This window comes from Giraffa tippelskirchi, chromosome 12 (genome assembly GCF_054371585.1).
Source record: "Giraffa tippelskirchi isolate mGirTip1 chromosome 12, T2T-mGirTip1v1.2.pri, whole genome shotgun sequence".
In the NCBI taxonomy this organism is placed as follows: Eukaryota; Metazoa; Chordata; class Mammalia; order Artiodactyla; family Giraffidae; genus Giraffa; species Giraffa tippelskirchi.
The window spans coordinates 15,929,156-16,138,183 of NC_137286.1; the positions used below are offsets into that span (position 1 = coordinate 15,929,156).

Sequence of the window (209,028 nt, forward strand, 5' to 3'; positions counted from 1 at the left end):
GCAACTTGAAGTGTGTACCCTTATCTCCCTTTTCTATTTCTCTCATTATTTTTAATTTAGTCATCCAACTGAAACAAAAGTTTACTGAATAATCTAGGGATATGGTACAGAATAAATGCATAAAGCACACTAAAACACCAAGATATATCAAGTAAGTTATGATTATGACAGCATTTTGTTTTCTGTTTTGTTCTTGTCATACATAAAGAATGCTATAAATATTGTTTTTGGAAGAAATAATTTCTTCCTTCACTAAAGTTCAAAAGTGTTTATCTCTTCCTCCTATATGGCTCTTTCTCTTATGTATTGTTGTAACTCATGTTGTGTTATTATCTCCTTCAAAATAAAAGCAAATTTCTTGATACCAGGCATGTTCCTTGTCTTATTCACTACATGCATATGTTAGAGACATTCTAAGGTACTACCAGACCACCACAATAAAGTCTATATTGCAATAAAGCAAGTTACACGGATTTTTTGATTTACCAGTTGCATATAAAAGTTACGTTTATACTTTGGTGTAGTCTGTTAAGTATGCAACAGCATCATGCCTAAAAAAAACAGTGTGTGTGCCTTAATTAAAAATGCTTTATTGCTAAAATATGCTAAATATCATCTGAGTCTTCAGTGGGCCCTAGTAGTAAATAACATCAAACATCACTCCCTAATCACAAATCACAATAAATAATACTGAAACAGTTTGAAATATCACAAGAATTACCAAAATGTGACACAAAGACATGAAGTAACCAAATGTTGTTGGAAACACTGTGTTAAAAAGACTTGCTTGATACAAGGTTGCCACAAGTATTCAATTTGTAAAATGTAAGTGCAATAAAGTAAAGCACAATAAAATGAGGCATACTCCTCTTTCCTTCTCTCAGTGTCTTTCAAAGGATGGGTATTGATAAAATAAAAATTATTAAAAGATGAGACTATAAAATAAAGTGCCAACCAACAAAGTATTAACCACTTATTTTAAGTAATACCATTCAAGAAGCACATGAGGGATATCTAAACAAATAGATTCTGAAACAGTAACCAGCAATTTTAGGAAAGTAGCCATAATATCACTGAAAATTGATTTATAAAATTGCCCAACTGAATTAATTAAATCAATTAATTTAAATTGTTACTTGGTTTCTTTTTTCCTTCAATATATCTTTCGTGGTGTCTTTTTTGGGGGCATTATATCTTTACTATTTACTTTGTTAGATCTGATAGGCAAAATTGTTTCATATTTACATGTTATCTCTGAATTTTATTACATAAAATAAATACTTTGAAGAAGATTCTATATGTCATTTAACTCATAAACGGTCTTATGCGTCTCTGTTTACCTTTTCATGTATGGTTTTTACTATTACAATTTTCATGGTTTACCTTATATAATAGGACACAATGTTGTTGTTTAGTCATTAAGCCATGGCTGACTTTTGTGACCCCATGAAATGTAGTCCACCACACTTCACAGCCCATGGGATTTCCCAGGAAAGAATACTGGAATGGGTTGCCATTTCCTTCTTCAAGGGATCTTCCCAACCCAGGAATCAAACCCCTATCTCCTGCATTGGGTTGATGATTCTTTACCACTAGGCCATCAGGGAAGTAATAGTTGAGTTTAAGTAGGCCAAGCTTATAAAAAAACTGAATGAAAATAAAATTATCCAGACATTACATAATATTCAACTCTTCCTTTGACTTTGTTTGTGGAAATTCAGACTTGGTTGTTGTTGGCCATATTTTTCCATCTTAATATTCCAAAGAGATTTTAGAGTGATTTACTTTATGAAATGAGAAGAAATTGGATTTTAGACCTTTATGTTGACCCACTCTTCAACTATTAATGAAATCATTTTCCTTCCTATTTGGATTCCCTTGTAATCTTATCACATGAAGGTGAGATTACTCAGTCACGTTCTTCATGACTTCCTGCAGGTTTCTAAAGGTATCACCTTGAGATCCTCATCTTGTTAATGGAAATTATATGAGATCACAGGCTCCCACAGTGTTGTGAAAGTTAATGAGGATGAGGATGTCTTTAATTCAAACTCCTTTTGGAAAGAATTTCTCTGTCTTTCCTTTTAAAATAGTACTTCTTTTATAGAGACACATAGCTTTTTGTCATTCCCACTGGAAGAAAATTGTCTTCAAGGTATTGTTGTATAATGGTGAAATAATTATCAGTAGTAGTTAAACCGTAAAAACAAAAGCACGTCAACAAAAACAAACACATCAGAAGTATAAAAAATGACAAGAGAGAATATGTGAAATTGAGTCAGTGATAATACAGCATATGATACTTAAACATATATGAGAAGGAGAAAGAAAGTGAAAATGAAGTTGCTCAGTCATGTCTGACTCTTTGCAACCCCATGGACAGTAGCCCACCAGGCTCTTCTGTCCATGGGATTTTCCAGGCAAGAGTACGAGAGTGGGATGCCATTTCCTTCGCCAGGGCATCTTCCCAACCCAAGGATCGAACCCGGGTCTCCTGCATTGCAGATAGACGCTTTACCATCTGAGCTACCACAGAAGAAGATAATCAGATAAAAATAAGTGACACTATCAGAGGGCAAAAGGACATGTTCATGCAGAAATGCTTGATATTACCAAGGGTCTGAACAATGCTTTAACCTCAGTATTCACTGGAGAAACTAAAAGGTAATGTCATACTTGCAGATCATATATCTCTCTGAAGAGAGGGATATAAAACAATGAAATGTATTTTAGTAAAAATAGATTAAGAATTCTTTTAAAAACACATTTGGATTTAATGCATCTTTGCATATTTCAAAGTCAATTCTTTGAATTTGCTTTTGCAGTATCTTTATTGTGTTTCTAATTTTGGCCTCTATTACATTTTCTCACCATGTTTGAGATAAAAATTGAGAGGACATTTTCACTGTGATGCTAGAAAATGAAAGTGGTCTCTGACCTGATGTGCCTGTAGAGAAATTCAGTATTTCGCATAAAACTGTCCTCAGTGTATCAAATATAAAAGCTATGTGACATACTTGAGAAAGTAGGAAAGCCAAGACTGTAACTGCTTCTGGTAAGGTGCAAAAATCTGACACATATTCAAATTATCTGCAACATTTTACTCTAACTGGTGTGCATTGCTAAATAAAGTAATTTACACTTAAAGCCAATATGTAGCATGATCTTTCAAATTTATTTTCAGGTGAAATATGTGAAGAAACAACTAACATCATATTTTATAATATATATACTTGTTTAATATAAAGTACAAATCTCTGAAGACAAATTATAAAATATCATAAGTTATCTATCATTATTTTTAACATTTATTATGCCTTCCATTGGCTCAGCCATTAAAGAATCCACCTGCAATGCAGGAGACCCAGGTTCGATCCCTAGGTCAGGAAGATCCCCTGGAGAAGGGAATGGCTAACCATTCCAGGATTCTTGCCTGGTGAATTTCATGGACAGAGGAGCCTGGTGGGCTATAGACCATGTGATCATAGAGAATTGGACATGACTGAGTGACTAACATTTTCACTTTCTTATGCATAATTGAGAAACTTTTCCTTCCTCCCTCTCTTCCTCTTTACTTTCCATCTCTCTCTCCAAATGCATATGTAAATATAAAGAAAGAGAAATACACGTATGTGTACATGTATGTTCATGTTTATGATGAAGTATAATTACGCTGTTAACATATTCATAAATAGAATTGAAAAATTTTCTAATATTCTCCTGCTATTTATAAATATAGCATGATGTTATTAGCCTTATTGTACTTCACTACAAATAGGAACAATCATTTAACTACTTAAAACCTATTTTAAATTTGTTTTAAATGTTTAAATATTATGAAAGATGTCCTGATGAATATACTGTGAAAACAACTTTTGAGTTGTTTTGAGCATCTCTTTAATTATGGATGCATTTGGCATTATACAATGTTCTTATTCACCACATTATAACTAATGCACTATGACAAGTAATTTTATTCATTTATGAAATGTTAATAGATGCATAAAAATATTCTATTTATTGTTATAGAAGCCAAGATATAGCAATACCCAAAGAAAAAAATAATGCTCCCTTGACTCATGGATTTTATAATGCAGAGAGGGAGACAGACAAAAAAAGATAAGTATGGATATATATAGTATATTAGATGTTCAGTCTTCTATAAAGGAAAATAAAGTAGAAAAGAGTAGGTAGTGACAGGAGGGCAATTTACTAGTGAGAAGTTAATACTTGAATAAAGACATAAGGAATACTAAACAATGGGCCACACAGTTATATGGAAAAGGGAATTTCAGCAACAGGGAACAACAAATGCAAAGGCTTTGAACCAGCAATGAAATACTGCAAGGAATCCACTGTGATGGGAATAGAAAGTGATGGCAAAGTGTCAGGAGATAACCTTGAAGAGGTAGCTGGGATTGCAGATCATATAGGGTTTTGTAGGCTTTCCTGAGTTTGTATTTTGTTCTGAGTGATACTGGAAACCTCAGAAGCTTTTGAACAAATAGTGAAATCTCCAACTTGCTTTTTAACAAGCAGTTAAGATGAAAATCAACAGAAGAGGACCAAGAGTTACATCAGATTTTAAAAGGTACTTGCAATTTCCCAGGTGAGAAATGTCTGTGATATGACATGGTGGTAGTAGAGGTATTAAGAAGAAGTAAAAAGTCTAGTTCTATTTTAAAAGTTGAGCCAAGAAAATATTGTTGAAAGATTGGAAATCATAAAGAAGAGAAGGAAAGTGTTCTAGGTGACTCCAAAATTCAATCTGAGCTATTAGAAAGATGGAACAATCATGAGTTAATATGAGATTTTGGAACTTGCAGTCATGGGGCCAAGATTAGAATTCACTTTTGAAAATGGTGAATTTGAGATGCAATTGATATTTGGATTGAGGTGGAATTTGAGATAAAAATGGTGAAGAGATACTGAGTGTTTGCTTAAATGTGAGTCTAATGTTCATGGGCAAGGCCCAGGAAAGAGATGTGATTTGGGGATTCAACAGAGGGTGGCTCAGCGGTGAGAGAATCCACCTGCAATGCAAGAGACCCAGATTCGATCCCTGAGTCAGGAAGATCCCCTGGAGGAGGACATGGCAACCCGCTTCAGTATTCTTGCCTGGAGAATCCCATGAACACAGGAGCCTAGTGGTCTATAGTCCATAAGGTCACAAAGAGTCAGACACAACTGAAGCGACTTAGCATGCAAACACAGCGGGGGGATGGTTTTTAATGCCATAGACTGGCTGAGATCATCAAGAGATTAAGTGACATAAAAGTGAAGAGACTCAAGATTTGAAACCTGGAGGCACCAGCAATAAAAGTTTACAGAGATAAGTAGGAATAAGCAAAGGTCATTAAATAAAAGATCAGTGAATGCAAAAGGAAATGAGGAAATCATACTATTCCTAAAAGCCTCATGGATGTTTTGGGAGGTGAGAGTGATCAGAGTCTTCAAATTCTACCTCTAGGATCAGGATGAGATGTGAAATAAAGTTGGATGCAAGTGATTCAACAATCATTTGACTAAGTTTTTCATCAAATACTCACTGAGGTTATTTCTAAAGGAAGAATACATTTGCCAGTGTTTATTTTACTTTAAATAAAACCTTAAAACTTATAAATAACATTTTAATATTTAAAAAAAGAAAATGTAAGTTATTTTTAAAATGACAGGTAAAAATATCAGCATATTGTCACTTTGACATAAAAATGTAAAAATAGATTTCATCTTGACTCCTAGCAATAATGTCCAATAAAAAAATCTTATCTTTAAATAATAAATGTTAAAACAATATTTTAAAAACATTATATGAGCATGATTGAGCTATGTGGATGTAAAAATTATCTGCTAGGATGCATTATACAAACCATGGAATTTGAATTAGCCCAATATATTAACATATAAATGAAATTCCCCACCCAGTTAAACAAAACCTATACTACAGACATCACCGTATTTTAATCAATGGAAGTTTCCAATTTGAAAAGCATTTTTGATTGTTCTGATTATGAGAGACTATAGCTATTTTATAGTGAGTTCATAATCTGATTCTAACCCACGAGTCCAATTTCATCTTCCTGCATCTGTCTAGTCCATCTACATTTTACCATTTTACATGAAACTTATTGTCTTCTGAGCATAAATCCTAAATCCATTTAAAACTATCTGCTTTTATAACATGATCCCAGCTAACTTTAAAAAACAAGTAACCTATTCATCATGTTCTCTCATTTCCTCAGTAATTTCTTGATCACACTTCTCTAACTCAGGCTTCTGTTCCTGTGTTAAGTATTCATTGTCAGCATTGCAAATGCTCTTCCTGGCTTACACAGCCCAAATCTGTTTCCTTTGTCCTCAATGGTCTTAGCTTTCATTGCATCTTGTTGACTGAAAACCTGTCCCCTGCCCTGTGCTGTGCAGAACCACAATTCTCTAGAGGGCACACAGGGATTGGATGCTAAGTTCAAGTTCTTGTTCTTTGTAGGCTATGTGTGAGATATAGTGATTATATGAGATGTGGTGTATTATCTCAGTTTTGTTGAAGGCAGGCCTTATTCAAAATCTTCTTGTAGTCTCTTCCTGGATTCATGCCTATTTTATGGATTTCCTTCAACTTCATATAATTTTGTATTGCCCCTTAATGACTTACAAAAGCAAGCAATGAGCAAAACTATCAAATATTAAAGTGAAATTAGTAATGAAATGCTCCCCTCGTCTCAGTTAGTGGGTCAGTGCACCCATTTTCCAGTTGCTATGAATGAGGGTGTTCATAGCTAGTGACCGCCCTTCTTTTACAATGGATTGCTCATTGGACTTGCCTAACTGCAGTTGCTTCCTCAGGGAAATCACTTCCTCTCTCCCTCTAAGACTGACTGGTACTGAGGTACAAAGATCCAGCTCCTTTTTTCTGTTGTTTTATTTTCTCTTTTTGCTTCATTGAAAGACAACTTGACCGGCTGGGTCATAGCCCAGAGCACTCTCCCTCTACTCCTCAATTTCCAAACTCAACAACATGTATATATACAGAACAGTAATACATAATAGTGGGGGGAAAAAAAGATCCAGAATAATGTGTGTGTTATGGGACCAATTTTGTAAAAGACAGAATATAAACATCGCTGTTGTTTGATCACTCAGTCGTGTCCAACTTTTCTGCGACCCCTTGGATTGCAGACTGCTAGGCTTCTCTGTTCATGTGATTTTCTAGGCAAGAATACTGGAGTGGGTTGCCATTTCCTTCTCCAGGTGATCTTTCTGAGCCAGGGATCGAACCTGTGTCTCCTGCACTGGCAGGCACATTCTTTACCACTGAGCCACCAGGGAAGCCCCAGTATAAACATGTTTCTGTAAACATAGAATATCTCTAGACATATACACAGGAAGAAAATAAAACATACCTCTATTTGAGTATTTGAGCTATTAAGAGAAAAATAAAGAAGAAAATGTATTCCTTTTTTTTAAATTTTAAACTTTTTTATTTTGTATTGGAGTATAATCAATTACCAGTGTTGTGGTAGTCTCAGGTGAACAGCAGCGGGACTCAGGCATACATATACATGTATCCATTCTCCCACAACCCCCCTCCCATCCAGGCTGACACATAACACTGAGCAGAGTTCCCTGCGCTACACAGTAGGTCTCCGTTAGTAAAATGCTGTACTATGTGCATGTATTACTTATTCAAATGTATTGTTTTCATTTTCAAAGGTGACTGATTTTATCAGCAGCTGTTTTCAGTTTGTGTGGAAGGCTAGCCACTGTTAGGAATCAGAGACAATGTCACAAAAAATCAAATTGTGACTCCTTTGTTTGAGATAGTTTTGGCTATAATTCAGACTCCTGATGGGTTGGAAAGCATCGCAAGTTCAGATCAGCATTGCGGGCAGCTGGGGTATGAGTCTGGCAGTGATTTTTATGAATCTGGGACATTGGAACCTATCTGCTCCATGGAACAAGCTTCAGTCTTCAGGCAGGTAATCAGGGAAGAGCTGTTAGTTTGGCAAATGGCTAACTGATGAATTATATACATTTACGAATGATATTTTTACAGTTCATACTTATGCTTGTATAATGTGAAAAATAACTTGCATCTAAAGGAATTGAATAGGACAGTATCTATGGGGAGGAGAGATACACTAGAGAAAGAGGAACACATTAAAAATTTTAAATCACATGCAAAATATAAGCAAAATTTGATTTAACCAAAATAGATTGAAAATAAGGATTGTGGAAGTGGTTCAATAGGGATCTATTAAGATTTCCAAGATATTTACTGAAACCCAGATTTAGCTATCTTGGAAATCCAATGACGTTTAATCAATATATGCATATTCATTTTGCTTTGTTTTATTTTTAGTTTTATAAGTACTGTCCAAGCCTTGATGTCAACTGTGCCATTAAACAGGGCTGAAATTAGTAGGTATGAAAAATGTCACCTGGATAGGGATTTGGAAAATAATTGTTAGCTATATGAGTTTAGATTAAATGCTATAAAAATATAGTGCTGTAACCTTAAACATGCTGAGGATAATGATTGTTTAGACAGTTTCTGAGACAAATATCATATACTATGTTATCTATTCCTATTAGAAACACAGAATAGTGGCTCTGAATATATAAATGTCTTTTATCTCAAATATTTTGTTACAAAGCTTTTAATTTTTTAACATGGATTTATAGGGCTTTAATTTACAAGGACATTTTACATGCCAAATTTTACATGCCTGGCTCTCTGCTTCATGATCTAGAGGAGAATAAGACATACTAATATGAAAGAGCATTATGAAATCATTACCCATGTAAAGAATATAAAAATTTTGCATTATTACTTAGAGATTGTAAAAGACATAATAGGGAGCCCAGGGTACTGAAATATTTATATATTCCATAACATCTTACAGGAAACCCAAACAAACTTTTTGGCCAACCTTTTAGAATATTCTCAATAGTATACTTCAAGGGACAAAATTTTAAGAAATTCTTTTTTCTTTTTTTATTCTTGGTTAGCTAAAAAGCTCACACAGTGTAAAACATAAATCTGTTTTGAAACCCTTGGGTTTGTTTCATGATTTGATAGCACTTTTTATTACATGTTCCATCCTATTTCAACAAGTGGTACTTGGAAAACCGGTCTGCTGCTGCTGCTGCTAAGTCGTGTCAGTCGTGTCCGACTCTGTGCGACCCCATAGACGGCAGCCCACCAGGCTCCCCCGTCCCTGGGATTCTCCAGGCAAGAGTACTGGAGTGGGTTGCCATTTCCTTCTCCAGGGCATGAAAGTGAAAAGTGAAAGTGGAGTCGCTCAGTCGTGTCCGACTCAGTGACCCCATGGACTGCAGCCTGCCAGGCTCCTCCGTCCATGGGATTTTCCAGGCAAGCGTACTGGCGTGGGGTGCCATTGCCTTCTCCGGAAAACTGGTCAACTACATGCAAAAGAATGAAACTAGAACACTTTCTAACACTATACACAAAAATAAATTCAAAATGGATTAAAGACCTAAATGTAAGACCAGAAACTATAAAACTCATAGAGGAAAACATAGGTAGAATACTCTTTGACATAATTGCAGCAAGATCCTCTATGATCCAGCTCCCAGAGTAATGGAAATAAAAACAAAAATAAACAAATGGGATCTAATTAACATTAAAAGCTTTTGTACAATGAAGGAAAGGTAAAAGGACACCCCTCAGAATGGGAGAAAATAATAGCAAACAAAATAACTGACAAATAATTAATCTCCAAATATACAAGCAGCTCATGCAGTTCAATATCAGAAAAATGAGCAACCCAATCAAAAAATGGGCAGAAGACCTAAACAGACATTTCTCCAAAGACGATATACAGATGGCTAATAACACATGAAAAAATGCTCAATATCACTCATTATTAGAGAAATGTAAATCAAAACCACAATGAGGTTATCATCTCACACTGGTCAGAATGTCCATCATCAAAAAGTCTACAAACAATAAATGTTAGAGAGGGTGTGGAGAAAAGAGAACCCTCTTACACTGTTGGTGGGAATGAAAACTGTACAGCTACTATGGAGAAGAGTGTGGAGACTCCTTAAAAAACTGGGAATAGAACTGCCATTCAACTCAGCCTACAAAGGTCTGTATAGTCAAAGTTATGGTTTTACTAGTAGTTATATATGGATGTGAGAGCTGGACAATAAAAAAGGCTGAGAGCTGAAGAATTGATGCTTTTGAACTGTGGTGTTGGAAAGGACTCTTGAGAGTCCCTTGGAGTGCAAGGATATCCAACCAGTCAATCCTAAAGGAAATCAGTCCTGAATATTCATTGGAAGGACTGATGCTGAAACTGAAGCTTTGATACTTTGGTTACCTGATGTGAAGAGCCGACTCACTGGAAAAGAATTTGATGCCACAAAAGATTGAAGGCAGGAGGAGAAGGGGACAACAGAAGATGAGATTGTTGGATGGCATCACCGACTCAATTGACATGAGTTTGAGCAAACTCTGGGAAATGGTGAAGGGCAGGGAAGCCCAGCATTCTGCAGTCCATGGAGTTGCAAAGAGTTGGACACAACTGAGTGACTGAACAACAACAACAACCCAGCAATCCCACTGCTGGGTATATACCCCGAAGAATCCATGTTATTTTAAATAGAGGGAGATATTATTTTATACAGCAGAATTAAAACCATATGTACAATCTTCAATGAAAATGAAGAGAGCTAAAAAACACAAAACACAAATTAGATGGAGGAGCTGCCAGAACAGAGGAGATAAAACCAGACAAATGGATGTGGAAGCAGAGAGAGAATCTCTGGACTAGTATCTCAGAAAAGAGCTGGAATAGTACCATTCTCAAAAGTGAGGCAAAGTCTATGTTTACAACAGCTGTGGGTATTGTCTCCAGATTTTCTGAATGCTATTTTGGCCTAAGATGCAGCAGAAATGGATCTAAATGGGAAATACCATAGGCAGGCCATATTTGGTTCACAGGAATTTTTTTCCTGCAGTTGTGAGAAATAAAGACTGAATTTTGAATCGCCCCACAGCTACATAACTTAGGTAACTAACTGGGTCAGGGTTGGGGGGAGTGAGAGCTAAATGCACTCAATAGGCTTACACAACATAACTCCATGACCCAAGAACAATGCTCTGTTATCTAACTTGAAAAACAATCCCCCTCCTGTTCCTACCTCTTTCTCTCTCTCTCCCTCTCTCACACACACACTCATCCCCTAAGCACACACCCCCCACCCCACACACACATGTTAAACACACCTATACACTTGTCTCTTACAAATAGCCAGTCCTGGAAGAGTACTCAACTATTTCAAAGAATAATATAATCTAAGAAGCAGCCAGGATAAGATCTATACTAATGTACTGGAAAGAGAGAGGGAAAGGAGGGAAGGAGGAAAAACAGAACTGGAGGCAGAGAAGAAAAGATGGGTCGGTGGGTAGGAGGGAACAGGAAAAACCCTCTCCAGAAGACGATACTTAGTAGAAAATATTGCCCAGACAAGAAACCTGAAAAAGGCAGTAAAACCTTAAAGAGCACTAACATATTGACCTGTATGGGGCTAGAGTACAAATCAGAAATACCTGACAGGAAGAAATACTGAGGTGACAGAAAGAAGTATAAAAAGTGAGACGTCAAAGCAGTGGAGGAAAAAAATGATCATTAAAAAATAGAAGAGTTTAGGGACTTCCCTGGTGGCCCAGGGGTTAGGAAGCCACCTGCCAGCACAGGGGACATGGGTTCAATCCTTGGCCTGAGAACTACCATCCCACATACCACAGGGCGATGAAGCCCACGCGCCCACCACAACTGCTGAAGCTTTGTGCCCTGGAGCCTGCCTGCCCCTGTAGGAGAAGCCACTGCAACAGGAAGCCTGAGCACCCCAATTACAGAGTAGCCCCTGCTTCACCACAACTGGATAAAGCCTGTGTACAGCAACAAAGAACCAGCACAGCCAAAATTAAATTAAAAAAAATAAAAATAAATAGAAAAAATTGGAAATGCATGAAAAAACGGACATGTGTCTATAATCACTGGAAATGAAGTCTAGAGAGGACAAAATTTTTTTTTAAAAAACTACAATGATATGAGACAAAGCAAAGACTAAAGTGATAAACAGGATAATTATAGAGATGAGGAAATAAGATCTAGCATACACATAACTGACCTCTCCAAAAAAGCAATTTAGTAAAATTTTCCAGATATAAGACAACATATCTTCAAATGGAAAAGATACAGCATATCTCCCCCCAAAAAACTAGTAAAGTACATTTAAAAAAATACCTATGTTAATAAATTACTAGACATCAAAGATTTTTAAACATCAATTAAAATTTTAGCTATATTTTATGATCAGGACTTAGAGGCTTCAAAAACCCAGAGACACATTTAAGGGTAAGTTTGGAACTTTTTCCTTTGGCACAATTAGAGCCTACACCCACACTGATTTGGGAAAATCATATTAAGAAATGAACGTGAAAATTTCTTGCTTACCATTTCACCATGACACATGGTTTCTGATTAGGCATTTGCTAAACATTTGCAGAAGTAACACATCAATCAATAAATGGTTTGGAAAAATAATTTACTCTAAAATGAATTGGATTATTTTAGTATTACTCTTGTCTGGTAATTGTCAAAGTATAAGCACCTGCTTTTAACCTATAACAGAGTTTCTACAATTCAATGAATTATTGGATAAAACTACCAGGAACTCTAGCACCCTTCGAATCAAAACACCAATTTAAATAAGTAGTGTAGTAGTTTTTGCCATACATTGACATGAATCAGCCATGGGTCTACATGTGTTCCCCCTTCCTGGACCCCCATCCCATCCCTCTGGGTCATCCCATTGCCCCAGCCCTGAGCATTTGTCTCATGCATTGAACATGGAATGGTGTTCTGTTTCACATATGATAATATACATGTTTCAATGCTATTCTCCCAGAACGTCCCACCCTCACCTTCTCCCTCAGAGTCCATAAGACTGTTCTATGCATCTGTGTCTCTTATTCTGCAAAAACTACTACAATATTGTAAAGTAATTAGCCCCCAACTAAAATAAATAAATTTATTTAAAAAAATAAAAATAAAAAAAAGTTTGCTTCAAATATTAAAAAAAAAAAAAAGTAGTGTAGAGAATTTACATAAAGGATATGCATTTACTACTTTTTAACTTATTTTCTTACATTTGCTTTTTAATCATGGAAAATAATGTGATTGTCTTATACATGTACTGAGTTTGGGCCCTTGTAGTGCTTATAGAAATCTATGCTGATATTGATACCATAAGTCTTTAATTAAGTTGTTATAAGAAAGGGTCCTTTGACATTAAAATTACAGTGTCTATTGCTTAAAGAGCAAGGGAAAATTTCTTAGGTCTTATATTAAGAAATGATGTATACAGCTAATTGCAAAATAAATTGAATAGAGACAGTTGGATACTGACAGATCTCCAAGAGCAGATAGTTTTGAACTAAGACTTGAGGAAGGAATGCATACCAACCAATACAATTCATAAAAAGCACAAAGGCATTTTATGCACAACAACCTATAATGAGGAATATTTCCATTTACAGTGGGTCATTTGTCTAATTTTAAGCAGCAAGTGATGGGATGTCTGGACATTAATATCTGTGATCTTGAGATCCTGCTGGGATACCTAATCTAAGGTCCCTCATGACAATATCCAAAAAAACAAATCTCTGCTTCCTTTGTTGATGCTGTTTGTTGAAATGCAACTTTTCCCACAGTCTTTACATTTTTGTCAATATGGACTAAAGACACCTTCACATCATCTGTAGTTAACATCCATGGAATCTTGTTATGCCAGGCATAGGTCATAAACTTAACATTTTAAAGTGTTTTCTACTTTTTCTGTGTCTCAAATCACTTGTCTCTATCGCTGTGTCTCAAACTAAGGTTAATATAATACCATCACCAACACTGTATAATGTAATATATACCAATTTTCTTTTTAAATTTATATTGATTTGAGAACTAACCAACTTTTTACAGTAAATGTCAGTAACAATAGCTTAACCTTTAAGGGATTTTGCAGGATGTTAAGACTTCTGCTGAGTAGATCAACTTTCTACCAGGCAAGCACTACAGGGTAATAGGGCTTGCAAGTCTTAGAAAATAATGGGGGTTGATAAAGACTAGTGCTCTAAGGGCTGACAGGTGAGGACATCAGCTGACAGAGAAGGTAATGATTTATGGGCATTTGTTACGACAATGTTGCTTGGGCCTTTATAGGCTTCTTTAACTATACAGTGCACTGTATTAACTCAACTATTTCCAAATGCTTGACTATATGATTACCCAATAGCCATTTGGACCTCATGGGAGAAATGATATATATGTATTAATCTTCTTTGTATTTCTTTTTAATTAAAAAACAAATCCGAGGAGAGCAGAAGATGGCGGAGGAATAGGACGGGGAGACCACTCTCTCCTCCACAAATTTATCGAAAGAACATCTGAACGCTGACCAAACTTCACAAAACTACTTCTGAAGGCTGGCTGAGGACGTCAGGCTTTCACAAAAACTGCGCATTATCTTCAAAAGAGGTAGGAGAAATTATAAAAGATAAAAAGAGAGACAAAAGAGTTAGGGACGGAGACCCGTCCCGGGGAGGGAGTCGTAAAAGAGGAGGAATTTCCAAGCACCAGGAAACCCTCTCACCGGCGGGTGTGGGGGAGGATTTTTTATCTCGGAGGGCAACGTAACTGGGAGGAAAAATAAATAAAATCGACAGATTACGTGCCTAAAGCAACTCCCAGCAAAGAACCCCAGACGCTCGCATCATCCGCCACCAGCAAGTGGGGGCTGAACGGAGAGGAGCGGGCGGCATTGCCTAGGGTAAAGACCGGGCCCGAGTGCCCCGAGGGCAATCTGAGGGAGCTAACGTGAGATAGTAACCTAAACTGTGGGACAGCGAGAGAGAGAACTATCCCGCGAAAAGCCCAACTCTAAGGCACTGCCGGCCCGCTCACAGAACAAAGGACTGAGCGATACCAGAGGAGAGCTAGCCGGCTGCGGACTGCGCCATCCCCCGCCGGACACAGCGGGCAGGCGGGGCCCGCCAGAGCCGGAAAGGGGCAAACTCGGCTCCAGAGAGGGCACCCCCTACCAAACTGCAAACAGGCTCCCAGTTTTTTAAGCAAAGACTGCCTGAGATCCCGGAGGGTCGACAGCAGCCGGGAGGGTCGCAGCCAGAGACCAGCTCCCCAGAACCGACACAAAGCACACCGGAGCCGGGCGCGCCCGTAAACCGAGGCGGGGACCAGGGAGGTGATAAGCCGCACCGCCCCAACAGGGGACAGCGCCCTCGCCAAACTCCTGGCCGCCTGGGCAGCTCCGACCGGGAACGGCACAAGCCGCGGGCAAAATCGAGTCTGCGCCTTTGTGGAGTAACCGGGAGCCTGAACCTGAGCGGCTTAGTCCTGGGAAGTGCACGCAGCTCAGGGCCCGCTCCCCGGCCGAGTAACCTGAAGCCTGAGCAGGGTAGACGGGGAAAGCACACACGCCGTGAGCGGGGGCGAACCCAGTGCGGCCGAGACACTGCGAGCTTACCACACACACGCCAGAATTGCAGTGTTCCTTCCTCCCCACAGCACGATTGAACAAGCGAACCTAAAGAGATCACCTCCACCGCTTTGTTGCAGGGCGGAAATTAGATACTGAAGAGATCTCCAAACAGAAGCCAAATAAACAGAGGGAAGTGCTTTGGAAGGGACAGGCCAACAGATTAAGATCCCTGTAGCTAATACCGACTGCATTAAAAAGGACCTACAGATCTTGAAAAGTATAAGCAGGAATAAGGATCTATCTAAAACTGAGCAGATCCCACACTGCTCACAACAGCTCCAGAGAAAGTCCGGGATATATATATTTTTTACTATTATTATTTTTTTTAATTTTTTTTTAATTTTTTTTTTTAATTAAAAAAATTTTTTTTTCTCTTCTTTCCTTTTTCTTCAAGTCCTCTATTACACCTTTAAATTTCATTTTCATAACCCACTATTAACTTGCAAAAAAAAAAAAAAAACCCTATTTTTGAAGCAAACTACATACATATATCTTATACCTTTTGTGTTTTTTTTTTTTTAATGTTTTTTTCCTGTTCTACATTTTTTTACTGTTTCTTTTTTTACTGTTTTACTGTTTTTTTTTCTTTTTACACTGTTCCCTTTTTTCTTTTTTTTTTTTTTTTTTTTAGATTGTAAGTTTTATAAGAGTCTAACCTCTACTCTAGATTTTTAATCTGTGTTTTACATATTTGATATCAACTTTGTACATTTAAGAACCCAATCTTTAGGACCCATTTTTACTCAGGAGTGTGATCACTGGCCTGATCACTCTGTCCCCCTATTGATGCTCTTTCTTCTCCCCCAGGGAACCTCTATCTCCCACCCTCCTCCTTCTCTTCTCAACCCAATTCTGTGAATCTCTGAGGGTGTTCTGGGTACCGGAGAACACTTCAGGAACAGGATACTGCCCAGATCTCTCTCTCCCCTCTTAATTCCTCCCTTTCTACTCATGCTCACCTCTGTTACCTTCCTCCCCCCTCTCTATGTATCTCTGTGAATCACTCTGAGGGTTCCAAACTGTGGAAAGCACAGAGGGAAGTGCTTACTGGCTAGATTGCTCTCTCCACATTTGAATTCCCCTCTTCCCCTCCTGGTCACTACAACCCACCCCCCCCACCTCATCTCTCCATGTAACTCAGTGAACCTTTCTGGGTATCCCTCACTGTGGAGAATGTTTTCACCATTAACCTAAAAGTTTTATTATTGAGGCTGTATGGAAGGAGAAGTCTTGAGGCTACTGCAAGAATAAGACTGAAAGCCAGGGGAAACATTAATTAATAAGAGACCATCCAATAGCCTCCATAAATTCACTGAAACCAAGCTCCACCCAAGAGATAATAAGTTCCAGAGCAAGACATACCACGCAAATTCTCCAGCAACGCAGGAACATAGACCTGAGCATCAATATACAGGCTGCCCAGAGGCACACCAAATCCATAGACATCTCAAAAATTAATACTGGTCACTCCATTACACTCAAGAGAGCAGAAATCCAGCTCCACCCACCAGAACACCGACACAAGCTCCCCCAACCAGGAAACCTTGACAAGCCACCTGTCCAACCCCAACCGCAGTGAGGAACCTCCACAACAAAGAGGAACTTCATACTACCAGAATACAGAAGGGCCACGCCTAACACAGCAATCTAAACAAGATGAAAAGGCAGAGAAATACTCAGCAAGTAAAGGAAAATGAGAAATGCCCACAAAGCCAAACAAAAGAGGAGGAGATAGGGAATCTATCCGAAAAAGAATTTAGAATAAGGATAATAAAAATGATCCAAAATCTTGAAAGCAAAATGGAGTTACAGATAAATAGCCTGGAGACAAAGATTGAGAAGATGCAAGAAATGTTTATCAAGGACTTAGAAGAAATAAAAAGGAATCAATATAGAATGAATAATGAAATAAAGGAGATAAAAGACACTCTGGAGGGAACCAACAGTAGAATAACGGAGGCAGAAGATAGGATAAGTGAGGTAGAAGATAGAATGATGGAAATAAACGAAGCAGAGAGGAAAAAAGAAAAAAGAATCAAAAGAAATGAGGAAAACCTCCGGGACCTCTGGGACAATATGAAACGCCCCAACATTCGAATCATAGGAGTCCCAGAAGAAGAAGATAAAAGGAAAGGCCATGAAAAAATACTCGAGGAGATAATAGTTGAGAATTTCCCTAAATTGAGGAAAGAAATAGTCACAGAAGTCCAAGAAACCCAGAGAGTTCCAAACAGGATAAACCCAAGGCGAAACACCCCAAGACACATATTAATCAAATTAACAAAGATCAAACACAAAGAACAAATATTAAAAGCAGCAAGGGAAAAACAACAAATAACACACAAGGGGATCCCCATAAGGATAACAGCTGATCTTTCAATAGAAACCCTTCAGGCTAGAAGGGAATGGCAGGACATACTTAAAGTAATGAAAGAGAATAATCTACAACCCAGATTACTGTACCCAGCAAGGATCTCATTCAGATATGAAGGTGAATTCAAAAGCTTTACAGACAAGCAAGAGCTGAGGGAATTCAGCACCACCAAACCAGCTCTCCAGCAAATGCTAAAGGATCTTCTCTAAACAGGAAACACAGAAAGGATGTTTCAACACGAACTCAAAACAACAAAGTAAATGGCAACGGGATCATACTTATCAATAATTACCTTAAATGTAAATGGGTTGAATGCCCCAACCAAAAGGCAAAGGGTTGCTGAATGGATACAAAAACAAGACCCCTATATATGCTGTCTACAAGAGACCCACCTCAAAACTAGGGACACACACAGGCTGAAAGTGAAAGGGTGGAAAAACATATTCCATGCAAACGGAGACCAAAAGAAAGCAGGAGTCGCAATACTCATTTCAGATAAAATAGACTTTAAAATAAAGGATGTGAAAAGGGACAAAGAAGGACACTACATAAAGATCAAAGGATCAATTCAAGAAGAAGACGTAACAATCATAAATATATATGCACCCAACATAGGAGCACCACAATATATAAGGCAAATACTAACAAGTATGAAAGGGGAAATTAACAATAACACAATAATAGTGGGAGACTTTAATACTCCACTCACGCATATGGATAGATCAACTAAACAGAAAATTAACAAGGAAACACAAACTTTAAATGATACAATAGACAAATTAGATTTAATTGATATTTACAGGAGTTTCCACCCCAAAACAATCAATTTTACCTTTTTCTCAAGTGCACATGGAACTTTCTCCAGGATAGATCACATCCTGGGCCATAAATCTAGCCTTGGTAAATTCAAAAAAATTGAAATCATCCCAGCCATCTTCTCTGACCACAATGCAGTAAGATTAGACCTCAATTACAGGAAAAAAACTATTAAAAGTTCCAACATATGGAGGCTAAACAACACGCTTCTGAATAACCAACAAATCACAGAAGAAATCAAAAAAGAAATAAAATTATGCATAGAAACGAATGAAAATGAAAACACAACAACCCAAAACCTATGGGACACTGTAAAAGCAATACTAAGGGGAAGGTTCATAGCAATACAGGCGTACCTCAAGAAACAAGAAAAAAATCAAATAAATCAACTAACTCTACACCTAAAGCAACTAGAGAAGGAAGAAATGAAAAACCCCAGGGTCAGTAGAAGGAAAGAAATCTTAAAAATTAGGGCAGAAATAAATGCAAAAGAAACAAAAGAGACCATAGCAAAAATCAACAAAACTAAAAGCTGGTTTTTCGAGAAGATAAACAAAATTGATAAGCCATTAGCCAGACTCATCAAGAAACAAAGGGAGAAGAATCAGATCAACAAAATTAGAAATGAAAATGGAGAGATCACAACAGATTCCACAGAAATACAAAGGATCATAAGAGACTACTACCAACAGCTATATGCCAATAAAATGGACAACTTGGAAGAAATGGACAAATTCTTAGAAAAGTATAACTTTCCAAAACTGAACCAGGAAGAAATAGAAGATCTTAACAGACCCATCACAAGCACGGAAATCGAAAGTGTAATCAGAAATCTTCCAGCAAACAAAAGCCCAGGACCAGACGGCTTCACAGCGGAATTCTACCAAAAATTTAGAGAAGAGCTAACACCTATCCTGCTCAAACTCTTCCAGAAAATTGCAGAAGATGGTAAACTTCCAAACTCATTCTATGAGGCCACCATCACCCTAATTCCAAAACCAGACAAAGATGTCACAAAAAAGGAAAACTACAGGCCAATATCACTGATGAACATAGATGCAAAAATCCTTAATAAAATTCTAGCAAACAGAATCCAACATCATATTAAAAAGATCATACATCATGACCAAGTGGGCTTTATCCCAGGAATGCAAGGTTTTTTTAACATCCGCAAATCAATCAATGTAATACACCACATTAACAAATTGAAAGAAAAAAACCATATGGTTATCTCAATAGATGCAGAAAAAGCCTTTGACAAAATTCAGCATCCATTTATGATTAAAACCCTCCAGAAAGCGGGAATAGAAGGAACATATCTCAACATAATAAAAGCTATATATGACAAACCCACAGCAAACATTATCCTCAATGGTGAAAAATTGAAAGCATTTCCCCTAAAGTCAGGAACAAGGCAAGGATGCCCACTTTCACCACTACTATTCAACATAGTTTTGGAAGTTTTGGCCACAGCAATCAGAGCTGAAAAAGAAATAAAAGGAATACAGATAGGAAAAGAAGAAGTAAAACTCTCACTGTTTGCAGATGACATGATCCTCTACATAGAAAACCCTAAAGACTCTACTAGAAAATTACTAGAGTTGATCAATGAATATAGTAAAGTTGCAGGATATAAAATTAACACACAGAAATCCCTTGCATTCCTATACTCCAATAATGAGAAAACAGAAAGAGAAATTAAGGAAACAATACCATTCACCATTGCATCAAAAAGAATAAAATACTTAGGAATATATCTACCTAAAGAAACAAAAGACTTATATATAGAAAACTATAAAACACTGATGAAAGAAATCAAAGAGGACACAAACAGATGGAGAAATATACCGTGTTCATGGATTGGAAGAATTAATATAGTGAAAATGAGTATTCTACCCAAAGCAATCTACAGATTCAATGCAATCCCTATCAAGCTACCAATGGTATTTTTCACAGAACTAGAACAAATCATCTCACAATTTGTATGGAAATATAAGAAACCTCGAATAGCCAAAGCAATCTTGAGGAAGAAGAATGGAACTGGAGGAATCAACCTGCCTGACTTCAGACTCTACTACAAAGCCACAGTCATCAAGACAGTATGGTACTGGCACAAAGATAGAAATATAGATCAATGGAACAAAATAGAAAGCCCAGAGATAAACCCACGCACATATGGACACCTTATCTTCGACAAAGGAGGCCAGAATATACAATGGAGAAAAGACAATCTCTTTAACAAGTGGTGCTGGGAAAACTGGTCAACCACTTGTAAAAGAATGAAACTAGAACACTTCCTAACACCGTACACAAAAATAAACTCAAAATGGATTAAAGATCTAAACGTAAGACCAGAAACAATAAAACTCCTAGAGGAAAACATAGGCAAAACACTCTCCGACATAAATCACAGCAGGATCCTCCATGACCCACCTCCCAGAATATTGGAAATAAAAGCAAAAATAAACAAATGGGACCTAATTAAAATTAAAAGCTTTTGCACAACAAAGGAAACTATAAACAAGGTGAAAAGACAGCCCTCAGAATGGGAGAAAATAATAGCAAATGAAGCAACAGACAAACAATTAATCTCAAAAATATACAAGCAACTTCTGCAGCTGAATTCCCGAAAAATAAATGACCCAATCAAAAAATGGGCCAAAGAACTAAACAGACATTTCTCCAAAGAAGACATACAGATGGCTAACAAACACATGAAAAGATGCTCAACATCACTCATTATTAGAGAAATGCAAATCAAAACCACAATGAGGTATCATTTCACACCAGTCAGAATGGCTGCTATCCAAAAGTCTACAAGCAATAAATGCTGGAGAGGGTGTGGAGAAAAGGGAACCCTCTTACACTGTTGGTGGGAATGCAAACTAGTACAGCCACTATGGAGAACAGTGTGGAGATTCCTTAAAAAACTGGGAATAGAACTGCCATATGACCCAGCAATCCCACTGCTGGGCATATACACCGAGGAAACCAGAATTGAAAGAGACGTGTGTACCCCAATGTTCATCGCAGCACTGTTTACAATAGCCAGGACATGGAAGCAACCTAGATGTCCATCAGCAGATGAATGGATAAGGAAGCTGTGGTACATATACACAATGGAATATTACTCAGCCATTAAAAAAAATACATTTGAACCGGTTCTACTGAGATGGATGAAACTGGAGCCCATTATACAGAGTGAAGTAAGCCAGAAAGAAAAACAACAATACAGTATACTAATGCATATATATGGAATCTGAAAGATGGTAACGATAACCCTATATGCGGGACAGAATGAGAGACACAGATGCATGGAACAATTTTATGGACTCTGAGGGAGAAGGTGAGGGTGGGCTGTTCTGGGAGAATGGCATTGAGACATGTGTATTGTCATATGTGAAACAGAGCACCATTCCATGTTCGATGCATGTGACAAGGGCTCGGGGCCGGGGCAGTGGGATGATCCAGAGGGATGGGAGGGGGAGGGAGGTGGGTGGGGGTTTCGGGAAGGGGAACACATGTAAACCCATGGCTGATTCTTGTCAATGTATGGCAAAAACTATTACAATATTGTAAAGTAATTAGCCCCCAAGTAAAATAAATAAATTTATAAAAAAAAAAATAAAATAAAATAAATTAATAAATCTTTAAAGAAAAATTCAAAAAAAAAAAAATAAAATAAAAAAAATAAAAAAAAAAAAATAAAAAACAAATCCCAGGGAGATAAATAACAAGGCCACATAAATGTAGAAATGGAAACTGAGTCAGTGCTGACACTGCCTGTGTTTTAAACTTCCAAAAACAGAGAAATAACAAGGTCAAATAAGTAAGCTACTTTAATAATCCTTTGAATTATAGACTTATGAAATCTTAAAGCCCTAAAAGGGAGACTCTTCTAATACATACACAAAAGTGACAAATGATTGCACGTCACCTGTGTTAGGTGTTATATGAAGGGAAGTGATTGTTAAATTGGGGAGAGGGGTGGTAAGTATGAAAAAAAATCAATGCAAAAATAAACAAATTTTAAAAAGAAAGGAGAAATGGGAGAGAGGAATGGATGGAGGAAGCACAGAAGGAAAGCCAGGACACTTAAGTTGGAATTTATAGACTAAAAATGAAAAGGAAGACGAGATTAACTTTAGGCTCCTGATAACAAAAGCAATGGAGGAATGAAAATTTATGGTCATTTAAGGACTGTAAGTAGAACAAGGTTGTTAAATATAAAGGCTGCAGAAAGAAAACTATAGTTAAATACAAAAAGCTAAATTGGAGCCAACTGTGAAAGGCTGTACTGGCTATGTAGAAGTGCTTTGTTGTACTTACTGCAGCAAATGAAGCAACATAAAATGGCTTTAAATTGAGAGGAAATACCTTATTTACCACTTATTTTTATGAATATCAATATTGTGCTATTTACTTAATTTAACATAGTGTTAATGAAACACTATATAAAATAAAATGCATTCCATGTTGATTTTAAATCAAATACCTCCTGTCTCCTTTTCCTTATACACCCATCAGCATCTCAAGCCTCTCAACTGGTTTTCCTGCCTCCATTTTTGACCTTTTCAAATTCATCCTGGAGAATTCAGTTACAAAATTCTTTCTAATCTGAAATATTCCATCTTATCTTTAAAAAAACTTCAGTGGCCTTTCTTTGTGCCCATAAAGAAGAACAAACTACTTTTAAAATGTAGATTATAAGGTTCATTCTAATCTCAAACGTTGGCACTATCTGCTACTTCATTCCACACCGCTACCCTCTGGGTCTAACCTCTAACTGTACTTATTTCTCAGTATTTTTAACCACAAGGTCTTCATTTTCCTGGTCTTTGCCTGAAATATATCACACACTCTTTGCCACATTCAATCATCAAACAATTTTGACACCTAAACTCCACTATACAGATGAGGAAACTTAAAAACACATAATTTGGCAACTTACCAAATTCACAAAATGAAGTGAAGATCAGGATCTGAGCTTCAGGAATTCAACTTCAGAGTCCATCCTGGAACTGTGAAAGGATTTTTCCAGGGAATTTTCTGAAGTGGCGTCCCAGCTAGGTTAAGTGCAATAGCAAAGTATTTCCCCTGTAGTGGGAAAATAGTAATACACACTTACTAGAGTTTAATTCTACCCAATGCATCATTTGTTTATATTTGTCACTTACAAATACAAGTATGAGTATGTGAAACTGATCTCAATGCTCTCCTATACTAGACTGATTTCAATGTGTTCTAAAAACTGAGTTCTTTACACTACCATGCATCATTCTTTCCATAAATTGTGTCTTCAGACCAATAGCTTTGACCCATAGTAACTGATAGAAGACTTGAAAGTGATAATGCTGGACTTTTTGTGAAAAAATAAAGAGTATCATATTAGATATTAAAGTGCAAGGTTTACAAAGGTTTGGGGACATTTTCAAGGAAACACACAAGGTAACACAGAATAATTATCAGTGGGTGTGCTTTGCTATTGTGGAGGGATTAGAAGTAGTCACTGGAGTCAGGAGGTTGATCAAAAATTATGAGACTTCCCTGGTGGTCCAGTGGCTAAGACTCCACACTCCCAGTGCAGGGGGCCTGGGTTGCATCCCTGGTCAGGGAATTAGATCCCACATGCTGCAACTAAAAAATATCTCGCATGCCGCAACTAAAGAGCCTTTGTGCTGCTACTAAGACCCGCGCATATTTAAATAAAAATATTTATAAAATTTGCATGAAGATTAGCATGGTAGGCACTGCCGTAATTTCAGGGGCTGTGGAGAAAAGTGAAAAGAGTTTTTACATAAAATGTGATCTCTTCAAAATTAAGAGAAAAAAACTGTTTAAAAAGACAGCCTTTTGATTTTGTTTGGTTTTTCAGTGATAACCCATTACTTTAACTTATTTATAACTATAAAACAACAACAATGAAGTAACAGACCATAAGTGAAAGTGAAGTCGCTCAGTCGTGTCCGACTCTTTGCAACCCCATGGACTGTAGTCTACCAGGTTCCTCCGTCCATGGGATTTTCCAGGCAAGAATACTGGAGTGGGTTGCCATTTCCTTCTCCAGGAGATCTTCCCGACCCAGGGATTGAACTCAGGTCTCCCGCATTGTGGGCAGACGCTTTACTGTCTGAACAGATCATAGGAGCACCTCAAAAGCTAAAACCTGGGACTAACGGTTTCCAATAAGCCATTTAAAAAGCTTGGAAATTGTCACTCTGTCCTAACAGCAGGTAAAAAGCTAACCTGAAAAATCAACAACACTTAGGTCCATAAGAAAAGTAAGCGAAAATGTCCCCCCATGAATTGGCGAGACAGATGGGTGAATACAGAGAATCATAACTTACCTGAGCAGAAATCCACAAGCTGAAACGTTAATGGAAGCTAGCGTTGGCATACAGCTCCCTGAACTGCCATTGATGAATTTCTGGAGGCTCAATGTGGACAACTCTGAGAATTAAAAACTCCAGAGGGTCCAAATCATAGTTGGAGTTTGACCTCTTGCAGTTTTATCAAGTTCTCACAACGAATAATGAGAGAACTTCCCTCACGCTTTCAGCTTCTGCTGGAAAAAGGAACCATTTTGAAGTTTTCCAGAATGTGCTGTTCTTAATAAGATGCGCCCCCAGGAGAAAGTATTTAAGGAGAGCCTAGCCCAGTTGGGATTTATCAGAGCCTGATTGACCTGAGAAACTAGAAATAGCCAATTGTAGGTATCCTAGCCTTCTACCTAGAGGAAGAGACATACCCAAATCCAGCCCACTCTGGTCATCCTGTCCTACCTAAAGAGTGCTGAAAAACACTTGTAAGTTCTCAGTCCAGGGACACAGGTGGCACTAGAAGACTGAGAACTAATAAAACAACTATAGCCCACTTCCCCTCCCCCAACACTTTATCACCTCATTACCGAAGGCTTATTTACAGCAGTTCATTTTACCTAGTATGTCAGGTTCAGCTCTCAAGGAAATCATTAAAAGACAGTTTAAAGGCAAAAATACTGTTGGAAGAGACATAGCAAAACTGTGTGTGTGTGTGTGATAAGAATGTTTAAGACCCACTCTCAGCAAATTTCAAGTACACAATACTGTATTATTAACTATGATACTGAAAGCTCAGCCTCTACACCTGTGCCAAATTAAATCTTGGAGGCAGAGTTCTGAGTGCAGTAGAAAAGGATAGCTTTATTGCTTTGCAAAGGGAGACATTCTGCCTCAAAAAACCACGTGTCTCAACCCAGGAGGATCTGATGAAGAGTATTAAAACAATGATTCAAAGGTAGGGGTCTCTGACAAGATTGGAATAAACACTGAAATAGGACTTTTCCTGTCCTGTGGCCACTGCTAACTTTTCCAAATTCGCTGGCATGTTGAGTGCAGCGATTTCACAGCATCATCTTTTAGGATTTGAAATAGCTCTACCGGAATTCCATCACCTCTACTAGCTTTGTTCATAGTGATCCTTCCTAAGGCCCACTTGACTTTGCACTCCAGGATGTCCAGCTCTAGGTGAGTGATCACACCATTGTGGTTATCTGGGTCATGAAGATCTTTTTTATATAGTTCTGTGTATTCTTGCCACCTCTTCTTCAGTTTTCATTCCAATCCCAAAGAAAGGCAATGCCAAAGAATGTTCAAACCATCACACATCTCACATGCTAGCAAAGTAATGCTCAAAATTCTCCAAGTCAGGCTTCAAGAGTATGTGAAACGTGAACTTCCAGATATTCAAACTGGATTTAGAAAAAGCTGAAGAACCAAAGATCAAATTGCCAGCATCCGCTGGATAATCAAAAAAGCAAGAGTTTCAGAAAAAACGTCTACTTCTGTTTTATTGACTACGCCCAATGCTTTGTGTGGGTCACAACAAACTGTGGAAAATTCTTCAAGAGATGGGAATACCAGACCACCTGTCCTGCCTCCTGAGAAACCTGTATGCAGGTCAGGAAGCAGCAGTTAGAACTGGACATGTAGCAACAGACTGGTTCCAAATTGGGAAAGGAGTACATCAAGGCTGTATATTGTCACCCTGCTTATTTAACTTATATGCAGAGTACATCTTGTGAAATGCTAGACTGGATGAAGCACAAGCTGGAATCAAGATTGCCAGGAGAAATATCAATAACCTCAGATATGCAGATGACACCACTCTTATGGCAGAAAGTGAAGAGGAACTAAAAAGCCTCTTGATGAAAATGAAGATGAGAGTGAAAAAGGTGGCTTAAAGATCAACATTCAGAAAACTAAGATCATGGCATCTGGTCCCATCACTTCATGGGAAATAGATGGGGAAACAGTGGAAACAGTGTCAGACTTTATTTTCTTGGGCTCCAAAATCACTGCAGATGGTGACTGCAGCCATGAAATTAAAAGACTTTTGCTTCTTGGAAGAAAAGCTATGACCAACCTAGACAACATATTAAAAAGCAGAGACATTACTTTGCCAACAAAGGTCCCTCTAGTCAAAGCTATGGCTTTTCCAGCAGTCTTGTATGGATGTTCCTACTGAGTGACTGAACTTAACTGACAAGACAAGGGTGTTAGCAGGCTTTGTTTTTGTTTTCCAGTCACTAAATTGTGTCCAACTCTCTGCAACCCCATGGACAGCAGCACACCAGTGTCCCTGTCCCGGTCCTTCACTATCTCTCAGAGTTTGCTCAGATTCACATCCATTGAGTTGGTAGTGCTATCTAACCATCTCATCCTATGTTGCCCCCTTCTCCTCCTTAGCAGTCTTGTACTCCCTTAATCTTGTCTCAAGTGGTCAGGTATCTTGAATCCTAAATCCTGGCTCTTAATTCTTGCCTCAGGTGCTTTCTTGGCTGCTCCTGTTTTGATTAGCAACTGTTCCAATCTGACCCTTGGAACTCAGGAAAGGTCAAGAAGGCTGGAATATTGCCTACAAGCAATAGGGGACAGAAAGGTCTCTATGCCTGAGAGCCCCACAGAGTCCTACTCAGTTTCAACCATAGTCATGATGTCATTCATTAAATCCTCAGAACTTCTTTATTTTATAACTGAAAAATTGTACCCTTTGATCATCTCCCATTCCCCCACTCCTCAGCCCTGGAAACCACCACTCTCTGCTTTTGTGAGTTTGGTTTTTATTTTTTAGATTGCACATATAAGTGATACCACATGGCATTTACCTTTCTCTTTCTGTCTTATTTCACTTAGCATAATTCCAGGTTCATCCATGTTGCAACAAATGGCAGAAGTTACTACATTTTTTAAGGCTGGATAATGTCTCACTAATATATACCTCATTTTCTTTTATCCATCCATTGTGCATTCTACTAACAGTATACAGGGGCATCCCAGGTGACACCATTGTAAAGAACCCACCTCCCAATGCAGGAGACTTGGATTCGATCCCTGGGTGGGGAAGATCTCCTGGTGTAGGAAATGGCAACCCACTCCAGTATTCTTGCCTGGAGAATTCCATGGACACAGGAGGCTGAAGAGTTATAGTCCATGGGGTCCCAGAGAGTCGGACACAACTGAAATGACACAGCACACACACAACAGTGTACAGGGGCTTCCCTGGTGGCTCAGTGGTAACGAATCGGCCTGCTAATGCAGGAGACACAGAAGGCCAGAGTTTGACCCCCGGGTCAGGAAGATCCCCTAGAGAAGGAACATGCAACCCACTCCAGTACTCTTGCTTGGAAAATTTCATGGATGGAGGAGCCTGGAGGGCTATATTTCATGGGGTCGCAAAGAGTCATATCCACAAATGAGTTTGTTATCCACGGAGCATGCACACATAACCATGTACAAGGGTTCCTTTCTCTCAACACCCTTGCTAACACTTGTTATTTCTTGTCTTTTTTACAACCACCATGCTAACAGGTGTGAGATGATATATCACTGTGGCTTTGATTTACATTTCTCTGATAACTAACGATATTGAACATCTTTTTTTATGTACCTGCCAGCCATTTGTATGTCTTTTTTGTAAAAATGTCTATTCAGGTCCTTTTCCAATGTTTTAATTGGATTATATGGCTTTTTATTTTTGTTTTTATTTTGTGCCATTGAGCTGTTCTAGTTCCTTATACTATTTAGGTATTGACCTTTTATCAGATATACGGTTTACAAATATTGCCTCCTTTTCCATAGACTGCCTTTTCATTTTGTTGATTGTTTCCTCTGTGTGCATAAACATTTTTAGCTTAATGTATTGAATAGTTTTACTTATTTTTGAATTTTTCAGTTTTACTCCTATTATTGATTTCTAGTTTCATACCATTGCGGTAAGAAAAGATATTTGATACGTTTACAGCCTACTTAAATTTGTTAAAACTTGTTTTGTGACCTTATATATGATTTACTCTGGAGAATGTTCCATGTGCACTTAGAAGTATATATGGTGCTATTTAATGGAATGTTGTTTATATGTCTATTAGGATATTTGATTTAGAGTATTATTTACATCCACTCTTTCCTTATTAAATCTGTCCAGATGAGCTGTCTAGTCTGAAAGTAGGATAATTAAATCCCCTACTATCATTGTATTGTTGTCAGTTTCTCCCATCAAGTCTATTAATACGTGCTTTAAATATTTAGATGCTTCAATGGTAGGTATGTATATATTTACAATCATTACAACCTCCTGATAAACTGACCCCCTCTAAATGTCTTTTGGATTGAGTTTTAGAAGATGAAGTGTAAAAGTGGAGATATTTCTTGGCTTGAGTCACTTGCCAGTAGAGATGTAGAGGCAGGAAAGTAGCTAGCAAGAGAAAGAAAAGACTAACTGTGTACTTTGTGGCATTGCCATCCCTCTAGGTAGTCTGTGGCTTTGAGATTGTTGTGATAGCTGCTGTTGGAGCTAAGGTGCAGATTACTGGATTCTGTGACCCTGTGGGTAGACATGGTGCTAGAAGGAGCAGCCTCTAGCTGAAAGCCTTCGCAATAGCAAGAGTAGCTCTTTTCTCTGCCCTTCCCTGTCCCTCCTCGACCTCTATCCCTACTGTAGAGTCCTCCCAGGATGCTGAGGCTGCCACAGCTGACAGAAGACCTCCTCCCACCTAAAGACCTTAGGCAACCAGGTCCTGGGTACTTGTCAGGGGCAAAACATTAAATTTTAAGCATAAAGAAAAAATCCACTGAGGTTTCAGGAAGAAAAACATGTAAGGCAAGTAATGAGGAAAAAACTCAAGTTTAGCGCAAATGGCATCTCAATTCTTGTCTCAATCGCAGAGCTCAGTTAAGTATTTCCCCTTGACCTGGCATGAAATGAGTGCTAGTGTCAATGTCTAAGTTGTTCATATCTCTCCAGAACCTTTTACAAAACTCTGGTCTTGAGTTTACTGAGTGGTACAACCACTCTCTGATCTGTCATACTGGTTTGCTAGTCTCTGTCTTATTCCCTCCCTCTGCATGATTTTCCTTGGCTAAATAAAACTGCATTTCTTGGTGCTTGGAGGTGCAGCTTCCTCTCTGTGCATCCTCCTGTTAGTTTTAGATCTATCACTCTGTAAAAGACTTCCCCGATGGCTGGTGGGATCCTGTGGCTACTGGGTTTGGGGACCCTAGAAAGAATTTTGTTGTTGTTGTGCCACGCAGCATGTGGAGCTTAGTTTTTTGATCAAGGATTGAACCCATGTCCCCTGAATTGGAAGCTCAGAGTCTTATCTGCTGGATCACCAGGTTAAGTCGCTAGAAGTGGTCTTGAAGGTGAGTGTACACTCCAGGAAGGTTCTTTGCAGTTAAAAAACAGGAATTCCTTGGTGGTCTAGTGGTTAGGGGACCCGTGCTTCCACTGCAGAGGGCCTGGGTTCCATCCCTGATCAGGGAACTAAGATCCCACAAGCTGCGTGGCACAACCAAATACAAAAAAAACCAATAGTATATAAATTCTGCTGAAGGTACATGAAGATCGTGGGTTTAGTTATTTTTAACTGTTGTTGATCAAGGCATGTGGCTGATTGACAATTATCTGGATATTTTTCATTTCTAAGTTGATTTGGAAACTGTCATCATAATTGATAGTAAAATGGACTATTCAAGAAATTTTTAAAAACCCTGAATATACCTAATAATCAGCTAATATTTCTAGTACTTTCTGCAAATCATTGTATTACTTACCATATGTACCGAATGAAGGAGAAGGTAATGGCACCCCACTCCAGTAAGAGTCAGACACGACTGAGTGACTTCACTTTCAATTTTCCCTTTCATGCATTGGAGAAGGAAATGGCAACCCACTCCAGTGTTCTTGCCTGGAGAATCCCAGGGACGGCGGAGCCTGGTGGGCTGCCGTCTTTGGGGTCGCACAGAGTCGGACATGACTGAAGCGACTTAGCAGCAGCAGTAGCAGCAGCAGCAGTCTCAATAGCCGCAGTCAATCCAAACTTACAATAATGTGTTGGCAGCTGATTTCTAAGTGATGCAAAAGGTGCCTCAAATGTTAAACACAAGCAAGCTGTCATTCATGCCTAGATACAGAAGAAAGACCTTTAGAAACAGTACAAGGGCTCAGAGCATGTAGCACTCAGAGACTATCCAGAAAGGTATGCTGAAACACTGTAGATTCAGTGAAATAAAAAATTCAGGAACACAGAAACAATGTCATGGTATTCCATTTCATTGCTGCTGTTGAGCAATGAATCCATTTAAATGAGGAAAACTACTACATTTGCAAGAATTATCGTACACAAGGGAAAAATTATAAACAATGACAATGTGAAATAATGTTATGTTATATAATAGCAAAAACATTGAGATAAAGTGAGAGAGGAAAGGTGGGTGGAAGTAGTGTGCAAAGTAATTAAATTATATGATTTATGTTATGAAAATAACTTTAAAAAGAACTAAGAGACATCTGTATTCTTAACAGATGGCAAAAAAAAAAAAAAAAATCCACATATGATCCCCAAACAACACACAGATTATGTAGCCAAAGAAACAAAGGAAATATCAGAAAGCGTTGATACTGGCGTTTCCTCTACAATACAGTTGGAAAACATACCAGCCCTTCACCTTCCCTCAATTATTTTGTTGGATTTCTTTCTGCCAACATTAATAACTCCCTGTTACCCACATTTTGGCAAGATTCTAAAGCTTTACAGCCACTTTTAGGCATTAAAATATTTCACATACTCTAAATCAGCCTTTGATAGCATATCCAATTTAGTTTCTCTACCTTCCCCAGGCAGGGCATAGAAGACCAGGAAGAAGTGTGCAGCTGATTATTTTCAGTCTTTCTCTACCTCCTTCTTCCCTTGTTTCTGCAACTCAGTTCCAAGAATAAAAATGACCCGTCTAAAACTTCCTCACAGAAAGGCTGTTTTAGTGAATCTGTGTTAGTAATTTTGTCTCATGTTTGGTTCCTTCTTTTTGTATTGTTGTTTGTTTAGTCACTAACATGGGGGTGTTCCCATGTAGTGCTAGTGGTCAGGAACCTGCCTGCCAATGCAGGAGACGTAAGAGACGTGGGTTTGATCCCTGGTTTGGGAAGATCCCCTGGAGGAGGGCATGCAACCCACTCTAGTAGTCTTGCCTGGTGAATCCCATGGACAGAGGAGCTTGGCAGGCTATAGTCCATTGGGTCGCAAAGAGTCAGACACGACTGAAGCGACGTAGCACTCATGCTAAGTTGTCTGACAGTCTGCGACCCAATGGACTGCTGCATTCCAGGCTTCCTTGTCCATCACTGTCTCCTGGAGTTTGGTCAAACTCACGTCCACTGAGTTGGTGATACTACCCAACCATCTCCAAATGCAAACTTTTCGATGAGGGTCCATGAATGAGTTCTTTAGAGGACTCCCTCAACCATAGCCTCGAAACTGCACTATTCCCTGAGTGATGCCTCCTCTCTTTTCACTTCTCAGAGTTCCCTTTGCATACTTCCTTGGTTTGTTACCTGCCTGACATCTACTTTTCCTAGCATTTAGCCTATCAAGATGGCATCCACATGAAAATTTGCTTTTATACCATTAAGTGAAGTGAAGTCATTCAGTCATGTCTGACTCTTTGCAACCTCATGGACTGTATCCTACCAGGCTTCTCCATCCACAGGATTTTCCAGGGAAGAGTACCAGAGCGTGATGCCATTTCCTTCTCCAAGGGATCTTCCCGATCCAGCGATTGAAACTGGGTCTCCTGCCAGGCAGATGCTTTACCCTCTGAGCCATGTTGCATAGAGGTGAACTTTATACCACTATTGCCCTCTATTTTTTTTTTTTTTTTGTAATGTTATTGAAGATTGCTGTTTCTACCCTCCTGCCTTCAGATTTTTCCAGGTGAGAGTCTGACTTCTTACTTCTCAATATCCTAAAGTCAAGAATCCTCTAGAACTCTTTTCTCATAGCAGTGGGCTTGCCAAATTTTTGAGATATAGGAAGAATTCAACCTGGCATTCTAATGCCTATTGTACGGGCAAATACAAATTAAAAATAAGAAGTCTTTCAACCTGTTGAAAAATAAGTAAAAGAAAAGGACAAGAGTCCCCTCCCCTTCTTCTTCTTCTTTTTTTTTTTTTTGAGTATTTACTTTAGAAGAAATGTAATTATAAAGTTCTTTATATGTATTTTTGAAATGTATGTAAAAATGTATGAAAATATGAATAAGGCTTTTGCCAACTTTACGACCCTGATATGTATTTCTATAGGACCTGATAGCCATCCATTTGAAGTGTATACACCAAGGAAGATAGTACCCTAGATTCCAGTTTCTGTGGGAAGGCAGAAGCCTGACTTTCTCAGGGTCTTCTTGTGACACCACCCAGTCGTGTCCAACTCTTTGAGACCCCATGGATTGTAGCCTGCCAGGCACCTCTGTCCATAAACTTCTCCAGGCAAGAATACTGGAATAGGTTGCTATTTCCTTTTCCAGGGGATCTTCCTCAGGGTGCCTAGTTCCAAATTGCAAAACTCCCTCCTATTATAAAAGATCGTCTTTGCAATCTCTTAGCAGATTGCCTGTGATGACTGTCACATTCTGGTTTGATATTTATTTAATATGGAATTGTTTTCTTTCTCTTCTATCACTCTGGAGAGATTTGCTGGATTTGGAGGAAATTTTGTTTTTTATATCATCTTCCCAACATTGTCCTGCAAGCAGCCATTCTTTTACAGCCCAATTACATGCCCTGGGATATGAAAGCATCCTCCATTTCTACACAAGAGAAATAAGACATCACAATACTTTTTAGGAGGATATTACATGGCTCAGTGGGTAAAGAATCAGCCTGCAATGCAAGAGACTAAGGAGACACACATTTGATCTCTGTGTCATAAGATCCCCTGGAGGAGGAAATGGAACTCCAGTATTCTTGCCTGGAAAATTCCATGGACAGAGAAGCCTGGTGGGCTACAGTCCATGGGGTGCAAAGAGTCAGACACAACTGAGCACATGGCATATTACATTTATGTACTTTTCAGGAGCATGAGGTTTTCCTCAATGAATTTCCTGTATGGACTGAACTTAGTCCTCAGAATGGATATTTGATGGATTGATTATAATGCTCATGGGGCGAGTTAGTACTCTTTGCAATCTGACAATATTTGACACTCACTGTCCCTCAAATTCACACAGATATACGCACACATAATTGTATTTTCAGAAACCTTCTCTGGAAAATCATGCAAGAACATGTTGTCAGTGGTTACCTCAGAGCTGTGAAGCTGGATTGGGTATTAGGAACAGTATTTGGAAGGTTATATAGATTCTTTTTCCCTTTCTGAAATGTAAATTTGATTTCTTATTTATTTTGTGGTAAAATATATATAACATAAATTTAGCATTTTCATCATGTTTAAGTGTACAACTCAGTGATATTAAGCACATTAACATTGTTGGGCAACTGTCCTCACTGTCCATCTGCAGAACCCTTTATCATCCTAAAGGGGAACTCTAAACCCATTAAGGAGCAACTACCCATTCTCCTCTCCATAAATCCCCTGGTAACCAGGATTCTACTCTCTATAAATTTGACTCTTCTAAATCCCTTTATAAGTAAAATCTTACAAAAATTATCCTTGTGATTGTGTTATTTCATCTAACATACTGTTTTAACATTCACCTATGTTGTAAAATGTTAAAATGTTTTTTCACTTTTAAGGCTGAAGAATATTTTATTGTGTGTGTACTGCATTTTGTTTATCCATTCATCCATCAACGGACAGCTGGATTGTTTCTATCTTTTGACTATCGTGAATAATGCTGCTATAAACATAGATGGGCAAATATCTGTTTGAGTTTCTGCTTACAATTGTTTGTGTATATGCCCAGAACAGAATTACGGGATCATATAGTAATTCCATGTTTAAGTTTTTGAGAAATCACGGTACTGTTTTCTATAGAAACAATACCATTTTACAATCCTACCAGCAATACACAAGGACTCATTTTTCTCCACATATATGCTGACTCTTGATATTTCCATTTTTTTGATAATAGCCATCTTAATGGGTGTGAAGTAGCATTTTATTGCAGTTTTTACTTGTATTTCACTAAATATTAGTGATGTTGAGTTTCTTCTCATGTATTTATTAGCCATCTTATTTGAACAATAATCTATGCAAGTCCTTTGCCAATTTACTAATGGATTTGTTTGTATTTCTATTGAGATTTAGGTCTTTATATATTCTGAATAATAGTTCCTTTTTGGATTTGTGATTTGCAAATATTTTCTCTCATTCTATACTTCAGTTCAGTTCAGTCACTCAGTCGTGTCCAACTCTTTGAGACCCTATGAACCGCAGCACGCCAGGCCTCCCTGTCCATCACCAACTCCTGGAGTCTACCCAAACACATGTCCATCAAGTCAGTGATGCCATCCAACCATCTCATCCTCTGTCGTCCCCTTCTCCTCCTGCCCCCAATCCTTCCCAGCATTAGGGTCTTTTCCAATGAGTCAACTCTTTGCATGAGGTGGCCAGAGTATTGGAGTTTCAGCTTCAATATCAGTCCTTCCAATGAATACCCAGGACTGATCTCCTTTAGGATGGACTTGTTGGATCTTCTTGCAGTCCAAGGGACTCTCAAGAGTCCTCTCCAACACCACAGTTCAAAAGCATCAATTCTTTGGCGCTCAGCTTTCTTCACCGTCCAACTCTCACATCCATACATGATCAGTGGAAAAACCATAGCCTTAACTAGACGGACCTTTGTTGGCAAAGTAATGTCTCTGCTTTTTAATATGCTATCTAGGTTGGCCATAACCTTCCTTCCAAGGAGTAAGCATCTTTTAATTTCATGGCTGCAATCACCATCTGCAGTGATTTTGGAGCCCAAGAAAATAAAGTCTGACACTGTTTCCACTGTTTCCCCATCTATTTCCCATGAAGTGATGGGACCAAATGCCATGATCTTAGTTTTCTGAACGTTGAGCTTTAAGCCAACTTTTTCACTCTTCTCTTTCACGTTCATCAAGAGGCTTTTTAGTTCTTCTTAGCTTTCTGCCATAAGAGTGGTGTCATCTGCTGTAGAAACTAATCATATTTTTTTCTTGATATTTGTATGATAAAATAAATTCACCTTACACATATATACACTATAACTTTCTAATAGGCTATATGAAGTCCTCTGTAAATTATTTCAATGACTCGGTTTTTGGGGGTTTTTTTGTATTTTGAAAATAAAGCTAATTTTTCTGACAAAAATCATATAGTAATGAGTCCAACTAACTTTATTTTCTGAAATGTGGAAAGCTGTAGTTGGGAAGGCATTACTGTGTTTTTGTTTAATCTGTTTTTCATATACTCATTGTCAAAACATTTGCCTTCCTCTCAATTTTGCTGTGAATGTAATCCTGCTCTAAAAGTCTTTGAAAAATATATATTTTTTAGGTCTTTTCCCCTTTTTATTTCATGCAGTGTTTCTCTGGACAAAAGAAAAAAAATAATTCCACTGTGTCATTTTCCTTAGCAATCTACATGTATGTTTTCATTGGTTGTTAAATGTATCATTTTAATTATAAATGATTAGATTTCATTTATTCTTGTTCAAAATGTAGCTAAACCTTACTTGTGTAGATTTTTTAAACGATTTATTTATTTACTTATTTATTTTGGGTTGCACTGGTTCTTCATTGTTGTGTGTGGGCTTTCTCTAATTGTAGTAAGCAGGCGCTACTCTTCCTTGTGGTACAGTTTCTCATTGCAGTAGATCCTCTTGTTGTAGAGCACAGGCTCTAGGGTGCATGGGCTTTAGTAGTTGCGGCACAGGGGTTCACTAGTTGTGGCTTTCGGGCTCTAGAAATCTGGCTCACAAGTTGTGCAGCCAGGGCTTTAACTGCTCTGCAGCATGTGGAATTTTCCCAGACCAGGGAGCCAACCCATGTCCCTTGACCTGACTGGCAAATTCTATCCATTCTACCACTAGGGAAGTCCTTATTTGAATAGATTAAAAAAAAAAAATGAAATGCAGTAATTTCTTCTCTTAACATTGAATATACATACATACATACATACATATATATATATATATATATATATACATACTGAAAACAATCATGACTTTTACATGTGCATAAAAAGATACTCTAGCCTTTGACTGTGTCAGTTAAATAGCAGTTTCCAATGATATGATATATTTTCTTTTATGTTGTGAATTACTTTCTGCAATAATTCACTAGTGTTGGGATTTATGGTATAACTGGTTATATATCACATTTTTAGAGATTTGTAGATTTCATGTTACCTAATTGCATTACTGAAAATGATAACTAATAGATATTTAATTCCACTGTAACTTGAAACTAGCTCTTCCTCCCTAAATAACATATCTCCAAATTGCAATCACACGCCAAGCACTTTCTACTATAGATGTTCCTTGTGAATGTGTCAACAAAGTTTTCATTCCCTAGTCATCTAAAAGAAAATTTCACATAAGAAGAAATTGCCCCCATTGGTCCAGAGTAATAACTGTTATGTTGATGCAAGCTTTGATATGAAGGGTGCAAAGATTGGGAACCCTTGCGGCCCTTTAGGAAAGCTGCTGAGTTAACAGAGTCTGCAAGGTTTGACCTTCCTTGCATGTAATTGGAATTGGCCTTCAAGGCCCATTTATGTGGACTCATAAAGATACAGAATGAATACCTAAACTTAAGCCATTCTCTAGTATTCTCTTCAAAGAATAAAGAATTTGTGTTCTTATGTGAGGAGGATTAACAATATTAGTTTTTCTCAGGAGAGGAAAACTTCTATTTCCTCCCTGCAAAGAAAGACATTTCTCTGGGCTCTCTTTCTCTATTTTTGACAAAATAGTTCAACATTCTCTTGCTGGAGAGGATCAGTGGAGTGAGACCTCTTGACATCAAGTGGCCCTTCACAGCTCTTCAGGACCAGGCTCTGTCAGACACCAACTTTGATTAAAATGAAACATAGAGTTGGTTTTGGTGAGGTAGATTATACTTTTTTTCAATAAAATTGAAATAAGAGGGGAAAGTGGAACGTGCATTATAAATATCCCATCATATGTATGATAGAATTATATTGCAGTCCTTTTTTTCCTCTTCTCACAGAGGCTTTTTTCCTTCTTAAGCAGCAGTTTATGGGTGAATGCACTCAGATCTAAGCAAATATTTCTCAAATTTCTGGCTTTACCTATGGGACGTATTATGTTGTCTATGAAAGATCGTGTGCCAGGATCTGTGTGGAATCAGTCTCCATCTGATAAAGGTAGAACTTGATTACCTTTAGCCCTCTGCCAGTGTTAGCACCTGGATGGAGTTTAACCTCAGTCACTAGGCTGTATTTTAGGCAAAAAGCTGACAGGAAGGAAAACATATTGTGGGGAAGTGCACAGTATTTCACTTTTCTTTTTGCTCAGTACAGTGGTAACACAAAGTTTACTTGCTGCGAATTTGACCTCCAATCTAAACAGAGGATTTCTGTAGTTCTTGTCCATGTAATAGCTACCCTCTGGAACAAAATCTCCTCATTATATGGCATTTACAGGATATTGCTCAGCTCTCTGAAGTTGACAGTTGAGCGATAAAAGGATTCCCCAGGGTTGCTTGCCGACTTGACCAGGGTCAGTCATGACACTGACCTGGCAAGCGGAGTCAGGCTGAGCATTCTCCCAGGCTCCACTATAAACAGCCTCAGCTTTGGGGGTTTAACCTTCCAGTGCAACCCCTTTCCGGATACATATACAAAAAGCCTCTTATTTGCTAGAGACAGCTTTTCTCTGTTAGATAGATTTAATCTAAATATTTGAGTTGAGGATTCTAAGGAGGTATACTTGTGTACTTCAACATTAAGTGAGACTTTTACATACGGGTGACTATTTTTGGCCAGAATTTGTGAAGCAAGTGTGAGTTTGCTGCATAACACACACATGTGTAACATTGGTTTTCTTACTTTTATAAATCAAGTTAAATTTGATGGTGAAGGCTAACAGTAAATTTTCAATATTCTCTCTCTCTTTTTTTCTTTTTGAGGTATTAGTTTTATATTTCTGCTATAACAACTTAAGACAAACTTGGTGATTTAAAACAACAATGAAATTGTTCCTTACAGTTTTGTAGGTCAGATGCCCAACACAGGTTTCATGGGTCTAAAATTAAAGTATTGATAAGGCTGCATTTCTTTCAGGAGGGAAATGTTGCAGGGGAGAATTTGTTTTCTTGCTTTTTCCAGCTTTTGGAGACCACTGCTATTTTTTGGCTTAAAGACCTTCTCCTTCATTTTCATAAACAAGAGCAGATTGAGTTCTTTCCACATCCCATCACCCTGACCTCTCTGCCTCCATCTTCTTCAATACTTTTAAGAAGTCTGTGAGTACATCGGACCTATCTAGATAACCCTGGATAATCTTATTTTGAAAACAACAGATTAACAACCTTTAGTTCTATTTGCAACCTAATGCTCCTACCCCATGTAAAGTGACATATTCGTAGTTACCAGGAAACTGGATGTGGGCATTTTTGGAAAGAGGGCATTTTTCTGCCTACAACCAAATGTATGGAACCTCATGATCTTACTCAGGCTAGATGGACATAGTATTTAGGCTTAAGTGGCTGCTGTAATCATCAGTAATGCTGCTGCCTTTTAAGCATGTGTTTCAACTGTTGGTCATTGCGCTCTCCACTTGTTCCTTCACAAATGTACCCACATGCACTGGACTTCAGGACCTGCCTCCTCCTACATGCACACACCCTCTCCTCACCTTTGAGGCACTTTGTGGGAGTGTCTGCTCCTGCCAGTGGCAGAATCACGGGATATGTGTCCTGGACTTGGAACTGTCCGCTTCTCTAGTGTCCAGCCTAAGGAATCTTCCCCTAGGGGCTGACCACTCCTCCTCCTTTCCCACTCAAGTCATCAGCCTCTCTTCTCCTTACCAGCATCCAGCTGCATGAGTGTGATTCTAAAGAGTTAATCCTCAAACTTGAAGGCAAAAGGTGGTACTTGGGAATGTCCTCCATGGTCCACTGACCCAGGGTGGTTAGAAGAGCTTGTCTTTAGAACACTAAGGCTTAGTTATTGTTCTAGGAAGAAAAATGTGTGAAAGGTAAATTTTCAACATTTCTTTCCTTTTCTTACTCTCCTTCCCCCTCCCACTTCTGGTTCCTTTTAGCATTTATTGTCCTTGACTGTCTTCTGCTATATAAAGGAGAGAGGGAAAATATCCCAGAATAGATGATTTGTTCCTATTACATTTACTCTTCTATCATGTTAATGACATGCGTGCTTCTGAAATTGTCTCCAGCTGCACATGCTAGCTCTTTCCTCTGGGAAAATAGAACATATTTTATGTATTCCAGAGAACTGTGGGAACATAAAGATGCTTTGTTTCCTGTAGAAAACAGATTAAAATAATTAAAGTGAAAAATTGTTAGGTGTATACACAGAAAATGTGTATAATCATACAAAGGGCAAAAAATCATTTGAAGCCTTTTATGATAAGCCTAAACTATAAGTGCAGAGATAAAGTCAATATAGAGTGATAGTAATCGATGCATATGATACTAAGAATACTGATAAAAATTTTAAAAGAGAGAAGAAATCAAGAGGAAAAGAAAGAGAAGAAAGGGAGACAGAAATAAAAGAAAAAAAAAGAAAGAAAAAAGGGTGAAAGGTAAAGAGGAAGTTCTAAAGTCAAATGATATTTCCACAAGAATATTCTTGTCTTTAAATGGGGCACGTTTTCTTTGAATAATGAAATAAACTCCCTGTGCCATCTTACCGATATGACCACATTTCAGAATAAGCTTAGAGAGGTAATACCAAGCAGGAAGCTGACAAAATGAAGAGAAGTAGCGGCATCCATAGGAAAATGATTAGTGCATTATTTAAGGCATAGCCCAGGCAATCACTATACCACACAGCATAAGGAAATCCATTGTGCACTACATATAAATTTAAAATTGAGCCAAGATTCGATTTTCAGATACAAAAGATGCTTTCAATAGTGATTTGCTTTTGTAGTTTTGCCTTAGGATATGGTATTAAAATATGAGGATTAGTCCATAAAATTTATAGCTATGACCAAATTATTTTTCTTGCCTTTTCTCTTTTTTGTGTTTTCACTCAGTCGTGTCCAACTCTTTGCTACCTCATGGTCTGTCCATGGAATTCTCTAGGCAAGAATACTGGAGTGGGTTGCCATTCCTTTCTCCAAGGGATCTTCCAGACCCAGGGGTCAAACCAAGGTCTCCTGCACTCTAGGCAGATTCTTTATTATCTGGGCTACCAGGGAAGCCCCTTGTGATTATGATCTTAATCTGCAGTGATTCAACCTGAGAGATTAAACTATATAATGAAAAACTTATTAATATATTCATTCATTTCCTGGTAGCAAAGAAATGTGACATAGCTTCTTATCTTTTGGATACCTCCAAACCTCTTGAGGGGGAGGAGAATGGGGTGATAGAGGATGAGATGATTGGATGGCATCATTGACTCAATGGAAGTAAGTTTGAGCAAATTCTGGGAGATAATGAAGGACAGGGAAGCCTGGCATGGTGCGGTTCATGGGGTCACAAAGAGTTGGACATGATTTAGTGACTGAAAAACAACAATAAAACCTCTTGAATTACACCTTTTTACAACAGTATTTAAAAACCATTAATTTATTCTCTGAAAACTCTGTTAAAGCATTATGCTACTTGCAAAAAGTAAAGTTGTTGAAAACATATTTTCTTTTACTGTATATGTATTGGAAATAAGTTTTATAGTCTGCAATCATAGGACATGACAAAGTATCTTAATTTAGACAAAAAATAGAATAGTCTGCTAAATGTCTATTACTTTGGTTTCTCTAGAGAGGGCTTCCCTGGTGGCTCAGATGGTAAAGAATCTGCCTGCAATGCAGGAGCCCCGGGTTTGATCCCTGGGTTAGGAAGATCCCTTGGAGAAGGGAATGACAACCCACTCCAGTATTCTTACCTAGAAAATCCTATGGACAGAGCAGCCTGGCAGGCTACAGTCTATGGGGTTCCAGAGTTGGACACAACTGTGCAACTAACACTCAGAGAGAGGAGCAACTTATCCTTTTCATTGCTGTATATCCAAACCTCTTAGAAGACAATCTAGCACATACTATACTGTTAAAAATAATCTGTTGAAAGTAATCTTGAGAAATAAAATTGGGGCTGGAGGAATCAACCTTCCTGACTTCAATAATTCTACAAAGCTACAGTCATTAAGGCAGTATAGCACTGGCACAACAACAGACATGTAGACCAATGGAACAAGACAGAGAGCCTGGAGATAAAATCCACACACCTATGGGCACCTTATATCTGACAAAGGAGGCAAAAATATACAATAGAGGAAAGACAGTCTCTTTAATAAGTGATTCTGGGAAAACTGGGCAGATATGTGTAAGATAATGAAATTAGAACACTTCCTAACATCATACACAAAAGTAAACTCAAAATGGATTAAATACCTAAATGTAAGACCAGAAACTATAAAACTCTTAAAGAAAAACAAAGGCCAAACCGTTTTTGACATAAATCACAGTACGATCGTCTATGACCCACATCTTAGTGTAATGGAAATGAAAACAAAAATTAACAAATGGGACTTAAAAACTTTTACACAATGAAGGAAACTATAACCAAGGTAAAAAGACAACACTCATAATGGGAGAAAGTAATAAGAAATTAAACAACTGACAAAGGATTAATCTCCAAATTATACAAGCAGCTCAATACCAGAAAAACAAACAATTCAATCAACAAGTGAGCAGAAGACCTAAACAGACATTTATCCAAAGAAGACATACAGATGGCTAATAAACACATGAAAAGATGCTCATCATCACTCATTATTGGAGAAATGCAAATAAAAACTACATTGAGGTACCATTTCACACCACGCAGAATGGCCATCATTGAAAAGTATACAAACAATAAATGCTGCAGAGAGCATGCAGAAATGCGAGCCCTCTTGCTGGTGGGAATGCAAACTGATACAGCAACTACGGTAGTTCAGATGGTAAAGCATCTGCTTGCAATGCAGAAGACCTGGGTTCAATCCTTCCTGGATCAGGAAGATCCCTTGGAAAAGTAAATGGCAACCCACTCCAGTATTCCTACTTGGAGAATCCCATGGACAGAGAAGCCTGGCGGGCTATAGTCCATAGGGTTGCAAACAGTTGGACATGACTGAAGCAACTCAGCACTATGGAGAGCAGAATGGAGATTCCTTAAAAACCTTGGAATAAAATTACCATATGATCCAGTAGTCCCACTACTGGGCATATGCTCTTAAGAAACCATAATTGAAAAAGACACATGTACCCCAATGTTCACTGCAGCACTATTTACAATCGCAAGGACGTGGAAGCAACCTAGATGTCCATCAACAGATGAATGGATAAAGAAGTTGTGGTACATACATACAATGGAATGTTACTCAGTTATAAAAAGGAACACATTTCTGTCAGTTATTATGAGGTGGATGAACCTAGAGGCTATTATACAGAGTGAAGTAAGTCAGAAAGATAAAAACAAATATCATATATTAACACATATACATGGAATCTAGAAAGATAGTACTGATGGTGCTATTTGCAGGGCAGCAAAGGAGATACACACATAAAGAACAGATTTTTGGTTACCGTGAAGTGGAGATAGTGGGATGACTTGAGAGATATTATTAGTACTGAAACACATGCATTACCATATGTAATGGTGCCATATATAAAATAGACTGTCAGTGGTAATTTGCTGTATGATGCAGGGAATCCACAATTGGTGCTCTGTGACAAACTAGAGGGGTGGGATGGGGAGGACCATTCAAAAGGGAGGGGGTATATGTGTATCTATGGATGATTCATGCTTATGTATGACAGAAACTATCATTATATTGTAATTACCCTCCAATTAAAAATAAAATAATTTTTTAAGCAAAGTAAAAAAACAATGTTGAATGTAAGAATACATAATAGTTCATAGCGCTTCCAAGCTAACAAACCATTGGCATATATTTAGCTTTATCTACATGAGCTACTTCAAATCTTAAAAAATGATGCTGTTGAAGTGCTGCACTCCATACACCAGCAAATTTGGAAGATCAGCAGTGGCCACAAGACTGGTCGAACGAGACATGGAACAACAGACTGGTTCAAAATTGAGAAAGGAGTATGTCAAGGTTGTATATTGTCACACTGCTTATTTAACTTATATGCAGGGTACATCATGTGAAATGCCAGAATGAATGAATCACAAGCTGGAATCAAGATTGCTGGATGAAATATCAACAACCTCAAATATGCAGATGATACCACTCTAATGGCAGAAAGTGATGAAGAACTAAAGAGCTTCTAGAAGAAGGTTAAAGAAGAGAGTGAAAAAGCTGGCTTAAAATTCAACATTCAAAAACTAAGATGTTGCCATTCAGTCACATCACTTCATGGCAAATAGAAAGGGGAAAAGTGGAAACAGTGGCAGATTTTATTTTCTTGGGCTCCAAAATCACTGTGGACTGTGACTGCAGCTATGAAATTAAAAGACACTCGCTGCTTGGAAGAAAAACTAGGGCAAACCTAGACAGAGTAATAAAAAGCAGAGACATCACTTTGCCGACAAAGGTCCATATAGTCAAAGCTATGGTTTTTCTTGCAGTCATGTACAGATGCAAGAGTTGGACCATAAAGAAAGCTCAGTGCCAAAGAACTAATCCAGCACCACAGTCCAACAGCCCCTTGGGCTGCAAAGAGATCAAACCAGTCAATCCTAAAGGAAATCAACCCTGAATATTCATTGGAAGGACTGATGCTTGAAGATGAAGCTCTGATACTTTGGCCACTTGAAGCAAAGAGCTGACTCATTGGAAAAGACCTTGATGCTGGCAAAGACTGAGGGCAGGAGGAGAAGGGGGCAACAGAGGATAAGGTGGTTGGATTGTGATAGCATCTCCATGTCAATGGACATGAGTTTGGGCAAACTTAGGGAGATAGTGAAGGACAGGGAAGCCTGGCATGCTGCAGTCCATGAGGTTGCAAATAATTGGATAAGACTTAGTGATTGAACAACAACAACAACATGTAAAAATAATGGGGGGAAATGGAGAGTTCATATCTCACTAATGTGGTTAGATTCACTCTTTGCTTTACTTATTTTTCTTTTTTTACTATAACTAAGTTTGTTTATAAGTCTTAGAAGATTACATACTGAATATTGTTATAATAAAATCTCTGAAATTGTGAAAGTGGAAATACTTCCACAAATGTGTGTGGTTCTGAACAGAGAATATATAACAAGGAGTAAACAATCTTCAGAGTCACCAGTTAACAAGAAAGATCTGTACAGCCATTCAGGAATAATGAGTTTGTATGTAGAAAGCCTAAAGTGTAACCAACACACTCTAGGCATATCCATTTCATAGTACAGGGTAATCCTTCAGTTCAATGATTTAACATGGGATTTCCCTCCTTTTCCATTCATTATTTTTTAGTATTCAAAGTTGTAACGGTGCATAATGTACAACCCTTGATCTTGTGTAGTGGACAGTAAGGTGGTGAATTGAGAACAGAAAACACAACTTCGAGTTGCATTGAGCATGTATGTTAAGCCAGAGTGGCTGTAAGGAAACAACTCTGAGGAGCACTGAGAAAGTTTTTACGGAATTTGATTTCCTAGGTAGTAAAACAATGCATCAAATCTGTTTCACACAGAAAAAGCTAAGGCAGAATGCTGCTTTTTTCCAAAATCAAATGTTACAATTTTACGTTTAAATACTGGAAATAAATTCAGTTTTTCTGGCTTATATCACATCTTCTCATCATTCAGGGTGATTGGAAATAAATAGAGCTAAGTATTGATAAAATACTGAGTATTACTTTGTCATTGTTTTTACCACTTCTTAAATTGTTTTCTGAAAGTTTCGTATACAATTTAAGTCAGTTACTCTTATCATCAGAAAACAAATCTTTTTTGATTGTTTGCTTGTATCCCTTTAACACCCTGGGAATAAAAATTTCCTGAGGTTACATTTTCTTACTAGTTCCTGCCTTCTCCTTCTACCCTAAGCATTCCTGTTTTCTGCTTTCACCTCATTTCTTTTATTGTCTGCTTCCCACTTGTGCTGCCATGCACACGCACTCCTTTTTTTTGATATCTGCAGCCTGATTTTTCTAAGCACTTTGTCTGTCATATCCTCATTCTTTCTGACTTACAATTCCTTGTCACTTGCGTTTTCTCATAGACACATTATCTTTTAAAATAGCCTGTCTCTCACAGTTCCTCTCTTCTACATATTCCTTCTCTGTCACTGCATGCCTATCCTCACTATTGTCTGTCTCTCAGACAAACTCCTAGCTTAATGTCTACATCAACAAGGCCAGATATGCTTACATTCAGAGTCAGTAGTACCAATGCACCACATCTCAGCCATATTGATTGCTCTGTCTCCAAACAGTGACCTAGAAATACTCAACTTCCTCCAGCATTAAGAATGCATTCAGTGACTCTCAACATTGACCCTCTGTCACTTATGTGTATGCATATATACACAAACCCACACCACACACACAGATACATCCTCCACACACCCACATTCACATGCGCGCATCCTTCCCAGGGCTGCTAAATTCCATTGTTCTCTCTTGGCTCAACTTCTCTCAGTGACTTCAACTGTTACTGGTATTGGGAGCACAGAAGACACGGAGATAGCCTGACCTATGGTGCATGGTATCTGGAAGGAGGAGAACAATGCCGGGAATCCTATTAGTCTGTGAGTCAAATATCTTTAGGGAGAAAATGAGAAAACATAAAGTCTGTGGACCATGGAATCAAGGGCTAAGGGGAAGCGGAATGGCAACTGTCTAGGCATTATGTTTTATATTGCTATTTCTTTTAAAAAGATAAGAAGGTATCAAAACTTTATCTGGAGTTATTCTTAAGAGAAATTACTTTTTTTTTTGGCTATTAAAAGTTCAAAGTTCAATCTTTAATTTACAACAGCTGAATACATATTTTCACGCCTGAAGATGAATTTTAGAATAACTCTGTCTTTCACCATTTTGCATTGAAGAATATGCTGCTTTTTATTATGTTTTCTTATAAATAAAATGTTTGGAAGAAATATATATTTCATCCAAATTCTACATGGGCCACAGAATTAGCATAAGAAAAAGTGAGGCACAGATTCAGGGTTACCCTTTCAGTAGACCAGAACAGTAAAAATGAAATCATGTAAGTCTAAAAGGGGAGATTTATTTCCAAACTGACATATGCTGAAACAAAAATTTAACTTTCTTGTATAAGCAGAAACTCCTAATTTTCATTTCTAATTTTCAAAAGTTATGAATAATATACTGTACCAAGATAGATACTACACATTAAACAGAACATGGAAAGTATCTGGTATTGTTCAAAAACAGCTCAGAATTATAATTAAGCAGATTTTGTATCTTCAGGCCTGAACATGAATCAGGTCTCTTCTTGTGTATTTTCTCAAAGTAATTAAAATTCCTTATCTCACTCTGTATTGGTACAAGTGCTAAAATCATGTTTCTATGTAGAATTTTTGCTGGCCCATGTGAAGTCATTATATGCATTATTTTATTTCATTAAAACAGGCTATCCCTATTTAAAAATTTTCTTTTTTAGTTGAATTGTTTTCTGACTTATGAATACTACATGGTCATTTCTAGGTACAAACACATTTTTCGAAATTTTTTTTTTTTTTAGGGTAAGCTACATCACTGTTTCTGCTTTTTTATCCTCTCCAATGAGAAGATCCAATGTATCTCCCACTTGCACTATTTGGAGGTATTTTTCCACAATTTTTCTCCGTTCAGCCTGACTTCACCTTGTAGAATGTGTCTCTCACTTCACTTCTCACATTGTAGCATTCTGTGAAATTCTGGGCATTTTATACTTGCTACATATACACATATCTAATATCGTGATTCCTTTTCTCCTCAAGAAGCTATTATTGAATCAAAGGTTTATCTTACATTAACTGTGTCTTAGAATCAGGCGCATAAGGCACATAGAATTTGCAGGCAGTCATTTCACCTCCTTGGAAACTGGTTTTCTCATTTTCTTCCAACGTATAGGCCCATCTTTTGGGAAACATTCTTTTTTTTTTTTCTGGGAAACATTCTACACAACAATGCTGCACTATTTCTTTCAGGCCTTCCTATCTCCAACCACACTGGGGTCACCCTCGACCTCTTCTGCCTGCCCACCCATCTCCTCTTGGTCACTCTTATCAGAGTCCTCTTCCTCTACTTTTTGCAGTCTTTTTAGCAGATATGTTACTTTTAAGTCTCAGAGAAAAATGGAAAATATATTCTGGAGACATTAAAAGCCCTGCGAGTTTTAGTGAGGAAATGTGGAAAAGAGTTTTACAATCTGATGCACTTAATGTGGTACTAGAAAAATATGAGCATAGATTCTAGGAAGCACAGAGTTTGTGTGAAGAAAATATCCCTTGGAATACTCCCTAGAGTTTAGTTCAGACATATGGCTTCTTAAATCCAGACAATCTAACATTAGTCACAGAAATTGCATACAAGCTATATCTGGGCCTCTAGTCTCTCTCTCCCCAGGGCTGTGGGCACTGCTGACCTCCCAGTCACTCCCTGCTATTCAAATACTATTTTGAAATGTTTGGTTATGTGTGAGGCAGAGAGTTGGAACTGAGAATCTATATGGATCTGGTGCTTTAAGAGGGCCCCAACACGACTATATACAGTGGTTTTCCCAGGACAGGTATCCGTTTCCACTTCTTATCCAAGATTTGTCCTTGTTTGTAAAATAAGTGATATCTTTATCCACTTAATATGGAGATAGGAAAGCTGTACCCCTGGTTCAGAGAAGCATCAAGTAATCTTTCCTCTTCCTGGAACTTGGGGAAGGGAACGAAACCCTTCCAACGAAAGAGCACCCTATATTTGCAAGTTCAGAGTAATATTTACACTCCTCTAAAACTCTTGGTAATAACAAAACCTTACCACCTTCAGAGACACTTAAGAACAGGAGATGCCAGAGACTTATGCAGAAGGAAAAATATTTTGTTAAAGATGTTAAAGATGAGAACACAATAAAGATAATTGTCACATAACGTGATGATGTACCTGATGGCCATTAAATTGACCCCTTCTCAAAAAAGGAAAGGGAAGAAAAAAAAATGATTGGAATTTGAAATAATTGAACAGACTGACACTGTCAGTTGCCTCCCTTTCCATTCTTTCTTCCCTTTTCTTGTTAATGAAAGTCTTTCTCTCTCTGTCTCTGTCTCTCACACACACACATATACACAATGTGACAGGATTTGAACGTGTGGCTTTGTGCATTTTGCACATCACTTAAGGAGTTTACTGATTAGACAGTACATCTTGTCTCTTCCCATAAGCCAGAACAAAGATGCGATGTGGTGAGTCAGCAATGACCCCGCCAGGAATGGTAATAGGAATAACATCCTAGTTGATGGCAGAATAAGGGGAAGAGAGTTGTGTCCCTGAAATTCTTAGGATAGAGCTGAGCTGCCTACACTCCCTGCCTGATCTATTATGTGAGAAATAAATACAGTTCTATGTTACCTGAAAAACTATAGTTTTGAGTCTCTTTTTTAAAAAGCAGCTTAAACATATCTTAATCAATAGACAATAACATAAATAAAATGAAAATAAATAAGACAAAAGAAGGAAGAAAAGCAAGAATGAAAAATAAGACACCCCGAAAAAAATAATATGAAAAATTTGAAAACAAATCAAAATGAAATTGGAAAAAATTAAAATTTGAGACAAAAACAGAAATGTTACAAAATTACTATACACAAACAAATACATAGTAAAGCTCTGTCTTGTATGTATATTATACATATATACATATATATGTACATATATATATATGAATGTCTTGTATATATATATGAATGCCAAGGTCACATGGTAAGAGCATGTACATGAGGAAAGAGACAATATTTTGAAGGATAATGAGCGACACATTTTTCAGGACTGAAGAATGATAAGAATGGTCAGATGAAATGTGGACCAAAAAAAAAAAAAGAATGGTCAGATTGCAAAACCTGCCTCATCCCATGAAGTCTCACCTTGACACTGTAATAAATCTGCAGAACTCCTCATAGAGGAGTTATTATTTTTTTAATTCTTTTAAATACTGTAGTGCATAAAGTGGAGAAGGCAATGGCAACCCACTCCAGTACTTTTGCCTGGAGAATCCCATGGATGGAGGAGCCTGGTGGGCTGCAGTCCATGGGGTCGCACAGAGTCGGACACGATTGATGCGATTTAGCAGCAGCAGCAGCAGCAGCAGCAGCAGCAGTGCATAAAGTCTTTAGAATTTAAGGTAATCCCAGAAGACATAAAAAATTAATATCTTAAACTACAGGAAGACATATATCCTACAAGTAAAGATGAATGGCCATAGAAGAAAGATTTGGCAATTTATATCAGAGGAAAAAAAGTTTACCAGTCAAAAAAATATTTCTTCAAACATATAAGGATAAAAAATCTAATCACAAATAAAAACACATCAAAGAATATTAATAATTCACAGAAAAAATCCTCACTATATCATAAAAAAGGTACTCAATATCTTTTTAAGAAAATGTATATTTAGAGTTCATTGATACCTTTTTTAAGCATATCGCATTGTGAGAACTCAAAAAGTATCATAAAACTCTGTATTGTTGAGTTTATAGGAGAAAGGTCACAAGTACTACCTATGGGAGTATGAGTTATTAAAAATCTAATTTCTTTGCAGCGCATTTGGAATATCAAGCCAAATTATAACTGCATATTTTTTGACCAGAAAGAAATTCTACTTGAAATTTTTATATATACTCTACTCATTATAGCATTGTTTATAATACCTAAAGATTGAAAACAACAAATGTTTCCCAATAGGACCTTATAAAGAACTTAGAGATTAAAATTACAATATATTATTATGCAATATATATTTGTATGACATTATTTCCAAGATAAATTACTATTTAAAATTTTTAAGAACACAGTGTAGACTAGGCTACTGTATGTGAAAAAGGAGGAGAAACACAGAATATATTTAAAATTAGATTTGTTTGTCATCTTTGTTTGTTGGAACCTTGAAAGCATATGTATATTTCCTACTTATATATACGTTGTTTATTTTGAACTGGCTTATATAATTCAAGGTGGCTTATTTTTCTCACTGTAGCATTTCATTCACTTTCTAGTTTAAGTCTGTCCAAACACCATGACAATTAGGCTATTATCAGAAAAACAGTCAGCTTATCGTTACAAACCTGGCCCCTGTTTCAGATATCTGTCCTAGTATGCCTCTAGATAGCTTATCATGAGAAAGTTACAGATTCTGTGGTATTCAGAATGACAACTTAATGTTTGCATTCTTTACCCCTGTCAAACTTCAGACAAAACACCCAAATATGATCATTCCTAAATATCAGCCATAAGAAGTGCTGACCTAAAACAAATGCACTGCCAAGAATTTCTCCAGCAAAGATGGGTTTTTTCAGGATTAGCAAAGAACTGCAGTTCTGAGTCTGCAACCATGATGAGCCACATGCAGGTCCCCCCAGCGCAAGGAAAGGAAGATGCTTTCATAGGGAGGAAAAGAAAGTTTGGAGGACCATAGTAAGCAAAGACTGCATGGCTTTTCATTGTCCGAGTCCTTGCCAGGAAAAAGGAGGAATTATTTTTCTTCCTTTTAGGCTCTGCTGTCCTCACAGAACATGAGAATTCCTCCCTCTGGTCACCTGACTCTATATAATTGAGGCTTCCATTTATTATTATTTTTAAAGAAAGTAAAAATAATCCATTTAACATAAAAGTGTGAAGTCTACACTCCATGACCAAGTGAATGATATTTAATTTGGTAAAATAATGAAAAGACCATTAACCAAGGCAGATTTGCCTCTAAAGAACTGACCTGTAAGGTGGAATTCAGAACATACTCCATTTTTGGCTGAATATACCCTTAACACATTTTTCCTCTTGAGGTTTTATGAATTTGATTTAAAAAACAACAATGGAAATATAGCTTCTTCTGTCTTTCCTCCTTCTTTGTTTGCAATGATAATGATAATGTTAGGTCCTTTCCTTTTGTTATGAGTGACAAATTATTTCTCTTTACAAAGTAGAAAGGTGATTATCTCTCATCTGGAGTTTGTTGAGCAATTAAACTGATAGATAGGCAAAATAATGGCAGAGTACAGAAATAAGGCAGAAAGAGCAAATCTGATAGGAACATAGACAGTCTCTGCCCTCCTTGCTTGAACTGAAAAGGATGAGAGAGTTTCTCTTTTTAATTACTCCAAGGAAGGTGATTAGGCTTATGCTATAGTTCTTGCTTGTCCACAGCTGAATATAATATATCAAATAAATGAATGATACAAAGTAGAAGAGGATATAGTATAGACCCTCTTTGTTGGTATGAGAACTACATAAAGGACATACCTTGTCAACATGATTTGATCAAAAGGAATTGTGAAAGTATACCCCTGGTCACCCAAGACAACCTAATGTGCCACAAAAAAGCACAAAATCAAATGACATCTGGTTTCTAATGAGGGCACCATGGACCAAAACTAACTTCTGTGGTTTACACAAAATTTCCCACATTCTAAAAAGCTTTTCAGCCTCTTTCAATAGCATATGAAATTCATAGTGAGATTATGAAATAGATGGCAGGTGGTATTTTAATAAGTGCTGCTCTAGAAAAATCTTTCATTTTGTTTAAAATCTTTATTGAATTAGTTACAATATTGCTTCTGTTGCTTTTATATTCTGGTTTTTTGGCCACTAGGTGTGTAGGATCTTAGCTCCCTGACCAGGGATGAAACCCACGTCCCCTGTGTTAGAAGGTAAACTCCTAACCACTGGACCACCAAGGAAGTCCCTATAAAAATCTTTGAATGAGAAAGACCAGGACAAAATAAAGATATGTCTTCTAAGGTCTAGGCACATTAGTGGCATTCAGGGCCAAGAAGAAAGAATTATGCAGTTTTAAAACTGCATACTAACTACTTAATATAGCTGACATAATTATACTTTCTAACCTTAGATATTTATTATTTTTTTAATTAAAGGATTTCTATGACTATGGGAGGTAATTAGTGAATACCTTTGGCAAGTCACATGCTTTCTAAACATTCCGACCCTCATCATGGTGTAGGTGCTGTACTACAGCAGTACACTGAAGAAAATATTGATTGGACCATAATTTATTTCTATTGATGTCTGTTTGGAATGGTTGAGGGCCTTCTTTCTATCAAAAGACTTTGACCACAATAAATTTCACATAGTCATAAAATTGCAATCTGTTTATAAACAGCAGATTTTAAAAATCATTCACATAAAAAAACTGATCAAATACCATGGAAGTGGCAGAAATGTGGAAGGGAGAACCTTTTTTGGAAAGGTCTTTAAGTACTTATTTACTAAATTTGAAGTCATCATAATCTGCCTTTATATGCCATAAAAATAAAAGAGACTGGAAAGAAGAAAAGATTATTAAAAGAGAAGAAGTTATATTAAAGTCACTCAAGTGACAATAAATATATTTTTCCACATTTCTGTAGACATAATTCTTTATCAAGACTTGACATTTTCAAAAGTCTAATCATGCTATCAAGTACATTCTGATTTTATTTAAATTGATAAAATGCAATTAATAACTGAAGTGCCAAGTTACAACAAGTATAATTTCCAAATAAGAAAATTCATTTTAACCTGCATTAATTAAAAAACAGAGGGAACATAATTTTGCTGGACCATCACTACTAGAAAATATTTGAACAAGAAAAGTACTTGGATTATGAACAGATCCACCAGTGCCTACTGTCCTCTGGTCATTCCAATAAAGACAGTTATATACTTGCTATCATGTGCTAACTAAAAATGTAACAAATTAGAATTCAAGTACATAGGAAAATAAAATTTTTAGTTGTCTTGAAGTAGTCAAATCATATCCAGAGTGCCTCAGGCATAATGCTGGGCTGGATCAATCGCAAGCTGGAATCTAGACTACCTGGAGGAATATCAACCTCAGATAAGCAAATGATACTACCTTAATGGCAGAAAGCTAAGAGGAACTAAAGAGCCTCTTGATGAAGGTGAAAAGGGAGAGTGAAAAAGCTGGCTTAAATTCAACACTCAAAAAACTAAGATCATGATATCTGGTTCCATCACTTCATGGCAAATAGATGGGGAAAAAGTGGAAACAGTGATAGATTTTATTTTGTAGGGCTCTAAAATCACTGGGGATGGAAACTGCAACCATGAAATTAAAATATGCTTGCTCCTTGGAAGAAAAGCTATGACAATCCTAGACAGTGTATTAAAAAGTAGAGACATCACTTCGCTGACAAAGGTCCATATAGTCAAAGCTATGGTTTTTCCAGTAGTCATGTAAGGATGTGAGAGCTGAACCATTGAAGGCTGAGCGTCAAAGAATTGATGATTTTGAATTGTGGTGCTGAAAGAACTCTTGAGAGTCCCTTGGACTGCAAGGAGATCAAACCAGTCAATCCTAAAGGAAACCAGTCCTGAATATTCATTGGAAGGACTGATGCTGAAGCTGAAGCTTCAATACTTTGGCCACCTGATGAGAAGAGCCAACTCACTGGAAAAGACCTCAGTGCTGGGAAACATTGAGGGCAGGAGGAGAAGGGGCCAACAGAGGTTGAGATGGTTGGATGGCATCACCAACTCAACGGACATGAATTTGAACAAACTATGGGAGATAGTGAAGGACATGGCAGCTTGGCATGCTGCAGTCCATGGGATTGAAAAGATTTGGACAGGGCTTAGGGATTGAGCAAAAACACAAAGTCAAATTTAGTGAAAATAAAGCCAGTTAAGAATTGAACCAGTTAAATTTTAAGGCAACTATGGCATTTTTTATTCATTTATTTATTTATTTTTCCTTTGTTTTGAAATAATTCACTGACTGGAAAATGTATTTGTAGAGGCGTTGGGGGAAATGCTAGAAAATGTAGAGACATTTGTACCAGCTTAACAAATCTTTGCCAATGATCAAGTTTCAATGGAACTACAGGAACAACCATTACAGGATTAAAATAATTTTTGAGCAATTCTCATGTTAATCTTGAGGTGTTAAATTATAGTAACTATATTTATTTTTGAAACAAAGAAACTGGGGAAAAAAGAGTCTAGTGACTCAGGCCTAATTATGAATTATCATTTTGGATAATTCTAAATTAAAACAACTGTTTGAATTATGGGGTGAACTAATGATTTAGAGCAATACAATGACAAAACTATATTTGCTCAATTTTTATTGAAATATTAGAAGTAATTTTATAGTCCATTCTATTTTAAAATGTATTATTATTTTAATTCTTCACTTTTCTTTGAATATTTACTACCACGCATGTCATAGCAGTCAACTTTAATTATGATGGTAGTAAATTCCTACGAGAATGTGACTACCTCTGCTCACAATGTCAATAATCTCATAGTTTCTCAAAGCCTCATTAGTATAAAAAATACTCAAAGTATGAAATAGAAATTAAATGTATATATCAGCCTGAAGTTCTTTCTAAAGCTGTTTATAAAAGAAAACAAATTAAATGATTGTAATTGTAGTTATTTAAGAGCTTCAGGTTTTTTTATTTGAGGTCTGATTATAGTGGAAAATTCTCTATTGCCAAAATTATCATAAAGGAGAAAATAACATCAGTGTTATTGATGAAATGAAATGTGATTCCACACTGGGTAGAATGGCTTTATATAACTCTAAAATATTTCTAATATCTTCTTTGGTATTTTTTTCCTATAGTTAAAAATAGTTATTTATATTATCTAAACAATATTATCATATTTCAGCAATTGTTGGAAAAATATTGCTTGCATTTTATAGTCCCTTGTGTGACCTATTTTACAGACCTTTTCAACATTTAATGATCCCTGGAGGCTCTTAAGTTTATCAATGTTACCCTCAATGTTAATAATTTATACTCTTGCTACATGAAAAAAGCATTGGAGACAAAAGGACTGGTAAATAAGGAAAAATAAGAACAAAAGCACTGTAAATCTGAAAAAAGCTCAGAAATTTAAATTAAAAAAGCAGTATGTGTATGTGAGAGAGAGATAAAAATGAAAAGAAAACAAAAAGGAGAAGACGGTTAATTTACAGTTTTGAATTAAGAAGCATAACAATTATTGAGGATAGAAAACATTGTTTGATGTTATATTTCCAGAGTAGTGTTTTCTATGACTATATCGCCTCTTTATATTTATTCCTCCATTCTGCAAATACCAGTTAAATATTTTTATTGTATTAGGGGTCCTATGATAAGCGTCAGAGGGAACAACATCTTCAAAGAGCTTAAGGTTTAGTAGAAGTAGCTGGGCAAATTAAACAAAAGTGTCACAGTACGATTTTATAGATATTGTGTGGATATCCTTGTGGGATTCTGTAGAAGGAAGAACAAAGATGTGCCCATGGTACCCAGAGTTAGGCCATGATGAAAATGAATGTCATTGAAAAAGTTGGGGACTTTGACTAGAATCCCCAGAAAACAAAGACAGAGGGGCAAAAACGTACTGATAAAACTTTATTAGAGGACTTCCCCAGTGGTACAGTGGGTAAGAACCCAGCTGCAGGGCACACGGGTTTGATCCCTGGTCCAGGAAGTTTCCACATACTCTGAAGCAACTAAGCCTGTGCACCACGACTACTGAGCCTGTGCACTTAGAGCGTGTAAACCACAACAAAAGAAGCCACCACAAAGGAAGCTTCAGAACCTCAATGAAGATGAGCCCCTTCCCGCTGCAACCAGAGAAAGCCTGCGAGCAGAAATAAAGACCCAGCACAACCAAAAATACAATTAACTAAATAAGTAATATTAAAAAAAAAAAAAGAAACCCTTAAAACAGTTTATTAGGAAGTACGATTCCTGGGAAGGAGCAAAAGGAGACTGAAACAATAATAAGGGAACACATAAAAGCTGGCCACACGCTCTTCCCAGAGGCCCGGTGAATGGCCTGTGGGGCAGAGGGAGGAGAGAGGCAGACGAATTTTTCTACTGGCTTTCATCGTATTTTTTTAATTTTTAAATTACTATTGGCCATGCTGGGTCTTTGTGACTGCTCGTGGGCTTTCTCTAGCTGCAGCGAGCAGGGGCTATTTTCTAGTTTTGGGGCCTGGATTTCTCATTATGGTAGCTTCTCTTGTGAAGCATAGGCTTTAGGTGTGTGAGCTTAGTAGCTGTTATGCCCAGGCTTAGCTGCTCCAAGGCATGTAGGATCTTCCCGGACCAGGGATCGAACATGTGTCCCCTGCATTGGTACGCAGATTCCTAACCACTGGAACACCCAGTAAGTTCGGCTCTCAACTTTATTGGTTAAGAATTGGCCACCATTAGCAATAATTCTCCCACATTTCCAGAAATTCAAGCTGAATACCTATCGAGTCTTGCTACTTTTCATGCCAGATCAGAGTAATGCCCCAGATCTGGAGGCAAGAGATGGCAGGGGAATTTGTGTGAGGTGTGGCTCTGTTGGCTGTGCCTAGAAGCAAGAAGAGTGATCAGAAGTAATGACCCCAGAGACCCCCTCAGGGGCAGTAGCATCAGCATCAGCAGCAATAACTCACATGACCATGAATATCATGGGCAGATCTGTGTGTGTGTGTGTGTGCTCAGTAGGTTCAGTCATGTCCATCTCTGTGTGACTCTATGGACTATAGCCCGCCAGGCTCCTCTGTCCATGGGATTCTCCAGGCAAGAATACTGGAGTGGGTTTTCATGCTCTCCTCCAGGGGTTCTTCCCAACTCAGGGATCAAACCCACACCTCTTAGTCTCCTGCACTGGAAGGCAGGTTCTTTATCACTAGTGCCACCTGGGAAGCCCAGTCAAATTTGACCAAATAAAGTAAGTGCGCAGATCTAGGATGGTCCATAAACTGAGATGGTCCATAAACACAGCATCTTGTGTATGATGCTTGAAGTTAGTCTTGAAAAATAACTAGATGTTCACCAAATGAATATGTAATCAGAAGGAGAATCATAAGAAAAATCCATGATTGTATGTAACTGACTCTTGAATTATGTTACTCTTGAATCCATCCATGTCCTCCACTGATACTGATACAGTCTTGTCCTATTCTCTGAACTATAGCTTATTAATTAACAGCCTTTAAAAAATCACTATCTATTTAATCTGTTCATTTCAAGCTTTACCCTTTCCTTTCACAGATCTTCTTTCCATTATCCATTGCACATCTAGTTTTGGGATTTCAAGTCTTAAAATACTTCAAAGATTTTTCATTCATTTAAGATAAAATTCCCAATCTTTAACATGGCTTACCAATATTTTCTAGCACCAACCTGTATTTTCTCTTAGCCCAAACCTGCTGGCTCATCATTCTCTCACAGTGCTGAGATCCTTCTCATTCCTGTAGGTTAATTACCTAGCAGATTGTCTGATTAATATCTATGCAAATAGACAGGAAAGAAACAAGACAATGCCTCCCTTTAGAACCTCCATGAACAGGTGTGTGTTCAGTCGATCAGTTGTATTGACTCTTTGCAACCCCAAGGATGGTAGACTGCCAGATTCCTCTACCTATGGAATTTTTCAGGCAAGAATACTGGAGCAGACTGCCATTTCTTACTCCAGGGGATCTTCCTGACCCAGGGACTGAACCTGCAACTCTTGTATCTCCTGCATTGGCATGCAGATTCCTTACCACTAGTACCACCTGTGAAGCCCCCATTGAGCAAAAGAGGCAGATTAATGGATATGTCAAAGATTGGAATGAAATCTACATAAACTGGAACTTTATAGTTGTGTTGGATTTGAAAATGAGAAAAGCATTAGAAAACTTTTGGTGAAATAGTCCCTGTGAAAAATAGCAGTGGATGTTTAGTTATTGACTGCTGTGCATTCTAGAAGAAAAATACTATCGCAATGTTTTGGATTGTAAAACGCTTGGCATGATCAGAGGAACTGAAATAATCTGTCTCACTGGCACTTTGGGTGTGGGGTGAAATAACTGGACTGGGACTGGAAGAGAATTTTTTTTTTTTTTTAATATCATACTTTTTTCAGTCTCAGTCTTCTGTTTTTCTGCAAAAGTATATATTTTCATAACAAGTTACTCTTCACTCTGTCAAGTCCATTTGTGTATCATCTTATTAATGGGCAGATCTGTGTGATGTTTTAATTGTAAATCCTATCTCATTATTCATAGTATTACTGTAAAATTAGGTTTACTTTCTTGTGTTAAAATCTCCAGGCCACTTGATTTCTTACTCAAATCCAATATTTGGCCTAAAGATATACTTCAAAACTACTGCCTGTTACTTCTTGGTGACTTTCTTGCTCTTTATTTTTCAGTCAACCCATCCAGTATTATTTTTTCAATGTCAAAGCACATTTTTACTAAAATATTTTCTTCTAGTTATAATAGCCCTTATGAATCAGTCACACTAAAGATCTAGTAGAAGCAGAAGAGATCAAGAAGAGATGGCAAGAAATACACAGAACTGTATGAAAAAGATCTTAATGACCCGTATAACAACAATGGTGTGGTGACCCACCTAGAGAAGACTTCCTGAAGTGTGAAGTCAGGTGGGCCTTAGGAGTACTGCTGCCAAGAAAGCTGGTGGAAATGATGGAATTGGAGAAGTGCTATTTAAAATCCACTGGAAAAGATCAACCCTCACCCCCAATTTCCAAGAAGGGCAGTACAGAAGAATGTTCAAACTACCAGACAATTGCACTCACTTCCCATGATAGCAAAGTCATGCTCAAAATCTTTCAAGCTATGCTTCAGCAGTACTTGAATCAAGAACTGCCAGATGTACAAGCTGAGTTTGAAAAGGCAGAGGAACCAGAGATCAAATTGCCAACATCCGCTGGATCATAGAAAAAGCAAGAGAATTCCAGAAAAACATCTACTTCTGTTTCACTGACTATGATAAGCCTTTGACTGTGTGGACCACAATAAACTCTGGAAAACTCTTAAAGAGATGGGAATACCAGACCACCTGACCTGCCTCCTGAGAAATTTGACTGTAGGTCAGGAAGCAGTAGTTAGAACTGGACATGGAACAACAGACTGGTTCCAAATAGGAAAAGGAGTATGTCAAGGCTGTATATTGCCACCCTGCTTGTTTAACTTATATGCAGAGTACATCATGAGAAACGCTGGGCTGGAGGAAGCACAAGCTGGAATCAAGATTGCCAGGAGAAATATCAATAACCTCAGATATGCAGATGACACCACTCTTATGGCAGAAAGTGAAGAAGAACTAAAGAGCCTCTTGATGTAAGTGAAAGAGGAGAGTGAAAAAGTTGACTTAAAGCTCAACATTCAGAAAACTAAGATCATGGCATCTGGTCCCATTACTTCATGGCAAATAGATGGGGAAACAGTGGCTGACTTAATTTTCTTGGGCTCCAAAATCACTGAAGATGGTGACTACAGCCATTAAATTAAAAGATGCTTATTCCTTGGAAGGAAAGTTATGACCAACCTAGATAGCATATTAAAAAGCAGAAACATTACTTTGCCAACAAAGGTCCATCTAGTCAAGGCTATGGTTTTTCCAATAGTCATGTATGGATATGAGAGTTGGACTATAAAGAAATCTGAGCACAGAATGAACTGTGGTGTTGGAGAAGACTCTTGAGAGTCCCTTGGACTACAAGTAAATCCAACCAGTCCATCCTAAAGGAAAGCAGTCCTGAATGTTCACTGGAAGGACTGATGTTGAAGCTGAAACGCCAATACTTTGGCCACCTGATGCAAAGAACTGACTCATTTGAAAAGACCTTGATGCTTGGAAAGACTGAAGGCAGGAGGAGAAGGAGATGACAGAGGATGAGATGGTTGGATGGCATCACCGACTCAACGGACATGAGTTTTGGTAAACTCTGGGATTTGGTGATGGACAGGGAGGCCTGGCGTGCTGCAGGTCCATGGGGTTGCAAAGAGTCGGACATGACTGAGTAACTGAACTGAACTGAACTGAACACCAGGAGTATTATCTAGGGATCAAAGTCACCATAAATACAGAATAAACCTCCTACTCAGTAACATGTTCAAGAGTCAAAAATGAATAAAAGTAATAATAATTATGAAATAATAACAGTTATATCAGGGAATTGTGTTCAAATCTCTTCTAAGCACTTTGTTTAGATTATTTCAAATCTTCAAAACTCTATGATGTTGATAATAACATATCCTCTTTAAATTCATAGTCATTAAATTTGAGAGATCTTTAGAAAAAAATAAATGTTTATTACCCAATTATGTAACCCAAGTGTGCAAGTAGTAATAATGTCACATAAACATAAAATTGAACGAGTTTACATGCTCATTAAGCCACATCAATAATATTTCCATCAAGTTGTCCTAGTTGATCTTTCCATCTAGAGTCATTTTAAAGCATATGTTTGGAACAGCAGCCACTCAATTTGGGTCTCTGAGTGCAAAGGTGGTGATAGTAGTGATGGTGTGGAAATCAACTTTCTCCATCGTGTACATGGATGCAAACATGAGAGGAAACAATTACTTGCAAGTATTGACACTTTGGGGGCTTCCCTGGTGGCTCAGATGGTAAAGAATGCAGGAAACCCAGGTTCAATCCCTGGTTCAGGCAGATCCCCTGGAGAAGGGGATGGCTAACCACTTTAGCATTCTTGCCTAGAAAAATTCCATGGACAGAGTGAGAGTGGCCTGGAGGACTACAGTCCATGGGATCGCAAAGATGTGGACAGGACTGAGCAATTGACACTTTGGCATTGCCACTTTTGCAAATTTTAAGATCCACATGTAATATTAATTCTTTACATTTGTTCTTTTTATCTTTGTGAATTAAAAAAGTCAAATGGAAGCTATTTTTCTAATAATATTTTGTGCATATCAAAATAATTATTTCTGGGCAGTTAAAATAAATGTCCAGCTTCTATAAAAGTCCTTAAAATCTAAATTTAAAAAAAATTAATTTAAAAAGTCACAAAGAAAATAACCTTTTAAAATGAACAATCACAATAATGGCTTTTGAAATATTGATTTCAAGTCACAATCCAAAACTAGTAATGTGTAACTGTAAAGCATTTTGCACTGGTAGTTGTGTTTGGTAATTACTTTTGTTATTTCTCCTCAAGAGAAATTAATACAAATATTTTTGAGTCTGAAGTAGAAAAATGAAATGAAAAATAAGTGGTCAGCCTCAAAATACCGTGTATTATGCCTGAATACAGAGGCACTGCTAGGAATAGCACCCAGGTCCTATAATATATCCTACTACCATTAATTTTGGATTTAAATTTTAATTATCCTGACTCATTACTTGTTTCTGTACATGATTTTATTTACATACCTCATTATTCATTTTAATGCACTTGTATAGTGTCTTGTACTGATCTGGAATTTCTTCTCTTAAGAGTATATACAACCTAACTTTTTGGAAAATGTGCATATTTAATCAACTCATAGTCTCCACTTAAACTTTTGTCAACAATTTTTAAGTTGCATTGTACATTTGTCTTTTCCTGGAAAGTCTAATGAAAGTTGAATAATCATAAAAATCATTTTAGGTATATGAAGTCATATTTTTTTCATAACTTGGCTCCTTAATCATTACTTAATTTATAATATACTTAATTTGCAGGGAACAATGAAAAAATCCAATTACTCTTTCTTGAGATGAAGTACAAACTTGGATCCATTAACCTTTATTGTGTCCCAGGTAGTTTGACTATATATCTGTTTATTCACTGTAATACTCCTCCAGTTTATGAAGTTGTAGTAAATACTGAATAAATGGTATCAGTTATTATGTGCTGATCTCAAATCTTCTAATTGCTTTTGAATATAAAATTTTACTTCTATTCATAATACTATGAAGTAGGTATTACTGTTATTTCCATTTTTCCGATGAGGAAATGGAAGAAAAAGTTAGGGTAAGCTTTCTCAGGGCCAGACAACTAGTTATTTCATTCCCAAATCTGAATGCATAACCAATGAGCTGTTAGTGCCTCATCCAAGTATAAGTGGATAGACGATCTGCTTTACTGTCACCAAAATATGGCACAGTGAAGAGCATGGTTTCAGTGGCAGACAGATATGACATTGAGTCCTGATCCTAGACAGTTTAACTTCTCTGAGCCTCACTTTTCTCATCTGTGAATAACAGAATTTTTCTGAGGACCTAAGAAACTACCTACGTATATGTTAAGTGTTTTATAAATAGTAGTTCTTATATAATTAATTTTAAAAGCAATATTATTATAATGAACAATAAATTGATTTGGAGTATTAGGATAAAGGATAAGATATTTCAGTGAAAAATAGAGATTGGATGTGCATTAAGAAAATGCTGTTTCTATCCCAGAGGAAAAGCCATTTCATTTTGCAGTCTATGTAAGATCTAAGCTTTCCCACGGAGAAGGAAATGGCAACCCACTCCAGTATTCTTGCCTAGAGAATCCTGTGGACAGAGGAGCCTGCTGGGCTGCTGTCCATAGGGTCGCACTGAGTCGGACACGACTGAAGCGACTTAGTAGCAGCAGCAGCAGCAGCAAGCTTTCCCAAGACTGCATCTGAGTAGAGCCAAGGTAACAGCTGCTTCAGTTACCCAGATTATCTTTGATAAAGTCCATGGATAAATCCTTGCTGCTGCTGCTGCTAAGTCACTTCAGTTGTGTCTGACTCTGTGCAACCCCATAGACGGCAGCCCACCTGGCTCCGCCATCCCTGGGATTCTCCAGGCAAGAATACTGGAGTGGGTTGCCATTTCCTTCTCCAAGGCATGAAAGTGAAAAGTGAAAATGAAGTTGCTCAGTCGTGTCCGACTCTTAGCGACCCCATGGACTGTAGCCTACCAGGCTCCTCCGTCCATGGGATTTTCCAGGCAAGAGTACTGCAGTAGGGTGCCATTGCCTTCTCCGGGATAAATCCCTGAAAATTGAAAAAAGCCTTGGCATTCCCAATACTAAATAAGCTATCTGACTTTCTTTATTCTCCGTGGAATAAAAACTGTTTGACTGTTTGCATTGATTATGTCTGCATCATTTAAACACAGATGTCTCCACTATTAAAATCACCTAATTGTTTTAGAATACTAAGATAGGTTTTTCATTGTCCTAAGGGAAAGGATGAAAAACCCATATTCAATAGGAAGAATCAGACAGCACAGCTTAATATTATCAACAACTTCCAGGTGCCAGGGACCTGGAAGGATTAGACCTATAGGATTAGATATACAACTGTTGCAGAATGATCCAGGATACTTTGCACTTGAGATCCTGCCCCTTATACATGTATCCCCAGCATGACACTCTTTTACCAGAAGGGGAGAAGGGTAGAAAAATGTCTCTCCTCTACAATAATGTTATTATAAAATCTAGCCAAGTACCAGGTATGTGGTACTATATTCCTGAATTCACCAATATTTATATCATATTTAATTTCCTTTCCTGCTTTCCCTTCTTTTAACTTTCTACCTTTGTACAAATCTTAAAGCTATACCTATGAATGTGTCTATAAAGCTGGCCAAAGAACTACAATTAAGTGGAGGATTACAATAATTATGTGAAAAAAGCCTTGACTTCTTAAAGCAACAAAAGTTCAGTAGGTAATTATGTCGAAATTATTTTTCATGATCTTAAATTATACAGATAATTTACCCAGACTGCTTTTTTATCTGGATTATAGAAATTGATATGTTTCTTTTGGAATATCAAGGATATTAATCTCTATGAAGCATTTACATAGCTTAAATCTCCTTTTTATTGGAAACTATAGTCAAGGTTAACATTTTAATAACCATCTCTATGAAAATAATATAATATATAGTATATGATGTATTTAAAACAAAACATATTAGTGTTTTAATATATTTTGAACACGTTAAACGTTCTAAATTGACCCTAAGTAGATTTTGCATATTTTCAAAATTTTTCGAAGTAAGTTAGATGTTATGTCCTATAAAAAATGATGACATATTTTTGCTGAATTATAAAATTTTTTAAAGATTTTGTGGGAACTCTCCTTGTGAATACTTGAAAAATGGTTTAATCTAATGTAATTTCATGACAACATCAGTAAAGTATACCATAGACATAGTTTTGAAATATTATTAAGCATCAAATCACCTGGGGACTCTGTTAAAATGTACATATCTGAGTCCTCTAACATCTTTTTTTAAAAAAAATCTCCAAGGGAAAGGTCTATGACCAAAATTTCATATAGCATAGATTCCCATGATCCTGACATTCAATGGAATTTGGAAATTATTACTGTCAAAAATATTTTTATCCTGTATAGAATTTAGGACTACACCAAATCTTCAAATAGCTTGCAAATAATATTTTACAAATATCTAAAGTGTATCTATGGTATCTTTTTTTATTATCATTCAGTATTAGGTCTGTGCTTTTTCTCTAAACTGAACTGCTTTAGAAAATGCACTTAGGTAGAAGCAACATACAGCTGCCCCTTGAACAACATGTACTTTAGCTGTGTGGGTCCACTTATATGTATATTTTTTTCAATAAATAAGTACAATACTACACCATCTGTAACTGGTTTAACCACAGATGTGGAACTTCAGATGTGAGGTTGGAGTATAAGGTTACGTGTGGATATTCAACTGCTCAGTGAGTCAGCTCTCTTAACTCTCATGTTGTTTATAGGTCAGTATGTGTAACATATATAATACATGCACAGATACCTGGGATAGCATATTTGGAAACTAATATACACTAGGCAGTGGCACCCCACTCCAGTACTCTTGCCTGGAAAATCCCATGGACGGAGGAGCCTGGTAGGCTACAGTCCATGGGGTCGCTAAGAGTCGGACACGACTGAGCGACTTCACTTTCACTTTTCCCTTTCATGCACTGGAGAAGGAAATGGCAACCCACTCCAGTATTCTTGCCTGGAGAATCCCAGGGACGGTGGAGCCTGGTGGGCTGCCGTCTATGGGGTCGCACAGAGTCGGACATGACTGAAGCGACTTAGCAATAGCAATAGCAAAAATACACTACTTTAAACAAATATCAAACAATTTTACTAAGATAACATAATAGACATTTATGTAAACTATTCTAGGTGCATTGATTTTGACAAACATATTCATTATAAAAAAGGGTTAGATATTTGTATAATTTACAATAAGCCATCTTTACTATTTTTGTTTATTCTTATATCTTTGGCAACTAGAATAGGATTGGGACAGGGTTAACATTTAAATATGTGTAGAGTGATTATGTGAAACACAGATTGACTTCAACTGATGAATTTGATTTCCAGAAATCAAATTTCTTTGATTTCCAGAAACGTAATATTTTATAACTGAAAGATACTTAATGTATCTGTGATCTCAGTAAAATTTGTTTATACCGCTTATGATCACTCTTTTTAGCTCTCATAATATGTAATAAGACTATTTAAGGTTCCCAGGTTTTACCTTATTAGCCTTGTAATATTTGGAAAAGGAAATGGCAACCTACTCCAGTGTTCTTACCTTGAGAATCCCAGGGACGGGGGCGCCTGGTGGGCTGCCGTCTATGGGGTCGCACAGAGTCGGACACGACTGAAGCAACTTAGCAGTAGCAGTAGCAACAGCAGCAGCAGCAGCCTTGTAATATATAACCTGCTACTTCCAAAACAAGTTAAGTAAATACCATACGTAATTAAACCTATTTTCTAGAATACTATTGTTTTAAGCTTCATTCATTAACTATCACAGTAGTATTTTATTTTTGTAATTTTGACAGTCAGTGAACCACAAGTTCCAGGTGAATGGTATTTGAAGTTTCTATGACAGTATATTGAATATGATTACTTCTGTTGATGACTTACATGGACTTGAATGTAAATACTTCATAACAACAAGATTTAGATTATTGTGATTTCAGGCAGGTTTAATTCACAAACCTCATTAACAATCATATATTATTTTCTGTGGACCTTTGAATTAATTTACTGTGCCAGTAGAAAAGTTCAAATAATTGATAGATGTTATAAAAAGCATGGTAGAGTATTACATCTTTATTATCTTTGAATGAAAAGATAAATACAAGTTGTGATGCACAGCACGTTACTAAATTTTAATGGCTCTTCTTTTGTCTTGATGTACTAACGCATGCATGCATGCTAAGTTGCTTCAGTCATGTCAGACTCTTTGCGACCCTATGGACTGTAGCCCACCAGGCTCCTTTGTCCATGAGATTCTCCAGTCAAGAATACTGGAGTGGGTAGCCATCCCCTTCTCCAGAGGATCTTCCCGACCCAGAGATCAAACTCGGGTCTTCTGTACTGTGTGTGGATTCTCTACCTTCTGAGCCTCCAGGGAAGCCCTGGTGTACTAAATCAACATATAGAGTGCATTAGGATATGATTCTCTTGCACTTAAGTTTTGGAATCACAACCTGCTAACTCCTTTATCATGAACAAACTCCCATATCATTTTTATTTTTCTCTTCATATACAATCTCTCATTAATGGTTTTTCTAGTCTTACTATATCTTTTGAGTTGCTCTTCAAAGTGAGCTGCTCTTCCTTCAAATCTTTTTTCAATACTCACAACTTTGGCCAAAGAACAGACTATGGTTCTGTGGCTCTCTCTTCCACTAGAACTCCTGTCTCCTAACAACCCCCTACCAAATGATTTTCATTCTGATACCACTTTTACCATCTTTGTCACTTGGGCCATTTAACAAACTCCAGGGCACTCATCCACTTTCTTCAGTGATTTTAGCTCACAGATTCACAATTTTCCTTTTCAACTTGTCCTCTATCATCATTTTTTTTTAATCTTAAAAAATGCACAGTAAAGACTATTCTCAAATTCTGAACTCACTGTTCTTCAGATTTTTTTTAATTATAATAATCTTCACTATATTTTAGGCAACCAACAAATAACTAACATTAAACTGTGTCATTATCAGAAATGTCCTATTTCCTATATTTTTAATTCTGAAATAATGTTTCTAGCCTTTCTACCAGTTTCATTTCTATTAATTTTATTTATCACAGCCCTTATTAACTTGTCTGCCGCACATGTCAGTAGTCCTCAATATCCTGTGTCTTCCACTCATAGTTTACCCATCCTAATCTCTAAATTCTTTCACACCAAGGTTCACACAAACCTAGATATTTTTCATCTGTTTCTCCTGTAGTTGGGGTATCTTCCAGTTGTTGGACTTTGGTGAGTCTGTTATCTGTTACCTCCATTATCTCTTTTTATTATGCAAAATCATAGTGCTTTTTTTCTAAAATTGGAGAGAGATGATACAATGTCATCTAATCACTCACTATATTTTGGAAAATTTTATTTATCACCTGATGCTAAGGACCCATATTCTGACCAGTCACCCTCAGTAATGGTAGTCCACTCACTTCCACTTTTGTTATTTTACTGAAAGTATACATATTTTCCCCAGTCAGCTGAGCAGCATCTCACCTACCTAAAGAAGAGCCCTAACAGCATGTCAGATGTGTGTGTATCTCACCCTGCACTTTCACCCTAACTCTTGATTTTCTCCAAACTCTGAGAATGCATCTTGCTTTATACTTGCTAACACAATCCCACTGCCTCTAAATCCTTCAACTCTAGCCTCTTAGAAACTTTACTCTACTTTAATTGTTAGAGATGATCTTAAATGTTTCTAAATTCATGTGACAAAGTCTAGATATAATTTTCATGAGGATATACTTATTTCTAAAACATATAATACAGAAAGACCCCCTAGAGAAGGGCATGGTGACCCACTCCAGTATTCTTGCCTGGAGAATCCAATGGACAGAGGAGCCTGGCAGGCTACAATCCATACAGTCATGAAGAGTCGGACACGACAGAAGCAACTTGGCAAAGCTAACAAGGATAACACTCTCTTCTAAAATAGAAGCCCTATGATCTATAAGACAAGCTCAGGTGTTTTTTCAAAACATTGGTATCAAAGAAACACTGATGAATTAGAAAAGACAATTATCAGCTCCAGAGACAGCTTTGTCATTGGGACCTAAGTTATAAAATGTTTATTTATAAAATATTTCATAAAATGTTCAACTCTATTACCCTACTCTCCATATGAGGCAGGGACACTATGTCAGCATTTCTGAGTCTATAGTAAATGACAGTATTTAGGATAAATTTTAGACATACAGTATCGGTAAAAGAATGAATGAGTGATATAGGTAATGATGACAAGCTGTTGGTTATTATCTTCTTTTGTTCATTCACCATGCAGCTTCTAAATTTTATAGCATCTCTCAAAACCTTAATCTTTTCAACTGAGAAAATGGTAAAACTAATATAAATTACATCACAGTTCCTTGGGAGAATAAATGGGCTAATATGTAGAACAAGTGTATAATACTGCCTATCACCTTGCAAACACACACACACACACACACACACATACTCACACACACAAATGTTAATGATGTTAAGACTTACTAAATATTTCCTTGCAATATTATCTCTGATCTCTGACACTGCTGTCCAAACCTCCTAACCAATTAGCTGTTGATGACAGAATTCAATGATCATACATTAATCAGTCCTTTCTCACTCATTTTCTGAAGCCTTTTTGCTCTTTACCTGCTCAGACTACTGTGAGACTTGGGGTTTCTGCATCACTACACTATACTGGTCGGTATCCTGTCCCTCTGATTATTACAATTTACTGATGCTCATTCTATCTAGAAATTCGCTCTTCACTTAAAAGTTCTCCTTCATGATTTCAAGCTCAATGGCTCTGTTGATCTGATTAGCCTATAACAAGCTGTTTTGACCAGAGCAGAGGCATTCCTGATTTGTAATCTCTACAGACAGCTCATTCCAAACTTAAAGGAGGGAATAGGCTTTTTAAAAAAACAAAAAACAAAACAAAACCTTGAATCACCTTCTCTATCTTTTCTCTCAGTTCAATACTCAGCTCAAATGCTAGTTTCATGAAGAATTTTCTGTATTCTTATTTTATATAATGTCCTTTAGTTTTTGAAGCTGAAATAGTCCATTTTTTCCGAACCCAGTCAAATATTATTGTTAGCATTTTATCATGTAAACTTGAATATTTGCTTCCTCTTTCTCTAGACTGGAACCGTTTGATAGTAGAAAATGTACTTGACCATTGTATGCCTTGCAGATCCTGTGAGTTCATGTTCAGTCATGTCTGACTCTTTGTGATCCCATGAACAGTAGCCTGCCAGGTTCCTCTGTCCATGAAATTTTCCAGGCAAGAATACTGGAGTGGGCTGCCACTTCCTACTCCAGAAGATCTTCCCGACTCAGGAATCGAACCCACATCTCCTGCATCTCCTGCATTGGCAGGCAGACTCTTTACCACTGAAGGCTTTTGACTAGATAGGCACACAGTGTAATCAACTGAATGGACTAAAGAGGGCAAACACATTTCAGAGTGAAATAATAATAATGAGATAAAAATCCTGGGGAGTTCCCTGAGGTCATCCATGCCCATTTGTGGCTCTAAGAAAAATTATAACCTGCAAAAGCATTTAATTAAAAGAGTTCCATACTTTTTTGTACATAATGTCTAATTACTAATAGGTGAAGGTTGCATATTAGGTTCCCACTGCCACCTGCTGATGGCCTGATGAAAACAAAGCCGCCTTCCTAAGCTGAAAACTATAAACAAGGGAAGCATGCGCATTGTTCTCCTTTTTCCTGTCAGGCTTTCATTTCTTTAATCCTCCGTACCCTTTTAATTCCTTCCTTCCCTCCTCTTTCTTTTTGTTCTTTTCTCCGTCCCTCGTTTCTTCTTTTTTCTGTTATTTTTCCTTACAAAAATTTTTTTAACTCTAAACACATTGAATTCTATTTACTTCATCAAGGTTATACATACACATGATTTAAAGCATCAGTTAGCTTTCCATAGTGTGTTAGAGGATGGGCTAAGGAGCTGAGAACAGTGCTGACTTCTTTAGCTATCCTCTTTGCTACTTTATATTTTGGCCCATAAAATAAACTTTACTTTATTATGACCTTGTCTATGCACTTAAAAGGAGATTTTATTATGTCCAACATGTCTAGGAATTTGAAAACAAAGAGTTTTTCTTTGATGTATATGATGCTAAATTGCTAACGTTTGAATTAAATTGTCTCCCTAGAAATTTCAGGTTTAAATCTGATTTTAAATTCTTGGGAGTTTGTATTCTAAAAGTCGGACTAGGCATTTGAGTCAATTATTTTTACTATAAACATTCATTCACATATTCAAACATTCATTTACACATTAACTGGGTAAATATCAAGTGTCTACCATGTACCAAATTTGATTCTAATTGTGGGATACACAATAATGTATAAAACAGATAAACAAGAAAAACAAAAATATTTAGCTAACAAGCTATTGATACTATCTGCATATCTGACTATCTGATGTTTGGAATCTCATATATATATATGATTTGCAAATACATAGTATATTCTACGGTTTAGTTTAGAAACATCCAGAAAAATATTGTTTAAACTGGAAAACATTACAAGCTTTCCTTTTTGTTCATGGTTTTCTTTCCAGTTAGTGATAGGTTATTACATGATGTATTTGAAGGTATTTCTATATAGCAGCAGCAGCAGCAGCTATATATTTTATTATTCTAACATGAAGAACAATGTTGAATAGATTTTCCTACAAAAATTAAGCTTACATAATGAAACATGGAATGGTAAATGCACACACCACTCCATTTTTAACAATCAAATATATATAAATTTCAATATTTGTATAAGTGTTCAGCTTTATGTTGACATTATCTAAGTATGCAATATCATTTTATCATGAGATATTTACTTTTATAAATTTGGAAACAGACCTGCTGAGTCTTAAAGAAGAAACATTTTCCTTAAAATAATTTAATTAATAATCTTGGAATTTTTTTGAAATTTGATTTTACTAAGTGTAACCTTATGAAATTTAACACTTAAATGCTGACATCAGGATATTATGAAATTTAAGAGTGTATGCAGTCATAGAGAAATATATATTACTTAATGCATCATATTTCATATATCTGAATGCCATATTAAGACATAAGAATAACAATTAAAATATTAATATTGGTAATTGTGTGCTGACACACAAAAGTCCCTTGTTTTAAATTTAATAAACTATATTTGGTATTTTACTTAGATGAATTTTGTAAATTATATTTTCTCCTTTTAAACAGACTATTTTTTTAAAACAGATTTAGATTTACAGCAAAATTGAAGAGCAAGTGTATATTCGCCCTGCTTCCATGCATGCACAGCCTCCCCCGCTACCAACATTTGTACCAAATACATTTGTTATAACTGATGAACATATACTGATACATCATTATCAGCAGCCATAATCCACATTTTGCTCTTGGTTGTTGCATGTTCTATGAATATGGACAAATGCATAGTGACATCCATCACTGAGTATGATATGGAATAATTTCTTATTATTATAAATATTAATCTGCCTTATAAATCCTCTGTGTTTTGCCTATTCATCACACACTCCCACTAAGCCCCTGGCAGCCACTTATCTTTTAACTGTGTCTATAGTTTTGCCTTTTCCAGGGTATCATATAATTGGAATCATACATGATGCAGCCTTTTCAAACTGGCTTCTTCACTTAGTATTATGCAATTTAGTTCTCTTCATGTATTTTCATGGCTTGATAGCTCATTTACTTTTAACATGGAATAATGTTGCATTGTGTGGATGTACCACCACATATTTACCTATCCACCTACTGAAGAATATCTTGGTTGCTTATAAGGTTTAGCAATTATAAATGAAGTTGCTATAACATACAACATGCATGTGCAAATTTTTGTGTGGACATGTTTTAAACTCATTTGAGTAAATAAAAACCAGTACAGGCAACTTCTGGATGATATGAAAAAGAATGTTTGTTTTATAAGAAACTTCCAGACTGGTTTCCAATATTGCTGTATAATTTTGCATTTCTACCAGCATTGAATGAGAATTCCTAATACTCCATATCCTTATGACAGCATTTGGTACTGTCAGAGTTCTGGATATTGGCCATTCTGATAGGCGTGAAGTGGTATCTCATTTTTGCTTTAATTTGTATTTTCCAAATGACTATGACATAAAACATCTTTTCATATGGTCATTTACCATCTATACATTTTCTTTGGTGGGGTGTTTGTTCAGGCCTTTTGACCATTTTTAATAGGTTTTTATCAGGTTGTTTCCTCATTTATGAATTTTAAGAGTTGTTTATATATTTTGGATAACAGTCCTTTACTGATTTTTTTTTGCAAATATTTCCTCTCAGTCTGTGGCTTGTCTTCTCATTCTCTTGTCAGCATGTTTCACAGAGAAAAAAAAAAAATTAATTTTAATGAAGTCCAGCTTATCAATTATTATTATCAAGGGATCATGACTTTGGTGTTTTATCTATAAAGTCATTGTCATGACCAAGTTTATCTAGAATTTTTTTTGTTATCTTTCAAGAATCTTATAGTGTTGTGTTTTACATTATATTTGATCCATTTTGAGTTAATACTTATGTAGTGTGTAAGGATTGTTATCTAGAGTCATTATTTTGTAGGAGAATGTCTAGGTATTCTACCACCATCTGTTGAAAAGACTGTCTTCTCTCAATAGCACAGCTTTTGCTCCTTTATCAAAGATTAGTTGACTATATTTACGTGAATCTGTATAAATCATTTTAACATCTGGTATTTAATACTTCCTATACATTCTTGTGGGCTTCCCAGGTGGTGCTAGTGGTAAAGAACCTGCCTGCCAATGCGGGAGATGGAAGAGACACAGGTTCAATCCTGGGTCAGGAAGATCCCCTGGAGGAGGGCATTTCAACCCACACAAGTATTCTTGTCTGGGGAATGCCATGGACAGGGGAGCCTGGCAGGCTATAGTCTACAGGGCTGCAAAGAGTTGGACATGACTGAAGCAACTTAGCATGCACGTGTACATTCTTGCAAACATTATTGATGTTCACACTTAATCCCACTGTCTAGAGAATACATCTTTCTTTTTTGTATTACCATTTCTATTTCAACTGACAATCACATTTCTTTCTGCTGATATTCTTAGTCAAATTATTAGAATTATTGGTTCAGGCGTGCTGTTTCTACATCTTCATTCTTGCTCCTTGTGACAGCTTAAGTATTTATCAGAACTTGCATAAAACTTAAATATCACCAGTCATCTATTCATTCATGTAATTTTCTGAACGACTTTGAGGTACTAGGCACTAGTCTAGGTTCTGTAATATCTTATTGTATATTCAGTTAGATTTGTATTATATAGACATATATAAGTGCATGCATTTGTGTATACATGTATATATATTTATTTATTTTTATTTTATTTATAGTACTAAGATAATTTATTTCCATAATTGAAATAAGTACACAATACTTATTGAATAAACCATTAACTATTTATGAGAAAGAAGAAAAGATATTTGAATCAGATCATTGACAGGTTAGCTAGGGGTGCCTGCTGCAAGAGTGTAAGGAAAGGTAATATTCAGGGAACCACAAGTAGTTCAGTACTGATATAATTTAGGATTATCCAAAAAGTTCATTTGAGTTTTTCTGAACTTTTTGGAGAACGCTATATAAAATGCAAAGACCCACGTCAGTCAGAGTCTGGATGGATAGATGAATACAGCACTATTAAAAGTCAGGTATGGTTCGAATGTGGTATTTTTATCAAGGTGAAAATAAAATAAATAGGTCATTCTAAGATTATGTTTTTATTTGAAAAGAATATACTGACAGCACTGTGGAGAAATGACTTAAAAGAGTAAAAGTTGGAGACAGGGTACTGGTTATTTTAAAGCTTAAAATGAAACATAAACCTGAGATCAACTCAACGATGCTGAAATGGAGAGGAGGAAGCTGAACCAGGGAATGGTTAAAAGGTTGAATAACAGCATTTTATGAATGTTGGATATGCAAGACACACAAAAAAAGAAGGAATTTAGGATCTCTTTTGGTTACCAGAACCAGTAATTGGATTCATGGCAGCATGGTTTTCAGAGGCATAGAATAAGAAGGAAAAGTTCAACTTTTGAAGAGTGGAAATTAGATTGTTTTAAAAAATTTGCTATAGAAGAGCCAGTCTTCTGAAGATGTTTATTTAGTTATAGTAAATCAGTCTCCCCTTCACGGATCACAACCTTGTTGTGGCAAAGGGGCTTGTATGACTCAATGAAGCTATGAGCCATGCTGTGCAGGGCCACCCAAGATAGATGGCTCATAGTTGAAAGTTCTGACAAAACATGGTCCACTAAAGGAGGAAATGGCAACCCACTCCAGTATTCTTGCCAAGAAGAACCCATGATGAGTATGAAAACACAAAAAGATATGACACTAGAAGATAAGACACTCAGAATGGAAGGTGTCCAATATGCTACTGGAGAAGAGCAGAGGGCAATTACTAATAGCTCCAGAAAGCATGAAGTGGTTGGACCAAGTGGAAATGACACTCAGTTGTGGATGTGTCTGGTGGTGAAAGTAAAGTCCTATATTGTAAAGAACAATACTGTAAAGGAACCTGGAATGTTAGGTCCATGAATCAAAGAAAATTGGACATGGCTAAACAGGAGATGGAAAGATTTGAACATAAATATCTTAGGAATCAGTGAACTAAAATGAATGGGAATGGGCAAGTTTAATTCACATGACCATTATATCTACTACTGTGAGCAAGAATCCCTTAGAAGAAATGGTGTAGCCCTCACAGTCAACAAAAGAGTCTGAACTGCAGTACTTGGGTGCAACCAAAGAAAGACAGAAGGATCTCAGGTCCTTTCCAAGGCAAACCATTCAACATCACAGAAATCCAAGTCTGTGCCCCAACCACTGATGCCGAAGAAGGTGAAGCTGACCTGTTCTATGAATACTTACAAGACCTTCTAGAACTGACACCAGAAAAAGATTCCTTGTCATCATAAAGGATTGGAATGAAAAAGTAGGAAGTCAAGAGATACCTGGAGTAACAGATAAGTTTGGCATTGGAGTACAGAATAAAGCAGGGCAAAGGTGAACAGAGTTTTGTCAAGAGAACATGCTGGTCATAGCAGACATTTTTGCAGCAATCCATAAGATGACTCTACACATGGATTTCACCAAATGGTCAATACTATAATCAAATTGATTATGTTCTCTGAAGCTAAAGGTGGAGAAACTATATGCAGCCAGCAAAAACAAAACCTAGAGTTGACTATGGCTCAGATCATGAGCTCCTTATTGCAAAATTCAGGCTTAAACTGAAGAAAGTAGGGAGAACCACTATGTCATCCAGGTATGACCTAAACCAGATCTCTTATGATTATACAGCAGAGATGACAAATAGATTGAAGGGATTAGATATGATAGACAGAGTGCCTGAAGAACTATGAATGGAGGTTTTTAACACTGTATAGGAGGTGGTGACTGAAACCAACCCCAAGAAAACGAAATAGAAGAAGGCAAAATGGTTGGTTGTGGAGGCCTTACAAATTGCTGAGAAAAGAAGAGAAGCAAAAGGCAAAGGAGAAAGTGAAAGATATAACCAAATGAATGCAGAGTTCCAGAGAATAGCAAGGATAAATAAGAAAGCCTTCTTAAGTGAACAGAGCAAAGAGATAGAAAAACACAATAGAATGGGAGAGTCTAGAGTCCTCTTTAGTTTAAACATGAATTTGCTATGAGGACTGATGACCTGAGCCACAGTCAGCTCCAGGTCTTGTTTTGGCTGACTGTATACAGCTTGTCTATTTTCTCATGCTTAGGTCAAACATACATGACTAGGGAAGAAGAATCATGATGTATAAAAACAATAGAATTTGCTACTGAAGAGCCCACGTGTTTAAACGTAAAATGAGGACAGCGGGGTCTTGAAAATTTCTATTAACTTGGGAGTCAATTACGCAGTTTTCCTTTATGCCTGTCTACTCACCACTCGTATTGGGATGTAAATTGCCTATCCACACAAAATGTTCATCTTACTTCTCTTCCCCATGACAGGCATTGCTAATTTGCCGTTATGCCTTTATCATCAAATTCAAATGCAGTCATTATATCCTGCAAGGCAGAGGGCTCCAGGAACATCCTTTAAATCAAGTGGCATGCAAGGTAAATCTAATTTCTCATATTTTTCCTCTCACTTTCTCATTATATCTCCCACCCATTCTATGAATATTATAAAAGGTGCTCTTCACTGTGTGAGTAATACCGTAACTACAGTTCCCTCACACTACTCTGAGAAGATGCTTTTGGAGAAACAAAAAGATAAGGAAAATATATAAACATTTGTATGCTACATTTTCTCTAAGAACATTAATATGGCTTACGAGGATACTTATTTGCTAAAGCTTCAAAAATCTCTAAGACCCAGTATATCCTAAGCAAACCTAAGGCCTGAATTTTATTTTTAATATCCTTAAATTTTCTGAACATTGATTATATATAAATGTATGCTCGTTTTTAAATTGATTTTCATGCTTAATGGAATTTCTGTGTCAAATGCATATAAAATATTTTAGTTAAGTGCTATTATACATTTTAAAAAACAAAGTATCATGACTTTAATTGCAACACATTAATGAAAGTTTAAATGATGTAATAGCATTTTGGTAAAGTAAATTCATCTTCACAAAGGATTAGTATTTAGGGGGTATAGCATCTACTTCCTGTTCTCTGAAATCAACAAAATTATATTATTTTAAAATATGCATCGTTGTTTTTTTCAATTTTAAAGGGTAATTCAGTGGTCACTTTTCCTTATTTATATTCTGGGTCACGCTATGTCCTAAAATTGGACTGAATACATTTTCATATTCTTTGCTTATATACTGTGCATTGGAAAGAGAAAAGGAGAAAAAGAACTGTGGTGCTGTTTCCTAACTTTCTTATCCTGATTTTATTTTGTGTTTATATTCCCCTCTATATTCTTTCTTTTCTCTTCTTCTCTATTTCCTTTCCTTTTTTTTTTTCTTCCTTCCTTTTCTCTCTCTCTCTCCTTCCTTTCATTCCTTCATCTGTTCGTTAGCTCTGCTTATCTGTCTTTCTTTCTCTCTTTATGCCTTCATTCTACTTGTAATTATTATTCCTAACCTCTCAGAACATAACCTCTCCTGTAATCAGCTGATGGTACAGCCCTTGCACTCATATTCTCCTGGTCACAGAGGGGCCAGAGAGAAGCTAGGATATCAGGAACTTGGACTACTGCAGTTCTTATGGAAGACGGCAAGAGTGTGTTTTATTATTTTACCATTTTGATGTGTGAAATAGCACATGTTTTCATTATGGAAATGGATATATTGCGATCAATGCCTTAATTAAAAAATATAATTTATATTTGATAGATAGGTAATGATGATGTGCAAATAACAAAACACATAGAAAAAACTTAAAAATTACAGTAGCAATTCAGTGTGTTACTTTGAATAGTCTTGGACTCTGTATATCACAATACTACACAAGATAGGAAGAGTCTTCAAGAATTGCTGTTCTGATTGTAAAGTTGAGAATAGGAAAATATCTTTATATCATTCAAAATTGAAAGTAAGCATAACCTGAATTTTTATCATAGAGTTTAGATATTATAGTTAAAATTCTCTAGCAAAATTTATCATTTCAATATGTCTTCAAGAAATTTTATTACTGGACTAAATATTTCTAATCAATAAATGAATTTGCCTATTATAACAATTGTTTTGATAATGTGAGTTTTTTTAAGGAATATACATGGAAACTAGTAGGCACTGCCCCATTCATGTTTTGTCAAAGTGACTCTTATGTAACTTTACCTTACTTATACTTGAAAGCAAAACTTTTCCAAATAAATTTTCAGTATTTTTCTCACTTTTATTTCCTTTCTCTATTAATCTATTTAATGTTTCCCATGGCATGTTTTCATTGTAAGAGGCTTAAGTTTCTCAATTTCAGGGCACTTTCCACATTGGAAAAAATTTGCATCACATTCTATGTTCTTTCACTCATATTTCTGCATTAGCAGGTTTCTAAAAATTAGCCTTGCTCAGACTGTGGGTTTCTGCTGACACATAAAGGCACTGCTGCAGAAGCAGAACTAAACTAAATAGAAATATGCTTGCCTTTGCATTAATAGCATTTCCTACAGGCTTTTCCATAAAGATAATCCCACAAGAAAGTATAAAAGCGAAACTTTTGTTACTATAAAACAATGACAAGATTTTCTTCTTTTGTGGGTTATAAACACTTTCAAAGGTCAAAGTTAGCATTAGTAAAATGAGAAGAAATGTCCTGATATTTCTTTTGAATCTTCTCAGCCTTAATATCCTCTTTTTCTTTCTTCTCAAACTCCCTTTCCCGCTTTGAACCTAGTTCTTTCCCACAAAGAGAACCATCTGACACCCTCCCTTGTTGCCTTCTAAAATGATCCAAGCTCGTCCTTTCACTAGGAGAGCTGTATTCTCAGTGCTAGGTCAAGTTTCAACAGTACAAAATGTGTTAGGAAAAATACAAAAGTGGACATACTGGACCTCTTACTTGTAACATAGGGTTTGCAAAACCAAGGTGGAAATGAAATTGCAACTGATCTTAGAATGTTTCTGGCAATCAATAAAATAACACAAATGCCACTTAACATTAAATGAAATTTTAGTCGTGATAAAGAAATAATAATACTCTATAGATAATTTCTAGGCATTCTGACTTAATGTGCATAAAATTGTCAGCATCTCCTTCTACCACATTTTTATGAGATACATGGTGGTGGTTTTGTTTTTCTGTAGGAACTGACTTTCTGTACCTGGCTTCCCATTAAAATAAATTTTAATATTAGGAGTCAATATTTTGACTCATATATCTTGCCTTCTTAACTATGACAGAGGTTCCAACACTGTAATTTAGCATGAATGTGTGACACTACAAAAAAATAAAAATTTGAAACAGAGTAAAGCTTTGGTTGACATCTCTCTAGGACCTGGGTTCCATGGGCTTTCTCCATCTAATATAACTGCACAATAAACATGTCTTTGGCTGAGCACCGAAGAATTGATGCTTTTGAACTGTGGTGTTGGAGAAGACTCTTGAGAGTCCCTTGGACTGCAAGGAGATCCAACCAGTCCATCCTAAAGGAGATCAGTCCTGAATATTCATTGGAAAGACTGATGCTGAAGCTGAAACTCCAATACTTTGGCCACCTGATGGGAAGAACTGACTCATTGGAAAAGACCCTGGTGCTAGGAAAGATTGAAGGCAGTAGGAAAAGGGGACGACAGAGGATGCGATGGTTGGATGGCATCAGCGACTCAATGGACATGAGTTTGAGCAAGCTCCGGGAGTTGGTTACAGAAAGGAATCCTGCTGTGCTGCAGTCCATGGAGTCATAAAGATTTAGACACAACTGAGCAACTGAACTGATACATGTCCTAAGATGCTCTCACATTCTGTGTCGGATGCCTTCCTCCTCTTAAATGCCACTGAATACAATTTTAAAATCTGTGTTTATCCTTCATCCTCATGCCTGCCTGTATGCAAAAAAAAAAAAAAAAAAATCTAATAGCTCTAATTGACATAATATTAGGAAAAGAAACAAAGCTCAAGGCTCTAAGAGCATGGATCAGATTTTGAAGAGATGTTCATAATGTTGCTTTTTATGTCACTTATTCAGTCATGTTTTGAACATAAACACAAAATCCCTACTCCCACCTCAAATCCCATTAGTCATGCTTGGAAGCTTAGTGCATCCTTATTTCAATTAGGCAGAGAAAGAAAGGGCAAAATACTATAAAAATTCAATACAAAGCACATAGTGACCAATTGGCAATGATACTCCTACCTTTAATTTCTTCATCAGGATTAAAAGTGTTTATGAACAAATTATACTATGCTAAGAGTTTGTAGTGATATAGAAAACAATGCCACATGAACACATTTTTACTGGAGATGGCTTTTGTATAAGTTAAATTTCAATTAAAAGTATACCCATATTGTTCTTGCTTTCACCAAATTTGGTTTAAAAATATTATTACAATAAAGACAATATTTTTATGGTTCACATCAAAGGAGCCTAGCCAGTAAATCAAAATATGTCAGTGTTTTTTAAAAGTTTTATATAGCTTCCAGCAGGACTAAGGCAAGGTTCTGCTAAGGAATAGTAAGTGTAAGAATGACTTGGAAATTGTTCAAAAATTCACTCTGCCTGTCATTAAATACTTGCAGTCTGTACTGAATTACGTATGGAAAGCAGGCCAGATTAAAGAGGTGGGGAGAGTCTAAATGGCACAAACAAGAGAATCCAGAGAACAAGACTAGAATCTGTGTGTGTGTGTGTGTATCTGTGCATGGCTTAATTATACTCCCCATGTGCTACCTCATCAGTTGATATGCATTCTAAAGGATTAAGAGAGTTCTTTGAATCTGGCTTGCTCAGATGAGTCACATGTTATGATTTCTTTTGCTTTCTGAACATCTAGAACACTTACATCATTTGTCATTAATAAACATATGTTTTTTAAAGGTATTGTATGTTCTTTAAAGGTATCTGTTGGCATCTTTATATGAACCACATAACCTTCTCATTTTGATGCTGACCCACAGACTCATCTCTAATATGTTTATAACACTGCTACTACCCACTTCTAGGTAGGGATCTGATTCTCAGACAGGATGAAAGAGCTGCAACATGACATAGGCTTGGCTCACTCTTCGTATACCACCACAAGGCCAACATGACCTCAAGTCATGGGGGACGGTTCCCTTTATACAAATTATCAAGGAACTGTGACTCACGTGATATCAACCTGATCTGAATAAAAAGCTAATTTTAAATATTTTTTTGGCTTCATACTGACACTTCTCAACTACTCGGAACTAAGGCTAGGTGGAACAATATAAAGATTTTAATAGAAACAAGGGTTAAAAAAAAGGACATGAAGGAAAAAATATACTTAAATTCAAAATAAACTTTGAAAATCAATGTGGCTGACATTAGGGAGCAAGCAAAAAGTCTTGAATATTTTTATAATACTATGCCAGAAGAGCTGGAATATTTTTAATTGACACCTCTGAGAGAGAGTTTGGCTTATGTTTAAGGTGAAACATATTAAAACACTAGAGACTAATACTCATTAAAATATGTTTTTAAATATATAATTATAAGAAGATGGTATGTTCAATAATGTACTAATTATATGAAAAACATTTAAATATTCTCAGCAGATAAGCTCTTAGCCCTATCAGTAAAAATAACTTTGTGAAACACATAAAATTAGGCTGTGAAGAACTGCTTTTTTTCTATCTTTAGGATAGAAGTATTAACTCTTAGTGCAATTAATTCCTAGAAATCAATATGCTGGTTTAGAGTAAAATCTTTTTTTTTTAACCACTTCTACTGGGTGTACGTAAGGAATCTGCCCCACTTAAATTGTATTGTTCCATTGCATTTCATCAAGGAAATTTTAAAATGCTTCATGTGCTAAGGGTAAAAGCTTTCTAAATGGAAATTCATGTGTATGAGATCAATTAAAGGTAAGAGATACTTTACTGTAGCCATCAAAAATTGTGAAGTTACTGGAAAAGCATAAGCCATTGTACATTAGAAGATTGCATATGTGTTATATCTGTCTGTAATTTAATTCTATGTAACAGATTTGAGAGAGAAAACCATAAATAAGTAGATTCTGCTTGAATGCTAGTGGAATGAGTTTCACTTGGTATATGATTTAATTTAATCATACATTTTAATAAAACTTATTTTAACTCAACTACCTCAGGAAAGAAAGAAAGAAGAAAGTGTTAGTTGCTCAGCTGCACCTGTCTCTTTGAGACCCCATGGACTATAGCCCGCCAGGCTCCTCTGTCCGTGGAATTCTCCCGACAAGAATATTGGAGTGGATTGCCATTCCCTTCTAGTCTAACCTAATTATTATAATTGAAGAATGTTTTAGAAGGCAATATGAACCAAAAAGATTTAAATGATCCTTTTTAAAATAAAAAATGTATTTCATTATGTAGTACAGCAAATCATTAAGCACAATATATCCTACTAAAGACATATATTATTATTTTCAGAAAATAATAAGATTAACAAAATCTTTCTAAAAATATTATAGTGACTGGAATTTCCAAATTAAGTATTGCTGTTCTATTTAGAAAGAATCCTTAAGCTTGTGCTTCATGTAATGTGTGCTTAAAACAAAATATTAAAATATTTAACTGTTTTTAGCACATATGCATTATATATATATGTATATATATATAATATATGCTAAGTGCTTGTTAAACAGATTTGGAATATTTAAATTCTGTTCATAAAGTTATTTGCATTTAACTATAAAAATGTTAGACGTTGAAAGCACGTAAATTTATTTTTTTAATTTAATTGATACCAACATGTGACATTTGTGATCACTCAAAAGAACTGAGTTTTATAAATACATGATTTTAAATATGACTTGCTTGCTTTAACACTAATATAATTCAAGAGTCTGGTGTGGTGAGAATGGTGGTATTTGATGATAGATTAAATAGGCAGGTCACTAACTTTCTAAGCATATATGTTTTAGTGCTGTTTATGCTTTAGCTGTGAAAATGTATCTTTATAATCAAAATATTACTCAATAAAGTTATGGACAGTGAGGTACATTTTTAACTCTTCAATTTAAAACAAAAACATAACACATCAAGCATGTTGAGATGATTTATAAATTTGCAATTTGTAATCATTTCCTCTTCACATGGGTTTGACAGTAAACACGTGGGTTTGACAATAAACACATTCAAGTCATTCAGGCCCCATGAGGCTTAAGAACAGGACCAGTTGCATTTCTACTTAGAGGGAAGAGACTGATTATTTCCTATACTGGGCTTCCTCTAACTACAACTTTTGTTTTGGCAAATTAATATATTTAAGTCATAAAACTGTGATTTTAAATTCTTCACATATGGTTAAAATTGCCCATTTTTCTTATCTACAAAAACATAAAGCCTTTTCTTGCCAGTCCTTCATGCTTAAAACTTGAAACAAAGCTCAGAAAAATATGTATTCTTCATCATATATTGGAGAAGGAAATGGCAACCCACTCCAGTGTTCTTGCCTGGAGAATCCCAGGGACGGCAGAGCCTGGTGGGCTGCCGTCTATGGGGTCGCACAGAGTCGGACACGACTGACGCGACTTAGCAGCAGCAGCAGCGTCATATATTCTTACAAAGTTATAATATATTTTTCTATATTTGAGGAATGTTGACCTCTGACACTTCAGTAAGCCTTCCAATAAATTCTGCCCAATTCCCCTTCTGATCTAACAGAAATGTCCATACGCATTATGGATCTCCTTGCAGAATGTCCATATACCCACAAAGTACTATATTACATAAAAGAGTGAGACAAAATACCAGTTGAGATTCTAAGAATGGATAGAGCCCATTAGTGAAAACATCAAACAAATTCTAAGGCTAAATTAAAAGAGAATCTGATTATTGATGTGTCCATTCCCACAAACCTAGGCACTAAAGACCTGGACTGGTTTGAAAACCTTGTGTAAGAGAGATTGGTGTATACACAATATTGGTGTGGAGGGGTGGTGTGGATGGGAATGCAGAGGACAAATATAAAAAGATTTTCTCTTGGCAACCACATCTCAATATTTACCATAGGATGTAATCCTTTCACTGTTTCCTGTTTTGGAGGGTGGATGGAGGCATTTAGACTGGTTCTTCTCTCTGAAGTTGAAGGGAGCAAGACAAAAGAATTTTGGTATGAGTATCTGCAAGAGGAGAAGACTGTCACTCTATGCCTTAGACAACTGATTATTTATCCATCAGACTTAATATCTTGCTGGCATAGAAAGTGTTCTAGGGAAATGGTACAGATATTAAACAGATAATTCATACCTGCTCATGTTCTTGGTTCTAAAGAGATATGTGAGATAAATAACTAAGTGACTTGAAGTGAAATTATTACAAATTACAGATTTATAAATCATGTCAACATGCTTGATACTATGTTATGTTTTTGTTTTAAATTGAGGAGTTAAAAAAGTACCTCATTGTTCATAAATCTATGAGATGTATCCCTGCTGATGGGACTCAAATATGCAAGAAACTTTGTAGTATAGTACAAAATTATATTTCTTTTGTACTATAGGACAAAATTATTACATACCTGGAAGGGGCAATGGTAAAGTTTAGGGGGAGAAACAAGACAAGCAAATTGGATGCAGACAGGGATGAAGTTAGCTGATAACTGTTGAAGGCATGTGTAAAATTAAGTTCCTGTCAGCCACACACTCTGTTGTTGACCAGTAGAACAGGGACAGCAACCTTGTTACTACTTACTCTGTTGTTGTTTAGTCACTAAGTTGTGTTTGACTCTTTTGCAACTCCATGGACTGTAGCCCACCAGGCTCCTCTGTCCATGGGATTTCCCAGGCAAGAAACTGGAGTGGGTTGCCATTTCTTTCTTCAGGGGATCTTCTGACTCAGGGATTAAACACATGTCTCCAACATTTCAGGCAGGTTTTCACTGCTGAGCTACCAGGGAAGCCCACTACTTATACTAGATGATGTAAATATTCCAACCAATAAAAAACAAGCACTGTCAACTCATGTGGGGCACATGTTGCTGCATTTTAACTCTCGACTTTTCCGTTTTCCATTCCCCAGTGCCAGAAGCATAAGCCAAAAAGGGAAGATGAGAGCATGGGAAAGCATATTACAAAAGATCTTCTTACTAAGACTCTGAGCAGACACACATTTCTTAGTGAGTGAGGGTGGCACTTGGAATTAAATAAAACTGAAATGTTGAAATAGATACATTTAAGTCTTAATGCTAAATGTTGACTGAAATAATAACTTCTTTTACCCAGGGAATTCAGTACCCAGAAGGGAAGTTTTTTTGAACAGAGTATATTACCTTTAAAAGAAAGCAAAATAATTTCATGTATCAAAGCATTATTTTCAAAAGGTTTAAACATGCCTCTCATAAAAATACTGACTAGACAGTAATCAAAGTTTGATTAATTCATTAAAGTGAGAACTTGCAAGATGTGAAGTTCATATCATTTGAGAAAATTTTCATGGTCATTTGAGGAAAGTTTGCTAAGTTGGAAAATAGGTTGGTTAATGTCCCATAGAGCAATTAAACCTAAATGTTGGGGTCACCTTCTCTACTCAAGAGACATGATTTGCATTTCTCCTGAAAAAAAATCTAAATTTTAGCCTGTAATTTCAAGAGACAAACCTCTAATAAATAGTTAACAGTAAATCAAACAAAGACACATCCCAAAGAAAATTAAATGATATTTGAGTTGACCTGTTAGACCAGGGGTCATCAAATTTTGTGTGTGTATATGAAAACCCAGATAATAAATATTTTAGGCTCTGTGGTATACATGGTTTCTGACGCAACTAGTCAACTCTATCTTTGTAGAGCAAAAAAAGACAGAGATAATACAGAAAAAAAGTAGTATAGCTATGTTTCAAAATAATTTTATTCATGGACACCGAAATGTGAATTTTATACAAGTTTTATGTTATAAAATATTCTTGTTTTGATTTTTTCAATTAGAAATGTGAAAAACAATCATAGCCTGTGGGTCATATAAAAACAGGGGGTGGGCTAGATTTGCCCCTGGTGTTAGACAGTCTATGACATTTAAAGAAAACATGTTTTTTCGGGGTTTGTTTTTTTTACTTTACATCCAAGTTATATTAATATGTGATTATACATCAGTTAGTTGAATCTTTTCACACTTGTTCTACTTACAATTGGAAGTTCTCTGTTTAAAATGTTTCAAAGGTATTGGACCTTAACCAGAAAGACAATGGACCCTTAAGCATATTGAGAAATCGTTTTTCTAGCTTTAACCTTATGTAACCCTAGATAGGCAAGTTACTTGGATTCTTCAGACCTCTCACAGCCCGGACACTTGAGATAAATAATTTCTAAGGTTAGTCTTAAGCATAAGACTATTTAATACAAATGAAAATTATTTAGGAAAATATTTTCCCTACATTGTGTTTTCATACTTGTAGAGAAATTTATGTCAAGTGAGAATTACATTCTCAATATCAAACACATGTCATCATCATCTACATTTTATACAGCTTAGTGTGCAAAGGAATTTGCATTTAGATTGACATAATACATTTATTTTCAGAGGATTCACACCAACAATTATAGCCCTAGAAGCATTTATAAAACTGAGCAATGTTGAGGAGGGACAGTATAATCAAAATGAAGTTGTATGAAATGTTGGCAATTGCTCTTTTATTATAGGGTTCTGAATGAAGAATCCAAAGTCAGGAGGCAAAAGGCATTCAAGACTAAATGACTTATCTAAATTAGATTCTAGTTCTGTAAAAACTTCATAAGCAAAATTATGTCAAAGGGGAGACTCTAGATCACTTAGAAATTAATACAATTATAAACAAACAACTCTTCTTTCAAACACAAGTGAATCAGGGAAATGTATGGCCCATTCTGCCACCTGAAACTATTTACACTTACGCATACTCCAGAGAATAAATAAAATTTGAAGATAAGTATACTTTTTAATTGCATAAATGATATGTATTAATGAAAAATATTTCAATTACATCACTGTTAACTAGACCAGTGACACTATCATAGAAACATTTTGTATTGTGATAGTTTGACAAGAGACTATTTCTAATTATCTCCTTTTATTGCATTGCTTCTTAGAGAGATAACTAGCCCATCTGAAATTTAAAATTTGAATAGCTTGTAAGAGTTCTGTTATGTGTTTAGGACAGAAAGCAGGGGGAGGGGCTTAAATAATCTGAATATTTTATTTAAAATAAAAGTTAATATGGAAACCTTGTTATTCAAAAGTACTTTTTCTTCCAGATTATCTTCCTCTCTCCATATTTATTTAATTAAAAAAGATACAGTTAAATAAAAGGGGCCTAATTAGCCCCCCAAATTTACTGACTTTACTCTTTGTGGAAATATAAAGTGAATGAAAAAGCTTTCTTTGGCTTTTTCTTTATTCAGTTTTTATGTTTGCCACATATATCCAGGAAAGGAAAACTTAAGAAAAAAATTTTACATAGACTAAGAAAATATTTAACATACATTAATATCCCAAATAAGAGTTAGAGTACTGTAAAAATAATAGAGTATAAAAGTAATAGAACCTGCCTTGATTACCACAACTCCTGTTAATTACATTTCCACATTGTTTAAATCACTGCAATAATCACATTTATTATGTGCCTATTATGTTTCAAACATGGTACTAGATAGAAACTTTTTTGTCCTTTTGTCCTTTTTTTTTTACAGCAAAGGAAGAGACAAACAGAGGCTATAACAAAATGGGAAGAATGTAGTCAAAAGTTAGAAAATTAACACTATAGGACAGTTGAACAGATGGAATAAGAAATCATAGGAAACATCACGTGTTATAATGCAAAGTAAGCTTTTCCATGTAGAATCATTTATGTTAAAATCCCTGGGCTATTGGTGAACATGTCATGTAAGCTAACCTAGATCTTAATAAAATATCTATTAAAGCAGGACAACAATAGAGTGCAATAATATTAACATTAATAATTATAATTTTTCAGTTAAATTTTATAAATATAAAGATTGAAGAACATATGATTTAAATCTATGGGACTGAAAGCCATTACATTTTAGATTAACAAAATATAATTTTAAACAGTACAAAGAACTATATAGTTAATAAGTCAGTGTTATAAAGTATCAAGATGATATTTAAAATGTATTTTCATTTCTCTTTCTCCTTATATTTTGATACCAATTTCTTTCACATTAATATCCTTGCCCTAAATCACTTTTATTTATATGTTTTATACATGTTATATACACCATGTTGTTTCCAGGTATCAATAAGAATTGCTTTTGGTCATTGTATGTTCTGCTTATGGACATATCTATAAATATATATTTTTCTAAACTAGCTGTGTAATTTAAATACAAACATACATTAACTTTCACAAATTGCATCGAGTGACATACAGTGACAGTAAGCAACAGAATATATATGTGACTTTGAACAACTTTCACACCTATTTCTACTGATGCCTCCATGGCATTGGCAGAGCACTTATAAGAAACTTTGAAAGGCGATGCATGAATTTTTTAGTTAAAGTTACAAAAATGCTTTCATGCTCAGTTATTCAGTCATGTCCGACTTTTTGTGACAGCCTGGACTGTAGCCCATCAGGCTCCTCTATCCATAGAACTTTCCAGACCAGAATATTGGAGTGGGTTGTCATTCCCTTCTTCAAAGGATCTTTCCTGACCCAGGGATTTAATACACATCTCCTGTGGCTCCTGCAGTGATAGGCAAATTCTTTACCACTAAGCCACCTGGGAAGTCCACTTACAAAAATATACTACACAAATGTGCTGCATATCAAATATATCCCCATTGGTCTCTATAGTTTTAATGTGGACTTTTACTGGATTTATTTTAACATGAATACCCCAGTTTTGAAGAAATACATGCATGCTTAGTTGCTCAATAGTGTCTGACTCTTTGTGACCCATGGACTGTAGCCCACCAGGCTCCTTTATCCACGGAATTCTCCAGGCAAGAATACTGGAGTGAGTAGCCATTCCCTTTTCCAGGGAGCTTCCTGACCCAGGGATTGAACCCAGGGTCTCCTGCACTACAGGCAGATTCCTTACCATCTGACTTTTATTGGGTTTATTTTAACATGAATATCCCAATTTTGAAGAAATACATATATAACCACAACTTTACTAATGTACTATAATATATACAGTGTAAATTATTAAGTGAGTATCTTCAAAGAATGTTCCAAAAATAAATACATAGAGGAATTCTAATATTTCTTTCCATATCCATCGGTGTAAGTTGTTCTCCCCCTTTAGCGACTCTGGAGGCCACTAAGGTAGCTCAATAATTTGCAGCTCAGGGATGGGGAAGGTAGGTTTTATGCTACTAGAATTTGGGGGTAATATATATATCAGACTTCGGGGATGGATGACAGGATATATGTTTTAAAAAGTGTTTAAAAATCATTTCCAAAGACTGAATCCCAAAGACTTTTATTCCCCTATTATGTACCTAAGAATCCTTTTCTCTGCAATCTTCTTTCAAAGAATAAGAACTCTGTCAAAGAGGAAAATGGGATTAGAGAAAGGTCATGCTATTTAGGAATTATGCCACACTACATACTTAATGGCCAAGTTTACATCCAATAATAAGGACAGTCTAAGAATTTTTACATATCATCCAGGCACTCAGAGAAGAACTGCAATCCCTAAAATAACTGAAGCTCATTTTTACATTTGTAATTTGTCAGTAATAAATTTTAAAACAATAATTATTATGTTGCATATTAATTCATCTGTTAGCTGACATTCATGGGAGTGTTGCGGTTTCTTTCAAAACAAAAACAATAATATATAAGCAGCAGAAGCCATGAGAAATGAGAATATACTGTAAATAATCAGGAAGAAGAGCATTTAACTTGCACTATGAATCATGCTACAATAATATCTAATGTAACTTTTAGAAATTGATTGTGTTGTATGAGCTGTTTATATATTTTGGATATTAACTCCTTATCAGTCATACCCTTTGCAAATATTTTCCTCATTCTGTATGCGGTCTTTTCATTTTGTCAGTAGTTTCCTTTTCGGTGCAGAAACTTTTAAGTTTAATTAGATCTCATCAGTTTATTTTTGCTTGTATTTCCTTTGCTTTAGGACACAGACCTCACCAAAAAATTATTGATACAATTTATGACAAACAGTGTTCTGCCTATGCTTTCTTCTGGGAATTTTATAGTATCTGGTCTTATTTTTAGGTCTGTAATTCATTTTCAGTTTATTTTTGTGTATGGTGTTAGAGAGTCTTCTAATTTCATTCTTTTACATATAGATGTCCAGTTTTCCTAGCACCACTTATCGAAGAGACTGTCTCTTCTTCATTGTATACTCTTGCCTCCTTTGTCATAGATTAGTTGATCACTGGTGTGTGGGCTTATTTCTGGGCTTTCTATCTTGTTCCATTGACCTATATTTATGTTTGTTTTTTTTTAATATAACTGTATTTATTTTTGGCTGTGCTGAGTTTTTGCTGCTGCACGGGCTTTTCTCTAGTTGCAGAGAGCGGGAGCTAATCTAGCTGTAGTCTGTGGGCTTTTCATTATGGTGGCTTCTCTTGGCAGAGCACAGGCTCTAGGGCACGTGGTCTTCAGCAGCTACAGCTCGTGGTATCAGCTGTTGTAGCTCATGGGCTTAGTCACTCCATGGGATGTGGGATCTTCATGGATCAGGGATCAAACCTGTGTCTCCTGCATTGGCAGGCAGATTCTTTACCACTGAGCCACCAGGGAGTCCTATATTTCCTGTTTCTGTGCCAGTACTATACTGTTTTGACTACTGTGGCTTGTAGTATAGTTTGAAATCAGCGAGCGTTGAGTCCTCCAGCTCTATTTTTCTTTTTCAAAATTGTTTTGGCTATCCAAGGTCCTTTGTGTTTCCATACAAATTGTAAAATTTTTCATACTGATTCTGTGAAAAATGCTATTGGTAATCTATTGGTATTGGTAATGACAGGGATTGCATAGAATCTGTGTATAAGTTGCTCATACGGCTCATCAAAGGAACAAACAACCTGACAAAAAAGTGGGCAGATGAGCTCAATAGACAGCTTATAAAAGGAAAAAAAAAAGACATGCAGGTGGATACCAGGCACTTGCAAAAATGCGCAACATTGCTAAGCATCAGGGAAATGAAAATCAAAACTACAATGAGGTATCTTCTCACACCTGTCAGAATGATTGTTGCCAAAAAGAACAAAAATAACACATGTCAGCAAGGATATGGAGAAATGAGAATCCTTGTACACTGTTGGTGGGAATGTAAATTTGTGCAGCTACTGTGGACAACAGTATGGGTGTTTTACAAAAAACTAAAAATAGAACCACCAAATGACCCAGCAATTCAAATTTGGATATATACATATCTAAAATGAAAATACTAATTCAAAAAGACACACATACCCCAAATACTAATAGCAGCATTATTTACAACTTCTAAGATAATGGCACAACCTAAGGGTCCATCAATAGATGAATAGAGAATATTTGTCATATATATATATATATATATATATATATATATATATATACACATGTATAAACATCTATATGTATGCATGTATCTATCTATCTATACACACACATAGACTACTCAGCCATATGAAAGAACGAAATTTTGCCATTTGTGACAACATGGATGGACTTGGAGCATAGTATGCTATGTGAAATAAGTCAGGCAAATACTGTATGATATCCCTTATATATGGAACCTAAAAAGTACAACAAACTAGTGACTGTAACAACAACAGCAACAAACAAAAGCAGACTCACAGGTATAGAGAAAAAAATTAGTGGTTACCAGTGGGGAGAGAGACGAGGGAAGGGGCAATATAAGAAAAGGGAATTAGGAGGTACAAAGTATTATGTATAAAATAAGATACAAGGATATGCTGTTCAACATGTGGAATATAGTCAATATTTTATAATAACTATAAATGGAGTATAACCTTTAAGCATTTTGAATCTCTATATTGTATACTAGTAACTTATATAACACAGAAACTATAGTTCAACAAAAAGAGAAATCAATTGCGTTACTCAAATGTTCATAATGATTTTAAACCATTCCTTAAAACTGAATTGGTTTTACTTTCTAAATGCATGTGCTCTGGGCATCTTGACACATAAAATGCAAGTTGGCGTGCTTGACTTAAATGCACAGATTGGTTGATTAAAATTCTAATGAACAACTTTAATCATTTTAGTATGCAGTTAATGACTTTCATCTCTGCCTTGGTTCACTGGTTAATAATGAAGAAATTGAAAAAGTGGTGTGTATAAGATAACTTAGCAGTCTGATTTTCTATCAAAGTCAAAGACTGTCTCTTGATAGGGTGTCTGTGCACATAACAGAAAGAAAATTCCTTCAGGAAAGTTTGTATTTATCAAAACTATATTTACTCACTTAGGAAAAATATGGATTCACTCAGTGACCTACAATGACACATTATTTATTTATTTTAATTCAGCCCAAGAGGCTAAATGTTATAATTAACATAAAGCTCTTTTCACCTCCTATTTATATATAACACACCCACCAGGGTTTGAAAAGTGGGTTGTAGTAACTCTAACTCATTCTTGGCTAGGATGAATTACTCATTAATTTTCTAAGCAGTAGAGCTCAAAGCATACTTTCTCTTTTCAAGTTTTAGAAAGTAGGTTTGCAAGTCCTGTGGGGTTTCCTTTACTATTCTAGGTCAAGCATCAGATTCTTTTATATAGAATGAATGTCGCTTGTGAAAAGGACCGCATGTCTTTTAGAAATGTCAGGTTTTAGTCTACCACATGTCTCCAACAGGACTCTCTTCTTTGCTCAATGATATGCACACGTAACAACTGAACTGTGCACTAAACCAAAGGGAATTGAAAAATATGTTTTTCTATTAGTAAAAATGTCCCTGTGAGATATGGAATAAAGTCTGAATATTTTTACTGTAGAACAGTTTATCGTTTCCCTTTAGTTCACTCATAATGTATTATTTAAGCAGACAGAAGGCTGAAGAGAAAAAAAATAAATTGTGTTGAACATGGCCTCGACTTTAAAGTGTTGTAAATATAGTACAGTGACATAAGGGATCAGTAATAATAAACTGCTCCAAGCTGGCCAGTGAATCATATATTTTATAAATACACCCCGTTTGCAAATGTAAAATAAGATGGGATACTATGGATTAAAGAAGGGTTAATTAAATTACATTTATGCTCTTTTACATGCAAGATAACATGGGAGAGGAAAGATAGCATTCATTTTCATACCAATAATATTTAGAAAATAATGAAGACTACTTCTATATACCTCTAATGGCTTTTATGACCTCCATATCCCAAGGGGCCTGCCTAGAAAAGATAGTCGCAAATTCCTAATTTTGTGACCTGGCATATTCCAAAGCACTTCAAGTTTTCTATGAACTTCTCAAGGCTTGAATTTTTATGTCTTCCTTTGTAGCGGTAAATTATACTTATCACTTACGACTACTTTGGAAAAAAACCAAAACAAAACCCTCTAATCCACTTCATGATTAGTTTTTCTAGCCAATGTCTAAGCTCATCAAAAATATTATGTTTCCTTTCTGAAGAAGGGTTTTTTAGTTGCATCACATTGCACTAGATCTAGCCTACTTCAGCTTAGAATCTATAGGAATGTGATTTTTCTCCCCTCTCTTATTCCTTCAGTATGAAGAATTTTTCTTTACTCATGCTTGATGTCTCTGCTACCCTATACTGTATTATTTCTCATTTGTTCTCAAAACATCAAATTCTTCATTCACATGTTAACAAGGTGCGTTACCATTTTTCCTCTTTATTCCTTTAGAACTAAAGCAGATTACCAGATTACTGTTGGAACTATGACCCAAAACACAATCTGCCTTCTTCCTTTTCCTGCAGCAGATGGTCAGGTGGATGGTATCCCTTCTGCACTTAAACCAATCCACAAACCTGGTCCTGGCACTGACCTGCAAATAGCTTTGTTTCTCCTTATTCAAAATTACTGTTACCAGAAACGCTGCCCATCATGTTCTATGAAAATTTAGATTCCGAATATTCTACCTTATAAGTGCAGACATTTACATATCTCAAGGTAAGCCTTATAAGAGATATTCTTACATACATACCTGTGACATGGGGTTTATATTGCAGAACTTAAAACTGCAAGAAAATAAGAAGTGATACAAGGAAGTAGATGGAAATAGTGAAGTTATAAAAAAAAATTGCTGGTTTTATAAATTTAAATGTTCACACAGGAGTGTTTTTAGTAAATTCTCTGATTGAATTTTCAAAATCCAAAATTTATTGATAAAGTAAATTTACACAGCTACTCAGTATTCTGCTTTTCAAATCCTAGCTGGTTGTTTCCCATACTTTATAAAGTTTGATTAAAGGATGTCTTTATTGTTTTTATTCCTATTTTATTGAGATATATGTGACATATAGTACTGTATATATTTACCATATAGAGCATAATGATTTGACTTATATACATCATGAAATGATTACCACAATAAGTTTTTGCTATTGCTGTTCAGTTGCTCAGTTGTAATTGTCTGACTCTTTGCAACTCCCTGGACTGTAGCATGCCAGCCTTTCCTGTCCACTATTACCCAGAGCTTGCTCAAACTCATGTCCATTGAGTCGATGATGCCATCCAACCATCTAATTCTCTGTCGCTCCATTTTCTTCCTGCCCTCTATCTTTCCCAGCATCAGGGTCTTTTCCAATGAGTTGGCTCTTCGCGTCAGGTGGGCAAAGTATTGAAGCTTCAGTTTCACCATCAGTCCTTCCAATGAATATTCAGGGTTTATATCCCTCAGGATTGACTGGTTTGATCTCCTTGCAGTCCAACAGACTCTCAAGAGTCCTCTCTAGCACTACAGTTTGATAGCATCAGTTCTTTGGTGCTCAGTCTTCTTTATGGTCCAGCTCTCACATCTGTACATGACTAATGGAAAAACCATAGCTTTGATTATACAGACCTTTGTCAGCAAAGTGATGTCTCTGCTTTTCAATATGCTGTCTAGGTTTGTCATAGCTTTTCTTCCAAAGAGCAAGCATCTTTTAATCTCATGGCTGCAGTCACCATCTGCAGTGAGTTTGGAGCCTAAGAAAATAAAGTCACTGTTCCCATTTTTTCCCCATTTTTGCCATAAAGTGATGGGACCGGATGCCCAGCTTAGTGAACATCAATCACCTCATATAGATATAAAATTTTTAAAAAGGAAAAAATCATTCCTTATGATGAAAAATCTTCAGATTTATTCTCTTAACAACTTTCGTATATAATACATAGAAGTGTGAATTATATTAATCATGATGTATATTATATCCCTAGCACTTATTTATCTTTTAATTGGAAGTTTATACCTTTTGACGTCTTCTTCCATTTACACTTTCCCCACCTCTGGTAACAAATATCTGATTTCCTTTTCAATGAGTTTGTTTTTGAAGTATAACTGACTTACCACACCAGGTCAATTCCTGGTGCACAACATAGTGATTAGATATTATTATACATTCACTTTTCCCTTTCATGCATTGGAGAAGGAAATGGCAACCCACTCCAGTGTTCTTGCCTGGAGAATCCCAGGGATGGCGGAGCCTGGTGGGCTGCCGTCTATGTGGTCGCACAGAGTTGGACATGACTGAGGTGACTATACATTACAAGATATCCTCAAAATGTCTACTCACTTTTGTGTCATCATATAAAGATGTTACATTATTACTGACTATATTTTTCATGCTGCACAATATGAACTTTTCATATTGTATTAAATATATTGGCGTCCTTTAGCCCTATTGTCAGTGAAAAGCAGTTGGTCAACAATCCTACATTTTAAGACTTTTGTAGACAATATTGAATAATTGATTGAAGCTAAAAAAAATAATGGGAAACACTAGAGATATCTTCAAGAAAATTGGAGATACCAAGGGAACATTTAACACAAACAGGGGCACAAATCAGGACAGAAATGGCAAGGACTTAACAGAAGAAGAAGAGATTAAGAAGAGGTGGCAAGAATACATGGAAGAACTGTACAAAAAAGATCTTAATGACCTGGATAACCATGATCGTGTGGTCCCTCATCTAGAGCCAGACACCCTGCAGTGTGAAGTCAAGTGGATCTTAAAAAGCATTACCTCGAGCAAAGCTAGTGGAAGTTTTGGAATTCCAGGTGAGCTATTTAAAAATCCTAAAAGATGATGCTGTGAAAGTGCTGCACTCAATATGTCAACAAATTTGGAAAACTCAGAGGTGGCCAAAGGATTGGAAAGGTCAGTTTTCATTCTAATCCCAAAGAAAGGCAATGCCAAGCTACCATATATTCAAGCTACCATACCATTAAATTACCCTCACTTTCACATGCTAGTTAGGTAATGCTCTAGATCCTTCAAGCTATGCTTCAGCAATATGTGAACCGAGAACTTCCAGATGTACAAGCTAGGTATAGAAAAGGCAGAAACTAGAGAGCAAATTGCCAATATCTGTTGGATCACAGAAAAATCAAGGGAATTAAAAACAATCTACTTCTGATTCATTGACTGCACTAAAGTCTTTGACTCTGTGAATCACAATAAACTGTGGAAAACTCTTAGAGAGATGAGAATACCAGACCACCTTACCTGCCTCCTGAGAAACCTTTATGTGGGACAAGAAGCAATAGTTAAAACTGGACATGGAAAAAAGACTAGGTCAAAATTGGGAAAGGAGTCTGTCAAGGCTGTATAATGTCACCCTGATTATTTAACTTATATGCAGAGTACATCATGCAAAATGCTGGGCTGCATGACTCACAAGCTGGAATCAAGATTACTGGGAGAAATATCAAGAACCTCAGACATGCAGATGATACTACTCTAGTGGCAAAAAATGAAGAGGAACTAAAAACCTTTGATAAGGGTGAAAAAGGAGAGTGAAGAAGCTGGGTTAAAACTCAACATTCAAAAATTAAGATCATGACATCAAGTCCCACCACTTCATGGCAAATAGATGGGGTAAAAGTGGCAACAGTGACAGAATTCATTTTATTCTTCTCCAAAATCACTGTAGATGATGACTGAAGCCATGAAATTAAATGATGTTTGCTCCTTAAAAGCAAAGCTATGGCAAACCTAGACAAAGTATTAAGAAGCAGAGAGATCACTTTGCCGACAAAGGTCCATCTAGTCAAAGCTATGGTTCTTCCAATAGTCATTTTACAGATGTGAGAGTTGGAACATAAAAAAGCTGAGCATTAAAGAATTGATGCTTTCAAATTGTGGTGTTAGAGAAGACTCTTGAGAGTCTGTTGGACAGCAAGGAGATCAAACCAGTCAATCCTAAAGGAATTCGACCCTGAATATTCACTGGAAGGACTAATGGTGAAGCTGAAGCTCCAATGCTTTGGGCACCTGATGTGAAGAACCAATTCACTGGAAAAGACCTGGATGCTGGGAAATATTGGGGCAGGAGAACTGGGCGACAAAGGATGAGAGATGGAATGATAGCATCACTGACTCAATGGACATAAGTTTGAGCAAGCTCTGGGAGATAGTGAAGGACAGGTAAGCCTGGCTTGCTGCATTCATGTGGTAACAAACAGTCGTTCATGACTTAGCAACTGAACAACAAAAGCAACCCTAGAAATCACTGTTTAGCAATACCTTCCATATAACCATATATCCAACAAACAGTAAATTATAAACAATTTCAGAAGAAAATTTAAGTAGCACGAAAACTTTCTAAATAGTTTCACTTTTATTGATTTTTTTCAACAGTAGTTATTAGTTCCAAAAATTCTTTTATCAATATAATGCAATGATCAAAACTTTTCATATAGAGTTGATATGTACATGCTGTTTGTGGATTTTATATGAGAAAATTTACAAAATAAGAATTTATTTGTATTATCCAAAATCTAAAAAATAGAATGGGATTATTTTGCTATGGGCTTCCCTAGTGGCTCAGCTGGTAAAGAATCTGCCTACAATGCAAGAGACCTGGGTTCAATCCCTGGGCTGGGAAGATCCCCTGGAGAAGGGAACAGCTACCCACTCCAGTACTCTGGCCTGGAAAAGTCCATGGACTGTATAACATTTACATCTAAACATACATGAATATATAAATGGAGAACTAAGCCCTCTTTTGGTCTTGAATGAGAGAAATTATTAGGAAATATCATAAAGATAGATAAGAAAGTCAAAGTGGCTCAGTTGTGTCCGATTCTTTGTGACCCCATGGACTATACAGTCCATGAAATTCTCCAGGCCAGAATACTAGAGTGGGTAGCCATTCCCATCTACAGGGGATTATCATCTCCAGGGGATTGTCCCAATCCAGGGATCAAGCCCAGGTCCCCCACATTGCAGGTGAATTCTTTACCAGCTGAGCCACCAGGGAAGCCCAAGAATATTGGAGTGGATAGCCTATCCCATCTCCAGCAGATCTTCCTGACCCAGGAATCGCCTGGGGTCTCCTGCATTGCAGGCAGATTCTTTACCAACTTAGTTACCAAGGAAGCCCCAAAGAAATACATATTTACCCCTTAAAATCAGTTACACAATTTAGCCTGCCCTACTGTTAACGCTCAACTCTTAAAACTCAAATTAGCTTTAGAAAATAGAATTTATGGTGCCAATTTATCCTAAAATTATTTTTTACAAGCTATTATGTAAGTAAGATATTTCATTTAAATCTTTTTAAAGTAATTTTTTTGTGTATATATTTCAATTACCAGATTTATCAAATAACAATAAACTGCAAACTTCTCTTGTTATTTAATGTATTCTCAAATCTTTTCTTCACAACTATAACTGTGCTTCAGTTCTATATTTGATTTACTTTTAACAAGCCAAAGTATTTTTTCATGAAAGGTAAATTGGTTCTATCTTCTGAATTAGTGTATTCACAATGTTTTGTAGCTTCTTTGACTCAGTACTTTAAAGATACTATTTTCTGACATGTACAATAGAGAGGAAATGTATAATTAGCATGAATTTTGGTTCTTTGTAGGAATCTTGCTATTTTTCCCTTTCTAATATTTACTAGGATTCTATCTTTATAATCCAGATATTTCTTCCAGGAAATATAGAGGCTAGTTCATTTGCTTAAAAACTGCCTACCTGTTGAACACACTGACAGTGCCACTGCATTTCTACTCCTGCATTTTCATTTTATTCTGTTGATTTTATCAGCTTTCATTTCCATGCCTGACTCTTTCTTTCTCTTGGTGATTAAGTGTTCTTTTCTTCCATATAACTTTTACTTCTTTTTCTTGATATATGCCTATACATTACAACATTTAATATTAATCTGAATTTATAGATGCTATTTTTATACTCTCTCCTCGTATCTAGTATCGAGATTAGCTTGTTCTCTAAGCCAGATTTTTTAAAAATTATCTTTCTTGTCATGAAAGCTAACTTTTTATAATTCATTAGTCTGTATTTTCTAGATTTTATTGAGAAAACAAAAATGATGTTCTTTTACATTCTATTTTGTTTTTTAGAACAAACCATTTTCAAAGGAATGCTTTCATTTTTATTTTTGAATGCTACAGAATAAATATGGTAGAAAATTTCTAGAAACACTATTCTCCCCACTCTCCTAATGTTTAAATGAGGGATATGTGATATTTAGTTTGCTAATATATAGAATGGAGAAGGCAATGGCAATCCCTGCCATTACACTTGCCTGGAAAATCCCATGGATAGAGGAGCCTGGTAGGCTACAGTCCATGGGGTCACAAAGAGTCGGACACAACTGAAGCGACTTAGCAGCAGCAGCATATATAGAATGGTCACTTGTTTCTGTGAGAATCTCTTCTCAGTGACTGAGCTTGAACCCTCAGAGCTACCCACTACTTCTACTTCAGTTTCTGGTTTTATTAATTCTTTAACTGAAAATGCAATCTGAGAAGCTCTCCTATTTCTGGCATGTAATTATCTGTAGTACTATTTATTAACTGATAATCTAAAACTATGTGTAGTTCTTTCCTGGCCAGAAATTCAGAAGACACTTCCCAGAGCACTTTCCATTGTCTAGGAAATTTTGTTTAGGAAATTGTGGTGCCAGAGTCAAGCCACCATTTTCCTTCTCTTTTGCCCCAAGATAGGCTGCAATGCTGGGGATTATAGAAGTGACATGGCTATCTACTCAGAGACATTAACAAGGGGAGTGTGAAAAAAGTATTTTCTGTCTGTTCAAGGAATTTACTTTCATACATTAAAGCAGTGGTTCTGAAACATTTTATTCTCAGGCTCTTTTTCACCATTAAAACCAACTGAGGAACCAGAACAACTTCTGCCTACTTGGATTTTCAATCTGTATTGTATTTACTGTCTTCCCTGGTGGCACAGTGGTAAAGAATCCACTGCAATACAAGTGATGCAGTGGATACAAGTTCCATTATTGGGTTGGGAATATCCGAGGAGAAGGGAATGTGTACCTACTCTAGTATTCTTGCCTGAAGAATTCCATGGACAGAGGAGCCTGGTGGGCTATATTCCATGGGGTTGCAGAGTTGGACATGACTTTCACTTTTTTTTCACTTTCATTCATTGTCTTCTAACTTAAAATTTATCAGATCTCTCTAATCCATCTTTGTGTATATAAAATGTTTTTTATGTATTTATTTTTAATATGTTCAAAAATATTAGTAATAAACCTTTTAACCAAACACACCATATAAAAATCAGATTTTCCAAAACAAATAAGAAAATAGTGAGAAGAGTATTTCAGTTTTGCATATCTGGCTTAATAGAAAATACTTATATTTTCATATCTACTGCATTCACTCTGATTATGTCAGAAGTTTTTGAAAATTCTTACTATACATCTGTGAGTGAATGAGTGTTAAAAAGACAAAAGATAGTTTTACTTTTTATGAAAATAGTTTTCACCTTGCAAAATTCCTCAAAGGTTTGCAAAAGTTCCTACTGATCCCGAGGCTGTGTCGGGAATTTGGACCTGCTGAGTCACTGTGAGGATGCTGCCTTAACACTTGGGAGTCACTATTAGATCAGGTTAAGTGCATGGCTACCAGGGTTTTATTCACATATCTGTCACTTACTACTCTATGCCAGGACAAGCTGCCTCAAATCTCTGTGCCTTGAGTTTTTCATCTCAAGCAAGAATGAAGCTAGTGACTACTTTTTGGCTTGCTATGAGGATTTAAGGAAGTTATTCTTAGTAAAATGTTTATGTATCTCCTCCCCTGAGATGTAGTAATCACTCAAAATTACTGTCCTTCAGAATGAAACAACTGTATTTTTTCAGGTGGTAAATCTGTATTGGCTGAAAATTATGATTTAAAATCTGCCCTACAGAATATAGAGATTGATGGATATTCACCAAAAATTTTGAGAATAGGATAGGAAGCACAAGCTGGAATCAAGATTGCCAGGAGACATATCAATAACCTCAGATATGCAGATGACACCACCCTTATGGCAGAAAGTGAAGAAGAACTAAAGAGCCTCTTGATGAAGGTGAAAGAGGAGAGTGAAAAAGTTGGCTTAAAGCTCAACATGCAGAAAACTAAGATCATGGCATCCGGTCCCATCACTTCATGGCAGATAGATGGGGAAACAGTGGAAAGAGTGGCTGACTTTATTTTTCTGGGCTCCAAAATCACTGCAGATGGTGACTGCAGCCATGAAATTAAAAGACACTTACTCCTTGGAAGGAAAGTTATGACCAACCTAGATAGCATGTTAAAAAGCAGAGACATTATTTTGTCAACAAAGATCCATCTAGTCAATGCTATGGTTTTTTCAGTAGTCATGTATGGATGTAAGAGTTGGACTATAAAGAAAGCTGAGCACTGAAGAATTGATGCTTTTGAACTGTGGTGTTAAAGAAGATTCTTGAGAGTCCCTTGGACTGCAAGGAGATCCAACCAGTCCATCCTAAAGGAGATCCGTCCTAGGTGTTCACTGGAAGGACTGATGTTGAAGGTGAAACTCCAATACTTTGTCCACCTGATGTGAAGAGCTGACTCATTGGAAAAGACCCTGATGCTGGGAAAGATTGAGGGCAGGAGGAGAAGGGGATGACAGAGGATGAGATGGCTGGATGGCATCACTGACTCGATGGACATGGGTTTGGGTGGATTCGGGAAGTTGGTGATGGACAGGGAGGCCTGATGTGCTGCAGATCATGCGGTCACAAACAGTCGGACACGACTGAGTGGCTGAACTGAACTGAACTGAATTGAGAGGAGTCTTCTTTTTTTTCCCCCCTGAATTGAAAGATACAGCAGAATTTGGTTGAGTAAGGCTGTCAATGACAGTTTGCCCTCTATACTCTTGATACTTAGCATTGACTCCTAAATGTTTTGTTACACTCCCAAATTATTACCTCTTTGAGAGTCCAACTCTGGGAAGACTCATCAAGAAAGGTAGGAAAAATCTACTTACTTATTGGTCTAAGGAACATGTTCTTAAACATTTCTGAGATCTTATTAAATATAATTCTGATTTATTGTAGAAAGGAAAAAATTGGATATATTAAATATCAGTCTAGATTATAAACACTGTTAATACATTTCTCTAAATGCTTATTTACATAAATATGTTATATTGTAATATATTACACAAAGTACATCATGCTATTATTTTAAATTTCATTTGTCTATATTATATATAATATTCATTATAATATACATACACACTGTATATATATATATATATATATATATATATATATATATAAAATGTGGTGGATGACATATAAATATATATGAGTTATACTTATACATTTGTTTATATATATATATGGGCTTCTCTTGTGGCTCAGCTGTTAAAGAATCCTCCTGCAATGTGGGAGACCTGGGTTCGATCTCTGGGTTGGGAAGATCCCCTGGAGAAGGGAAACGCTGCCCACTCCAGGATTCTGGCCTGGAGAATTCTGTTGACAATAGTCCATGGTGTCACAAAGAGTCGGACGCAACTGAAGCGACTGAGTATGCACGCATATATATATATATATATATAAATATATATATATATATATAAATATATATATATATATATAAAGTGAAAGTCGTTCAGTCGTGTCTGACTTTTTGTGATCCCATGACCATAGCCCGTCAGGCTCCTCTGTCCATGAGATTTTCCAGGCAAGAAAACTGGAGTGGGTTGCCATACTCTCCTCTGGGGGATCTTCCCGACCCAGGGATTGTATCCAGGTCTCCTGAATTGCTGGCAGATTCTTTACAGACTGAGCCAATAGGGAAGGAGCAAAAATGAGTTCCCACAGTCCTCACAGCTATTCTTTATTCATGATGTCAAAAGCCAAACCATCATTTTATTCCACACAAGAACATGTTGCTATCCATGGTGAATTTAAAACTATATAAAAGCCACATAAATCCAATGTATCTATCAGTTTCTTGTGCTCTTAATTGCCAAAAACACTTTCTTGCCTTTCGCTCACAGAGAATATCTTGGGAGATAGTCTCCATTGGTATATCACTTTTCTGCCCATCTTGTGAAGGGAAGCACTGGCTACCGTTGTTCTGGACTATCTTTCCAAGGCTATTCGTATAGTAAACATCCTTAGAAGATAGATATAATATCTTCCACTAGACGAAAGGACAGGAATATTTAGTTACTATATTAAAGTATCATGATTTCTTCAATCTCTGAGTTCTTCTCTTGTAACACAAATGACTATGCCCTGCAGATATTACCTGGCCCTCTTTATGTAACCTTCTAGGGACTGAGGCCTGGGGAACCAGCACAAGAAAATGCTGATAGTCTGGCTATTGCTAGCTCTGTGAGTACTAAATTCTTGTTTCTCTGACCTATTATTGTTGTTTCTTCTATTACCTTCCGTGAAACTGTAGGAGACTAACTTGTTAGCTCCTAGGGGAAGGCTGTCTGTAAGGAACAAGAAGAGAAAGAATGCTAATCCAGCCAATTAACAAGATGTGACTGAAGTTTATGTGAACTGGTAATGAACATATTGACTGAATTTTGTGGTTGACTGGGCGATAAATGATTCCACACTCTACTACCTGTTAACATGGCTAAGTAAGGGAGGGGGTTGCTTGCTGAGTAGTATGAAATAGGTTCATAGACAAGTGCTCCAAAAGTGTCTAATTTTTTTGCAAACTCTCCCCTGCACAAAGGAAATTTTCTTGTCAATTTGGTGATCAGCCTCAGGCCCACTACTGTAACAACTATCATGAAGATTTATCCTGAATGGACAGAAGATCCTCTCCCCTATCCAACAGTTACAGAGACGCATACCTACATTGCAACACTGAGCATAAGGGAGGAAATTTTGTGCCTACTGTGGAGAAAAACCTGGTGAATCATTACAGGTTTGGCTGGTTCACTTGGGAGGTGAGGCAATAAGACATTTAAAGCTTGTTAAAAAAAGCAACCCTGAGCTGTCACAAGCTCAGCCCCTCCTGAAGTCTATCATGTCAACCTTAGATAAATCCAGAGTTGACAGTAAAAAGTCTCAGAATGTTTTTCAATGGGTTCTGTCTCTGTAAGAGTGATATCCCTGAGACAGTAAAGTCCTTAGGGAAATCAAAGATGAGGCAATGACTGTTATTCAGACTCTTACTGCCCTGGAGATAGTTTTCCATGATGAAGAAAGGGAACCATTGGAAAATGAGAACCTGACTCAAAGAAATTCAGAAGGAGGAAAAAAAAAAAAAGTTTGCAGCTATTCTATACCTGGGGAAACTCTGCTAATCTTTATCTTGAAACTGAAAGGTAATCTAATAAATGTTGTCTTATATAACAAAGAGAGCAAATGTTCAGATAACAGATGGGGTAAATACCTTCTCAAACAAGGTTGTTGTTGTTCAGTTGCTCAGTCGTGTCTGACTCTTTTTGACCCCAGGGACTGCAGCACGCCAGGCTTCCCTGTCCTTAACCATCTCCCAGAACTTGCTCAAACCCATGTCCATCGAGTCACCAATGCCATCCAACCATCTCATCCTCTGTCGTCCCCTTCTCCTCCTGCCTTCAATCTTTCCCAGCACCAGGGTCTTTTCTAATGAGTCAGCTCTTCACATCAGGTGGCCAAAGTATTGGAGTTTCAGCTTCAGCATCAGTCCTTCTGTTGTGGCAGTGCGTAATTTCCTTGGTTCTGTCTTGTCCCAACCAAAAATTGAAGCGACAGATGTTAAAGCCCTCAGATAGACCGTGTCACAGCTCTTGGACAGACCCTATCTCAACTCTCGGACAGATCAGTGTTACAGCTGTGTGTTACATCTCAGTTTTATTTACAAAATAAAGGAAAATACATCCTCAAGGCATGAGGGCCTGCCAACCCAAAAGACTCAAAGAGGAGAGAGAGTGCGCAGGTGAGAGAGACAGCGAGAGAGAGTGAGAGAGAGTGAGAGACAGCGAGAGAGAGCCCTGGCCCTTTGGCTCCTCTTTTTATATGCTTTTTTCTCCCCCTGGGCCTGCCCTATGTAAATTGAGACAGCCAGCTGTGCTGTTTGTTCTACCTAAGGTCCTCAGTCCAGTCCTCGGACCTTCCTTTGTCCTATTTTCATGGGCTTTTCCCTTCCTTGTCTTTTAGCCACCATCATTCTGGACTCCTTTTTCCTATTCTAACTACCTAACACTTCCAATGAATATTCAGGACTGATTTCCTTTAGGATTGACTGGCTTGATCTCCTTGCAGAGCAAGGGACTCTCAAGAGTCTTCTCCAACACCAAAGAGCAAAAGCATCAACTCTTCGGTGCTCAGCCTTCTTTATAGTCCAACTCTCATATCCATATATGACTACTGGAAAAACCATAGTTTTGACTATACGGACATTTGTTGGCAAAGGTCTCAAACAAGGTAGTCACTGTGCAAATCAAATCCATGTGAAGCAGAGGATATAAACTCCATAGCCATCACCAGAAAGCAAACTGTCTCTCGCTACTATAACAAAGAGTCCCCAATCTGTCAACAATGATTACATTTCTGCCAGCTATAAAGCATTAGATGAGCAGAAAACATTGCAAGTTTGTTTGCTTTATCCATAAATGACCATCACAGTACTGGGGGAAAAAAAGTTTCTTATTTACACCCTATGATTCCTTCCTCCCCCATTATTCCTGCCTCTGCTGCTTAAGGAAGAAACTGAATATATCTGAGACTAAAGGTCTTTTGGAACCTAAGGGGGACTGAAGAGTACATAAGTATACAGAGCAATTTGGTGAAGAAAAACCAATCAGACTTTCATGGTTGTGTTTGATATATACAACCAAATCACCATACCATTTTACTGCATCCTGTTTAGAACAAGAGGTATGAAAAGTTTTACCAATATTAAACTGATAATGTTTAGGCAGGGTTCTCTGTGGAAAAGAGAAGCTGACATGACAATTTGAGTGTGGTCCTACTAGCCAATTCGATGTTCTATTTCTTATATGAATGTACAGTAAGAATTAATGTGCTATATGCTTATTACTTCTTGGCCCTTTAAATTAGGGTCCCCAACCTTCAGGCCATGGAGTAGTAGCTCCTCTCAGATCAGTGGTGCTTTAGATTAGAAATAAAGTGCATAACAAATGTAACGAGCTTGAATCATCCTGTAACCACCCTCCCCCCATTCCTGGTCCATGGAAATATTGTCTTCCATGAAATTAGTCCCCGATGCCAAAAAAGGTTGGAGACTGTTGCCTTAAACTAGAGGGATGGTATCTCCTAATTGGGTAAATCCACATATAAAAAAGCACCTGTACTGGGGGCTTCCCTGGTGGCTCAGTGGTAAAGGGTCCGCCTGACAATGCAGGAGACACGGGTTCAACCCCTAATCCTGGAGGATTCCACATGCCATGAAGCAAGTAAGCCGGTGTGCCATGTCAACTAAAAATATAGTTACAACTTGAAAGTACAGAATTATTTTATTTGGTGGGAATGGTTAGGACTCTGCCAAACATTAATCTCAATAGCTCTGAGACAGTAATCTCAATAGCTCTGAGAAAACTGCCCCAAGGAGGCAGGAGGGGAAGTCAGGTTATATACAAGTTTGTAACAAAGGGAGCAGGCAGGCTGAACATCAAAGATCAGGTATTGAGTTAAGGAATTTAGCATTCTCTGTATGGGAAGTTGCAAGCCTCTGGGCTCACTGAATTCATTCCTTTCATATGCACCTCATCTATCTGGGGCAAATCCTGTTTCTTTGTTCTCCTTGCTTCTTGCATTCTCCCAGCTCCTCTTGCTTCTAGCATTCCCCCACCTCCTCAGCAATCACTTTGGGGTGGGGCAGCATCCCATGGATGAAGTTTTGCAAGGCCTCATTCACATTGGAGGCCAGAAGTCCCTGATGGCTGTGACATTTCTGGTTTATTGGTAAGGCAGGAAATATTTTCGTTGCACAGCCACAACTGTTAAGCCTGTGCTCTAGAGTCTGGAAGCCACAACTACTGAGCCCACATAATGCAACTACTGAAGCCCATGCACCCTAGAGCCCATGTTTGACAATAAGAGGGGCCACCCCAATGAGATGTGCACGCACCACAACTAGAGAGTGGTCCCCACTTGCCACAACTAGAGAAAAGCCTGAAGAGCAATGGAGACCCAGCATGGCCAAAATAAATAAAATTATTTTTTAAAAAATGCCAGTACATTTGGTTCCTACCACACTAATGATGCCTTCAAGACACAAATCTCCATTAACTCTCACCTTGTTGATTGGCTTCTATAGAAAATGGAGGTAAGCTTCCTCTAGAGATATCACAGAAAGTTTTGGATTCATCAGCATTTTTACATAGCTACTAGGTACATTCATTTTTAAAAGCAGCTGGGTTCTTGTTGGATCTGATAGCCTTATCCCATAGAAGGTAACTCTCTGGCCTAATATTTCCATTACAGATGGATAGCTCAGATTCAATGACCAATAAGGTAGACTGGAGTCAGTAAATCTTGCTTGTAGAAAATAAATAGTATGGGTGAAGGATATGCCAGCTTGATCCCAGTGGTATCTTGACTATTCATGAGAAACTAAACAAAGTGACAGCTCTCCTTTGAGGAATCTTTATCCCCCACTTTCCAATCTGAAGCAAAGCTGGCTGTTCATTGAGATACCCGAGTCACAGATATTCCCGTAAGTGCCTGGTCCTGACTTAGTGATGGGTCAGCTAAGCTGCAACCAGATGGTATCCATTATACTATCCAAACTCAGTGCCAGCTTTGCAGAACTAAAAACGGGTGTAAACGCTCCACTCATTGGGCAGAAGTCAACAGATAATCATAGTTCTGACCAATATTTCTTGATGAACCTTGTTTAATTTTTACTAGTTCTTGGATTGTTAATTGTGGCCACTTGGAAAGTACAGGTTAGCACATTAAAGAAGTCTTTTTTTGGGGTCACACTGTGGGAAGGGAAATCATAGCTGCTGACCTAACCATCTGGGTCACTCATGTAGATGTACAGACCCATTATCTGATCAGACCATCTGGAATCCAACTGCTGACTGAGCCTCTACACAGCAGATTGCAAGCATTTCTGCTTGGATCCATCATCACACCACATTTGGCAATCCACCTACATTATAGCTTGGACACAAAATAAAGGACTCTGTGTTTCTGATGCAGGGGCTATGACTGCATGAAAGTCTTATGGCTTATACCAAACTTGACTTTTTGACGTGTGGTGAGGGAGGTCACATCATGATGGGCATGGACCCAGATTGGTTACATTGAACCTTTAAAGCAGTCACAGGCTTATCAATCATATCATACTACCATTGGTATTTGCTCAAATTATAATGTTGCTATTACAGCCCAATCAGTTGCTTCTGGTCACATACTTGTGATTCTTGAAATTAAAGCATGTCATGTTTTCACCTTTCCAGACAATCTTCAGTCTGTTAATTGTTTGACTTTTATACAAATACCACCTAGCACTGGGCTGAAAGTCAAAGTGTTTTATAGACTTTCTATGCTGCCTTCCATCTGCAGGCTTCTGATACTGTAGAGTATTGGAATAATCTCCTGAAAAACTGGCTCAAAATTCCTTGTGTATACTTTCTTCACTATCTCCTGATTCAAACACATTAGTAAGACAATTTGGTCACTGAATGCAGCTGTCTCAAAAAAAGATCTCTTCTTGGCCAATTCCTAGGTAATTATCAAGATAGGAGTGTGGCATTACATAGACCTATTTTGAAAATCTGAGATTCCACTTTGAATGTTTCTTGGTGTGATGCTTCCCTTATTCTCCTATTTGCAACTCAATGCCATCTGAATGATATCTTTTCTGGGTGACAGTCTCACCAAAAAGGATCCCAGACTCAAATCTAGTTCTGGTTTGTAGCTCTCTTCATCCCTTGTTAGAATGACCTAGCCCATTCTAGCCAATGTAAGAAGGATAATGGACACCTAGGTAGAATACACTGCTTGTTGAGGCACCACACAGTGACTCAAAGACTCTTACAGACCAAGGTGGTAGACATATCTTATTGTAAATTTTATTTAGAGTGCCCTTGTCTCACAAACATATAAGGCTTCTGGATGAAAAAAAAAATCTGTGTAAATAGGGTATGGTTGAAAAAGCAGTAAAGTTTTAGCTACCAGAATGGGAAACTCCAATTTGCAGCACTGAAAGGATAGCAACACTCCAAACATCAGGGAGAGATTGGACAGTGAGTATATTAGTGTTGTTTGCATTTTTAGAAGAGTATTTGGAAGTTTTACATGTAGGAGGGCTTCCCTGGTGGCTCAGATGATAAAGGATCTGCCTGCAATGTAGAAGATCTGGGTTCAATCCCTGGGTCGGGAAGATCCTCTGGAGAAGGGAATGGCAACTCATTCCAGTATTCTTGCCTGGAGAATTTCATGAACAGAGGAGCCTAGTGGGCTATACAGTCCATGGGATAGCAAACAGTCAGGCACAACTTTCATTTTCACTTTACATGTAGGAAAGTGGGCTGGTTCACTGAGGACACTGCCAACCTTACTACAGACTGAGGCAAGTCCTATTTGGGAGGCTCCAACGCTTAAAAGCAGTATTTTCTTTCCTGGGATTTGCACCCTAGACTGTAATTATTGTTCTGAAGCTAGGCATTAACCTGACTCCCTCCCAAATATAAGGCTTCCCTGGTGGCTCAGATGGTTAAGTGTTTGCCTGCAACAAGGAGACCTGGGTTCAATCCCTGGGTCAGAAAGATCTCATGGAGGAGGAAATGGCAGCCCACTCCAGTATACTTGCCTGGAGAGTCCCATGGACAGAGGAGCCTGGCAGGCTACAGTCCATGGCATCGCAAAGGGTTGCACACAACTGAGCAACTAACACCCACTCTCCAATGTAGGTCTGGCACTTTAGGAGCAATATTAAGAGAAATGCAAATGTTTATAGAAACACCACTGGTAGATCATGCAAACCTCAGAAGACTCTGGTGTTTTCTTCAAATTGAGAGAGTAAGCTACCTTTACTTATTTACAAAAGCTTCCTGGAAGGACAAATAATTTATTTATATAAAACCTGTGGGCAGTTATTCATATGAATGGAGTCATCTAATTAGAAACTGTGATATAAAATTGGCTCCTGACAGCTAAAGTTACACTGATATGACCTCTGCCCTGCAAGGCAATCAAGTAAGCCTCAACAAACTGGCAAGGATTATTTTAGATGAAAGAATTGTCCTCAGCTTCATCTTGGTGGACAAGTCAGTGTCTGCTGTCACTGGGAAAGCCAGCTCTACCTGATTCAAGGGATTAGATCTGATAGACAGAGTGCCTGATGAACTATGGATGGAGGTTCATAATATTGTAAAGGAGGCAGTGATCAAAAACCTCTTAAGGGGGAAAAAATGTAAAAAGGCAAAATTTGTCTGAGGAGGCCTTATAAATAGCTGAAAAAAGAAGAGAAGTGAAACACAAAGGAAAAAAAGAAAGATATATCCATCTGAATGCAGACTTCCAAAGAATACCAAGAAGAGATAAGAAAGCCTTCCTCAGTGATCAGTGCAAAGAAATAAGAGGAAAACAACAGAATGGGAAAGACTAGATCTCTTTAAGAAAATTAGAGATACCAAGGAAATATTTCATGCAAAGATGGGCACAGTGAAGGACATAAATAGTATGAACCTAACCGAAGCAGAAAACATAAGAAGAGGTGGCAAGAATACACAGAAGAACTATACAAAAAAGAACTTCATGACACAGATAACCATGATGGTGTGATCCCCCACCTAGAGCCAGACATCCTAGAGTGCAAAGTCAATTGGGCTTTACGAAGCATCAGTACAAACAAAGCTAGTGGAGGTGATGGAATTCCAGGCGAGCTATTTCAAATTCTAGAAGATGATGCTGTGAAATTACTGCACTCAGCATGGCAGAAAATTTGGAAAACTGAGCAGTGGCCACAGGCTTGGAAAAGGTCAGTTTTCATTCCAATCCCCAAGAAAGGCAATTGCAAAGAATGTTCAAACTACCACACAGTTGCACTCAGCTCACACACTAGTAAAGTATTGTTTAAAATTCTCCAAGCCAGGCTTCAACAGTACGTGAACCCTGAAATTCCAGATGTTTGAGCTGGATTTTGAAAAGGCAGAACCAGATATCAAATTTCCAACATCTGTTGAATCATCGAAAAAACAAGAGAGTTCCAGAAAAACATCTACTTCTGCTTTATTGATTACGCCAAAGCCTTTGATTCTGTGGATCATAACAAACTGTGGAAAATTCTTCAAGAGATGGAAATAACGAACCACCTGACCTGCCTCCTGAGAAATCTGTATGCAGGCCAAAAAGCAATAGTTAGAACTGGACATGGAACAACAGACTGGTTCCAAATTGGGGAAGGAGTATGTCAAGGCTGTATATTGTCACCCTGCTTATTTATCTTACATGCAGAGTACATCATGCAAAATGCTGGGCTAGATGAAGCACAAGCTGGAATCAAGATTGCTGGGAGAAATATGAATAACCTCAGATATGCAGATGATACCACCTTTACGGCAGAAAGTGAAAGAGGAGAATGAAAAAGTTGGCTAAAACTCAACATTCAGAAAACTAAGATCATGGCATCCGGTCCCATCACTTCATGGCAAATAGATGGGGAAACAATGGAAAAAGTGACAGACTGTTTCCTTGGGCTCCAAAATCACTGCAGATGGTGACCGTAGCCATGAAATTAAAAGACACTTGTTTCTTGAAAGAAATACTATGACTAACCTAGACAGCTTATTAAAAAGCAGAGACATTACTTTGCCGGTAAAGGTCTGTCGAAGAATTGATGCTTTTGAACTCTGGTGTTGGAGAAGACTCTTGAGAGTCCCTTGGACTGCAAGGAGATCCAACCAGTCAATCCTAAGGGAAGTCAGTCCTGAATATTCATTGGAAAGACTGACGCTGAAGCTGAAGTTCCAATACTTTGGCCACCTAATGCAAAGGACTGACTCATTATAAAACATCCTGATGCTGGGAAAAATCGAAGGAAGGAGAAAAAGGCGATGACAGAGGATGAGGTGGTTGGATGGTATCACCGACTCAATGAGCATGAGTTTGAGCAAGCTCCAGGAGTTGGTGATAGACAGGGAAGCCTGGCATGGTACAGTCCATGGGGTCGCAAAGTTTTGGACACTACTGAGTGACTGAACTGAACTGAACCGATTCATATACATACCGTAACATAATTGTGATAAAAAAATCATTACTATTATTATATATATATATATACATACATATATATATATACACACACACATATATATTTTATTTTTCCAAGTTCAAATTTCCTCTCCTATAATAAAATCTATTACATGTTCAGGAGTTACCTGATCTTTCAAATGTTTTGTGGGAAGAGGAGCTAGAAGAATCAACGTTATGCTACCCTGGGTAGTACTGTTGCTGTGGGTTATAAACTGTCCTTCTTTGACCAAGGAGTCTTGTGTCTTCTGTCAGTACCCATGAAACTATGACAAGTCAACTTATTTGTTTGAAGGTCTGATAAAATATTTCAGTGATTGACAGTTTATACCAATAAAACTCTAATAGATATTCTTGAATTCAAAATTCTATCACTACAAGCCACTTGATTAAATGCTTCTATTTTTAAATTTCAATATTATTGTATATACTATTTAACCTTTGAGCCAAAAAGCTTCTTGGTTTTAGTAAAGGTTTAAAGAAAATGAAACTCTTTTAGAGACAAAAAAAAACCTTTCCTCATCATATTTCTTAATGGCATTTCTCCATAATACTAGAGCACAACAAAGTTATAACAGGAATAATTTTAAAAAAGGTAGGGTAGATTGAGGAATTAGCTCTGATTTTTGGCCCAAATGTCAGGGGCATGGGTTTGGGTTCTAATGTAGCAGAAGGGTTGGGATCTGCCTTGTGAGGTTACAACAGATCCTTTTCAGTGTGGAGGTAAGAAATTTTAAAAGAGAACTCGTGTAAGCTTTAAGGAAAGGGCAAAGAATACGTGGTTTGTCAGAAGGATCAAAGACATTTTAATAGTCTGGGAGAGGTATCTCTGTTTTGCTTACTGTTTACTACTAACTTGGATTCATTCTCCATAAAGTTAGATGTGATCTGTAGATTTTTGTCCAGTAGAATAGATAACCCCAATGATTATATTTTATCATGCTCTGACCTATAATATTTCAACATCTCTTCTCCATCTCTCCATTCTCTTGACCTAGTGCTTCTCATTAACAGATCAGCAAACTAGAAACAGAAAGTCTTGATTTCCACTGGTCTGAGTGAGGGATGAGCACTGCTCACTTGTCAATGAGGCCTCTGCGGATCTGCTGCATCTCGAGCTCCACGCATTTGTCCCCCTCAGTGTCAACATCATCACAGCAGGCCTCACCGTCTGGAGCTCACATATATAATTTAGTTTTCCAAGTTCAAATTTCTTCTCCTATAATAAAACCTATTACATGTTCAGGAGTTACCTGATCTTTCAAATGCTTTGTGGGAAGAGGAGCTAGAAGAATCAACATTATGCTACCCTGGGTAGTACTACTGCTGTGGGTTATAAACTGTCCTTCTTCTTTGACCAAGGAGTCTTGTGTCTTCTCTCAGTATCCATGAAACTATGACAAGTCAGCTTATTTGTTTGAAGGTCTGATAAAATATTTCAGTGATTGACAGTTTTACCAATAAAACTCTCCTGCTTTGGCTGCTGTGACTGACTTTAAGTATTTTGAGGCAGAGTCAGACAGGAATAGGATTATTACTGGCTTCACTTAATAAAGCTAGTTTGTTCCCTATTACTGAATTTTTTTTCAATTGGTTTAGAATCTGGTAAGGGGACAGATTACAAAAAAATTATCAAATACCTAGACATATGGACAAAGGTGGTTGTGTGTCTTTTGAATGTCATACAGTACCTCTGCCTAATATGCCTACCCAGAGAGATTTTCAATCCTTTAGGTGATAAATCTTTTACCTAATATTTGTATTTATTAAGGCCCACTCCCCAAGAAGTCAGATGCCAACTTGAAGATTTTTGTCCAGTTGAAAAGACAAGCACAATGCTTATGGTTTAATTTATATTAGCTTGCTTTATATCTAAGCTAATTCCAGCATTTTTAACAGCACAAATAAACACTCAGTTTCTCAAATGCTCACTGAACTACTTAAACCTCCTCATAGGTTCTCACATTAATGAGTTCGAAAAAAAATCTTTGATGCCTATTCACTATTTTATTTTACCTACCCTAAAAATTATACTTTCAAAGAACTGTAATTAATTTGTACCCTGAACTCATAAGACATTAAGCTTAACAGGAAGGAAAAAAAAAAAAAAACCTGAAACAGTGGCATGTACTATACTAGATGAAGTACAGAACAATGTAATGGGAAAGTACCTGAAAAATGGAAAGAAGGAACACAGAATCATTTAAAGACAGGCCAAACTTGTTTGCAAGTGGTGAGGGGCACCACTATTGTAATAACTGGGTGAACAAACAGCTGAATGATGAATAAATTCAGAAGGAATGCCTCTAACATTCACTAATGTGCATGATTAAGAGAATTTTTCTAAAGCAAGTTGGGAATAATACGTTACTCTTAAGTAGCAATTTGTTACTATCTCTTCAAATTATATCCTTTAAGTTGGTCTCAATGAATTGCCTTTTGTAAACTGCTGGTAAGAAATCCTAACAAGGTCAGAGTTCTATAAAATCTGATTGAACCCAGGCCTTTGTTGTTGTTCCATTGCTAAGGTATGTCCCACTCTTTGTGACTCCAGGGAGTGGGCACTCCATGCTACCCTGTCCTTCACTATCTCCTGAAGTTTGCTCAAGTTCATGTCCATTGAGTCAGTGATACTTTCTAACCATCTCAAGTTCTGCTGCCCCTTCTACTTTTGCCTTCAATCCTTCTCAGCATCAGGGTCTTTTCCAATGAGTCAGCTCTTAACATCAGGTGACCAAATATTGGAATTTCAGTTTCAGCATCAGTCCTTTCAATGAATATTCAGAGTTGATTTCCTTTAGGATTGACTGGATCGATCTCCATGCTGTCCAAGGGAATCGCTAGAGTTCTCCAGCATCCCAATTCAAAAGCATCAATTTATCAGCACTCAGCCTTCTTTCTGACCCATGTCTCACATCTGTACATGACTACTGGAAAAACCACAGCTTTGACTATACAGACCAGACCCTTATCAGCAAAGTGATGCTATCTCTGTTTTTTAATACGCTGTCTAGATTTGTCATAGCTTTCCTTCCAAGGAGCAAACATTTTAATATCATGGCTTCAGTCACCATCTGCAGTGATTCTGGAGTCTAAGAAAATAAAATCTTTCATTGCTTCCACCTTTCCCCTTCTATTTTCCATGAAATGATGTGAACTGAGGCCCACTTATCAGTTAAAAAAATAATAATAAGGTGGGTAATTTGTTAAACTTGGCAGACTGGGACTCAGTTTAGCTATATTTATATATATATATACATATATACACACATATATATATGTATATATATATATATGTATATACGTATATATATATATATGTTACAAAGGACACAAAAATTTTTATTTATTCATTTTGTTGTTCCAGGGATAGTTTACAATGTTACCATGAGGCTTAAGTAAATAAATTTTAGTACAAGTTCTGAAATCATATTACAGAAGTTGGTCAAAAATATGTTCAAAAGGAAAATATATTCTACTGGGAGGAAACAGAAAAACTTGATAATTATTTTTTTTAACGGAAGAAAAGAAAGTGATCTCAAGTCGGATGCAATAAACCTAAAAGTAACTCAAAAAGAAACAAAGGCTGAAAATTTTATAAACCTAAATAAAATTTTTATAAGAATAAGGAAAAATCAATTATCAGAAAATAAGGACATGAAGGGAAAAGAAAGTGAAAAATAGAACTACAGAAATAAAAGTCCATCCTAAAGGAGATCAGTCCTGGGTGTTCATTGGAAGGACTGATGTTGAAGCTGAAACTCCAATATTTTGCCACCTGATGCTAAGAGGTGACTGATTTGAAAAGACCCTGATGCTGGGAAAGATTGAGGGCAGGAGGAGAAGGGGACGGCGGAGGATGAGATGGTTGGATGGCATCACCGACTCAATGGACATGAGTTTGGGTAAACTCCAGGAGTTGGTGATGGACAGGGAGGCCTGGCAAGCTGCAGTTCATGGGGTCGCAAAGAGTCAGAGAAGACTGAGCGACCGAACTGAACTGAATAAAAGTTAAATAAAACTGAAAGTAAAAATCTAGGAGATGGTGACAATAATAATGATCGACAAAGACAAATAGTTATATTTAAACATTTGACTAGTCTGGTACCAATGAGGCAAATTGCAGTTAAAAATGATCTATTAAAATTTACTAAAATTGCTTAAAGGAGGCTGCTCAGGACTATTAGTTACATTTCAGTTCAGCTCAGTTGAGTCAGTCAGTCATGTCCAACTCTTTATGACCCCATGGACTATAGCATACCAGGCCTCCCTGTCCATCACCAAATCCAAGAGCCTACTCAAACTCAGGTCCATTGAGTCAGTGGTGCCATTCAACCATCTCATCCGCTCTCATCCCCTTCTCTTCCTGCCTTCAATCTTGCCCAGCATCAGGGTCTTTTTCAATGAGTCAGTTCATCACATCAGGTGGCCAAAGTACTGAAGTTTCAGCTTCAGCATCAGTCCTTCCAATGAATATTCACGACTGATTTCCCCTAGGTGGGACTGGTTTGATGTCCTTGCAGTCCCAGGAAATCTCAAATGTCTTCTCCAACACCACAGTTCAAAAGCATCAATTCTTTGGTGCTCAGCTTTCTTTATAGTCCAATCCTCACCTCCATACATGACTACTGGAAAAACCATAGCTTTGACTAGATGGACCTTTGTCAGCAAAGTAAATTCTCTGCGTTTTAATATGCTGTCTAGGTTGGTCATAGCTTTTCTTCCAAGGAGCAAGTATCTTTTAATTTCATGGCTGCAGACACCATCTGCAGTGATTTTGGCCACCCCCCCACCCAAACAAAAATCATGTTTCCATTGTTTCCCCATCAATTTGCCATGAAGTGATGGGACCAGATGCCATGATCTTAGTTTTCTGAATGTTGAGTTTTAAGCCAACTTTTTCATTTTCCTCTTTCATTTTCATCAAGAGGCTCTTTAATTCTTCTTCCCTTTCTGCCATATAGGTGGTGTCATCTGCATATTTGAGGTTATTGATATTTCTGTCAGCAACCTTGATTTGAGCTTGTGCTTCACCCAGCCAGGCATTTCACATGATGTACTCTGCATATAAGTTATATAAGCAGGGTGACAATATACAGCTTTGACGTACTCCTTTCCCAATTTGGAACCAGTCTGTTCCATGTCCAGTTATAACTGTTGCTTCTTGACCTCCATACAGACTTCTCAGGAGGCAGGTAAGGTGGTCTGGTATTCCCAACTCTTGAAGAATTTTCCATGTTTGTTGTGATCCACAGAGTCAAAGGCTTTGGTGTAATCAATAAAGCAGAAGTGTATGTTTTTCTGGAATTCTCTTGCTTTTATATAATCCAACAAATGTTGGCAATTTGATCTCTGGTTCCTCTGCCTTTTCTAAATCCAACTTGAACATCTGGAAGCTCAGTGTTCTCGTACTGTTAAAGCCTGGCTTGGAGAAATGTGAACAATACTTTGCTAGCATGTGAAATGAGTGCAATTGTGTGGTAGTTTGAACATTCTTTGGCATTGTCCTTCTTTGTGACTGGAATGAAAACTGACCTTTTCCAAGCCTGTGGCCACTGATGAGTTTTCCAAATTGGCTTGCATATTGAGTGCAGCAATTTCACAGCATCATCTTCTAGGATTTGAAATAGCTCACCTGGAATTCCATCACCTCCACTAGCTTTGTTTATACTGATGCTTCCTAAGACCCATTTGACTTCACATTCCAGGATGTCTGGCTCTAGGTGAGTGATCACACCATCATGGTTATTTGGTTCATGAAGTTCTTTTTGTATAGTTCTTCTGTGTATTCTTGCCACCTCTTCTTAATATCTTCTGCTTCTGTTAGGTCTATACTATTTCTGTCCTCTAGTGTGCCCATCTTTGCATGAAATATTCCCTTGGTATCTCTGATTTTCTTAAAGCAATCTCTAGTCTTTCCCATTCTATTGTTTTCCTCTATTTCTTTTCACTGATCACTGAGCAAGGCTTTCTTATCTCTCCTTGCTTTTCTTTGGAACTCTGCATTCAGATGGCTATAACTTTCCTTTTGTATTTTGCCTTTAGCTCTCTCTCTCTTTTTTTTTTTTCAACTATTTGTAAGGCTTCCTCAGACAACCATTTTGCCTTTTGCATTTTTTCTTCTTGCAGATGGTCTTGATCACCGCCTCCTGTAACACGTTACAAACCTCCACCCATAGTTCATCAGGCACTATGTCTATCAGATCTAATCACTTGAATCTATTTCTCACTTCAGTGTATAATCATAAGGGATTTGATTTAGGTCATACCTGAATGGTCTAGTTGTTTTCCCTACCTTCTTCAATTTAAGTCTGAATTTGGCAATAAGGAGTTCATGATCTGAGCCACAGTCAGCTCCCGGTCTTGTTTTTGCTGACTGTATAGAGCTTCTCCATCTTTGGCTGCACAGAACATAATCAATCTGATTTTGGTATTGACCATCTGGTGATGTCCATGTGTAGAGTCTTCTCTTGTGTTGTTGGAAAAGGGTGTTTGCTACGATCAGTGTGTTTTCTTGGGAAAACCCTGTTTGCCTTTGCCCTGCTTCATTCTGTACTCCAAGGCCAGATTTGCCTGTTACTCCAGGTATCTGTTGACTTCCTACTTGAGCATTCCAGTCCCCTATAATGAAAACGGCATCTTTTTTTTTTTGGTGTTAGTTCTAGAAGGTCTTGAATAAGACCTCTAGGTCTTGAATAAGTCCTAAAAGGTCTTGGTTCTAGGTCTTCATAGAACCGTTCAGCTTCAGCTTCTTCAGCATTACTGTTTGGGGCACAGACTTGGATTACTGTGATATTGAATGGTTTCCCTTGGTAACAAATAGAGATCATTCTGTTGTTTTTGAGATAGCACCGAAGAACTTCATTTTGGACCCTTTTGTTTATTATGAGGGCTACTCCATTTCTTCTAAGTAATTCTTTCCCACAGTAGTAGATATAATGGTCAGCTGAGTTAAATTTACCCATTCCAGTACATTTTAATTCACTGATTCCTAAAATGTCGATGGTTACTCCTGTTAACTCCTGTTTGACCACTTCCAATTTACCTTGATTCAGGGACCTAACATTCCAGGTTCCTATGCAATATTGTTCTTTACAGCACCAGAGTTTACTTCCATCACTAGCCACATGCATATCTGGTCATTGTTTTTGCTTTGGCTCTGTCTCTTCATTCTTTCTGGAGTTTTCTCCACTCTGTCCAGTAGCATATTGGACACTTATGGACCTGGGGAGTTCATCTTTCAGTGTCGTATCTTTTTGCCTTTTCATACTTTTCATGGCGTTCTCAAGGCAAATATACTGAAGTGATTTGCCATTCCCTTCTCCAGCGGACCATGTTTTGTCAGAACTCTCCAACATGACCCATCCGTCTTGGGTGGCCGTACATGGCGTGGCTGGCCTTTTCATTGAATTAGGCTGTTGTCCATGTGATCAGTTCGATTAGTTTTCTGTGATTGTGGTTTTCATTCTGTCTGCCCTCTGATGGATAAGGATAAGAGGTCTTTGGAAGTTTCCTGATGAGAGAGACTGACTGTGGGGGAAACTGGGTCTTGTTCTGATGGGTGGGTCCATGCACAGTAAATATTTAATCCAATTTTCTACTGATGGGCGGCTGTGTGTTCTCTCCCTGTTGTTTGACATGAGAGCAAACTATGGTGGAGGTAATGAAGATAATGGTGACCTCCTTCAAAAGATCTTGTGCATGCACTGCCACACTCAGTGCCTCCAACCCTGCAGCAGGCCACTGCCAACCCGTGCCTCTGCCTGAGACTCCTGTACACTCACAGGCAAGTCTGGGTCAGTCTCTTGTTGGGTCACTGCTCCTTTCTTCTGGGTCCTGGTGCACACAAGGTTTGTTTGTGTCCTCCAAGAGTCTGTTTCCCCCGTCCTGGGTAAGTTCTGGCAGCTCTGTGGTGGGGTTAATGGTGACCTCTTCCAAGAGGGCCTACACTACACCCAGGTGTGCTGCATCCAGAACCCCTGCCCCTGTGGCAGGACACTGATATTTTTACTTGCATTTAAGCATGCTCAGATCATGAACTCCTTATTCATGACTTAAATTCAGAAATAAATTGAAGAAAGTAGGGAAAACCATGAGACTATTCAGGTATGACCTAAATCAAATCCCTTATGATTATACAGTGGAAGTGACAAATAGATTCAAGGGATTGGTCTGATAGACACAGTGCCTGAAAAACTATGGACAGAGGTTCATGACATTGTACAGGAGGCAGTGATCAAGACCATCCCGTGGAAGAAGAAAGGCAAAATGGTTGTCTGAGGAGGTCTTACAAATAGCTGAGAAAAGAAGAGAAGTGAAAGGCAAAGGAGAAAAGGAAAGATATACTCATTTGAATGCAGAGTTCAAAGAATAGCAAGGAGAGATAAGAAAGTTTTCCTCAGTGATCAATGCAAACAAACAGAGGAAAAGAATAGAATGGAAAAGACTAGACATCTCTTCAGGAAAATCAGAGATACCAAGGGAATATTTCTTGCAAAGATGGGCTCAATAAATGACAAAAATGGTATGAACCTAATGGAAGCAGAAGATATTAAGAGGTGGCAAGAATACACAGAACTATACAAAAAAGAACTTCAATAACCATGATGGTGTGATCACTCACCTAGAGCCAGACATCCTGGAATGTGAAGTCAAGTGGGCCTTAGGAAGTGTCACCATGAACAAAGGTAGGAGAGGTGATGGAATTCCAGGTGAGCTATTTCAAATCCTAGAAGATGATGGTGTGAAATTGCTACACTCAATATGCCAGCAAATCTGAAAAACTCATCAGTGGCCACAGGCTTGGAAAAGGTCAGTTTACATTCCAATCCCAAAGAAAGGCAATGCCAAAGAATGTTCAAACTACCACATAATTGCAGTCGTCTCACATGCTAGCAAAGTATTGTTCAAAATTCTCCAAGCCAGACTTCAACTGTGAGCTTCCAGATGTTCAAGTTGGATTTAGAAAAGGCAGAGGAACCAGAGATCAAATTGTCAACAGCCACTGGATCAGAGAAAAGGCAAATGAATTCCAGAAAAACATCTATTTCTGCTTCATTGGTTATGCCAAAGCCTTTGGCTCTGTGGATCACAACAAACTATGGAAAATTCTTCAAGAGATGGGAATACCAGACCACCTTACCTGCCTCCTGAGAAATCTGTATGCAGGTCAAGAAGCAACAGTTAGAACTGGACATGGAATAACAGACTGATTCCAAATTGGGAATGGAGTATGTCAAGGCCTTTTATTGTCACCCTGCTTATATAACTTATATGCAGAGTACATCATGCAAAATGCTGGTTGCATGAACCACAAGCTGGAATCACGATTGCTGGGAGAAATATTAATAACCTCTGATGTGCAGATGATACCACCTATATACTAGAAAACGAAAAGGAACTAAAGGGCCTCTTGGCTATGATGTTATGAAGGACTCATATAATTTGAATTCCAATGAAAGCTTAGGATTTAAACTTACTAGGTGAATATAAATTCAAAAATTCCCATATATTCCTATGTAGTTTAATGGTTATGTATACTTATCTGATTTGTGTCGGTTGAAATTTTGTCTGTCTAGGCGTATTATTCCATTAGCATGGATCATATTCCCAGTGACCGCTACAAGACTACAGGATATAAAAATGTTTATAATGTTTTTAGAAATAAGTATCCAATGCCAATTTAATCCAAGCTTATCTTACTTATCTAGATAAGGTCAGGTGTACCATAAATCATAAATGATATAATTAATAGCCTTTTTACTTCAGGATAATAATTTATCATTTTCCAGGCACTACTAAAGTGAAAGTGAAGTAGCTCAGTCATGTCCAACTCTTTGTGACCCCATGGACTGTAGCCTACCAGTCCTCAATCCATGGAATTTTCCAGGCAAGAGTACTGGAGTGGGTTGCCATTTCCCTCTCCAGGGGATCTTCCTGACCCAGGGATCCAACCCGGGTCTCCCACATTGCAGGCAGATGCTTTACTGTCTGAGCTACCAGGGAAGCCTACTATGTTTATCTCAATTCCTAGAAAAGCTTACTGCTATCACATGTGATGAAGCTATTGTCTATTTTATTCGAATGGCGAGAGTGTCTGGTTAAAAAATTATCTTTCTTAAAAAGTTCTATTCTTCCATGAAATCCACTAGTTATTCTTATTGTCTGATTTGAATAAGTGACAAATCCAAAGCTTGACAATACCTAGTGTAAAAATGCTCTCAGTTTTATCCTGCAAGAGTAATGAAATCATAGGGAATAAAAAAAACCCCTCTATTACCTTTTGTAAGTTATTCTTGCATGACTTTTGACAATGAAAAATTTCATTCTACATTTAACTCCCTTTCCACACACACACACACACACACACACACACTATGCTATATTAGAGGAATGATTTAACACAGGGAGACAAATGATGGAGAACACTGAAGTGGAAATTTAAACTTCTTTCTATTATTATAAAACAAATGCAGAAGGGATCTGGGTATCTACCGATATTATTCAGGGCTCAGTCAAGAAACAGAGGTCACTGAGAGTAAGTAGATTACTTGGCTACTTAGAATTGGTGGGTGAAAATAGGGACATGATAACTTAATAACTTTTAAAACACTGGAGAAGTTTAAGTCAGGAATTTTTCAGGGAATGGCAGAACAATGTTTGCATGAAGGTTTCCACTTGCTTCATTTGCATGTAATTCCACAGTGGTCTCGGTAGAACCCTTAGTATTCTGGATACAATCTCTCAAAGGCCATTTGCTGAAACACATCTTCTTGCCTTAGTTGCCTGGGAGAATGATGACTTTTTCCATTTTCTAAATCTTTTGTGAATAGATCTCATTGATTAGAATGAAAAAGAATCCTGTGTGTGCTAAGTCACTTCTGTTGTGTCCAACTCTTTCCCTAGGGACTGTAGTCCACCAGGCTCCTCTGTCAATGGGATTCTCCAGGTAAGGGTACTGGAGTGCCTTCCTCCAGGGGATCTTTCTGACCCAGGGATCAAACCTGCATCTCTCATGTATGCTTCATTGGCAGATAGGTTCTTTACTACTAGCTCCACCTGGGAAGCCCAAAGAAGAATCTTACTAGAAACCAAATCTATACTATAAGCTTCAAAAATGTATTTTCCAGTAGTTGTTGTTGTTGTTCAGTCACCAAGTTGTGTTTGACTCTTTGCAACCTGTGGCTTCCCTGTCCCTCACCATACTAAATAGCAACAAATAATATCTGGCATCTGAGTAACATAGCATGTAAGCTGACTTTGACAAATGGTGGTACATTTTGAAGTGACAGGGAATTAGAAAAGTGGTAATAATCACTCCTATCTATAGGTTTAATTTTTGAATAGAAAATACAAAGGCATGAAGTTTAAAATAAGCCAAGTAATCACTCTCTATGGTATCCATAAATTCATTTAATAAAAGGGGTTAGAGGAAGACATACTTATATTTGCTTTCATACATACACACACACACACACACATACATACATACATACATACATACATACATACATACATACATACATACATATATTATACGTGCGCTTCTCAGGTGGTGCTAGTGGTAAAGAACCTGCCTGCCAATGCAGGAGACATAAGAGATGTGGGAAGATCCCCTAGAGAAGGGCATGAAAACCTACTCCAGTATTCATGCCTAGAAAATCCATGAACAGGGGAGCCTGGTGGGCTACAGTCCATGGGCTTGCAAAGAGTTGGACACAACTGAGGCAACTTAGGACTCACACATATGTGTGTGTGAGTGTATGTGTGTGTGTGTGTGTAAACATGACAGAAGAACAGCAGTTACTTGCTTTGCTGAGGTTTGTGTGGGGAGCTGGAGGGATTAGGGTCTGAATATTTGTACAGATCAGTATGAGGGTATTTTTTGATAGATTTTCAAATTTTTAATTTTTCAAACTTTGTGATTATGAATTTATTTCCAATTTAAACAATAAACATTTGAAACAGTATGATTTGTTTCAACATCAGGAATTTTTCCCTGATGCAAACATCATTCACAAGGACATATCTATAGGATAAATTCTTATAAGTGAAACTGAGTCTAAGACAGTATTATTTAAAGTGTAACTTGCAAAGAGACAACAGTAACAGTACCTGGAATGTTGTCAGAAAAGGTAATTATTACTCTCCATCCTGGGTCTACTGAATCCACATCACCAGAGATGGGACACAGGAATTTGCATTTAAGGAGCTTCTATAGGTGACACACATGCTAACACTCAAAACATGTTTGTATTCTATGGGCAAATCTCCCTCTGGAAGGTTGGTACTGATTTGTGTCTCTTCAGCAATAGATTTCCTATGTAAGGCAAGCCATTATTAAATTTTGGGATTTTTAACAAGTTTATAGATGCAATATGGTGTCATTTGGACTCATCTGTACTCTTACTATTGAGGTTATATATCTTTTCACATCATTAAAAGGTACTCATATTTTTCTTTCTACATTCTAACAACATAGATTTATTACCACTTCATGTAAATGGAATTATACATTATGCACGCATTTATGTTTGACTTATTTTTTTCAACATAATGTTTGTGAGAATCATCTACATTGTTGTGCACATTTGTAGATTATTGATTCTCATTTAAGCTGCTTATTCATTTCTATCAATATAAAAGCATCTACTTATCTATTCAAGTGATGAATGGTTTTAGGGTACTTTGAAGTTTTGTGTCATTATAAATAGTGTAGCTGGGAACATTCTATTATGTCTTTCATTAAATAGATGAGAAAAGTACTATTGGGTATATATCTTAGACTAGAACCACTGAGTCATTCAGAACACATTCATTCAACTGGACAGATATGCCAAATAATATTTCAAAGAACTTATACAAATTTACTCTCACGACTGCAGTGTTAAGATTTTTTAATTGCTTCGCATCCTTGACAACACTTGGCGTGTCAGCCTTTTTAATTTTAGGCATTATTCTGGGGTGTACTGGTATGTTGTAAGTTTAATTGCATTTACCCTATGACTAATAAAGTTGACCACCTTTCATGTTTAATTTTCATATTCTTTTTAATGAAGTATCCTTTCTCCAGGGGAAGGCTATATCAAATGACTGGATATTATGGAGTATACAAACACTAACAGCATTATCTCAAGCCAGGTACAACTCTGGGAATATTTTAGCTCCAGAGCTCTCCATGAAATTGAATAAGGCCTACGCTACAACTGCTCCCAAGGTCAGTTTCTCAGTTAAGTTCAGTCTCTCAGTTGTGTCTGACTCTGTGCAACTCCGTGGACTATAGCACATCAGGCTTCCCTGTCCATCACCAACTACTAGAGCTTGCTCAAACCCATGTCCATCGAGTCGGTGATCCATCCAACCATCTCATCCTCTGTCAGCCCCTCTCCTCCTGCCTTCAGTCTTTCCCAGCATCAGGGTATTTTCCAGCATCAGGGTCTTTTCCAATGAGTCAATTCTTCACATCAAGTGGCCAAAGTATTGGAATTTTGGCTTCAGCATCAGTCTTTCCAATGAATGCTCAGGATTGATTTCTTTAGTATTGACTGGTTTGATCTTGCAGTACAAGGGACTCTCAAAAGTCTTCTCCAACACCATAGTTCAAAAGCATCAATTCTTCATCGCTCATTCAGCTTTCTTTATAGTCCAACTCTCACATCGATACATAACAACTGGAAAAACCATAGCTTTGCCTAGATGGACCTTTGCTGGCAAAGTAATGTCTCTGCTTTTTAATATGCTGTGTAGGTTGTTCATAGTTTTTCTTCCAAGGAGCAAACATCTTTTAATTTCATGGCTGCAGTCACCATCTGCAGTGATTTTGGAGCCTAAGAAAATAAAGTCTGTCACTGTTTCCATTGTTTCCCCATCTATTTGCCAGGAAGTGATGGGACCAGATGCCATGATCTTCGTTTTTTGAATGTTGAGTTTTAAGCCAGCTTTTTCACTTTCACCAAGAGGCTCTTTAGTTCCTCTTCATTTTCTGCCATATGGGTGGTGTCATCTGCATATCTGAGGTTATTGATATTTCTCCCAGCAATATCTTGATTCCAGCTTGTGCTTCATCCAGCCTGGCTTTTCACATGATGTATTCTGCATATAAGTTAAATAAGCAGGGTGACAATACACAGCCTTAACGTACTCCTTTCCCAATTTGGAACCCGTCTCTTGTTCCATCTAGTTCTAACTGCTGCTTCTTGATCAGCATACAGATTTCTCAGGAGGCAGGTAAGGTGGTCTGGTATTCCCATCTCTTGAAGAATTTTCCACAGCTTGTGTGATCTACACAGTCAAAGGGGCTTCCCTAGTAGCTCAGATGGTAAAGCATCTGCCAACAATGCAGCAAACCCGGGTTCAATCCCTGGGTCGGGAAGATCCCCTGGAGAAGGAAATGGCAACCCACTCCAGTATTCTTGCCTGGAGAATTCCATGGACAGAGGAGCCTGGCGGTCTATAGTCTGTGGGGTTGCAGAGTCGGACACAACTGAGCAACTAACACACAAGCACAACCACACAGTCAAAGGCTTTGGCATAGTCGTTAAATCAGAAGTAGATGTTTCTCTGGAATTCTCTTGCTTTCTCTGTGATCCAGCTGATGATGGCAATTTGATCTCTGGTTTCTCTGCCTTTTATAAATCCAGCTTGAACATCTAGAAGTTCAGGGTTCACATACTGTTGAAGCCTGGCTTGGAGAATTTTGAGCATTACTTTACTAGCGTGTGAGATGAGTGCAATTGTGTGATAGTTTGAACATTCTTTGGCATTGCCTTTCTTTGGGATTGGAATGAAAATTGAACTTTGCCACTGCTGAGCTTTCTAATTTTGCTGACATATTGAGTGCAGCACTTTCACAGCATCATCTTTTAGGATTTGAAATTGCTCAACTGGAATTCCATCACCTCCATTAGCTTTATTCATAGTGATGCTTCCTAAGGTCCACTTGACTTCACATTCCAGAATGTCTGGCTCTAGGTGAATCACACCATCATGGTTATCTGGGTCAAGAAGATCTTTTTTGTATAGTTCTTCTGTGTATTCTTGCCACCTCTTCTTAATATCTTCTGCTTCTGTTACATCCATACCATTTCTGTCCTTTATTGAGCCCATCTTTGCATGAAATGTTCCCTTGGTAGCTCTAATTTTCTTAAAGAGATCTCTAGTCTTTTCCATTCTATTGTTTTCCTCTATTGCTTTGCACTGATCACCGAAGAAGGCTTTCTTATCTCTCCGTGCTATTCTTTGGAACTCTGCATTCAAATGGGTATATCTTTCCTTTTCTCCTTTGCCTTTAGCTTCTCTCCTTTTCTCAGCTATTTGTACGGCCTCCTCAGACAACCATTTTGCCTTTTTGCATTTCTTCTTCTTCAATATGGTCTTGATCACTGCCTCCTGTACAATGTCACAGATCTCTGTCCATAGTTCTTCAGGCTTAATTTTCTACCTCTAATTAATCCTGTTTCTTTCAGTGCCTTGTGTTGTCCTTAAGAGTGTTTCCCAATGTACTGTATGCTTAGTTTTATCTCAAAGCCTCTTTCCCAGGAATTCTAACCTATTGCCAACCTATTTTAGTTTTCAGAACAGGATCATTTGTTGATCAGTTTTCAGTAAGGACTACATAACTGGTATTATAGTGACAAGAAAATTATAGTGGTACAGCTGTTAAAACTTTCACTGGAGGTGGACTAAGGTTAGACATTGATGAATGAAATGCATCACAAAACTATCTCAGCATTTCTGTGGTAGTTGGAAACTAAATATAAGTACTTCTGAATTAGGTGACTGATGCTGATTGTAACAATGCATTGGAGAAAGCCAGTGAAAGGCTGTGGGTGACTACTCACAAATTTAAGACGTGTAAAAGTTAATGGTTTTCCTGAGAAGCGCATTTTAAAAGCCCTCTTCTCTCCAACAGTTAGAGGATAGAAGAAGCTAGGAACCTGGCCCAAGACCAAATTATTATGGTATTTGAGAACCATATAGATTTGTAATCTCAATCTGATAAATTCCCTAGAGCAAAGGCTGGCTTGGATTGAAAAAACTGGGATCCTGAGACACCAAATACAGACATATGGGTCAATAGCTATAGTAACTTTGAAACCCCAGCTCTCCTTTAGTCAGCACAAACATCTCTCCCTTCTTTTTACAGGCAAAGCCTCCATGTTTTAAGGTAAATCAGAACTTCACCCTTGTAAACCATTTTGTACTCTTCTAAGAGTCTAATCTACATTCCTCTCTAACTTTCAAGTCACAGCTTCACACAATTATGGAAGATTTTGCTTGCTAACAGAAGAAATGAGTTATAACTTTTGAAATACCTGCAGGACAAGTCAACATTTTAAGGCAGGATCCAAGGGTATATGAATAGGACTAAGGTGTTAACTCAAAAGTGATGAAATATAAATGTGGACCAGAGGTATTTACCAATATAGACATACTCACCTGTGAATATGGTTTAATACCTTAACAGCATTCCCAGAAGGTTCATTTTATGTGTCAACTTGGCTGGGCTAAACGTGTCCTTTATTTGGTAATAAATTATTCTGGATATCTCTGTGAGGGTGTTCCTGGATGAGATTAACATTTGAATCAGTGGACTGAATAAATTGCTCCTGACCAATGTAGGTGAGCCTCATTCATTGAAGGCCTGAATAGAATAAAAAGGCTGAGGAAGGAAGAATTCCTTCTCTCTCACTGTCTTACTGTCTTCAAGCTGGGACAATCTCCTGCCTTTGGATTCAGGCTGGAACTTACACGGTCAGCTCTTTTGCCTTTGGACTCAAAACCAGAACCATACAATCAGCTCTCTTGGGTCTCCAGCTTATTGACTACAGAGATTTTGAGACTCCTGAACCTCCATACTAGTGTGAGACGATTCCTTAAAATAAATAAACACACATCTATTGGTTCCATTTCTCTGGAGAGTCCTGTAATGGTCCATACTAAATGAAGAAGAGAAAGAAGGAAGTGGGCAATGAAGAACAGGAGCAAGACAGGCAGCCCACATTAAAAGATAGAGAAATCCCAGAACTATAAGAGCAGAGAATTGGAGAAAGAGATAAATTTTTGATCAGTTGTATTGGTATAAATACATAATTAAAGCTGGAAACCACTGGCAAATTTCCAAAGAAGGACACAAAAGACTTTATTTATCAAAGAGATAAGGACTATGCTAGTGAAGGGTCACCAGGAGAATCTCAGGGGTAACTGCCCTGCATAGGACAGGGCTGATGATCAGATGTGCTATTAATATGATTACTACACAACTGGGCTCTCTTTTAGCAATAGAGTTAATAGCATCCTGAAATAATGGAGGTCAAAACATGATACTCAATCATCAGGAGATATAAAGGAGCAATTATTATAATGGGTTTCAAGTTCAAAGTGGCAGCCAGAGGAGACTGATTTTCAGAAAATTAAGGACATGGTTAATAGAAATGATGAATTTAGGAAAAGAATAGATTGGAAGTCTACAGAGTTATTATTTAATTTACAAAATATAAAGAAATCAAGAATGGATGATCAGTCAATTGAAAACAATCACACCATTAAAGTTATCATCTCATAATTAGTTTCTGTGGTTTAGCCAGTTTATGGACCTATAAACCTTTGACTGAAGTCTTTCTATATGGCTATGATACTGTCAATTCTTTAAGGCCATTTATTTGGTAATTATATCAGGAAAAATGGAAATGTCCTGCCATTCTGAGAATTATTGGAGACAGGATTCAAGTTGACATTAATTTCCAGGGATCTGAAGTATCATCATGTTCCTCCCCCCAACAGAGTGAGGGTATATGATATTAGCCTGAGATAACTGGAGTCTTAGCACAGTTCATAGACTCACACAGTGGTCATTTTCCTCTTTTGAAACTGTGAAATTAGAATGTATGTTTTGTTAGTTGGTAAAAATTTGTCTTCGGCATGTGAGAGAAAAACTACTGCAGTGGAGAAAGTCAGATAGAAGTTCCTGATTTTGAACTTCATTGTTATCAAGAGAGTAAGTCAAGTAAAATGTCATATACCAGGTGTAGGACAGAAAACAGTGACCACCTTAAGGAATGCAGGTATGGTAGTACCATCATAATCCCATTTAACTCACCAGTCCAAAACCTTCTAACACCAAATGGATCCTGCCATATCAAGTGCCCTATTTAAATAAAATTTAACATCATGCCAGCCAATCAAGTAGAAGAGTTTTTTAATTGGGATATAGTTTGCTGTACAATATTTTGTTAGTTTCTGTTGTACAACAAAGTGAATCAGTTATATGTACACATATATCCCTTCCCGCTTGGACCTCCCTTCTTCTCCCATCCCACCTATCTAGATCACCACAGAGCACCGAGCTGAGCTCCCTTGCTATATACCAGATTCCCACTAGCTATCTATTTTATACATGGTAGTATATATATTTGACACAACTGACCAACTAACACATACACACAGAGTGTATATATTCAGAGAAAGCAATGAAAGGTATATCTGGAGTTGAGAATCAATAAACTGATAAATGACACTGTATACCTATTTAGGTACTCAGCTTCTGTGTGTACCTATCTAATTTTGAACTTCTATACGTGAATAAAATAGTTTATATTTCCAAAATAAGAAACACTTATCCTTTTAATAAGTGAAAGAGTTCTATTTCTCCCAAATCAAATTATGAAATGAGAAAATTCATAATCCCAACAGTCACTGTTCTATTGGTATAAATCATGCATCAAATTCATTGCAATCCCACTGAATATTGTGTTATGAAAAGACTGAATCTCCAATAACTTCTATATTTAAAAAGGGAAGAAGAAAAGAGAAGAATAAAATGGTTAGCATAGACAAATAAACATATAGTAAGCAAAGAGAAAGTATGCTAAACTACTGTGGTTTTTATTTTTGTAGTCATAGGCTGTGATTGATATCTATGGCTTCCTCTTCCTTAGATATTTCTCAACTCTCAGTCAGAACCTCGGATGGTCAGTTCTTTCACATGATAGAGTGATCCAAAGTCACTGAGTCCTCAGTTTTTCTTTTAAAAAAAAAACAAAAACTGTGGTTTTCCATTAACTCTAGGCTATGAAAGTACTAAAGTTGCCTCACAGAATTCCTTGAGTTCCAGAAATAGTCCTTAATGCTTTCATTGTTTAGAAGTAACCCAATTTCCCTAGATAGCTAGGATCAATCACTTGAGCCTATAGAATAACTCTGCTTGTTGGTTTAGTGGCATAAGAGACAGGAAAAAGAACAGTGGACAGCCTCATCTTCCAATTCAATGGAACTAATGCTATGGAACCTTGTTAAAGTAATATCACTACTTTGGAAATTAAAAAGGCCAAGTCAATGTGTAAAAGAATGAAATTAGAACACTTCCTCACACCACACACAAAGAGAAACTCAAAATGGATTAAGGATGTAAATGTAAGGCCAGAAACTATAAAACTCTTAGAGGAAAACAGAAAGAACACTGTATGACAAATCACAGTAAGATCTTCTGTGACCTACCTCCTAAAGTAATGGAAATAAAAACAGAAATAAACAAGTGGGACCTAATTAAACTTAAAAGCTTTTGCACACCAAAAGAAACTATAAACACGGTGAAAAGAGAACCCTCAGAATGGGAGAAAGTGAAGTTGCTCAATTGTGTCCGACTCTTAGCGACCCCATGGACTGCAGCCTACCAGGCTCCTCCGTCCATGGGATTTTCCAGGCAAGAGTACTGGAGTGGGGTGCCATAGCAAATGAAACAACTGACAAAGGATTAATTTCAAAAATATACAAGCAGCTCATATAAATCAATACCAGAAAAACAAACAACCCAATCAAAGAGTAGGCAAAATACCTACACAAACATTTCTCCAAAGAAGACGTATAGATGGCTAATAAACACATGAAAAGATGTTCAACACTGCTCATTATTTGAGAAAAGCAAATCAAAATTACAATGAGATATCACCTGACACCAGTCAGAATGGTGATCATCAAAAAGTCTACAAACAATAAATGCTGGAGAGGGTGTGGAGAAAAGGGAACCCTCTTGCACCGTGGGTGGGAATGTAATTGATACAGCCACTATGGAAGTCAGAATGGAGATTCCTTAAAAAACTAGAAATAAAACCACCATATGACCCAGCAATCCCACTCCTAGGCATATATATACCCTGAGAACACCAAAATTGAAAAAGACATATGTACCCCAATGTTCACTACAGCATTATTTACAATAGCTAGGACATGGAAGCAACCTAGATGTCTACCGACAGATAAATGGATAAAATGTGGCACATATATACAAGGGAACATTACTCAGTCATAAAAAGGAACACATTTGAGTCAGTTCTAATGAGATGGATGAACCTAGAGCCTATTATACAGAGTGAAGTAAGTCAGAAAGAGAAAAACAAATATTGTATACTAACGCATATATATGGAATCTTGAAAGATGGTACTGGTAAACCTACCTGCAGGACAGCAATGAAGGCACAGATACAGAGAAAAGACTTAGGGGCACGGGGCGTGGCGTGGAAGGAGAGCATGGCATGTACAGAGTAATATGGAAACATGCAGAACCATATGTAAAATAGATAGCCAATGGGAATTTGCTTATGACTCAGGGAACTCAAACCTGGGCTCTGTAACAACCTAGAGGGGTGGGGTGGATGGACATGTGAGGGATGTTCAAGAGGGAGGTGACATAGTTATACCTATGGCTGATTCATGCTGATGTTTGTCAGAAACCAACACAATACTATAAAGCAATTATCCTCAATTACAAATAAAATTAAATTTAATTAAAAAAAAAAAAGGAAATCCAAGCCATCAGAGTTCAACTTTGCCAGAACAGGAAGCAAACATTCTGTGACTAATTGAGTTTAATAGTAAGAGGAGCCATTTATACTCCTTGATTCCTGGACCTATGTATTCTGGCTATGGGTGAGATATGGTTATATGGTGGTCTCTGATTTAAAGCATATATTCTACCTTGTAAGACGAATCCCTGTCTTTAAGGGGGTTTTCTCCCAGCTGACAACATATCAGAATCTTCAGGAAGTCATATTTTATTTAGACCAGAGGTTAGTTGTTCAATCCTTTTGTTGTGAAATGAGTACTTTGTCAGTATTGGTATGGTAGACACCGTAATGACTGAGTGTTGGCAAAAGCAATCAGGCAGAGAAGGCAAATCCATGTAAAAAACATGGGTCATTCCACACGAAAAGGAATTTTAACCCCTCTATGATGAAATAGGCTTGATGAGGGCCTAGTGGAGGAGCTGGACTTCAGGTTAATGGTGCCATATCAAAGTTCAGTGTTGATCTCTGCTTTGACAGAATAGACACTTAACAGTAACATTAACAAAGTCAGCCCTGGTAAAGGGAAGTTGACATTGTTGAGCCATGTGTAGCCTTATGTCCATCACCATGGTCACAATTAAGCTATATCATTCAGTGGCCCAGATCCCTATCTCATCCACAACTATTGCTTAGAATATTTCCCTCAGGTCATGTGTATAGTTACATAGGTGCTCCCTTATGACAGATTAATGGAGAAGGCAAAAGGCCAAGTTTGGTAAATAGGTAAGTCAACAATTTTTCTTACAATTAAGATATATATACATATATAAAATATATAAATTATATGCATATTATATATGTATATATAATCTACATGTACACACACAGAAATTTGTATAGAGTTAATCCCTTTAAAATTATTCAGAGAATATTCTCTGACCATAATTAAATTATTCCAGAAACACAGCTTATAAAATAAAGAGAAAATTCCTAACTATACAGAAACAATGCAGTTTAAAAAATCCATTGTTCAAAGCGGGCATTAGAGCATAAATCAAAAAATGTTATTAACTGAAAAAAGTATAGAATTTACATATAAAAATATGGGAACACTGAAACAATATCTAGATGAAAACATGTAAACAAATTCTAGGCTAGAAGAGCAAAAAAGCTGAAAAGCTAAAATCAGTAATTTAATCTTTCATCTAATTATGCTAGTAAAAGAATAGAAAAAACCTAAAGAAAGTAAAATAATTAAAAAAGAAAATAGCAGAAAAACTGAAATATAATTTAGATGCACCAAGGTAAAATCTGTGAAGACAAAAGATTAATTAAATTGTAAATACCTATAATAATTATCAGGAAAAACAGAAAACATTAATTGATAGTATTTATAATTAAAAAGGAATATGCCACTACAAATACTAAAGATATCAGAAAGGCAAAAAAAATTAAAATCTAGATATTTGGGTATCTATTTTAAAGAAATCTGCAGTGTAGATGGATTCACAAATGAACTCTCAAAATCATGTTAAGCAGAAGTAACTCAATCTAGAAATATTCAAAGACGTTTCCATCTTATATCCTAGTGTAGTATACTATATGTAAGGTTGGTTCAATATGGATAAAAATTTACACAATTAGGCTAACAAAACTTCTATTTTTACTGATTCACTTTCTATTTTTTCTATCACCTGGGAGAGAAATTTGCTAAAAATTACCATCACTGTTTTAGAATTTTCCCTTTTTACTCTTCTTTTTTCAACTTGCTCTGCATATTTGGAAACTATGCTCTTGGTTGTAAAAATATTTGTTATGTGTTTTGCAAGCATGCATTTTTTTCCTAATCCAGTTTATCAATCTTATTATTTTATGTGTGTATTTATCCTATTTACATTTAGTGTAATTGCTGACAGTTCATTTTGTGTCTACCTTCTTTTTATTTTTCTATTTGAACTATCTTATTTGTATTCCTTAATAAAAACTTCTTTCTTGTGTTCCTTTGGATTAATAAAAATATTTCATTTATTTACCCACTGATTAATTTCTTTCAGCCCCATAAATACTACATGCCTTTTCCATTTGTATTCGATCATTTTTTTTTTCTTCATTTTTATTGTTGTTCCTTTGAAGATGCACATATGCATGCTCAGTTGCTTCAGTCCTGTCTGACTCTTTGCAACTCCATGGACTGCAGCCCTACAACCTCCTATGTCCATGGGATTATCCAGGCAAGAATACTGGACTAGGTTGCCATTTCCTCCTCTAGCAGATCTTCTCAACCCAGGGATCGAACCCATGTTTCTTCCGACTCCTCCATTGGCAGGTGAATTCTTTACCACTGAGCCATCTGGGAAGCCCTCCTTTGAAGATAATGTGTTTTTATTCTCTAGACGAGTTTACTTTTTTTTTTTTTCAATTGTAAGTTGCCATACTATGATGTCTCTAGGTGTGATTTTCTTTCTTTTTATCTCCGTAGATTTTATAGTAATTCTTGAATCTGTATCATGTGTTTCAAAACCTTTGGTCAGTATCTTTTCAAGAATTGCTTTTCTCCGTTCTCTTTTGCCTATTCTTCTCAGGCTTCTATTGTCTCATAAGAAAATTTTTTAAATTGCCTCATATGATTTTTTCTCTTTCTTGTATTACTATTTTTCTTTTTCTGCTTCAATTTGGTAATGACCTGTATTTTAGTTTATCAATTCTGAGTCTAATTTGCCTACTATATTCATTTATGTAATTCTCATTTTGAAGTTTTTTTAGTTCTATAATTTCCATTTGATATGTTAATTCTAAGTTTGCACATAAAATGGAAAATTTTATCTATTCAATAGAACATATTAACAACAATTATTTTAAAGTCCATGTCTGAAAGTTTTCTTATATCACCTGTGGTTATATTTTTATTTGTGTCTCTCATTCCTGCCTCTATGTGTATACTTTATAACTTATTATTGAATGCTAGGCATTCTGTATTAAAAACTGTAGAAGCTCTGCTTGATGTTAACTACCTATACTGTGTATTGCTTTTCTACATTAGACATTCAAAGTAAGGGAAGACTATTTAGTATGAGATATGAGCTTATTTAGAGCTAAATTTCAGTCTTTATGAAAGCTATTTCAGTAACAATTAGCCAGTAGTCCTGTGGTACAGTACTGGAACAATCCCAACCAAAAGCTTGGGTTTAACAGTCACTGACACACACTTTGGTATAACTTAAAATCCAAAGCATACACAGATGTGAGAGTTGGACCATAAAGAAAGCTGAGCACTTAAGAATTGATGCTTTTGAACTGTGGTGTTGGAGAAAACTCTTGAGAGTCCCTTGGACTGCAAGGAGATCAAACCAGTCAATCCCAAAGGAAATCGATCCTGAATATTCATTGGAGGAACTGATGCTGAAGCTGAAGGTCTGATACTTTGGCTACCTGATGCGAAGAACTGACTCACTGGAAAAGACCCTGATGCTGGGAAGAACTGAAGTCAGGAGGAGAAGGGGACAGCAGAGGATGAGATTATTGGATGGCATCATCGACTCAATGGACATGAGACTGAGCAAACCCTGGGAGGTGGTGAAGGGCAGGGAAGCCTGACGTGTTGCAGTCCATGGGGTCACAAAGAGTTGGACGTGACTGAACAACTGAACAACAAAATCCAAAGTCTGCCCCTCCACTATTAGGAGATAGTCAAATGTTCTGCTTGGCTTCTCAACATTTTATCAGCTGCTTACAAACAATCAGATATCTCAGGTGGAAAACTGACACTGAATGTCAAGATCACTTCTCTATGCTTCTTTCCTCCCACAGCAGTGGCCTCACAAGTCCTACTTGCCTTGAGATCTCTCATTTCTAATTTATGTCTCTATAGCTCCAAGACAATACAAAACCTTTTTTCAGCTTCCAGCCATTTCAGTTCAGTTCAGTTGCTCAGTCATGTCCGATTCTTTGTGACCCCATGGACTGCAGCACACAGGGCTTCTCTATCCTTCACCATCTCCCTGAGGTTGCTCAAACTCATATCCCTTGAGTTAGTGATGCCATCCAACCTTTTTGCCCTCTGTATCCCCTTCTCTTACTGCTTTAAATCTTTCCCAGCATCAGGGTCTTTTCCAATGAGTCACTTCTTCACATCAGGTGGCCAAAGTATTGGAGTTTCAGCTTCAGCATCAGTCCTTCCAATGACTATTCAGGACTGATTTCCTTTAGGATGGACTGGTTAGATCTCCTTGCTGTCCAGGGGACTCTCAAGAGTCTCCTGCAATACCACAGTTCAAAAGCATTCAGCCATTTAGTACGCTGCTTTGTGTTCACCTTCTCAGCTCTAGGCAGCAACTTTTGAATCAGAAAACACCTGCAGGAGAAAAGCTTAACACAGTGTGAGGTTCAACAATGTATTTTATTTCTCTTCAGTTCCCTTGGTCAAGCAAGCTTTAGTTTCCTTGGTAATTCTCAAATGATTCCAAAAAATCAGTTTTTCTATATTTTACTCAGCCTTTGTTCTTGATGGACAATTTATCTAATATAGATCTGTAAACAATAGTCAGACAAAGCTTTGCATTATTGTTGGAAAATGCTTAATTTTATTATTGTTCAGCTTTTTTCATCAATGAGATCTCTTATGTGTGTCTTTTCTCAACTTCTTCTTATATCACTGCTTTAATTTGAGCTGTATTTGCAAGTATTAATATATTTTGGCATCTTTATATCATACTTAAGACAGAATGATCTCTGTTCGCTTCCAAGGCAAACCATTCAATGCCACAGTAATCCAAGTCTATGCCCCAACCAGTAATGCTGCAGAAGCTGAAGATGAATGGTTCTATGAAGACCTACAATACCTTCTAGTACTAACACCCCAAAAAAGATGCCTTTTTCATTATAGGGGACTGGAACGCAAAAGTAGGAAGTAAAGAAATACCTGGAGTAACAGGCAAATGTGGCCTAGGAGGACAGAATAAAGCAGGGCAAAGGCAAATAGAGTTTTGCCAAGAGAATGCACTGGTCATAGCAAACACCCTCTTCCAATAGCACAAGATAAGATTCTACACATGGACATCACCAGATGGTCAACACCAAAATCAACTGACTATATTCTTTGCATCCAAAGATGGAGAAGCTCTATACAGTCAGCAAAGCCAAGACTGGGAGCTGATTGTGGCTTGAACTCCTAATTGCCAAGTTCAGACGTAAATTGAAGAAAGTAGAGAAAACCACTAGACCATTCAGGTATGACCTAAATCAAATCCCTTACGATTATACAGTGGAAGTGACAAATAGATTCAAGGAATTAGATCTGATAGATAGAGTGCCTGAAGAACTATGGACAGAGGTTCATCACATTGTACAGGAGACAGGGATCAAGATCATCTCCAAGAAAAAGAAATGCAAAAAAGCAAAATGGCTGTCTGAGGAGGCCTTACAAATAGCAGTGAAAAGAATAGAAGTGAAAAGCAAAGGAGAAAAGGAAAGATATACTCATTTGAATACAGAGTTTCGAAGAATAGCAAGGAGAGATAAGATAGCCTTCCTCAGTGATCAATGCAAAGAAACAGAGGAAAACAATACAATGGGAAAGACTAGAGATCTCTTCAAGAAAATCAGAGATACCAAAGGAAGATTTCATGCAAAACATATGCACGATAAAGGACAGAAATCATATGGAGCTAACAGAATCAGAAGGTATAAAGAAGAGGTGGCAAGAATACACAGAAGAACTATACAAAAAAGATCTTCACGACCCAGATAATCACGATGGTGTTATCTCTCACCTAGAGCCAGACATCCTTGAATGTGAAGTCAAGTGGGCCTTAGAAAGGATCACTACGAACAAAGCTAGTGGAGGTGATGGAATCCCAGTTGAGCTATTTCAAATCCTGAAAGATGATGCTGTGAAAGTGCTGCACTCAATATGCCAGCAAATTTGGAAAACTCAGCAGTGGCCACAAGACTGGAAAAGGTCAGTTTTCATTCCAATCCCAAAGAAAGGCAATGCCAAAGAATGCTCAAACTACTGCACAATTGCACTCATCTCACAAGCTAGTAAAGTAATGCTCAAAATTCTCCAAGCCAGGCTTCAGCAATACGTGAACCCTGAACTTCTCGATGTTCAAGCTGGATTTAGAAAAGGCAAAGGAATCAGAGATCAAATTACCAACATCTGTTGGATCACTGAAAAAGCAAAAGAGTTCCAGAAAAACATCTACTTCTGATTTATTGACTATGCCAAAGCCTTTGACTGTGTGGATCACAACAAACTGTGGAAAATTCTACAAGAGATGGGAAAACCAGACCACCTAGCCTGACTCTTGAGAAATCTGTATGCAGATCAGGAAGCAACAGTTAGAACTGGACATGGAAAAACAAACTGGTTCCAAATTGGGAAAGGAATACGTCAAGGCTATATATTGTCACCCTGCTTATTTAACTTGTATGCATAGTACATCATGAGAAACACTGGGCTGGATGAAGCACAAGCTGGAATCAAGATTGTTGGGAGAAATATCAATAACCTCAGATATGCAGATGACACTACCCTTATGGCAGAAAGCGAAGAAGAACTAAAGAGCCTCTTTATAAAAGTGAAGGAGGAGAGTGAAAATTTGGCTTAAAACTCAACATTCAGAAAACTGAGATCATGGCATCTGGTCCCATCGCTTCATGGCAAATAGATGGGGAAACAATTGAAATAGTGACAGACTTTATTTTGGGGGGCTCCAAAGTCACTGCAGATGGTGACTTCAGCCATGAAATTAAAATATGCTTACACCCTGGAAGAAAAGTTATGACCAACCTAGACAGCATATTAAAAATCAGAGAGATTACTTTGCCAACAAAGTTCGTCTCATCAAAGCTATTGTTGTTCCAGTAGTCATGTATCCATGTGAGAGATGGACCGTAAAGAAAGCTGAGCACCAAAGAATTGATGCTTTTGAACTGTGGTGTTGGAGAAGACTGTTGAGAGTTCCTTGGACTGCAAGGACATCCAACCAGTCCATCCTGAAGAAATCAGTTGTGAACATTAACTGGAAGGACTGATGCTGAAGCTGAAGCTCCAATACTTTGGGCACCTGGTATGAAGAACTGACTCATTTGAAAAGACCCTGATGCTGGGAAAGACCGAAGGCGGGAGGAGAAGGGGACGACAGAGGATGATATGGTTGGATTTCATCACCGACTCAATGGACATGAGTTTGAGTATACTCTGGGAGTTGGTGGTGCACAGGGAGGCCTGGTGTGGTGCAGTCCATGGGGTCGCAAAGAGTCGGACACGACTGTGCACCTGACCTGAACTGCTTTTTTGGACAACTTCCAGTAAGCAAAGTGAAAAATGCAATTTAAACAGTCATCTTCTTAGAAGCCCAAGTTACACTTTTTATACTTGTTCATATATTGTCTTTTGAGGTGATAATTTTAGTGATATATTTTATTCAAATAATATAGCATAATAATACATGAATACTTAAGATATGCTTTCTTAGATTGAAATAATGGCACAAAAAGGTATCATACATGTCTTATCTATAAGTATACCCTATTTGCCAGAATCTGTGAAAACAACTATGAACAAGTTCTTCCTTAAATATAAGAAACAATGTGAGAAATGTATACATATGTAAATATTTACATTAAGAGTACACAGTGTGATATATAAAATACAGCAGGTGGTGATTTTTCAAAGAGATTGACTTCAGAAGTTTCTGATTCAAGTATTACTGTATCACATTCTAGGGTTGTAAATTTGATCTTTTTATTCTTCCTAAACTCAAATATCATCATGTAAGTGGACTTTTTGTATTCAATGGTAACAATATATATAAAATTCTCACCACAATAAATTCTTAATTTAGGGCTCAGCAACGTATTTTACCAGCATTATTTCCATAAAATATTCATGCGGCAGGAGGGTAACTCAAGTAATTCTTTCGATATCGGGAAGATGCACAGAAAGACTAGGGATTGAGCTGAAATATGAACATTTTGCAAATATTCTTTAGCTATGAAAATAAGTGTTGGAAGAACAATCTAAGTAGAAGGGAGAGAATATGCCAATCTCATGGGCATTATGCATATGGCGAACTGTTCACTATGATTTGCACGGAGATGCTGTTATGAAAATGACAGTTGAGCCTGGCATGAGGTAGAATTAGAACATGAAGAGCTTCATAAATCATTTTAATGCATTCAGATGTTATCCTGTTGGTTGATGGGGGGCATTAAAACATTTTAGAGTAATCAGATTTTCATTTAATGCAAAATAGGTTAGCACAGTTTAAATGATGAAGTCTGTAGACATCATATATATCTTGTGCTTTTCACTAGTGTTGGAGCACATTTTTAAATGTTATTGCTTGGAAGCATATAATGGGTCTCATTACAGACTAATGCTTTTACTAGCTGGATTTACTTTAAAGTAATCCTGAGTTATTAGAACTAATAGTTAATCACCTCTCAATACTATAATGCCAAAGTAAACATCTGTTTATTAGTTTTCTTAATAAATAGGCACTGCATGTTCTGTAGACATTTCACAAAAACATCCAATGATCTACTCCGTTCTTTGATACATATGATTTGTTCCAGAGTTTACCAGTTACTTGCCAGTTACTTTGTCATTATTACCACAACCACTCTCTGTTGTGTGACTCTGAAGAAGTCTTGTAATTAAGTTGTGAAAGTTTAAAAACAAATCACTTCATTTAGTGACCTTAATTTGTAGTGGAGTTTTATGATACACACCTTACTAAAATGATCATCCAAAATACTGCATATTCAAGTAGGTTTTCATTAATGTATAAAGACCATGGTGTTTTAGTGTGAAAAACTAGATACTTTAATGTATATAATAATTGTCCTCTTAGGAACAACTGATTAACCAGACTAATTCATGTCCTGGGTGTTCATTGGAAGGACTGATGTTGAAGCTGAAACTTCAATACTTTGGCCACCTCATGCGAAGAGTTGACTCATTGGAAAAGTCCCTAATGCTGGGAAGGATTGGGGGCAGGAGGAGAAGGGGACGACAGAGGATGAGATGGTTGGATGGCATCACTGACTCTATGGACATGGGTTTGGGTAAACTCCAGGAGTTGGTGATGGACAGGGAGGCCTGGCGTGCTGCGATTCATGGGGTCACAAAGAGTCGGACACGACTGAGCGACCAAACTGAACTGAATTCATGAGCTTTAACAACAGTTATGTACAGTTGAAAAATAAAAGACATATTGACTTCTATGAATTACCTCATAACACTTAAATATAGAATTCAATGTAACACTGACAGTTCTAATAGATTATCTATCCTTTATAATATTTAGGAATATATTAACTTTTGAATGAAATATTGAAGTATCACGCCACGCCATATTATTTTATGAATGACAGGTTATAAATTTGGAGTAGAAATTTGGAGGAAACCCACAATTATTTTTTCCCCTTATCTTGAAGCAGAACGCTGTCATCAAGACTAAAGGATACTTCTTTTCTTCAATAATTCCCACACTGAATATCTTGGAGCAGACTTGTCCACTCACATAAGCAAATTGAACTCAGATTAAATATATGCTTGAACAAAAATTAAGAAATGATTTTTATTTTGCATAAGTCAAGAACTACCCAAGTCACCTAATTTTCTAGATTATTATAAATACATATATAGATGTTATGACAATCTTAACAATCTCTGTATAATAATAAATTATTATGGAGATTCTTAGGGGTTAATTTTTAGTTTCAGATAGAATATAAGCTTTAAAAATTTATAATACCACTTGATCACAAGATGTTTATTTTCCTTGGAAATATGTTTTAAAAACGGAGTTTGAGATAATGAGAACTCCACATGAAAACTAAAATATTTTATTATTCTTCTTAAAATAATTCTTCTATCTCAAAACACATCTACATGTGTACAGAGTGATAAAAGTAGTCAACCATGTTCAGAAGACATTCTAGAATTAAACTTTTATGTTATACAAAATAAGACATTTTAATTTCTCGTGCTGAGGTTGACCAACAAATTGAACCAGAAAGAAATTAGTAATGATTATGATAATATGAAATTAGTTCAATGATCTGGCTTTTACTTTTCCAAATATTATCCAATGTAAATATTTTAGGACTAAGTATACTTCCAAATCTCCAGGGTAGTTACTCATTAAATATTTAGGTGTGAGTAGAGTGTGTGTGTGTGTGTGTGTGTGTGTGTGTGTGTGTGTGACAATTAACATGAAGTAATGAAGCTTTGAGTTCAGGTGTGTGAAGTGAAATCAAGAGGGTATGTACAGAAAGAGGTAAATGGAAAACGAACAAAGAAAGAGAAGTAGTGGTTTGAGGTAAGTTTATATGAATATTTCCAAAAGGGGAGGCCCCCACTTAACCTTCAGTATCATTACTTTAGTGCCACATCTATTCATCTTACTTGTATGTGTGTTTATGTGTGTGTACTTGTTGTTGCTGTCATAAGTAACAACTCTAGTTGTCAGAATAGTTGTGTTTCAGAGAGAAGGATGTACACTAGTAAAACTCTTGCTACTGCCGGCACTAATGCATGTTCTGAAAACTCAATATATTAATGAATGTGCATGGTAGAAGATCATTTAACCATTCAGACAGGATCACATGTGTCTAGGATGCTATGGTTTAAAAATTCTTATTTTTGAATCTCTGTAATAGCAACTAAACTTTTGATTAAGCTAAGTGTACCTGTATTATTTACCAGGAAAATATCAACTTTTATTGACCTGAGGCTTTGTCATATTAAAAATGCAAATTAAATATTCTCAAAGATAATCATGGAAAAGGTAAACTGAACACAGGAGATCAGTTCAAAGGAGTAAAGGAAATGAAGAAAAAAACACAGAAAAATATTGATTTAGTAAAAATACAATATAGGATATTTCTTATGATTTTTTTAGGGAAATGAGTGAAAAAGAAAGCAGTAGAGATAAACCTCAAAATTTATCATTAAGATAGAGTCTCAATGTGGTAAAACATATAATAACTAAAATATAAAATTCAGCTTCTATATACTTCTTACAAGAAAAACAATAGGCAAGCTCCCAAACCAAACTCTCAAATTAGAGAATTTTGGATAAAAAAATATATAATTAAAAACAGAATTGGGTGTAAATTTTATTTCTAGAAATTAATGCAAGGGAAGATAAATAGTAAAATATTGAGGACCTGAAAAAATCATTATAGTCATATTTACAGAAACCTAAATCCATATTCATATTTTATAAAGCACATGTGAAAGATTAATAATAATTTACTATATAGTAGACAGAAGTATTCAAGGGGTCTAAGTCTTTAATTAGCTGAAACAAAGCTAATTGGAAGTATCTATCTTAATCTTCTTGTTTTATAAGGCAAATGAATGATACTGATTTAAAAGCCACTGTTAATTGAGTTTTCTGATATTTTCAGCCCAAATATTCCGTAAACAAATAAACCAAATTCAGAGTAAGACATATTATTTTGCTACTGCCTGTGCTTCCTTAAGTCCTATAGCAATTCCCATATCCATTTAACAGGTCTTTCTAAGTATGTTAATATTATATTGATTGTTAATTTTTGCCTCTGGTTATAAAGGTTTTGAGTGATTTTATCCTGAAAGCAAGGGCTTCTCTGGTGACTCAGTGATAAAGAATCTGCCTGCAATGCAGGAGACCTGGGTTTGATCCCTGAGTCAGGAAGATCCCTTGGAGAAGGAAATGGCAACCCACTCCAGTATTCTTGCCGGGGAAATCTCATGGACAGAAAAGCCTGGTAAGGCTAGAGTCCATGGGGTTGCAAAAAATCAGACATGACTTAGCGACTAAACAAACACACATCCTTAAAGCATAACCTTTTTAATAAATCACATAAAAACACGTTTACCTCAGGTATAAACAGCATCGTTTTATATATAATGACATGTTTGTATTATATACAGTCATTGCATGAATTATTTGCTATCCATTTTTTTTCTAATATATGACAGCTCATTTCATATTTTCACTTTCTCTCTTAGGTTTTGAAACACTGAGAAAAGCTGAATAGGCTAACCTGAATAGGTCAGATCATTTGGATGAGACTTTTCTTGTTTGGTACTTGGTTAATGCTTCTTTTCTAAACTAAACTTTTGATTGAGCTAAGTGTTATTGTATTATTTACATCCTCCTTTTAATCTTAAAAAAAGTTCCACTAGAATTTTGATATTATATATTTTACATGGACATTTTAAAGAGTCCAGGATAGTTGTATTGTAGAACTATTCACATTGCTTCCTCTGCATTGCTTTTAAAGTTAATCTGAAACCTTTGTTCATTTTCTTTCGTTTTTTTTAACATAAGGGAGTACTTTGATATAGTTCTAAATTTAAGCAGATTTGCCCATATTTCTTGTTTCTTGTTTTTCAAAAACTGTTTTATCATTTGGAAAATGCAGCAGTGGCCACAGGACCGGAAAAGGTCAGTATTCATTCCAATCCCAAAGAAAGGCAGTGTCAAAGAATGTTCAAACTACTGCACAATTGCACTCATTTCACATGTTAGCAAACGAATGCTCAAAATTCTCCAAGCTAGACTTCAATTGTACGTGAACCGAGAACTTCCATATATTCAAGCTGGATTTAGAAAAGGCAGAGGAACCAGAGATCAAATTGCCAACATCCGCTGGATCATAGAAAAAGCAAGAGAATTCCAGAAAAACATCTACTACTGCTTCATTGACTACGCTAAAGCATTGGACTGTATGGATCACAACAAACTGTAGAAAATTCATAAAAATATAGGAATATCAGACTACCTTACCTGGCTCCTGAGAAACCAGTATGCAGGTCAAGAAACAACAGTTAGAACAGACATGGAACAACAGACTGGTTCCAAATTGGGATAGGAGTACATCATGGTTGTATATTGTCACCCAGCCTATTTATCTTTTATGCAGAGCACATCATGTAAAATGCCAGGCTGAATGCAGTACAAACTGGAATTCAAATTGTCAGGAGAAATATCAGTAACTTCAGATATGCAGATGACATCATCCTAATGGCAGAAAGTGAAGAGGAACTAAAGAGCCTCTTGATGAAAGTGAGAGAGGAGAGTGAAAAAGCTGAATTAAAACTCAACATTCAAAAAACTAAGATCATGGGATCCTGTCCCATCATTTTAGAGATAATGGTAATTTAGAGATAATGGTAAAATGCAAACTGAACACATCAATATCTTATTGAAAGGGCTAGAGTATTTAATCCATAAATATGTGTTCTAATGTATTGTCCATTATCTCTAAAGTGATGGGACAGGATCCCATGATCTTAGTTTTTTGAATGTTGAGTTTTAATTCAGCTTTTTCACTCTCCTCTCTCACTTTCATCAAGAGGCTCTTTAGTTCCTCTTCACTTTCTGCCATAAGGATGATGTTATCTGCATATCTGAGGTTACTGATATTTCTCCTGACAATTTGAATTCCAGTTTGTACTTCATTCAGCCCGGTCTTCATTCAGTTCAGTTTAGTCATTCAGTCATGTCTGACTCTTTGCGACCCCATGAATCGCAGCGCGCAAGGCCTCCCTGTCCATCACCAACCCCTGGAGTTTACCCAAACCCATGTCCATAGAGTCAGTGATGCCATCCAACCATCTCATCCTCTGTCGTCCCCTTCTCCTCCTGCCCCCAATCCTTCCCAGCATTAGGGTCTTTTCCAATGAGTCAACTCTTCGCATGAGGTGGCCAAAGTATTGGAGTTTCAGCTTCAACGTAAGTCCTTCCAGTGAATACCCAGGACTGATCTCCTTTAGGATGGACTGGTTGGATCTCCTTGCAGTCCAAGGGACTCTCAACAGTCTTCTCCAACACCACAGTTCAAAAGCATCAATTCTTCGGCACTCAGCTTTCTTCACTGTCCAACTCTCATATCCAAACGTGACCACTGGAAAAACCATAGCCTTGACTAGATGGACCTTTGTTGGCAAAGTAATGTCTCTGCTTTTAAATATGCTACCTAGGTTGGTCATAACCTTCCTTCCAAGGAGTAAGCGTCTTTTAATTTCATGGCTGCAATCACCATCAGCAGTGATTTTGGAGCCCAAAAAAATAAAGTCAACCACTGTTTCCACTGTTTCCCCATCTATTTCCCATGAAGTGATGGGACCAGATGTCATGATCTTAGTTTTCTGAATGTTGAGCTTTAAGCCAACTTTTTCACTCTCCTCTTTCACTTTCATCAAGAGGTTCTTTAGTTCTTCTTCACTTTCTGCCATAAGGGTGGTGTCATCTGCATATCTGAGGTTATTGATATTTCTCCTGGCAATCTTGATTCCAGCTTGTGTTTCTTCCAGCCCAGCTTGTGTTTCTTCCAGCCCAGCGTTTCTCATGATGTACTCTGCATATAAGTTAAATAAGCAGGGTGACAATATACAGCCTTGACGTACTCCTTTTCCTATTTGGAACCAGTCTTTTGTTCCATGTCCAGTTCTAACTGTTGCTTCCTGACCTGCATACAGGTTTCTCAAGAGACAGGTCAGATGGTCTGGTATTCCCATCTCTTTCAGAATTTTCCACAGTTTATTGTGATCCACACAGTCAAAGGCTTTGGCATAGTCAATAAAGCAGAAATAGATGTTTTTTGCTACCTCATTTTTGTTAAGATCTCTCAAGAGATAGTATTTTTAGTTTGAATTTAGATTTCTTTTGCTTTAATGAACAGAGTATTTGAAGAAAATTATATAAATGCATCATATAATGTGGATTTCCTAATAAATTCCAGAAAAAATGCCCTATGTTCTAGATAAATATGTGTGGATATGGCCCTACTTACTTGCCTATTCTGGGTCTGTTGCTGGGGGTTACAGTCATGTAGCTCTACTGTAGATGATGTAAAGTGCAAAATATTTATACATACTATTGTTGTTATTCAGGGATTTTAAAAAAATGATATGGATTCACTATAATACTGTCAGGATACTGTTCATACAAATGGATGCCAAATGGATTTATGTGCCACTTACTTAATGAAGACCTGAAAGAATCAATGTTTTCAGAGTTAAGTAAATCTCAGATATTAGAGACACAGATGCATGGAACAATTTTATGGACTCTGAGGGAGAAGGTGAGGGTGGGACGTTCTGGGAGAATGGCATTGAGACATGTGTATTGTCATATGTGAAACAGAGCACCATTCCTTGTTCGATGCATGTGACAAGGGCTCAGGGCCGGGGCAATGGGATGATCCAGAAGGATGGGATGGGGAGGGAGGTGGGTGGGGGGTCCGGGAAGGGGAACACATGTAAACCCATGGCTGATTCATGTCAATGTATGGCAAAAACTATTACAATATTGTAAAGTAATTAGCCCCCAACTAAAATAAATAAATTTATAAAAAAAAGAAAAAAAAAAAAATCTCAAATGCCCCTTCAATAATTTTTTGAAGGAGATATGGGACAAGTTTATAGACCTAATGAAGTTTTAATTGATCAAACAGAATTCTATGCTAAATAAGAATAAAAAGTGTAAGTCAAATTGTATGTAGTATATGTACAGATATAGACTAAGATATAAAACAGTTACTTATGCCACTGTTTTTGACAAATTACTTAGGACAAATGTACCAAAGTTTAAAAGTGACGTCACATTTACACTTTAAACATACTTTGAACATAACTTGCTTATATCCTTGCCAATTTTTAGTATCAAGCACTCATGTGTACAAGCTACAGTCTTGTGATAAACAATTTAGTTTATATTTTTAATGTCTGGATTTTCCATGTTATACCTGCAAGCTTCTTTCCAAGTTTTCAAGTTTTGAACCATAAAGGAAAATTGGAGCAGGTCGTGAGTGACTCAGCTCCTCTCCTCCCAACAAGGTGGCTCAGGTAAAATAGTCATGTACATCTGACCTTTAAAATGTAATACTCCAGTAATTGCAAAAAGGCCAGTTCAATGCTTTACTGCGTTTCTGCACTTTCACATATAATACTCAGGAGCTGACATTTATAAAACTGCTGGTGCACTCTGGAGAAATCCTGATAGCTGAGGTGTTATATGAGTCTATTGTTATCATGATAATGGATATGCAAGTGTGTTAGAGAGTAACACTGAGATATTTTGAAAGACAAGAGATATTTATCATTAGTTAATTGGATGATTTAAGAGTAAATATAATTTTATAAAGTTGTTATTTGCTATTAATATACAAATTCATATTCATTTTACTCAGAGTAACAATTTGAGCAAACCAGTAATAAAAATGTAATACAAAAATTGTCAAAGAAAAATGTTAAAGAACTTTTAATAATCTACAACAGATATTAATTTTTTCACTTTCCCTATATAATATCACTGATACAATATTTATTTAGCAATAACTTTCCTCATAGAAGGTAAATGGGAGATACTTCATACGTAGCTAAAAAATAAAAACAAAAATTTACTTAAATGATTTTGGGGACTTTGTCAAGATAAATTATTTCTAATATGTTTCTATATTTTAATAAATTCAGATGAGAAAAAAGTGAGTATTGTTTAAATACACAATGAATGCTTTTAGCAATCACATCCAACTTTAGAACATTTAAGGTATTAAATACATGTCCTGTGTATAGGTTTAACCATCCCAGTGAATTTCTTCAAGATTACAATCAAACAGAAATTAACTTTCAGATATGCAATATTGTCTATTATATATGTTTATATTTTAATGTTTTTAAAAATTGGATATCTGTGTCTAGTTATTTATATTATGGACATCACTATATTTCTCATGTTTAAAATTTGATATAATTGATAGAGGATGTATTTTCAATTAGAAGATTCTTCCTGAATTCAACTATTTATATAATATTTATATTGATAATTACATTTATTAATTTAAATATACTTTCAAAAATGCAAGATTGCATTTCATTAAAAGATCAGTGATATTTACTTATAAAGCCATAAAAATATTTGTGAAAATATTTGTTCACTCTTTTTACAACAAATTGGCCATGATACATTCCTGAAAAACATCCACATGAACATGCCTTCCCTTGCTAAAAGTCACTCAGTCGTGTCTGACTCTTTGCAACCCTGTGGACTGTAGCCCACTGGGCTCCTCTGTCCATGAGATTCTCCAGGCAAGAATACTGGAGTGGGTTGCCATTTCCTCCTCCAGGGGATCTTCCCGACCCAGGGATCAAGGCCATATCTCCTGCATTGCCAGGCAGATTCTTTATGACTGAGGTACCAGTGAAGCCCAAAGAACTTGTACACACACTATATAAGGAATACTCGAAACTCAACAATAAACAACTAACCCAATTAAAAAGTTGATCTTATATTTTTCTAGAGAAGAAATATATATGGTATGTAATCATATTAAAAGATGCTTGGCATCATCCATTAATGAAATGCAAACCAAAACACACTGATTAGAGTAGCTTTAACAAGACAGGCAATACTAAGTACTGGCAGATGATGGAGAGCAACTGGAACTCTCATTTCCTTGGGGGAATGGAAATCTGTAAATCCCTTCGGTAACAGTGGGGCAGTTACTGACAATATTAAAAATATACTTGTCATATGACCTAGTAATCACACGTCAAAAAGTCTGACAAAGTAATATGAAAACCGATGTTGACACAAAGCTGTATGTGAACGTGTATAGAGGCTTTATTAATAATTCCTAAAAACTGAAATCAACCCCATGTCCCTCAAATGTGAAGTGAGCAAACAAACTACGAGACATCCAAATCTCAACAACGGACTCCTAACTATTCTTCCACAATAAGGAATGGACCTAGTGAAAAAATCCAAGTGAAAAAATTATAGATTAAAAAATTACATAAAATTGTATGATTTCATTTAGATGACATTACTTCAAAGGAAAACTTTAGGAATAGATAACAGGTCAATGGTTGCCATAGTTGGGAGTAAAGTGGAGAGATTAGCTACAAAAAGACATGAGAAGTTTTTTAAATGATGTGCTTCTAATGTCCTGAATTTAGTGATAGCAATAAGTCTGTATACATTCATAAAGATTCACAGAACTGAGCACTTCTGTGAATTTTACTGTATATTAATTATGGCTTCAATTTTTAAATGAAAAAAATCTATAAAATTGAATCTATTTGAAATCCAAATTTCAAAACTTGAAAGACAGTATTTTTCTTATGTGCATTTTAATTCACTCTTTGAATAGAAGAACATCATACTTTACCCAGGCATATAATTTTTCATTAGTATAAATTGATTAAAATATATATCAAAATTGAATGTTAATGCTAGTGTTCAATAAATTGTACGTACAATTTTTGTGACTTACATTTACAAAGAACAAGTTTCTTTGCCTTATCATTATTCTTGTAATATCATCTGTTGTTTTTGTTTTTGAGTTGCTAAGTCCTGTCCTGTCTGACTCTGAAACCTCATGGACTGCAGCACACCAGGCTCCTTTGGCCTCTACCATCTGAGTTTGCTCAAACTCAAGTCCATTGAGTAGGTAATATTTTCTAACCATCTCATCCTCTGCTGCCTCCTTTTCCTTTTGCCTCCAATCTTTCCCAACATCAGAGTCTTTTCCATTAAGTCAGCTCTGCATCAGGTGGCTTTGGCCACCAATACTTTGGTATTGGAGTTTCAGCTTCAGAATCCGTCCTTCCAATGAATATTCAGGGTTGATTTCCTTTACGATTGACTGGTTTGATCTCCTTGCAGTTCAAGGGATTCTCAAGAGTCTTCTCCAGTGCAATAAATTGAGAGTATCAATTCTTTGGTGATCAGCTTTCTTTAGGTTCAACTCTCACAAGCATACATGACTATTGGAAAAACCATAGCTTTGACTATACGGATCTTTGTCTGCAAAGTGATGTCTCCACTTTTTAATACATTGTCTAGGTTTGTCATAGGTTTCCTTCAAAGGAGCAACTGAGTTTTAATTTCATGGCTACAGCCATCATCTGCAGTGATTTTGGAGCCCAAGAAAATAAAATGTGTCACTGCTTCCACTTTTCCTCCTTCTATTTGCCAGGGAGTGATGGGACCAGATGTCGCAATCTTAGTTTTTTGAATGTTGAGTTTCAAGCTGGGTTTTTCATTCTCCTCTTTCACCTTCATCAAGAGGCTATTTAGTTCATTTTCACTTTCTGCCATTAGAGTGGTATCATCTGCATATCTGAGGTTCTTGATATTTCTCTTGGCAATCTTGATTTCAGCTTGTGATTCATCCAGCTCAGCCTTTTGCATGATGTACTCTGCATAGAAATTAAATAAACAGGGTGACAAGGTACAGCTTTGTCATACTTCTTTCCCAATTTGGAACCAGTCAGTTGTTCCGAGTGAGATTCTAACTGTTGCTTCTTGAACCTCATACAGGTTTCTTAGGAGACTGGTTAGTTGGTCTGGCACTCCCATCACTTTGAAAATTTTCCACAGTTTGTTGTGACCCACAGAGTCAAAGGCTTTAGCGTAGTCAATGAAACAGATGTCTTTTTGGAATCCCCTTGCTTTCTCTATGATGCAACAAATGTTGGCAATTTAATCTCTGGTTCCTGTGCTTTTTCTAAACCCAGCTTGTACGTACGGAAGTTCTCTTTTCACATACTGCTGAAACCTAGCTTGAAGAATTTTGAGCATAACCTTGCTAGTATGTGAAATGAGCAAAATAGTGTGGTAGTTTGAACATCCTTTGGCATCGCCCTTCTTTGGGGTTGGAATAAAAATTGACCTTTTCCAGTCCTATGGCCATTGCTGAGTTTTCCAAATTTCACCCATTGTTAAAAAAGAATCTCCTTGAATAATGAATGACCTTGTGCATTAAAAGTAATTGAATGTTCTTTAAAACATCATCTGAGGCAATATTCAGTATCTTTTAGTCTTTAAGTGGAGAAGGCAATGGCACCCCACTCCAGCACTCTTGCCTGGAAAATCCCATGGACGGAGGAGCCTGGTAGGCTGCAGTCCATGGGGTCGCTAAGAGTCAGACACAACTGAGCGACTTCACTTTCACTTTTCACTTTCATGCACTGGAGAAGGAAATGGCAACCCACTCCAGTGTTCTTGCCTGGAGAATCCCAGGGACAGGGGAGCCTGTTGGGCTGCCGTTTATGGGGTCGCACAAAGTCGGACACAACTGAAGCGAGTTAGCAGCAGCAGCGGCAGCAGCAGTCTTTAAGTGAAAACGGAAATAATTAAAGTAGGAAGTTTTCTCAAAGTCTAGCACAAATACTAAAAGTAATACTGATTGTTTTTACTCAAAGTTTCCAAGTTTTTAATAAAATGTAAAAGATCTCAAGAAAAATGTTCAATAACAGTAAAAGTTACATAAATTTGCTAAGAAGTAATTATAATTTCCAAATGCGCAATGAGGAAAATATTATAAATGATAAACCTTAAGCTAAATATTAAATGCATATAAATAGGAAGGTAATTTAGTATTTTTATTAGCATTATTACGATATATCATTCTTCGCCCTTTTGTTTTTAACTCATCTATGTCTTTAAAGTGTTTTTTTTAATTTATGACATATAGCTGGGTCTTATTTTATTTATATATTTTGGAAGCGTTGTTTGGTTGGTGTGTTTAGAATATTTCTATTTGAAGAGACTATTAATACAGTTGGATTAATTTCTACCATATTTATGTCTGTTTTCTATTCATTGTATTTTTTGTTGTTTCTCCCTCTTCCTCTTTTTCTGCCTTTTCTGGTTTTAACTGAGTATTTTATATGTTTCCCTTTCTCTTCTCCCTTAACATATGTATCATTTATATCTTTTTAAAAATGTTTAGTGGTTTCTCTAGGTTTTAAAATGTATATTTTAAAACAATCTAAGTTCACCTTTGAATAATACTATACAGCTATACATGCTACTACCATACTGCTATGCATGCAGTGCAATGACCTTGTAGGCATTGCTTTATTCATTTCCCTTATCCATACCCCATATTCACTCAGTACATGTGCACTACTATTACTTTGACAAAGTATTAAATATTCCTTCTCTCATGCTCTTCCTTTATTTAGATCCTATGTCAGATCAATGGAAGTTTCCTCTCCCTGAAAAACTTCTTTTAACATATTAATATTTTGCAAGGCAAGTATGCAGGACAGGACTGTTTTTATTCATATGAGGAAAGCTATTTCTCTTTCACTTCTGAAGGATAATTTCCTGGAAATGAAATTCTAGTTTGTTTTTTCTTTTACTTTTAACACATTAAATATTTAACTACCCTCACTGCTTGCATAGTTCAGCAGAAATTTCACTATAATTCTCATCCTTGTTCCTCTCTAAGTAAGATGTCACACATCCTCCTCTGGTTTCTTTTAAGATTATTTCTTTGCATTTGGTTTTCTATATTTAAAAATAATGTGCCAAGGTATGGATTTTGGGGTAGGGGAGATATTTATCCTTTTGATAGTCTCTGATTTTCCTTGATAGATGGTTTGTTGTCTGTTGTCAATTTTGGAAAGCTCTCGCCTATTATTTCTTTAAATATTTCTTCTGCTCCATTCTGTATAGTTTTTGTAATCCACTTATGTGTGTGTTACATATTTTGATATTGTTAAGCAGTTCTTGGATGTTTCTTTTTTCTTTTGTTACTGTTTTTAGAATCTTTTTTTTTTTTTTTTTCTCTTTGTATTTCAGTCCATAGAATTTCTACTGGTCTCTCTTATTCTTCACTAATTCTTTCTGGCCGTGTTGAATCTATCAATGAATCCATTAAAGTCATTCTTCATTTCTATTACTGTTTACTTGATTTCTAGCATTGACCTTTTAAAAAATGTCACTGTGAATTGCCTTTTGAATCTTTCATAGCTTTTTATCTTTCTGTTTACATTACCCACCTTTGCTTACATGCTGTCCTCTCTCTCCATTAGATCCCTTGCCACATTAGTCATAACTATTTTTAATTTCTTTTTTCACAATCCCAATGTCTATTTCATATATGAATACTGTTAGATGTTTGTTTTACCTTCTCAGATTATGGCTTTCCTTGACTTTTGGCATGTTTTTAAATTTTTTGTTGACAGCTAGACAAGTTGTATCAGGTAATAAAATGAAGCACATACATCTTTCATAAGAATTTATGCTAATTTGTACTTATGCTAATAGTATTTGGGTTGTGTTGTTTTAATGGTTAATATGTCTAATGTTTATTTTAGCTTTAGGTACAAGAAGCTTCAACTTATTTCTCCTGTGTGTTTGGCTTTGTTTTCTTTTTCTGGCTTTGAGTTTTTCTATAGACTGCTCTTGAAAAGTGTCTGTGGCATGTAACTCTTTCAACCCGTAACCCATTGTAATTAAACTGGATCCCTGTTGAAGATGGTGGTAAGGTGCTAGGAGTATTCTACAAACTTCAGATTTACTATTCATCTTTCAATGGCATTGCAGGACTGTGGCTTTCACAAGTGTTTCTGTTCCTTCTCCTCACTCTCTACTCCCTTCTCTACCTGCAGAATCCCCAATCTATTTCTTCAAAGTACTGTCCCTCTAGTGAGAATGTTGTTGTTCTGGTTTTTCCCTTTCAGGAAGACAGGATATGACAGAGCAAGGACAAATGCTCTTCCTTTAGGTAGAATACACTTCCAGAATTGCACTCTGCTGAAGTTTTTTCCCTTGAAGTATAGGCCACTCTCATTGTTGAAGTGCTGCTCATTTCCAAGTGGCTCAATAGTAAAGAATCCACCTGCCAAGCAGGAAATGCTGGTTCAGTTCCTGGGTTGGGAAGATCCCTGAGAAAAAGAAATGGGAACTCACTCCAATATTCTTGCCTGGAAAATTCCATGGACAGAGGAGCCTGGCAGGATACAGTCCATGGGGTCACAGAGTTGGACATGACTTAGTGATTAAACACCAACAATGACACCTTTCACAATGATTTCATTTTGCCTTCCTCCTCCAGTGCCATGAGGGGATCTTTCTCAAATCTCACTATGAGAATCAGATGAAATTCTCAGAAAGAAAATTCACGCAAGTTTGGGCTCCCACTAAGAGCACCTCCTCCCTCCCACTCCAACAAAGCTGATGCCTCTTAGAGTTTCTCATTCTCCTACTGAACCCTTCACTGAATAATCTCTGGTGCTCCCTAGTCAGCCCCTTGGTGGCAACAGATGAGTGGTAGTAGATATTAATAAATATTTCTCCATGACAATTTTTATCACAGTAGAGACAAACTGGCTACAAACTCAAATCAACATTGATGGGAAACTGGAAGCATACATCTGAGGTTATTTTTGTGTCATTAATCACCTGTCAACCACTGAAACCTGGAAAACCTATAAAGGTGGGACCCAGCTAGGAAGCAAATCCTTAAGGGGTATTTGAGCAACCTGCATGGCTTTTATCCAATGTTCCTTTATGATGGGATTTGAGTATGTTTTAGTTACTATATGTCTATTTTCAGAATAAATTGAAGAATTACTTTGATAAAAAGTCACTGCCCTAACAGTCACTAAAGTGCTGCTTGATTTTATGCTCCAACCTGTGGCATTTCAACATTTATATAATGTGCCCAAGGCACATACTCATGGAAACCATTACAAAAGAACTCTGTAAGATGTTATCCACTACTCAAAAACCACACTGTGCTTGCCAGTCACAATCTTCTGGAAAGGTTGAAAAACCCAATGGCATCCTTAAATTACAGTTAATATGATTTCGAAAACCTTTGAATTTCTTTGGCTAAAAGTACTTCATTTAGCCCAAATGGCCATATAGTCCTTTCATTCACAGACATATTGATTTACTCTCTATGAATTGGTAACTGAAATGTCTATGTATTTAGAGATTTTTCTCTTTTATACTAGTATATGCTTTGTTACATGCAGTCATGGCAAAATATTGCAAGGAACTTATGCACTATACTCTGTTCTATCACCTGCAAGTTAAGATTGCCTTCCTTCCTCATGATCTTGAACAAGGAGCTTCATATACTGGCGGGGGGTGGGGCGGGAAACTGGAGGAGTTAAAAAAAAAATACTTTTAACCTTGCTGTAAACAATTTTATCATGTTCTATTAACAATTAAAATAGCAAGTTTCAAGAAGTCAATGCTTAGGTTTACATTTCACAAGTAAAGAAGCAATGTAGAATTGCATGCCTTTGGATAGATGCCCCAATAGGGGACCTCAAAGTGAAGGTTCACAGATACCCTAAAGACACAGCTCTTCTTCCTAAGTACAAAGCTGACCTAAGACCTTCAGAACAAGCAGATGATGTCAGATAGTGGACTGCTTCCACTCAAGGTGTCAAAACTAGGTTTGTTTGACACCTAAATCCTGTTTTGTTTCTTACTTTCTCACTTAGAATCGTTCTTCTCATTTTCTATACATTCCTCATTGTTGTGAACCTATTATAATCCTTTTTCTCATTTCCTCTTTATATTTTTTAGATCAAAACATATACAACAAAATTCTAAATGGGTCATAGGGATAAAAATGTATATATACTATGGCACATTTTTAAAAGTGTGCTATAGTATACATTTAAAAAATATTTTGAATGGATAAGGAAGCTGTGGTACATATATACAATGGAATATTACTCATCCATTAAAAAAAATACATTTGAATCGGTTCTACTGAGATGGATGAAACTGGAGCCCATTATACAGAGTGAAGTAAGCCAGAAAGAAAAACAACAGTACAGTATACTAATGCATATATATAGAATTTGAAAGATGGTAACGATAACCCTATATGCGAGGCAGAATAAGAGACACAGATGCATAGAACAATTTTATGGACTCTGAGGGAGAAGGTGAGGGTGGGACGTTCTGGGAGAATAGCATTGAAACATGTATATTATCATATGTGAAACAGAACACCATTCCATGTTCGATGCATGAGACAAGGGCTCAGGGCAGGGGCAATGGGATGACCCAGAGGGATGGGATGGGGAGGGAGGGGGGTGGGGGGTCCAGGAGGGGTAACACATGTAAACCCATGGCTGATTCATGTCAATGTATGGCAAAAACTATTACAATATTGTTAAGTAATTAGCCCCCAACTAAAATAAAAAAAAAAATACTCATTCTAAGATAATTTTTAGATTATCCCAAACATAGTTACTGCTATTAATTTTACCTACTTTTGAATATACCATGTATCACCAGACCCCTTTGATAAACATTTCTGGCCAACTCTGTTCTCATAAAATGAAACTTCAGGGAGTTACAACTGGATAGCATCTTTACTTGCAACCATAAGAACAAACGACCATACAGAAATCAACCTGTGACTTTGCCAGCACCATTCCCTCCCAAAAAAGAAAAAAATACAAATATAGAATCAGATGTTAGGTAATTTTAAATTTGAATTCAACAATCTTCATAGCGCAATAGGCTAAGTACTTATCGCTTGGAAGAGACTAGCAGAGATCCAAATATGTAACCAAGCTAAGGAAAACCTTTGAATCTGACTCTGTATTGTGGAAAATGCCTTTGTTTCTCAGCATCTCTGAGTGATCCTAGCAGGTACTAATTTACTTGTAGCCAGGGTTCAAGGCCTTGTTTGCCTTAGACAGATAACTCATGAAATTTAGGAATAATATAGGCAGGAATAATAATATAAGAAGACTTTTCTACACATTGAGACCTTAATTCTATAATAGCTAAGTTGGAAGTCCTTACCCAGGCACAATATCCAAAACAACACCACTCTTGATTATTCATACAAATTACTGATTTATTTTTTAACATGAACAATCAGGGCAATGTTCCCATTGGTACTAATAATACACATAGAAAAGAGTAAAGGAAACTTACTAGTAACTCTGACAGAAGTTATGAAAGACATCACCTCTGCCCTAGATGGAATATTGGTTAGTCTGAACTCATTAGCATGACTAGTGATGTGAACAGTTGCATGGCTCTTAGTTCTTTGTTGGCAAATTATAATGATGGCTGTACCACTGCTGATACTTCTTGCTGTATTTGGATGAATGGAACAAATAGAATAGGGTATATATTACCTCCTTAAGGAAGAAGCTACTTGAATGTCAAGTTTTCACCTTGTGGTCTACGAGGCTTATCTATTGGCCTAGTTTGGGAAGGCTGGGTTGCTGGTTCCAAGCATCTTAAGGAAACTATTAATTATTGCTACTTCATGTTCATTTTAGTAAAAATTATGCTGTTCCACGACAATATGTCCAGGATCTTAAATGCTTCTATGCAGCTACTCTTTTATCAGATGATTATGATGGTGGTACAACAAAATGCCAAGAATAGTTTTTCATACAATTGCATGAAAACAATCCTAAAGCAGTGAGGATCTGGGTCTAGCGTTTTCCTCAATTGGTCAACTTCTTGAAAGAGATAGTATGATCAGAAAAAGGACTGAGAGACAATATATATATGAACAATGGCCAGGTCCCCTACATGACAATTAGAACTCTTATCCACAACCTCTGAAGCAACTAGCCCAGGAAGACAAACCACTACTTCCACAGACACTGACCCATAATAGTCAAAGACTTTTGGCTTCCTGGTTGTTTTCCTCACTTCCAACTAAGGACCAACCAAGTTAACATAAAAGGTTTTGGATTGAGAAGGTTAGGGAAGAAGTGGACCATATTTAATACTTGCAGCAAAAATGAAGGAGAAGCACTCCTTTCTAATATATAAGAATAAAAGTCCAAGTAGCAGGAAGTAGATAATTTGCAATTAATGCATGTTATTAAATAAATCATTAATACATTGCTTCTTCCTCATTTCAAATTGCCTTGGTGCTACTTGCATTAACACCTGTGACTAAATAATAATACTCTTCCCAGGCTAGGTATTTTTATTTTGTTTTGCTTTTGTCATCATTTCTTTCCCATTTAAAGAAATTCAACTTTCAAGACACAAGTCATTCAGCATTAAGTGTCAGCCGCCTCTGCTCTTTTTTCTTCAGCTGGGCAAAAGGCAAAGTCTTGCATAGTAAGATCTCCTTCTTCCCTCTATAGAAAGCTTTTCACTGGTTTGTGAAGATAAATGTTTTCCTGTCCTATTCACTCACCAGGAAAGAAGAGGTCAAGGGCTAGAAGGTAGCTTTTTTCATAAGGCTACACTTTCTGTATCATCCATATGTAGCAAAATGCAGCTGAGCAATTTTTGCTTGCTGAATATGAGTGCATTTCAGGAAATATGCTGTCAAGTGGTTTTGAAAACCTAGAAGTGTTGTCATAAAACATTATTAAGTTCAGTTATTACTGAAGGCAGATTGTATATCCATTACTATTTTAGGAACTGTTAGTGCTGTGTTAGTGAGGCTGCCATCCTCAGAAGGATGGAATCAGGAGAATAAGGGGTTGGGGAACACTGGGTCAGCATCATGGCTTTAGTATTTGTCTTGGCCTCAGTAAAATTCTGCTACATAACTGCACAGACTCAAGATTAACTCATAGCTTGAATCTAAGAAGCTAAAAGTCCAGACTGCCCTCTTTGGGTGGAGTACCAAGGGTGCTAGACTCTGGAGAGATGTGAGATGTGAGATGACTGTTAAGTCCGTGTTCACTGGGCAATGCCATGGGGTTGGAAGGGCTCTGGTCATCCAACTTGACTGACCTAGGTTGGAGCTGTGTCAGTGGGTGTTTGTGAGCTTGTATAGGACAGGCCATGGGAATACCGCCAGAGCCCAGAGTGCCAGAAGGCAGTGGAGGGCCAGCCAAGATCTTGACCTGTATGCTGAGTGCAAGGACCATCTGGTGAGAGACTAAGTGGATGCTGAGATATTGCTGGACAACTCTGCCCACCAGGACACACAGAAGGTAGCCTTCCTGGATTTAGGGATACTGAAGTAAAATTTTTAACAGCTCAGAGCAAAGTATGAGTGCTAAGATCAGAGGGGTTGTGAGCTGGTCCAAAGCTGATGGGACTTGGCAGCTGCCTAAGCTTGGTTTCCAGAAAAACATTTATTTCTGCTTTATTGACTATGCCAAGTCTTTGACTGTGTGGAGCACAATAAACTGTGGAAAATTCTGAAAGAGATGGGAATACCAGACCACCTGACCTGCCTCTTGAGAAATCTGTATGCAGATCAGGAAGCAACAGTTAGAACTGGACATGGAACAACAGACTGGTTCCAAATAGGAAAAGGAGTACGTCAAGGCTGTATATTGTCACCCTGCTTATTTAACTTGTATATAGAGTACATCATGAGAAATGCTGGGCTAGAAGAAGCCCAAGTTGGAATCAAGATTGCAGGGAGAAATATCAATAACCTCAGATATGCAGATGACACCACCCTTATGGCAGAAAGTGCAGAAGAACTAAAGAGCCTCTTGATGAAAGGGAAAGAGGAGAGTGAAAACATTGGCTTAAAGCTCAACATTCAGAAAACTAAGATCATGGCATCCGGTCCCATTACTTCATGACAGATAGATGGGGAAACAGTGGAAATAGTGGTTGATTTTATTTTGGGGGGCTCCAAAATCACTGCAGATGGTGACTACAGCCATGAAATTAAAAGACGCTTACTCCTTGGAAAGAAAGTTATGACCAACCTAGACAGCATATTAAAAAGCAGAGACATTACTTTGCCAACAAAGGTCCATCTAGTCAAGGCTATGGTTTTTCCAGTAGTCATGTATGGATGTGAGAGTTGGACTATAAAGAAAGCTGAGTGCTGAAGAATTGATGTTTTTGAACTGTGGTGTTGGAGAAGACTCTTGAGAGTCCCTTGGACTGCAAGGACTCTATCCTAAAGGAAATCAGTCCTGGGTGTTCATTGGAAGGACTGATGTTGAAGCTGAAACTCCAATACTCTTGCCACCTGATGTGAAGAGCTGACTCATTTGAAAAGACCCTGATGCTGGGAAAGATTAAGGGCAGGAGGAGAAGGGGATGACAGATGATGAGATGGTTAGATGGCATCACCGACTCAATGGACATGAGTTTGGGTAAACTCTGGGAGTTGGTGATGGACAGGGAGGCCTGGCGTGCTGCAGTTCATGGGGTCACAAAGAGTCGTACACGACTGAGTGACTAAACTGAACTGAACTGAAAGCTTGAGTTTGCCTAACAGTTATCTGACTCCAGTTCCTCCCTGGTGAGGATATGGCTATGGAAATAAGTCCTCAGGTTTCAGAGGACTGGTATATCTGGGTTCAGCCCTTGCTCCAGTGTGTCCATAGAGTAGAGGTAGTCCTATTCACTTCACTGCTTTCAGAAGTCGAGTTGTGGGAGGGTGCTTGGCCCACTGAAACCAAGGTGATATGATCTGCTTATGGGAGAGGCAGCTGGAAAACAGTGGCTATATGCTTTGTTTAGTCTGCTACCCTAGCAAACCATAAGCTTTACATTTAAGTTCCCCTTCTTAGCCAAGTCTCCTTCCATCACCACCATACCGGCAGGCCACTTGTCCAGGGCCCCTGAGTTAGTCATGTCCAATGTGGGATGAGCGATGGAATTCATGTGCAGAAGTGCACAATGCTCCAATACATTACATCTCACCCTCATAGGGAAGAGCCAGTTGGCATTCTGAATGATTGGTTCAATCACCATAACCACATGAGTGGCTGCAACCACAGCCATTTCAGAGAGCATTCCTTCATTTTTGGTCCATAACAAGTTAACCACAGAAATGATTACAGTGCATTTTGTTACTGCTGTTAGTATAAGCAAGATTTGCAAGGAACTTAATTAAACATTTAAAGTTAACAAAATTTTGTGGTGGCAACTTTTGACCTGTTCTCCATAAATCTCGAAGTTTTGTCTTAGTCTTGCACACTTGCAACTTCTGTCCATTATTTATACAGATTAAAAGTCATCAAAATTTAAGGCAATTTCCATAATTAGGGTTTTAAATCAACAGCTTACAGCATGGGGGTTATCCAGGTGAGAAGCAGAGCAGTCTACAACAGCTCTGTTTCTTTAGCTTGGAGGCCCCAGCATCAACTTTAAAATGCCCATCTCTATCTGTTCCCTAGGAGAAGCAATGGCACAGGCTTCAACTAGAACCCCCTTCAAATATTCTTTCAAAGGAGTCTCCAAAGCTGGTCTTTCCCCCCACCTATCTTGATTGGCTCACATTTCAGGGAGAGCCCTTCCTAAGATTCCTAATGTTTTTGATGGTATTATACTGAAACATTATAATGAAACAAATAATTTGCTCTACTTCCTATCAATGGCCACACAGTTGCACCCGTCTGCTGCAAATTGATCCTTACACTGTTCTACTTGATTTTCTTGTTTCTACTTGATTTTCTTGGGCTCTAGAATCACTGCAGATGGTGACTGCAGCCATAAAATTAAAAGATGCTTACTCCTTGTAAGAAAAGCGATGACCAACCTAGACTGCATATTAAATAACAGAGGCATTACTTTGCCAACAAAGGTCCATTAAGTCAAAGCTATGTTTTATCCAGTAGTTATGTATCGATGTGAAAGTTGGACTATAAAGAAAGCTGAGCACCAAAGAATTGATGCGTTTGAACTGTGGTGTCGGAGAAGACTATTGAGAGTTCCTTGGACTGCAAGGAGATCAAACCAGTTCATCCTAAAGGAAATCAGTTGTGAATATTCATTGGAAGGCTGATGCTGAAGCTGAAGCTCCAATACTTTGGCACCTGATGAGAAGAACTGACTCACTGGGAAAAACTGATGCTGGGAAAGATTGAGGGCAGGAGGAGAAGGGGAGGACAGAGGATGAGGTGGTTGGATGACATCACCAACTCGATGGATGTGAGCTTGAGCAAGCTCTGGGAGTTGGTAACGGACAGGGAAGCCTGGCATGCTGCAGTACATGGGGTCGCAGAGTCAGACATGACTGAGCAACTGAAATGATTGACTGACTTGATTTGTAGCTTCAACTATTTCTTAAGGCATTTTTTTTTTAATGGAAGTCCCTGAAAGTTGATTTCAGAAGATTTGTGAGCTTAGTTCTACCTGCCTCTACCAAATCCCAGTTTATCAAGCAGTTTCCTCTGTTTCTGGATATTTAGGGATCTCCACTTCTGTTATGCCATACAGCAAGTACACAATCTTTTCTTCAACAAGGAAAAACACTCCATCATGATGAAGAGAGATTAGAGGTAACTGATTCTCAGCATCCCCATGTGTCCAGGGTTTACCCCAAGAGACAGTCTTCTAGCTGAGCTGATGCTTCTTGAGTATTTTGAGTTATTACAGGGGTTCCCTGTACTTCCTCTGGTATCAGTGCCATGCTGGCCCTGGAAGCACACCATCAGGTTCTTGTGAGGATGGCAGTATACTACACCATGTTCATGCACAGCTTGAATTTTCACAGAAGACTTTTTTGTTTTCTCACCTCTACCCACAGTTAGCGGTGGCTAGACTTTAGGGACTTAAGCCTGACAGGGCAGGGAGGCAGCACCAGTGATTCTCCAGGCCCTCCACCGACCATGACATGTGTCACTCACAGTGACACAGCCCTAATTCCTTTTTTATGTTTCTGTTTCTGCTATCTTACCTCGCTGCTCTCTGATAGGATCTCTAAGTAGAATTTGGCTAAATCATCATGTCACTTGCACATGAAAGTGTGCAAATTCATGGAAGCCTGGTCCTTCTATCAGGTCAAATGTGGAAGCACAGAAACATATGGAATATGTATGATACTAGTTGAGTTTAAAACTGGTTGCATAATGCAAATATAAACACTATTATAAAAATGTATATAAATATTGTAAAATTATATAAACATACATATGAATTTATAAGCATTAATAATCATACAGTTTGAATCTTTGTAGGAGAAATTCTTTTCAGGATGTATTGTTCTCTTTTGTAAGAAATAATTATACAGCTGCTTAATTGTCATTTCTGAAAAAAAAATTAATTTTAACTTGGTTGTTGCTGAAGTGTGACCTTGAAAGCGACTTGTCTTTTTAACAAAGGAAATGGTGAAATATGTGCTACCAAAATACAAATTTGCTCCATCTTCTTTTAAAGGTACTTCTGAAAATACTCCATACACACTCTCCATATGCAGTATAAACATCAATATTAAAATAGAAGTTAAGGGATTTTGTGCCTGCTATGCACCCTATCCAATATTTAAAACCAAACAGTTTTTAGTTAATACTGTCTCTAGTAATCACTCTATTGTTGCCACTAATGTTATTACTTTATGCATAAAACAAAGAGAGCTTCTGAGTTTAAGTTTCAGCCTCTACCTGATAAAGAGTTTGAAATGTCAGTATGCAGTGTAGTATAAATACATATTAGACAAACTGAATTTAGAAGGTAATGATATGGATGCAAATTTGAAAGGAGATTTAGAGTGTGTTTATATTTTGCATGTTCAGCATTGCTGAGTAATCAAGGTTACTATAACAGATAGTTTATCAGTCAGAGTCCTTCAAGAAAGAGAAATGGACATTTAAATTGTCAAAGTCTGCATAAAAAAAGAATACATTAGTAATTCACACACCAAATAAAAAAGATAACTTGGAAAAATATTTTCTAGGAAGAATTTTTAGTGGGTTTCTCATCAATCACACTAATTATTGATTTACAGACTATATACTAATAACATAGATTCAGTAGCTCCATTATTCATCACTGCTTACCTACACATCTGACATATTTCCACTGAGTATTTTCTTTCAATTAAATACTTTTCCAGAGTAAATTTTGGCGTCAACTTTCCTACAATCAAATCAGTTCAAAAGTTCAATGCCTTTTTTTTTTTCAAATCACATGCAACTGTGTTGGATTTTGTCACAGACAAGATAAACAACTATTGTCCCTATGTTAATTCCTCAGAGGGAAAAAAAAGTATTGCAATTGTGTAAATAATGATTTGTATTTGTCAAGAAGCACAAATCATTCTGAATTTCATGAAGAAAAGGAAAAACACCCTTAATAAAAAGAAGCCAGAGTTTGAGAAAGCCGGCTTAAAACTCAACATTGAAAAATAAACTAAGATCATGGCATCTGGTCCCATCGCTTCATGGCAAATAGAAGGGGAAAAGGTGGAAGCAGTGACAGCTTTCCTCTTCTTGGGTTCTAAAATCACTGAGGATGGAGATTGCAGCCATAAAATTAGAAGACGACTGCCTCTTGGCAGGAAAGCTATGACAAACCTGTTAAAATGTGTTAAAAAGCAATGATGTCACTTTGCCAACAAAGGCCCATATAGTCAAGGCTATGGCCTTTCCTGTAGTCATGTATGAAGCTGAGAGCTGGACCATGAAGAATGCAGAGCACAGAAGAATTGATGCTTTCAAACTGTGGTGCTAGAGAAGACACTTGAGAGTCCCTTAACAGTCAAGATATCAAATCAGTCAATCTTAAAGTAAATCAACCCTGAATACTCATTGAAATGACTGATGCTGAAACTCCAATACTTTACCCACCTGATGCAAACCACTGACTCATTGGAAAAGACACTGATGCTGGAAAAGATTGAAGGCAGAAGGAGAAGAAAGAGACAGAGGATGAGATGGTTGGATGGCATTACTGATTCAATGGACATGAACTTGGGCGAACTCTGGGAGATGGTAAGGGACAGGGAAGCCTGGCATGCTGCAGTCCATGGGGTCACAAAGAGTTGAACACGATTTGGCAGCTGAAAAACAACAACATTGTTTGAGAACAATTTTAAATTTTATTAAATTGTTAATAGAGAATGTTAGGGTTTTCCCAATAGCACAGCTAGAAAAGAATCCACCTGCAATGCAGGAGACCTGGGTTTGATTCCTGGGTTGGGAAGATCCTCTGGAGAAGGAAATGCCAACCCACTCCAGTATTCTTGCCTGGAGAATCCCATGGACTGAGGAGCCTGGCAGGCTACAGTCCACGGGGTTACAAGAGTCGGACACGACTTAGCGACTAAACCACCAACCAATAGAGACTCTACGAGGAACATTTTAAAGGCATAAGAAGATGTCCAAGCATACTTAACTTTTATCAAATCAGAATCACATAGTTGAATGTCATCACACTGGGCAACTACAGAGAGGAGGTTTCAACTTGGCTCTGTTTTGGTGTGATGAGAACATTTGACAGAAATTCCATAACATACTGCAATGCTTTTTGTAATGTAAGAACACTTACAATATCTGCCTATTTTATATTACTATTTTCTCTGTTAGATGTTACTAGGTTTCACAATGCTTTTCTAAAAAAAGATATTGGTTTACATTTTATCTTGTGAACACTGAATTGTATGACTCTTAACTGCTATATACTGTGGAGTTCTTCTGTCAAAAGTACAGAACCTCAGTGCACACACAACATGTACAGGTTTTACTCAGTTTACTGTTGCTTTCTTGCTCTCTTGGTCGAAATCATTTCTATTAGGACTATTGTGTAATAAATCATGTATTTAGAATGAGGCAAGGAATAAATGAAAACAATACGATGAAAAACAAGATTGATAGAGCTGGTAGTCCAATAACCTATATAGAAGAAAAATCACAGGAACTGCTGAAGCAGTTTTCATTATAGACTCAAAAGTTTTATGTTGATGTTTTAAAATGCCGGTTATTTTTACCCTGAGACATTTTGAATGGGAGGTAGATTGTGTCGTGGTGCTACTTTTCCACTAGGCCATGTATTTTACTTTTAGGTAGATATTTATTCCTTCTATTAGATTCAGTGGTTTTTCTTTTATTAGCCTACCATGGGCATTAAACTCAACTATATATTGTGTTTTAATAATCATTACCATTTGCTATCACCATTGTCTTCATGATAGTCATAATTATGACTTCATCATCTGAAATATTACCACTAGCGCTAATAAAAATATTAAAAGTTGCTATCTCCCAGTGGGTGAATTGAGGATTTCCTCAGATTGTTTTTTGCATTTATTTATCATAATAGCTCTAGCTATTAAACTTGGCTTATTAAAAAATGTGACTGAGCAAAGAATGTAAGTAGCCATCTGATTCTAAAATATGGTATCAGACCCTAGTTAGAGAGATGCTAGCAGTCAGTTTTATGACAGTGATTTGCTTTCCATATCAAAAGTACAGACATACAGTTAAGGGAAGACTCCACCTTCCATGGTAGGTATCCTTTAGTTCTACCATCTATATAGTATTTTCACCTTCACCCCTTGCATTTCTATTTTATTCTGTGTGCTCCTCTTTAATATTTGATTGGCTTTATAAATATAATGATCAAAATAAAATAGGGATGAATGAGTTTGAAGTGAACTATGAGTGGAACAAAACTTTTTAACCCACAAATATCATTTATATAAACTCTATAGTTAACAACACACTTTATGCTCTTTTTGATGAAAACATGAATGCTTTACCCATAAGGCTACAAATAAGGCAAGGATTTGTACTTTCAACTTTTTCTTATTCTACATTACACTTGAGATCCTAGCAAGTTCAACAATAACAAAAATGAAATAAAATGTATACATTTTACTGATGAAGAATTAAAGCAGTTTTATCCATAGCAAAGATAATGTTCTACATATAAAAGCTTAAAAGTATACAAAACTATTAGAATTAATTTGATAACTTCACTTGTTATAATATCACTATTTAAAGTTCAATTGTGTTTCTGTATACTATCAACAAACAGAAAATAAAACTAAAGTAAATATATCTTTTACAAAAGCACTAAAGAACATAAAATATGTATGGATTAACGTAACAAAATATATATATAAGATCTCTAAAATAATACCTAAAGAACTCTGGTGACAGAAGTCAGAAAAGACTTAAATTGAGATTAATACAATGTTTATACAATGCTTCCCTGATGGCTCAATTGGTATAGAATCTGCCTGCAATACAGGAGACCTGGGTTCAATTCCTGGGCTGGGAAGATCCTCTGGAGAAGGGAATGGCAACCCATGCCAGTATTCTTGCCTGAAGAATGTCATGGACAGAGGAGACCGGTGGTCTACAGTCTATGGGCTGTCAGTCAGACATGACTGAGCTACTAACACAAACAATGTTTATGGATTCAAAGATGCAATATTGTTATATCAATTATCCCAGAAATTATTATTAGAATTAACAAATTCTAACAAATTTCTGAAAAAAAAGTTTTTTAAAATTGATAAAATGATTCTAAAATTCCTGTAGAAATTCAGAAGATCTAAAATAGCCAAAATAATTCTGAATTCATAATTTAAACATTTTGAGAAATCATACTACTTTTTTCATAATCAAGACATATTGTGGTATTGACACAGAGACAGGTAACTAGATCAACTGAACCAAATTAAGTGTCCAGAAACAGACATACATTTATATGGCCAATGAATTTTTAAAATGTACCAAAGCCACTTAATGGAAAATATAGTCTTTGGCAAATTGTTCTGGTACACTGAGCTATTCATATGTGAAGAAAATGAACCACTATCTCACACCACACAAAAACTGAGATTGATATGTGACCCCAGTCTGAAAGCTAAAACTACACATCTTCTACAAGACTATACAGTATAATATCTTTACAGTCTTGGCATAGTAAAGATTTCCTAGGGAGGACCCAGTAAGCACTGAAAATAAAGATCATTAATTTAAAAAAAAAATAACCAACAGACATAGGTATGAAAATTAACAGGAAGTCACAGAGTGGGGGAAAATAAGGGTTATACATATATGTTTGGCAAAAGACTTGTTTTCAGAAAATATGAATGAATGAATGAGAGTCGCTCAGTCGTGTCTGATGCTTTGCCACCCCATGGATTATAGCCTTAATTCACTTCTCTGTCCATGGAATTTTCCAGGCAAGAATACTGGAGTAGGTTGCCATTTCCTTCTCCAAGGAATCTTCCTGACACAGGGATAGAACCTGGGTCTCCTGCACTGCAGGCAGATTCTTTACTGTCTGAACCACAGGGAAAACTAAAGTGAAAGTCGCTCAGTCCTGTCCGACTCTTGGCAACCCCATTGACTGTAGTCCATGGAGTTCTCCAGGCCAGAATACTGGAGTGGGTAGCTTTTTCACTTCTCTAGCGGATCTTCCCAAACCAGGAATCAAACCGGGGTCCCCTGCATTGCAGGAGGATGCTTTACCAGTTGAGCTATCAGTGAAGTTCCATGAAGGAATACATGAAGACTTTCCATAAATCAATAATGAGCAAATAAAATCAGCAAAACAATAAGACATCAAAAAGAAAGTTACACATTTACCAAGAAGTTAATAAAGAAGCAATCAGCATCATTAGTTATGAAGGGTGTAGGATTTCAAATATAGCACTGTTGGTGAAGAGTTCCTGATCAAAAACCTATGTATGATTTTTCAGGCCTGACCATGGGTAACTAAAGAGGTTCTACCTGGCAGGTCTCGGGCTAAAGCTGCCCTCTCCACCCCAGAACTGGTGCACAGCCAGCACACTACCGTCTCTGAATGGAGTTTCAATCAAAGATGCAGGCCTTCTCTGGCTGGCCATACTCTTAATAACATCTGCATTTCTAACCTCAGTACTTACTTCCACGATTGTATAAGTGAATGTTGTTAGTTGCTCAGTCATGTCCAACTTGTTGCAACTGATGGATTGTAGACAGCAAGGCTCCTCTGTCCATGAAATTCTTCAGGCAAGAATACTGGAGTGGGTTGCCATTTTCTTCTCCAAGGGACCTTCCCAACCCAGGGATTGAACCCAGGTCTCCTGCATTTCTTTACCATTTCTGCAGATTCTTTGCTGTCTGAGCCACCAGGGAAGCCCATAGGATCATCAAAATGAGTGTGTCCTGTTTCAGATGACGTAGTAGGCTTAATTCACTTAAAGAAAACATTTTACTTCCACTTTCAGTAAAACCTTCACTTACTCAACAGGTGATTATTAGATACATTTTATTGCCCTGCACTATATAATGTTTATGAACTCCTGAAGAAGACAATTATTAAAAGGGTTTATCAAATGTGCTGAGCTTCATGATGGAAAGAGCAAGTGAATTGACTAATTCACTATTTTTGGATGTATAATTGAGAAATCACAGAATATTTTTTTTTAATTTAAGCTTTTTAGTGCTATGTCATACTATAAATGGGGGCTTCCCTCATAGCTCAGTCAGTAAAGAATCTGCCTGCAATGCAGGAGACCTAGGTTCTATTCCTGGGTCAGAAAGATCCCCTGGAGAAGGAAATGGCAACCCACTCCAGTGTTCTTGCCTGGAGAATCCCACAGACAGAGGAGCCTGGCAGGCTATAGTCCATGGAGTCATAAGAGTCAAACAAGACTTAGCAACTAACCACCATACTATAATAGTCTGTATTCTCTCTTTTAAAAATGATAGCTATGAGGGCTTCCCTTGTGGCTCAGTGGCAAAGAATCCACCTGCCAATGCAGGAGGCATGTGTTCAATCCCTGATCCAGGAAGATGCACTGAAGCCCTCGAATTCTAGAGCCCATGAGCCACAACGAGAAGCCACTACAATAAGAAGCCTATGCACTGCAATCAGAGAGGAGCTTCCACTCGTTGCAACTAGAGAAAAGTCCATGCAGCAACTAAGACTCAGCGCAGCCAAAAGTAAATAAATTAATGTTTTAAAAAAGACTCGGAGAGAAAATGACTTTAAATAAAATACTAGTTATCAAATGAAATATCATTAACTATTATTATAATTGTTACAACAATTATAGAAAATATTTAAAGAGCACTTATTATGTACCTGACATTGTTTAAGTACTTTATATGGACAAACTCTTTTTATTTCTCAAAAATCATTCTGTGAGTCAGGTGCTAATGCTGTCATTATAGTTGCAAGTTTAGTGTCTATCTATAAACTGCCAGAATAGTCAAGCCTGAAAAAAATGTTGATTCTTAATGAGATGATAATTATTAAAGTTGTGCGTTTTATTTTTTTATCTTTATTTTATTTATTTATTTATTTTATTTTTTTTTATTTTATAAATTTATTTATTTTAGTTGGGGGCTAATTACTTTACAATATTGTAATAGTTTTTGCCATACATTGACATGAATCAGCCATGGGTTTACATGTGTTCCCCTTCCTGGACCCCCCACCCACCTCCCTCCCCATCCCATCCCTCTGGGTCATCCCATTGCCCCGGCCCTGAGCCCTTATCTCATGCATTGAACATGGAATGGTGTTCTGTTTCACATATGATAATATACATGTTTCAATGCTATTCTCCCAGAACGTCCCACCCTCACCTTCTTCCTCAGAGTCCATAAAATTGTTCTATGCATCTGTGTCTCTTATTTTTTAATTTTATTTATTTTTTATTTTTTTATTTTATTTTTTATTTTATTTTTTAAAAATTTATTTTATTTTTTAAATTGTGAAAATATGATAACACATTTACAGGAGACTTGGAAAAAACAAAACAAAGTTACATATAGTTCCACTATATATTATAATTGTTTTAAGCAGATAAATTAAGATTTTTAGTTGGAGTTTCAATATCAAACCCTCAGAAATTAATAGAACAAATGTACATAGAAGAATATAGTAGATCTGAAGAGCATTATGAACCAATTCGACATAAGATTTATATAATTTTCACACAACAGTAGGATACAAATTCTGTTCAAATTTCCATAGACTATAAACTAGAAAACACTGGGACATATCCAGAGACATAAGACCAGGTACAGAAATTTCATGTCTAAAGGTATAGAAATCATACAGTCTGTTCTCTTATGACTATGGAATTATGTTAGAGATTGATATCAAAAGATATTTGAAAATAACCCACATATTTTCAGGTGCTATGTAACATGTACCACAAGAGATCTTAGACGTAGCCATTGAAAGTCTCAATAAAGTTAGAAGACTGGAAAAACACAAAGGATGATTGCAGAGAAGAAAGTATTTAAATGATAAATTAAATCAAAGATACTTTAAAAAAATCCCTTGTATTTGGAAATTAAATGTCCACTTTAAATGAGAGGTATATCTAAGAAGCCATAACAAGGAAAATTAGAAAATATCTGTAGTAGAATAAAACTGAAAAAAGACTTTACCAGGTTATTTCATGCAGGTGAAGCTGCTCAATGCAATTAAATACAATTGCAGAGGAGTCTTGAATAAGGTATGGAAATAAATAAAGGACACTAGCATAACATTTCACAAGATTTGAACAAAATCTGTACTTTAGTTAATAATATTGTATTGGATTAGACGTTTAAAGCCTCATTCAATTTTTTTTAATCACTCAGATGACAAGCTTCCTAGACTTTTAGCAGTAATATGAGATGCTAAAATACATGGAACTATATAAAATTTTTGAGTGAATATAAGTTAGAAATCTAGCATTCTACTCATACCAAGTCAAACAAGTAGAACCAAAATGTCATAAATTATTTGGCTAGGCAAAATTTCATAAGTTTTCTAAAATATATGTATTATACATACTACATATATATATATATATTATATAAAAGCTTTTCTACTATGCTTGGTAAATACTTGAGAAAGAACATGAGAGACAGAAAAATTGGAAAACATAAAACTAAATGAAATCGGAGCATTGAATATGAAATAGAAAAAGTGAAACAAACTAGATAAAAGTAAAAAATCATCATATAGCCCAATTGTTTTTAAATGTTATCTTGAAATTTTTGAAAAATACAAATGCCCAGATATATTGCTATTTTTTCCTCCAAAGCTCCAGAGTGTTTCTAATGAATAGCCATGTTTAAACTTGTGCATTTTAAATAAATTTGTGATTTTAGGCAGGTTATGAAGAGATTTTGAAAAATGTTTATTTGAATATTTTTCTAGAAATTTCAGTAATACTATATGCAGTGAAATTTTGAAGTAGCAAAGAGAGAAACTTCACTATGGTGAAACTTGCCATTCTTGTTAAAGAGAAAAATATGACCTGGGACCAAATTTTTAGTGAAATTGCTTGCACCCTTAGGTTCACAGCAGCACTATTTACAATAGTCAAGACATGGAAGCAACCTAAATATCAACTTAGGAATGGATAAAGAAGGTTGTATGTATGAGTGAAAGTGTTAGTTGCTCAGTTGTGTCTGACTCTTTGTAACCCCCATGGACTATATATAGCCTGCCAGGCTCCTCTGTACATGGAATTCTCCAAGCAAGAATACTAGAGTGGGTAGCCATTCCCTTCTGCAGGGGTTCTTCCTGACCCAGAGATCTGAACACAAGTCTCCTGCATTGCAGGCAGATTTTCTACTGAGTCACCAGGAAAACTATATATATACATATATATATATAATACATATATATTCATATATATGGATAATATATCTCATATAATATGTATAGGAATATTACTCAGACATGAAAAAGAATGAACTGATGTCATTTGCAGCAACATAGATAGACCCAGAGATTATACTAAGTGAAACAACAAGCGAAAGACAAATATCATATGATATCACTTATATGTGGAATCTTTAAAAAAGAGAAAAAAATAACTTATTTATAAAACAGAAATAGACTTAAAGGCATAGAAAACAACCTTATGATTACCAAAAAGGAAAGGTAGGGGAATAAAGTATTAACAGCTACACTACTATATATAAAATACATAAACAACAAGGTCCAATTGTATAGCACAGGGAACTACAGTCAATATCTTGTAATACTTGTAATAGAAAAGAATATGATTTCAGAGTCAAAAAAATCTGAGTCATGTTTCTGTACACCTGATACACTATAAATCAACTATACTTCAATTAAAAAACAGGGATTGTGCTTTTTATATCCTTGTTACCAAGATGAAGTACTTTCTCTAAGAACAAATTATGACATATTTTAGCTTCTTGGTCCATTCCACAGTAAAATGACATTCCCAGTTGTTAAATCTGGAAAATAAATCACTGAACTTAATTGGTAGAGCTGTTTCTTCACCTTTGCAATTTCTTGTTCAGTACTAGGAGGCCTGCCTTAATTAGAGCTGCCTGTAACTGGGTGGGTAAATCAGCTTATTACTGGAGTTTTATTTTAGAATTACTACTTCACCTAAGATTTAGTATGAAAAAGGTTGACTATGTTATCTCCTTCTACTCCTTTGTATTTTTTTAAAAATTTACAGACTCTTGTGTAAAAGATGTTATTCATTAGCTATCATTGAATAACCTAAGGTACACATTATTTTTACACAATTATATTCTTTGAAATCCACTTACCAAATAACTGTTAATTTATTTATAATATTGTAGTTGCATTTCATGTTAATAAATTATTAAGACCATATTAGTGCAGACCAATGTTCATTTCTATCATGTTACTTTGCACTTAAGAATGATGATGTCAGTTGATTTTATGATATGAAAAATTAAGTGGCAAAAGAACTACAAAAATTTAAATTTCATCTGAAGCCTTCATGCTTGAATGGATGATAAATTCACAGCCAAGTTCTCAATTTAAGCATTTGAATTCAGGCATGAATGCAAAAAAGGTGGGCAAGTCCCAATACTTAACAATCTACAACAACAATTTGAAGTTTCCATGAGTAGGCTGGGGAAATAAATTATTCACTGACTTTCACAGAAAATCCTTATGAATTAGATCCTAATTGAAGTTTTGTCTTCTACTAAAATGGTTTAAAACATTGCTTTTATAAAAATTCAATTAGCACTCTTGCTTTGTGATGCTAGTGTGTGTGTGTATATATATATATATATATATATACACACACACATAATTTATGAAATCTTTTTTGGGAAATATTCTCATCTTAAGATAGATCAGATTTGCTTTTAAGAAGATCTCAATTAAGATTTATTAGAAATTTCTTGTGATGAGGGAAATTAAAGATTTGTTGATATAAGCAAATGATTTATATATTGATTTACTTTGCATGGCACATTGTTGCTTTTAGCAGTAGGGGATGGTTATTTTAGGAGGGTAATTGCTCTGCAGGGTATAGAAGGAGCCAGGCAATGAATGGCTCCAATCAAGATACTCACATTCTGGCAGGCTGTCTGTGGCTGTGGCATTATAGATGCCATTACCCAAAATGTGCTGCTAATTGCAATCTTTATTCTGAATCCAGGGGGAATTTAAATGGTTTTTGACTGATAAATTCTTATAGTAGTGTTAAATCTCTATAATTTTACTACATCAAGACATCTCTTTATTCACATTCAGAGTATCACAAGACAGCTGACTATACTATACACACACATACACACACACAAACACAGATATCAAAATTTGAGATTCAGACACGTTTTTTGCTGTATCTGGGAGACTTGAGACTTTGATCCTTTTGTATAAAAACTGACTATATACATCATTCTGAGGGAAGAATCCAGGCACAATAGGCTTAACCCAATGTGAAACTTTACTTATTATTGGAAGTAAGAATTTGTCATAGATACTATTGTTTGTCACACTAGTTGTTTCAAAGGGTCAGGACCTTGGGTGTCCAGGAGGGTCCTAGTATGAGACAGTGTTGTAAGTATTCACGAAGACTGGAGTATAAACTGCTCTACTTTGGGAATCCTGTAATAAAACCAAAGGCAAAGGTAAAGTGGTATTAATCTCAACTCCTCACACTGCTCTTTAATGGATGGTCAGCTACACAGCAGAGTGGGAGAGTGGGAGAGTGATCATGCAGAACAGAGGAAAGAGCGGAGGAGAACAAGTGGCCTTGTCAAGCAGGGCAGAGTCTGGCTACACTGAGGTACTCAGTGAAAAAGTGACACCAGGCTTGCTGACATAGAATTACAAACATACATAATAGGAAAAGTTGCCACAATAGCAATTACCAAGACATGCCCATAGGGGAAACATACACAAACACCTGTAAAACACCCTCTACAGAGTCCCGGACATGATTTAAGAGGAATTCTGAAGGAGCCAAGGTCCTCAATCTGTAGGTGTAGGATGGAAATTTCTGACCATTTCTTTCCAGTGTGAGGTAAGATCAAATAAACTTGGTAGTGCATATAAACGCTATATAGTTTGTTAATAATTAATGGACACGGAGAAAAATAAACCAGAAAATGCTCAAACCTTATTTCTGATTCTTGTAACTAGGACTAATATGTCTATATATGACTTTATATATGTTAGGTAGGTAGAATAGGCAAAATGAGTCCAAAATGGCAATGGCTAAAAGACAAAGAAAGGAAAAAGTCCCTGAAAATGGAACAAAAGAAAATCCAAGAAACAGCCCTCCTGGCTAGCCCAATTTGCACAAGGCAGGCTCAAGTGGGTGAGGAAACAAAATGTATAAAAAGAGGAAGCCAAGACGAACTGAGGCCTCTTCTTTTGGGTGGGTCCACCCTCACACCTTGAGGATGTACTTTCCTTTGCTTGCCGAACAAAACTCTGAGCTGTAAGTGAGCTGTAACAGTGGCCTGCCTTTTCAAATCTTTGCTGTGGTGAGACAGAACTGCGGAAATTACACATTCCCCCGACATACATGTAACTTAATTATTAATATTTTTGAAGGGTCAATAAAATCATGTTCCTGTTTATCCCTGTTTATCTTCTCTTTTATTTCTTCTTTTTAGATGCATGCTCCTTCCAGTTATCAGAGCTATCCAGTTTTCCAGTTATCACTACCTGAAGTGATATTAGCACACATGCAATCAATACAGTGTGTGACAGTACAAGCTTTGAAATGAGACAAAGCTCTATCTCAATGCAAATTTAATAAATTTGAACTATTATCAATATATTATCACCATATACAGTCTTTTTTTGGCCAGCTCACACCATGACTAATTTCTACAAGAGTAATTATCACCGGTTGTCATCATTCATGATTTCCTTGTCTTAATTATATTATCTACACACACATTTATATATATATATATATATATATATATATATTAAAAAAACTAATTCACATGTTGTTTCTGAGAATTAAATAAAATACTGTACATAGAGTGCTTTTAGGTGGCACAGTGGTAACAATCCACCTGCCAATGCAGGAGACACAAGAGACAGGGGTTTGATCCCAGGGTCGGGAAGATCCCCTGGAGGAGGAAATGGCAACCCACTCCAATATTCTTGCCTGGAGAATCCCATGGACAGAGGAGCCTGGTGGGCTACAGTCTATTGGTTTGCAAAGAGTTGGACACGATGAGAAACTGAGCACACACAGCACAGAGTGCTTTTAGTAATGAATGGCATATATCAACTGCTTGATGAATATCAGTCTTACCCCTTATGTGCTTTAGAATCTGCTGTGAACTAGATTTCTGGCTTGTTGCAATAAGAGTCAACCAAAGTCCACACATGCATTTAGAACCTACTTCATATTCTGGAGCTCATCTTGCCACTTAGAGGTTTAATATAAGAAACTTTATGTTAAAAGCTCAATGACTCAGGATTAAACTGTCTCTCATTCAAATCCCAAATCTGTCTTCCATCTTATTGTCAATAAGTAACTGTTTGTTTGATGGCTGGTATTAATCATTCACTGACGATGTCCACAAATGAACTTTCACAAAATCCTGCAGTGATCCAAATAAACTTAATATTATTTTCAATGCCATTTCACAGAAGAGACAATTGATACACAGAAAAGCTAAGAAACTTGTTGGCGGTCACAAGGCTGTAAGTGGCAATATGGGATTGTTAACCTTGGCTCTCTGGCCCTAGTGCATTTACTTTTAACCACTATGCTATGTCATTTCTCATAAAATACTTAGAATATTCCCTATCATTTAAGGAACTCTAGATGAATGTAGCACTCCAGAGGTTCAAGCTGGATTTAGAAAAGGCAGAGGAACCTGGGATGCCAACATCCGCTGGATCATTGAAAAAGCAAGAGAGTTCCATAAAAATATCTATTTCTGCTTTATTGACTATGCCAAAGACTTTGACTGTGTGGATCACACTAAACTATGGAAAATTCCTCAAAGATGGGAATATCAGACCACTTTACCTGCCTCCTGAAAAATCTGTATGCAGGTCAAGAAGCAACAGTTAGAACCAGACATGGAACAACAGATGGCTTCCAAATTGGGAAAAACAGTACATCAAGGCTGTATATTGTCACCCTGCTGATTTAACTTATATGGAGAGCACATCATGAGAAATGCCGGGCTGCTGGATAAAGCACAAGCTGGAATCAAAATTGCAGGGAGAAATATCAATAACCTCAGATATACAGATGACACCACCCTTATGGCAGACAGCGAGAATTATAGAGCCTCTTGATGAAAGTGAAAGAGGAGAGTGAGCAAGTTGGCTTAAAACTCAACACTCAAAACAATGAAGATCACGGCATCTGGTCCCATTACTTCAAGGCAAATAGATTGGGAAACAATGGAAACAGTGACAGACTTTATTTTGGGGGGCTTGAAAATCACTGCAGATGGTGACTGCAGCCATGAAATTAAAAGATGCTTGCTACTTGGAAGAAAAGCTATGACCAACCTAGACAGCATATTAAAAAGCAGAGACATTACTTTGCCGACAAAGGTACATCCAGTCAAAGCTATGTTTTTTCTAGTAGTCATGTATGGATGTGAAAGTTGGACTATAAAGAAAGCACTGGGATGACCCTGAGGGATGGGATGGGGAGGAATGTGGGAGGGGGGGTTCAGAATGGGGAACACATGTACACCCATGGCTGATTCATTCAATGTATGGCAAAAACTACTACAATATTATAAAGTAATTAGCTTCCAATTAAAATAAATAAGCTAATTTTTAAAAAAATGAAAACCAATAAAGCCTGTAAGTGTACATTTTTATAGGAAAAAAAAAGTTGAGCGCCAAAGAATTGATGCTTTTTAACTGTGTTGTTGGAGAAGACCCTTGAGAGTCCCTTGGACTGAAAGGAGATCCAACCAGTCCATCCTAAAGGAGATCAGTCATGAACATTGATTGGAACAACTGATGCTGAAGCTGAAACTTCAATACTTTGGCCACCTGATGTGAATTAATGACTCATCTGAAAAGACCCTGATGCTGGGAAAGATTGAAGGCAGGAGGAGAAGGGGACGGGAGAGGATGAGATGGTTGGATGGCATCACTGACACGAGTCTGAGCAAGCTCCAGGGGTTGGTGATGGACAGGGAAGCCTGGAGTGCTGTAGTCCATGGGGTTGCAAAGAATCAGACATGACTGAATGCCTGAAGTGAACTGAGATGAATGTAGTTACTCTTTCACCATTTTATGTTTACTAGTCAAGTTTCTTTGATGCTTTCCATAGTCTTTCTAGGGTTGCTAATCTATACTGAACCCTCTCATTGCTTGATTACCTTACTTTTTTTTTTTTTTACTTCCAGTCTTCATTTGATGCCAGACCCCTCACTACTGCTTTGGACTTTGGGTTATAATCTCTTCCCAAATTATTATTTCCTATTTATTTGGCTATACATTGAATATGTGACTCCAGTTTGCTTTCTTTCCATATAAACCAAAACTAGTTGTTTCCTTTCAAGTCACCCAGTCAGATGGTTTCACTGCTGCTGGAAAAGTCCTCTTTTAACCTGTACAAAGTAGTTATTTTTTCTGTACTTAGGATCACATCCATTCTTACTTTCCTAAGACCCAGATACTGGGATTATTGTTGGCAGGAAGCCTTCAGTTGTTCCTACCTATGGTTACTGCCTCAATTCTAGACATCCTCCTAGCCCCAAATTATACCAATTTCTAGGCCAGTTCACACCTAATAACTGATTTGTGTAGGAATAAGATGACCTAGCCACCTTAGCCTAATTTAGGACAATTGTTAAAGGCTACTATACCTATAGGATTTCTAGTAAAGTTGCTTGAAACTATTATTGGGTCTGTATCACAGCTAATGTCTCCTTCTGGAAAATTCATCTTCTTTCCACAGAGTCTATCCTGTGGGTAATCTTTAATAAACATCCTATCTTCTTTAATCTTAGGGGCTGTTTAATGCAGGAGCTCATCGTATCAATATCAATACAACATAACTGGAGCTTCCCTAGTGGCTCTGACATTAAAGAAGCCACCTGCAATGGAGGAGACTTGGGTTGGATCCCTCAGTTGGGAAGATCCCTGGAGAAGGGAATGGCTACTCACTCCAGTACTCTTGCCTGGAGAATTCTATGGACAGAGGAGTCTGGCGGGCTATGCTCATTGGAAAAGACCATGATGCTGGGAAAGACTGAAGGCAGGAAGAGAAAGAGGAGACAGAGGATGAGATGGTTGGATGGCATCACTAACTCAATGGACATGAGTTTGAGCAAACTCTGGGAGATGATGAAGGACAGGGAAGCCTGGTGTGCTGCAGTCAATGGGGTCATAAAGAGCTAGACACAACTTAATGACTGAACAACAACATAATTAATTCATTATCTTATGCCTCTCCTGGGACTTTGAGCTCTTCATCTTTATGGGGTTTCTTCTAGTAGTATTTGCATATATTCAAGCCTTTGCAGAACATGAGAACAACTTCTTCTGGCCTCCTGACTCTACTCAACGGAAAGTGTCAGTCGCTCAGTCATGTCCGACTCTTTGTGACCCCATGGACTGTAGCCCACCAGGCTCTTCTGTCCATGGGGATTCTCCAGGCAAGAATACTGGAGTGGTCAGCCATTCCCTTCTGCAGGGGATTTTCCTGACCCAGGGATCGAACCTGGGCCTCCCACATTACAGGCAGTTTCTTTACCATCTGAGCCATCAGGGAAGCCATTTACTTGAGGTTGAGATTTTTGTTTATTAAATTTTTACACTATATTTCACAGCAATCAATACTTGCTAAGTTAAAGCATAATAAAGAAGTTTAACCTTTATGGGGAATTTAAACTACAGAGAGAATTTAGGGAAATTCTTTTCAAAAGATATAATGGTATAAAATTTTCTAGAAATGAAAATAGCCTTCATATATAATACTCACATGTCAATATAGCATTTTGAAAAATGTAAGTTAGAGAAATAAATCTTAAAATATTAGAAGATAAAAAATAAAATGCAAAGTACTTCCAAGATAAAAAGGTTTACACTGACAGTGTATTTCAGATCAGCTACATACATGCAAGAAGTCAGTGGTATAACATAACATATTCTAACGGCCATGGGGTAGGGAGGAAAATAACTGCCAGTCTAAACTATGTCTGAACAATGGAGATTAAAAATCTCAGACAAGTATTATTAGAAGTTGTCTTGTTTTTTTGTACCTTAAATATTTGGAACTATTGGATCTGTTAGTATATAATTTATACCAAGTTTAGAAAGCCTTTAGTCATAATTATTCAAATAATATTTTCAGTTTCTCCACTCTGTCTTCTTTGGGGTTTGCTATTACACATACATTAGGCTGCTTCAAGTTTTCCAGCAGTCCAAATGAAGTTCTATTAATCCTTTTGGTCTTTTTGTTGTTGTTGTTTCATTTTGGAGAGTTCCTATTGCTGTTCCTTAATGCCATTAATATCATCTGGTGTACTTTTCATCACATGCATCACGGTTTTTATCTGCACAAGCTCAATTTGGTTCATATTTTATGTTTATGTCTCTACTTATCTTTTTGAGGATATGAAATATAATACACAAAATATTTTAAATAATTTGCTAATTATAACATCTGTGTTAATTCTTGGACTGTTTTGATTGCTTTTTCTACTCATTATGGGTTATACTTTCTTATTTCTTTGGTAATATGGTAATTTTATATTGCATTGCAAACAACATTTTTTGTTTGTTTGTTTTTAAACATTACCCTACTTACATGCTGGATATTTTTATAATTCTATAAATATTCTAAGTTTGTTCTGGGATACATTTAATGTACTTAGAGGTAGATCCTTTCAAGCCTTGCTTTTAAGATTTGCTATACAGGAAAAAACCAGTGTTTAGTTTAGAGCTTACTATTCTTTACAACTAAGGCAAGACTCTCCTAAGTACTCTACCAAGTGCTCAGTAATTTACTAAAGTTTCCAGTACAATCCTTTGGGAACAGGTGTTATTCTCAGCTCTGTGTGAGTACCAGATAATTTTAATCCTTTCAGATTGTTTTCCCCAACATTAAAAAGTTGTCCTGAGTCCTTGTGCCGATCAATACCCTACTGAATATTTGAGGGGGACCCTCTGCAGATCACCAGAGTTCTCTCTCTGTAAAGCTCTTTCCTCTCTGATATATTATCCCACAATTTTAGCTACCCTCATATCCTGGAATCTCAAGTCCACTTCTTTAATTCAGGATATTGATTTTCTCTGCCCTCCTCCACTACTGCCATCTGGAAAACCAAAGCAGTAAGCTTAGGCAATTATAAGATTCACCCTGCTCGTGTCTTGTCTCTCAGGAATCACTGTTCTTCATTGCCTGATGTTCAATATCTTAAAAATTGTTGTTTCAGACATTTTGTCAGGATATTTCATTATTTCAGGCAAGAAGTTAAATTTGCCCCATATTATTTCTAAGTGGCTGACAACTGAAGTCCTGGATAACATATAATAGTGATACTTGCTGGTTCTTCCTACATTGATTTACTAGGTGGTATTGTCTGAATAATTTCCATTAAGATCATATGTTATTTGTCCTACTAAGAAAATCTGTCTAGAGTCGAAAATGTCAGTAGCCCAATACTTCATATAAGTTATATATATATGATTATATTTGTGGTTAGAGGAATAGCATGTAAATATCATCAATAAGAAACAATTTATGCACTAAGCTTGACAGTTTATCCTGTAAAATATTAAACTGAATTTCAAAATATTTGTTTATTGATGAAAAAACTCAATGTTTTGACATATCTAGTTAGAATATTTGGCTGTTGAGAGTATATATCTATGTATAGATATCATTATATAAACATTTCATTATATTTATAATTCATTATATACATTTATATTCTCCTGTAGTCAGAATGGACTGATTAAATTTTAATTAATCTTGAAGAGTACTGAGCTATTTATTACTCTTCAGATTATTGTACAAGATTCAGAAAAAATAAACAATTTCCACAAAAACAATTTTCCCTGTGGTTTTATTTTTCAATTTAATGATAAATCAAATTTACTATAAAAAAATCACCGTGTGAGGTTTGACAGAAAATGACACAATTCTGCAAAGCAATTATCCTTCAATTAAAAAAGTAAATAAATTAAAAAAATAAAATCTAAAAATTGAAAGGTAAATATTAAAGGGTAATAAAATAAGTAAAAATCAGTAAAAATATGTATTCCAGATTGATTATTTTTGAATCTCTTTCATGAGTATCTGTGTCTACTGATGTTCCTGTGGTATTATTTTTGATGTTCAGGCCTAAACTCTTTCACTGAAAAGTGTAATATCTGTTATGAAAATTATGCTTACTTTTATATATACTTTTGACACAATATTCTTTAGGTGCTTATGTTTTCAAAAATACTATTAATAGCTTGCTAATGATATAAAATTTAATTTTTCTAGAAAAACAATTTATTATCTTGTATGTAGACATGTACTTAAGACACTGCCACATCTAAAACAAACATGCATTTAAAATAGCACTATATTTTCGTGCTGCAAATTTTACCCAATTTTATATTCTTTACCTGAACAATATTATCAAATATACTTACCATTAAGCAAATCTTTTGTTAGTTTCCGTGAAGCAGAAAAGCACAACCTTTTAACCATGACGCTGTCTCCTAAAAAAGGTACTGAGGTGATATTCTGTAGAAGTCACTAAAATTTACTTATTTTCCAGCTTAGCACTGATGTAATCCACTTCAAATAAGGGGAATACTGACAAACGGAGAAGACAGTCATTACTTTGTTTTTGTAATTTTTTTACAACATAGTATTTCTTTATATTCTCAGAATTGGATTATATGTTTCAAGCATCATTCAATTTTTTTAATCACTAAGAAAATAAACTTTTTAGCAGTAATCCTCGATGCCAGAGTAAATGGAACTATATCAAAGTTTTTGTGAATATAATTTAGAAATCTAGCATTCTATTCATACTTAGTCAAACAAGTGGAACCAAAATGTCATATATTTTTTAGCTAGGCAAAAATTCATAACTTTTCTAAAAATATATATTTTATACATACTATCTATTGGGGCTTCCCAAGTAGCACCGTGGTAAAAAATTTTCCTGCCGATACAGGAGATCTGAGTTTGATCCCTGGGTCAGGAAGATCCCCTGGAGTAGGAAATGGCAACCCACTCCAGTATTCTTGCCTGGAAAATCCCATGGACAGAGGAGCCTGACGGGCTATAGTCCAAGGGGTCACAAAGAGTCGGACATGACTGAGTGACTAAGCACGCACACACACACACACACACACACACACACACACCGATATGTATGATCCTATTACTGTTTTCTTGTTTGCGGATTATTTTCTGTCGATCTTTCCCTTTTCTTGTATTTCCTTTCTAGAGAAGTTGCTTAGCATTTGCCATAAAGCTGGTTTGGTGGTGCTGAATTCTCTTAACTTTTGCTTGTCTGGAAAGCTTTGATTTCTCCATCAAATCTGAAGCAAAGTCTTTCTGGATAGAGTATTCTTGGTTGTAGGTTCATCCCTTTCATCATTTTAAAGGGAATGTGCTATTCCGTTTTGGCTTACAGAGTTTCTGCTGAGAAATCAGTTGATAACCTTATGAAGTTCCCTTGTGTGTTATTTGTTATTTTCCCCTTGTATGTTTAATGTTTGCAGTTTGAAGGCTATGCGTCTCTGCGTGTTCTTCCTTGTTTCTATCCTGCTTGAAACTCGGTGCTTCCTGCACTGGGTTGACTGCGTCCTTTCCCAAGTTACAGAGTGGTGCTGTGCCGTGCTGTGCTCAGTCGTCTATGACTCTTTGCAACCCATGTACTGTTGCCCATCAGGATCCTCTGTCCACAGAATTTTCCAGGAGGAATACCACAGGGGACTACCATTGACTATACCGTGGGATCTTCCTGACCCAGGGATCAAACCCGCGTCTCTTGCGTCTCCTGCATTGCAAGTGAATTCTTTACCACTGTGCCACCTGGAAAGCTCTGATGTGATGGAAGTTCCCAGCTATTATCTCTTCAAATATTTTTTCAGGTCCTCTTCTCTCTCTTCTCCTTCTAGGACCCCTACAATGAGAATGTTGGTGCATTTTATGTTGTCTGAGATGTCTCTTATGCCGTCTTCATTTTTTTTTTCTTTTTCTATATTCTATTTTGGGGCAATGATTCCCACCATTCTGTCTTCCATGTCAATTATCTGTTCTTCTACCTCAGTATTTTGCTATTGATTCCTTCCAGTGTATTGTTCATCTCTGTTTGGCCTGAGGCAACCCAGCCCTTGACTCGACAGGCTCTCTGGTAGGGCTAATGGTGACCTTCAAGAGGACTTATGCCAAGAGGCACGTCCCAGGAATTCTGCTGCCAAGGAGTCCCATCTCCACGGGGAGCCACTGCTGAACCACACCTCCACAGGAGGCCCTCCAGGACTGGCAGGCAGGTCTGGTTCAGTCTCCTGTGGTGTCACTGTTCCTTTCCCCTGGGTCCTGGTGCATGTAACATTTTGTTTATGCCCTCAAGAGTGGAGTCGCTATTTCCCCCAGTCCTGTGGAAGTCCTATAATCAGATCCTGCTGGCCTTCAAAATCAGATTCCCTTGGCATTCCTAGCCTCTTTGCTGGATCCCCAGGCTGGGAAGCCTGACCTGGGACACTAAACCTTCACAGCAGTGGCAGAACTATTTTGATATTGTTGTTCTCCAGTTTGTGGGTCTCCCACCTGGCGGGTATGGGATTTGATTTTATTGTCATTGCCCCCTCCAACTGTCTCGTGCTGCTTCTCCTTTGTCTTTGGACACGGGGTGACACGGGGTATCTTTTTATGGTGGGTTCCAGTGTTCTCCTGTTGATGGCTGTTCAACAGCTAGTTTCAATTTGGGTGTTCTCACAGGAGGAGATGAGCACATGTCCTTCTATTTCGCCATCTTAAACCAATCTCTCAAACTATTTTTTAGCAATCTTTATCAAAACAAGTATAGATAAATTATACAACTACTCACTGTCACTTAATATTTTTATTCTCTGTATATTTTGATATGTGGTAGATGTCATATGTGACTCACTATCACATATTATTATTATAAAACAGATGTCTTATGCTACATAGTATATCATATTCGGTATGAAAAATACTCCTAGAGGTCATCCAAAAACATTTTTGCTCTCTCTGGGCCATAGATGGCTATTTTTACTTAGACATCTCACTGTACATCATTCATTGCAATCCCTGGCTTTCCTATTCCAGTTACATGTGCTTACACATCAGGAAAAACTATATTAAAAAGAGATAATAACTTACGATGGTAACTATGGCATTTGTCACAAATATCTTTATGCAGGGAAATACTGGGGCTTCCCTGGTTGCTCAGATGGTAAAGAACTTGCCTGCAATGCAGGAGACCCCTGTTTGATTCTTGGGTCAGGAAGATCCTCGGGGAGAAGGGAGAGGTTACCCACTTCAGTATTCATGGGCTTCCCTGGTGGTTTAGACGGTAAAGAATCCTTCTGCAATGCGGGAGGCCTGGGTTTGCTACCTGGGTTTGGAAGATCTCCTGGAGAAGGGAATGGCAACCCACTCCAGTATTCTTGACTGGAGAATCCCCATGGACAGGGGAGGCTGGTGAACTACAGTCCATGGGATCGCAAAGAGTCCAACATGACTGAGTAGCTAAGCACAGCACAGGGAAATACTGATGATAAAACACTCTCTCAAAGAAATATTAACAAAGTCAAAATTAATAAATTTTATTTAACTATGAAAGGAAAGTTTCCTTTCATAGTTATTCTTAGATTTCCATAAAACAATATTATATTGAGATTATAGGAAGTGGTGACACGGCCATGACAGGCCAGAGTAGTATCTCATGGAAACTACTCTTTTGAACCATTGTGGTTGTAAAAGAGCCTTTTGTGGAAATATTTAATACCTTTACTATTGCTTTAGTTTTGGAAAAGTAAATATATTAAAAGCTTATTCAGTCAAAATTAGATACCACTACATACTCATTAGATGGCCACTGTAACACAACAACAAAAAATAACAAGTGTTGGCAAGAATGTGGAGAAACCAGAATCCATGCGCCCTGCTGTTGATGTACAGCAGCATAGCCACTGGAGAAAACAGTATGGTGCTTCTGGAAATAACTAGAATTACTATTGGATTCAGCAGTTCCACTTCTTGTTATGTGCTCCAAAGAACTGAAAGCAGAGGCTTAACCAATCTTCACAGTGACACTGTTCACCAAAGCCAAAAGATGGGACCAATCCACGTGTCTATCAACAGACAAATGGATAAACAAAATGTGGTGTATACATACAATGCAATAACATTTAAAAATGAATAAAATTCTGCTCCATTCTACAGTATGAATGATATTGAAGAAATTATGCTAAGTGAAATAAAAGTTAGTCATAAAAGGACAAATATTGTACGATTGCACCTACATATGGTACCCAAGGGCTTCCCTTGTGGCTCTTTTGGTAAAGAATCTGCCTGCAATGTGGGAGACATGGGTTCGATCCCTGGGTTGAGAAGATCCCTTGGAAAAGGGAAAAGCTACCCACTTCAGTATTCTGGCCTGGAGAATTTCACCGACTGTATATTCCATGGGGTCGCAAAGAGTCAGACATGACTGAGCAACTTTCACTTTCACTTTTCATGGTACCTTAAATAATCAAATTTCCTTCTCCAGGGGATCTTCCTGACCCAGGAATCGGACCCAGATCTCCTGCACTGTAGGCAGATTCTTTACCAACTGACTTGTCAGGGAAGGCCAAAACAATCAAATTCATAGAGTTAGAAGGTAGCATGATGGTTACCAGGGGTTAGAGGAAGGGAGAAATGGGGAATTATTATATAATGGGTACAGATTTTCAGTTTGGGATAATAAAATAATTTTTGGAGACAGTGGTGATTATTGCATAACAATATGAAGGTACTTAATACCACTGAACTGCATACTTAAAAGTAGTTACATGGTAAATTTTATATTATGTATATTTTACCACATTAAGAAAAAGAACCTTACAGGGCTATCCACATTCTGTCACAGTTGTTATAATTAGCTATTATCACTTAGAAACTCCACGTATTATATAATATTACCTTTAAAGTATAAATTTCAAAGCCTTATTAACAGCAAGTGTTTAAGGACAGCACATGGACCTTTAGCTGAGCAAGCATGCATTGAAATGAGGTCTGTTTTACTGAATAGCTAGGGAAGATGAATAGCTAGGAAGGGATTCCCTGGTGGCTCAGATGGTAAAGCGTCTGCCCACAATGTGGGAGACCCGGGTTCGATCCCCGGGTTGGGAAGGTCCCCTGGAGAAGGAAATAGCAACCCACTCCAGTATTCTTGCCTAGAAAATTCCACGGATAGAGGAGCCTGGTGGGCTACAAGTCCATGGGGTCGCAAAGAGTCGCTTTTCACTTTCAGGGAAGATTAACATAATAAATTACATTTCACACCAAATAAATCATTTACTGTCCTTTACCAAGATTCCTATAACTAGGCTTCCATCATCAAAATACTTTTGCCAACTGGGCAGAATTTAAATATATGTGTGTATATATATATATATACATATATATATATATATATATATATATAGAGAGAGAGAGAGAGAGAGAGAGAGAGAGAGAGAGAGCACTTCCCAAATGGAACAGTGTAAAGAATCTGTCTGCCAATGCAGGAGACACAAGAGACATGGGTTCAAATCCTGGGTGGGGAAGATCCCTTGGAGTAGGAAATGGCAACCCACTCCAGTATTCTTGCCTGAAGAGTCTCCATGGACAGAGGGGCCTGGCAGGCTACAGTTCTGGGGTTGCAAAAAGCTGGACACAACTGAGCATATATATATATATATATATATATATATATATATATATGTATGTATACAGGCACACATGCACACACATACATACTTTTCTTCTAAAATAACAGTGCTAATAATGATATGCAAGGTTATTATATTAATCTATGTTCATTTTTTTAAGGTTATACCACATCTAATAAGAGAACTTTTAGACATATTGAAGTATACAGGGCCAGGTAAAATGTCACAACTTTTCTTTTGAAACATTTTGCAGTTGTGTGTTTCTATAGCTGCTGATTTACAAATGTTGTCAGGGTTGGACCGTTCTAGTACATCTTTGCTGAGGCACAGCAGAGCCAACTACTATGTTTTAGTAGGAAATTATATGGACCTTTTATCTCAGTTTATCTAAGGAATAAAGAGGATCAGTTCAGCAAAATGTAGGATTTTATAAAAAGAAGAGTTAACCTTGGGACAATGTATAAAGATGGTATAATACGGATGCACAAGGAGAGAATGTTTTCAAATGATGGCAGTGTCATTTGGATATACTTCACAGGTGAAATAAATTTCCTAGGAAGTGTCAACATTTTAATTTATATTTGGGCATATAGGGATGGTAAGTAATTATTTACAGACTCTAGTAAGCTCAAATAGGTTTAAGGACATTATAGGGAATCTAGCTAGAAAATTATATTATGTAACCATTTCCTGAAGAAAGAAATTAAGTGAAACAAGCACAGATAGTAATCAGCTGTCTTCTAGCACACAGTGTTCTTTCGTGAAGAACTGCCTTCCATTCTTTACAACTCCACAAATCCTCTTTCAAAAGCCAAAATAAGCTCAATTTGTTTCTCTAGCAGAAATCTTATATAGCTCTCTACTGCCTATAGAAGATTTTTACCTCTTAGAATGGCATATCGGGAAGTTCTTTATTGGTGTGTACTTATGAAAATCTAGCCTCCTTCCCTCTCTTCTTGATGCCCTCTCTTCTTGATGCCCTCTCTTCCTCTCCTTTGCTTTTTCATATATGGTATCAAACTTGTGACCCTAAATATCATACTTTCTTTCCGAACTCTATGCCATTTCACACACTACCCTTCTACTAGGATGTAGTAGGCATCTCTGCTTAGCAAGATATGAAAGGGTACTATCTCTGGTCAATTACTACTATTGTAGGCATCTAGCAGACAAATTAGCTATTTCCAGTATGTCTGCCTTGGGTGTTGAGGCCTTTAAGTAATTTAGTAAATTTAATCTTGGTTACTTGACATTTTAAAATTTAATCAATATACGTGCAGATACATGTGTTCATTATAAATACAACACTTCTGAATTCTGACTTCAGGAAAACCCTTTGAAATTTTGTAACTAAACTTTATGAAAACAAAAAATCAGAATGGTAGTAAGCAACTGGAAAGAAAGCCAATAGTAAATGTGTTGGCAGCAGATGGAGGTCTTAGTAGAACTAAGGGGGTAATGCTGACCTCTGCTCAGGACAGGTATGGTAAGTTCCAAGGGAGAAGACAGCTTCAAAAATCACTTGTAAGTCAAAACTTGGGGCTGAGAAGAGCCAAAGTGCTACCTACTTGGACCCTCACTCTGATGGGATATGTGACTCTGCCACTGCAACTGCAGTAAACACAGGTGGTTCCTAGGGCTTCCAAGACATCAGGACTCATAGGTGTGTCCTCAGCAAACTTCACAAAACCACAAGACAAATACTACTATAGTACAGATATTTTACTCTAGAGATGAAATTATATGTGATATATTATTTAATCTGGCTTCCCAGGTGGCACTAGTGGTAAAAACCTATCTGCCAATGCAGGAGACGTAAGAGACTCAAGTTAGATCTCTGGTTTGGGAAGATCCCTGGAGTAGGAAATGGCAACCTACTCCATATTCTTACCTGGGAAATCACATGGACAGAGGAGCCTAGCGGGTTACAGTTCATAGGGTCGCAAAGAGTCAGACATGACTGAAGCTATGTAGCACACATTTAATCTGGCAGGTTTTGCTCAGAATTATGGATATAAGAGTCACTGACTTTTTGAAAATAATTACAATTGTTTTATTTACACTAATATATTAAATTGTTTCAGTTTTATTATTTAAAGTGATTATCAAGAAATTTATTTCATTACAGGAACCTTTACTTACAACTATTTCCTCAAGTAGGAAATCAGGATCCCAAAATATTATAACAAAATATTTGTAATTAAATTACTATATATATATGTGGAGTATAATTATAGGTGAAAACTCATCATATAAGCAATTCTGTAGAATAATCAGTGGAAAAGTTAAAGCTACGCACCATACATCTCTCAAAACACAATGAAGCTACAGAAATCTGAGACAGCTGCACAACTACTGGTCAGATTTTAGTACAGCTTTAAAAGAAGCTTAAAGAAGTCTATTGGATTTATTAAGTAACAGCTTCCTTTAGAAGCCACAGATAAATAACTCATAAATATCTAATTTATACATTTTTAATTATAATAATGCATTATTAAATGTGATGATGTTTAGATTCTAGATTATACAACACAAATTAAGAAATGATCAAAACCAATAAACGTGTTTTTTGTCTCATTTGAGAGTTCTTTTTTAATTTTCTGCAATCTTTACAATGTAAATGCACTAGAGTCAGTAGTTACTTGACTTTGTGGAACTTTAAAATGCTGCTGAACTTACAAGTGTTCCATGACACTGAAAATGTGAACAAGGTGACATCCACACCATGAATAGTGTGCTTATGTATTTCCAAAAAAATTTAGAGATAGATGTTGCATAAAGAAAAGCTGACAATCTACATCTAGATTATTTTCTCATCACTAGGTTATTTTTATACTACTGAAAATTATGAATTTGGAATCAAATTTTGACTGAAAAATTTCCTCATTCACACACACGTACCTTTTCATTGGTATTAAATTTATATGCCTTTCTAATACAAATATTAGAGACAGAGAAACACAGAGACGGATTTATCCAGAAATTCTGATTATTTCAGTCTCATTTTCCATAGGGAAGGATCATATGAATAAGCAAAACTGATCAGGAATATTTCTCTTACCTTTATAACACTTTATTAGAGGGGTCCATATTTCTAAGAACACAATGCACTTTACACCCTAAACAAAGGACTGGATTTTAAGATACAATTTAACTGTTCCAAACTTTATATGTTAATTATGATTTCCAACATGAAGTGATTGTTTTCCTAACAGAACTGGACCATTTAAAACTGCATTTGTAAAGTTTTAAACAACACTAATCTGGTTATATTTTGTAGCTGTTTTATTTTCAAATTCTTTGGTAACCAGATGTTTATTCTGGAGCTGGCTTTATTTACAGCCACTTTTTCTATGGTTTATTTGTTTCTCTCCCTTGAGACATTTCCTTAATGGAGATTTGAGAAGTCGATACAAAAACTGCAGAGGCTATTGAATTTAATGGTCAAGCACCTAAGGGGGCTTGATCACTGTGACCTTCTCACCCCAATACACCTCTCTTGAAAGGAAACATCTATGTTGCTTATCCTCTCTCCAGAGACACACAGGAATTTACCTGATTCACTTTTTCGCTCCAACACTGTAGTGTTTGAGTGTTTTGCTCAACACTCATGTGTGTTCTTAGTTTGACATTGTGTAAATATTGTGTAATGTGTAATGCGACATTGGGTAATGTGATCAAAGTTTGATATTGTGTAAAATGATTTTCCCTTCAGAAATATGGAGTTGTTCGACTACTTGTCATTTACTTACTTAAATAAATCAGATGACTTGGAATCTTCTGGTCTTGATATTGCCATGTTCTATTACTTTACTGTAAGAATTACACATTGGAATATTTGCATAATATTTGAAAATGACATTGGTGATTTCACTAGTATGTTGTCAAATACATAGTACAATTGTACATTTATACATAGAGTTTAGTTTGGCTAGGTATTAAGAATTGCATTTAACTAATCATTTAATGACCTCTCCCTAAGAATAGTTTTCAGAGATATTTGGCTCAGCAAATCATTAGATATTCAACAAATTCTAGTGAGAGAAAATGGAGAATATTCTTATTTCTAAAACTCAGAAGCTACTGAACAATCATTGGTAATTCTGGTTGTTGTTGATACGTATATGCATGATTTCTAAGGAACTGTCAAACTCTATTTTAAAGCAGATGTATGATTTTACACTCCCATCATCAATGTCTGAACATTTCAATTCCTCAACATCTTTGCCAAAATGATGTACTGTCGGGGTCTTTTATGTTGTATACCTAGTAACTGACGTTGAACATCTTTTCTTATAATAAGGACAATTCATTCATTTTATAAGGTCTAGTATGCATCTTATGTGACTAAATGCAATTCTCTTTTTGCTAGTTTTAATGGATTATAAGAGTTCTTAGTAAATATTAAGTCCCTTTTTAGATGCATGGTTTGCAAATATTTTCTTTTGGCTTATGTGTTTTTGTTTTATTTTCTTAATGGTGCATCTTGTAGAGCATTCAAAGACTTTTGATATGCCTAACATTACTTTTTAAATATATACAGTATTCTTGCCGTCCTAAGAAAATTTGCCTAGCTCAAAGTCACAAGTATTTCTCCTACATTTTCTTTAAAAGGTGTTACAATTTTAGTTCTCAAACTACTTTGATAAATTTGTGAGCATACTTGTTCATAATATTCCTTTACTGTTACTTTTAAATGTTATGGGGTTATTAGTGATGGACACTCCCATTTTGAGATTGGTATTTTTTGTCTTTTCACATTTTCTCTTGGTCTCTTGGTTATCCTGACTTGATTTTTAAAATAAACGTTACTGATCTTATCAAAAGAACTAGCTTTGTGCTTCATTGATTTCCAATTTTCATTTCATTTATTTCTGCTCTAAATCTGAGTCTTTTTTTCTGTTTGTATTAGGCTTAAATTTCTCTTATTTTTCTTCTTCTAACTTGCTAAGATAGGAGAGTAGATTGTTGACTTTAGATCTGTCTTCTTTTATAATACACACATTTAATGCTATAAACTCCCTCTAGGAAATGATTTCACAGCATTTCACAAATTCTGTATTTTCGTTTTCTTTAAAATATTTTTTAAACTCTTGAGATTCCTTCTTTGATCCTGATGTTATTTGGAAGTGTGTTTTTCACTCTCCAAATATTTTGATATTTTATGTTATTGCAAACAACATTCTATAACTGAATTCAATTTTATTTGCTATTCTATTGTAGTCTGAGAACATAATTTATGTAATTTCTATTCATTAAAATTTGTTTAGTTGTATTTTATTGGTCCATAATGTGATCTATCTTAGTGAATATTCCACGCGAGCTTGAGAAGAATGTGTATTCTAGTGCCGTGGGATGAAGTAGTCTATAAATATCAATTAGATCCAGTTCTCTTCAGTTAAGTTATAGCCTTGATAATTTTGAATTTGATGGCTCTATTGATTGGTTAAAAATGGGTGTTAAAGTTCCAGCTATTGTGGTGTGTTTGTCTATCTCTTTATGTAGCACTATCACTGTTTGTCTTACATACTCAGATGCTCTGTTTTTAGGTGCACACACACTGTAAATTGTTATGTCTTCCAGGAGAATTGATTCCTTTATTATTATGGAGTGCAACACTTTATCCTAGATGACTTTCCTTGAAGTCTGCTTTCTCTACTATAATTAATATAGCCACTCAAACTTTCTTTTGGTTAGTATTAGCATATTATATCTTTCTTCATGTCTTTACTATCTGTGCCCTTATATTTAAAGAGGGTTTCTTGCAGAAAGTATACAGTTGGGATTGTTATTTTAACTACTCTAACAGTCTCTGTTTTTTATTTGTTATATTTGCACCATGTACATTTAAAGCAATTAATTATATAGTTTAACCAATATTTACCATGTTTGTAACTCTTTTCTATTTGTTATACTTGTTCTTTGATTTTTCTGTTTCTTAATATTCCCCATTTTTTCTAACTTTTGAGGTTTCAAACGAGCATTTTATATTAGTCAATTTTCTCTAGTCCATTAGTATATCAAATATTTATACCTATTTTAAATTACTGGTCATCCTGGAGTTTGTAATATACACTAATAAATAACCTAAGTCCACTTTCAAATAACAATATACAGCTTCAGTGACAGGGTAAGTAGTTTTTCAAAGAGAATTTGTAATTCCATCCTCCCTCCCATTATAACATCACTGTCATTCAATCTAGTTTTCTTCACGTTAAAAACACTCAAATATTGATAATATTATTATTTCAGATAAACAGGTTATCTATTAGATCAATTAAGAATAAGAAAAATTAAATGTTTTCTTTTACTTTCATCTCTGACACTCTTTCTTTATGTAGATCTAAATTTTTGATCCATATAATTTTAATTTACCCTGAAAAACTTTTAATACTTCTTGCAAGCCAGGCCTGCTGACAACAATCTCCCTAGTTTTTTTGGTCTGAAAACATTTTTATTTCCCCTTAACTTCTAAAATATAATTTCACTGGATAGGGAATTCTAGGTTTCCTTTTGTTATTTTTTTTTCTTTCAATGCTTTACATATTTTACTCAACTTTCTTTTTGTTTGTATGTTTTGTGATAAAGAATCAGATATAAATCTTATTCTTGTTCCTCCCAGACAAGATGTCTATTCAACTCAGGATTCTTTTGAGATTTTCTTTGATCTACAGTTTGAATAGATATGCCAAATGAGAGATACTTTTGGTAGTTACTCTGCTCAATATTTTCTGAAGCTATAGATGTCAGAGACTTCAGTTTCCTCTAGTGTTCCTGTCCCATCCTCTGTTGCTATGTTTGAATTTTCCTAAGAATTCCTTCTTAAATAAAGATTATGTCTTGCAGATCTTTTGGTTGTGATTCTCTGTTATACTCCAGCCCTGTTGAAATGAATGATGGTAGGGTGCGCAGAGGGAAACTGTTCTATAACCTTACGATCACTTCTGTCTTTTGGTGGGCCTGGGTCCCCAGACTGTGACTTTCACAAGTATCTTTCAGCTTTTTTCCCCTTATTCTTACATAAAATAGGAAAGGAAGGTTGCGGGGGGGGTATGAAACTACATAATTGCTCCTTCCCCTGTTAAAACTTTCTAGTAACATAGTTTCCCTTGCAGTGGTAGTCTTTGTTGTGGATAATACTCCAGGAATATTTTATTTTCCTTTTCCTCTGCCCAAAACATGAGGGCATTTTTATTGGATCATCAACATGAGAAACTGGTAGGATTCCTGGAGGTAACATCTACAAAAACTTGGACTATGGCCCCAGGAGTTTCTCTTTCTCAAGCTAATTCACACTTAGTCTCAGGTGTTTGTTGAAATGCCTGTATGTGTTCCTCCCAGTTTAAGACTTCAGAAGCTTCTGTTCCAGGTAAATTGATAGACTGCTAATAACTATATTTGCTTGCCTCCTCAAAGTACTGATTATAATTTTTCCACTGACTTCCAATCTCTGATGAGTCTAACAAAAGTCACTGCTTTTCACATTGCTGTTATTTTTCTTTTTTTTTTTTTTTTAAGTCTGGAAAGGATTTATTAGGAAGCTTATTAGTCACAGTGAATAAAAAGCCATGAACAGAAGAACTGAGATCTCCAAATTCTGCCATTGGGCTTACAACACTAGTTAGAAGCTGATAAACAATAAGGATGTCCCAAAGAGAAGCATATCAAAGTCCCAATCCTACCCCGACCAGGATACCCACAAACACAGGAACAATGCTCTCCTCAGACTGCTTACCTGGGCAACAGGGAAAAAAGACCCTCTCAAGCTATTGAGCAACACCAGGAGATTCCTGCTCTTCAGGCTATAACATGGGACACTGGTGCATGACAGACAACTCGATAAGAACGTTGAAAGATGACAGGGAGAAGGAGCAAGCGGGGACAAGTATTTCTAGCTGGAGACCCTCCTGATGGTTAACACAAACACAATGCTGAGGCTTCAGAAAGTTTACTGCAGCCCAGGTATAGTTTCCATTTTAAAAAACAAGTCACACAATAATCCTGCCACAAAGCAACAAGACACCGGGAATCCCATGGCCACATAAACCGGGAAGGCAGGCATTATCCACGGCTGCCAGATACCGACCAGCCCAAGACCCAATTTCTGTAGGGCCCCAGAGAACCACGATGGTCCCTTGGCACCCACACAACCCTTCTGGGGGGTGTGGTATCTTCCATAGGCCAGGTTTCTGCAGCAAGCCCCAAAGACAAAGCTTGAAAGAGGCTGTGGCAGCCAGCTCTCTTTGGAGCCCCATCTCTCTTTGTCTTTCCCAGCAGGATGTCATACTTCTTCACCAACACAACGCCTCTGTGGGAGTCTTGGCCAGCCCTTAGGAAATAAAGTGTGTCTATGGGGTAACCTGATGGTCTCTGTGGTCGGTTGGGTTGGCTGATGCTTCATAATTGCAGATGGTCACCTCATGTCGGCGAAGCTCAGTCCATTCTCCTCTCAGGCCAATATAAAAGACCTTTGTGGTATCAGCTCCAGAGTTTTTTGAAATATGAATTGAGAGATGATAGACATTTGAAAAATGAGAAATTTTTGTGGCATACTCTAATTCTCCTGTAAGATCCCGGTTCAGACTAAAGGTCTGATCTGGCTCCCTGTCTGTATCATCAAAGGATATCTGTGGGATGTTCTTCTACAGTCTCATTTCAGAGGGGTGTGAGTCATCATCTTCTCCCATTATAATGATGCCTTTTAGCTTGACATTGCCTGTAAATGAAATATTAAACAGAAGCTCTTCATCTGCATCACTTGCAACAAATTTGGAGCGGTCCGTCCGCTCCTCCCACTGCTTGAAGACGCCGCGGCCGCTGCCCTCGCGGCTTCGTTGAGGCACTGCAGCCGCTCCAGGTCAATACACAGGTACAGGCCACAGGCCAGGCCGCGCTGCTCGGCGGCAGCGGCAGCCGCCCCCGCCCCCGCCGTGGCTGTGGCCCTGCGACAAGGCGACGCCACTGCCTGCACGTCCCCGTGGCTCTGCCACCGCCGCCGCTCCCCGCGACTCAGTTATTTTTCTATAATAATGGCATGATAAGTTCCAAGTATTATACAGGTTGAAGCTAAAATTGGAAGTCCTACAATCACATTTTAAAATAAAGAGAGTATTTTACAAGTTGTAAAGACAAAAGTTGTAATTTATTCTGCATAATACATATCTAAAGACACTAATAATGGATAAGAATTATCAAGCAATAATCACAAATTTATAAATCAATTATTTGATGAAAGTTAGTTCCTCTAAATTAACTACTTGTTCATTTTTTTCTGTACTTTTCACACAGTTTTCAGCATGAATATGGATTATCTTGTCAAATGATTCAAATGGAAAAAGCACTGTAAAAGGCAGCTTTGTAAAGAGTAATTTCAAATATGCAAGGTAGATAATTGCTTAGGAGTAATCGAGGTTTGCTTTTTCCATATACATGATGTTATTACTTTATTTCTTAATTAATTGTGGTGCTTTTGAAATAGGGTTGAATTTTCAAGCATCAGAACTGATATTCCTGATTATATTCAGAATACAAAGACACAGTTTTCCAGCAGTGTAAACAATGTTCTCTTCTACTTTATTCAACTTGAAACTTCTGGGATACCTCTAAGGGTGTTACTGGCATGTGAAAATACTGAGTCTAGTCATCTGCTAGATTTAATAAGTCATTTGAGTTCTTTCTTTGAAACAGGTGCTTGCTTTCTGCAGTTTTAAAAATGGTGTCTACAACAGTCAAATTGAGAATAAAGTTAATTGGGAAGTGTAACAGTGAGGACTTGACATGTATTGAAGAATGGTATAAAATAGTGGTAAGATTCCAATGAAAATAACATGACCATTAACGTGAAGAATTTATTCAAAGTTCTTTCATCATAACTTTTCATCAGAGATAAAGTCATCTTTTTACTAGTGAAAGTCATGACTTATTTATCAGTACAATTTCACTTATGAATGTAAGCTTTTCAAATTACTTTACGTTTTAATAAATGTTGATACATAAAATTCAGGGTATGGATTCTCAAGGGTTCTAAATGTCATCATTCTTAAAAACCAACCCTTTAAATTATTTTCTCTACATAATCTATTATACCCATGGGATTCTGCCCTGCTAATTTCCATAGTATTCTATAACTTCCACATCATTGCAAACATATAGGACCTAAACCAGGGTCTCTGAGAGCTGGAAAGTAATGCATCATTTTAATGAGTGCATTTCCTATAAAATAAATGTTTCAGCTCATGTTAATTTTAGATCATATTAATTCTAGACTAACAGAAAAACCTGTCCCATTAGAGTTCTATCATTGTTTGAGGAAAGAAAAATAATATAATGAAATGTGTTCAGTACACGGTCTCTATTCTTAACCACTTGAAAATTAAATCTAAATTCATATAAATTTGGTTTATTCCTATAGCATAAACATCCATGCTTCAGAACTCCATGAACTCTTGGAAAGCATTTTCTGCCTCCTGCTGGTTTTAGAAACATTTTCCCAGCAAAAAGTTCTAGAGACGCTTGAAAATGTGGTAGTCACTTGGCCGAGAGGTCAGGTGAATATGGCAGATAAGGCAAATCTTCGTAGCCAAATTCATTTAACTTCTGAAGCACTGGTTGTGGGACGTGTGGTCGGGCATTGTCATGGAAAAGAATTGGGTCCATTCTGTTGACCAATGCCAGCTGCAGGTGTTGCAGTTTTCAGTGCATCTCATTGACTTGCTGAGTATACTTCTCAGATATAATGGTTTTGCTGGGATTCAGAAAGCTGTAGTGGATCAGATCGGCAGCAGACCAACAAATAGTGACCATGACCTTTTCTTTTCTTGGTGCAAGTTTGGCTTTGGGAAGTGCTTTGAAGCTTCTTCTTCGTCCAGCCACTGAGCTGGTCACTGCCAGTTGTTGTATAAAATCCATTTTTCATCATACATCACAGTCTGATTGAGAAATGGCTCACTGTTGCGCAGAATAAGAAGAAGATGATACTTCAAAACAATAATTTTTCTGATTTGTGGTCAGCTCATGAGGCACCCACTTATGAGCTTTTTCACCTTCCCAATTTGCTTCAAATGCCTAAAGACCAAAATGCTGGACATTGAGTTCTTTGGCAACTTCTTGTGTAGTTGTAAGAAAATCAGCTTCGATTATCATCTCAGTTGGTTGTTGTCAACTTCCAATGAATAGTCACTGAGCTCCTCAACTTCAAGGCTCTCATCTCCTTTGCAAAACTTCTTGAACCACCACTGCACTGTATATTCATTACCTATTCCTGGACCAAATGAGTCGTTGATGTTGCCAGTTGTGTCTGCTGCTTTAAGACCCATTTTGAACTCGAATAAGAAAACTGCTTGAATTTGCTTTTTGTCTAACATCTAAAATAAATGTCTAACAACTAAATAAATATATTTAGTCTAAAATAAATATAAAATAAACAGCAAGTAATAAGTCATTAGCAAAAAACATAAAGCAAGAAATGCATATTAAAATGATATATAACATAACCATATTTATTTAACAATGTATATACCTTATACATGAATGTATATACTAATACCAAATAGCAAAATTCAAGAGTAGAGTGCAAAACCGCAATTACCTTTGCACCAACTTAAAGAACACTTGCGAAAGTTGCTCAGTTGTGTCCGACTCTTTGCGACCCCGTGGACTATCCAGTTCATGGAATTCTCCAGGCCAGAATACTGGAGTGGGTAGCCTTTCCCATCTCCAGGGGATCTTCCCAACCCAGGGATTGAACCCAGGTTTCCCACATTGCAGGAAGATTCTTTACCAGCTGAGCCCCAAGGGAAGCCATTTGGCATATCTCAATTTTTCTTTTATTTTCTATATATCTCAAGATATTTACACATACACTATTCAATTTTTATGGTAATTTTAAAGCTAAATGAAAATTTTCTTTAAAATTGTGGGATTAAGAAAATTTATAATTGTTATAGTGGCATTTTTCTATTAAATAATCAGAAAAGGAACACATTTTATATGACTACATTATGATAAATACCAGAGATAAAACAATGAATACACTCTGCTCCATGCCCTGATTCTTATATCTTAATAGTGATTTCTGTTATAGGAACCACAGTAGAGATTTTTGACCAGCTCATTTTTCACTGAAATTATGAATACCTCACTTCAAGGAGAATCCTATATGCTTTCTTCTCATGAAATTTCTGACTTAAATACTGGTACTAACAATTATTTTCCTTTCATTCTATCTTTATACCTATCTACATATCATCCATTTTTTAATATTTGCATTTTCCTCTTATCAACAATTATGTATTGATTTGAGGCATGTGCTCTAGCTACTACAAATATAGTGATTGTAACTGATTATGATGTCAAAGAGATTACAGTTTTGATTGAGAGATATAAAGTGTGTAATTTATTCTTTAGAAATATGTTAAAAGCAAGGAGCAGTTTATTTCTATAATTTTGTGCATATCATCTAAACTGACATAAAATAAATGAAAATAAATGAATATGGGTCCCTAAAAATTGAAGAGCATACTTTGAGTAGTGCTATGAAAGGTTTTTTTGAGACATTTAAGTTTAGACACACACAGGAGGTAGACACCTTTTTTTCAACTTTAATACAGATTTTGATATTTCAGTTAATATTTGCTCATTGCATAGAACTATTGTGTCCTTTAATAAACTATGTCTATAAGAAAACCCAACTTATCCTGTGTGTCTCTCTTTTACTCTCACACTACTACCACACTCACAACACTTCTGGCACCAATTGTGTGAGACTGTTTTCCCCACACCAACAAGCAATTATCTGTGACACTGGCTGGATGTCCTACAATTTAACTGAATTCTGACATTATCTACCTGGAGATAATATCAGATCCCAGAAGGTGAGGGTTCAGTCCTACGAGACGGCTCCCCATTTCAGATGCCATCCACAAGTAGTAGGTCCCTAGATTACCCACAACTTCTATCCAATTTGCCTACAAACCTGAAGTTCCCATGATTTTCTCACACTTGAATTTGATTATTTGTTAGAACAGCTCACAGATTCAAGGAAAGACTTATGTTTACTAATTTATCATATAGTTTTATATAGTAAAAATGGATATGATAAATGATATGGAACAGATGAAGAGATACACAGGGGGAGGCCTGGGAGGGTAAGAGTGTAGGAGCTTCTATTCCCATGGATTTGAGGCGCACCACCCTCCTGGTAGGTAAATGTGTTCACCAATCTGGAAGCTCTCCAAATCGTATAATTTGGTGTTTTTTATAGAGGCTTCGTAACATAGGCATGATTGATCATTAACCTTTTGCTAGTTTCTCTCCCCTCTCTAGAGAACTGGGGGTGGAGCTGAACATTCTAAGACTCTAATCACAGTTTAGGCTTCGCTGGTGGCTCAACGGTAAAGAATCTGCTTGCAATGCAGGAGATGCAGGAGACACGGGTTCAGTCCCTGGGTCTGTAAGATGCCCTGGAGGAGGGCATGGCAACCCACTCCAGCATTCTGAGAGAATCCAATGGACAGAGGAGCCTGGCGAGCTACAGCCCCTGGGGCTGCAAAGAGTCGAACATGACTGAGAACGCATGCAAGCATGATTTGCCCTTTCTGGTGACCAGCCCTCATCCAGGAACCCACCGAGGGTCACCTCATGAAAACAAAAGACACAGCTATCACCTAGGAAATTCTAAAAGATACAGGAGCTCAGTGTAAGTAACTTGGGATCAAAAATCAAATATTAGAACAAAAGATTCTCCCAGTGCTTCACCTTAGGAAATTACAAGAGTTTAAAGAGCTCAGTTACAGGAATCAGGTGCAGAGACCAATGAATATATTTTCTATTACTTTACAACATCTAACATCAATTTTACCTGAAAGTAAAAGCCATTATGAAAAAGTAAAAGCCTTTTAGAGATGTGATCATCTATAAATACTCCATTTTAATATTAGCTTAACCTCAGATAGAAGGGAAGAGGAAGAAAAAATAATCGTGTGGTACAATAGAAAAAAGAACAAAACACAGTTCTAAAAAAATGTAATGATGTTATGTGAATGTCATTTTCTCTGTAATGTGATGTTCTCATTTATTGCTGTTTGTGTTTTCTATTTCACGTGGTTTGAGAGAATCAGAAGAGATAATATATTTTAGGTTTAGAAACACTTTTGCTATTTTTGAATTTATCATTTTTCTTTCCCCCTGTACTGTATTGCACTGGCAAAAATCATGAAATAACTTCATTCAAAGTAGAAAAATACACTGAAAATATGGCATCTTGTTGTCATTCTTCATATCCTATTGTCATCTTTAATGACTAAGTGCTGGGGCATATGGGAAAATGCTTCAACCAAAGAATAAAATAAAATAAATCAATAGTAAAATTCTTCCTTTTGGAATTGAGAGGACTCTAAGGATAAATGGGACATAAGAGCTTATCAATTAATTTTATTTTATTTTGTTAGAATGATGTATGTTGAATGAAATGTCACTGTGTAAGAAATGACCATTCTATAAGCAGTACCATTTCCTTCACCTTATATTTTTTAGAAAATAATTGAAGTCATTTTTCTCTGTGACCAATCCTTCTTTCAGAGTGAGGAGTAAAATGTTATTCCATTGTCCACCTTCATGAAAGCAGTTGTCATGCACATTTATAGCAAGTGCCAGAGAGGAAATGAAATATTTCAATATCATGGAGACTTTCATACTCTGAAGACAACCATCAACCATTATATTATGTAAGCAAATCTACTTTCCTTTAAAAATCTATTGGAAATAATGGTATATCCTTCATTTTATCACTATACTGGCATTATAATTGTATTTGCCTTACTTTATGAGATGAATTCTATATCAACATATTTCTAAATTACACAAGAGGTAACATAATACTTGAAGAAAATTCAAATTAATAAATCAGTCCTTATGATGCATAAGGCTAAGTACAAGTTAATGTATAGAAATATGTTTTATATTTGCTATTTGAAAAATGTTTACTAAGTCAAATCACTCTATAAAATATAAAGACATGCAATCTTGAATCAGGATAACCAGAACTTTTTTACATTATGCACAAGTCAAAAGGTATTTTAGAAAACAGCTAAGATCAATTCTTCAGTTTTTTTTCAATTTTATTTAAACACATGAAAAATATTAATTGTACTCACACGATGTTAGAAATATTATCTCCATTTAGTCATAACATCCTTGTAATGTAGACATCAATCCTTTAAGTGTGTAAAAGTGTGTGTGTGTGTGTGTGTGTATCTTGCTCAAAGTCAATGCCTAGCTAGTATTCAAATCCAAACATGATCTGATACACCAGTAACTTTCATTCAAAAACTATTTATGGAATTGATACTATAGAGTTTAGCAGACACATGAAAACAACATGTGAGACCTATGAGATAATAAAGCATGCTGATCTGTGCATAAAGATCTCAGAAGGAGAAGAAACAGTAAGGGGGATCAGAAAGGTATTTAAAGAAATTATGGCTGAAAACTTCTGAAACCTAAAGAAAGAAACAGATATCCAGGTACAGGAAACAATGCGGGTACCAAATAAATGAACCCAAACAGACCTACACCAACATATATTATAATTAAAATGGCAAAAGTGAAAGAGAAAACTCTAAAACACAGCAGAGAAAACAAAAGTTAATTACAAAGGAACATCAAAAGGCTATCAGCTGATTTCTGTGCAGAACACTGAAATTCAGGAAGAATTCAAAAGATATATTCAAAATCCTAACAGGGAAAAACCTACAAGTAGGAGAGTCTATCTAATAAATTATCATAAGGAAAGAGAAAAAAAAATTCTTAGACAAGCAAAAACTAAAAGAATACAGCAATATTAAATCTATTCTAAAGAAGTATATTAAAAAGTATTTTTAAACAGAAAAGAAGCAAGGATCAATGATGTCGTACAGTCACTAAGTTATATCTGATGCTTTACGACCCTACGGACTGCAGTACACTAGGCATCCCTGTCCTTCACTATCTCCTGGAGTTTGCTCAAACTCCTGTCCATTGAATTGGTGATGCCATCCAACCATCTCATCCTCTGTCATTTGCTTCTCTTTTTGCCATCAATCTTTTTCCAGCATCAGGGTCTTTTCCAATGAGTTGGCTCTCCTCATCAGATGGCCAAAGTATTGGAGCTTTAGCAGCAGCAGTCCTTTCAATGAATATTCAGGGTTGATTCCTTCAGGATTGACTGGTTTGATCTCCTTGCTGTCCAAGAGACTCTCAAGAGCCTTCTCCAGCACCACAGTTCAAAAGTATTAATTTTAGGTGCTCAGCCTTCTTCATTGTCCAACTCTTACACCTGTATAAGAAAAAACCATAGCACTGACTAGATGGAACTTCGTCAGCAAAGTGGTCTCTGCTTTTTAAGGCACAGTCTAGGTTTGTCATAGCTTTTCTTCCAAGGAGAACTCTTTTTTAATTTATTCATTTTTAATTGAAGGATAATTGCTTAACAGTATTGTGTTGATTTCTGCCAAACATTAACATGAATCAGTCGTAAGTATCCAAGCATCTTTTAATTTCATGGCTGCAATCACAATCCATGATATTTTGGAGCGCAAGAAAATTAAGTCTATCACTGTTTTCATTTTTTTTCCTCCATCTATTTGCCATCAAGTGATGGGATTGGATACTTTGCTCTTAGTTTTTTTTTAATGTTAAGTTTTAAGCCAGTTTTTTTGGTCTCCTCTTTCACCTTTATCAAGAGGCTCTTTAGTTCCTCTTCACCAAAAAAAGGATGTCCTTTTTTATCACAGGGGACTGGAATGCAAAAGTAGGAAGGCAAGAGATACCTGTAGTAACAGGCAAGTTTGGCCTTGGAGCACAAAATGAAGCAGGGCAAAAGATAAAAGAGTTTTTCCAAGAGAACTGGACTGGTCAAAGAAAACATTCTTTCCCAACAACACAAGGATCTATAATAAAGGAAAAATCACAATAGAAAAAGCAAATATATAAAAGGACCATAGATCACTTAAATAAGCCAGTGTTGTTGTTCAGTTGCTAAGTCATGCTGAACTCTGAGACTTTGTGGACTTGGCATGCTAGATTCTTCTGTCCTCCGCTATCTCCTGAAGTTTGCTCCAATTCACGTCCATTGAGTTGGTAATGCTATCTAATGATCTAATGCTTTGCTGCCCTCTTCTTTTGCTTCAATCCTTCCCAGCATCAGGGTCTTTTCCAGCGAGTTGGCTCTTTGCATCAGGTGGCTAAGTATTGGAACTTCAGCTTCAGCATCAGTCCTTCCAGTGAATATTCAGAGTTGATTTCCTTTAGGATGGACTGGTTTGATTCCTTGCTGTCCAAGGGACTCTCAAGAGTCTTCTCCAGCACCACAATTTGAAAGCATCAGTTCTTTGGCACTGTCTTCCTTATGGTACAACTCTCACATCTATGCATGACTACTGGGAAAATCATAGCTTTGACTCTAAGGACCTTTGTTGACAAAATGATGTCTCTGCTTTTTAATGTGCTGTGTAGGTTTGTCATAGCTTTCCTTTCAAGGAGAAAGTGGCTTTTAATTTCATGGTTGCAGTGACCATCCACAGTGATTTTGGAGCCCAAGAAAATAAAGTCTGTTGCTGTTTCCACTTTTTCCCCTTCTATTTGTCATGAAGTGACTGGATTGGATGCCATGATCTTAGTTTTTTCAATGCTGAATTTCATGTCAGCTTTTTCACTTTCCTCTTTCACCTTATCAAGAGGCTCTTTAGTTCCTCTTTGCTTTCTGCCATAAAAGTGATATCATCTCCATATCTGAGGTTGTTGATATTTCTCCCAGCAATCTTGATTCCTGCTTGTGATTCATGCAGCCTGGTATTTCTCATGAAGCACTCTGAATATAAGTTAAATAAACAGAGTGACTAAACATGGCCTTGTAGTTCTCCTTTCCCGATTTTGCATAAGTCCGCTCTTCCATGTCCAGTCTAACTGTCGCTTCTCGACCCACACACAGGTTTCTCAGGAGGCAGTTAAGGTAGTCTGGTATTCCTGTCTTCCTGTCTCTTTAATAATTTTCCACAGCTTTTTCTTTTCCTTCTTTTTTATGTGATCCATACAGTTGAAGGCTTCAGAGCAGTCAATGAAGCAGATATTTTTCTGGGACTTCCTTGCTTTCTCCACGATCCAACGAATTTTGACATCTTGATCTCTGGTTCCGCTGGCTTTTCTAACCCCAGTGTGTGTGTCTATATGTTCTCAGTTCACATACTGCTGCAGCCTAGCTTGAAGGATTTTGAGCATAACCTTGCTAGCATGTGAAATGAGTACAATTCTACAGTGGTTGGAATGTTCTTTGGCATTGCCCTTTTGGGGATTGGAATGAAAACTGACCTTTTCAGTCCTGTGGCCACAGCTGAGTTTTCCAAATTTGCTGACATATTGAGTGCAGCACTTAAATA

The 209,028-nt window shown here is 36.8% G+C and overlaps 1 long non-coding RNA gene and 2 pseudogenes across 2 annotated transcripts; 1 reads left to right on the plus strand and 2 right to left on the minus strand.

Moving 5' to 3' along the window:
• Positions 1–76,146: 76,146 nt before the first annotated feature.
• Positions 76,147–206,419, plus strand: LOC145529032 (uncharacterized). 2 transcript variants are annotated; one of them, XR_014070856.1, is made up of 6 exons: positions 76,147–76,440; positions 77,145–77,252; positions 104,422–104,481; positions 124,225–124,267; positions 142,958–143,099; positions 205,196–206,419. It is a non-coding gene; the product is annotated as an uncharacterized LOC145529032 (long non-coding RNA). The 2 variants fall into 2 exon arrangements; XR_014070857.1 differs by lacking the exons at positions 104,422–104,481; positions 124,225–124,267; positions 142,958–143,099.
• On the minus strand, positions 163,316–171,368 carry LOC145530054 (rho GTPase-activating protein 17-like; annotated as a pseudogene).
• LOC145530055 (PITH domain-containing protein 1 pseudogene) lies at positions 198,949–201,274 on the minus strand (annotated as a pseudogene).
• Positions 206,420–209,028: the final 2,609 nt, after the last annotated feature.